This window comes from Siniperca chuatsi, linkage group LG21, assembly GCF_020085105.1.
Source record: "Siniperca chuatsi isolate FFG_IHB_CAS linkage group LG21, ASM2008510v1, whole genome shotgun sequence".
Taxonomy (NCBI): Eukaryota; Metazoa; Chordata; class Actinopteri; order Centrarchiformes; family Sinipercidae; genus Siniperca; species Siniperca chuatsi.
In genome coordinates, this window is record NC_058062.1 from 11,482,181 (window position 1) to 11,768,175 (window position 285,995).

The 285,995-nt window shown below is 40.0% G+C and overlaps 18 protein-coding genes and 2 long non-coding RNA genes across 33 annotated transcripts in view; 10 read left to right on the forward strand and 10 right to left on the reverse strand.

Moving 5' to 3' along the window:
* Positions 1-35,358: 35,358 nt before the first annotated feature.
* socs3a (suppressor of cytokine signaling 3a) lies at positions 35,359-37,948 on the reverse strand. The gene is made up of 2 exons (XM_044181418.1): positions 37,882-37,948; positions 35,359-37,297 (listed from the first exon to the last, which is right to left on the reverse strand). Exon 2 carries the CDS (start codon positions 37,155-37,157, stop codon positions 36,540-36,542), a length of 618 nt encoding a protein of 205 aa, XP_044037353.1. The 5' UTR covers positions 37,158-37,297; positions 37,882-37,948; the 3' UTR covers positions 35,359-36,539.
* Positions 37,949-52,557: 14,609 nt separating this feature from the next.
* On the reverse strand, positions 52,558-94,589 carry cyth1a (cytohesin 1a). 5 transcript variants are annotated; one of them, XM_044181265.1, is made up of 13 exons: positions 94,313-94,589; positions 65,712-65,794; positions 63,307-63,371; positions 62,018-62,084; positions 61,803-61,921; positions 60,495-60,575; positions 60,145-60,257; positions 59,080-59,228; positions 58,836-58,948; positions 54,996-55,074; positions 54,824-54,892; positions 54,193-54,347; positions 52,558-53,253 (listed from the first exon to the last, which is right to left on the reverse strand). In XM_044181265.1, the coding sequence occupies exons 1-13, from the start codon at positions 94,329-94,331 to the stop codon at positions 53,175-53,177; spliced, it is 1,191 nt and encodes a 396-aa protein (XP_044037200.1). In that variant the 5' UTR covers positions 94,332-94,589; the 3' UTR covers positions 52,558-53,174. The 5 variants fall into 5 exon arrangements, with proteins under 5 accessions (XP_044037200.1, XP_044037197.1, XP_044037198.1 ...); XM_044181262.1 differs by lacking the exon at positions 94,313-94,589 and adding an exon at positions 89,120-89,528 and having other exon boundaries at positions 54,996-55,072; positions 58,837-58,948; XM_044181263.1 differs by lacking the exon at positions 94,313-94,589 and adding an exon at positions 80,737-81,002.
* Positions 94,590-95,906: 1,317 nt separating this feature from the next.
* On the reverse strand, positions 95,907-115,933 carry usp36 (ubiquitin specific peptidase 36). Of its 3 annotated transcripts, XM_044181312.1 has the most exons (21): positions 115,776-115,924; positions 113,372-113,490; positions 110,262-110,527; positions 109,883-110,104; positions 108,616-108,726; positions 106,701-106,803; positions 106,502-106,569; positions 104,990-105,060; positions 104,776-104,858; positions 104,534-104,645; positions 104,308-104,448; positions 103,434-103,534; positions 103,197-103,335; positions 102,706-103,068; positions 101,228-101,452; positions 100,682-100,800; positions 99,871-100,572; positions 99,127-99,350; positions 98,643-98,831; positions 98,420-98,535; positions 95,907-98,272 (listed from the first exon to the last, which is right to left on the reverse strand). In XM_044181312.1, the coding sequence occupies exons 3-21, from the start codon at positions 110,512-110,514 to the stop codon at positions 98,141-98,143; spliced, it is 3,474 nt and encodes a 1,157-aa protein (XP_044037247.1). In that variant the 5' UTR covers positions 110,515-110,527; positions 113,372-113,490; positions 115,776-115,924; the 3' UTR covers positions 95,907-98,140. The 3 variants fall into 3 exon arrangements, with proteins under 3 accessions (XP_044037247.1, XP_044037246.1, XP_044037248.1); XM_044181311.1 differs by lacking the exon at positions 113,372-113,490 and having other exon boundaries at positions 115,776-115,933; XM_044181313.1 differs by lacking the exons at positions 113,372-113,490; positions 115,776-115,924 and adding an exon at positions 111,719-113,353.
* Positions 115,934-116,964: 1,031 nt separating this feature from the next.
* Positions 116,965-124,679, reverse strand: timp2b (TIMP metallopeptidase inhibitor 2b). Its single transcript, XM_044181314.1, has 5 exons — positions 124,279-124,679; positions 119,032-119,132; positions 118,835-118,940; positions 118,582-118,706; positions 116,965-118,458 (listed from the first exon to the last, which is right to left on the reverse strand). Exons 1-5 carry the CDS (start codon positions 124,406-124,408, stop codon positions 118,261-118,263), a joined length of 660 nt encoding a protein of 219 aa, XP_044037249.1. The 5' UTR covers positions 124,409-124,679; the 3' UTR covers positions 116,965-118,260.
* Positions 124,680-130,741: 6,062 nt separating this feature from the next.
* LOC122868894 (galectin-3-binding protein A-like) lies at positions 130,742-133,975 on the reverse strand. Its single transcript, XM_044181315.1, has 6 exons — positions 133,806-133,975; positions 133,335-133,439; positions 132,877-133,080; positions 132,562-132,696; positions 132,128-132,419; positions 130,742-131,997 (listed from the first exon to the last, which is right to left on the reverse strand). Exons 2-6 carry the CDS (start codon positions 133,417-133,419, stop codon positions 130,908-130,910), a joined length of 1,806 nt encoding a protein of 601 aa, XP_044037250.1. The 5' UTR covers positions 133,420-133,439; positions 133,806-133,975; the 3' UTR covers positions 130,742-130,907.
* A 136-nt stretch (positions 133,976-134,111) lies between these two features.
* cant1a (calcium activated nucleotidase 1a) lies at positions 134,112-139,795 on the reverse strand. Of its 3 annotated transcripts, none has more exons than XM_044181316.1 (4): positions 139,641-139,795; positions 135,910-136,578; positions 135,132-135,335; positions 134,112-135,042 (listed from the first exon to the last, which is right to left on the reverse strand). In XM_044181316.1, the coding sequence occupies exons 1-4, from the start codon at positions 139,678-139,680 to the stop codon at positions 134,672-134,674; spliced, it is 1,284 nt and encodes a 427-aa protein (XP_044037251.1). In that variant the 5' UTR covers positions 139,681-139,795; the 3' UTR covers positions 134,112-134,671. The 3 variants fall into 3 exon arrangements, with proteins under 3 accessions (XP_044037251.1, XP_044037252.1, XP_044037254.1); XM_044181317.1 differs by lacking the exon at positions 139,641-139,795 and adding an exon at positions 137,700-137,853; XM_044181319.1 differs by lacking the exon at positions 139,641-139,795 and adding an exon at positions 137,673-137,810.
* Positions 139,796-142,689: 2,894 nt separating this feature from the next.
* Positions 142,690-146,587, reverse strand: syngr2a (synaptogyrin 2a). Its single transcript, XM_044181320.1, has 4 exons — positions 146,227-146,587; positions 144,476-144,713; positions 144,182-144,315; positions 142,690-144,068 (listed from the first exon to the last, which is right to left on the reverse strand). Exons 1-4 carry the CDS (start codon positions 146,323-146,325, stop codon positions 143,868-143,870), a joined length of 672 nt encoding a protein of 223 aa, XP_044037255.1. The 5' UTR covers positions 146,326-146,587; the 3' UTR covers positions 142,690-143,867.
* A 1,006-nt stretch (positions 146,588-147,593) lies between these two features.
* On the forward strand, positions 147,594-155,691 carry LOC122868898 (transmembrane channel-like protein 6). Its single transcript, XM_044181321.1, has 20 exons — positions 147,594-147,812; positions 148,318-148,433; positions 148,550-148,660; positions 148,761-148,910; positions 149,063-149,171; positions 149,284-149,365; positions 149,443-149,703; positions 149,796-150,001; positions 150,091-150,235; positions 150,702-150,845; positions 151,239-151,396; positions 152,116-152,206; positions 152,443-152,540; positions 152,629-152,724; positions 152,818-152,893; positions 152,987-153,120; positions 153,893-154,069; positions 154,307-154,385; positions 155,049-155,130; positions 155,292-155,691. Exons 1-19 carry the CDS (start codon positions 147,757-147,759, stop codon positions 155,127-155,129), a joined length of 2,370 nt encoding a protein of 789 aa, XP_044037256.1. The 5' UTR covers positions 147,594-147,756; the 3' UTR covers position 155,130; positions 155,292-155,691.
* Positions 155,692-158,158: 2,467 nt separating this feature from the next.
* On the forward strand, positions 158,159-160,932 carry cenpx (centromere protein X). The gene is made up of 5 exons (XM_044181332.1): positions 158,159-158,265; positions 158,773-158,824; positions 158,924-158,977; positions 159,055-159,143; positions 159,513-160,932. Exons 1-5 carry the CDS (start codon positions 158,230-158,232, stop codon positions 159,525-159,527), a joined length of 246 nt encoding a protein of 81 aa, XP_044037267.1. The 5' UTR covers positions 158,159-158,229; the 3' UTR covers positions 159,528-160,932.
* LOC122868906 lies at positions 160,642-166,678 on the reverse strand. Its single transcript, XR_006376206.1, has 3 exons — positions 166,174-166,678; positions 165,036-165,295; positions 160,642-162,917 (listed from the first exon to the last, which is right to left on the reverse strand). It is a non-coding gene; the product is annotated as an uncharacterized LOC122868906 (long non-coding RNA).
* A 17,279-nt stretch (positions 166,679-183,957) lies between these two features.
* LOC122868905 lies at positions 183,958-213,664 on the reverse strand. 2 transcript variants are annotated; one of them, XR_006376205.1, is made up of 4 exons: positions 213,099-213,664; positions 192,037-192,096; positions 187,900-188,003; positions 183,958-187,418 (listed from the first exon to the last, which is right to left on the reverse strand). It is a non-coding gene; the product is annotated as an uncharacterized LOC122868905 (long non-coding RNA). The 2 variants fall into 2 exon arrangements; XR_006376204.1 differs by having other exon boundaries at positions 187,944-188,003; positions 213,099-213,663.
* Positions 200,337-209,863, forward strand: notum1a (notum, palmitoleoyl-protein carboxylesterase a). The gene is made up of 11 exons (XM_044181323.1): positions 200,337-200,974; positions 203,911-203,963; positions 204,097-204,192; positions 204,567-204,627; positions 204,712-204,770; positions 204,867-204,969; positions 205,081-205,272; positions 205,414-205,511; positions 205,749-205,896; positions 205,991-206,038; positions 206,157-209,863. Exons 1-11 carry the CDS (start codon positions 200,646-200,648, stop codon positions 206,458-206,460), a joined length of 1,491 nt encoding a protein of 496 aa, XP_044037258.1. The 5' UTR covers positions 200,337-200,645; the 3' UTR covers positions 206,461-209,863.
* LOC122868902 (myeloid-associated differentiation marker-like protein 2) lies at positions 211,039-213,652 on the forward strand. Its single transcript, XM_044181327.1, has one exon. The coding sequence runs from the start codon at positions 211,937-211,939 to the stop codon at positions 212,846-212,848; it is 912 nt and encodes a 303-aa protein (XP_044037262.1). The 5' UTR covers positions 211,039-211,936; the 3' UTR covers positions 212,849-213,652.
* A 788-nt stretch (positions 213,665-214,452) lies between the features above and the next one.
* On the forward strand, positions 214,453-218,125 carry pycr1a (pyrroline-5-carboxylate reductase 1a). The gene is made up of 8 exons (XM_044181326.1): positions 214,453-214,604; positions 214,871-214,942; positions 215,062-215,132; positions 215,265-215,444; positions 216,047-216,268; positions 216,401-216,493; positions 216,944-217,107; positions 217,426-218,125. The coding sequence occupies exons 2-8, from the start codon at positions 214,876-214,878 to the stop codon at positions 217,592-217,594; spliced, it is 966 nt and encodes a 321-aa protein (XP_044037261.1). The 5' UTR covers positions 214,453-214,604; positions 214,871-214,875; the 3' UTR covers positions 217,595-218,125.
* Positions 218,126-218,258: 133 nt separating this feature from the next.
* LOC122868903 (transcription factor MafG) lies at positions 218,259-233,447 on the forward strand. 3 transcript variants are annotated; one of them, XM_044181328.1, is made up of 3 exons: positions 218,259-218,489; positions 228,928-229,000; positions 229,111-233,447. In XM_044181328.1, exons 2-3 carry the CDS (start codon positions 228,965-228,967, stop codon positions 229,561-229,563), a joined length of 489 nt encoding a protein of 162 aa, XP_044037263.1. In that variant the 5' UTR covers positions 218,259-218,489; positions 228,928-228,964; the 3' UTR covers positions 229,564-233,447. The 3 variants fall into 3 exon arrangements, with proteins under 3 accessions (XP_044037263.1, XP_044037264.1, XP_044037265.1); XM_044181329.1 differs by lacking the exon at positions 218,259-218,489 and adding an exon at positions 218,514-219,223; XM_044181330.1 differs by lacking the exon at positions 218,259-218,489 and adding an exon at positions 226,407-227,417.
* A 2,552-nt stretch (positions 233,448-235,999) lies between these two features.
* LOC122868900 (ethanolamine-phosphate cytidylyltransferase-like) lies at positions 236,000-247,355 on the forward strand. 2 transcript variants are annotated; one of them, XM_044181325.1, is made up of 13 exons: positions 236,000-236,537; positions 241,656-241,744; positions 242,584-242,745; positions 242,859-242,925; positions 243,033-243,117; positions 243,194-243,235; positions 243,824-243,956; positions 244,896-244,978; positions 245,067-245,144; positions 245,279-245,344; positions 245,438-245,503; positions 245,618-245,706; positions 245,894-247,355. In XM_044181325.1, exons 1-13 carry the CDS (start codon positions 236,407-236,409, stop codon positions 246,006-246,008), a joined length of 1,206 nt encoding a protein of 401 aa, XP_044037260.1. In that variant the 5' UTR covers positions 236,000-236,406; the 3' UTR covers positions 246,009-247,355. The 2 variants fall into 2 exon arrangements, with proteins under 2 accessions (XP_044037260.1, XP_044037259.1); XM_044181324.1 differs by having other exon boundaries at positions 236,188-236,537; positions 243,809-243,956.
* Positions 247,356-252,258: 4,903 nt separating this feature from the next.
* Positions 252,259-261,110, forward strand: LOC122868907 (guanine nucleotide-binding protein G(o) subunit alpha-like). The gene is made up of 10 exons (XM_044181333.1): positions 252,259-252,413; positions 253,060-253,195; positions 253,291-253,382; positions 253,515-253,607; positions 253,920-254,080; positions 256,871-256,999; positions 258,602-258,731; positions 258,888-258,959; positions 260,437-260,524; positions 260,723-261,110. Exons 1-10 carry the CDS (start codon positions 252,375-252,377, stop codon positions 260,911-260,913), a joined length of 1,131 nt encoding a protein of 376 aa, XP_044037268.1. The 5' UTR covers positions 252,259-252,374; the 3' UTR covers positions 260,914-261,110.
* A 360-nt stretch (positions 261,111-261,470) lies between these two features.
* On the reverse strand, positions 261,471-263,331 carry LOC122868908 (neuropeptide B-like). Its single transcript, XM_044181334.1, has 2 exons — positions 262,899-263,331; positions 261,471-261,853 (listed from the first exon to the last, which is right to left on the reverse strand). Exons 1-2 carry the CDS (start codon positions 263,154-263,156, stop codon positions 261,725-261,727), a joined length of 387 nt encoding a protein of 128 aa, XP_044037269.1. The 5' UTR covers positions 263,157-263,331; the 3' UTR covers positions 261,471-261,724.
* Positions 263,332-264,141: 810 nt separating this feature from the next.
* LOC122869511 (basement membrane-specific heparan sulfate proteoglycan core protein-like) lies at positions 264,142-272,945 on the forward strand. The gene is made up of 19 exons (XM_044182620.1): positions 264,142-264,282; positions 264,361-264,705; positions 264,788-264,846; positions 264,945-265,289; positions 265,380-265,637; positions 265,853-266,107; positions 266,417-266,504; positions 266,616-266,670; positions 266,987-267,111; positions 267,194-267,253; positions 268,922-268,959; positions 269,033-269,377; positions 269,467-269,724; positions 269,946-270,200; positions 270,437-270,524; positions 270,611-270,665; positions 270,998-271,125; positions 271,227-271,286; positions 271,811-272,945. The coding sequence occupies exons 4-19, from the start codon at positions 265,067-265,069 to the stop codon at positions 271,848-271,850; spliced, it is 2,331 nt and encodes a 776-aa protein (XP_044038555.1). The 5' UTR covers positions 264,142-264,282; positions 264,361-264,705; positions 264,788-264,846; positions 264,945-265,066; the 3' UTR covers positions 271,851-272,945.
* Positions 272,946-274,512: 1,567 nt separating this feature from the next.
* Positions 274,513-285,995, forward strand: part of rnf213a (ring finger protein 213a) — a 37,236-nt gene continuing 25,753 nt past the window's right edge. Inside the window, exons 1-22 of one of the 2 annotated variants that reach the window (XM_044181335.1) lie at positions 274,513-274,664; positions 276,575-276,693; positions 277,517-277,671; positions 278,300-279,010; positions 279,157-279,314; positions 279,426-279,593; positions 279,992-280,197; positions 280,329-280,618; positions 280,709-280,968; positions 281,040-281,252; positions 281,368-281,560; positions 281,654-281,709; positions 281,966-282,140; positions 282,228-282,386; positions 282,493-282,591; positions 282,684-282,806; positions 283,062-283,245; positions 284,267-284,440; positions 284,604-284,756; positions 284,848-285,461; positions 285,625-285,784; positions 285,876-285,995. The exon at positions 285,876-285,995 is cut by the window's right edge and continues 98 nt beyond it. In XM_044181335.1, the coding sequence (XP_044037270.1) occupies positions 276,594-276,693; positions 277,517-277,671; positions 278,300-279,010; positions 279,157-279,314; positions 279,426-279,593; positions 279,992-280,197; positions 280,329-280,618; positions 280,709-280,968; positions 281,040-281,252; positions 281,368-281,560; positions 281,654-281,709; positions 281,966-282,140; positions 282,228-282,386; positions 282,493-282,591; positions 282,684-282,806; positions 283,062-283,245; positions 284,267-284,440; positions 284,604-284,756; positions 284,848-285,461; positions 285,625-285,784; positions 285,876-285,995 (4,471 nt within the window). In that variant the 5' untranslated portion in view covers positions 274,513-274,664; positions 276,575-276,593. The other variant, XM_044181337.1, reaches the window with a different exon arrangement.

A 285,995-nucleotide genomic window follows, 5' to 3' on the forward strand; every position in this document is an offset into this window, starting at 1 on the left:
GTTGAAGCTAAAGTGTACAGGTGCAATGAGGATTTGTTTATTCAATTCAATTTAGTTTTCAATTCAAAAGCTTTATTGGCATCAAAGTTATTCACAGAGCAATTTTGATCCTGGTTGGAGAAGACATGTGCAGTGATGGGACTTTCTACGTGTGTGTTCACTGACAACTTTGTCACAGCCAAATTATCTGCAATATGTGACATGAGTATTCCTGACAGTTTTACAGGATTTTTTTCTATTAACTACCAAGAAACTTACACGCTTATTCAACTGTCTTGCATTGTGCCTTAAAAGCATGACTGTAGTGCATAATATTTTAATTCAGCTCATGTCCTTATAGGATAATAATTTTGTTACTGAACTGCCTGCCACATATGAGGAAAAATGAAACGCAATGTAAAAAAAAAAAGCAAAAATGTTTTATTTTAAAAAAACAGCTCTTGACAAAAAAAATGTCATTTCACAAAAGCTCAGGGAAAAAAGAAGTTTATTGATACATGAAAAGATTTAGGAGTTGCAGACACAGTTTGGACTAATAGTATTGTAAGTGGAATTTTTGACCCTAAGATGTGGACCTGCTCTAAACACACTTCTAAATTACACTGCTCAGCATTGCAATGGGGAAAAGCAGTGCAAATGTCTTTGCTCATGGCAGAGATCGACACTACAGCATTAAAAGGTGTGCTTATGTTTGCCTAAATGTTATTTGCTATGTGATTTAATGTGCCTCAGCCAGTGAATCAAAATCCAAACCATGAAACATTGTGTCCACTCAGCTGTTTGTTTGGCAGCTTCCTGCCCAGTAATCCTGTCTCTGGATGCTACAGAGAGCAGAAAGCCATAAAGGAAGGACCAGAACACAGCGACTGAGTCTTGCAGCCCTCCTTTTATATATTAGGCCTGCTGAAATCCCATTAAACTTTTATGGAACATAATAATTCAATCCTCTCTGGCAGAAGAACACCAAAGTTGGTGCTAAGCCATTACTCTTTGGTTTGTGCCCTTGTCCTTGACAGAGTGCAGTAATTTTGACTTGGACAACCTCTAGGCTCTCAGTTTTAAGAATTTAATGAAGAAACACAACCTACTTTTATCAGAACTACTTTCCTCGCTTGAACTTTCTCTTTGGGCAGCTGTTTTTTAAAACTCCCAAACATGTAATCACGCAACACATTCATAAATCAATCCTCTTGTTTTGTGAGATGTCTTTGTGAAATTTGTCTTTGTCATGAGTTTTAGACTTTCCCCATCAAAAGAGCCTTTTGGACTGTCCATGATAAAGACCTTAATTAGGCTTTTAGCTTCTGTGTGATTGCTCAAACACATTTTGATAAATTTTTAGGTGGTGTTGCTTGTGCCCCTCTCAACAAAACTCTATGGGCAATAAACTGTAAGCTATTTCTCCAGTAGACATTTATTGCCATCAGGGGGGTTAACATAAAATATTACACAGAGTTAACTGGACCCTGATGTGTTCATATGTCTATAATATGGCCATACAGTGCAACCATTAATTTACAGAAAAAATCAAAAAACATTGCCTTAGGGAATGGTCAGAAACCATGTTATTTTCAAAAGAGATTATCTCAATGATGAAAATGCTGGTGTAAGCCGTGAAACATAAACTAAACAGCTTCATCTATTGATTCACTGTATCAGACAAAGGGGTTGTACCTCTGGTCATTGCCATTAGGTCATTGCTCTCTTTCAGTAGGTCTATCATCATAATGAATAAGCCACTCACTGAAATGTTACAGAAAAGTGGATGCATCGCTGCCTCAAGGGCAACAGTCTTTCATACTGAATTTCACATTGCTGAGAGGGATTTCGCCCATGTAGCGGTAATGATGGACTGTCCTTAAATGAAAGCACATTGAAGAACAGCACAATGAAAAGTTCAGTAAAGGAGGATTTAAAATGACATCTTCAAGTTTGGGCTCTATAAGGTTTTTACCAGCAAATTTGACTTGACATGTTTTGCCAGCTTGTTAAAGGTGTTGAAGTCACATTAACACATCCTGTCAACACATTATCAAGAACTGCTATTGTAGCTGGGATGTCAGCTCATTACACTGCTATGATTATGTTTTTTTCATTTCATATAAAATTCACATGATGAAACTGAGCTGCTGTAATTGATGGCATTCAGAGATACGCTGCGATTGCACGGAAAAGATTGTTTTGTATGTGTAAACCTGAACCCAAACTATTCTTTGATATATAGCCTGCAATTCTTTCATGAAAGGCTCTCAACAGATACAGCACACTGTGGTGTATGCTTTGGTGGAAAATATAGAAAAATAACTGAGCCCTGAAGAGAGAACTAAAGGAGAACTACTGTAGCCGTCAGATCTCACACCCATTAAGGGATCCAGTATATCCCTCAAATGTATGTTGTATATATATTCTTATTGTAAATGAAAGTGATTCATGTGGCCGATTCTGCTCATTTTCTCATATTTTCCTACCCACTCCTTTCAGGGTAGCAGGGTTACAAGGGTCCCAATGATTCATTCTCTAACACTTTCATCTCCACGTTCTGATTCAGACCATCTTTCTTCCCCTCTACGGTAGTTTTTTCAGTCTTTAACCTGTTTAACACTTCACCACATCACATTGCTTAATTCTAGCTCCGCAATCGAGGTGCGTGCGGAGCTGATGTCTCAGGATTGAGTGGTCTCATAAACCGAGGAGGGACTCAGTCCCTTTAGGAACATGAATAAGATGTGTTTTCTCTTACCTGGGAGCCACTTGAAAAGTTAATTAGACCTGTTCCTAGCTCAATGAGCATGAACAGTAATGGGATCATTCTAGAAAATGAAGATGCCATGGATCTTGTTTTCAATTGTTTCCTGCTATGAAAATATAGGCTATTCAGATCAAGTGATGAAATGGGAGGAAGAGCTCACACAAGGATACATGCTTAAATCATTCAACACACTAGCACACAGACGCACAAATACAGAGTGGACATGCTGAGAAGAGTGACTTGACTTAGACTTGACTCTTAAATATGAGGTCTTAAGACTTGAAAGAAAATAATCTCTTGAATTAAAATCACTCAATAGAATAAAATAAAGAGCTTAATATATATTTTTATCCCTTTATGTTCAGAAAGTTTTGAGTAATGTTATTACTTGCCTCACAGCAGCCACACACTTTATTATAGTACAGCAAAAATTTATCTGGTACTACATATACCTGTTTTTAATTATTGATGATGTGGAGTTCTGAATTTTATTTATTGTACTGTTGTGATTGGTTAATTTCAAATTATTAAGAATTATTATTGATGCTTTTACAACCATATTTTGTACAAAACAATGAACAGAAACAGTGTTTTGTCTGTCCAGTTATACTTCCAATTACAGGGGTCCGACTCATTTTGCTTATTTAACCATAATATCGTGTCAGGCCTTGTGCCTGTAGCCACTGTTAAACTAATCATAACTAGTGTTAACAAATAGTTTATGCCTAACTTTTTCCTAAGAGAAATATGCATATAAGTAATCAGTATACCCACGTATGAATACCTGTTTTTATGGCACAAATTTTGTAGCAAAACTTTACAGAGAATAATCTATATGTAATAATAATAGTTCTGTTTAAATGCATTGAAAAGACTTGGTCTCAGCTAAAAGATGCTCTAACAGCTCTGAAAGGTTCAGGTTTAAATGCTGCATCATTGTTGTGGTCATCATTCAGAAACCTGAATAGCTTACATCTTGACTTGCAATTTGCTGATGGATACATGTGACGTGACTTAGATTGGAATGCTTTAAAAGCTGACAAAAGAAGTATAGAAAAAAACATTTTCAAAAGTGTCTCAAATTCTTTCGTCTGAGAAGGAAGAGAACTGGAAGTTTGTAAGCAGAAATTGCAGACAGGCAGATCTATGGAAGCAAATAAGGGTCATTAATATTTTGATCTTGTAAAATTATGTTGACTGATAATTTCACATTTTGTGCACGTATCTGAATGTGTGAATTTGTAAAAAAAAAAAAAAAATGTGTGATAAAGTTTTGCAGCTGTAGAAGTATTTAGTGCATGTGTGAAAAGGTTTTGTGTACAGATATAATTTACACATGTAAAAAACTTTGTAACTGTAGAAATATTTTGTGTATGTGTAATTTGTGCAGGAATATTTTCAACAGTAAGGTTTCACAAAGTCTGAGCGATGGGCACACAAATTCTCTACATGTGTATGTGACACTGAAGTTACAAGTTACAAGCACACATTTTGACCATTTTGACCCTGTTTTACAGGGACTAACCAATCAGCACAATGCCCACTGACCATCCAATCAGAGGAAGTCAAACTGTCCAATCAGGGAGCAAAAGGTTCTAGAACATTCTGGTAACAGACCGCTATGCTAGCTTTGCCAGCCGGCCAGCCTGCCAGTCATGCTCACAGATTCCGCTGTGTGCTTTTGCGTCGGCATTTCAAATTAACTTAGTTCCAGTAGATGCAACAAGCAGGAACAAAAACGTGAGCTGCCTTGGCTGATTCGCTCACTAAGCGAGTCAGTTTACTCTCTCCCAGCTCCAGCCAGCTCACAGCGGGGTCTGTGAGTGTAACTGGCCGGCTGGCTAGCTAGCAACCCCTGCAGGCGCTAGCTTGCTGTTTGGGGAGCTTCTCTCTGCTGTTTTGGTGCTGAAGAGACTTGAATCACTGTCATAACCACAGGTTAATTTTCTTAATTTTATAATGGACATTTGTGTTGTGATATATAAACCATCCGTCAACAGGGAAATAAAACCAGCTTGTCTATGAGACCAGTCACTTGACAGAGCTCCTGCCAACTCTCAGGCCTGGCACACAGGGCACCACCGCCGCCGGCAGCTACCAGGTCCGGGCCAGGAGCTTGGTCCGGTGGTTGGTGTGTTTACCGGTGAAGCTCATAGTCCTTCAGAAGTAAGGTTTCATATTAAACAACAACACTCTAAACAGTAAATTCATTATATTCTCTGCCTCGTGTCGGTATTTTCAAAGCTAGCCAGAGGTCAGTAACCAGAACGCACTAGAACTTTTTGCACCCTGGTTGGACAGTTTGATTTCCTCTGATTGGATGGTCAGTGGACAACATGCTAATTGGCTAGTCAGCTCAGGTGTAAAAAGGTCAAAATTCATGCTTGTAACTTGTAGCTTGTAACTTCAGTGTCACATATACATATAGGAAATGTGTGTGCCCATCTCTCAGACTTGTGAAACCACATTGTTGAAAATATTCCTGCACAGTTTAATAACACATACACAATAGTTCTACAGCTACAAAAACTTTTTACACATGTACAAATTATTTTTGTGTGTACAAATCTTTTTCACACATGCACTAAATATTTCTACAGCTGCAAAACTTTATTACATATACACAAACTTGAATTAGTGAGATTTATTTTTTTCACAAATTCACACATTCAGATATATGCCTGCATTTTTTTCCCCACATTCACATAAAAGTTGATATACAACTGGAGGCTGTGAAATTATTTGTGAACATCATTTCACAAGCTCAAAATATTTATGACCCTTATTTGCTTCCATACAAATCAAAAAAGAAGTGGAGAGAAAGAATATAATGAATAGTCGGATGGATCACATACTCCTCTCTCTGAATAGAATAGTCCCACTTCCAGTTGATGAAAGCTGCGCATTATGTCTGCCTCGACCCAAGAGGAAGGGAAATGGAGAGAGGACACCTCACAAATGGCTTTATTTTTCCTCCACCTTTGTCACCCTCTTTTTTCCACATTCTCTGTCTTACGGGGTTTATTTCAGTGGACAATGACAAATTGTTCATGTCAAAGCCAAATGTGTTCTTATCTCCACAGTGCAGCTTCCTTCATAGTGCTACCAAATTGCCAGCAACCAGAGTCAATGTGAGGCTAATGAGATTAAACGAATCCAAAAAATAATGCAAACAGGGCATGAAGTAAATTGTCGTGAGAAACAGGCTTCATGTTCCCTGCTGCCTGGAAATATCATGCAGGGTGGGTACAGCAGCTGTATGGCATCATGCTTTCCAGTGACATGGCAGCTCAATAAACCGTGATACACATGGCCTCTAATTTAATTCAAGACACCACCTGAATCATTAAGACATTCTCACCCTAAGCTTATATAGACCTACAAAACGATTGTGTTTTTCTCTAAATCTGGAGGGCCAGAGGCTTCTCTGGGTCCATGTGGAAAAATTCTCAGAAGCCCCTGAAATAAACAGTAATAACTGATGCTGTCGATGCTGTAATTAAACTATAGTGGATTGCAAGACTGTGAAAGACAACCAAAAGCTTACAAAGCAAAGAAAACTTGAAAAGAAAATTCTGCTTTTTGTCCAGATTGTGTTTTGGGCAACCCAACAAATGTAATTACAATATTCACTCTCCTTTTTCTGCTCTCCACCAGCTCCTGAGGGAAATACCCGGCTTTTTAGCAGCTAAATGCTCCAGTATATTTTCACCAAACTTTGTCGGCAGTTTGGCTGGGCAGGAAGTGTACAGAGCATTTCTGTAAAAAACAAATGCTTGCCTGTCATGTCTTCAAACAACCCTGATGAGAGCAGTGAGACTGAATCATTACAGGAAAGTTGTGGGCCATAAAACCAAAACAATGAGCTGAAAGAGGCTAAAATGCCATAGAGCAGAGTGGAGCTACAGAGTCAGGTGATAATTATCTGGATTTGTCACTATGAGTGACACCTTTCACATTGCACATATTAATAAGTCTATACCCACCCCCATTGCTCAATTAATCTCAGTTTCTGATCTTTTAATTTGACCTGCCGATGGTGTCAGAGAAATAGGGAGCACCAAAGTCATTAGGATTTATCCTCCAGGGACCATGAATGTCTCCTAAATTTCACTCCAATAGTATAGTAGAGATATTTCACTCAGGACCAAACTAGTGGACCAACAGATCAATATTGCCTTAGTCACCCTGCTAGCATGGCTTAAAAGGAAAATGGAAGACCAAAGTACTTCAACATTGTGTATAAATGTACAGAGCAGGAGAATTTTTGCTAGTGAATTTAATAGAACTATACCATGTATGGTAATAAAATGTCTGAAAATGTAGCAATAGCACATAAATAAACACATAATTAACGCAGTGGTAAATGTTCCCTAATGGTTTCTTTGTGATAAACAGGATCTTACCCGAGCTTTATCACAAACTCATTATGCATGCAGCAAGCCTGTAGGTAAGTAATTAATCATCCAGATGAACACACAATGTAAGCAACAGTCACATTGATCCAACAAGGTGGTCGGGTGGTATCACATAATCCACTAGGTGTCAGCATTCGCCCATTCTCTACACATGTCACCCTTCACAGACTGGCCACTAAACGATGTCTTAGTTCACCCAAATACATACCTTCATCGAGCTGTCACACACTGGGGATGCAACTGACTAACTTTTAGTTTTATTTCAGTGTTCAGGACGTTGCCACTGTAGAATTACAGTAGAATTACAGTAACACAGCTTAAACTGCAATTACAGTAAGTAATAACTAAGTAAAGTTTTTCTACCTTATTTTCAATTATCCAAAAAACAAAAACTCATAGCATAGCAAAGTTACTAAGAACCCTTAATTAAAGTACTGAGAGTGTCAAGTCTGACACAGTCTGCCTAGTTGTTTCCTGTTTCATGCAAGTACACTCTGTACAGTGTTGTTAAGGCATCTATTACAAGTTATTGTCTGTCTTTGTCTGCCTGCCAATCACTAAATTACTCCTTCTGGAAGAGGTGACACACATGTGGCATATAAGGAAAACCAAAGGGCATTATGCTTCCAGTAAGACCTAACAGGGTGTGTGTCTTGGCACTGTTTCCTCTATTACAGTAAGGTCCTGTGTCCTGTCCTGTGATGGCTGCAATTTAGTGACAGTTTCCTCCAGTAGAATCTATGCAAACATGTCTTACCTTTTAATTTATTTGCTAAATAATGACAACCTGCTTAAGTTTTGCATGTGAACAAAGTCACTGCAGCCAACAGGCAAAACGGATGCAGAAACTATTGAATTGTCTACCATCTGATCTGAACCATCTCTGTACACTTGTAAACTTCCTCACATTTTTTGTTTTCAAGTGTTTATTGGCTTGCACTCAAATAACCCTGCTGTCATTTTTCTCTTCCTGCTTTTTTTGGAGAATTACCATGAAATATGTCACTTTTGAACAAACATCTATTGTCTTAAAGGTTCAGGTCCTTTCCAATAAATTCCTGCAGAGGCTTTTGGCAAAAAAGTTCAAGTTGACTGGGGGGCTTTCATGGCTGTCGACGCCCATGTCTCGTAGGAGGAAAATTTCTTTGTTTAGTGTTTGAAATGCCTTCTTGACCCGTTTTTTGATCTCTTCATGTGGATGCAGAACAAAGGCCCACATTATGGTCTTTTTGCAGTGTGTGGGGGTGAACAACATCTCTCTCTCAAAGCTGCTCTGAGTTATATATTTATATGGTAAACAAACAAACAATCATGCAGTGTTTCCAAGGATAGAACTCATTTCCATTTACACAGCTAATGTCTGTTGACTTCTACGTCTGCTGAGTCCTAATTCTGGATCCAGTTCCATCATTTTGAGATGAGATGTGTGTATCCATTCTTGTAGACATGCATCTACTTCTAAAACAAACATTGCTGTGGGATGGTTTCTATGTGCCCTTTACCATCTTAATCCACTCTGCCTGCGCCCTCCACTAGCAATGCGAGGTCCCTCCCACTGCGATTCAACAAAGGGGCCCTAAACACTTCACCGTAAAGCTCCTCGTACTGCGAGCCCCTGGGGAATGAAGCCAAAGTCAGGTCAAGATGGGAAGGGCCAACATGAGCTCATGGTTGTTGTTCCTGCCAACCCTCCTGCCCTCCACACACATCCGACCTCAATGCACCCCTCCCCCTCATTCGCTCTGGCTCTGCTATCTTCCAATGAATACAGACAGGAGATTTGATTTGGATTAGATGAGGTGGTCACAGGCTTTATTCAAATACACTCCATACTGCAGCCAGGTGTTAGAGTAAAGACATTTGAATGCCAAAGTTTTTTTCATAGCCCGTTTCCACACATCTGTCCAAACTTTCTCTCAGCTCTTATTTCTCTTGTCTCTTCTCTCATCCCTTCTCTTTCCATCTTCTAGGAAACAAAGTAAGCCTGACTTGAATTTTACAATTGATTTGTCTGTGGAGCAATATTTCTTGGCACTGAATAATATCACAACAACAAGCTGGGGATCACAACAAAGACAGAAGAATTAGAGACAGTCTTTTTGAGAGTAAAGTTTAATGAGTAAAGGACACCTCAGACTATGCACACATAACTACCAATCCCTCATTGACTCACACTTCCATCCAACCCAATGAGCTCAGTTACAAAGACATGCTCTCTCAGATCCCATACCATGTTAGGCATTAATGGTTAACCATCTGACCTTCTGTTAAATTCATCCTGATAAGGTGGGAACTTGCCATCTGCTGATAATGCAGGTCAGACACAAGACCTGTTCTCATCTGGTTATTAGGAAAGAGGAAACATTTGAACAAATCATTATGTTGTGTCACTGATAAAATTCCTTGTTAGAGTTCCTTATTAAGCAGTGGACATGATTCACATGAAATTGTTAAATGTGTTGTGTAAATTGCAGCCACAACTGTACAAACTATATGATCTCAAATTAAACAGAAGTGTGGTTGAGGAAATTTCCCTTTAAGGTCAGTACCACAACAAATTACTTTTTTCTGAAGAAGTCTTTAAGACAAGGGCATTGTGTATTTTACAGTAGCGAGCTCCGGCCATATTCTGAGCATGAATATTTATTTTAATAACAATAACAATTAATTAAACAAACAGGCTATAAATGAATGAAATGTAACAAAATTATGTGCTTAAGTACAATTTTGAGTTACTTGTACTTTACCTGGGTGTCTACATTTTGTGCTTGTACTTTATACTTCTACTCCACTACTTTTTATACTTTTTACTCTAGTACATTCATCTAGCAACTATAGTTATTTTCAGATTTTACACACAAAAGAACACATGATCAGCAGTATATAAAGTAGGTAAAATTTGTTTCACCTTGATTAGCTACAACATTGAAATGCTTACAAGTTTTTGCATCAGTAGTAATAGGGTTTGAATCCAGCTTGTGGCTTGTTTGCTGCATGTCATCCTCTCTCTCTCTCCCACATTTCCTGTCTCTTTAGCTGTTACTATCAAATAAAGGCAAAAGCCCAAAAAAGTATCTTAAAAAAAATGTTAAAAGATATAAAAGTATTATACAAATGCCAGTCTGTACAGGTGGGTTTTTGAAAGATTTTTAAACTGACACAGCTTTGGAGCTAAAACCGTAAAAGCATGATCCCCTTTGGTTTTGAGCCTGGATCGTGGTACTTGGAACAAAGTTGGACCGTGGAACAAATTTGTTTCTCTCATCTGAGGGGTCTTGGAGCAGAGTAAGGGATTCGGAGTTCTGAAATGTAAAGCGGAGGCAGACAATGTAGGGATTTAAAAGTAATCCTTAGAATTGTAAATTGAATTCTTTTAATGAATGGGGAGCCAGTGTAATTCAGCCAGGACTGAAGTGATGTGTTCCCTACGTTGAGTGTTTGTGAGGAGTCTTACTGCTGAATTCTGAATCAACTGTAGATGGGCAACTGCTGCATTGTTGAGGCAAGTAAATAAGGAATTACAGTAGTCTAGGTGGGAGGAAATGAGGGTATGGATAAGTTGTGCAACTGTAATCTTGGGAAGCATTGGTTTGAATTTGTGAACATCAGGTTTGGACAAGACTCTTAATTTGCTGACTGAAGTTAAGGTATTGATCAAAACTAAAACTAAGTTTCTAGCTGAGTGTTTCATGTTAGTTGTTAGTGGTCCAAGGAGGGGCGTGACACTGTTAGAAATATGATCAGGACTGATAACCAGGACTTCAGTCTTATCTGTGTTCCATTGCAGGAAGTTGTAAGCCATCCAGTTCTTAATGGCAGCAAGGCAGCAGTGCAGAGAATCCAGATTGTTGCGATTTTCAGGGCTAAACAAGACATACAACTGGGAGTCATCCACGTAACAATGGTAGGATACAGGAGTGAAATGGCGAATAACATGACCAAAGGAAAACAGATATAAACTGAACAAAATAGGGCCAAGGACTGAGCCCTGTGGGATTGACTGAGCCCAGTTGAAGAACTAAAGTTGTCAACAGTGACTTTGAATACTCTGTTCCTGAGTCTGTTCAGTAGAATTGTATGATCAACTATATTGAAGGCTGCTTGGAATTTGTCAAATATATTGTTTCCTTTAGCAACCACCTTCTCGAAATTTTTTTAAATCAAAGGTAATTAGGATATGGGACGGTAGTTATGGGGGAGTGCTGGATCCAAACCAGGTAACGAAGGCTCAGGTGAATGAAGAAGTGACCCAGCAGGAGTAACTGATGCTTTGATCTTTTCTATCTTTTCAACTAAATACATTAAGTACATCTCACAGTCCTCTACAGAGGTGGCACAATGACAGGGGACATTCTGCATACTTTTACTTTTGATACTTTAGGTACATTTGCTGAAAATACTGCTGTACTTACTTAAATAAAATTTAGAACACAGGACTTTTTCTTGTAACAGAGGACTTTTCCAGGGTATTATTGCTACTTCTGCCTAAGTAAATGGTCAGAATACTTTCCCCCCTGTACATTAAGGGAAATGGGGCAATACAGACCAATTCTAACCATAATCCTCCTAACCATAAATCTGTAGCCCTGTTGTGGACTGTCAAAAGTCATTACTCATGAATGACCTGAACACACACTCACACACACACAAACTTCCATTCCATTTCCATTTTATTTTCCTCCCACATAATGTGGAAAATAGTCAGACTTTGATCACCGTGCTGTACTTTTACAGTCATATTTTATCAACATAGCTGTATAGTATTTATCTGTATCATGTAAAGTACTCAGGTGAGTGTGTGCTGAAAGAATCCCATCACCCATTCTCTTAAGTTTTGATAATCTAGTCTGTCTGTGCCTTGAGGGGGTTTTGCATAACAAGTTACCTAATACCCAGAGGAACCTGTACAACCCTTAATATTTACACTGCTATATCAACCTATTACAGGCTTTTAGGAACAAAACCAGTTGTATGTTGACTGGTTGACTCACATTTACTAATATGTGTTGCTTTTACGCAGTACTTCATAGCCAAAATATAACAAATACCCATCATCAATGTATCTTCAATCCATTAAGAGTCCAACCTTACGCTGCCACAAATCCACACTTTCAGAGGACATCTCTCTATGAAGAGGTCGCTATTTCTCATCCATCTATTCTGCATTAGCACTCCTCACTTCTACAATTTGTCATTGACGAACTTCGCTCAGTAGATTATGCTTTTCTTGAAACTTTTGATGGCTGACAAAAGTGAAACTAATTTTAGACGCAATTCTCCATTTGGACTTAGCTGTCATCCTGACAAAACAAAGTAGTTTGAGCTATAGACCCAGGACATAGTTTGATTCAACTTTATTATTTTCAGCTCTAGGAGAGGGAATAAAACTGTGTGTTAAGATAAAAGAGAGAGAGAGAGTGAGGATGTGTGTGTCAGGGAAGGTGATTAAAAATGGTCTGCTGTCATCTGATCCACTCGGCAGCCGTCTGCGCACGCTGTGGCATTACCTCAAACCGGAGCAGTTTGGGTTTCTCACAGTGGACAGCAGGCAGGCCAAATGGAGTCTGGCCTATTCATTGTGCAACAGCAGCTCTTTCTCCACCATCCACAGCATCCCCAGACAATAATGCAAAAATGTGTTCAAAGAGTATTCACTGTATCTTAACACAGTCATTTTATCTGGTTCTGAATAAAACAGTACTATTCTTTCTTTTTTTAGAAAAAAATCTCCCAAGGCAGATTGAGTTTAGTTATTTCACTGCATCTGCTTTTTTACTTAAATGTAATAATGTCTGAAAATCAACTTGCAGATTTAAAACTTGTTATTATTCTTATATTATTGTTGCATTGTAATGCAGTAGAAAATACAGGTTGATTTGAAACGCCTTCCAGGTTGGTGTGTTCAGGTGGTGGTGGAGAAATTTGAGAGTTTGGTATCATAATAATTAAGTTTTGATAATTAATAAATAAAGAAAAACCCCAAAGAATGTTCACCATGGCAGATTGCCCATCTCAAGCAAGTATATTCTCATTCTGTGCTGAAGTCAACAGAGGTACACTTTTAAAGAGTAAAAAATGTATTCCAAAATAGTAAACATATATCCTTTTGAAAATGGCAAACATAATGTTAAGTATAACTCATTTCCCACTAATACAACAGTCATCCTTAAAAGTAAAATCAGTTTGCACAGCTCTGGTGGAAATTGTTCTGATGTTGCACTTTTGAGCCCAGAAAGTAAAACCTGAATGCTTTGATAATTGGACGATTGATTTACTGTCTAACGTATTCAAGCTGGAGGTTTTCACTATACTGTGCCAAACTTCAATTCTGCCTGCCAACTGTGTGTGCGTGTGTGTGTCTGCTTGTGTGCATTTTCTGTATGGACATGTGTGTGCATGATTGCATCTGTGCTTATTTGACTGCAGATGCTTGAATGACTCAATAGAGGCAGCTGGTTGAACACAGGGCTTTGACTGGCGTCACTGCCAATCTGCTCTGGTCAGGGTCAGGCACTGTGGTCCCCATACCCTGTCAGGCTGCCTGACCGCTGGGCCTATTTGCACAGCGAATAAGGGCGCCGCATGCCATGTCACCTGGTTGCCATAGTAACAGTGTGGTCAGCCTTTCCTGTAAAGAGTGGAATAACAGATCCATATCCTGCATCACAAACAGCCCCACAGGGTTTGACTGAGATGATTTTTTCTTCTCATGTGCTTGAGTTTAGCCCATTTTTCTTCTTTGTCTGTTTTCTCTTACAGAAACACAATTTGTCTGCCTATCTGTCTCCCATATCCTCTTTTTGCCTCTTCTATTCTCCTTTTGTATTTTTTTCTGTTCAGCAAGTATTTCCATAAATAGTCCTTCTCTTGCTGTCCTGAGAGATAGTGGTGACTGTAAGCACCCCACAATTTGTCAGTTATTGAACTGGTAGGTGTCCATGCGGGGCATTTGTTTCCTGATACAGGGCTTCACTCCAAAAATTCCCTCAAAATATCAACACACTCATTCCTCATATGGAACTTTGCGTTACATACTATAAAACATGACTTTTAAAGCAAACACTGCCCTACTGAGGAAGCTGTCAATGAACTTCCTTATCACAAAATTCATGGTTATCCTATTGTGTAACTTTATCATTCGCAAGTACCATTATAATGCTTTGTGAACTCAGGCAAATTAACTTCAAGGGAACTGATAATAACAGTGACTTCTTAGTAATAAGAAGCTCCCTCTTGATAACAAAGAAAACAGAAGTGAACAGTACTGACCATGTTAAACAGAAGATGTGAGTTATCATTTTTAAAGCTACACCCTGCAAACACATGCATGCGTATAATTTTTGGGCTTACTGTAACTTCTGAGTTGCCAGCTGTCTTTTATTGGATGAAATCATGTAGACCATATTCATCTGAAGCCAAATGCGTTGAATAACAAATTAATGTTTGTTTGTAACAAATTAGCAGCACACCACTTAAGAGAAATTCCTCATGATAGCTACATAATGTGCTGCAGCTGCTTTTCTGGCATGCCTGTGCCTGACCTCATACTCGTAGCTAATGGAAAATATTTAAGACCCTTTCCCACATGTACCTTAAACAAATGTTGCAGTTCTGTTTGTGTACACAAGCCGGAGTTTGATTGTAAGAAACTTTGGTTGGAAACTTTGGCAGTGTCATCCTGCACTCCCTAGTTTCCCTAATTTGGCAAGTCATTTGGCAAGTCTTATCATTTTTGGGAATGGTCATATCACATGGGAACACACTCAGTGTGGATCTTTTCTGTGTATGAGAGAGCAAAAAACATTATTTTACTAATCTATTCTAATACTCATGTGTGAAGGAGGGCTTTGTGAGAAAGGGGGCTTATCTGCTATCTAAGATAAATATTAACTTTATTGCTCCCACATGGGTAAAGAAAGAACTGTCCTAGTCTTTGAACACAAATCAAGGATATTTGGAGGTAAATCAAGAAAGAATAGTGTTGCAGTGTTTCTCAATATCCAGTAAGAAATTAACACTATGAAAAGCTACACGTACACAATGAATTAAAGTCAAAACACCTCCTAAATCAGAAGACAAGCATGTGTCCCAAGCACAAACCTGTTAGATAGCCTGTTGTTCTGCTTCTTCACGTGTGCTGACAGCCTTCCAAATGTGGTGTTTATTGATGTAAAATTGGAATGTGTTTATGCAGAGGCCCTTGCAACCAATTCGTTAAACATTTATATGTTGTTCTCCCCTTTTACACACTCCATTTAACAAGCAGCTGCTCTGTCTGTCCTTGAGCCACAGGTCACAGTAAAACTGACCGGTAGGTGACTTTATGAGAGTCATGAGGAGTCAATACAGTCATGCAAAGGGACAGTGTGACAGGAAATTATAATGTTTTTCTCGTTTAATCTACCTATTCATATTCTGACAATCATATTCTGGCATGGGGTTCTATGACAATAAGTATGAATTACAGATAATGTGTTATTCCTATTCCTTATAGTATAAACTTGATGAAAAAGGAATAGAGGTAAGCCATACCTATGGTGGGAAAGGTTCAAGTATCAAAACTAATGAATGACAGGAAATACTGAATAAAGAAGCTTACATGTGATGTGCAGTGGAGTGTAATGAGGCATTTCCCTATGTTATATCTGAATTACTGGAATAAATGGTCATTTGAATGGGGCCTGTTTTATTTGGCTTCCAAATAAGGCTATCCATTTGATTTCCAGGAAGGCCAGATCAGGGAAAGCAGCGTCCTTAAGTCATTTTAAATTATTCAAATCTACAAGTTTAATTAGACTGTCTTGTTCCAGTAAAAAACAAGTTTTCTTTTATATGTCATAACATTTTACCCCTGCCTTGTTTCTTTTTCGTGATAGCCAAGTGCTTTTGTGGTGTTGCAAGCCTGTTTATGGGAAGCTTACTTTCTGGTTACCTGATGTGTTAAGAAAAGCTTTTAGTTTTGCAACAGACTTTTTCCAGGAAGCAGGGAGCAGGGCTTCTTTGACACAGCTCACCTGAGTCAGATTAGCATAAAGATATGAGATTGACATCTTTTGATGTCCAAAGCCTCAAGTGTTTCACTCTCACTTTACACAATTTGCCTTGCAAGTGTGAGTTTATCTTGCTGTATCTCTCTCTCTTTCTTGCCATCTCCTTTGTGTCTTTTTCTCTGTTCTCTGCCTCCCCCCACACACACACACACACACACACACACACACACCGGATGAAGAAGTACCATACTTGAGAAAAACTGTACTGTAGTGAACGAGTGCATCTGCTGTCTCTCTTTAAATAAAAGAAATAAAAAACCCATTCCAGCTTGGGATAACATGCTTTTACCATCATATCAAGTATGTGCTTTAACACAATACAATTCCAATTCCTTGTATGCATCATACATAGACGTTACTTTATTGTGTATGTATTATTACCTGTGATGACAAAATCAGAAATTATCCTTGGGAATACATATGTCATCTGTAAAAAATTCACAAAAAAGATCAAAAGGTGATGATAAGCACATTAAAGACGTTTTTAAAGAGGGTTTTTCATGAATGTATTCTCATTATATTTCACTGCCTGTATGTTTCTCTTTATTTAGTAATTTAGTCAATCATGGAAAGAATCTGTGATTAATCAAGAGTTAAACTCTCTGTGAGGAGCTACTTGCTACCTGACGGTGAGTTCCTGAGCACGTCAGACCTCTAAACACCACCACGGTGAAATTTTGTAAATCTTACTGGAACTGTGAGTACTCATACACACTTTACCCACCCAACAACAAAGCAATGGAATCATTCAGTCTGACTGGATACTGCTTTTACCTTTATCTGACTAAACACGACACTCGTACATTTGTGGTAAAGACATAGAGTTTAGAGGAAACCAATCATCTGGCAGGTGTAGGCCTCGGGGTGTTATCTTCACCGCAGTCGAAACACAGGGGTCCCAGCAGTGTCACTTCCTATCCTATCAGGATATCAGGTCAGAGGAGGGGGAGTGTTTTCTGCTCTCTTGGCCTGATGTCACACCATGAAAGAGAAAGAAATCCGGGGGAGGTTTCTCTCTCTTTCAACACTGATGTTTTATTCGAAATAGCCACATGTTTAAAGAATTTTTTCAACAAAGCACATAAAAGTCCACTGAAACTCAGTAAAAGCATCCGATGGGGCTTACACACATAAATTCCAGATGAGTGAATCAGATGTTGGCTGAGGTTACATGTTCTGATTCCTGATTCATTTGTTCTTTCCAAATACTTTTTTTTTGGTTGAGCAATTCATCCTTTATATGTTTTCATAAGTCTCACAGTTTACTTATTGGTCAGAAATAATGCACAACCAGTAATTCAGGCTGACTACAGTATGTGTCTCTGTTATGGGAAGTGGGGATGAGGTTTTTGTTTGAATGTAACTTTGTCTGATGTGAGCAGTTTGGCATGTGAAGTTATGTTTCTGTGTTGCCACTTCCAATCACAAATGTGTCAGTATCCTGCGTGAGTTTTAGAGTAAAGTATAACTGCAGTGGGGACGTACAGAGCAGATTGTGTGGGGGCAGAAAGTCGTGCCTGCCTCACATAAATGGTGTAAGTTTTGAGAATGTGAATGAATTTTTTAAAAAAGAGAACAAGCAAGAGAGAGAGAGAGGTTAGGAGGAGTGTTTTGCATAAAATGTGGTCACATTTGTTTAAGGCACACAGGTTGTGACCAACATCTGAAGGGTTTCCTGATACGCCACAGGATGAGTCACACTTCTCAAAGGCCACAATCAATTCCTTGAATTGCTACTAAGAGAGCAACTCCCCTCCCTCTTCTCCTCCCATTCTTCCATCTATGGTAGTCATGTTCTCATTCATGTGAATTGTGTCAGACAAGCTGTTCTGATAGCAGCTAACATGAAGGGTCATGTTACAAAAAAAGGTTTCACTGCTTTTCTGCCCCATTACTAAATCACACAGCCACTCACTCATCCTCCCATATGTCTAATATCTGTAACTAGTGTACTTTTTTGTGACTTGTATCATGTTCTTTACCCATTGATTTACTATAAAAATAGTGAGTAAAATTAAATTTTTATTTTCCCCTGCATTTCTCCAACAAACTAGAGTTAATTTAAAAAGCATTAATTGTGGGGTCTACCTTACAGAGCAGCTGTGGTGGTAAGTTTTGAGGTACTTGTACTTGAGTAATTCCATTTTATGCTACTTTATACTCCTACTCCACTACATTTCACGTATTTCACAAAATGTAATTAAGATATAAACAACAAATAACAAAAAACTATTTTTAAATAAATTTTGATATTGTATTAATATAGATTAAACTACCCAGCAGTATGTTAGTTAGACTAAGTCCTACCTCTTCCAGCTGCAACATTAAAGTAATACATACATCAATGCATCACTAATCAGAATCCAATAATATAATATACGTTTTTCCTAAAATTGAGCACTCTGCATAATGAGTACTTTTCCTTTTGGTATTTTAAGTATACAGTAGTTTGATGCTAACACTTCTGTACTTCTACAGTTCACATAACAACAAACACTATGCCCTCATGAACATGCAGTGTTGTATAATGACGTCAGATAACAGTGAGTCAGATACTATCACAAAAAGACGCCCAGTTCCTTTAGAAATTCCTAAAATTTAGAAATGCATGATTTGCAAGGTAGTAGTACTACAAGAATAGTCAATCTCCCTTAATAACATTTAATAAATATGATCTACTGAGGAAAGCATATTAAGATCGTAATTCATGTACAACTACTTCCTAACTTACTATCAATAAACAGTAGGATAGGTTAGGAGGTTATTGAGGGAAACCTCTTTGTTAATGGCCTAGTGGTTGCAGAATATGATCATGTAGAATACGGCATTAATAAGTGCTTTATAATGACTATTAAAGACCCAGTATGCTACTAATATGTATGCTAATCAGCAACTAGTTAATGGTGATTATGTGTACCTTAATATAAAGTGTTACGATAATTTCACAAGAAATCATGAAAGCGCTGCACAATCCATTTTGCCAAAATCACTCCATTTCATCAGAATAGAAGTGATGCATGGCAGGTTCATTATAACACAATTGTCCATTTCCAGTTAATTACAGCCACACCAACACAGAGTGACCATTGCGGAATATTTTAGCAGTCTTTCATCACATCAACTGAAAAATTATCCACTTCCCCTCTCTGCGCATGGTGTCAAAAAAGTTCCAAAAATGCACAGTAAACCTCATATCCACACACACATATGTAACATACAGTATGTGTGTGCATAATTGATAATTAACTTCTCAGCAAGCTAAGAATTCACAACTGTCCCTCCCTTGCAGCTGTGTTTCTCAGTGATCCATTCACTGCTGGTCAGCATTTTTTAACGTCTGCACCTGTGCAATCAGTCACACTCACTATTTTCATACTTGATGCACAGAGCTATTTCAGTACTTCCTCTGGTATGAAAATTGAGCAAGCATATTTCTAGTTAGAGGCATTTTGCAAGAATGTACTGTACATTATAGCATCTTTGTGCCGGGATATACTGCAAATACACTATGTAGCAATGTTTTTTCCTGTTTTGACCAATGTTGCCTTTATTGCATTAGTTACAGTCTTTCTGTAGTTGTTCTTCCCACAGGGATATTCATTATGGCCAAGGGTTATCTTAGCTGGACGACATATAGGAGACCATGACCGACTCACAACATTTGGGTATAAAGACGAACTATCATGAAACATTTTTTGAGATAATATGTATCCAGTGTCTGTGTGTGTGTGTGTGTGTGTGTGTGTGTGTGTGTGTGTGTGCAGATGATGGGAATAGTGATCCATCAATGTTTAGAATCACTATGACTGCTATCTTACAGGCTCACTTATGACTCAACCTGCAGGAACAGGTCTTATTATCACCTTTATTCATTCAAAGGTTTTATGAGATACAATATCTTGTTGCGCTGCTTAAGCATTTTCCCTCAGACTGTGATAAACAATCACTTGACCAATTACAGTCACAGACCCCTTAGAAGCCTTGATAATAGTGTCCTCAGGGAGCTATTTATTAAGTATACCTCACAGTCTATCCACGCTGGTGTTTTGTGTAAGTTGATTCCCAAGCTGATGGATGTTTTTGTGGTAAATGCACATTGAAGAGTAGTTTTGTTAGTCTAAGAAACAGGAAGACTGTGCACTTTATTCTTGTGACAATCTGGTAAACCAGCTGGAACAACCACCAACACCACAACACAAAACAGAAGTGCTGTTATGATTATTACCCAAACTGTAATGGAATGGAATGAATGCAGAAAATGATCCATGCACTGAAAAATATTATTATTATTAAAAAGAGATCGATAAAGAGGGAGAAACGATGTGTTAAATCCAAGTTTCCATTTCATCCAAATCTCCATAAATTAAACATGAGTCAGCCCAGTGAAAAAGAGTCTGCCTGCGTGTATCCTGTCCTCTTCTGACCTGTGAGCTCATTTTTCTAAAGTGCATGTTTACTTGCCATCACAGTCACGGAAATGGCATTCAGCAAAGTTTAAATATTCAACACATCCCGCTGAAGTTCCATATGTACTTTTTATTTTCTGTTTGTTACTAAACATTTGGGATCTTCGTCATACTGTTTCCAATGCTGTGAGTCAGCCCAGTTCAACTGCCGTTATTACTGTTTTCCAAGAGAAGTCACATGTTCACATCTGAACCTATCCTTTCCTTCATTAATGCACATTACACATACTCTCATCCCTACGCTCAGCCCCTTATAATGAGTATATATACCTCACGCCTACATGTTTACTTTAACATAAGGCCCAATTTCCCCTCCAGAACAGACCAAATTCTCAGAAGCTTACATTCAACAAGGCCATAAAATTGTTTCACAGAAATCTCGGTCCATGCACAGTCATGCTGCAAATATATCATTCCCCCTCAGCCATAAGGTGTGTTGTGCTAGTATCTGGTGAGTTCATAGCCCATTGGAGAAAAACAAAGCCAGTGAAAAACTTTGGCCAAGCGTATGAGTTCAGATCACATGATGAGACCTGCACCCGGCCAGCTGTAATGTTTAATTATGCTATCACATTCAAATGAGGCTCAGTTGTTACTAAAGGGCATCACATAGCCAGTGGCATAAAAACACTCCCTGCACCATTACTGCTCCTAACTGAACCTGTATTGACACCTGGTAAGACTAATCCCGGAGTCTGTGTTGTATTTATGTTGAACTGAGTCTTTGCCATTAGCAAGTTGCAACAAAAATTTTATTAGTTAGAAGAGTGGCTTTTTTTCACCCTCCAGTCCATTCCATAGTTTGGTGATCATGCTGCACTGCAGCCTCATTTCATGTTTTCAGATAGCAAAAGCTTCCCTTTTACTTCTCCTTAAAGTTAAACAAGTTCTGAGATAATGACAAGGGCGCAGATCCCACTACAACTTACACAATCAATGTAACATTAGCTAGCAAGCTAAAGTTGCTAGCTAGCTAGCTAGCTCTAAATATGGAAGGGGATAAATTAATTCACTTGAGGCGGTAAACACAGTCTGGTTACATTTTTAAACCTTATATTTTGTTGTTGGCTTGACTTTATCTTTGTTTGAACAAAATTACTTACAAGGCATCTGTCACAGACTGTGTCCTAGCAGTCACCAGTCACAAGACTCACTCACTGAAAACGCAACTCATGCGTTGCAGAGATGGAATCTGGGAAACATAGTCCAATAGCAAGCAAAGGTATCAGGGTGAAGTAAACCGATAACTTAACTCCCAAATTCCCACTTAGTTTAGTATTTGCAACGGTTCAGACCACTGAGTTTATGTGTGAATTATTTCTGCACCCAGTGCACATGACCCTCTTCCCTGAGCTGTTATTACCTGTTGTTACCTCTCATTATATTTTATCATAGCACCATTCTTAATAAACCCTTGGTACTTAATAGCCACTTGGTACTTAATTTATTTCCTGACCTGTATTATAGTGTATTATATTTTTGCTTAGTACTTCTATTCCTTTGTGCACTGACGTGATAGTGAGCTGCTGTAACAAAAGAGTTTCCCCTCAGGGATCAATAAAGTATTTCTGATTTCTGAGTATTTCTGTTTTCTTGCCACAGTTCTGACAAAGCATTGTATTACCGAACGTACTTTTCATACCAATGGAAAGCACCAGGATTGAAGCCCATTTATAGTGGGGTTTTCCCATCAAGAAAAGAGCAAAAAGATTCTGTTTCCTCTTCAGGGCCCATAATAGTGGCCTTTAGTATCATGGCAGTGACATTTGAGGTTGAGGTTTGTTGTGCTGTGAGAGTCAGCGTGCGGCTGAACATGCTTTGGAGTTGGTGTGTGGGCTGCTGGGACACAGCGAACAGTGTACAGTATCAGTTTGTTCCCGGCTCGCTGTGCAGCGTTTCCATGGAAGTGGCAGGAGCTGTTCCTGGAGCACTCTCCGTGCTGTGCGGTTTCCTGTGACGTGAGGGATCTGAGTGCCTTCAGCAGACATCTCCATGGCAGCCGCTTGTTTTTTTCTGGGACACCTTTCATTTGCTGACAGGAATTTTCTACTGAAAAGTACAAATGTCTGCCCCCCTCCCATCATCCCTAGTCTTGTGTTGGATCTTCCAAAAAGGGTTAGAAATGCAACACCAGTACATTTTTTTCTTCTCTCTTTTAATTTGAAACCAGGGGGGATTTATCTGCGGATGCCTCTGTTGTGACTTATTGTGCTTAACCAAAGCAAGGAATCACTTTAAGAGTTTTTAGGAAAATCATCATGACTCATTTTCATAATCATTCCCACATATTTTCTGCAGAAAGCCAAACAAGTCTTGTGTGTTCCCAAGGCTCATTAGGTAAAATTTCTGAGTTGCATACCATTTTCAAAAAGTACAAGTGAGGACCCGCCATAACAAAGACATGTCAAGGGAAGTGATAAGCACAATTTAACACCCATACTCCCTCTAAAACAACAGCATACAGAGAATACATTAAATCCAGCAGGGAGGAGGAGCCCAAAGCCCATGAAATGCAGGATTCCAGATGCTGAGCACTTTTCAAACTCAGACTAAATCAGGATACACTAATGTTGTGCCAATTAATTTTTTAACCAATATAGTCCTTCTTGAACAGACTACAGCACAGCACTGCTCAATAACTAAAACAGGCAAGAGCTGGGAATTATTTAATACTGGCTCTTTAAAACAGATGCCCTCTATGACCCACAACATCCATTGTTGCTTTTAATGGAACATGACTTCCTCTGTATTTCCATTATTATTTAGTTTTGTTCAGTTTTCTTGCTTATGCATGATAAGTGGTAAAAATCATATCTTGCTGGGCCAGTGGTCTTTGTATATTACTATTGTTGGAATCTTTACCTGGACTGGATATTCGGTGACACATGCAGTGCACACACATTGCATTTATGTTCCTTTTCTCTCTTGCTTTTATAAGCTTATATATTCTTATATTATACTGTGGACACTGAAAATTATCAATTCTGATTGGTTGGAAGGTGTGGATTAACTTTCAGTAACCAGACAGTATAACCAGACGGTGTTTGTTTGCAGTTCTAAATTAATGCACCACGATTAAACTGTAGGACAGCGTTGAGCTGAGGTTATTTTGTGTAACCATGAAATAAAATAGATAAATAGCTTCTCAGTGAGAAACATGCAAATGTAATTTCAAATGTGTTTGATAATTGCATGAATCTGAAATGTGGAAATCAACTTTGCATCGGGTGGTTCTTGGCCTCTACATTATCCATTACAAGCATGGAATTTACAACTTGTCGGGTATCATTTCACACTTAAATATACTATATAAGTCTTATTTACATTGTAATAATACTGTAATAATAATACTGTACTTCTACTCCACGACATTTATTTGATAGCTTTAGTTACTAGTTACTTTGCAGATTCAGAATATCAATACAAAATAGAATCAAGAAATAAATGATGATGTATTTGTATAGATGAAGTCACCCAGCAGTATATAAAGTAATTAAAATAAGCCCCGCCTTTACCAGCTGCAACATTAAAATGATTGGTGAAATGATGCTTACACACTGATGCATCAATAATTATAAAAATGGGCCATTCTGCATAATGAGTCATTTTTGGTAACTACTTGAAGTATATTTTGATGCTAAAACTTCTGTACTTGAATGGAATGTAGGGATTTTCCTTGTAATGGAGTATTTCTACACTGTGGTATTGCTTTTTACTAGTAAAATACCTGATTATTTCTTCCACCACTGCTGTACATGTCTGTCATATTAAAATCATGTTGAATAAATATTTGTGGTACTGTGTCATGCTGTACAAAATGTATATGAAAGTATTCATTGACATTGTGTGTTCATATACAAAATTGATAATCCATACATTTTTACAACATTTATTACTCTAGATTACTTGTCATGTGTTTTTTAGTTTTTGCCCGTGATCCAGTAAATGCACACACTCTTTGCTGACTCACCATCACGGCACTCCTTGAGGGCATTCAGGGTCTTTTCTGGTCACCTGATGACCTCTGTTACAGGAACGACCTGTTCACTCACACTGACTTAGCTCTGGTTTCAGCTCTTTGTTCTCTTATCGTTAAGTTCTGGCCTAATGTGCACACATGCGCACATACAGTGTAAATATGTAGAAGTCATGTACATATACACACATATTGACAAGTCCTCTCTTTATCTCTCTCTCTATTTCACACGAACACACACAGTTGTCATTGTATTCTAAGTAAGTGGCTTTATTGAATGGCTCAACTGTGTATCAAATGATTAGACGGTTTCCAGTAAAGCTCCTGCTGCCGGCTTATGATCCACAAATGATCCAAAAATGTGGCTTTTGGTCATTTTTTATTTTTTATTTCAATCCCAGTGTTTGGTAACATCATGCTCATCATGTTCACATCGATTTCTAACCTCCGCATTTGACAATCAGAAACTTTGTCTGCTGAGAGCCAGTGCTGATTCATGGAACAGAAGGAAAAACATGCAAACAAGAAACAGATTTCTGTGAGAAATCATGTTAGGGAGAACAAAAATCAGATTACACTCTTACAAGTGCTGCTATAATTTGAGTTTACATGCAGGTTTGTTCCCTGTGTATGTACCATACTGACACAACAGTGACTCCCCATCCATCCTGGGTTATTGTCATTTAAATGCACAAACCTACGAACCCCATTTAAACATCTGGTGTTTACTTAAGTGTTCACATAAATGCCAGTTTCTTTGGCCAAAATCTACCAGTGTCATCTGTTTTTTCTTAATCCCTCAACCTGGTTTACATTTTGCATGGCAGTCAAACAGTAGATATGCTACCAAAAGCAGAGGGATAATCAGGTTTTAGTGTTCCCATATTACTGTATTTGAATGTTTTTCTTGCTCCTGCTTTTTATCTGACTGGTTTATTTTTCTGTCATTGACACTTACAGTTGAGACCATTAATGTAATGATCACTCACTTTTATCTTGAAGCATGAGAGTCAGATAGTTTTAACAGGAACACTCACACACACTGATATTGGACAATCATTAACCTATTCATTATTGCCACTTACAGGGAAGAATTATGTCACCTGATAAGAACCTGATTATGCAAGAGGTGCAAAGTTCTATTCAATGTAAAATCTATATCCACTCACATGACTCACAGCTGTTGCTTTAATGGTGGTGGCTTTATGATTTGCCATATAGAGAGACTTTGGTTTGCAGGTGGCCAGGAGTATGGCCAGGAGTATGCAGATGTTCAGTCCAATCACCAGATATGGTGTTAAGTCAGTATGAAAGCCTGCAGGCATCTGTCACATGGTTTTGACTTACAAAGACCTGCAACTCGATCCTTGTGGGAAAACGTTTAATCTGTTTTTCTTTCAGCTGATGAAGGTCAGGATAGCTACAGCTGGCAAATGGAATCAGAAGGGTAGAAGAAAAAAAGAGAAACAAAAGTGAAATTCTGATAGCAAGGGCAAATCAGACCAACTATGCATGTGAAAGGATAAGGCTGGTGTTATTCTATATTGCTGTTATTTTCAACAAAAGACCAAAACCAACAATGGGTTAGTCCATCTGTCAATTTTTTTCTGATTTTCGGACAAGTTGAACTGGATGGGAAATGCAGGTCGATTCTCCTGTGTGGGCAGCTGTATATAAAGATGGACGATGCATCCATCTTTATAAACAGTCTATGATCCGAACAGGTCTCCACTTCTGAACAGTCTCCACTTCCTCCCACTGTACAAAAATGAAGCCAAAATATCCTGGATATGGGCACTGCCATCTTACGCTGGTGACGTCATTTGGAGCCAGAGTCTGGGCAGTAGTGATCGGAGGTGGAGCCGCGGTAGCGAGGTCCCACCCATTCACCTGTCCGACTCAATCATGAGCTGGCCTCACCAAATAACTAATTAAAACCAAACAATCAGAAAAATTAACACTTGAACAAACATCAGCGTGATAAGAACTAACTAAAATGACAGAAACCATCTTTGGGGAAAAAATGTATTTGACGTGTACTTTTTAGTTTGGCTCATGTCCCATCTGCTAACATGAAGGGGGCGGGGTTTATGACCTATACTGCAGCCAGCTACCAGGGGGCGATCGAGAGCCAGAGGGAGAGGAGATGAGGTTGAGCACTGAACAAAACCAGGCCCAAAAACAAGAACGCGATCCCTTGGGTCACTCTGTCTTTGTAGTCTTCAAGCAGCACGAAACTTCAACACTCCCACTCTACCTCTATCTTGTCTTAATTATTTTCTTTGTTTCAGTTTCTTTCCTAAAGAATTAAAGTTTATTACGTGTATAAGGCTTCCATGTTTAAAATCTTGGCCTACTCAGTAGCTGAAAGACACAAAACCTTTTGTGACTAACAAAAGATCATCCATAATAATAAATGAGTAGGCCTAATAGACGGTGTTAATTAAATGTCCGTCACATGATGCACAGTGACCCCACAATACTTTTTCCCATAGACTTACATTGTAAAACCCTAGCAAAATGAACCGTTTCACTATCTGAATTTGATCCATTTGGTCCACTAACATTTGGAAAGTCTAGAAGAGCTGTATGATTATATCATTTTATCCCCACTCAAGTTAGTGGAGGACTAAACCAGAAGTTAGCCGTTTTGGCAGCAGAAGTGTGCTTGCTCCATGAGTATCAATGGGGTCGCACAATGCGGAAGATCCAGGTAATTTTATAACCGGAAGTTGAACTCTTTTGGCTTTATGTGTCACTGAACAGCTTTCATAGAAATGAACGGGGCCCTGCCACCAACGCTGTATCCAGTTCTCTTTATACATCTATGGGTTTGGGTTAAAATAAGTACGTTACATAAGTCACATAAGACGTAAGTGACGTGATGTAAATGGCATGACTTAAGTTATGTACGTAACTTTATGTAACTTAAAACTTTAAAGGGATAGTTTGGGTTTTTTGAAATGGGGCTGTATGAGTAGCCTACTTATTACCTGCAGTAGATTGCGGTCGGCATGTCCCCAATTTGGAGAATGAGAAAGTTGTACCAGCATGGAAGCTAAGCAATGTACTGCTGTGGACAGGGTCAGCAGCAAAACATATTATAGCCACCTAAAAGAAGGCCCACTGAAGAAAATCAACATCTGTTCAAGAGTACGCAATATTTTGAATATTTTCAGTGCTTTACTTGCTGTCAGACAACCATTTCCTTTGGAACTACATTTTTTCAACAGTAGGTCTTCCATATTTCTACTCATAAGCGCAACCTTGCCGCATACAGTATAATGCCGCTGGAAGCAAGGTAAAGCACTGAAAATATTCAAAATTTAGCATACACCTTAACTGATGTTTTTTCAGTGGGCCTTCTTTTAGCAGCTGACCCTGTTCACAGCAGTACACTGCTTAGCTTTCATGCCAATACAACTCTGCTCCTCCAAACTGGGGACGCGCTAACCTCCATCTACTGCAGGTAATACACTGACTACGGATAAGTACCTCACACAGCCCCACTTCAAAAAACTCGATATATCCCTTTAAATAAGTCAATACGTTGACTTTTGGTTTCACATGGGACAAACCCCAGTCTCTTGGGTGAAAGCCCTGTGTTTTTTTGCGCCACCCATCCATCAGCACAATGCATTTATACACAGTGAAAGTGAAAAAGAACACAGCATAGATACATTTATCTATTAATCTATTATGTGCCCAGATGCTGGTAGTTTCTGAGGAACTACTAGTCACACTCATTTAGATGATTGTTTGTCTGCCAGCTTGATACTATTAGCTGTTACTGAAACGGTACACCACAGCCAGCCAGACAGCTGCAGGAGTGTTAGATCCTCCATCAGGGTGGAGGGGGAGGTGTTGTAGGTAGAGACAGCCCTTATCTTTAGACAGCACAAGATCTAAGAGTGTTTCAACTTTATTGATACCCGAGAAAAGTTTGACTTCCCTGGAATATTGGTGGAAGTACGTGAGTACTTTTGGGTAAAAATTCTTGGCTACTCTTGCAAAACTCTTTGGTTTCACCAGAAGAAGGAAGTTCCTGTATTTTTTTTTCCTTTATTCAATATGCAAAACTGCTGAGTTTTCTGGCACTGTTTTTGCCAATGTAATATACTGGGCACAAATGTTGTTACTCACTGAAGAATGAGAACAAAACTTCACTACTCTCTTTAAACATTATAGAAATACTGTTATTAAAATCAAACCCCATTTGTAGTCATTGTGAGCAGCATATACCCTGAACATTTACTGCACAGATCTCTATACACAATACACATACAGTTCACATGCAAATACTGCATTATTTGGTTCCCATGGCGATAACAACCTTTGCTGCACAAGGAACAGAGAGTGTATTAGTGTAAGCATGATACATTTACCAATTACATCACAGTGCAACCCAGATCAGGCTTCCTGACGTAGAGACACGCCCTGTTCCAACAAAAGATTCTTACATGCACAAAGTGGTGTGTGTACAAGACAAAATACAATGCATCATAACAATGCGTAGATCATTTTAAGAATAAACTGTTCAGCTTCTTTTGTCAAACAAACACTGCTATCAGCCAAAAATAGCATGTGTATTCAAATAAAATGTCTCAGAAGAAAATTAGGTTTCATAATTCTGACGGCTAGTTTTCCCAACATACATTACAACAAAGAGCAAAATATCCCTGCAGCGTACAGTATTGCTGCTTATTAGTTTGAATGTACGATAACCAAAGATAGTGAACAAATGTTGATTGTTTGAAGTGTTTTCCACTCAGATAAGATGATCAGGAAGTGAGTCAGGGTATCACCATAGCGCTGCACAGCAACAAGCTTGTTAAAGACCTCATACACTATCTGTTCAGTGCTATTTGATAGCTGATTACATTTTTTGTGCAGCTTGTAATATCGTGCCATGTATGGGTGCCCTGTGTTTCCCCATGCTGTAACTAATGAAGGCTGTGTTTGCATAGTGTAGTGAAGTATCTTGTGCAATAACCATCCACCAGAAATACGTCATTTCACTCTGGGCCAGTCTACTGCTACAGTACACCAAGCTGCTTTTTGCAGCAGTGACTCAGAGGGTGTTTCCCAGCAGTGCAGGAGGACTGTTAGGGATTTCTCTTCAGCTGACATTGTTTACATTTACTACCTGCTTGAGAATTACAATCACTCAAACTGTAATTTGGTTCCTGGAAATGCAGAAAAGAAAGGAAACCTATCACTGATTTACCTGAAAAAGCAGTGTATCAGTAACTTCTTGACTTACATTAAATGAAAGCAAAACAGCCTTATCTGGTCACACACCACTCTTTTTCCAATTCAGTTTTGCACCTGTGCACTAGCATGAGTAATGGTTTGTACCCAGTGTAAATCTAAAATGTGTTGAATCTGACTGTCACTTGCCAACTATTGTTAGCTCACTGCGTAGGTGTGTGGACCCACACAGTGACATGGCCTGACATTGTGGCTCTTGTGTGACTCAAAGTAGCATTTCAGCTACAAGCCCATTATCAAATGTGACAAATTGTGTAACATGGATGAAGTTACCAAGGAACCATGAATATTTCAAAGTGGTCTGTTGGTACTTGTATGGCTAGTTTCCAGTAAACCTGTAGACAGGTTTTCACACTACAATAGGAGCTACTATAGTAGTAACACTTTGATGACTCAAAGCATTTTAACATAATTCCATCCTCAACTGACAAAAGCACTAAACAACCACTTCTGGAAAAGTTTAAATATATGCTGTATATGCACATGTACACTCAGTGGCCACTTTATTAGGTACACCTGTAAAATCTAATGAAATCCAATACAAAAGCTCAGCCATAAATTCTACCTTTACAAAGATAATGATGTTCAGTTTTGATTAACACTGTCAGAGAGGTATTAATCTAACTATATGTTTATTATTGAGGTTGTAGTTTGCACTGGACTGCATTATATTTAGAGGTGTTTCTAATGTTTTGCACACCACAATTACATTAACATGAGGCCAAAGAATATTAGAAAGATGACAACTAACTACAACCTCAGTAATAAACATATAGTTGAATTAACACCTATCAGAAAGTTTGAACAAAAACTGACCATTATGAGCTTTGTAAAGGAAGGTGGTGAACCTAATAAAGTGGCCAGGGAGTGTATATCACACTCATCGTGAATATGACATATAGTAGTGGCTTCCAGTTGGCAGTGTGGTGTAACTGCAACCATAGTTACTGAAAGAAGCTATAATCCAAAGTTTATTAATGCAAAGTAACACATGGAAAGTGGGTGTAGTGGAATTTAACTTCTTGCAAGATCCTAATGTTTTTGTGTCCTTTGTGTATTGCTTATTTGAAATCTGGGATCTGTGAAATATGCTGTAAGACTACAATAGCCAAGGTCATTTTGAGAACTGCCAGAAGTGCTCGTGCACATCCCGTCAGTGGTAATGTCTTATAATTATGCTCTAATTTTGTAGCATTCCCTCATATTCCTTCTTCATCTGGTTTTTATCCTCCTGCTTGGAAATCCCCCCTCCTGAAGCAAAGCAGAGCAGGGATATAACAGTGAGCTGCTGAAGTGGCAGGGGATTCAGGTTCTAAGAATACTGTGAAGATGGAGAAGCAGATTTATAGTATCATAGCCAGGCAGCAGAGCAGAGCACAGGGGAGTGGAGTGCTAACAGTAAATCTGGAGCCCTTGAGGAGGAACAGGAGGAGTGTGCCTGTAGAAGGGTCTCAGAGGGTTGGACTTGGAGGCCATGGTGACTCACTGCTACTCCCTGGTTGGCTCTGACATCTGGCATCTGGAGCTCATTGACAATGACTCCATGGCAACCAGCAGTTGTGGAATTGTAAACAGACTGAGAGACTGGAAAGATGAGCGGGAGTCAGGCTTTCGTTGTTTCTCAACCAGGCGCTCAAGAGCTCCAACGGGGCTGTCACCTTACTGTATACACACGTGCTGAGGTCAAAGGGAGCTAATGAGGCGAAATGACCAGATGCATGTGTACAGACCCTTTCTCTTTTGCACAGTATGAATATAATATACAACTTACTGCAGTATTCAGGAGTCAGTGAGGCTTTTTCTCAGATAAGAGAGATTTAAGAGTTATTTTTGCCACAGTAAAAAGTGAATACAGTGTAATAATAACTGCTCACTGAATTTTTATTTATTGTACATTGCACACTTGCTCAAGTTCTTGTGATATTAACAAAAATATTTATTTTGCTTGTGAACAAAATCTAAATCTGGAAACACATTCCTGCAAAAGAAAGTTTTAAGAAGGGATTTAAAAGATGCTAACATTGTAGACTGTCTGATCTCAACAGGCAGAGGGTTAAAAGATAATATGTCCTTCTTTCCTATATTTCAGCAAACTGTACTTTGTTGATGTAACTGGATTTCACTGTGTGAGTAACTGGTAATGAGCCAGAACAGCTGACATCACCTATCACCCTGCTATCAGGAGCAGAAGTTTCCCCTAATTTTGGCCTTCCTTGTGCTTTTATGTCTTTTTGCATATAATAATTTCTTTGATTTGGTTTTTAAGACCCTGAAAGACTCAACTTCAGCTCCCATGTCTTTGACTAATAGGCAAGTACTCTACTCAAGTTGATTACATTTGTTTGATTTGTGTATTATTCATCTTTCTGTAGTGTTTTCCTTTTGTGGAAGTGCGACATCAAACTGGAAACAATGGCGTCCACAAGCTCTCAGGTCCTACTTTTAACTAAGAGGCTGACGGGAATGGATTTTTGTCATAACTTCATGACATTAGGCACTTCATTGTGCTATAATAAGTCAGTTTCTAAAATGTGTCTAATTTTTATACAGCCAATGTCACATTGCTGTACAACCATTATACTTTGAAAAAAACAACATTGAGGTAATATTTTAAATGTAGCAGATTAAAAAGAATGTTGTCACACAATTCATAAGAACTGTTGTCTCCTCTTGTCAGGCCAGATAAGGCTGACAAGCAGTGTTATAAATAATGATATCCAAAAACACAAAGGTTACACAAAGCACAAAAAAGGTGTTTTGCACGTAGTTGCCAAAAAACTCTGATTCTTTACACATTCAAATGTTATAAAGTTACCTAACTGACATAATACATTCTCTACTTTAAGCACAATGTATAATCCCATCAAAACTACTGTATGAGAAATAAGCAGTCTTTAAATAAGTGTTCCTAGGAAAATGAAAAAAGTTTGAACTAGAAATGTCATCCTTACACCTTTATCAGTTATTTGTTTTGTGTCAACTGTGTGACAGGTTTGGGTACAGCTGTGGAGGGAGGACATATGGGTACTACCTCAGAAAAACCTGATGTGGGAGATGTAGTGGTTTCAAAAGGTTGCCTTGATGAAGCGACTGGCTGGGGGTGTAGCTATGATGACAGATTCATAACTGGTTTAAGCAGTACTCTGACTCTTCAGCACTTGTTCTCTAGAATCACATGACCATGGACTACCACAGAAATTCTCCTGAGCAACGCAACAACCCTGTGTGCTTTTAATAGCACTCCACTGAAGAGCAGACTGGTTTCAGCTGTCAATCAGACCTTAAAGGTGTAATGCCTTTGATACTTCTCAGTGAATACTTGATAAAGTGTCTTACAACACTAGTAGAGTTGAGATCACATAATACACTGTACAGAATCATGTGTTTACTTGTGCTTCCATATCTATCCGCACATCTTTTCCTTGTGTATTGTGTACAGCTCAGGCTTACTGGGAAAGAAGAGTTATGTGATGGGGGGGGGGTTATGCTCAGCAGTTTTCCAGCAGCCTGCACTCACCTCCTTAAAATTAATTTAATCAGAAAGGTGATTCACAGTGTTTTCCAAATCCTCTGATTCTTTAGTTCTCAGTAATAAAAGGATTTTAAAGCTTTTTTGGTGGTGATGGGTGTTCCAAAACAGTCTTGCAGCTTTCTCGGAGACATACATTATATTTATAAAGGGGCCTCTGAATGTGGATTTTAAAAGAACCATGTTGTTTTGACATCAAGACATTACTGAGGGGGAAAAAAGGCCACTCAAACGGCACAAATCACCTCAGAGACCCTTTATCTCTCTGAAACCTCTTCACTGAACCCGACTGGCTGAGAGAAAACATTGTAAAGTGCTGTGGAAGCAGGTAGCAGGAGCTCGTTCCTGTAATTATGTTGGATATGGACGTTATTGCAGATTCCCGCTCATCCATCATTTCAGCAGTTTGCAGTAAACGTGCATGTGTTTGGCTGTGGTCTCTCTTAATGTTATGTACAGTGTAGACATGAGGGATCTGTGCTTTCACAGGGGTTGCAATAAAGAAGCTACATCTGGGATAGTGATTAATTAGTAAGTCATTGTGGAAATCATCATTGATTTTTGTATAATGTCCGTGTTTCCTCATTGTTTGGAGTCCAACAGACCCCACTGATGCATGTGTGCAAAAATCTTTCTAATTTTTTCTGTCATCGCTAATCACAGATATGGATCATATAAAAATCCATTGTACTTAATCATGTTTTATCGCTGGGGTCTCTGAGAGTATCAAGTTGATTGGACAATGTTTAGTATATTTTTTGAGCTGTTAAAGAGACCCCGGTTAAATAAACTGCCAAATTAAATCATTTCATTTTAGATTAAATTTGACAAAGACAGGTTTTGGGGAGGTTATTTAGATTTCAATGACAATATAAAAGTAAAGCACTAACATGCTCGCACACATACAGATGAAAACCAGGCAGTTTTTTAGACAGGAAGAGGGCCATGGAGCACAGGATGTGTTGTTCTAAAAATAATCCTTACAAAAATTCACAAGGAAGATGATGTAATTCATGGTACAGCTGGCTGGAAGGAAATTGACATATTTCCTTATTAGAGACTTTGTCTGCTTGTACTGTTACAGTTTACTTTTTGTAGGCTGTCAGTCAGACTGCTGTCTCGGTATGCAGGTGTACAAACTTAAGAACACGTTGTTCCAGAGATGTGGGAGCTTGATTATTGGATAAGTTAACGGCAAATACAACTTGTCTGAAGTACACATGTTGACATATATTTTTTACCTGAGCAGTATATTTGTGTACAGGGCGGGGGACATTTCTGAGAATTTGTATACTTGCCATTCATATTATAAGCACACTGCTGAATCATAATGTATGTGCATGTGAAAGCATGTTAGGTCACGGTAACACCTACAGAGAATCCAGTGAGTCACAGCAGAATAAAGGAGTCAGCTCATATTTCTCTAGAAGACTGGATTGTTATTTTGCACTTCTGGTGTATTTTGTCTGAAGCAGCTACTCTTTGATAGAGGAAGAAGTTATCAGCTCAGAAAAAAGGAGGACACATTATATTGCACTGTTTTAAGTTGAAACTAAGCTTGTGGTGTCTTCTAGGAAACCAATCTTTAAAAAGAGATATGTTTGCGTTTAGTGTATCTTTAAAAATGCAATGTCATGTAGAGCAGTGGTTTCCCATTTGAGGTCGATGCAGAAAATTAAGAGGAAATCATGAAAAACAGTGAACTTCTGGTCCAACCTCTCTAGCAAGTTCACAAAACCAAATGTGAGGTTACGCAAACTTAACTTAAAAGATCCGTGATCCATAATGTGTAGTGTATTTCACTATTAGTAAAGTAAAAAAAAAAACACTCTATTAGTCGGTTTACTCTGCCTGTGGAAATGTTAGTCATCATAAAACAAATCAAACACTGAGATCTCATTTCATAGAAAAATAGTGCTCTTTATTATAAATTAATGAAATGTTCATACTAATATAAATAAGTGCAAAGTTGTATCAGTCTGCTTGCTTCGTCAAACTTCTCAAATATCTTCAAGCATCCACAGCCAGCAGTTTGGCTGGCAAAAGTACATCTTTATAAAAGACAAAGCACAAATAAAGATTTACCATTTTATCTTCACTCATGTAAACTCATGAAAATAAGATGCATTTTGACTCTTCACCTTATTATTAGGAAAAGACAGATACCATGTTTAATACATTCATTTGTGAGCAATGGCGATCCTGCCTGTGCCACAAAAACTACCACATCTGTTGGTACATTTTCCCCCACCACTGAAGCCATATATAAAAATGTGATTTATAGGATTTCAGCAGTGGTACTGTTCTCTCAAGTAAGATCCTATAGGATTCAGTCTTGTTGGTGTTCCAACAAACTGTAGTCTAGTTCAGGCAAGTTTGGCATAAACCCTTCCTCTACACAAAATATCAGAAACATATCTTTCCATATTTTCTGGTCTTAAAACTTCTTATAAGATTCAGATAAAAAAAAAAGTTCAGCCTTTTTCCCCCCATCGTGGCTGGTACAAATATGTACCCAGAAGGCCATCAGTGTCCACTCAAGTTTCCATTGTCTGTGACTTTCCAGCATACACTTGGTCAGAGCTCCCGTGCTGGACGGACACATCTAATACGTCCAAGATTATCATCCAAGGTCAGCAAAAAAGCCAGCCTCATCGTAAAGAAGCCAGACCAGCTTTAAAGGATAGATGATTTTCTGAGGTCGATGTCGACAGTCTCACAGCACATTAGTTAGCAGCAGAGGGAACCTGTGTGTCATCAGACTATACACAGCTGACTGTGAGCCTCACTTCAGTTTTCAGTAAGTTGTACGTCATCAGCAGAGGAGGACAGCCGGTTTCTCTCTTTCATACTACCAGATTACAGCTTTCTTTCTCTTGGCCCTCTTTGTGGATTAGTCCCCACTCCAGTGTCTGAAATGTGAGAGCTACACACATCTTGTCAGTACAGTCCCGGGCTTGATTCTCTTGACTCTGCTTCATTGTAACTCCTCATGTCTTTGAACGTAGCTGTGCTGAAATCCATCCAGTTTCTTCGTTACACTCTCAAGTCTTTGCCCCTTCAAGATTGGTGCAACAGCTCTAGATAGGAGCATCATACTCCTGGAGGAACTCCTTAAGAGGATGAGGAAGTTGGTCTCTTTTAGAAGAAATGTCCAAATGTCCATTGACTGTTTTCCTGCACAAGTGCTGCAGGGTGGATAAGCTACAGGAGAGAGGTTTGATGAGCTCCAGGGGGATCTTCTCCCCTCCAGAGTAAATGTAGTAAATATTCCCACTGCGAGAGTTCCCTTTGCTCTGAGACATGTAGCAATGGACCAGCTTGAGGACGCAGTCAAAGTGGGGGACAGATTGAATGTTCTTAGGGTCTGTTTGCAGGTAAAAAGAGGTCGTGTCACATTGGATACGCAGGTTCTTGGTGCCTGACGCCGTCTTGACGCTGAGGGCAAACAGGTGTCGGTTGTCGGAGCTGTCCCGGATGAGGAACGTGCCGGTGGCCTCTGCAGCCAGCATGGCGTTGGCCTCCTTCCCGGTGATGGCGCCCCAGTAGAAGCCACTCTCCTGGAGCTTGTGGAGTGTGGTGAGGACCATCTGGTACTGCGTCTTGGAGGTGAAGGTCTTGTAACGGTGAGGCAGCCGCATGTTGGAGTCCAAGAGGCTGCTGCTCATTGCGGAGTCAAACTTGCTGTAAGTTACCATGGCGCTGTGCCAGCTCTCTAAGCAGCCTGGGGGAGCACCGAGGGCCGCGCAGACAAGAGAAGAAGAGGTGGGGTCAAACAGAGGTTCAGAAGGTTGTCGTGGAGGGCATGAAGCGGTCAGTCTGTCTAGAAATGAAACACCTGAAGAGACAAGAGAGGAGATGTGAGTTTGAGGTCAGTGAGGAAAAGATGACACTAAACATCAAAATGCAGTTTTAAAGTTGAACTGACATACAGTTATAGTCAAGATCTGCTTTATTCACGTTGAGGTCTGATACTCGTCAGCTCCTGCAGCTGTATTGGAAACTATTTTTCCAGATGTTGGAAGCTCTGTACATCATGCACTTAAACATGTCTGGTGGAGAAATCATCCCCAGAGGGCCTTGATGTTTTTGTCATCTAAAAACGAAAAAATGTACCCAAATTGTTTAACTCCTATTTCAATTGTGGTTTTAACAGCGTGTTTAACCCAAATGCTTCCATTTAACTTTCAGCCATTTCGGGGAAACTTTTTTTGTGTAATCTGCCCTCGGGACTCACCACCGCGGTCAGTTCCAGTAAGGACATCGTGATCCTGATTGCGCAATTTACATGCCGTGACCGGCTTCACTAAACAAACTACCTCACTTAGACAAACCCCCAAGACATTATTTATCCACTTTTAAATTCTGGCTATACATAAATAATAATTCTTGTGTGGAGAAAAAAAAGGGAGAGATCCTCACCTTCAATGCTCCAAACTCGCTCTTTTAAAATAAATCCAAGTAGGTGGCTGTTCACAGTTGCCCAGCAGTTTGTCTGTCAGGATGAAAGTTCTTTGGCAACAAACTTCAGTAAAGTAGTTTTCTCGGTGTGTAACAGCCTGTGCGCTGCCCTGGTGAGCTGAGAGTTACTAGCGAGGCTGACAGAGGAGAGGAGGGCTTATAAGTGCGAGGAGACTCCGCCTCCTTCCAGTAAAACCTCTCTCTTTGGCAGATTGTCAGGAAGCATGTATTTATTTAATTTTTTAAAGGATTCCTGCTATGGGAAGAGCCATCCCTCCCCCGTTCCTCCAAAACGAAGTTAAGGAGGAGTTCCAAGCACTACGTATTTACCTTTGGTAACCTAGTATCTGTCTCTTTAGTGTTTATAAACACTTTAAAATACAGATTTCGGTTTGGTTTTTTGGGGTTTTTTTCATTTGAGAATTTAAGAAGCAGCTATAGAATTAGGTAATCATATTTGATTATATGTTCTTTTCTGTGTTGTAAAAGTTCCGCTTTAGTGTCATGTGTGAGGTAATTGTGTCAGTCAGTTTCTGAGAAATTCACGGTAATAGCATGCATGGTGAACATTAGTTCTCCATAGAGGGCGCCAGATTTTGGGGAACTTCACAGGACATTAAGACTTTATTTCCCAATAACAACAGCTGGTAACCAAGGACAGTAGGTTATTATTTAGGCTACTCATTGTTGTCAAGTGTCATACCTGTTTTTCCCTGCAGCGTTAATGAGCATATTTTATGATTGTGTGGAAGTTTCTCATTAAGATCCATATTAAAACCAGGTAAGGGCTCTCTCCAAATGCACTTTGTTAACATGTCATTAAATATGAAAATGTGTACTTTAATATGGTAATTAGTTAGTTTATCAACTATGCTATTTATTGTGTCTTGCACATGAGCCCACATGCACCAGACACCAAACATACTGTTGCAACACTGTGTCAGACAAGAACATAACTTCTTACATATAACATTACAATGCAAACAAAGAGCTTTATTTCCTGCCCCAAGCTCTCTGAATAAAATCTGTCACAATAAAATCCCTTCATAACACATTTTAGGTAACATTCATAGGCAGTATACACAAACATTTAATAAAACAAACTATAATATCATTGTAAGCAGATACAAGTGTTTATTATTGTGTTTGGCAACTGTAACTCCTTCTGTGGGCACCCATGCAGTTAATGGAGGCTGGTGTATAATCAGATAATAAATGACAATATAGCAAAACAGTTGTAATGGGAGTAGTTATAAATGTTGACAAATACTGTACATTGATAAACACTTAAGATGTCCTTATATCTGCTTACAATTACATTATAGTGTGTTATAAACCATTTATTAAATATTTAATGGGGATTATAATCATTCAACCAGAAGAACTCATTAGAATTTAAGGGCATTTTACTAAAAAGTAAAAATAACAATAAAATGTACGCCTACTATTAATTAACAGTTTTTTGGTGTAGCCTTATCTAAGATTTGAACATTTTATACATGTGGATAGTCATTTGCTGATTCTAAACTATCAGGTGAAAAAAATTGTATTTTCCTGAGTCCCCATACCAGAAGACTTTCTTTATCATCATTTTCATGTAAAGACAATCTAATCTTGGCAACATGTGTGTGACTGATGGAGTGCTCATACCATCCACATCAGCTCCCTCCCTGCTGACTCAGCTATGACCATAAGCCTCAGGTGGTTATTGTACAGCAGATTAACTGCAGACTTTGGTGTCATGTCAGGATTAATTTACTCAGAAGACTGTTTGTAAGTGAAAAACTGGAAATCAGCAAAATAGCTCTGAAACTTCTCGGCACGGACCGGTTCAACTCTCAGAAAACGATACAGAGATTCTGTATTGGTGTTAGTTTTACCAAACCTCGGCTGGGAGCTGGACAGAGGGAGGGGCTTGTGGGTAAAGGATTGACGCCACTGAGCCTGATGGGCTTTGGGAAAAGCCAGCTGTGTCCACAGAGGTGAGTCAGGTGTTGTCTGATTCAGACCACCAGCAGGATAGGGGGGAAGGGAAATCACTAGGATAGCCTCATAACAGTCCACTTGTTTCCAGAAAATCTATTGTGTCATCATCGTGAGGCATGTATTTAGCATCCAAAGTCTCCCCTGGGCCCATAATGAGAGTCAATAGAGGGGAAAGAAGCAGCAAGATGGCTCGAGCTGGGAAGGACAAACCCCCACACTGTGTTTTAGCTCACCACGTCTCTATGGAAACCACTATGCACATTATTACAGTGTGCTGACTTGGCTTTTCAGCATCTCTACTGTAATTTCCCAAGTCAATTACACTTTTGATAGAGGGACATAGAAGGACCTTTAAGTGGAGCAAGGAGGAAGATGTTGGGGTAAAAAGACCTGAAAGTGCCCCCCAGACATCAAGACTAAAATAAAATAAACAAACCAGACAGTGTGTACTTAACCAGAGGTCAAACCTTAAAATGGTTGGTCAGTGGAGGTGGCTGTCGAACCAAGTGACCTGGAGCTGAGAAAGCTTTGTCATCTGTTGCTGTAGCACTCTGCGGCCAAACATCTGAAGCGCACTGTGTGAGGCTTGGCAATGATTTGGCTCTGTAGGTTATGCATGTGTGTGCCTCTCTCTGTCTTTTATTTCTAGTAGGTTTACAGAATCTAAATGGAAAACCAAAAACATCCTTTTGTCCATGTTTTCTTATGTTTTCTAAATGCGTATCCAGGCTCAACTGAAGATATTTAGCCTCCTAATGCTCTGAGCATAACACAAAAAGCAAATGAGTTTCAATTCACGTGCAAAGTCAATGAATTCATCCTTGGTTTAGTGGATGAGACAAGGCCTCACATGATAGCTTGTTGGTCTAAACCACTGTTTAGTGGAAAAGGCAGCTGTTTAGGTTTTCCCACACTGACTCAGAAAATTTACTCTAGCTCATGGTTCCTGTAAACCCGCTGGGAATGAGGGGGAAAAAGCAGACCTTTTGACTGGAAAGAGGGGTGAAAAGCAGAAAAATGTTATTCTACATAATATTTTAGAGCTGCTTGGTCTAGCAGAATTTCACTGAACAGGGAGATCTTTTAAAAGCTCTGCATGTTTTTCCAGTTTTATCAAATTTATTTGTGGCGTTGGCAATTACAAAGGCGCCGCTTATTGTTTGCACAGCTGAATACAGGGAGCCCTGAATTCAGGTTGAGTCAACAACATCGGCAGATGTTATTTATTGGATATCCTCGGCCATTATGGGGGGTTGAATTAAGAATAAAATCTTTGTTTTTCTAAAATGTCCAACTTACTGACACCTTTAAATGATACTGCATGAATGAAAGGGTTGTTTCTGTGGGATGTGAACTACACTGTAAGATTCGAATCAGGCAAATTACTGTGGAACTGTCACTGAAGATCTGAGATATGCAGGGAGGTTCCTGGTATATCAGTCCATATAAGTCCTGTTAGCTATGTGTCATTATCATGTACAGTAGCTTCACTTCCTCCTTCTATCTGCATATATCCCTTATTTTAATGTCACACTATAGAGGATCACCATTCAAAGCTGTATTACTGTAAAACTTCCTTGTTGGTTGAGCAAGAACATTTCTGTGTGATTACCAATCATCCAGTAATAATTTCCTGGTAACTCTCTCTCTCTCTCTCTCTCTCTCTCTCTCTCTCTCTCTCTCTCTCTCTCTCTCTCTCTCTCTCTCTCTGTTGCTGTCAATGCCGTTCTTTGTGTGTTTCGTTGAATTATCGGAAGTGTTATGTGTGACCACCAATGATGAGAATGAACTACAAGCCACAAAAACCCTAAGTGCCAACACTGTTTTTCAAAACTATTTTTTTTAAATGGTCACAAACTTAGTTTTTTTTTTTTTTTACTTTTTGTATTTGTATAAAATGTATTTGTTTATTTTGTGTTGACTGGAAATATTTTAGAGTTGTCTCCCATGGTATGTGGAGTGACGCCAGGAAATCTCTTAAGAACATTTTGTTCGTGAGTATCAGAGATTCTTGTCTTCACGCTATTTGCACAACACTACTACTGTAAATTTACAGGGAAGAACACTCTGTTATCATTATGTATTTCTCAATTACTCCTTAGTAGGAAGTTCTCGCACCATGTGAGTGCTGATGTCAATTGTAAAAAATTAGCATGTGGTTAAGAACATGAAAGAGCTAGGAAAGCAAAATATAGCCGCAAACAGCAATTCCGGGGTTCAAGCCAACACTGTTAGAATTTTAAAGGTTTTGATCTGGACCTGGTCAAATGTGGCCTAGATGTGAAAAAAAGCTGTGAAATCTCCCTTAATAATAAACCATAAACAACATAAATATAAAAGAAAACAAATGATTGACATAAAAGCTCACACAAAAAGCAAATTAACCAGCACAAAAGGTGAGCTCCTACTTATGTTATCTATTATTTTTAAATATCATACGCTGTTCTAATTGTGCGCTGATAAAACCTGTCTCCACCATTCTGCACCAGACAGGGGTGTTTCTTTTTATTTCATTAGCAGGTTAGGCCTACTTAAAAATAGATGACTGGCACTTGATGATCTGAAAAGGTGTGAACACTTGCAGTGAAATCAGGCGTTACATGCTTGGCACATGCACTTACAGTAGGATTCCTTCCAGCATGTAGCCGAGAGTATCAAGACTGCCACAGCTGTCTTCTGGGAAGAGCTAAAAGCAGAACTCAGAGCTATTAACTTCTACTTTTCACACCCACAAAATGATCCACAATGATATTTGACAATCCTGTTCTAACTATTCTAGTTAAGTATGTGACCTTTTTACATTATACCACTCATGTTTTGATAGTGGAAGAAGTATTCAAATCATTTACTTAAGTAAAAGTAGCAATACTACACTATGAAAATACTTATGTGCTTAAAGTACCAAAAGTAAAAGTACTCATTATATCAGTTTTATATTATTATATCATTGGATCATTTAAGCAGTACTTTAACGTTGTTGCTGGTCAAGGTGGAGCTGATTTAAACTACTTCATACAGTGTTGGGTAGTTTAATCTGTAATAATACATTATATGTTATGAGCTGATCATATGTTTTGTGTGTAATATCTTAATCTGAAAAGTAACTAGTAATTATAGATATCATATAAATGTAGTGGAGTAAAAAGTACAATATTTCAGTCAGAAATGTAGTGGAGTAGAAGTATAAAGTCTTATAAAATGGAAATATTCCAGTAAAATAGAAGTACCTCAAATTTGTACTTAAGTACAATACTTGAGTAAATGTTACTTTCCAACATTAGCATTTGTTATCATCCCTCGAAAATGTGTCTGTTTGACGTTGGCCCTGCCAGCAAATGACCAGTAAACTTTTCAACTCCAGGCACCGCTCCAATATTTACATAGCACTTCACTGTGGCCCATTGACGGGGCCGGTGCCAATTCTGCTCTTCTCAAGGTTACAAGAAGAGGAGGAGGTGGAGAGCTTTGTTGTGACAACAGGAGAGCTGTGAAAAACGCGTCCAGTTTCCAGAGCCTGTTTTCTTTCCTTCGCTTTTATTTTCCTGGCATAAGCCAATGAGTCAATAATAGGACTATCTAGTGCTGTTGTGATAAGTTGCAACTGGAAGAGCACATGGGTCAGTTGCCAACATTTTAGCCATGTGACAGTGAGCTGTGGGCTTTAGCTGGGGCTATTATTGAGACAGACATCACAGGGCTAATTCCTGAAAGACCTGTGCTGGAATTTCAAAACCCTTTCTTTCCAAATCACATATAGCTGACACAATGTGGCAATGACTATTTTGACATTTAGCACTAACTTGTGAAAATGGATACAGGAAATGCACACTCTGGGAACGTGTGATTCTGTCAGTTTGACTGCGCAGTCATGGTGTTGAGGAAGGAGATAAAGAAAGAAGCAAAAGTCACAAATGTCATCAGGGCATCCAGTGTGTCATTATTTTCCACCACGGCCACATTGTGCTAAATGTGGTTGCTAAGCACATGGCACCTCAACATTTACTGGAAAGTTGAAGTTCAAATGTTTGAGATTATAGTGTGTAAATCAGCTGATCTACAGTGCACCACATCTCATTTTTCACTTTTAGGAGATTACAGACTAACGAAAGCTTCTAAAAAGATAGATATAAATAAAGATATGTAAATTATTAGTCTTCTTAATTGTGGAGATTCTAATTGGTTCAAAGCCTTTGAACAATAACTTTGAAAGGAAAAGTTTGACATTTTGGGAAATAAGCTTATTCGCTTTCTTTGCAAGAGTTAGATGAGAACATTAATACCACTCTCATGTTGGTATGGAGCCAGCAGCCGGTTAGCTTAGCTTAGCATAAAGACTGAAAACAGTGAGAAACAGCTAGCCTGGCTCTGTCCAAAGGTAACAAAATTCCCTACTTGCACCTCTAAAGCTCACTAATTAACACGTTATATCTTGTTTGTTTAATCCTTACTGAAAACAAAGCATAAAAGTAAAAATTTGCTGTTTTACAGGGGGGTTATGCCCCAGACTATTTCTTGGTCAAAACCAGTTGCCAGGTAACCGCTGGCGATTTCAAAGTAACTGGTACCAACCAAGAAATAGTCCGGCACATAACTTAAACATAGCTTGTAAAACGGCCAGTTTTTTTTTACCTATGGACAGAGCTAGGCTAGCAGTTTCCCCCTGTTTCCAGTCTTTGTGCTAAGCTAAGCTAACTGGCTGCTGGCTGTATCTTCATATTTACCATACAGGCATGAAAGTGGTATCGAACTTCTCATGAATAAACTTAACTACAAAAACGTTAAACTATTCTTTTGATATATTTTACAATGTATGAGTCATGTGCAAACAAGAGGGAAAACTAATTAACACCCTGAAGGAAACCATCATGTGCAGGCTTACAATCTGCACCTCTTTGCACTTTCCGACTAAAATCAGCATGTGAGGTCATACCACCATGATGGTACGAGCCACATCTGGAGAATACACATCTGTCTTCCCTGAAACGGGCAGTGTCCAGATCATGATCAACTGCTGCCTCAAACATTCAGATTGCATCATGGCAGATAATACGATTGATCTGACGCTGCCCGCCTATCTGGGCTCGCCTGCCACTGCCGCCACCATCCGTTTATCAGTATCAAGAGCTTGGAGACAAAGGGAGCCAATGACATAATCGGGATCTTCAAAATGGACTTTGATTCCCACAAACCCCAGAAATAGCTGGCTGATGTCATTGGGCAGATGGTAATAAATCTGTCTACACTATAATAGCAGGTTGGCTGAGAGATGCTGTTAACTGAGAACACCTTGTTTAAATGCGCTCATAGGAGTGTGTGTGCTGCCAAAACATACATATGCATTGAGACTGTGCACAGAGCACACACATGCATGTGCATGCATACAATATTCCTATGCAAAAAGAATAATATACTGGTTTTCCATATGCATCTACACTCATGAACACATGCAAACACAGACACACGCACACTTCCTCTACAACACAGTAGTAGTAACTTGATCCTGAGATGTGCCAGTAAGTCTGACATTTCCGGATAGATTTAGTGTGTATGTGCAACGTTCACACACCGGTTTTGTGGTTACTGTCCAAATAAGAGCGCTGATAGCAGCCTGTGATATGTGCCAGGCAGAGGACAGGGACATTTCAGTGGATCAGAGAGGATTTACCTGGAAGGTGTCCTGTAATTCTAGTGGAGGCAGATCTTGATTACACATTTTTCCCTCATTGATAAGTCGCCTCATTTCTTCACACTCCACATTGTCTAAAGGGCCTGACTCAGTCAAGGATGTTTGAGGATACTAACACGGAAGCATCAGTCACCCAGAGGAAAGCTTTGATCCCAGCTATTCCCTCAATCAGTAAATGACTCCATATGTGTGTATGACTGAGCCTTCGATAACCTTGCACGAAATGCTTTCATGGCAGACACAATGAAGTCATATCAGGGGACTATAAACTGACTACAAGCCATTGTGAGTGTTGAATAGAGCCTATTGTTACTGGTGCAGGTGTGTTTCTGTTCGGACTTCTGCTAGAGTGAGTTACAGGGGCGCTCTTTCATCTTCTCAGCCATCATCTGTGACTGTTTCCTGGTTTTAGATAGCTTCTAATAAAATTGCAGCTGCATCATCAGTCAGTATACGCATTCCTTCTTTCACAGCTCTGTTCTCTTTGTTTCTCAGACAACCGGCTGCAATAATCCAATTTTTCTCTCTGCCTTTTTATCGTATGTGAAACTCCTACACTTTGCGGTTTATGACACTGTGTATCCCTGAGAGCCCTAACAGAGGGAGCTCCTGTCTCCACAGCCTCTCCTACATATTTCAGATATGTATTCTAATTCTAAATGCTTCACACAACAGAGCTCAATGGGACTCTTTAACTTTGACTCTGACCTTCAAATGCTGCAGCTTTTCATTATTTTTCAAGAGTAAGAAAGGTGTTAATCACAATGTTAAAAATAAGTGCTGCAGTTGGCTGGTCCTGGATCAGAGATTAGAAAGGAGCAGTGCGGGCCTCTCTCTTTCTCTCTCTTTTCAAGGCATTTCCTTTTGTTCCCTTCTAGCTGGGCACTCCCTGTAGGCAGGAAATTCTTCTGGAGCCGCTCCAAACCACGGCCTCCTTTTCCCTCTTTTTCCCGGTCTTAGCTTAAATCTTGGAAGGAGCGTACAGTCTGTCCCAACCTTCGACCTGCATGTAAACAAACAATCTGCCTGTTCCAGAAATCGCAGCAGTTCTCATCTGACATTTCTGCAATGCTACATGCTTGCAATTATTAAGATGCAATCAACATGAGATAGTATACTGTAAAGGACGTTCCATTAAGGCATGAGATAAATCGTAAAAGGCCCACAGGGAAAAAATGTGTTTCTTTTCACACCACATTAAAAACACACTACTGAGTTTCCCAGAATGAGAGCCACCCACAGTTCAATGAATGCGCAGAAAAATCCAACAATATCATTTCCCCGGTGGGACGAACAACCTTCTGTCTTGTTCACAGTTATTCTGCAGGCCCTGCATCAGCAAGTTCACTCCCCAAAATATTGTAGACAGGAAAAAAGTTGATTCTTCTTTCCAGTAAATCTAATTGATGTGGCACTCAGACAGCGTCTATCTCTCAACTTGATTCTATTCAGTCAAATTCAATTTCTTGAACTGATAACATTCATGAAAAAATGCTTAGATTTAAATTGAAGGCGGCTGCATCATTTCTCATGTTGTAATCCAAGAATGCCAGTAACTGTGGTTACTACAATGTCTATCTGTTAAAACACTTACAGTACCTTTTATTAGCCACGCACGACTGTTTATCGTTTATAACTGGGTCATAAATACGATCAAGCTCCTGTTTCAATCAGCAGGATTGTAACAGGAGATGTTTTCCCACTCTATTTATTCCCTTAACACTCTCATATCTAGGTCACTATGTCACCTACTAGCAGGAGCTTCTTAGATTTTAACTGTAGCAGTTAGGGGAAGTAATAATTAATAATTTTAGGAAAATTGCATTGGATATGAAGAAAGGAGAGATTAGGGATGTCTCATTTCAAACACAGGCCTAAAGTTATCAGTTCACTAAAAAAATGAACATGCAAACAGCAGATGCCATAAACAACATCAATCTGAATTTTTATTTCTGCTCCAGACAGTTTTATATGGATTTTATATGCGGACGATTTTCAAACTTATACAACTGCATGTTGGTGGGTAAATACTTTGAACTAAATCAGTAAATCATATATTCCACATCCTGGCAGTATTTTACTCCCAGCACTGAACACAAGCCAAACTTTTACTGCGTTTCACTATCAGTTCTAACCTCACCCTGAACACTAAGATGATGTGATATACTGTAAATACAGTGTATACATGGTTATATGAGTGTGTGGCAGGCAGAGAGTGAGAGAGAGATACAGGAAGAAAGATAGTGGAAAGGGGGAAGGGGAGGGACAGACTTTGTTGTGGCTGTTTTTTTAACTCCCTTTCTCAGAAATCCTGCCCCGAGGATGAATGCAGTGTCCCTCGGCAGGGCAGGAGATTCCTGGAGTGATTTGAGCAGGATTTATTCTTCCAGTAAAGCAGCAATGCATCTACAGCACCTGAAGTGTAGGCTATATGCACATAAAACACAGTAGGCTATCTCAAAAGATTTTTAAATATGATCGCCGCTTGGTTCCAGTCTGTCTGTGTGTGTAATGTTGTCTTGTTTGTTACGGGAGATCTGATGGGAGGCTGTTTTCTGTCCTTTTGTCCAAGAACAATGATGACTCACATGATTGATAGCTTTTAACCCTGAATGTCAACTTCAAAGCACCACCCTTCTTAGATTAACTTGATAATTGTTTGCAAAACTGAAAAACCGAGAAACCTGTTAAAGCAAATTTTGTGCAGCTGTGAACTGGTTTGAGTGAAAATGTCCTCCAGGCTGTGTTGCATTTAAGTTTGCGTGACAGCGTTGGTGTGCACAAGCCTGTTTGTGTGTAACATTCTTTGCCTGCATGAGCACATACGAGAAAAGGGCCTTCTCATGCCAGCTGAGGTCAGGTCCGGACACCATGGGGTGCACCCTTCTCCCACCGCGATGGGTTGAGAGGCAGGGGGAGGCCTCCAGCGCTTCTGGGAAACAGTCTGGGCCTAATTGGAGCCTGACTGGTCTCACATGTCTCCACTTACTGGAGGAGACGGAGGATCCCGCTGCCTATGAGAGCTGCTGTAGGCCGAGGCCTTTCCCACTTCTTCAGCATACCACAGAGAAGTGAATTCACCAAGCAGGCCTAACATGACAGCGTGACTGAGTGGTGTGGTCTGGTGTGCTTCAGTGCAGTGAGGTCAAGTAGGTTATACAGAGCTGTGTCACTTTATATTGTGTTTTTCAGAATAATATTTGTCCTTGATAAATCCCTCTCGGTACAGTTTGTTCCAAGGATCTCCTTTCTGTACAGTGTGTGCACCCTCCTCCTATTGTTCCCTCTTAACTCATTCTGGGTCAGGAGAACTGATGAAACCTCCCACCCCTCCTCTACTGTACAGTAGGCTATATCACGTTCCCCTTCTCACGCACACAAACCTTAACCTCACAAAGAAAGACGCACAAGAACACTGTCTTTTCATGTGCATGCTTATCCATGCTGCAGTGAGAAATACGAGAAGTGAAGAACGGCGCACATGGTGAACAACAAAGACTTCCCTGCTGCTGCTGCTTCACCACCACCACCACCAGCAGCAGCAGCAGCAGCAGCACACATTCTCGAACTTTTTTTTCTCAGCTTTTTTTTTCTTTCTTCGCCGTGGCAACGTGCCTCTCATTTCCCATCAGTCACGGTCAACTCCTTGGCCCTGATCTGTAATTCTCAAAAACGTCATTATCATCCTGTTTCACAGCAGCGGTGCAAAATTTTGTTTGACTGCAGTTGTGCAAAAATGATAACGGGCAATTTCTTTGTTTTTTCAACAAAACTCTATTCATTTAATATCAGAAATCACAGAGCAAAGAATGTTGTTTTGCAAATGTCTTGCTATTATCTTTTCAATGCACATCTGGAACAAATTGTTTCAGAATTCGTACCCATGTTCCCCCAAAACACTGCAGGCTATGACCCAGAGGAAAATATCATACAAATAAGCACCTAGTCATTTAGCCCTGAATTAGGGTATAATTTGGTTTTGCTGAAAAACAAAACCGATTCTAATCTTTTTTAGATCAAAGGGTTTTTGAAAGCAATTCTCCCTGGTTTTATTGCCTTTTGCTGCTCAGATAAACATGTCTCAACTTGAAAAAATGCAGGTATTCAGAAGCCTTTAAAACTCCAAGACAGAACTCTTGCAGGTTTTACTTTATCACTGTGCTTACTAGGCCTACTACCTGCTCAACATTACCCACGGGACTCTGCAAGTCTACAACTACTGTATTGTATGTGTCAGTACAATTTAGCATTTACTGTGAACATTCAACTGGGACTGAAGCTGATTTGTTTTACTAAAAGTGCTTTTGTAGCTGAAATGTTTATACAAATTGCTTTGAATGTCTCCTCTGTCTCCAAGTTACACATATAAGATGCTGAAAAGCAGATTTGTGTTTGTCAGCACATTTAATAGGAAATATAAAGTTAAATGTAGGAATGAAACCAGAACAGACTTTATGGCTACTGCTGCAACCTGGTTGTCCATCCCTCACTCATGTTGTAATGTTACAACAATGAGTGTTTTTGTGTTTCTCAATGAGGTATTTACTTTTTCCATGGTAGTGCAGGATGACAGTAGCAGTACACAATCTCCACAATTCTCCACAAGGTGAGATTAAGGTAATTTATTTTTCATAAAGTAATTTAATATAACCCATAATTTCTGAATCAAGCTCAGTAGACAGCAACAGAAATCCAAAGATGTGAATGTGTATTTTCAACTGTACTTCTGTCTTAATGCTGATAACTACAATCATGCCCTGCAGTTTCCTGCCCATTCCATTGAGAAAGTCATTTCTATTGATTGCTTTTCCAGGCATCATTTAATATGATACATATTCACTTGTAAATATCGACCTTTCCCTGATGCAGCAACGTTTGTGCTATAAATATTTTAAAAGCAAGCTAGTGAAAAGATATGAAATGTTATGAAGCTGTAAATAAAGTTTGGATTTAAACAGTAACAGGATTGTTTTTTTGATTTTATTAAAGGGTAAATGTGGTTAGAGTAATGCAAACTTTGGAAATTGTATGTTTAGTCAACACAGAGACGGAATGATTCAATTTCAAGACTGCTCTCAAGTGGAAGTAGTGTTCAGTATTCATGGACATAGAGCAGGTCGGCTTCACTTAACCCATAACTTAATTAGTGATTGATTTGGCATGACGGTAATTCAGCTGTAATTAGCAACATAGAAATGTTTAACTTCCTTGTTTGCAGCAGTATGCCTCAACAGTCCTTATCACATACTGCCACCTGCTGGAGGTATTTTACTGCTGGACTATGAGCTTATGTTCGCATGCAGTCGTGTAAAAGACATTCACATTCAGTGTTGTGACAAATCCGTCTTTATTTCAGCTTGATTAAATGGTAATGATAGAAACCTCAAATCAAACATTATTGATAATAACAAAAGAAAATGACACAACTAATAAACAAAATGAAGACAAAATACCCACTATACATTTAAGTATGTACAACTTTGATAAATAAACCAATACTGTCTAGAATTATGATTGTTTTGCACTTTTCCTTATTTCTCTAGGATTCGTGCGCAGAGAGGAAGAGAACCAGAAAACAGAACAGGCAGGGAGTGACCAGCAGGCACAGAGGAGAGAAGAGAGACGACTGTAGACAAGAGTAGAAAAGACAACTTATGATGCACAACTCAGACTGCATTTGCAAAACTGTACCTCAACACAGTTTTTGCTATTTGACAAGATGACATGTCACTGCCTCAGCGTGACCAATCAGCCATCCTGCCCCTCTATCTTTTGTTTCACCGCAGTGCATTCCTCACACAACTAGTAGTTTTGTATTGTTTCACATCACACTTTGGATCCTGAGACGCGGGACAACCCATTCTTTTCCAGAGATAGCTTCAATGACCCACATATTTATTTGTGCCACTTTAAAGCCTCTACAACAATATGTTATATATTATGTCTTAAACATAAACAACCTGAAGCACACAGTACTGTACAAGGATCAATGAGGTTGGGCTGAGGGCTGAAAATGAAATGTGATTTGTTTTACCATTAAATAGGTAGGCTTCTACAAAGACAAAGTATATTAAAGGCAGGAAACAAAGATTAAATGTTGTTTGACTTGGAGAAGAAAACTCTGTGAATTACTGTCGCTAACCAGCAGCTTTCTCATCACATTTCATCTAGAGCGCCAGGCACTATGCAGCAGTAAAGTAACTAACAATTAAATTGCTTTTTGTATGATACAGTAATAGAAAGTGGTCTTGTGTTTGGGACAAGGTGGGAGCAAGAGAAAAATGTATGGGAAGAAAAAATAAAAAAAGGGGCCACCAGTTGTAATTTCCAGACAATATAAGACCTCAAAAAGAAGCCCAGGGTGATAAACACTTGTCCCTTTAAAAAGACACTAATCCCCAGGATGCTTCTCTCCAGGACCTTCAGGAAATGAACAGTGAGAGCCAGATCCAACACTGAGACCCTGTCCAGACAAACAGACACCCTCATCTGCAGCAGTACGCACCCCACACTCCAGCTTCACATTTACAAAAACAGTTTGTCATGTTGTGAACGGGATTCACGTCAACGGCGACATGGAAAGTTTCAGATCATCATAATAATCTCCTGAGTGGCAACTTTTTTCCTTTATATATATATATATATATATATATATATATATATATATATATATATATATATATATATATATATATATATATATATATATATATATATATATATATATATATATATATATATATATATATATACATATATATATATATATATATATATATATATATATATATATATATATATATATATATATATATATATATATATATATATATATATATATATATATATATATATATATATATATATATATATATATATATATATATATATATATATATATATATATATATATATATATATATATATAAATATATATATATAAACTAAAAGACAAAAACTTGGCAAACTCCCTCCCCCACACCCCCGCAGTTTCTGTTGCAAAACCTTATTTTTTATACAAAAGCAAACAAACATATTAACAACAGTAAAAGCTGTAAAAATAGACACGTATTACCCTAACATATTAAAGCACATCAGATAAGGTCTTTACTTCTCTTTCAGAAAGCGAGGAATATTTTGGTTGGGATGCCACACTCGGTCAGACCTGCTGAGTTTAAACAATGTGTGTATGCATGTTGTCTATGTGTGCAATGTATATAGGAATTGTGTGGGTTTTTTTTTTTTAAAGCATCTTCAAAGGGGATTTGCCGAGTTACACAGCAAGATTCCCTTTCTGCCTCATAGACACAGAGCACACACAAAGCTGAGAGAGAAAGAGAGACATTCAGACAGGAGGTTAGAGGAGGCTTTGGCCCTGACTGTTATCAAGAGACCCCAGCATGCTTCCTGTTTTTCTGGCCTGTAGAGTCCCAAAGCCAGACCTAGTATGTATCCTAGAGAAATCCCCTGGAGAGATCTGAGGCAGACCTCAACAGTGGCCTCTGCACCGGCCCAGACAGGGCAAGCAGATAACCTGGACCCCCTGCTCTGTCAAGTGCAACGTCGGGAGCGCTGAGCAGCTCTAGTGCCTCTTCATGGACGACACCTTCTTCTTCCTGGCTGCCAGCATCTCGTAAAAGGGGTCTCTGCTGATGGCAGCTCTGTGGGCACAGACGCAGAGGTAAATGTCAGTGAGAAGCATAATAGCATAATCGTGCAAATTGCTGTACTCATATGGTAGTTACGTTAGATATGGTGCCTTTGCATTTAAGTAGGGCTCATTTTTCCAGTTTATATTTCAAACATTCTTAGAATTTATGTGTGGGGGTGTGTGATAAAAGTCAAATGAGATTGTAAAAATAACATTTGCAATGCCAAACCTCTGGTTTAACCATTTCTTGTTTTGTTATTTTGAACTAACTGCTCTGCATAATCAGCACTTGTGTTTTTTCCCCCATTTTTCTCTTTACATTCTATAACCGGAAAATGTTCTAAACTGTGCTGATCACAAGAGGACCTCATTTAGCGTACATTACAGTGATCTGCATCTGCAGCAGGAAACAACTTGTAGAAGTGTGGGGACGTCATGAAAATCAGTTTAACACAATCAGCTCCACCTGAAAACATTCAGGTATTTTTGGGTGAGAACCGGAAAAACCTATAGCAGAGGTTTTCAAACTGTGAAAACCACCTCTTCAACTCTTCAAGAGGAGGAAGGAGGAGGTGTGTAGGGAGAGATGTGAGGCAAAGATACTGTGTGCGGTGCAAGTGCCGCAATTTGAGTAAAAAAATCTTACTCCTCAGAGTCATAACTCAGTCGAACATGTAACACATTTTTAGATTCAGTGTGACTTACACTTTGAGGATATCATTATCTCCGATGTCCATTGCAACTACATGTCCATAAATCCGCTTAGAAATTATAGAAAAAAGAGCAACTTAGCAACTTAGAGCATGATTATTCCCCAAATCGAAGAAAAACAAATTATAATAGGAGTGACTTGAAAACTCCAGACCTACAGCGATGAGCATTACATGTAAGTTACAAACATACACTGTATCACATTGTGCCTTTAAGAAGGGAAGGAAAAAACATTTACTTGATACTGTTCATCCATTCATCTTTTTCCTCAGCAGTGGGGGCAGAGATACGGTAGAAGGTGTGGTTGCCCTCCACAACGCGTCCGTCAGCCTCGGTCTTGCACGCTTTTATCACCTGGTCTTTGTTGTCAGGAATAAAAAGCTCAAAGCAGTTCTACAGAAGTGAAGTGGACAGATGTTAGAAATTATAGAAAGTATAATGCCTTAAAGACAAAATTTAAAAAAATAACTATTTATTAATAATGCTATAAACTATTAGCCCAAGGGTACATCTGTATAGTTCCATATATGTACACTGTCTAGATTTAGACATCATTCTTTAGGGCATACTGTTCACCTCTGTATACTGTGCCATATAATGATGTTGTGAGCACATAACTGCTAGTAAAAATGGTTGTCAATATAAATGCAACTACCGGTCAATTTATTTAGTTATTTATTATTTATTAAATAAGTCAGTTTGATTGATTTCTAGTTAATCTCAAATGTCAATTTTCTAAATGGGCAGCACTGGAGAGAGTCCTTCTTTATTACCTATTTTTAAAAATGGGTTGTAGGAAAATCCATATCCCAGCTCTACTCTGACTGTGTGTAATCACAGAATGAACCAGTAGAGAGAGCTGCACTTACAGGCTTCTTATCCTCTACCTCCTTGATGCTCAGGTTCTCCAGTGGGATGATTCCTCTGGGCTCTTTGTCCTGGACAAATATAAAAAATGTAAATGACATAGCACAGGTCACAGGGAACAGGAACAGAGTGTACGGCTTCTTCGCTGCAACTTAGAAACTAAGCTGTACTCACTGTGGTGTACTCAAAGTAGTACAGACAGTTGTCTGTGAGGATGAACCACCTCCTCTTCCAGGTTTTAACTCGTCCCCCTGTGGAGCAAACAGCCAGCGTCAGAGAGGCTCAGCAAGAGAGAAAGAGAGAGCAACGAGCACCGAAGCGCCGGGTCGAGAAGCAGACAGGTAGACAGATGTATGGGCAGACAGACAGATGACGGCTCCAGAGGACTCATTTTACCCAGTACATCCCACTATTCACCCCGATCCATCATCGCACCATGCGCTCACCATCACCACAACTGCATAGCCTTCAGCTCTCTGGGCATTTGTGCTTGACTTTGTAACCATTTATTCCTTTTCCCTTCTACTTTTTAAGGACGTTTAGTTATTTTCATCCATACATTTTAAACAGCTACTGGCCACTTAACAGTTAAATCCCAAATAGTTGGAGTTGATATGAAGACGGTATACGATAAAGCTACATGTCTCCATAAATGTAGTTGTGTGTCTGGAAACTCTCCTCACTTGTTGACTCAGAGGAATAAGTCTGGAAAGCCAGTATCGATAGACAGGATACAGATCTATGTGCTTTGCACTCACTGAACTTAATGAACTACCACCAAAATGAAGTTACTAGAAGACAGTTATAAATGTGGAAAGCACTCCAGTGACTGTATGAGGGCTAAGAGTGGAAAATAAGGAGTAATGAGGATTAAGTTCTCTTTCACACCCCGTGGGGGCTCTCTGGTTAACTCTGTGCTCGCTGATCTGTAGCTGACCTCTGACCCCCTTTGTCACCCATACTTCCTGTGAGGGGAAACCTGATCACAGTAGCAGATGGCAGCCTTGCTCTGGGAGGATGGGATGCCAACAAACTGAGGAGGGCAGGAAGCTCAGCACCTAGAGCTATGCTCGGCTTCTCTACAGGCATCTCAGACTTGAATTTCCTGTGTTGGTTTTGTTAAGCAACTTAACAGTTGTATAGGAGCATTGTGCAGTGAGTGCGGGGACAAGCTTTATATCTAAACATGACAAAGACCTAAGGCTCATCTAGACTAGGCTATCCCACCACCAATGTTAGTAAAAAGCTGCATCATGAAACCCATCTGCCAGGATAGAAGAGGCTTTGAGGATGTTTATAAACAGACATGTAGAACACACTTGTATTATCATATAACAGCATTGCACTGTATATGATCTCCCATCATATCACAGACATCATGATAGGTCAAACACTTTCTATGCTTGTTATAATCTACAGACACCATCGACACGCTTCACTCCACAGGCAGAGATGGAGAGCCCCTCGCCACATCTCGACTCGTCAGCGTGTTGCAACAAAAAGCAGACAAACAGAAAACACAGACGCGATGGCAGAATCACATAGCTGATGGCCTGAGAGTTGATCGGGCTGGTTGGAGGTTGTGATTGGTTTTCATGGTCATGTCAGTTCCTGCCACTACAAGAAAGAGCGATGACCTCCTCCCGTGCAAGAATGTCTGGGACAAGACGGGATGTCCCAGTAGATTGTTGCAGAGGTGTGTGGACGGTGCTAGGCCGGAGCGGAGCTGAGTGGAGGGAGGCACCCATGCAAGACGGGACTGTGGGAGGCTGGGCAAGTAGAGGTTAAGAGCGAACAGATTTTCTTGTAAATCATATCCAGTTATTAAAAGTTTTATGATTCCTTTGGAAATTATTTATCTCACCAGGATAAATTAGCAAGTGGCTCTCTTCTTACTTAATGGATTCTTTTTTGTGTGTGCAAAAAAGTAACTCTAATCACATTCAATTACCACCTTTTTGCACCAATACTAGGGCTCTTATTTTGTCATTAATAGGAAAGATACATTAATTACAAGAATGCGCAGTCAAACCATGTGAACTTATATATTAAGCACGCATGAATCATTTGAACCATGCCTGATTCCCTTTGGGCACACTCCTCTACCCACTCTTCTCTCCCACAGTTTGGTCCAGTCCAGTCTAGCACCACACCGGGCTATAGCCACACTGTTACCCTTCAGATCCATTTACGGCATAAGATAAAGAGAGCAGAGCCACATTGTTGAAAAGGTGCAGTATTCCCTTTCCATGCAACCGGCGAGGAAAACACAATAAGCCAATGGGTAAATGGGTTCATCATCAATTTGGAGAGTCAAGGAAAAGGCCTTTGTTGTGCTAGCTGCATGGAAAAAAGGTATAATGCAGCTTACAAAAAACAGAGATCAAAGAGAGTGACCAAAACAGCATACAGAGAAAAGAGGGCCAAACTGCTCAGTAGAGTGGTCACAAAGCATCAGCTCCCTGAGCCGAACCCACGGGGTGGCAACCACCCACAGAGATAAAAGAGTGTGGACAAACCACCAGCTCAATGAGAGACTGAACAGACAAACATCTGAAGTTCAAATGAGTCGATGGAGAGAAAAAAAACACTACAGACAAAAAAACCCTGTGCGAACGTAAAAAATGAGGAAGAGAACAAAAGCATGGCGGACCACCAAAAGCACCTGAGAGCGGAGAGATGGACTAGCGTTTGGGAAGAACAGGTGTACATACCTCCTGAGGAAAGACAACAGCCAAAATCATGGGAACAAACAAACAAACGAAGAGGAAAAGAAAACAAAAAAAAAATCAAATTAAATGATAAGGAATTATTGCACCACAGTACTGTTAATCTGGTTCCAGGGAGGCTTTGATGCACTGCTTTACAGCCTTCATTTTTAATTTTAGAGGACTGTCTTTTGTAATGAGGGTCAACAGATTTTACATATCTGCAGTTATTATATCAGTCCACAAGGGGGAGTTCTACTCAATGTCACAACTACTGTAAAGCACTACATTAAATATCGCCTCCACTTGGGTCCATTTCTGTTATATCCAGTAATTTACCTTCCACCCTGATTGTTTTACTCAATCTACCAACTTGGGGTAACTGGAGAAAGAGTAATTCTTCACTCCCTTGATGTAGTCGATTGTAAAGATTCACAGCGATAGGAAGATTCAATTTCACTTTGCACATTCATGCTTTTTTATTAAATTCATTGTGAATCTGTACAACACAGAAAGATCTCAGAGGAAACGGAGGATAAAGTGTTCAGGGGTTCAGGATTATGCTTTTCTGCTTGTAGACTGATTGTGACGAGTATAAGTACCAGCTGACTTCCTGTGAAACATTTGTAAATATACAGGTATGTGTGTGTGCATGTGTTTGTGTCTGAACATTTGTTAAAGTCAGGACAAAAAGGCCTTTAAAACATCAAGAAACAAACAAAATTTAATTAGGCTAAAAATACAAATTAGAAACACCAAGACACACCCTTTATCATAAATAAATTCTAAGGCCTACTCATAAATTTCCCCCGAGGATCAAAATGTCCACAGAAAAAGCCAACAAAAATATCTGATCAAGGAAAAAACTGCCCTCTCAAATAAAACATTTCTAAACTTTGTGTATGTACAGTATGTTTGTGTATGTGCATACATTTTACAAGCTATAAAAATCTTTGTTTGTGCATGTCAGTGTATGACTATGCCCTGCCTTAAATAATTCAAAGGCCTCCACATGTGGTGGTCTGATCTCAAGACCACATTCATAATACATTAAAACGGGCAGAGATGTCTTCAGATGTCTCGAGTCGAGTGTGTAAACACCTATCCACACATGCTCACAGATACCTTAACACACTCACACATGTATACACACGGGTTATTGACCTCAGGGGAATCTACCAATATGTGCTGCTATGAAAACACAACACAAAGCAATCTATCGGCACAGCCACACTGATGAGAGCACCATTTGGGTGATTCGTTATGTGTCCAAATTATTGTGTATATGTATTTCCAGTGTCACTCACCCAGTTTTAGCAGCCAGCCCTCTCTGTCCGGGTTGAAGAAAGTGTGTGTGAGGTCGTTGCCGTCATCCTCTGGGATTTTGAAAGGCTCATTCTTGATGCTCTCATACAGATTCTACAATAAAGAAAGTTGACCGTGAATACAGAGCAAGTTTGAGATTAGAGGAGGGCACAGGGACACACAGGAGACATCACTCACGAGGAGGTAAATAACAGCAGCACAATGAGTTTTAAAACCATACTAACCCTGAGCAGGTCTTCAGGTAAGTCTCCTCCATCGTTGATTCCTCTGTTCATGGAGATGAATCGTTCCACAGAAGGCTTGTCCTTCACATTCGGGTTGTGTAGGCTGGTGTTTAGCATGATGATTGCAAATGACAGGATGTAACAGGTGTCTGTAACACACACACACAAACAAGAGTGATCCCACCACAAGAGAGGGATGAGCTTTGCAAGATAGCAAAAGGTTGCTGCTTACCTGCTTAACTGCTGCCAGTGTTTAATGTAGTATTTACAAATGAATGTAAATTAGCTGAGCTGAAAGGAATGCACTTAAGGGACCCACAGTCAAACAGAGAGGCAAAGCTTCATTAGCGAGGAGAGTGGGAGCGAAAGGCTGCGCGTAGGCAGCTAAGTATGCATGTGTGTTTTTGGATGTGTACTCTAATGTGTGTGTGTGTTTTTGCTAAAAGACAACGTGGCCAGCACACGGCTGACGCAGCAGCACTTTATCTGGCCCGATAGGCTGTTGAGAAGTCCCATGCATTATTCACATCCATCTGCATCCATGTTAGAGGTAGTCGGCTATCTGCTATGGGCATTATTTGCCAAAAGCCAGATACTCTTCCATAACGCAGTTCACCTCAGCAGACATTGTGTCTGCTAAATAAAGCAGTTTAGATACAACCTCCATTGACAAGCCATTAGATATCAGTGCAATATGGAAAATTAAGAGCTTCGGGGAGACAATCTGGCATAGTCCCTTAAAAATTAAGAAAGTGAGAGTGGAAATTATTTTATATTATATGAGTTATATTCTGATTAGGAATTTGAATAAGAGTAACTATTCATCAAGACTGCTGACAAAATGGCTATATTTTAGACTTAATCAACCAACTATAAGACTTACTCAGTAAAATTAAACCCTAAATGCAGTTCACATCTGTATTTGCTACTACTTCTTTTTTTTTTTACCAAGACACAAGATAAACTGAAGTCATTTATTTCTTTGTTTCACTGCTCACACATTTACAGCACTTTGGCTTTTTATTACAACACTGAAAGCCGGGCTGTATGGCATGGCTGTGCTACCTGTGGACTGGAAAACACCAGGGTTGCATTGGCAGTAGCGCTGAGCGAAGGCCTCCATCATGCGGTCGATCTTCTGAGCTTCTCCCGGTAGCCGAAAACTCCACAAGAACTGTCTGTCAGGTGACACAGCTCAGAAGTCAGCAACAGACTCACTTCCACTGTCTTTTAAGGCACAAGACTGAAACTGACAGCTTCATCTTTACAAATTGCAAATAAGCTGATTCTTAAAAATGGACTGTATCACATGATTTACATAAAAAGGAGGGCAATGCTATGAGGATCTAAGTCAAGGACTTGGTGAGTATGTAGCAGATCTGAGGATGCAAGTTCCTGGGGAGATGCTCTCTTACCTTAGGGCCTGAACCAGGTTGAGGTCTGTGAACTCATGAAGCTCCACAAAGGCATGGAGGACTTTGATATTGAAATCATCTCTACAGGAGACAAAACATGACACATTTCTTAGTGGTGAACATTTACAAAAGTGCTATTCTGCATAACCAAGACAAAATAAATATATAACATGTCAGAAAACAGTGAATAATGCCCATCACACTTTCCTAAAGCCCAAAATGACCAAAATTATTTTTTAGTTTTGTCCAACCCCAGTCCAAAACCCAAAATCGATGGAGTTCCCCTTTAAAATGATGAATTAATCATCAATCAAAATACTTGGCAATTAATTTTATGTTGATAGACTATAAGATTAATTGCCTAATTGTTGCAGCTCTAAAACAGACCATAAACTACAAGCAAAACTATAAAAGTACATTTTAAGGAGTGATTTCATAGATGCTAAGGAACGTGTCTGAGGACTCAACTCAGGGTGTGATCTGGCTCACATTGGCTTAAGATGTCTGTGATATGCTGCGTACTCCCATCAAACGCAATAGAAGAGGAAAACACCCCCCACCTCCCTTTCATTTATCATCTAATCTCGATCATGACATCAATCCCGACCTTCATGCCCTAGTAAATTATCTGCTCTGCGGGATCATGGGAAGGCTCTAAGGAGTTCTCGTTGACAGAGTCATATCTAGTCACTACCATTCCCACTGGACGAGTGACCAATCATGTCTCAAGGCTCTCACGCTGCTTCGACCCCTCTTTATAGAATCAAAACACTTGGACAGCTTGATAACAATCAAACTAAGAGCATCCATCAACAGCCTGAGCTTCATTTCCTAGTTTGACCTCACAGACTACACCCTGACTGTAACACTGCCTGCCATATAGTCCCTGAGCAGTGCATACTATACATCCGGGCCATTACTATTTCCTGTAATATGGGTTCACTCTAACAAGGATGGTCTCAGCTCTCGAGTGAAATCTTTAATTACCTTCAAACACGTGAATTCCCGAGTTGTGAGTCTCTTGATCATGTTACTTATGAATGAGTAAGATAATCAAAGTCAGATGGAGGCTATTGAGTAACGGACATCGTCTGGAGAGGATGATCTAAATGTGGGACCAATAAACTATGTTTGGGAAAGGCTGGGTGTGTGCCTGACTAAGAGGAAACACAGCAATACAGAAAATATGCGCTCACTATTCGATGCTTTTATCAACCACATGGATGGGTGCTAGTGAATGATGATAGAGAGTATGAGAGGGAGATGGTTAAATAATGGAAAAAACAAAAAGTCAATCTTCATCCTGACCTCTCTCCGAGGTAATCTCCAATGGCTGTTTTGTTGAGGCCCTCGCCCTTGTAGAGGAATTGAGCAATGTCGTCGCTGGTATTCTTCAGCAAGTCATTCTCAATAAGGAACTGGATCCCCTAAGAAAGAGATAGGGCCCCAGGTTACATCCTGCTTATGAGAACATGTGGGACAAATCACATTTCTGAAGAATCACAACAGTTACTTCCACCTACTTTTTTGGGGTCCATGTTAAATTTCTTTCGGCCCATGGCCACCTGTTTATTCCTCTGCATATTTTTCCTGAAACATCAGAGTGTAGGTGAACATAATGTTATATATGAACAAACTGTGGTATATACAAAGTGTATCAGGGCTGAAACTAACTATTATTTTCATTATTAATTAACTGATTAAGCATTTGGTCTATAAAATGTCAGAAAATGGTAAAAAAATGGCAATCACAGTTTCCCCAAAGATAAGGTACTGTCTTCAAATTGCTTGTTTAGTCCGACCAACAGTCCAAAACTTAAATATATTAAATTCAATATCACAGAAGACTCAGGAAACCAGAAAATATTCATGTTTGAGAAGCTAGAATGAGTGATTTTCGCCATTTTTGCTTGATAAAAAACATAATCATCGCTCCATCATGTATACATTTTGATTTTTTGCCTTTTAGATGTGACTCATGACTCAAATTGCATGCAAATTCAACAAATTGATGGACTTATTCAACAAGGCTCGAACCATTACAATATATGTATTCACTTAATTTCCTGAAAGTATCTTTACCATTAACATTTTCCATTTGTTTGGCAGAGGCCGGCCTTTCCTCCCCCTCAACCGTGATGACAAAGTGTTGATAAAGGGTTTAACATCATGCATATGGGAACATCTCATTTCTCAGGCCTTGAGTTATTCAGGGGTCAAAGTGTCCACCATCACCATGGTTACATCTCCATCCCCAGCCGGTGAGAGGTCACCACTTCTTCCCACTGATTCACTCACACCAGCATTCCTCCGGCTTTTGTCTGCCAAAGTACAACACTGATGCTCCACCAGGGTGACGGCACAGACTCATGTACTTTCTTCAATAAATGGATCATAGGAAACTTTGATCACAAGAAGGTGCTGTAACCCTTAATGGGTTTTATATCCAGGAGAGAGTGCTTTAGGATTATACGGTAGCTGATGGGATCCCTATCCACTTGAGTAGACCAAACCCGAGAACTCCCTCCCCTGGGACCATCCATTGTCTGCTTCTACCCGTACACCCACTGCATTATTCAATGAGGCCTCCCATCATGGGGGTGTGCCTGATAAAACATTTAAACTGCCTTAAAAGCATAGCCAATTTGGAGAGTGTATTTGGTGTGACGGGATGGCCCGAAGTGGCCATCAAACATTAATAATTGACAGCTTCATTTGCTAAGTTAATAGAAGGCAAACAACAAGTAAATTTAGGCAAAACAGAGAGGGAAATGTGTGTGTAGGGGGGAAGGGTCGGGTTCCTTTTTCTTACCTCTCCTCAGTGGAACCCAGGTTCTCGATCTCACTTGTCACTTCTGCTATCTCATCCTTCAGCCGCTGCAGAAAAGACAAAAATTTTTGTCTTAAAATGTCATGAGAATGACGTGAGAATGAATTCATCATCTGTCTACTAATTTCCTGGACACCAGGAGGCGTGGAAGGGTGTGACCAACACAAACAACATGCAAAGTATTTGTATTAAAACACACAAGGGCTCTATTAACCAGTGCTGAGGGAGAGGCTATCATTTCTGAATCACTTGCTTGTCTGTAAGCCAGGTGGCCTTTTATCACATACAGTAAATACTCAAATCAGAGCCATCAGCTCAACAAATAGAACAAAGTCACTTCTTAGGCTGCTGATGAGCTGAAACTTCACACACTGCTGCACATCCAGCTCTCCTCAGTTCCCTTAAACTAAAAACTAGTAGATAGTAACTGTCTATATCTCATATCAGCGAATGTGTTTGCGTGTTTGTGCTCTCCTAAACAATCCTCTCATTCCAAATGTGATTAGGTGGAGAACATTCGGGGATAACCTCAATACAAATGGAGTAAGAAAGCGTAAAAGTGGATTATAATTTGTGTAGCATTTTAGTGATTAATGGCCTTAGAGGCAGATTTAGTCGATAAAGCCAAGGCCGCTGGTGCCAGACTGGCGCAGTGAGGGCATTGCAGATGGTAGAGAATGGAGAGGGTGATGTCAGCTTGATGAAAGTGGAATAACAGACTGTAACATAAGAAAAGTCCAGTACACAAACATAGCTTACTACTTATCATGAGAGACTTGAACACTTCAAGTAAAAGTCACAATCATTGAGGCTCTCCATTCATATCCAGCTGCAGCGTTAGTGTATCATTTCTGATGTATAATACCAACTCACTATAGGCCAAACCACAAAGGGAACATCTGTGCTTTCAAGGCCTGCGCAATCCCAACACATTCCTCAGATGCTTGCCTCTGCAAACAAAGGCTGTGCTCATACAGGAAACCGGGTGGTTGTGGTGGGGGGCTTGACATCCAGGACCAGCAGAGGAGGGTGTGGGATTTGAGGAGGAGGGGTCAGTGTGCAGACCAAAGAGGAGGTGAGGAAGAGAGGAGATGATGGGGGCTATGATGGGGGCTGCAGTGGTGGGCAGAGCCAGGGAGGGGCAGCAATGGCAGCCCAGGGTCATAAAAGAGAGGGTGTCTGATCACACCTCCAATGTTTGTCTGTCAGGGCCAGCGGAAGTTGAGTCACCCACTGGAACATCTGTAGGCCAACTCCCTGCCAGGGCATGACAGTCTGTCACCCCTGTGTGTCATTTGCTTATGGAGCTGCTTATTGAGTGACGCAACTGATCAGAGCAGCTAGCTTTAATAATCCGCTGTGCTCTAGGCTCAAGGCAATAGCCAAAAAAACTATCATGGGCCATGGACAGGAATCAAACAAACCACTTTAGGGAAATTTGGCCAAGCTGATGAATCCTGGCTCTCTTTGGAAATCAGAGACTACATCAGGGATATTCAATTGGCTCCTCATAAGAGCATAATCCTATTTTATCTGTATGCAGAATAATTTGCTTGTCTTATTTTTATACTCATGTTATATTTAAAAAAAACACACATTTCAATAAAAACACCTAAAAGAAATAACTTGTATCCATAAATGGAGGTCTTTGTTGACACAGTACATCTACAGAACACGAATGGCTAAACAATAAACAGAAATGGTTTGCTAAGGAAGTGAGCACTTGGCAGGAAATACCTCACATTCCACTTGGGGTCAAATGTTTTAAAGGACTCCTTGGAAAAGAGACATTTTTACAACTGGATAGGAGATAAATGTTTAATCAAAAAGCAGAGGAGTTGCAGTTATTGCTGAAAGCAGTGGAAGTGAGCCAAATGTCTGGACCTTGTAGGTCACAAAAATGAAGACTCTTTTGCCCCTTGAGCCTCTAAATCTCAAGCCTGGTCATTTCAGTGAGTGGATCGCTTATATATTTCATTAAGATTAGCCCAACTGTGATATAAAGTTTAATTAGATCCAAGCAGCATAGATCACATGAGATATACATGCGTTTATAGCCAGACAAAGCTACAGCACCCTAAAATGGGTTGCAGTTGGGTAAAATACTTGTTTTCCAATGAAAATTTAATTGAAAAATGAAAAGTTTATTTTCTTCAGTGAGTTTTTGTATTGAGAACTGATAAACAAGTAAAATTATATTTGTAAAATGTGTAATTGTCTCACTTCTTCAACAAAAGATTAGCAAAACTGAAAATAAAAGTAAATGAGCTTAAGATTGACATTTTCTGCAGTCAAAGACATGGAGTACATGTTTGTTTTTTTGTACCTATCCACTGTATGTGTGTTTTAAGATATGTACATGCCCCCATATCCAGTTCCAGTTTTACCTGAATGTCCTCCAGCAGCTCCTGCTTGCGCCTACGGATATTCTCCAGCTCCTGCTGCTCCTCTGGGGTGAGGTCGTCCGGCACTGGGGAGAGATGAAAGAGAAGATGAAGGGTTAGGACAGAGGCGCCCAAAATATAACGCACCTTTATTCTTTTCTATGCATATCTATGCCCTGAGGCATGTCCCTGAGGGTATTTCAGTGCACAGAAATAACATTATGCTTCCTTGATATCAGGGGGTGTGGAGTGAGGGGTGTGGAGTGAGCCACAGAGAACATGAAATAACAGTCATGAAAGATGTTTCTCAACAGCAACCGTTATGTGGTCAGAAAGTAGATGATAAGGGGACGGATCATACAACAAAAAAAACACTCTCAGCGTTTGAAACATCTACACCAACAGGAAAACCAAGTTTGCAGCAGTCAGGTGCACTTTGAAGAGGATTTAACTTTTGTGTGTAATCTGTCGACTAAATGAAACAGCTCAGGTCAGCCAAGCAGCACTGAGCATCAGTGCTAGAGTAGCACAAATGCTATAGGTCTCAAAGCACTGCCAGTCCTCTTGTCACTCACAAGCTGTTATAATTAGCTTTGTCTGTGCCAAGGACTGAGGAGCAAGCAATGTGTCCTGATAGATGGACAATGTGTTTGTGTGCAACCCCTACCTGCACTCCAAGCATGAAGGGACACCACTAGTATCAGCACTCTAATCATAACATCAGCCCAAGCACAATCCCTGTTTCATTTACTTAAGCACTAAGCTGGAAGCATTTTCCCTTTACTCTCCCTATTTTATTTCAAAATCAGTCTCTATTTGAAAACCAAGTTATTCTTGCATCAGAACTACTTGGTAATTACCCTTAAAAGAAGGAAATAATTGCTTGCTTGAATCAAATCTGTTTATTGGCAGGCAATTTTGAAAAGATACAGTTATAATGCAACTTTCTGTGCATTTCCAAAAAATGTTTGTGATGCCTGAAGGGAACTGAATTCATCTTTTTGATGTTTACAAAAACTTAAGACACCAACCATTTGGCCGCTCCGCCGCAAAATAACTAAAATAAATAAAAAAATAGTTTTTTCGTAGAAATTTGCACTCAGAGAGTCTTGCAGTATCACAAGAATAGAGATTTTTTAGCATGAATGGCAATCAAACCCCCTGAACCCTGACAGTGTGATGAGTTGCTCAAGTCACAGTGGTTGTTATGTCACTCCATGTCTTTATCTCTGGTTCTCCTAGTGACCAAGAACAAGCCCCCTCCTGTGACCTCTCCTCCTCCCCTCATTACCTCAGCAGCACGGTTCAAAAGGTTAAAGGGGTCGAGGCTATGGCAGACTCTATGGATCTCTACATACTGTTAACAAGGTAATGGTCATAGAGGGGTGGAAGCTGAGGACAGAGGAATCTTCAACACAAGGTATTTAATTACTCATCCACAACTCTCTAAGATACCACCAATGACCTTAAAAAATGTCCTCCACTTTTTCTTTACTCTCCTAAATGAAAACATTCATTTAATAGTGGTCCACATAATCCTAATAAAACCACAGGGGTAAAATGCATGACTAAATGTGAGTGGCTAAACTGTGGACACAATGTACCTGCGGTACTGGAATGAAGGTTACAAAAGACAAACAAAATCTGGCACAGCAATGAATAAAGCAAGGACGAGGCCAGCCATCCAGAAATCATGAGCGTCATTGTGATTTGAGACACAAACATACACAGCTCACAATTAGCAAAATACAAGAACAGCTAATTTACTTTTCCGTAAAGAAGAATAAATCCAAATGTAAAATCTTAAATAAATGAGCATTCAACAGACATCCTACAGAGAAAATATACGCTGCTTAATGGAGAGCACTTATTTTAATAACAGAAGGTATGCTAACCTAAACATCTTGAGGCAAATACCAATGACATGACATTCACTGGAATGTCTGCTAATATTTAACACAGGGATAATAGACAATGGAAGTCCAAAACAAGAGCCTTATAGCGAACTGTTAAGGCGCTCCAAAACAAAAACATGTTGTCTTCCTGTATTGTTTTCAGACAGCTGGGGAAGCATGGCTGTCCACTCGAGGTTGACCTTTCACACATCACACCTCACAGCCTACAGTATCCCTGGCGAACCAGCCGCATCCATCCCAAATGTTCAGGGTATCCATGGTAACCTGCACAACTGTTCTCACTTAGAAGGGGAGCTGACAATATAAATAGTTGCACAACCTTTTGTTTTTGGTAAGACAATTACCTCAAGAGCAGCTCATATTGGGGAAGACATGAATGTTGATACAGATAATGATAGAGACAGATGCACAAAAAGTCACAACTACATGCACACACAGACAAAACAAAGTGCTGACAAGTCTGAGAAAGCGTGCCTCTTCTTGCATTTAATGACCCTGTCTCTCGATCGACTGGACAAGTTATTGTCACGCTGAGTAAACCCAGAGCAGGCCGTGTGTTTAACAGCACAAACAAGAGCGACAGGGAGGACGAGCTTAAAGCGAGCTTTCTGGAAATATGATGTCAGGTTGGGCGGCTGGCAGACGCTGAGCCACGCCACACAAAACAAGACAGCAGGACCCAACACAACCACAGCATTCCTGGATTAGAGGAGGACCACAAAGTGAAGAGAGAAGAGCTGCAGAAAAGGACTATAATTTGACAGAGGAGGAGACAGAAAGAAACTCAGCAAAGGAACGCAATCATTTGAGGATGGAACTCGTCTGTTCACTTGCCTCCTTCGAGAGTACAAACAAGGAGCTTGTAGAAAGTCAGTATCTCAGCCCATGAGCAGGGCAGATGCATGATGACATCCAGGCCATGCGGTTAAAGGGCACGATTTCCACACAAAGGGCCACCCTCCCACCCTACACGTCTTCTGACGTCCCCCATATGATCAGACTTACTCAAAGAGCCAATCAACACACATCACTTCCCTCCTGACTCCACCCAAAATAATCAAACCACATCGGGGAAGGGAAAGTCCCCACCCTCGAATGTGCCAGAGGTGGGCACCAAGTGGGTGTCATTTCCCAGAACACAGCAGATGAAGGGGGAACCCATCCACTTCTGCTGTCATCAGAAGCATACAAGAAATAACAAAGAGGGCAAATAAGGTAAAGAGAGTAATGGAGAGTTTCTGTTTACCTTAATAATGTAATATCTTTTGCTGATGCAGTGATATGACTAAAATGTTTTAAGAGTAAATCATATGAGAGGAAAAGTGGTGTTTTTCCCTCTATATTTACATGCACTGCCCTCTCTATATCTGACTTCAGGAGCTTCTTGGAAGCAGAGGGCCCCTACAGTAATCTGACTGGGGCAAGCTTGTATGTAGTGATTTCTGCAGGCTGAAAGAGAAACACGGGCCGCCCACATCTTCACTCCTACAGGGACTCATGCTGCCTGGAAAACTGGTCATTCAGGGGAATCACAGGCACATGGAGGCGTGCAGGCGTGCACATAGACCAGAGTACAGTCACATGCACTCGCAACACCCACGCACCGCTGCCCAGGGCCGACACAGGGCGTCCCCTACTGTGCCTGGCACTGTGTCAGCGCTCAGCAACTTGCTTTATGTTTCAACTATCAACACTAACACCATCTGAGAGGATCTGTCCAGACTGTGAAATTTAAACTGAATCCATTACATTACTGCAAAAATGTCAATCTTAAGTCACTCAGTCTATTCAGTTTCAATTAGAGAGCTTATTAACCAAAGTCATTATCAGGAAACAAGGCAGGACATTTATAGTACTACGAAAATGATACTTATTTCAAGGAATATTTGAAAAAGGAATAAAAATTGATTTGCATTTGAAACCTAAAATTACCCCTTCCCAATAGCTTTTCGGAAAGAATAGTAATGCATTAAGTCTTTTACTGGACTGAAAAACTTGTCATGGTTGTGCAAAGTGATTTGGAAACATGCAAGCAGATAATGATAATATCCCTATGTTAAGGTACAGATACAAGTTCCCTTTTGCCAAATCTGGGTCAGTATAATCTGAGCTTTGTCCCGCCATGCCCTGGCCCTCATTACTACCGAGTGCTGTTTAACCTAAATGTATACTCAAAAGGAACAAATTGAGTGTTTTGAGTCAATCATGGTTCCCACTCCTGAATTGGTGCATCCATATCCCCTTAAACAACTACATACAAACTCTTCTTGTGAAACATTTGTGCCTTTAACATTTTTAACTCACCACAATGCTTCATTTGAGCCATAAATCCCATTTAACATCAATATTTTGACTGTGTATATCCTTATCTGTTGCTTCTAAGAGTGTCTGCAAAGTTTCTAGATGGGCAAAGCAGTTTTTAGAGAGGGCTGGGTCAGCGGAGAGCGCCGGGGAGGTGACATCAAGGGAGATACCAATTATAGCTCTCTCTCCCACAGCGGCGGAGCCCACTAATACACATCCTGATTGCCATCCTGGCAGAAGAGGCAGACGTCTCATTTCCACCCAGATCACTGAAGAACTCTCCTTGGAAAATAAGGAAATTAGAATTCTGAGTGCTTGTAGGAACTCTCAGTCCCCCCTCCCTGCAGATGTGACCCAATTTAGGGAGCTCCTCTCAGCGCACAAGGACTCAAAAAAACTTATTAACTAAATAAACTCTTCACCTAGGCTGCCCCTATTGACACAGCTACTGGACAGCATCACAAGATACACACATAGGTGAACTTAAAAAGACATATCTATGCTCCACACAAAGCTGAATGGTGAAATGACAGTTTAGTGTCTATTCTCTCTACATCTATTGTATATTTTGATGTGTTTTAGGTCAGAAGCTCTATGAAGGTTTTACACTGAAATGTGGAATCTTGGTGCTTCGCAGCAGAGGATGGAGACATCAGTGAATATATTTACAGCACAACACTGCCTATGATCTGCTGACTAAGGGAATATGCAAAAATATACATTTCCATTTCTGCAGCCACGTGTCTGGGTGCCTGTACATGATTACATTTTGATGAAATGCACGCACTGATCGAAGCAGATGAATGACACTGGTGGCAGAAATCGCTCCCTGCACAAGGTCCTTCATTGGTTTTGTGCCTACAGATTTTTTCTTCCATGTCTTTGCAGAAGAAACAGCATCAATTTGGTCCTCACACACTTTCGATTAGGCTTGATTGCCCTTCCTCTTATTCCTCTATCATCTCTCCTCTTATCTACTCCAATCTCTTTGTACCCCCCTCCCTTTCTGTTTCTAGCCAATCTTATCTCCAAAATGCAACCAAGATCATCAATTTTCTTCAGCCCTCCTCACCTCCCTCTGTTCCTTTAGGCTGTTGTTGCTACTGTACAGCCTTTGTCCTTAAAGTTACATGGATAGTTTCCTTTAAACTTGCTAAAATGCACCCTCCACCCCCCAAGGTCCCTGTAGACTCCAATCAATCGACCCCAAGCCTAAACCAATAAGAGTGCCAGCTGTAACAAGACGCAGTCTACTTCATGATGAGGTTTAATGCATTCAGGGCAAAACACACGCACACAAACAATCGATTATGTGAGCTGGGATGGGCAAAAACACACACAGAAATACACCAAGTTCTATTAAATGGCTCTGAGCTTTCTGATCTTTCCTGCTGTTTGCTGCTTGACCAACAAGAAGTGATTTAAAACGTGAACATCTCATCCTCTGATCTCTAATCTCATTACTACGGTAAATCCCAAGGGGACTCTCCCTCATATATATTGAGAACCACACACACACACACACACACACACACACACACACACACACACACACACACACACACACACACACATACATACATACACACACACACACACACACCTTCAGCTTCTGAACCAGACAGCTTCTAATAAAGCAGAGCAGGGGCTGTGAAGGAATGCCAATCTTTAATATAGGCACCGGCCCAAAAGAACTTGCTCACCTCTGACCTCCAGATCCATAGCTGCCACACACAAAAACAGAACCCAGACTAGACTGAAATGGACCACCAGTTATGGATCAAAAAGCCACAAAACATCCAACCTGACCTGGCCTGAGGGTAGGAGGAGGTGAGGGGTGACTCAAGAGAGGAGAGATAACAGGAGAAGGAGCCCTATGTTTGGCCAGGGAGATGTGGGACGGCGAATGGCAGGAGAACACAGAGACAGTGGGAAGAGCAGTGGGATGATCACAGCTCTCTCTTTGTGTCTGCAATTGGCCTCTCAGGACATTCCTCAACAAGGCCCAGGCATGGGGACTTGGCTTTACTTGTGTGTCCAGGCTCAACATGTATTTGTGGGTCATGCCAGCTTTCTGAAACCATCTTTTGTGCCACTGAGTTGCATAATAACGTGAAATCTCAGTCTGACTTCTACAGCCATGGTCATAAAGCCTTTGCCTCTGGATGCACCTTTATTGCTCAGATATATGATCCTAGAGAGTCCTTTCTTCCATTCCCCCAGTTCATACAGACACACCTCACCCTCACTGACAGCACCACACTGCCCAGTCATTGCCCTGCTGCACCAGAACTCAATTATCTCAAGTGACAGTCAGTGGAGCTATATTCACCAGCCTTAACCACAACACAACAAACTAGGCTGGAGAATGACAGGACAGCAGACACTCCACTGGACAACAAGTCAAACCACTAGTATTTTATATGATTCTCATCCTTGCTGTTTTTGGTCTGCATTATGACCAGCTTCACTGACTGAATCTTCAATACGGTCAAAGTGTGGCTGGGGGTGAACACAGAGTCAATGAAAACTGACCAAAGTCCTACATGATAGCAAGTACAAAAGACGACTTGTGGAAAACAACACAAAAACACACAAGACCAATTTAACAAATAAACACATGAGCGTCAGCAAATTCAAGTGCTAACCTGTGTGAGAAATCCTCCAAAGATATAGTTTTTGTGTCTTTTCAGAGAGCTCCTCTTCTTTTTCTACTCCACCTTATCTCTCCTCCTTGATATAAAAAAAAGACCCAGCAGTCCCTTTTTCTGTCAGCTCCTGTGGCTTAACGCAGGCGAGCCAGATGTCCACATGACAAGTGGCAGAGAGAAGGAGCCTGCTCCTCCAGTCAGGGAGAGAGATACTGCCGGGTTTCCTCAACTGTTCAGCACAGCTATCAGCTCCCAGCATGCTCACAGCACACTGACACAGTCCATTTGGGGAAGCAGCTCACTACCTCACTCCCTCCCTTTCTCTTTACTCTCTCTCTCTATTTTGCTGTCACTACCATTACCATGGAGGCTCCACCCAGTGGTCATTCCTTTCTCTGCCTCCTCCTCACACACACACACACACACACACACACACACACACACACACACACACACACACACACACACACACACACACACACACACACACACACACACACACACACACAAAGGCTGGGCAATATGAAATAAAATATATATATATATAGGCCTATATCACAATAACCCCATGCCTTTCTTTAAATACTGTTATGACTATGTTGAGATGTGATTACAAGTATTATCATTTTCAATTGGTAATTCTCAAGTATTATTTAGGGAGAACTCTGACACTGATTTGTATCACAATTCATGAAATTAAGACAAATACAGTCACAATTCACTTAACTACTACTCAAAAAATATTGACATTTGACACCCAGCCATTATGGTGGCATTACAATAATTAAACACTGAATGGCCCTGATACACACACTTAAAGAAACATACGCAAAATGGGTCATATTTTCAAAAAGGGATTAATTCAAAAGTCACATCATGTGTAGTTAATATTATAAAATCTTTTCAGTGACTCAAGAGATAACATGTCAAGAAAAAAAGACATACAAAGACAAATAGTTCTGAACTTGATGGTGAACAGTATATATAAGGATTTATTCTTCTTTGGACACATCCAGTCACCTCCAAAAGACACAGGGAGTCATAAGCTCTAGCACGAGCTGTTGTGAGTCAGCACTTGGAGCCAGGTCGTCTCTCTCCTGAGCACTCATGCGACCAGTCATGCTACCATTATCACCTCCAAACTCCAGTCTAACTATGGAGTCTGTGAAAACAATTGTGTATTTTTTTGTTATGAATAGTGCATGAGCATTATCATACTGCTAATGATGCATGCCAAAAGATTGTGCAAGATTCCCAGCATTCCTCTTCGTTGTGTCCCGAGAGGCGTGTTTTCACAGCAAGGGTGTACACTTGCCCCGGGTACGTCTGCAGCACAGAGCAGATGTGAGCGCTTGCCTCATGTCTGTGCGTCTTTATGAGTCAACCTGGAGCCCTCTGCTGTGCCGGCTGCACTCTGCAGTCCCACAGTGATAGAGCTTCCTCTGAGTAGTGTCAGTATGGGATCTATGTGTTAGCAGGGTTATAGCTAGTTCTGACAAGGAGCTGACAAGTGATGATTTATATCCTGCATTAGAAACGACATATATGTGGAAATACACCTGTCTACAGAAGATCTCAAAATGGAACTGCAACAGAGAAGAGACTAACCTCAGAATTGCAAAAAAAATAAAATCTGTGTTGGGCCCCCATCTAATAATCCTTCAGGAAGAAATTAAGAGCATCTCAAAAGAGTGTAATGCAATTAGACAGCAAAAACATGTTCACTTAGTCATGCTATCTATCACTTTCAGTATCGTTATTAGGACTGAAATGATTCCTCGAGTAACTCGCTTACTAAAAAGCACCGATTCAAATTATTTGCATCGAAGCTTCGTTTAATCTATATAATTACATAGCGCGCACTGTGTTTCGCATGGATGATTATTACTGTTGCACAATGCGCTTACGTCGTGTGTGATCAGAGACAGTTCAGAAAGTCTTTGGTGTCATTTGACAGCGCGGATTACAAAAAGGAGGAAGAGAGAAAATAGCGAGGGGTGCAGAGAAAAGACATGCTAGAGAAAGCGACAGAAAGTATCCACATAAACTCTGTACAGTGTGTCTGTTGTAAAACTGAACTAGCCTACCATAACAGCACAACGTCTATGCTTCAGGATCTCAGCAGAAAGCATAACTTTACAGTCTGCGCATCCAGTCCAGAGTTGACCCAACACAAGGTATATGAAGGCTAGTAAAGAATTTGGCCTACGTTAATTGTTGCTATATGTAATGGCTAGTTACATAAATCAATATAGTGGCTAGTTATGATGTCCCTAAGTTAGCTATGTTTTGTTCAAGATATTAACCACAGAAAATAAAATGCTGCGGTCAATTTGTGAAAGCCTGAGCTTCATTCATGTTATTATTATGATAGTCACAGTTCCTGTCCACCAGTTTTTGCCTCCTACAAATGCCACAAAGAAGACAGTAAAGGCTAACGTTATGCCTATGCTGTAGTTAGGCTGAGACTAGTTATGAAACTTAAGTATATATACCTTTTTTAAAGCAAAAGGTGTTTGTTTTTGCATTTCAGAAGTTTTTTTTCTTTAAAACCCATAATGTAATATGGCATTTAAATGCACTAAAATGGGTTTAGTTTTGATAATATCATATTCAATTTAAGCAATAAAAATGTAGATTTTTATTAGAAGGAAAGTTCTATTTTAAGTTTATTATTGGAAGTAAAGTTGTTCATTTTAAGAGACCCGTCTTATTTTCTCTTTTGCATATTTACTATTGCTCTTTAATAAAGCAAAAGTATTTCTTATCTGATTACTCGATTAATCTATGGAATAATCGGTGGAATACTCGATTACTAAAATAATCGATAGCTGCAGCCCTAATCGTTATTAACGATCGTTATCTTTTTCTTTTTTCTTTTTTTTTTTAAACCTGCAGATAAAGATCAGGCTCTTTGTCTCTGGGTTCCCTCAAGTTTTTCTGAGAAATGAAGCCAACTAAATAACAAGAGTAATAGGTTGTGTGCTGTTTTTTTCATGTTGCTTTTGTGGAACTTTATACTGCAGCGCTAGCTTTAGCTTTGTTGTTATACGGAAGACCGTTCTCTGTGATCCTCGCTGATGTGTGTGACATAGGCTAGCAGGTAGAGTGCACTCACTCACTGTGGCCGATGTAGTTAATCTAGAGATAACGTGCAGACCCCCCCCACCCAATCGAGAAATCGATTAGTTGAAGTGTAGGTAAAATTTCAGCATATTAACATCCCCGAAACAGTTCACAGTCAGTCTGCTAGCTGTGTTAAAGCTGCTGTGAAGAAATGCTGGGACCAGAGGATGTGACTGGGTGGGAACTGGATCTGGAGAACGTATAGCTAGGCCTGCCACCGTACACACAGCTTCGGTGTAAAGCAAACATATGGACGACTCCACAGCATAAACATCCTGCAGCTGCACGCAGACACACACATACAACGCATCATTATGAACACAAAAGATCAGCTTTCTTAAATAATCTCCATTCTGTTTTATTGGCATTTATCAACATTAATTGTTTTGATAGGACAATGTGGAGGCTTCTCAATGTTTTCCCTCAAAAGCGGAAGTGCTATTTCTACCCACAATGCATGCCTTTGTCCTCTGATGCTGTTGGCCTTGATTCTTATCGGGATGTACTAGTATCAACATCCTCTCTCGCCACCCCAGTAAAACACACACACACACACACACACACACACACACACACATCCAGAAAACGCATGATGGGAAAGCTGGAAGAGCCACAAATCTTTTTTCTCTTAGCGTCTTTATTTTTGTCTGTGTTTTTTTCTTTTCTTTTTTCTGTAGCAAAGCAGTGTAGAAATTTTAGCCCCCACACAAACTGTGGGATGTCACTTTCTGTCAAGCATATTGTCAAACTCTCAGCTTCCTGTTTATGAGCCGTTCTCATAGTTCAGGGGAGGAGTGAAAGCTGTGAGTAACCCACCCATCCTGTGGGAAAGGCAATAAAATAGCCATTCTTCCTACTTCATAACTTTAATCCTTCAACTCTGTCACAACATGATGGCATGCATGTTCAACTGTGATTTAAATAGTGCACAAGGGGTCGCAAAATGACTCCAACAAAGCAGCTATACAACTCAGCATGCACTGTTTACCTCTTTGACAAAGGTTCTATGGTGCCAGATCTTTCTCAATGCAGTCTTTGTGTTTTCAAAAAGAGACAACACACACAACATACAAATAGTAATAGATCTGATAAGCAACTCTTAACAATCTGCTTTTCCATGTCAGGAGCAAAGCATGACTGATGCTTTCAGTTTTAGATCACTTTCCTGCAGCTCAAAAAAATTACACACACATAATGCTGAGCAGACTATGCAAGCACAACCAGACCATAACCAAACCCTGACCTGCACCTGTAGGCAAATCAGCACACTCCTTCATAATGCTTTCACTATGGAGTTCCCGCTAGGCGCCATTTTGAATTTCTGGGCCTTATCAAAAGGACTAATCAGAGAGTTTTGTCCTGTATGAAGAAAATGACTCCAGACGTACCTGCTGCAGACAAACCTGAAAGTCACTCAAATCAGTGCTAAGAGAGAAGAGAGAAAAATGAACTGCAGGCTAACCCATGCAAGACAGAAAGAAAAAGGCAGAAGTGGAAGTTAAAAACACAAGATGTTCCTGACTGAGAGACAGAGAAGTAAATTATTACCCAAATGAAGCCTAGGTGCTGAGTGGTTGGCAATTTCTTGCCACACTCTTATCTGCAGCATTCCCTCACACACTTTAAAGTTTAGGACCGGTTGATCTATTTGTGGAACATAGAGAATATGGCTTCTCACAGGCCTGCATGATGACAAGCTTATGAGAGCAAATACAGCTCCCATGAAAATCAGCCATAACTGTCAACTGTGTTAACAGTAATCCTCCGGTTATCCTGACAGGCAGCATCGTGAGAGACAGCAGTAAGTTTAGACTAGGGCTGCAACTAACTATTATGTTCATCAACGTTTAATCTGTCAATCATTTTTTGATTAATCGACTAACTGTTTAGTCTTTAATGTCAGAAGCTGCCAGATATCAAACTCACAATCATGTAAAAGAGAGAAGTACAGTAAATTATCATATCTGAGAGGCTTGAACCAGCAAATATTTGGAATTTTTCCTTCATAAATGCCTTAAATGACTACTCGATTATCAACTGAATTATAAATTCAATTTGCTGTCAATTGACTAATCAATGAATTGTTTTGGCTAAAGTTCAGACTTGGATAGAGCTGCATGATTGTGGCTAAGAAATTTTATTTTGTTTCATGTAAGCTAATAAATAACAATCATCTGGCTTTATAATTTGAGAAAGACAAACATTTGTATACTTCTTTGTGGCATAGATCTTGATAAGAATAATTAATCAACTAGTTGATTTGATTAAAGAACACTGCGCTCTCAGGATGCAGGGTTACTTGTGGTTCCTAGAGTCTCCAAAAGTACAATGGGAGCCAGAGCCTTCGGCTATCAAGCTCCTCTCCTGTGGAATCAGGTCCCAGTTTGGGTTCAGGAGGCAGACACCATCTCCACATTTAAGAGTAGGCTTAAGACTTTTCTCTTTGATAAAACTTACTAGTTAGGGCTGGCTTAGGTGAGTTCAGAACCATCCCTTAGTTATGCTGTAGCTATAGGCCTAGACTGCCGGGAGACTTCCCATGATGCATGATGCATGATGCACTAAGCTCCTCCTCTCCCTCTCCATCTGCGTGCATTCTTATCCCATTACTAACTTGACATCTTCTCTCTCCCGTAGTTTTGTGCTTTCTTGTCTCTCTCCTCTCTTTTTCTGTCTCTTTCAGCAGGTATTTCTGGATCTATGAATGCGGGCCTCCTACTGCTGCCATGTTCCTGCTCGATAACCACACTACAATTACAAATAGTATTACTATTATTGTCATTATTATTCCTATCATTACTATTATTGTTGTTGTTGTTATTAATATTACCACTACCATTTGCATTGTGCTACTGTATTCTCTCTCTCTCAACGCGGCAGTGTCTGGTCTGGTTCTGCCCGAGGTTTCTGCCTCTTAAAAGGAAGTTTTCCCTTGCCACTGTCGTCAAAAGTGCTTGCTCATGGTGGGAATTGTTGGGTCTCTGTAAATAATATTATAAAGAGTACAGTCTAGACCTCCTCTATATGAAAAGTGCAATGAGATAACTTGGTTCTATATAATAATAATCTATCTATCTATAATAATTTGTGCTATATAAATAAAATTGAATGTATTGAATTATAACAATCAACTAACTTTTTAGATGTTTAACTAACTAACAACTAAAAAACTTTTCTGATTACACTTTTACAAATTTAGTTTTCCTCTCTTTTATATTGTTATATGTTTTGGCTGCTAATGAAATTAAGACTTTCTTAAGACAAAACTTTCATGGGTAATTATTTTGAAATGCTGAAGTCTAAGTGGTTATTTGATTCATCAAAAAAAATACTGTATACTATTGTTTTTCTACCATTCATTGACTGGTGATACCGCCCTAAAAATGTCAGCAATGCAGCCTACTGAGTGTTGCTGAGCTACCAAACACTTACAACACCCCCAACCACCCACACCCACCCACACACACACACCACCACCACCACCACCATCCACCCCCCCACATGACACACACACACACACTGTATAGTAAATACACATTTGTCCACTTGCATTATAGCAGTAACTCTGCAGAATGAACACTGCGCTGAGTGGAAAGGAGGGCTGTAACCGATGCTGAAATAAGGCTAAAATGTGATTATGGGGAGAGGATGACGATTATCAAACCACTGGGCATTAGTGCCAGGCAGGGCACGTTGTTCTGGAGGGCCCATTAGAGCTTTCAGCGCTGTTCATTAGGGAACCATTAGTGACAACTACTTTAACTTCTCAGACCACCCACCTCTAAGTGGCAGAGACAAATGGAGTTGAAGAGAATCGACTGTTCCCCTCTCTCATCTCTGTAAAAACAATGCAGCTGTGTGCCAGCCAGGCTGAGCCGGGGCCACCAAGGCAAAGATTGTGTAAGTTCTTCCTCTTCATCAGCAGAACAAAGGAGCAGCAGCATATAACAGGATCAGTCAGTTAGACGTTCATTCTTCTCTAACACGATTTAGTGACTCAAGTCAAAGGTGCGAATTAATGCTGCCAGGCTAACCAAGCCAAAGAGATGAAAGCGTCATGCTCAGCAACAAATACTTTCTGTCTGACTTCAAAGGCTGCACACTGATTTATTTCTATATAATACACAAAAAAATAATCACATGTAAAAAGACTAAAGATCACTCCTATCCTTCAAACAATTTAAAACAATATTACAGCTAATAGAATGGGCTTTTATGTAGATAATTTTAACTAAGATAACATATCCAGAGGCAGGACAAAAAGAAAACTAAAATGTAGCATGAATAATAGTGTGTTGCTTCCATGCTGACACTGAAGGAGTAACTGTCTGCTCTCACACCTGTTGCTGCTGATAGCTCAGCATTCACCCAAAAATGACACTGAGGATGTTCTCTCTAATGCAAAAGCTACTAAATTGTGTTCTGCATCAGGAGGCCAAGCATAAATGTGTTATTAAAGTATGTATACATGTGGTAAAGAAATAACACCCACAGTGCTAAAATTTAAATCCACAAATAGATGTTTCTTCAATATTAAACTGTGGGAATGTGTTAATAACACTGAAATAGAAAAAGAACAATTAATAATACAAACTTAAAATGGCATAGCTAACCTATAGGGGCCATTTTTGAAAGTCTTTATCAGCAGTGTGAGTTTTTTTGGAATCGACACTATAAATGGCAATATATATTATATTCTTACGTTGTATTTTTTTCATATGCTTTTCAAAGAATGCATTTAAAGTTTAGTCTTTTTATAAAACGACAGGGGTATATGATAAAATGTGCACAAAGTTGATTCAGTAAATACAACAGAGATGGTACAAACGGCAGACTAAACGCTGTAAACAAGGCCAGACGATAACATTACACACATTTGGGTTCCCGAGATTTAAGTTTAAAAAAAATTAATTCAGAAACACCTCGTAGCTTTAGACTGCCAAGTAAACTTCTCATAAACACATTCCTGTGAAGACATTTAAACCATATTTAGACGAAGAAAAAATGTCTTTCCTTGACTGTTTCACTCACCTACGCCGTCTTCCGATTTTAACACCATGCTGTGTCTGCGCCCGGCAGGTCCGAGTTCAAAAAGTTTCAAGTGGTTTCCGAGCGTCAAATCTTCGGCTAGATACTAATATCTATAAATATATTGACCTTTTTTACTTTCTCTAACGAGTTAACAAACACACTTGGGAATAGCCTGTGTGGTAAATGAAGGGTGGCTCTGTCGAGTTGCAGCTCAAGGGAGTGGTTTGAAGAGACAGAGGACTTTAACCAAGCAACCTTTCGTGCGCGCGAGCCTCCGTCAACACAAGCAGAAGAAAACTAATTAGCTTCCGGTCATGATTTTCATAATAAAACGCTCATGAACGAATGCGTTGCAAGGGTGTAACAGGCACATAAACGGATTTCGGTGCTCTAATCTAATTAATTTCAATTACTATTGAATATTGCCTTATTTTGTTTTGCAAATTTTTGACTGGGGCTATAAAAAGAGGACCAAATGTGTCCCATGGTCTTCCCTGAAAACAGGACATGTGACCATATGATTAAATTAAAACCCTTGCAGATTATAAATGTCAGTGTAGCATTGAATTGAATTGTGCCATTCTCCACACATTCATGGAGAATGCCACCTGCACAGTGAATTGAATAATGGACTTTGTCATGGAGTTGCATTAGTGTGAGTGTTATAAGTTCAACAACTTTACTTTGTATGAATTTTAAATAATATCCATTAAATATTAAGAATAATAAGAATTAAAATAAAATACTTAAGTAGCCCTGAATTCCTCGTTCATTGTGTTACATTTCGACTAAGATTATAGAAAATACACTGCAGCAACATTCGCCTCCTCGGCAAATTGGAAATAAAGATAAAAAATTAAACATATTAGTTTACTACAAGTAGCGTATAATTTATTATTAGCCTATATGATTATAATTTTAGTCTGTTATTTTTAAGGAAGGGCTGCTCCATATCCGGTGACGGTCTCTTATTTCTGCTACATTGACGTTGCTCAGGCTGAAGGTGCAGCAAATGGGTCAGATGACGTCTGCGCCTGCGTTTACAGTCTATAGGTTTCCACCCTGTTGCCTTGGGCGCTGTGCGCTCTCTCTTCCTCTCTTTCACACACACACACACACACACACTAAACTCTTGTTGGGACAGGATTGAATGGGGGCTGGGAGAGAGTGATTGACACACACAGACATAGCAGTTTACTGCTGCTGATCTTGCGCTTGTTGCTGCGTTTGATTCACCACATCCGCCGAGAGCAGACGTGTTTTTGCAGTCAGACTTTTACCTCGGAAACCATTCCGTTTTTAGAAAATAGCAACAACACCTGTCTGTGGCAGAGATGATACAACTTACGAACACTTTCAAACAACTGTTAACTATTCAAACGAAGTAAATCACCGCATATAAGTCTCATATCAGTAGAGAAACTCATTAAAACTATTAATTTAATTAATTTAAACACTCTATGGTATTTTGTACTATTTTCTATATATTTACATTTGAAATTACATATGGAAATTTGAAAACTATCCTCCTAAAACCTAGAATGGAAATACTGCAGCTCTTTTTATCATGAGGAATGTTTCAGTGGTCCAGCTAGTCATTGTTACACAACTAAAAGTGTGAGTTCAATCCAACAACAACTACAACCACATACACACGGATGTGTCTTTAATGGTGAAGCTGGCTCTACCAAATCCTGGTGAGACTGAGCTACATATTTTATGTCTGATGCAACTTTCCAGATATCAGCGTCTGCTCAGAAAGTCTTTTTTGATTTATCACTTTCATGTTTCATCCTGGCCCATCAACACACAGTATATTCATATTTTATGCTGCCTGTGATCAAAGGTGCATCTGATGGAGGTCTCTTTTTTTCTAGTAGGGAGACATTTCTTGGCTGCACATTTTAGGAAAAAGTGTAAGGGCAGATAGCAGAGCTACCCAGCTTTCCATCCCCTTGTTAAAAGTGAATAAATCAGCCCAGTGTTTGTATAGCACCTGCTCGACTGTGCTGCTGTCAGATAGAAAAGGGCAGAGCCTGTCCCTGCCTGTTGATGAGCACAGGAGGGCCAAGAGGAATGCTGCACTCACATCCAATGAAAGAGGCCAGGAGAAAACACCTCCTCTCTGTTTTTCGTTCAACCTCTCCAATCCTATCTGATGCACTAGGAGAGAAAATGTGCAAAATGCTGGATGTCTTGCTGCATTTTAATTGTGTTGAGTAACCACTAACGCAGGAATCAAGACCAAATACTGGGATTCACCTATTTTCTGAAGACCACATTGGCTCTGAGAGTAAACTCATCATGACATAAACCCACCCTTGAAAGGCCCTATAGTCTGCATGGTCACTTCATTTGAGGGGCTCGTCTTCAAGATGTGGCCCATGAATGCCTCAGCTCTGTTGCCCAAACTCAATAACGGACAATGTAGCCTGTGTGACGTGAACCCTGTTCACACAAAGTTTCAGTTCATTGTTAAGAGTTCATCTGTTCCCCCGGGCACTGCAGTAAATCTGTGCTAAAGAACAAGTGAAACCAGACAGTCGTTTGACTATTCAATGTAAAGATCATCAGTTGATATCAACAAACTGTTATCTGCAACTTCCTGATCTACACTAAGACACGTTGAATTGATCCTCAAATAAATGTTCAAAGGAGTGTTCATGCAAACGTCAAATCATACTAGATTATGAAATGTAAAGAGGGGTTTGTTCTCACATGTTCAAAGATGCAGCTGATTATTATCAATGAGTTGGAGAAATTCCTCAAAAGGGCAATATGTTTTCTTATGCTTTATTTACACATCTCTGTTATTTAGATTCATGAGGTTTTAGTTCATGTTTTTCCATTTTCAGGGTGCTTCAGTATGAAAATAACAGGAAAACCTGACAATTTAAGGTAATACAATGTAACAACACCATAAACTATAGCATCAAAGGTTACAAGAATATGCATCAACACCTTTCTGACACCGTTTGAACATAAAATTAACAATATAAACTTTATAAAAGTATTCTTGGCAGGGATATTAGTCTGGATTGGATAATACTGGCAGGTGATACTGTTATTTTTCCTTTATCTGTGCTATTATTATACAATCAAGACAGAGCTTCTTTTGACAACATTCCAGCAGCATGGGAACTCTCTTTAAGCAGCTAAATCTGCATAAGCTGAAAGTATCTCACTAACACCCGGGAACATTTTAACCTCTCACAAGCCTTGGTCATATTGTGAAGCCCTTGGATTACTGAATTTTAGTCCTTAGTATGAGCCAAGCTCCAAAACACTGGATCCCACACTTCCCAAAATGCAACTTGATAGTGTCCCTCTGTTAGATCCCCCATGTTTGGTAAAGGCCCATGTCTTTCAAACTCAGAACACCGGATAGGCAGAGAAGAAATTCTAATACAAGCAAACTGATCTTGATGTGTAAAATCAGTGGAATGACCCTTTAATGGGAGGCTTGGCCGGAGAGACTGGTTCCAGCTGTGTTTAAATCTGAGGTTTAAAATAGCCTGAATTAGATAGAAAATTGTATTATGTGAGAAAACAATGTTTAACCATCCTATGAGAAGAGATGCTAAGAGTGACCCCTGCTGATCATCTGCAGTAATTACAGTTCTACCTGCAGAGAGAAAAAAGGCAGGGAAATTGTAGGGAAATTGACTATAATGGAGTTCCATAAATGATATCCGGACACACACATAACTAAAAATTAAATGACCTTGTTATCACATAATTTCCCACACAAATGCCTCATATTTCTTAACATTCAGTGGTTCAGTTATCTGCAGGATGTTGGGTCACTTCACACGATGACATGCCTGTTTTTTCTCTGCCTCACTGACTCATAAACAAAATGCCTTCCCAGACAAGAGGCTTATTTACAAATAGGAGGTTAGTTTCCACACACCCGCTAGATACAAGTAAACACCGTGTATGAAAAATGAGAAAATGCATGGCAGACATTCTTTGGCATAAGCTGCGGCTGGAGTTTTGTTGCTCCATGCATGACTCACTGCACAGGCTGATTCTGAAAACGTTCCTTTTACAGGTGCAGTCAGAGGTAATGAGACCTTTGGATCAATCCATCCTATAATTTTACGGGTGAGAGGGAGAGCACACCTGAGCAATTAATTACTGGCATGAGTCATACAATAAATACAAGAATATGTCTAGCTCTGGTGTCACTTTTCTTAAGTGGTTGTGAGAGAAAAAAATACTCTGTGGGCAGCTGATCACTTTGCAGTTACAAACATAAGGCTCGATTTGATTATATAACATGCTCTCCACGTATCCTGAACAGCAAGACAGTTTTCTTTACTTTCTAATCTTTTCCTTTGCAGCAGCCTACAGAAGTCACCTACACCTATACAAATATACATATACTGCTGTTAGAAGCTGTGACTTCACAAATCAGTTTTAGGAAGAGGGTGTGAAATGCAGAGAGCTCCTGATGAAGTAGGACAGCTGAGAGCCTGCCTGTTTAAAAGTCACTCTTCCTCAGGCTAGACTCACAGCTTTCTGCACTGCATACATTTCTGCATTTGACATGGTCACCCCAACTATCACTGCCTTGGCAGACTACAGGCTGACAAAGCATTTGTTCATCTGTAATGAATTATGCATAAGTCAATGGAATGACAAAATAAAAACCCCTGCTGTTCATAGATGGATTGTGTCTGCAGGCATGAAAGCTTGATGAGTTGGAGGCCAGCATGTCTACACATTTACAAGTGCAACAATAGGACTTACAGTGTGTTATAAATGTCCGAGATAGCCGAAAACACAACCGAAAACACCATTTTCCAGTTCACCAGCAACCGTGCTACCGTGCCCGTTCATTTCATGCCATTTTATCAAGATAAAAACCAAGAACTCAGAGAAAAACAAATTCTCGCATGGCACCAGAAAGATCTTATTTGGCTTACAGAGCTGTGTGGATTTCATCTGCCTCGGTTTGGATTCCCACACACTCCTCTTTCAAGCAGCTCACTGGCAGAGTCTGTCTCATTCAGCATCCAGAACATGTCAAACTGTGTATTACAAGTGGAATACAGTTCTGTCTCACCTAAATCTGGTGAAGAAGCAAAGTACACGTGAAATCTGTCTTATAAGTTATTAATATTATGGTCTTCTTTCATGTAAGTGTGCACAGGAGCTTACTGATTTATTAGGGCCTTAGAATCAGTGTGCAGAGGATTCTGTGCATTACTTTTTCATCATACAAAATGAGACGTTTCCATCCCATAATCCAGTAGCTACCCCTGAAAGGGTTGCAAGGGAAATCTGAGGGATCACAAGATGTGAAGAAGAAGAAAAAACATACTTGTGATTTTTTTTTTCTCCAATACTGTTGTCACAGTTTCACAATTGCTTTCAGTAAAAAACTCAAAGGCAATCCGCTGTCTTCAACCTTTATTGTAAGTGTGTTCAGCTCACTGCAAACCTGTGCACCTACACGCATAGCAAGTAATGGCAGAAGACATACATTAAAATGTATGGGCTTCACATGGACAAATATATATTCTTTATTTGCCAAAAAGTCATTCACAGACAACGAAATGCACAGTATGTAATATTACATAGTGATGTTACTTATGTTTGGGGCCAATTAGACCCCAGAGAGGTCAAACTCCCTGTTAGACCGCTTGTGAACAAAATACTATAAAACTCCAGTAACAGAAATCCAAGTTAACTTTGTACTTGCAGTATTGCTGCATAAAAAGCACTTTCAACATGAATCACAGATAAAGAGCATGTGAAAATCCCTTCTATTTAACCATGTTCTACAGCTGGGGTGTCTGAGGCCCCAAACAGAGGTAATGTGTGATTTTTTTATAGACTTCTGAAACAAGTTACCACTTCAAAATCATGTTTATAACCAATGTTCATAAAATTAGGACAAGTAATTTAGTATCAACCTGATAAAACAATATTATGTCTGTTTTTTGAGCTGTCAAAGAGGCCCAGGATCTCCAGGACCCCAAACAGAACATCCACACCCTCCTTTACAGCAAGCTGATTTGGCAAATATTCTCGAACACTCGCTGCTGCTGACGGGTTTGTTTGTACTCCCAAATAGATCACTCTGTCCTCAGCTTCCCCTGGAGCCCACACGAGTAATTTCCATGTCAGAAAACCAAGGCAAAGCCTGGGCACACCTGCCTCACAGCGCAGACGACCCTTGTAACTGTGCTGATATTAATCAGCTAAATCACTATCACGGCTGCTTTAAGCGATACTCTGCCCGCTATCAGTCCCAGGCTGTGCCCTGTGAAGATTAACTGGGCATGTTGAGTCACACTCACAGTGACTGTGAATGTTAGACTCACAGTAACGTTAACAGTTGCAAAGGGCACTGACATAACACTGTAAATGTGCTTAATTAATTTCTATGCAAAGGGAGAGTGACTGAGAAGATTGATACATGAAGACTGTGGGAAGTAAGACGTCGCTACATGAGGTCAACCACTGAAGGAGCCAAGCTACTTTCTTTTTTAAAACACTCACTCACATCTGCATTAGCTAATGTCAAACAGCATTTAGCTATATTTTAGGAGTAATTTAATAGCACTGCTGATACAATGGGAACTCGCTGGAAAACTATTAGATGAGTCACACATGAATCACTTGCATGATTCACGATTAAAAACAGAAACACCAACACATACAGAACACTGCCCCTATCTCTTCCCACCACAAGGAGTCTGAAATGGAATGGCTGCCATCACAACATGAACGTTTTTTTTTACAGTTTAAGCACAAAAATGGACACTTGTTGGTGTGTGACAGCTGAAATTAAAGGTGCTATATGTAAGAATTTTAGTTTAAAACATTTAAAACTAAACTTAACTAAAATTATCCACATTTCTATCAGGAGTGATAGAAATAGAAGCAAAACAAGAGTTAACATTGGCGTTGCTTTCTACCGCTGGAGACAGCTCTTGACAAGTAAAAGGATGAAGTTTGATGTTGAACTTGCAATGTTTGCTATAGCTATAGCTTATAAAAGGTAGCTAACTGTATAACGTTACTGACAGTGTTATGTTTGCTAGGTTAGCTGTTGAAAGAAAGACCTATGGGAGGGACTGTATATTTCCTTGTTTCTTACGATAGGGATGTACACCCCAACTTTCTGGTGATATGCTGCCCCCAATTTGTTTGGAGTATGAATTTTGATAGGTGGCCAATTCTTACATATAGCTTCTTTAAGCCTTTGAGAACATGTTCCTTTCAGCCCACAAATTGGACTGGAGGCTGAATATTCAGATGACAAACCAGTGTCCTATCTAATGAGAACATTTTCTTTAATACCCAATATGTCAAAGTCATTTTTGCTTGCTTGACAAACTGTGAAACTTTGCTGTCACCACATTCTTGATACCAGGAACAATCCAGATTACTTCCCCTTGAATATCCCAAATTAATAAAGTCCCCTCTTTTCACATAGGTGCGTTGTGCTGATTCAGGTGTTTTGAAATCACTGAGACAGCACCGCTTCCCCTTGCTACGTACTCAGTCAGCTGATTCACCACAACCCGGCTAAGCCACTTTAGTCATGTCAACAGTGTTTTAAACACTCCCAACCTGCACACCGCCCTGCAGTGTAGCGTATTGCAGTTGCAACACTTAACAACAGACTGCACACACACAAGCTCCATCACAATTCAGATCCTGTTATTACTACAGTGTGAAAGGACAAATCTGAGAACATGGTGACAGATGGTGAGTATAAAAAAAAAACTCCTAAGGAGCCCAACGTCTTAGCCAGCTCCACTTCTGCCTGTTCCTCCATCTGTAATTAAACTGGGAAGCACCGTGATTTGTTTATCCAGGTTTAGGAGGTGATCTCCAGTAACCACAACACTGCCGTCCCTGTTATCGAAGGACACACCGACTAGTAACAGGGACAAGAAGAGACACTCTCATACACAGCCAAGTAGGGTAGGAGCAGACACATGTGCCTTTAGACAAAGATGAGTATGTTTTCACCTGAGGTTTCAGTGTTGCGATTTGTGTGCGAATAAGGATGTGAAGTCATCATGAGCCAGTTCAAATTAGTTTGGTGGTGGATGTGTGCAAGACCTGCTGGAGATTAGATCTGCTCAGTAAGTAATAACATCAGCTCGCTCTGTCCACACAGAGGCTTAAGTTGTGCTAAATGAGAAAAAGCCTCCTTAGCCAAAAGAAGCTCCCTCTATTTCTGTCCAACTGTTATCGTCTCTGGTGGAGCCATGTGTTTGTGCCAGTGGTCACACATGCAGGTATGAGTACACACACACACACACACACACACACTGTCAACAACAGGGTATCTTACATGCTTCGAAAACTCGTGACAACACAGTACGCATTATAAGGCCCACAGATGTGACTTTACCTGGAGCTTGTTGTGTCGGCTTCACAGCTGGACACAAGAACGTCTGAAGACTGGACACGCAAAGTTCACTCACTGTCCCCATAGCGTCAGTGTGTACTGAATGTATATCTGTGTGTGAAGGTGTCCGTTAGCAGCTGTGTGAATGTCCAGGGTTGCTCCTTGCTCACGATTCAGATTGAGATAGCGGAAAAGGGAAGTTGCAGAGGGCCAGGCTCCCCGCTGTAGCTGCTGAGAGTCACTCTGAGCTCCCGGCCATTCAGTCCATGGAAAGACTCCAACTGTAAGGACCTGCTCTGTCACTCTGCTTCACCTAATCCCCCAGTGGGATGAATCCTCCGCTCCCCAGCCAATCTCTCACACTCGCCTACTTTCTCTTCCCCCTCGATTGGAATGTGCAACTTGCCAGGACGCTGAAATCACTTCTGCTTTCTCCCTGTTCCTCTCTCTCTCTCTCTCTCTCTCTCTCTCTCTCTCTCTCTCTCTCTCTCTCTCTCTCTCTCTCTCTCTCTCTCTCTCTCTCTCTCTCTCTCTCTCTCTCTCTCTCTCTCTCTCTCTCTCTCTCTCTCTCTCTGCTAATCCAAGCAGATATTCTTAGACCTAACACATTGCACACACAAATGCCAGGTTGGTTTTAAAGCATATATTACCTTCAGGCCAGATCTCTTGTTTTCTGTTACTTTTGCAGCAACCAAGTTTGCCTGATAAAAATGTAGAAACAAAACTAAATCACAGGGAAAATCAACTAAAGAAGCAATTAGGGAGAAAGTTGTACTGTACACTGGAATCATGGCGAACTATCAGCAGCACGTTGCTTAGTTTTTTTGTGGTGTTTAACTTCCATCTCTACCTACTGTTGCTTCTGGCTTCTAGTCACTGATAATTTTTGGCATCAAAAGCCTTGTACATAAAATCAAGACTTCATTGTTGCTTGGCAACGGGGTAAAAGAAATGATTTGCTCCTGGGCAAAACACTGTGAGCCATTTGTTTTGTTTTTGTTTTGATTATTTTTACCCCTATTGAGGTTATTCACTATGACACAATTACATTTTGGGGTCTGGGAGCCACATAACACACATGGGGCTCTTACACACACACACACACACACACACACACACACACACACACTCAATTGCCACAGATGTGCTCATAATCAACGACAATTGATTTCATTTTGGATTTTCACTTCCTCTTCTGGAGCAAAGCGGAAATGTTTACCTCCACTCTTGAAATGATACTACTCCGCCTGCCACTCTGAATTAGCCTGCCTGTCAATCACACAAAGTGTTTTTCACTCCTTAACAACAGCCTCGCTCATTCGGTGTCAGTCATTAAAATTTTGCACTGCCCTCTCCGTCAATCACACTGCCATCAAGGGCAGGTGGCAAGCGTTGTGGCTACGACATCACCTCTGATCTAACAATCATTGCCCAGTTCATTGCCAGAGTGCTCAGAGTGCTCAGAGTGACCCCTGCATGAACTACAAAGTCAATCCTGACTTTAAAAATGCTGCAGCTGCACATCACCCAGAGGAGCAGCCCTGTCACAGGAGGAACAGCAACACGGCACACAGTGAAGTCAGCACAAATGTTTCTATTCTCTTTTTTAGTATGCATATTCCTCCCCTCCGCTCGGCTCCACGTTATCTCTCTGAAAAAGAGTGTGTTGTCAGCAACTTGCTGAGCAACTGCATAGAGTAAACAAGTAAACAGTTGGGTGTATGATAGATAAGATAAAATAGATAGATAGATAGATAGATAGATTAGATAGATTAGATAGATTAGATAGATTAGATAGATAGATAGATAGATAGATAGATAGATAGATAGATAGATAGATAGATAAATAGATAGATAGATAGTAGGTGTGTGGAGTGCACTTGTCAGCCTAGTACCTGGTCCTGGTTTGACATTATTCCACCGATCTACAGGTGGTGGTAATGCACCAAGATATGCAGCAATGCACCAGCAAAAACAGGGAAGAAGACTGCTAGCAAGTAAACATGGATGTAAACAATGCAGGATTTCAAAAAACAGTGTTAAATTAATTGTTCAGTTTGGATTTAAACATTAATATGTAATATTTAAAGATACACGCTAATGATTTTTGTGCAAGGTATTAATTGAAAAATAGCAATCAATATATTTTGACATTACAAATACATTTGGTGTGGTCATGTAAGTGATTAAATGTGCATGTGCATCATGAAGCATCTTCATTTAGCAGAAACCGAGGCTGCTGAGATGTGTTTTCCTCTGCACAGTGCTGCGTATGTAGTCCTGGCCTTAAACAGGACCCAAAAGAACACTTTACTTGAGCCGTTATGCATACATGCCACCAGGTGGACATAGCATGGAACAACACCTTTATTCTTCACTAAACAGGCCAGAAAAGCTTTAGTCACACCCCAAATGAAGTTTACCACACAGCAGATTCAGCTTTAATTCATCTATGAAATGTACTCATGTACAAATATTACAAGCAGAAACCTTTTAGCTGCCTCAGTAGACAGTCAACTAGCAGATTCTGCTGAAAATCAGTCATACGTTTGTCTTCAAGCAGTCAAATAAGCAGACAAATCTTCTGTGTGATGAAAGAGTTTCCCCAGTAGGATATAAAAACTACAGAGAGCTCACTAATCTGTGTTGGTGGAACTCTTACATAGCAGCCTGATGTTAGCATCACCTCCAGTGACTAACAACTGGCTGGGTGGGAGCAGAGCAAGCACCTCTACTGGTAGATCTCAACTGAATACTCACCAGAATAAAGCTTAACAGGCTAAATATAGAATGAATGCACTAAATAACATCTTCCTGATCATAAGTTGCAGCGCCTTGTAGCCCACTTTTCATTTCAACTGTGTCTAAGTTTTAATATACTGCCTTTGTGTGCTTCTCTTTATCTACATCTCTTTGTGACTGGTGTAAATTTAATGATGGAAAACAAAGGGATAATGTTTTTTTCATCTGGTTTCACCAATCAACTTAATTCAAGACAATTATTAAGTTTATTTTTAGACTCTTGCATGGTTAAGTAACAGATTTGCATCGACTTTGAGGTGACGTCCTGCCTCTCCTTTTTATTTTTTGGTTTTATAAGGAATAAGATATGTCTGCATAAGTCCACTGAGATTTTGCTGCTGCTGCTTTGACAGGTTTTCTCTGAGTGTGCTTTGAACATTGGAGGAGCTTAGCGCTGGAGTAAACCTGTCTTATCTCACCTATAGAGTGACAGTATACAGTAGATAAACAACATATTACAGGCCAGTAGAAGCAACTATATCTCCGTCAGTCACTCATCTATGGAGAAGAAGACACATATAAGCACAGCAACCACACGTACCTGCCATTATAGTGCACCACGCCTATAAACCAGCACACGGTTTCCTTTGTGTGCACAAATTTCATTATACAAAAGGAAGCTGAGCTGCACTGACAGGTGCAGGTAGATGGCAAAAGAGCACAATTAAAAAAAAACAAAAGATAAAACAAAGAATAAAACAAAGACATTTTGACAACCTGCAGCTCAAAGCCTTTGAGGTGAGTATTGAAACAGAGCAGCACCCAATTAATCCCAAGATAGCTGGTTTAGATCACCAGCACCTAGTAACATCAAAAGAACAGAGTGCAAAAACACAGTATGGTAATCCTGTCATAAATTTTTAGGTGACGTGACATATGTCACTGCATGGCTAAAAAATATACAGATTATTGTATGCAACAGTTTTTGGTGCATAAGTCTGGTCTACATTAATACTAAAATAGAGGGAAAAAATAGAGCTGTACTAAAATAAAATGATGTCTGAGAGTCAACTCTTGACAGCGGATGGTTTTCTTCTATTCTCTCTCCTTCTCAGACTTCAATTATGCTGATCAGTCACAGTGCTCAGGGACAGAAGAGATGATATGACTTATACTTACTCATTCAGATCCACAGCCGCTGATTTGACTAAGGAGGTGCCAGGGACAGTGAGAGTGTTATTTGAAAGTGCTGGGAGCTTCAGCGCGTCCCTTCTCTTATGCCTCACACTTTAGCACATAATTACATAATCGTCAACTGATTCTTCAGCTACTGACAAGGGAAGATGACTGTAGATAAATAAAATGCTTCTTGGGAGCCCAGAGCAAACATGCTGTATGGGCTGTCCAGACTGCCAGAAGTTCACTACTGGACCCTGCGTACCTTGTTTCTAATATGTCAGAAACATTTGTAAAAATTGCACAATGTACAGCTTTTGGCAAAAGTCAAGACACAAGAAAATGTGTATGAGAGTGCAAAATAATAAGCTCAAATGCGTATTTTGTAATTAGATAAGATAATAACTTGCTCAAAGAAAGCGATGTGGGGTACCAGCCCTCCCTTCTTTTAGCAGAGCATCAGTTGAAATCTTGCAATGAGGCCATTGCTGGTGGTTCTATTTTGAGATGCATTAAGCTCATGGAAAAACTAAACTGCTAAATAATTGAGATGAAGCCTCTATCATAGCCTAAGCTGAGCCATCAGCTGGCTTATCGTGGCCTGACATCATCAGGGGGGTCACCCTATACATGATGTCAGGAGATTGAATTTGAGGACAGTTTATAAGAAGGCACTTTGTGAAACTGTGTCATCTAAAGGGCCTCAGACTAGATGTCAGCATGGTATGAATAAATCACTCTGTATTTTGTTAATTCCCATAAGAATATTTTTCACTGCATTAATTCTGCTGTGTATATATGTGGATTTCTACAGTGTCCACCATGCTGTCATAGCTGCAGTGTAATCATCATAGAGATAATTTCTTATCCCTTTGGCTGTGAATACTACAGAGGCCACCTGTTTTGAAGATGGCTTATAAAAACACAACAGGGTATGTCCAGTCCTGTTTGCATTTCAATCAAATTAAAATTTTTATTAAAAACATGTTAAATGAGTCCCTTTATGACTTTACAAAATATACATGTGCGCAGTAGGCCTACAGTCTAGAGTCATGCTGTCAATATAACAGTTCCACCAATCAGTCAGACTGGCAGCAGTAAGGACATCTATGTTTAGTAGACTGTCTGTCATTTCTGTACACTTGGCACAGCAGAGCGCGAGCACCGTACACACCAATGCTAAAAAGAAAAGCATGCACTCATGGTGCAGTTAGGGGTTCGGCTCAAAGCGTCCGCTAAATGCTAAACAGTCTATGTAAGAGCGGGATGAAGACAAACCGTAATTCTCCCCCTCCATCCTGGTGGTCCTGATGCTGCTGGAGGCGTCACTGCCCGGGGATGTCTCTCGCCAACGGCCCGCAGCAATCCGGATAGCTTCTACCTTCCTTTCCGGTCTGTTTCTCCGCTCTGCCTTCGCTCACCTCCGGGGGTTTCAACTTGATGGCAGGCTCTCTAAATATGCTAGCTCACTCTGAAGTGCTACTTTTCAGCTTGTTGCCGTTTTGTTTGTCCCTAGTTGCCGTTTAAAATGTGTGTGTCGATGTTGGCTGGCTGCGGATCTGCATCCAGAAACACCGGTGCACATGCTGGCCCCTCCCATCCCAGATGTGATGTCACGCTCTAACTTGCCTTTAACCAACAACTTTGCTGAACACTAATTTGATGATTTATGTAATTTACTGTGTGGAGTATAGACTCGTAGCTACATATTACAATTATAAAAATAATATTTTGTATTTATGTTTAAGGTGGAAAAAACGTATTCTACAAACCAACTTTTCACAAGCTTTTAGTCTTACTTAAGATACTAGCCTAGGATTTTTGTTTCAACAAAATTAAAACATATCAGAAAAAACGGTCATTTTTACCCCAAAAGTCCTCATTAAATCAAAAAGGATAGAAAATTGCTCTTTAAACCTGCAATATGATTTCCTAGCCACTTGGGGGCAGCAGAAACAAGTTGATATAGCAAACAAGTTTAGCAGTTACAGAGCAACATTACCATTCATTTGGAGTGATGTTTCTAGACACTGGCGACTTTAAAACCAATATTTACTCTCTTTTAGGTTGGTTTTCTCCATCAACTCCTGAGGGAAATATGTGGCTCTTTAGTTGCTAAACGCTGCACTTTGCTCACCACCTTATTACCTGTGTCTGTCTAATGTTTGGCGCTGAGCAGGTAGTATACAGTGGGTTTTTAGAGCTTTTTCGCTAAAAACAGCCGCCTGCTGGGGCCGAAAACGACGCAATGAAAGTGAACCAAAACAGTAAAGTTGCTGCCTGACAGCTAAACAATGAGCTGGAACTATAAAGCTCAATAAAGCCGAAGGGAGCAGCAGATTCAGGTCATAATTCTCTGTAGCTTCATCACTGTGACACCTTTTCACGTTGTCATTTGATGATAGTGTTGTAAAAATATTGATTATAGCCGATTTAAAGTTTCAGGATCCAGCATCTCCAGCTTATCAATGTCACATCAGGTGTTTGGCCTCAGATTTCAACTGGAAAATACCCGTTATGACATCACTTAATGGGGCGTGGCCAGAAGTGTAAGAGGCCTTAACATTTCAACCCAGACAGCTGTGCAGCCATAGTGCAGTTAGCTGCCTTTTTGTGAATCAGTTTATCGTTGAAATGTAATGCAAGCTTAACACAGCTCAATTGGCCAAACAATACCTTTATGTATAATAATAATGGATTTACCCCTCTCTTAAACACAAATGAACAAATGTGATTTAGCTGATGATTCTCATTGGATTTTGATACTGCATTGCTGTAAAATATCAAATGACCTTTTTACAGTGCTAACTGCTATCATAACTACATGATATCTAATTCAAAGCAGTAGAAGACAGAAAAATACACCATCAGCTCACAAAAGTCACAACTTTATTGCACCTTTATAGTTAACTATAGTGTGGTAAGAGCCACTTTCATTATGAAAGGTCTCTTCCCTGGTCAGAAAAGGTGGTGCGAAATATAGAACCATCAATGCAAACATGTCGACTGTCCATTCACATTGGTAAATGTTCCTCTGTGTCAGTTTGAGAGTCACACCCTACGTTGATTTCACAGCCGACAAACACAACCTATGGAAATTAGACTGCCGTAGCCTCTCTTGTACTGTACACACTACAGTGACATAGGGAAGGTCTTGCGTGAAAACTCTCTTATACACAAATGAACTAACACATTTGCAGATTAATTCTCAAGTTAACATCCACCAACTGATCTGAGTATTAGTAGCACATTAAAAGATCTGTCTTTTCTTCTTTAAATTATATGTTTATAACATTAAATCCTATGCTTTTTTATAGCCAATTCAAGGCAACATCTCTAGAATGAAAAGAAATGCAAGGGCAAATCTTTACAGCGTTGGAGGGTAACAGGTAGCACAAGATGGACTGTACAATCTTCTACATTGGCAAAGCATTTTGTTATAACGTTAGTTTCTCTATGCATCTGTGCCAGAATTGGTGCAAGATGATCCCATTGTTTCAACACCTGAAGTACTTTGTATAAAACAGTTTCTACAGGATGTACAGGATGCAAAATGGTTGTCCAGGGTGAGGGACTACTCTGATATGAAACGGGGGAGTCTGATCAGAGTCGAGGACAGGATACAGGATGTCTGGGTTCCTGAGTCTTAGCCCAGTTTCTAGATGACCAGCATGACCGTCAGAAAATTGCATAGAGATATAAGATACAAGGGGGAAAGAAATTATTAGCATGTGGCAGTCCCATTCTAACACAGTGCCTTTAGTATAAAATGTAACCCTTTTATTTCAGTACATTGGTAAAGAACAGTTGGTGGCGAGGTTTGTTACAGAGAATGGAAAGGTCAAATCTCCAGACTGAGAGCTTTCTGAACGTTGGACTGATGAGGTGAGCTACACAGTTAAATAGCTGCACAGTAGGAAACAACTCCTCCCATCTGAGTTCCTCCAAAAACCCCCGATCTCTAGTCTGCAAATGCACTTTGCACTGTGAGGTGTCAGAAAACAATAATGTCCAGGTAAACATTCAGATATGATGAAACTTACAGCGTTCAATGTATTGTTTGTCAATGTCCACACTTCCACAAACAGTTAAACTGTTTATACAAATCAGCAGAGCATTCTTTTGTGGAATACAATGTGTTAACATTAAATCTGAAATAAAATGCATTTGTTGAGGAACAAAAAAAGGGTACATAAGAAGATAGCAGAATTAAAATCAAAATTCACCATAGTAAATTCTTCAACCAGTTTAGACATGCATGTTTAAAAAATGGTGGCAATTTTAAACCTTCATTTTACCAACAATATGCAGGCAAAATCTGGTCCTTAAAAACAAGCCACATGGCACAGACACTGCAGCAAAATAAAATGACGGCAGATGAAGGTATAAAATAAGAAAAGTATACAGAAATCTAAAATAATAATATATGTTTTAATGAATAAACAATTTTGGATCTTTGTAATTTGGTATAGAATAATTTCAGGAGAAGGGTAAAAAAAAAAAAAATGTTAATGTTCAACTTACTGAGCCCTTTTGTCTGCAAATGTATGCTCTAAGATTGTGTACAGTTTTCAACACAAGACAGCTACAGTATTGCAGATATACTTCCTCATTCTTAACCTAACCTTCTCAAATATGGTAAACTATTTAATTTCGTAGTAGCTCAAGATTGTTGGGTCAAAAACCAAGGCTCAAAGGATGCCAACATACAGTAATTCATTTGACATGGAGGTGTAAGTTTCTGTTAAATACTGCCTGCATAGAAAAGCTTGAGTCACTCACTGCTGTATTTGAATTAAAAAGGGGATATGAGTTCAATGAGTCAATATGAGTCAAATCCTACTGGCCAATGTTACTGAAGCCTGGAGACAACATATTATGTTCGTTTAAAATTGAGATTGGAGGGGCTGTCAGTCAGACTGTCAGTGTAGTCTGTGCTGCTTTTGGCTCATATCTAATTCAGGAATTTGGGTCTAGACTTAACACAAGACAGAGAGATTTAAAAAAAAAAACAAACTAAAGAGTGAGAAAAAGTACAGACGTTTGGTATACAGTATTGTTTGTCTCGATTTCCTGTCAGCATGACCTCAACAGTAATTTGGACTCTCAGCGACGGACTCCAAAAACTCTCTTCCCTCCGGGTGTTACAGACCACTTGTTCCGCCTGTCCTGGATCTTCTGGAAGATGCTGCTGCCACTTCTCCACTTCTCTCTTTTATAGTTTTTCATTTTTTTCACCTGTTCATTCATACAAAAACAGGGGGGAGAAGTTGAAGACAAGGGACAGTGACAAAGGGCCTTGAGACTAGCAGACCTAAAGACAAACTGTGATTTAAGATGACATTATTCTTATCATTTCTTGTTGTGTTTACTTCCCCCCCTCACCTTTCCCCTGTCAAAGTCTTCATCCCACTCATCGATCACAGTGTCACACTTAGCATGGCGGACATCTTCAGCAGCATCTCTACTAATAGCAGAGACCTCTCCATCCCAACTGAGGACTAGATAAGAGAAACAAAACCTATAAATGCATATCAAAACATCTTTTGCCACAAATGATCAGATCAAAGTATTGCCATTCAGATTTATAGAGCACTCAGTGTCTCACCGTTGGCTCCGTAGGCCTTATCTGTGGCGTTCCTGAGCAGCTCCTCTACCACCCCACTTGTCTTTTTCCCATCCCAGGATAAAGGAGCATCACGGGTTGGGGTGTCTCCTGACGCATTTGCATCAGCCGCTGGCGCCTGGTTGCGTTTGTAGCCGTCCTTCACTTGGCTGTCCCACACTACCACTGTGGCTGGATTTGAAAAAACAATCAGCAAAAAATAAAAAATAAAACCCAGAAAAAAAATAATTCTGGCATTCTCAAAATGTAATGAGTCACGCTCTCTTAGTAGAATTGTGAGATGACTTAAACGAAAGGCTGAGAGGCTGCAGTGGCTTCTGGCAAATGGCTCAAATCAATACAGAGCGGTATTGTATGTTCTGCGTTGGCATGGAAACAAGATCGCACATTTCTCACAGCAGTTTGCATAGTGTGAATGCATGTGGGGTTTGTTTGCATGTACAGTATAGTGTGCACGCTCACATACCTGTGCCTTGTTTACTTATTTTGCCGTTCTCTGTGGTGTTCTTTTTGGTGGTGGGCTCCACTGCTTCAAGCTCATCGTTCCGCCCATCTGAGCATCGCCTGCTCTCCTCCCACAGTTTCACCTCTTCTTTTAGCCTCTTCTTCTTCCTCTTTAATTTCTTTTTCAACATTATCAAATCTCCTGTATCATTCTGACCGGCTTCTGTGGCCTTCATCTCAAAGGTGCTGTGGGGAAAAAGTAAGTTAATGCTGTGCTTATTGCAAACAGAGGGTAAATATTTGTATTTCTGTTCATAGATGAAATGCAATGTAAGCCAAGGCAACGGCACCTGCTTTGCCTGAATTTGACCTTAAATCTTTCCAAGGTTGAGCAAATTAAATATTTTTTAGAAAAAGATGCATGATGTCTTTATAGGTGCTTTATAGAAAGCTAACTAAAAACACACACAACAGCAATAAATAAAAATAGGAAAAGTACAGGCAGAAAAGTACTTATTTCTTTATAGAAAGTTAGTATGTAGTATACTGGCTGCAGTGTGGGAGTTTCTAGAAGTGTCTGACAGTTAAACATGAGCACAGTTCAATGATAGAGCTAACTAGTTGTTATAGAAACAAAGTTATGTGCCTCTTTTTCCAAATTATGAGATTCTACTTCAGGCAGCACTTTTTGAAAAGAAATCAAGAATACTGGGAAACAAAAACAGATACGTAACTAAATAAATTAGAAGCATAAACTTCAACCCACCTTTCTGATGCAGAGCATGTTGAAGTTGTGTCTTGCAGAGCCTCCACCAGTTGCATCTTCTTTTTCTTCTTCTTCTTCTTCAGCTTTACAGAGTCCCTTCCCTGTTTGTTCTGATTGGACTCACACTGTGGTGGGCCTGTGGCAGCTAACTGAAGCTTTTGCTTACACTGTTCTGTATCTGGATGGGATGTAAGACTCCATATGCCACCCTGACACCAATCCTCTTCCTGGTTTGATGTGTCCAGATGAGACGGGACACACTCCCTCTCCTTCGTTTTCTCTCCATCCTCATTCTCCCTCTTTCGCTTTTTCTTTTTCTTCTTCCTCTTTTTCTCACTAACTGATTCCACGAGGTTGAACTGTGTCGCTGTAGCCGGGGATGAGACTGGCTCTGCGTCTCCCTCCACCTCAGAATGTCGCCGCTTCCTTTTCTTCTTCTTCTTCTTCTTCTTTTGGTTGACCTTTTGAGCTGGAGGGCTGTTGAGGTCTGGTTCTTGGATCAAGGAGCTGAGGTTGTTGGAAGACTTGGGGCTCTTTGGGCTGGCACTGTGAAGCCCGTTGGTTTTAAGAGAAAGGCTGGCGTTTGGTTTTTGCAGTGTAGCGAGAAGGGACTGTTTCTGAGGGCTCTGCTGTTTGAAGGATCCACTTGAGTGGGCTAAAGGCTGCGATGACTGGACTTTAGATGAATGGAATGGAACAGCTCTGGGAAGAGAACAAGAGAGAACATCTGGATTTGCCATTTTCCTTTCACATGGACAAATCTGCATTTTTTTGTGCATTTCCTATGTTATATGGGGTTCAGAATTCCTACCTGTGAGTATGTGAGGCAAAGGTGAGGGGGTTAAGTTGATTTTGATGCGTGGGGTCACTGGACAGCTGGCGTGGCAAAGGGGGCAGAGCATCAATGCTGCTCGGATTCCGGCTGCGAGCCTGCAGTTATCGACATAAATAAAAACTTGGTGGTCTAAAGAAAATAGCCATGAATGTGACAAAAATAAGGAAGAGGAAGATTAAAGGGATGGCAGGAAAAGATGGAGGGAGGAAAACAAAGAGGAAAGGGTATGGCAGAGAAGAATTAGAAATGGTTAGAAAAAAAGGACAAACTAAAGGAAAAGAAGACAAACTCTAAACAAGTGCTACCATGTGGTTGATTAGACAGGCAGACTGGAGTTATAACATGTTACATATAGCAGAAAATAAACTAGAAAAGGAGAGTTTACTTGCCTTAATAAAACTACTAAATCAATGGTCAAATTTGGGATAGCAGTGTGGAGTGAGGCAACAGGAAACCAAGGTATCATGAGCTTTCAATAAGACAGGAGGTGGTGCTGCTGCTGTGGATGGGAATGAAGTTCACCTTCTTGGCTGACAGGGCCAGTTTCTTGGCAGGTGGAGGTGACATGGTGCTGGTGGCTTCAGACGTGATGTTGTTGAGGGCCGGGGTTTTTATTTTCGCCGTCTTCTGCTCCTCTGTGCTCTGAGAGCGCTCCACGCTCCTGGCTGGAGACGCCAAGCCATTAGAGCCTTTCCGTGGGGTGGAGGGAGTCCCTCCTACTGGCGCACTTTTGGTACCCACGGAGTCCTGGCCGAAAAACAAGGGCTGTGGTTATGCTTCTGTGCATCCACACTTGGCCTGAAATGGCTGTCATGCATCTCCTTAAACTCCACAATAAAAATCTGTTGTAATGTCTGAGCCATTTTACATACTTTTTTAAAGTTTGTACTAGGACTGCTCGATTATGGCAAAAATCACAAGATTTCAAGAAGAGATCACGATTATTTAACACGATTACTCACTGACATTTATTGAACTAGGGCTGACCCGAATGCTTCGAACCTTCTACCGTTGCCATGGTAATCGATAGTAATCTAACTATATTAACTTTAAATGGCATCATGGGGGGGTCATCAGGCATAACTCTTGAGTCTTCATAAGCTATGAGTAGAGGAAAAGTCCACTAGCCGCCAGGCAAATTTATGCAGTGTAAAATGCCATAGGCTTAAGCTAATAATGGTGACTAGCAAGTTATAGCACTGTCATCTTGGCTCCAACTGAACTAAACATGCCACAGTCTGGCTGAGAGTGAGTTTGGGCTTTCAGGGAGGGGCGAAAGCGAAAGCGCACCACTGCACTGGATTTGTAACACAAGACAAAACGAGAGCATCGTTGCAAAATGGAATGCGGCACAATAATCGTTTTATCTCGATTATCTTGTTTTCATAATCGTTGGAATCCAAAATCGTAATTGAAAATAAATTTGATTAATCGCCCAGCCCTAATTTGTACTGACAACTACACGACAAATTCCAAACATTCCCAATGTCCAGCTTCCCAGATGTGAGAATATGCCTCTATCCTTTGCTTTATGTTATTGTAAACTGAATATCTTTGGGTTCTGGAACATTTTCAAATTCCTTGGACAAAACAAGCTATTTTAAGATTACATCTTTGGCTTGAGGAAATTGTGAGGCATTTTTCACTTTTTTCTGACATTTTATAGACCAAATGATTAATCGATTACAGCAAATGCATACTAATATGGCACAAAAATTTTCATAGCATGCAAATATGAACAATAAGGACAGTTTGTCAGCATTACTGTTTTTCTATTCCGTGTCGTTAAATAGCTTGTATGCAATTTGCAGATCAATTTTCTACATAATACGTTTTTAGATCACAATGAGAGTCTTTCTATACTTTCACATCTAGTTTTGACGAGAACACTTCTTGCACATTTTGGTGCACTAAGACCTATCTAAATTATGTTATCAGGTCATTAAAACTGCCTTTGAAATAAGATTTGTGATTGTCTGCTTTTTCAGTGCAAATCTTACCTTTGAATCAGTGGTGTCGGCAGAGGAAGAGTCAGACAAAGACTTAAATGAGGTAGACGCTGCCATGCCTCTGCCCTCGCCACCTTGCTTTTTATCTGCCTCCGTCCTACTCAACCCGTTGTTGAAAGGAGTCGGAGTGCTGCTGCGGGACTGCACTTGCTTCTGGGGAGAGGGTTTCTTCAGCTTCTTGAAAGGTTCCTCGATAACCGTGGGACCACCTGGCAGCTTCGGTGGGCCATTGGAGGATGACGTCCAGTTGGAAAGTCTGGGCTGTGGCTGCGAGCTCACACCGTTCCTGGAAATGGGCAAGCCCAAACCACCATCCATGGACTGGATCTTACGCAGTTGTGCAGGCTCGAGTTTCTGAAAAGAGGAGTATTGTATTTAGAACTTTAAAAAACCCAGTATTTAAAAAAGACTGGGTACGCACTTTCAGCCCATATTAAGTCCACAATGTTTAACTGTAGGCTGGCTCTCATCTTGTCTCATACCTTTGTGACCTGCGGGGAGGAGAGCGGCCCGTTCAGGTTGGCCCTCTTTATCTGTTCAGACGAAACACTGTTCTTGACAGGATGCAACATCCCCTGCTTTGAGGTCTGTCCATCTGCATTCTTCTTGGTTTCAGAGATCCTTTAATATACAAATATAGACGGTTTATTTAATTGTATATCCAGAAGGAACAGACAATACCTTTTTTTGATCTCTTGCAGCACCCCCCAGTATCTTACCTCAGGTAGAAAAGCACATAAGCCTGCTGGTTCAAGACCACTTTGATGTTACTAGAGTGCACCATTGAATCATTCATTTGGTACCATTGTCCGTTGCTTGCCTAAGAGAAAAAAAGGAAGAGATGACATTTCAAAATGAAGTAGGAGGCCACAAGATGCCCACTACGATTCTAACCTTAGTAATTGGCTGTGAAATGTATTAATTTAACCTTTATTTATTTACAGTTAAACTATAAAAACACAGAGAGAACAGAATGCTAAAAAAATGCAGGCTCAATTAACGCAGTTACAGGCAGGTAAATTGGTCATTTTAGATCAGATTAGAGTTTATATACCCACCAAGTCATTAGAAAATATGTGCTTTGAGACTATAGGAATTTGTCAATTGTCAGATTTTGCTATACAGTTTATACCGAAAGTAGTTACCTTTTTAATTTCTCTGGCTGTATTAGGCCATCGTGGGCAATGTTGCACATTAATAATAAGGACTGCTTTATGGCAATACTGGTTTGTTACAACTCTGTGATACAGTACCCTGACTTTTTCCAGGTATTTAATTAACTGGACTAGCCAAAAACAGACTGCTATTAACTGTTTATCAATTGAATTTCCAAGATATATATTATATTTTGGTATATCTTGATATTGTGATATAAAACAAATTATATAAAATTACATATACTGTGATAGAAGATTTTATCTATATTGCACACCCCTACAATTGTCTTAAGAGCTAGAAATGCTTACCAGTGTAGTTCTTGAATAGCAATTAAAAACAAAAACAAAAAGTTGCTAAACCATTAAAGTTTTGGACCTATAGCAATTCAATTTTTATTGCAATTCACTATTTCTATTAATTATTATGTCATCTTACCTTGACATAGCAGTAGTAGTGGCCAGCGTGACAACTGTAGCCAGAGTGCACCAGAACAGCATAGAGGCCGTACATAACAGGATCGCCTGAGCTCTGAGACATGTAGGGGCGAATGTTCAGAAATTCTGGGTAACCAACATCCTGAAAAAAAGACAGAAATATGAGATCACTGAGGAATGAGACAGCTCCTTCAAAACAGCCAATAGTGTGAGAATTCTTTGTTAACCTTTGTTATCTTTCCTCCGCTGAAGTTGGCAAACCTCTTCAGTGAAACCGTCAGTACATTAGATGTTCGATGGACTGTGAAACGCTTGGTCGCTGGCACTTTCTTTTTGCACCTGGAAAGAAAAAAAGTCAAGATACGTCACCCAAAAAGGATGTCTAAAGTAAATAAACGTAATGGAAAAAAGAACATGCAGATTTACTTCAAAATGTAGGATGTTGTCAAACTATATGAATGGCACTCACTTGGCACACATGTAGGCATTCTCTCCACTTAGTACGTCTGGTTTAACAAACAGTTCCAGGGCTCGCACAATGTTTGCTGCTTGCTGATCGACAAAAACAGAGAAAAACTTGGTGTCGCTAAAGCAAGTTTAAAAAAAAAATTATATACTTATATAATGTTTCCAATAACATTTCCACGGAAATAAAGGTCATATTGAGATCTTGGGTAACATACCCGAATCTCCACAGCGATGTCCAGGTAAGGGTCATATGTGTCGGACACACTTTTACAAATAGAGCATTTCACTGAAAGACAAAATTAAAAACAAATCTGACACTCCTGGGGATGATAGTTCTGAAGATATACAATCTGTTCATGTAAGAGGGTGATCAGTGATTACTGGAATATTTCACACAAGTGTCTCTTTCACTTCCTGTAAACAGAAGACTATCCAGAACCTCAAACAACTGCCTCTGACTCTCAGATCAAACAATAAGAGGAAATAAATTAACATTTGGTACTCTTCTCAATATTTCCATTTCAGATCTGACTGTCATTAGTTACTGGACCAAACTGACACTTGCAACCAGGTGGATGGAAGTTGCTGCCTGATCTGCAATTGCTGCATTTTACAAAGAGATTTATGATTAAACTTAAATTCACTAATCACCATGAGTGAATTTGGTAAATTCCATTTAATTTCAGCTGAAGAAATTCTATTGATTTCTATTAGCAAAGAGACATGCTGCTTTCCTAATGCTTTTACATTTGATTTAATATGAGAAATACAAGGCATTTAACTTGTCCTCTTGCAAATGACATTCTTTGCAACAATATTAACACACATTTAGTCAGTCTACACAATATGTAGAGGAAGGATAAAGGAAAAACGAAATCTCACTTTGCACGGTCACTATGTTAAAAATAATCTCAAGCACCAGAAGAACTCTAATGAGCACCAAATGTTTGGTTTGGTAGCAGTAAAGGCACATACAGATACAGTAACTTCCTGTAGTTCTTTCTACAAAGCAGTTGCAACACAATTCCCAGTGGAGGAATCTGAAACCATTTAGATGTACAGTATGGCAACTCCTTGTTTTCCATGCATTGAGGTTAATGGGCCATTCCCGCACCCAGCAGCACTACAGGGGGAAATTGAGAGAAGTTTAGTTTTATGCAAATGCCCTCTGACGCAATGCAAACAATAACCAGGCGAGAGCCAATCGCGCTCGTTTTAATGCCCTTAGAAATGGAAGCACATAGTTGTTTACTGCTCCACTCCGGTAGTGGAGTCTTGCCAGCTTGGGCATGATTGTTTTATTAAAACAACAACAACGACAACACGTATCACGTTAAAAAGAAAGACAGGAAAAAAGTTAGTCTGTACTCGCGAAACTGTGCAATAGGAGATAAACTACTTTCCTGTGTGTAGTCCAGCGGCTACATCAGAAAACAGCTGTCCAGTCAAGGTAGAGTATGTAAATTACGTGCTCAAAACAACACACCGAGCACACAGAGCTACAGCTTCACGAGAGGCCAGAGACTGCCTACTACTTTGTATCTGCATGTGTGAATGCAGCGTTGAACTACATCAAGCTGTATTAGCAATATATATTTTGTTGACATCGAAATCAGTCTAGTCTGCTGGGTAATGGATCAATAATGCAATAAATGTGGAAATTCATAAAAGTGCACAACTCTAGAGGCAATTTTCTTCCCCATTTCTGTCTGTGAAAAAGTCAATACCTCTTGACCTGAGGTACCCTCCAAAGATCTGGTGAACCAGTGTTGTGGCCTGGGTCTGCCTATCAAGCCTGCAGACAGGAAGGAAGCAAAGAAAAAAATCATCAAAACACTATTCATATAAAACCAGGCAGTTGTTTTTTTTTTTTGGTTTTTTTTTTTAAAACACTCATACTTTTAAGCAACAATAATAAAGCCTTACTTAGGGTAGCCATTGAGACAGGCTTTCTGCATGGCATCGATGGTGTACCGCAAAAATTCATGGGCGTCCTCCTGGCTTCCAAAGCGAAAATGTCTGGCAATTTCTGTGGGAGACAAAAGTGCATGTTAGCTGTGTGCTAATTCAACGCTTCCAACCCTAAGTGCAATTACAAAATTAAGTGCTTTATAAAAAATATTCATGTTACGTTCAATATTTTTAACGGGCAAGTAATGACCACTGCTTTAAATTTAATTAAAAAGGTGAGCTGATGTGTGTTATTCACTGCACAGAATCAAATGTTTATTGCATAAATGTTAAACACTGAAAGCCCAAATCTTTTATATTTGCATTATGTCATAGACAATCCACAGACATACTGACAACAAAAGGGACAGCACAGCAGCTATAGGAAGCATTATCAACAATCCTTTGTTCGACAATTCTGTTGACATTTGTATTCTCTAAAAATAAGCTTCTGCAAAACAACAGAAAAGAGGCTCAATAAAAGACAAGTGTTCTAATTCATAACTTGACAACGTCCTGTCAGAATTAAAGGATGCAAAAGGAACACAAACAAGTGTGTGTTCTTTGAACAATTATGGCAACTAGATCAGTTATTTTGAGTCTTTCCAAAACCATTCATAGTGTTATAGAGTAGCAGGTTATAATGTGGTTTTAACTATTTAAGATGTTAACACATGGCAATTAGGCACCTGCATGTATTATAAAGTAATAACCAGTGAGGATAGTTTATTTAATACAGTGTAAAGTTTAAAGAGTACACTTTCATGAGTACTTAGGGCTATACTCTAAGTATCTCAGACATGCAGTTCAAATTGACCTAATAAAAAGCTTACAGTCACTTAGTGACTTCAGCAGACTGACGTCTCATCCAAAAGTCTCACATTAGAGATAATGAAGCTCTAAACCATTTGCCTCTACTGTTATTTCCTGATGGAGAAAGGGAAAGTATGAACTGGTAGAATTATAATGTAGTCATCACCACATTCCCAGCATAGCCTCCCTGTACGGACAGTGAGTCACCCCTGAGTGGGAAAAGGGAATAAGACATCATACACCAATAACCTTCTCAGTGATGAGGGAGACAACATCTTGAACATATGAAATCTGTGGGCCTATGATTGGGTGGTTGTGGTTATATTTTGTTCGTGAGACCCCAGCTGTGAGATCCTGGGGCAATTTCCGGATTGGTTGCAGTAAGCTCTTTCGATTGTAGTGTGATGACACAGCGCTGTATTTGTATTTATTTTTTTAAGGGGGCGTGCAGAGCAAGAGGCACAGATGTTTAATTTTCATTGTATGCATTTACGTTGTTCTAGCTGTGGAGGCACTTTTCTAACTGTGGGGGGCGGCCACCAGCTAAATGAATGTAAAGGGAAACCATAAAACACAGAGCACATTTCTAAGTCGGGGTTGAAAAGAAGTGAAAACGCTAGACTGTACATTTTTGTGCTAAAGCTGCTCCTCACAGCCCGCAGTCACAAGGAGACAGAGAGGGCATTGGGGAAGGAGGGGGAGACAGAAAAAGAGGCGCAGGAGGTGGAGACATGATTGCAGCAGCACATAAGGAAGAAGCAGGCAAGTAGGGAGGGGACTGGAGTGGAGGGAGGGCTCCTATGAGACTACAGCACAGTGCTTCACCATGTCAAGGTGCAACTCACACCTCATCTCTACATGGTGTTCATTCACAGCCTGCAGTCTCACCGCTCCACTTTTGGACTGCAGTTACTCGCTGTTGTCACGTGGGACACTGTGGCCAGTGTTGCGTCATTGTGCCTCTGGCAGTATTCAACCAAAAATCAGGTGTCTAACTCCTGACACAACCTACATTGAAACTAGCAAGCACAAAGTGCTCAGACACAATCACACAGTGTTGGGAAGTTGGTGGTCTTACTTTTCAGGTCTCTGATGAAGGAGACAGGCTTGATGGCATTGCCTGTGTTGGCAAAAGCTTGGATGATATGGTTCTGCATTATACAGATCATACAAAAGCCTGACTGGTGACCTGAAATACAGACAACAAAGAGAATCAGAGTCACTCACTAAATGAAAGTACAGAAATGTGTTATTGTGACAGTATTCAGATTCAGAGAAAAATTACAGTTCATAACAAATGCTATAAAAAATGTAATGTAAGTCTCTGCTGTTCATCACGTCACATTGTGTCTTTGAGTAAGTAAAAACCCCACATTAAGCAGAGTAAAAACATATTGGATTAAAAAAAGCATTGTCAGAATTAGGCTGATGGTATTCACAGAAATCCTTATCAAAAGCACAGAGACGCAAGCAATGTGCTAATTATTTTCTGATTTTATTTTTCCAAACAAATATTCAAAAATGTATTTGGGTTTAAAGGTGAAAATCGGATGAAAAAGAATGATTTGGAATATTTTTTTTAATCAATCTGAAGGACTATGTGATCAGCAGCTTACTTTGCTTTTCTACCCATTTATCGTGTCACTTTCTATTACCTGAAGCATATTCTGAGCTGTGCCTGCTGCAAGAGTAAACAGTTTACTGAAGCTCTGGTGAACAGTGTCTTATTGCAGCAGAAAACACAAAAACAAAACAAAAAATTGGATTGGAAATTTGGAGACTGAAAATCAGGTCCTTTGTATACTGTATGTAAGGCTTGTTATTTTCAGTTTTTACCAGTTTGTGGAGCCTTTACCAAGCAAGGTTTTATCCCTCATAACACATATGGGCAAATTAAATTTGTTTTGAAGGCTTAATCACGGCATCTCAATGCCTTTGTCACCTGCAATATCACAACATAATAAATCTTGATGAAATGAAAACAAGGCTATGTATCTGCCTACAATACTGAAACTTTGAGATCAGTGAGTCTTTGTTTTTTCGGCTTGTCAAAAATGTTAAGTCATTAAATCAGACTACTGAATGTTTCAGAGCCTGAATAAAACTTAATGTGAACAAACTGGCCAACTGAAGCAGCTGTTTTTTTTTTTCCTTCTTCAGCTGCTTTGGCTTGCATTCCACAGTGATATTTAGCCACATGTACCTGCACATATAGTAACAGCAGCAGTCATTTCCAAAACTTACAACTATGTGGGTCTGCGCGCCGTGTTAAGGAAAATATAAGTGAATGAGAGTGTAAATGCTTTGACTCTGGCAGCATTTAAGAGCATGATTCAAATACTCACAGGCACGGCTGTGCTCCTTTGAGAGTAAGTAGTTGGCAAGTGGCGGGGTGTAGGTGAGACACTGCACTGTGGAGTTGAGGAAGCAGGTGTTCCCTAGGTTGTGGAGACCGGCTCCCACCCTGTACACACGCTCCCATTTAAGGGTAAGCTTGTTCCCTGGAAAGAGCATCTTCTGTGGGGCAGGGATCCCATCGCTCTGGCCGCCAACCACGTTCTCTGAGACTGAAGGAGGAGTGCAGTCACATTTTGTGACATTATCAGAACAGTTATATACAGAACACAGAAACTGGGCTAGTACAAAAGACAAAAAGGCATAAAAATGTTCAACTATCGAAACTATCAAAATCAGCTAAATTTTCAGTTCAATTTGAAAGCTTACCTTGCCTCTTTATTTGGGCAGGCTCTATGGCCTTCTGGCCCGTAGCGCCCTCATTCCTGGGATTGAGGATCACATACTTGTTCTTCAGGGTGTCCAGTTGATAGGAGAAACCCTTGCTGGCAGGCTCAAACTCTATCTTCTGCAACAGGACCTTCTTGGCAGAAGAGGCCAACAGTTTGTTGAGGTCGCCCTCATCACCCGTCTCCTTTCGACCAGGTTTTAATGCCTCCTTGAGTTTATCCACTATCGGCATTGTTGGAACATCACTGCAGAGAAAGTTGAACTGAGTGTCAGTGTGATAAGTTGTTCTCACAGTCACTTCACTAGGCCCACATGAAGCTGCACAAAACAAATGACAACAATCATTTCCACAATTTCCCCAAAGAGATCAATCACATGTCATCTTATTAGCTATTCAAAAGCACTTCACAGCACGTTGACTGTCTTTTTTTTTATTACATGGTCAGCATGTTGGGATTTGAACCTCGGCCCGTGGCAGTGTTAATGGCCTGTTGTGGCCTTCTGAGGTAAACAGGACAAAAATTAAATTTTCGGTTGATCAAATAAATGATGAATTTTATCTCTCAGATAATCACGTAAGTGCCCAATAATGCCCCTGTCTGCTTGTGCTTCAGTAGGTACCTTTCCAGGCCACGTATCCTGACGTGGCTCTACAAGAGACATAAAGACCAAGTGCATCTGTGGAGCCAGCTGGGCCTTGGCAGCTGTCCCCACAGTTATGCAAGACATTAGATGTTGGTAACATAGGATGGGGGGGGTGTGTGAGACAGGAGAGAGCGAGCATTTAGAGGACATAAGGTGTTAACAGCTGCTGTTAACTGTCAGGTCAAATTCTTATTTATTTTGCCTGCATCAATGTTTTTATTGTTATCGTCCACCAATTGGCATGTTTATTCAGTAAAGCTGTAAATCATCAAATTTCATCATCTGGACTATCAGTGATATGAGAGATCCAAAGGAAAAAAAATTGACTAAAAGATAAATGTTGCTTGAAAGAATGAAAACATTTGCATTGGCTGTCTGCTGGCCCTTTAAATACAGTGTAGCTGAGTGCACTAAAAGAACCATTTCAGCGTAGATAACAGTGTGTGCACATTTCCACAAAAACCGTCTGCCAGAGTCAGCTGAGTGAATGACTTCTGACGTGTTTTTTTCTACAAAAAGGCAGCAGGCTGGCAAAATGTGTTCAATGCTGACTGAGTAGCGAGTAAACCAATAGTTCAGTCTCCTATTGCCTCAATTTACTCAGGATGTAGCCGAGCTGCCCCAAACACAACAAACCCTTGTAAAAGTGAAAGCATTTCATCATCTAGATGTCACACTAATCTCCAAAAGGCACAGAGTACCATGAGAGTCGTGCTCATCAGAGTGGGCAGTGACGTCATGAAGAGGGAAGGAGGGCTGAACATGCATTGTATGCACAAGGGCACGCTGACCTTCACATGCAGCTGATACTGATACAACTAAGAACGACACAGCGCACAGGGACACAGCTAACTGCAGTGATGCAACTGCAAGACCGGGCAGCAATGTTGATACACTGACCACAACACAGGTGTTTAATTAGGTTATTATGTCACAACAATTGGTAATTATATTTGTATATAGCACTTAGAAACTTTGTTTGCATTTGGGATGTCTTTTCAGCTACACTGACAATAAGCAATTATCTGAAATCCTGTCATTAAAGGGATAGCTCTGATTTTTTGACGTTGTAAGGTGATAGGAGTTATGCACCAGTGGTGACATCTATGCATGGGTACTAGCTGAGTGCCAATATCCATGCATGGATACAGTATATGGGCTTGTAGTTACTGGTCAAACAAGCAGAATTGTCAATTCCAGCTTACATCAAGAATAAACTTATATCAGGTTATGTGAGATGCCTTTAGATATTAAGATGGCTAGTAGGCGACTGGTGTGAGATCTGAGAGCAGAATCACACATCAGAAATGTGAGGTAATCCTTATTGACATGCTTAGATACATCAGTGGAGTTGTCAATACTTTCTTCAACTTGAAGAAATACATCTAATAATACAATCACAGGCCAAATATCAGAAAGAAATTGCCATTTTCCTAGGTTTCTGACAAAATACAGAAAATATTGATAAGGGTAAAGGTGCATTAGCACATCATATTAGGACCAATACATAGAAATGGGTTGAAAATCGACAAAGTGGACTTCACTATATGAGACAGGCTGAATTGTTGCCAAATGTTAATTTTAGAGAAGTTTTTATACAGCTTATATCAATATGTCCGACTTAATGTCTTTAGTCTTAATTGTATGCCTGTTTTTCCAATGTATAATTTTGTTGTATAGAATGTATTTCCCCCCCATTAATTTCAATTCCATGTGTAAATACACTTGACAGTGCAGGCTACCTGAAAAGACTGCTAGAGTGGTATATTTGTGTGCAAACCTATAGACCAGGAAAAAAAAAAAAAAAAAAGACTCCCTAATCAGATATTATTGTGTAAATACAATGTGTGTGTCAACTCTCATGTGTGTCAGAGTTCTCTGCCAAGCAACTCGACCACAGAGGCCGAGCAACATAAAAAATAATCTGTAAACATACAGGAGCCTTTTTTTTTCTTCACCTTTTAAAAATGCATTTAGAACATCTCTTCAGAAGCCAACATTGATAAAATAGCTACCCACCCATAATGGACAGAAAAGAAAAAAAAACTGATTAGAGCGGAAATGATCAATTACTCAATTAGTCAATCATAACGAAATATAATTGTGAACTATTTCGCTAACCGATTAATTGTTTAAGTAGTTTTTCAAGCAAAAATGTCAAACAATTGCTGGTTCCAGCTTCTTAAATGTGAGGATTTGTTTCTTTTCTCCATCTCCCATTGTAAATTTTGTCTTAAAAAGGGAAACTTTGCCGATTTTCAACCAGCTTTGTATCATTACAATGTGGGTAGTATATGCAAATGAACAATGTTCAACTTCCCTCCATGTTGCCTGCACCAGAGCTCCCCGCTCATTTGCCGGCAAAAGTCCGCCAGATGACGCATTTCGCTCTAGGGTTGTTGTTCGAACTACAGATTGTACTTCCGCATTTTTTGTATGCCCACCTCCACGGACAGTCGGATCGAGAGAGGGGCGGCTCCTCACCGCTCCAAAATCAAAACATCCTGTCCAAAATCAACTGGCTAGAACAACCACTGGAAGACCGTGGCAGAAGGCAATGTTCCTGTAGATATGGAAGAAAACGATTTTAACAGTGTAATGCTGGAATCAGACATTCGGGGCTACTTATATGAGCCACAAAGTGGGGAGGAATTACGGCGTATGGAGGAGGAAGAGGCCGACCACAGCCGAGAGTCAAGCACCTAGCGGCGCAGAGCTGCCCCGTGCCAGGGACGACTGATGGTGCTGCTCTGGTAAATGTGCACCAATGGAAACAAAAGTGGAGTCGTTGCGCTGCAGAGAATTTCACCGAGGCCAGTTTCTTTTGGATGAAGTTGCTGAATCTACAGAGGAAGGGGCACAAGCATGTGTAACATTACACCAAAGCTTTGGGCCACATATGGACAGGGGAGTGCTTGAGATATACTTCAGGATACCGAAAAATAACTGGGAAAAAAACAACCAATGCCAGCAGGACAAAACAGACGTCTGAGCATTGAGTAAGTGCAATAGCGACAGTGTTTTGTTACTAACACGGCAACGTTACAGCGTGAAAACATACAATACACATTTTTAATGAGGCCAGTTCAAGACTAGCTTAGCACATACACTGCCCCAGTTTGTTACCCGGCAGTGCTATCAGAGTTTAGCCTAACGTTAGTAGCTCTGGACAGCTGTTTGTAGGTGTTGGGGAAGTTTACACTTCAGTAATAGAAGCGTGCATTCTGGTTGTTGTATGTTTTGAGCAAAAGGGAATACCACAGCGCTTTTTCTCTATTTTCTGTGGTTATGTAGCAACAACTTCAAAAATATTTGTGTCTTTCTACTGCATAGACAGCCCAATTTCATAAAAAGACCATCTTTCCAGCGGTGAAATACCCCTTTAAAGATAAACTATTTTTTTCACTATTTTCTGACATTTTATAGACAAAATTAACCGATTGAGAAAATAATCAGCGTATTAATCACAAATGAAAATACCAGTGGTGGAATGTAACTAAGTACATTTACTCAAATATTGTACTTACGTACAATTTTGACATACTTGTACTTTTTCCATTTTATGCTACTTTATACTTCTACTCCACTACATTTCAGACGTAAATATTGTAGCCTATTGTTTACTCCACTACATTCATATGCTTATATTATATGATGCAGTACTATACTACTAATCTACACAGTAGTATACAAAGTATCTAAAATTGGCACCACATTGACAAACTACAACATTAAAATTTTCTTACATGTATTCCTTAGTGATAAACAGATAATGAGTACTTTTACTTTTGATACTTTAAGTACATTTTGCTGATAATATTTCTGTACTTTTACTTAAGTAACATTTTGAATTCAGAACTTTTAATTTTCTTTTTAGACTATTGTAATCCTACTTTTACTTAAGTAAAAGGATCTGAGTACTTCTTCCACCACTGGAAAATACTGTTAGTTGCAGGCCTAGCATTGATGTCAACAAAGTGAACCATGTGAATGGCCAAGTCATGACTTTTAGATACACAATTTGCCTAGATATAGAGAGCAGGTATGGTCTAGCATTATAGTTCATTTATAAAAAGTACAGCTTTATTTTGGCAAGGTATTTAATCAACGTAATTATGTTGCTGGCACAAATAATGCTGCAGGACCACTTAATATTTAGATGACAACGAAAGCAAACAAAAAGCTAAGCCTATGCATGCTTTAAAAGTACCTTAAATCACTTAAGGTGCTTATAAAGCATGAATACTCGAGGACTAAAACGCGAACGATAGACTTTATGGGGAGCACCTGAACGCAGCACAGCTATTGCTGTCACTTGTAAAATACTGTTTGATTAGACGACTAACTAATTGCCCGATTTAAGCCTTTTCAGCTCTCCTGGTTCATAATGGTCGTTATCAACTCCAGTAGCCGGGCAACCTCTGTACTATAGCTGGAGCTGAACTCTTAGGGCCAGTCATCATGGCTTAGTTGCTAACATCAGCCACAGCTAACGTTAATGTCGACCTGAACGGTCTCAAGTTTGGAGACGAAACGTCGTCATTACTTCGATATATACCGTCACTCTTCGATGTTTAATTGTTGGTCTTTTCTTGTTGCCCGCTCTATCGTTTCTGTCTTTGTACGCTTGACAGTAGCAGCAGCAGCAGCAGCAAATTAGCCAGCGAGCTAACTTAACGTGGCGAGACCTCAAGCCTCCCTCAGTGCTGCAATGTGGGTTAGCATCTCAGCGTCCAGGTGGCTAACAATCCCCCAGCTGCCACATCCTGCCTGTTTGTTTAACAACATCACCCTGGAAATACATGCTAACAAATATTACGTATATACAAACGGAGTCTGTTCACTCACCTTTCGTTCAATCGTTCAAAATCGCTGACAGTAGAGAGGTCTGCTTCCTCAGCTGTAGCTCTTGAGTCTGGTATTTTCGCCCATGCTGCATTGTCAGAGGGCGGCAACAACAATGACTGACAGGGATCAATGACCAATCGGAGAACAGGTCACGCCGTAGCCGAAAGGTTCAGCCTATCAGCGCTTAAACTGACTTAGCGCTGTGGGGGAAAGAACCACACGTGACTTCCAGCTAGCGCTGTTTACCATTGATGCAATCGGCGCGATACGTTAACAAATTTTAATGTAACAAAAAAGAGGGCCGCAAAATCCTCTATTGTTGTGTGTTGTTCTGTTAGGCTTGCATCATGGTGCTGAAACGAAGCTGCCTCACGCTCAGATGAAACCCCCTCGAGGAATTTAATCGCTTCCCTCGTGTCAATTTCCATATTGCTGCTGATTTTACCAAATATTTAATTATTGTAAAATGTTTGATTTCATCCATATTAGGTAACCCGTTCCATGAAGACTTAATTAATGCTGTAGGAGTAAACTAACAAACTAGTATAGCGCAGAAATAGTCACTCCTCTTATAGCACCATTAAAGAAAATATTGAGGTTGCATTTCCTTTGAACAGATTCAAACAAATGCAGTATATTGCAGTGCTATATACTGTAATTAACTCTCAATTATTTCATATTGTGAAATCCTGAGAGCATCATGTTTGATGATTGCACATACATGCTCGTGAAGGAATGTTTGTCACATGTCTCCACTAGGCGGCAGCAGATTGCTGTTACTGTGTCGCAAAGCAGTTCATGGTACTGTAACTACTGTCCTTGTCTCTATTAAGTCTCTTAAATACTGATTTAAGAAGTTGAAAATTATATATGATACTTAGGTTTATTATGCTGTTTTTTTCTGTTGCCTTCTGTATGACTTGGGCCTCCCTTGAACAAAAGTGAAGTCCTGTTCTCCCTGCACCATGTATGCCTGTTTGGACTAATACTATGTAAGTTATGTTTCTGCTTCAGTCACTTAAAACAAAATCTGTATATATTTCATGTACATAACTAGCAAACAAAGCCACTCTGATGCTTTGATGAATTGAAATCCTTTGGAATTAGTGATAACAGCTGAATGCTGGAGTCTTGTCAATCTGCACCCATTGACCATTGATGTGAAAATAACCAGTGCAAAGCATCAAAACACGGTTCGGCATTTAATATAATAGTCAAATGTACAGTATTGTTTCAGTTGGACATGCATGCAAAAATTATTTCAAACATCTCATGTGAAACCAGCACAAGACATCATACTTGACTACAGTTTCAAATGAAGAATCTTTTTACACTCTCATATTAATTATTTAAGTCACATGACATTTGCTCAACACTTTTACGGTCATATCAAAGGCTCTGCAAGTAAATGGGTGATTGGTTACAATATGTTCTTTAATTCACTGTCCTAAAGGATAGTCAGACAGTTGACAATTAGGCCTCCAATTTGACCTTTGATGCATATAAAATGTGTGTATTTTGCTAATACAGTTAACATATTTGGTCTTCTCTTTCTACAATACCAATGGTGTCATTTGTCACAAAAAGTATCAAAATGTGGGCTTTTTCAATAGAATGATGAATCAAATAACCTCCTTAAATAAAATATGTTCTTACACTAAAGCATTACAAAGAGAAGAGCTGTAATATAAAAAAATACAAAATCGAGGATTCAATCCTCTTTTTCAGACATTTTTCATTAGAGACAATATGACTGCTGTGACAATTGTGTTCAAAGTGCATTCTTGTCTATTTAGGATTATTTAAAGAAAACAATTAGCAAACACACTGATTGTGCTTACTAAAAAGGGGTTTGCCACACCTCTAAAAAAAAAAAAAAAAAAAAAAACAACAACAACAAAAAACCCCAGGGGAAATGTTTTGCATACTCAGCACAAGAAAGAATCTGAAGCAAGACAGGCGAGAGATGGCACTCGTTCCTTGTGATAGCTCTGCTGTCACAAATCAGGGTGCCGATTGCCAGCTAATGTTATTTATGAACACAGATTCACTGAATTATTACACTTTGGGTTATAGGTATGTATGTGTTGCATTATAGAATATTTGTTCACCTTAAACAATACCTTTGGTTAAAAAAAGGAAATGAATAGCGCAAGAACAAAAATGCAATGAACAGTAATACTGAATTGTGATGATTATCCCTTTATTTCAGCTGAGGGAGAAGTGGTTTATGAGGAAGTGCTTTGGATTTAGGGGTAGAAGTGTCTGAAAGTGCTGAATTCATAAGACTGTTGATTAAAAAACATAATGAGTCCTGCAAATAAAAACATTTCTTCAACCTCACCACAGAGCACACACCTTATGGCTTTCTTAATAAGAAAAAACAATATAAGAATTTGACTTGTGTATTTATTTGTAGTTTTGGTATTCATATCTTAGTATATCTTAGCTGCAGACATCCTCAGACTATTGGACAGTGGTGGAGTTAAGGGTCTTCGATGTCCAGGAAATCCTTTTTGGGCTGCACTGCCCCTCTGTACCAGGCACAAGAGTCATCATTCCTCTTGATACAAGCAAAGTGTTTGGCCTGCTCTCCATTGACTGTCTTCTCAATCACCCAGTCCGTCCACAGGCACTCCGCTGGGCTGCTGATCATGCAGGGGATGGCGGTGCAGCGAGTGATCTGAGGGCCGGAAAAGAGACCAAGATCAGTGATTCAATCTACAACAAGAACTGCATCTTTCAAGATTATTTTAGTTTGTGGTAATTCTACTTTAACTACTGAATATCCTTCAACTTTTGCTACCTTGCAATCACAGCCCATTGCATAACGTTGTGTCAGGCTGTTCTTCTGAGTATCACTTGTGGCCTCCCAGGATTCAATGAAGTCACACAGTGTGACATGCATTGTCCCGTCAGTCTCCAGTTTGCCTGTAGCGGAAGGAGAGTGCATTAGAGGCAGTTAGATGGCATGAAAAGTGATATGAAGATGTACCAAGGAACAATATTTGATATATATTTTTATAATGTGTGATTTGTAATGTGGTAAAACATTATACCTGTGATAAGATACTCCTTGCCATTAGTCTCCAGAGTCACTCCACATACTGCAGAGGAGGGAGCAGTGTAGATGGCATCAACATCCTGGGCGGGACCTTTGAACATCTGACAGTTCAAACAGAGAAAAGAACATTGAGATTCATATAGGAATTAAGTTTTTACCCCAACATGAAAATGACAATGTTATCCCATGTACCTTGATTTGTTTGATGTCATACTTGATCTGTTTGATGGGGTTTCCATAGATGTCATTGCCAACGTCAACCTCCTGCTTTCCGACTAACTTCGCCCTGATAACTGGAAAGAAACAAAAACAAACCACATTTACATTCATTGCATTTGAAGACAAAGTAAAACACTATTGTCATGTTAAAACCGAGCTGGATCTGGGTCTGTCTGTATCTGATCTAAGCCCTGCCTAGGTTTGGCATGCAGGAGTTGGCCACAACACATTGCTGTGGCTTGGATCTGAGGAGTTTGCATGTGCCAGGTGCTGGGAAGACAGAGGCACATGAGTGTTTCATCAGCTGCAATCAGAGGGAGGAATGTGCGCTGCCTGCTCCCAGGCTCCTGGGCCGACACAGGAGGAAGCTAGTCAGCAGTCTTTGAAAAGCTGAACTAGAATTCTCCCCTCGCCCCCCAGGCCTCTCTGTTGGGCCTGCCTCTATGTCTGGATAGAGGTGCTGACATGCAAATCAACCTCTCTTGCATGCAGTACACCCCCCCGCGCTCTGAAGTTGCAGCTCCCAGATTCAGAGGGGTTAGGACGGGGGCAAAAAATAACCGTTCAAGTGGAAAAATATTATCAGAGCCATACGGATGAGCCTCTGAGTTCAAATACTGAGCATTAACAAAAAAATATGACATATGTGTTCACAAACACTGCTTTGGCTGTATGAATCCACAACGAAGTACAATACAGCATTGATCATATGCCACTCGTAGCTAAATACCCTTGGATTACCGGTATCATGCAAGTTGCAGTGATTACTGCACAGTCACATGACTACTACACTGAAAAGAGGTTTACAAAATCATATTCAAAATAAAGCTTTTAAGTGGAGGAGACCAGCGACAGAGCTAATGTTAACCAGATGTTCTCTCTGAAGTCCCAGTTCAGTCCTTGCTTTCCCAAGGTGGCAGCAACTGACTGCTTCAGACCATCACTAGCCTGCTTCCTTACCAAATAAGATCAAGCCTTTTCATATGACGATGAAGGTATGAAGCTGTGAGCCATATGTGTCCTAATTTGATGACAACAGAGGCTTAGAGAACATCTCCTTTTAAGGGTCTAAAGAGTCGAGCCTTAAAAAAAATAAAAAAAGACAAACAGGAAAAAAGGAGAGCGTGTGCACAGATGGAGAGAGTGATGGAGTGTTGAGGATGGTTGCATTCTCTGAGCAGGGGAACGGAGGAGAGAACGGACAGGAATAGCAGTCACATTGCAGATGTAGCATTAGCCTAACAGCGTCCTGTGTGTACAGGGTGAAGACAGCCCTTCAAAGCAATACTGTCACAAACATACAAGTTGACAGGGAGAGGAGGGGAGGTAGAGAGAACAACAGAGAGAGGATTTAATTTGCAGCCAGGAAAATGTTCAAAATACTAGTTACTGGTTATTACCATAGTTGTGCAAGCAGTGTGCTTTTCTGTGAGCTGCAGAGCTGCTGTGAAGTAGCACATACACTGACTAACAAGCTGTACACACACTACAGGCACGACTTAGAATGACAAACTGCACCAGTGAAGATGATTTTGGTTTACAAATCTCAAACTGCTTCAAACACACGGAGCGAGTAGTGCTGAGAAACTCTCCAACTTCTCTGGCTACAAAGGGGATTAGTGGTAATCCCCTTCGCCTGAGTGTGCAGAATCACACACAGCTCACTTCTCCTACCAGTGTAAAGTAGGGCAGGTGAAAATATGCACAGTATGTAAAATAACAAAAAAAACCCACTGAAATATGTGGCTTATGTGCATGATATATATAATTTGAGCATTTGGGCTTTAAAAACAACTTAGTGAGGGTTAGGGTTAGCTCTTCATTACAAAAAAAGACTAATAATAATTCTTCCATTCATTATTTTGCAGAACATCCACATTCCAGTTATTTAAGTAATAAACAATAATCAATAAAATATAAAACAAGCTCTCATTTTATTGCCCTAATAATTACTTACTAAGCTATGGCTTGAGGTGGTATAGTGCATGTTTTACTTCTCTAGTTGAAGTAATTTAGAAATATGACTTGATTTTCTGTACTGATATACAGTGTGTACCTAATTCTCACAGGACATGATGATGTTTACTGGAACAGGCTGACCGAGCCCTTTAAAAATCATACGTTTCAGAAAACTGGGTATTATTAAAAAAAAGGAACCATCTAATTTTCTAGTTACTCAAACAATAAACACATTATTTTGTATGTAGTATCGTGGTCATGGGTGTGCTTTAAAAAACAAAAAGACAAAGAGAAGAAAGCAAATGCATGTCATGTAATTGCAGGGCCTGTACATCCATTTTCCTCCCTGAGAAGCCACAAAGTGGTCAGACTTTGAAAGTGAAAAACTGAACTACAAATTCGAATTGACTCCTCTTCTGATCCTCTCCAAGGATACACAGATTCAATCCACCATTATCCATTTGTTTACTTAAATGAACCTGCTGTACAGATCGATGCAATGCGTTATCACCGGTGATGCTGGGGTTTAAAGCAGCTGTTGAGAGAGCATGCACAAGTTCAATCTAGTTTTAATGCAGCTCTGTTTACACAGCTTGCAGCGCAGGGCTGTGTTTATGCCGGAAGTCACGTTAAAGCCAGCTTTTTCTTTCAAGATCTAATGATTTGTTTTCCTTCTTCACAAAAAGGCGGCACAGGTACACTCTATAATCACCAAGAATTGTGAAAGAAACTGCAAATACATGATGAGCACAGCATATGACCGCCCAGCATTCCTCTGCCTCAGCCAAAGACCCATGGGATGGATTTCAATTTATGAGGAAAGATTTTTTTGTCCCTGCTCTGTCTGTTTTGACAAGATAAATTGAACTACATGTTTATAACTATAGCTGAGCTAGTATTTTGTTTTTGTATACTGGAATGGAGAGAATAATAAGTCAGGCTCTAGTGAAATAGGAGCAGTGGTGGTAGGTAACCAGTTAAAACTACAGTCTGACTTTTAGATGAATGGCTCTACTCTGCTACCCACTTATACTAAGTCAGTACTTGTACCTCTACTCTTTACTGTGTCTTGACTTTGCCCCCCATAGCGTCAAGGGGCCTGATGATGCAGTAACCTCACCCAAATGTGTAGTTTAGACTCTAAACTTGGGAAGAACAGGAAAAGTTTGTAAAGATTTTTCTGAAAGTTAAGTTTGCAAGCTATTCATGATCTTGAGTAATTTTCCGTAGGCACCAGACAGACACTCTAACTGACTCTACGTCTGTGCAACTTAAGTAATACTTTCACTTCAGTAAACTGTCTGAGACTAAGTAGGGGTTCCTCAAGGCAATGTCTTACTGTGCAGTAACAGCAGGGGAATACCATACAAATTATTTTCTACATACTACTACTACTGTATTTTATCCAGGTAACTTTGATTTATTATAAACACAAATGTCAATCGCCTACAGTTCAGAGGATAGTAGACCAGAAATCAAAATAAAAGTGATTCAACTGAACTGAAAGAAAAGCCTACAGAGTAAAGGCAGAGGTAGATAATGACCTTCATTTTGAATGAAGCATCTCATCACTTCGCAAACTCAGCCACCCATTCATTTTCTGTGTAGCAGCCAGTAAATCACAAATGAACGAGTTTTCTCACTGAACTTTAGCTTTAGAAAAAGAGCTGTGCAAATTCACAAACTAAACTCTCCTGTGATACAGCAGATATATAGGTGTGATATTCTTACTAATGAAGTTTCCTGGTGAGGCAAAAACAAGAACCTTTTGGCCAGAAAGGCTGATCTCCTTGACAAAATGGTGGTTTATGTTAGTAGGAGGGTCTATCCATGGTGCTGAAGCAGAGCGAGTCATGTTAGGACCTGACCTCAGAAATTGTGATGAAATTAATCTGTCTGGGATTACCAATGACTACCAGCACCTTAGTTTAGGTTGTGCCCTCTACCTGACCAAATTATTGAAGTGAGAAAAGTAATAGCATCTTCATGCTAAAGCTTAGAAATCATTTAATTGTGTTAAAATAAGAGTTGAATTTTATCTTTATCTTCTGTATTTGCTATTTGGTGTAGTATCACATGTCATCAATTCTATGTTTCATTATAAAAGTAAGACTAGTGGAAAAATTACTTTTTGTATTAGCAGTAGTAGGAGTAGTAGGAATAGTGGCCTATATAGCCACTCTATAGCCTTTGATACTGTATTTGTAACAAGAAATAGTTAGACCCAAATTAAATGAAATTCCCTTCTCACTCTATCTCTTTGTGTCTTTGATTAGCTACTTGGCTGCATTTGAAATAATCTTAATGAAAAAGGTAAAAAGGAACTGCTGAAATAAAAAAAAAATAAAAAAAATCAGACTTCCCTTTACAGTAAACTCTCCAGCAGGATAATGTGGTTTCTTCACCCTCCAGAGCCATGGAATCCAAAGGTAAAGAGAAACCTTTGAATAAGCCAGCTTCTGTATACATACCACACACACTCAGCCAGCTCACAACCAAGAAAAAAGACCCTCAGCAAACCCCAATTTAAATAGCTGCACAAGCTGGTCACTGTTGAGACTCTGGTTAGCTTAAGGCCTGTGTTGAAGGCAGCAACAAGCAGTGTTTTGTTAACAGGTCAAATAAGAGGGAAACTATCAGCTTGGTCTTTGAGAAAGAGTCAATTAAATTGCCATTAAGTAGTCATTAAGGAAGTTCATCATAAACCTCTTGGCAGGAATGATTTCTTTTGCATGATCTTTAGCATTACTTGCTCCACGCTTTACTCACCAGGATGAGTGGGAAATACTACCTGTTTTCTTGTGAAACATACACTCCACAAATAACAGTAAAAGGCTATAAATAACGGGAAAAAAAACTTCATAAGAAGCAATGATGTGGCAAAGATGCTTATCAGACTGGATGTCTGGTTATTGAAGGGAAACTTTTGTAAGCAATCATATAAAAACGGTTCAAATATTTTACATGTAGTGCTTCTATCATACTGTACATCAGAAAGTAGGCTAAACAATATAGCCTATCTGTAACTATCAAGACTCAAGAATATAAAAAAAGAGAGGATGGAAGTGGAAAAAAATATTGAGAGACAGAAAAGTCCATCCTCCTCCCCCTGTAATTGTAAACAGGGCAAGTTTTCCCTCTCAGCGTTTACAGTTTCTTTGTCAGAAATAAATGAAATGATCCTCCATAGCATATATTCAAACAATTAACGATTAAATGCTGCTTTATATTCATTCATTTATACCCAGTGAATCAACTTACCGACGTCTGAGTTGCAAAACGCCTGCTGAGGATGCGCTGGGGAGCAGCTGCAGGCTTCTGCTATTTCTTCCACTCGCCAAAGAAACAGGATGGCCAGAGTGACAAAACAACTGTTCGCCGTCCAGGTCATCTTAGAAAACTACGCTGTTTAAATTAAAGAGTTCGGGGTGGAAAAAAGTTTTGGAAGTTGTGCAGTTGGAAGGAAATGAACCAAAAATGCCCTCAGCTTCAACAGACGGTCCACTTGTCAAAGTATGTGATGCACAATGCATGAGAGAGAGTTCATTCCCGTTGAAGACTACACTCAGGCACAGACACTCCTCCAAAATCTGTTTTCCACTACCGTCAGGAGCAGCCGCTTTTTATTACCGCAGCAGACTCCTCCCCTGCTGTGGTCTCAGCCAGTGAGCACGGCAGGAGGCACTGTGGAGGACAGGGGCTCCCAAAGTTTTCACTTCCGCCCTTTGCCCCCGTCACCTTCTGTCACAACACTTGCATGAAGAGGTGGATGATTGCACATTGGGGTGACACACATCATGTTAAGTCAAGCTCCACACACGCACAGCATTTCCACCCTGAAACCATTTCATCTAGAACCTTCCCCAAATTTCAACATATTATTCCTGTAATGGATTGTCTGGGGGACTGTCATGAATTTTGATTATTTTATGTGCGTGTACAAGAGGACATTTTGGCCTGATGATGACCTAAAGGAACAGTCCAGGAGTCATCAAAGTCAATAGGACTAATTTCCTGAAAACCATGAACATCCACAGTTCATTTAAAGGAATGCTCTGACCTTTTGGGAAATATACTTTTTTGTTGTCTTGCCAAGAGTTAGATGAGAAGATTGATACTCTCGTACAGCATAAGAGTGGTATCAATCTTCTCATCTAACTCTCTGTCAGAGAGTGAATAAGCATATTTCCCAAAATGCTGATCTCCATCCTTAGGCTGTGGCTGTGGTAATAGCAACAGTAACCTTACAATACTTACAGTATCTTACAATACCTGCGGTATCAATACAGGTTGAATAATTTTCACAGTTGTGCTGTGATTTGTGTTCTAACCTTGTCTTGTATTTTCTCTGTTTTGTTTTTCTTCTTTGCACTATTTGTATTTGTTTACAATTTACAGAAACACTTGACTTGTATATAGACATTGTATGTTGTTGGTCATTGTTGCTATATATGCACCTATTTTTTCATCTACTTGTATGTACATAATAGTTCTGTGTTTATTTTTTTTTTTACCTATCTTTGTTCAGCTTTGTTGTCTGTATGTCTATACTAATAACAGGCTCATTCATAGATGAGAAAATAGCCTAGGCCTTCAGACATGGGTCTTGCTGAGTAATCCTCAGCACAGTAATCTGTGGTTTTAATTCAGTGAGAGTGTTTATGCATGCACAGTCAGTTTCAGTAACTATTAAAACACTTTGTAACAGATGAAAATACTGAGGAAAAACGAAGGAGGAGTGGTGGAGTGGAGAGAAGTGACATCATCCCCTCAAATTTAATAGATTCAATCTGGTGGCGATTCCCCCAACGTAAGCTACCCAAACCCCTATCCGCCCTTCTGTGAAAGAAACATTATGCTATAGTCAAATTCTTTAGTTGTTTCTCATCCCTTACTCATGCACAAAAATAGATGGCTCTTTTGTTGGAAAGTTCACCACTGCAGCACCACCTCAGGAAACTGAGGATCTCAAGAGTTTAAGGTTTGTGGCCTCCCGTGTTGGTTCTGGCTTAGAAGCAAGAGATCACAGTTAGGGCATGGTGTGTGTGATGATTAGAGCTGATGATAAATAATGAAGGGGACTGAGGAGAGAGAGAGAGAGAGAGAGAGAGAGAGAGAGAGAGAGAGAGAGAGAGAGAGAGAGAGAGAGAGAGAGAGGACTGTATCTGCTGTGGCTGCCTCGCTCCCTGACATCATATTTGGCCACCGACTGTCAGCCTTCTGGCTACTCTGGCAAATATTTCCACTCTTTTCCATAGTTGAGCATTTTTGCCTGGTTGCTTTTCCACAGGTCTCTCTTACTTGATTTCTGTGTAAAAACAGGGAGGCAGGGAGAGAGAGTAAGGGCAGAGAGGAAAACGGGACAACCCATTTAATGTCATCTTTGTAATGACAAACGTCCCCTGTGTCTTTTTGCTAATGGAAAATTTGGACATTCATTCATTCTATCTTTGCCTTTAGCACTGGAGTAAGAATGCAATCAGTTAGATAAGGAAAATGACAGTGACAGAATTTTGCAAGCCAGTATGACTCGTAAGTAGGATGGAAGTTACCAGGCACAAAAGACGTAGCACAGACAACGACACAGATGTTGGGTGTGGAGCAGAAATTAAGACACATGAAAGGAAGTGACACATCCAAGACCAATTGAGTAGAAATATGCTTCTGTCTCTTTCCACAGTTTACCAAAGGCATAAGAGGAACAGCTGACGCCTTTTTCTGGGCTAAGCCTGCGCCCCCTGTCCAAACAGTCGGCTTCCTTTGCACTGAGATGCTGACTGATGTGGTGGGTTCTGCTCAGATCACAGCCGTGTCCCCGGCTCCTGGGTATATTTCAAATGACCTCACAGCATGACCATTCTGAGCTATTTCCCACACTGCAACTCTCCCTTTAGAACGGGGTTTTACTTGCCAGTTAAGATCTGGATTATTGTATCAACATTTGGTTTTAATTTGTTGAAAGAGGGCGGATTTGTCAAAGAAGTGCAATGTAAGCAGCCCCCTGTGTACATTACCCACTACAAACGGCAAAAGGGGCTTAGGAATGGCCTGAACCTCCATCCTCTAAATTACAGACTTGCAAGGCCAGGAATACTCTCAAAAGGAAGTGCCCGGCAAAACAGAAAAAGAGGGTCTCATTGCGGGAACTGGTGGGTGCTGTGGCAGTGACCCACATCCTCTGACTCCCACCCCCTCTGTTGCCTGCACACATCCCACATGACCTGACCACCACATGGCTCTTTCTACTATCCATCCCCCTGCTGCATTTCCGCTCCCTCCTCCATGCCATCTTTGTTTTGATGTGACCCAGCCATTGTCCAGGGGTAATTCCCATCCATTCATTTTCCATTCATCAGTACAGCTATTCACATTTTATTGGTGACAATGTGAGACAATGAATCAGTGTTTGCTTCAGGGGCAGGAGGAAAACATCAGTTTGAAAGACCAAAAAGACCATTAAAATCACATCAGACTCTGGGGTCTGAACTGTCTTCAGTGTGGTGTCACAATGTAACGGCCACCAGTCTGCTAACAGTGTGTCCAAAGCATCATCAGTGCCTTGAGGTGGTTTCTGTGGAATTGTTGCCTGAGTAACTAATGTTTGCAGTCATAGGAACTATCACTTTTACGTAACAGACCAAAATAATGTAAATTATTGTAGTCATTTCCTTTACAGCACAACACTGCTGCCAGTACATGACTAGGATGTCTGGGGTAGAACTTGAAATGATTAACAATTTAAAAAGAAAGTTGGTGTTGTGCAAGAGTTTAACCTCTTCAGCCCCTTCAGCACATCTACTGTATGTTCACTAAAAGATTATTGTGAAGCTAATCAAGCCAGACAAACTTTATAATTAATTGTAGTTAAAACAGCATTATTTAGATTTTCTTTTTGGCTGGTTGGGGGCAACCAAACAAACTGTAAAGACAACACTGACATTTTATCACCTCAACTCAACTCAAAACTAAGTTGCTATTGCTTATTTACACATCCAGCAGATATGGAGCAAATTAGCGCTGGGATGGCAGCGTAAAACGGGTTTATCAGAGCATTTTTTTGCTGAAAACAGCTGCCTGCTGTGGCTGATGAGAGTGGTGAGTGAATCAAAACAGTAGTTGTGGGCCTTAAAATCGAAACAATGTTGAAAGATGTTAAAACACTGTAAATTTGAAGGAAACTGTGGTCAGGTAATAATTCTTTGTGGGTTCATCACTACTAATTCCTTTCACATTACATGTAGTTATTTGATCCATTGTAGACTGAAAATATGTATCAGTGCAGCTTTAAGATCCCATACTTTTCAAATACATTATGCTGAATTACACTGAAATTACGGAACATTTAGAATTTTACTTTGTGTGATAGTGCAGCTGTGAAAAATCTTTGGTTTTGATTTGCACTTAAGACTTAAATACAACTTCCTCCATACATGAACACTAACTCACCACTATGTTCCTCCTATACACATACAGCACCCATTGTCTATGAAGGAACTAATGGCTTTACTATGAATGTGATATATGACTCTATATGCCACCCTTAATTCGTGTAATTAAGGGTGGCACAGTGCCTCCTGCCGTGTCAGTTGAATTGTTTGTTTTTTTGTTGTTGTTGTGTGTTTTTGTTATCACAACACATTTGGTTGCAACATAAGGGGAAATTGGGAAATTTCGGGAGAGTACTGGAGTTCAAGTGGTTAAATGAGATTATCTAAATCATTGTTCATGAGACCAATTAAATATAATTTCAAAATACTGGGGCAAACAAAGCATGTCATAACATGTGGGGCTAATTATTTGGTGGGTAAAATGACACAATGAAAATACAGCCAGATATTACTCACAGCAAAACAAGTCTACTCTGTGATGAAATATCAAAACTTTCCCTCTTTCCATCTTGGTGAATACATGACATTGTGCACACAGCCTGACACAAGATTATCTGTGAATGAATCACAGTTATATATACAGCACTCTCTCCTGTATCCGACTAAACCATCCTGAGTTTGTTCAACACCTAACCCCGAGTGCATGTGGAGCAGTCATCTTTAAAAATATAAACAAAATGATCATGTAATCTTTGCAATTTATCAATCATGTCATGGTTTGGTGCAGCCACACAGACAGACACTCTTCTCAGAAACCCATGAGTCACTGTGTGTTATATCTGGCTGTTTATCCCACCTGCCCAGGCATGTAGGCCTGCATGTTGTCAAAGTGTTACTGTCAGTTGTGTGAAGCAGAAATGCAGGAAGACTTGAAGACAGTCTGGTATGTGGTGAAAACACAATTCCTTGGGAAGATTCCATGATTCATCAAGAGGAAACTGCTATCATCTTTAATCAAACCCCTGTATACGCAAACCCTTTCACAGCCAGTATCTTATCTGATGATGGTGAATAAAGCCGACATTTTTGAAGTTTGCTGTTTTCGTTCTGTTGGGAAGAAGAAGTGTGATGATAAACTTGAGTTTTAACTATTTCACGGAAAGAAGTTAACTGATAACAAAATCTGAATTATTTTAGCAAGACCCAACACTGCATTGACAACATACTGATGGTGACACAAGAATAGGAGGTCAGGGCAGATGCTTTGTTAATTAAAGGAATAGTTCAACATTTTGGCAAATACGCTTATTTGCTTTCTGGCAGAGAGTTAGATTAGAGGATCCATACAACTCCCATTTTCGCCTGTTAAGTAGAAGGCTACAGCAAATAGCTGGTTAGCTTTGCTTAGCACATAGACTGGAAAAAGGGGGACAAGCCTGGTTGTCTGAAGGTAACAAAATCTGCCTACCAGCACCTCGATAGCTCACTAATTAAAATGCTATATCTTGTTTGTTTAATCTGTACAGATATACAGAATGTAAAAATTAAAATTCGACATTTTACAAGGGGTTATGTGCCATTATTATTTCTTGGCTGGGACTAGCGGAGACTCAAGGAAGTTACTGGTCACAGCCAGGAAATAATCCTGCACATAACACTTTTTTACTCTTTGGTTTTTGCACAGATTAAACCACAGAAATATAGCGTGTTAATTAGTGATCTTTTGAGGTGTTGTTAGGCAGATTTTGTTACAGTAGGTAAGAGCCAGGCTTGCTGTTTCCCCGTTTTCAGTCATTGTGTAAAGCTACGCTGCTGACTACTTGTTATATTTAACAAACGTGAGAGTGATATTGATCTTACTATCTAACTCTCCACCACAAGCGTATTTCCAAAAATGACGAACACTTCCTTTAATCTAGTATTACAATTACATTTAACAGAATAATTTCCAACAGAGTTCCAACACTTTTTAGTTCCTTTTTTCTCCTACGCAAATGCATAATATTGCTCCCTGACAGACCTTCATTTCATTACTCATAGTAATGATATATGCATATGAACCCTTCTTTAGTGATCTGGACAGCAGCAAAATGGCTGAGGTCATGAGAGCAGGTATTGTTTTAAGCAACGGAGTTCATGTCAAGCGTCAGTACACTGAGTTAAAACCACAGGAGAGAGCGCACTCGTATATTACAGCATTAATTTGGCCATCCCAGAACTGAAACATCCTACATATTTCCAGGGGAGTGAATCAGTCTAATGATTAAGTTTAACAACTTACACTTGTCATTTCATGTGTCTCATATCTGGATAAACTCCACATTAGGATTTAAATTTTCTGTTGCTCTTATGAAGGACAAATTGGTTCTTTTAAAAGAAAAGTGACACACACAGAAAAGGATCTAGAAATCATTTTATTTATTTGCTTGATATGAATTAAAGAGCCAGGTTGAAGTCAATCAACAGAGATTAATGAAAAAAAATCACAGATGATGTTGTAGTATCATTGCAATTTATTGAATAATAAGTAGAAAAATTGATTAGCCTGGTACTGCTATTGGATCAGACATACTCTGGTCTCACTACAAAGCGGTAGGTGTACTGGTCATCAGGACAGGGATAGGCAACAGCCTGGGTCTCATTCACAGCGATATAAGCCAGGTTGACCTTGAAGTCCTGAACCTGACAGATGTACTTGTCTTGGCACATCAGCAGGAGCCGGTTACGGAAGAGGATGTTACTTTGCTGGGTGAGCTGGTTTTGCGGAGTCAACCTTGCCAAAGGGAACGACTCGCACCTCAGTCCTCGGTTCAAACATTCACGTTGGCTCATGAAGACATTTGCCTCCCAGGGAATCTTGTTGTCCTTAAAGATCAGGCTGTTGTGGACAGGCGTGCTGAACGACTTGGTTGTTTGACTGTATGGGCTGCCATACTCATAGCCATATTCATAACGCATCCTGTTGTTGTATAAAGTAGCATAGTGGTTTCGGACTGGATTTAATGGAGTTTTCTGTAAAGGGCCAATAGCAGTGCTCCACGGCTCAGCGGTATAGAGCCTGGGCTGGTAATCATCTTGCTTGTTGAACTTTGGGTTTGACTGAAGATTGCTGAAAAGCAGAACATTAAACTGGAATGCTTTCAACATGTTTTCACGATACATATTCTTATGAGTGCTGTAGAGAGAAGAGTTGGACTCCAGATCATACAGTTTCTCAGCAGGGATCATAGGGAAACGAATGCGACTCAACAGGTCAACCTGGGTTTCCAAACTGGTCGAGTTGCCCTTCTCTGTGATCCAGCTCTCCACAGTCTGAAGCAGAAAATATTCATCAGGCACCACCAGGTCTGAGCGGGCTAGCAGGGCTCCAAGGAGCTTAACGGAGAGGTGCATCCAAGCAGGAGACCTGGTCAGATTTTGGTAGTTCCAGGCCATATACTGAATACAGTTCTCCTGGAGGACCAAGTCCCCAGTCTCCTCTGCATATTCGGAAAGGGACACCTGGGTGTGAAACAAGGTGTCCTCTGGGAGGATTTTAGAGAACAGCCGGCCTGTGTCCTCCATCAGCTGCTTCACCCCAAACTTAGATGCCATCCAATGGATGCACTGCACAGAGGAGAAGGTTACATCCATCTTGCGGGTGTAAATGTACCTATTGAGAACCACATTATAAAATATTTATTTGATTTTGCTTTCTATTTACATGCTCACAAAACACCTGAAAGATATTAATATGAATTCTGTATTTTAAATCAATAGGAGTCATAGTAGTTTCAGTATACCTGATGAAGGAGGTGAAATGTGGTTGGCAGGACTGGCTGACGTTGACTGTGATACTTGTGATCCCCTCTGAAGCATTGAAGAGTGGGAATTGTGAGAGGATCATTTTGTGTGTACAAATCGTTGTCTCAACCATCTCCAGGGTCCCATCCTCCCGTCTGTTTCCAGTAGCACTCTGGGCTGAGATCAGGAAGTCACAGCCATTCCCGCTGTCAAATATTTGGCCGAGATCATCAGACAGACCGATGCTGTGGTCCAGCGAGTGTGTAGAATTGCCGCTGGTCACATTTGCATCTGGAATCACATATCATTGGGATGAACATTTGACAGAAAATGAGCATGAAGAGTAATGAGCAGCATCTACCTTATTTTTACTGGATCAGATGTCATCATGCATTATCAACATAAAGGAGCCTTTGCCTTGTAAGATACATACCGGCTGTTTCACAAATAACTCCAACATCCTCTTTGTGGGAGCAGTCAGTTACTCCCCAGGCTTTGAAAACACATGTAAGCAGTTGGTCCTCTGTGCCTTTACATATCATGTCATCCAGCCAAATAGGTCCAGACGCTATAAGGTAAAATGAAAGGGAATACATTTGTTAGTTGTTGTGGCAGTAACACATTAAACAGTGACTTTTTTGATGGCTGAATTTGTGGCGTTAGTATGTTGAACCTCAGATCACAACTCCTCAGTCATTACAATAACTTCACTGCCCTCTGGTGGGGGATAAATGGAAGTAGAGGGCACCTTGTCCGTAGTCCTTCCCAGTGACAACAGATTTGGCTCCGGGGAAGTGGAGCTGACGACACACCACCTGGGCCTCAGCCATGTCCCAACCGTCGTCACACACTGTTCCCCATTTCCCTTCATGGTAGACTTCCACACGGCCCTCTGAAACACTCTCATAGCCAAACAGCCTTATATCACCTTCCTGCGGCTCAGGGTTTCTTTCTGTGTGCAAACACAGGCATAAGATATTAACCAAGGCCATGACAGGTTATACAAACATTCAGAAAATCAACAGTCTGTGCTGAATGAGCATATTCAGAATATATTTGTAAAAGCACATAATATAGGCATCATTTACAGTTCTACATCAAAAACTAGTACAGCATTAAGACCTTTCCATTACTTAATTTCAAGGCAAAAAATTGTATGCATTTTATTAGTTTTCACACAAATGAGATGTGCTTCGGATGACTCACTGAACAGGTCAAATTTGAATGCACTTTCAGAGACATGGAGAAGTAGCAGAAGCCACAGAGTGCATAGGTTTCGACGTGTGACCATTTCCAATCGCCAGTGTAGGACTTTGACACAAACAGACGATGACAAAGACAAAGCAATGTAAGAAATATGCTCTCTCTACTTTACTTTACAATGTAAGATTATGCTATGAATGATTTTGATCTTAAACAAGAGCACCAAGAGTAGAACTGTAGTGTTGTTTTTGGTCTTTCTGCATATAAATCAAGACATTTACTGCCTCAAAGAGTGAATATAAAACCACTGTAGCTTTTCACTGTACTTTAATAGGTTTTCATTAAGACAGAATGCAATGTATTTTAATATCTATTCAAATTGAAACTGACTATACTAAATCTGTGCATTAAAAATTAAAGGTCAAACTTAAGACAAAATGTGCTAAATCCTTACATACAACGAAACAACATTACCTTCTCCCCTCTGGTTTCTAAAGTGCTGTTGTCCAAAAATGTGCTTCTCTCTTTTGAAGTCTGTGACACAAATCTCACTCCTTTTAAAGTTCTGCTGAAAACAGGAGGGGGTTGAATGTTTAAGTTCACTTCTCCACTCCTGCTGCTTTCCCTAAGTTTCATTTTACATTAAAGCAGAAACGTAGGGTGTTGCACAACAGTAGTTTTGTCCAGTCGCAACTTGTTTTAGGACTATGTTTAATTTCTGTTGAACTAGTTTTGTAGCATGTGCATGTGTGAATAAAATGGCAAATAAGAATCGGAAAATAAGAATCAGAATTTTACTCATCCCACCAAAAATATTACATACAGACTAATACATTTTTCACCAAAATATCCTTCAAATAATGTTGAGTTTTATGAAGAATAAAAATAGGCCTTTAGTTATTCCACTGAAAATGACGTTTGGTGTGTACAGAATGATGTTTAACGTGGAGCAAGGGGAAAAAAACACCTTTGACCTTTTGAGAGTGTATAGTATGTGCATGAAAATGTATGCTTTAGAAAAAAAAATCCCAGTCTGATAAATCAATCTTTTGTACATTCATTATAAGAAAGGTTACAGTACTGTTGAGTGCCACATTTGGCCTTGGAAGGAGATGATCCACCACAAAACATGCTGGCATTGTTTTGTTTTGCCTGGCACATTCTCAAAACCCAAAACGGGACCATATCTTACAGCCAATAGTTCTTCTATTTATACCAAAGATGATCCTTTAAGGGTTGGAGTTGTGTCTTTTATAAACTCAATGAGGAAGCAGCGAGTGCGGTTAATTCAACAGTGACTGGATTGTAAACAAAATAAAACAGTGCAGTTGTCTCTCAGTCTATATGAACTCCAAGCCCTCATATTTCACATCCCCAATCTTGGTTTCAGGTAAAAGGATGCGTCCGTCAAGTGTGAAGGCCATGATGTACGTAGCAATCTTTCCGGCGTCTTCCTCTGACTTGAGAGCCAGAATGATCTGGTCGTCTGTATTGGGGACAAACTTGAAGGAGGAGAAACCATGAGTGGGGTTCAGTGGACCCACTCGACTCACAATGATGTCTTTGAAATCTGGCGAGCAGCTAAGGACGAGGTTCGTGGCGCGACGCTCGTCTGCCGTCTCCTCATAGCGCTCCTTGCTGGCGCGGCGAGGGAAGAAAAACCAGCGCTGCAGGGTGTCGCTCCACGCTGCTGACTCATGAATAAGATACCCTATAGAGATTTAGAGGAATACGGTAAAGAGTAAATGAAGAGAAAAGAAATGGAAGCAATCATGAGCGAGACCAGATTTGCATCCTTACCTGGAGGCTCTATCCCTGCAGCAGACTTCAAAGATTTGTACTTGGGAACCCAGTTCTCATGTTGTACATCCCCTCTGAAGCCCACTACTTTCACCCACTCTGGGTTGTTGTTGACAAACTCGCCTTCAGTGGTGGTCCACTCTTTCCCCAGACCGCCGACGTACAGGTTCTTGTCCTTTACTGCCATCCACTCAGCTTTGAACCCTATCAGGAGAAAGTACATAAGTACTTCAGTAAAAGTACCAATTGAACACACAAAAATACTCCAATCCTGCATTCAAAATCTAGCTCAAGTAAAAGTACAGAAGTATTATCAGCTGACTATACTTAAAGTATCAGTAAAAGTATTCATAATCCAGAAAAATGGCCGCTGTGACTGATGTATTATCATATGTTACATTATTAGATTGTTAATACTGATGCACCATTGTGTAAGTAGCATTTTACTGTTGTTGTTTCAACTACTTTATATGCCGTTACATAGTGTAGTCAAGTGGTTCCCAAACTAGGGCACAGTGCTTTTGTGGTGGTGTCACAAGCCAAAAAGGTTGGGTGCCACTGGTTTATTCTTTAACAATACACTGTATTTGATAAGCTTATGTTTTAATCTGAAAAGTAACTAGTAAAGAGAGCTGTCAAAAAAATGCAAAGGAGGGAAAAGTACAATATTTCCCTCTGAAATTTAGTAGGTAGTAGTAGAAGTATAAAGTAGCATAAAATGGACATACTCAAGTAAAATATTGAATTACAGCATGTATGAGACCAGGCTAATGCCGACCTTTAGCAACGTTGCCATCGCCGTCAGGTAAGATGACCCAGGGCACAGCCTTGTCACCGTGAATGTGGTAGACCACGCCTGTTCTGTCATCGACGCTGTAGAGCTTCCCATTGAACACCACCAGCTCAGACAGCTCCATACCCCTGCCCTTCTCTGACAGATGACTTTCCAGCATCACCCTGTCCGCATCCCACTCAACTGCTACCTTGTCACCACTTTGGGACACCAACAGGTACCCCCGCCGCATGTAGCTGAACCATGTCAGCTTCTTGTCACTACGAGAGCTTGTGTCCAGGTCGGCAATGACCCCGATGCGGTAGCGGGTGCCCTGCGGTGTGCGCTCAGGCGGACTGAGAGGGTAGGTGTCGTTGTAGTGGGAATCGGACTGCTGGGCGTCAATGTGACTGGCTCTCCAGCTGTGGGAGCCGTAGGTGCGGGGGCGCAAGCCTAAGCTGAAGTGCATGAAGAACAGCAGAAGCAGGACCACGGAGACGCCCACCGCCACGATGGGCTTCCACTTAAGGCGGAAACGAGGGTCAGTGGTGTTGGCCATGGAAGCCAACATAGGGAGGCCTCCTACAGAGATACGCAGAGTGTTCATAGGCTCATTCTGCTCCAGTCGAGTGAAGCCTGGGGGAGCGGGCATGGAGGACAGAGGCCTGGAGTGACCTAAAGAAAAATAGAGACAGATGGTAAGTCAGGGTAGCAGACAAGAAAAGATATGGCCTCATCTGTGTTCACTTATTCATTGATTGACTGACTGGTTGATGGAGTGATGGATTACAGTTTATACTAGTCTATAAAAGCTTATATTTAAGGTCCCACCATAGCTCTAAAAGTAAGTAAATGTTGTTCTCCAGTTAACACATCAACAGCAAAACCATTTCCATTTGTCTTAAAAAGATGTCATATATGGGTTCTTACAAAGCCTCCTCCAGAGTCAATATTACAGTTTTAATGACAAAATGAAAAATACATTTTTTAAGTCTCTCTCCCTTGTGTGCATGTTGTCCTTGTCTCTCTTTCTCCCTCTGTGTGTGTTTGTTTTCTTTCTCCTAGCTGTGTGAATGGTGTGCTTGAGCTATGCTCGAGTGTCCTCTCTCCAGGTTTCCAAGGTGGAGAGGAGGTCATGTGGCTCAGGTCCTATCTGTTTGGCAACACCTGAAAAGTTCCTCAACGTCCTCCTGGATCCATATTCTATCTCAATCTATCTATAATAAAGGTTTTTTTGGGGAGTTTTTCCTTATACGAAACAAGGCTCTAAGGACAGACGGTGACGTATGCTATACACATTGTGAAGCCCCTTGAGGCAAATTTGTGATTTTGGGCTATATAAATACAACTGACTTGACTTGACTCTGCAGCTCCTGAGCTCTGTATCACACTGTATTTGCTAACCCACTTTTAAGCAATCCAATCAAATCTGTAGGATTTGCATTAAACTCTTCTTGTTACTAACCCCTCACCTACATATTTTGTTTCACTTAGTAATACGTGACAGTTAAAGATGCTCTAACTTCCGTTTCACTGTGACTTTAAAGTTAGCAGAACAGTAGCCACTGTGGAAAAGTGGAGAAGAGTCATAAAGTCAGCAAACTGGTTCAGTAATGTCTGTTATAGAGCAATATCTAGCTAAAGACCAATTAAGGCTGTAGCAGAAAAACCCCTGTGTGTATTAAATTTCAAACATTACTCTGACCCAGGCTAAAACATGACAGCACCAATGACATCTAGATAATAAAACTCAATCTTATCCTACTCACATACTCTCCTAAGTAGACTCTATTCACCTCTAAATCAAATCTTTAGTCCCGATGGCAGGCAGGTCATCCATGTCAGCCTATATTTTAAATTCTGGTAGGAGCTCACACAAGTGAGTGTATACCTGGTTAAACATTAAATGACAAGAAGCAGGAAGTAGCCCAGCTTCAGGTTGGGTGACTAACAGGTGGCCACCATTGTGCCGTGTCAATGGGCAGCTGGGAGGAGCCCATTCAGAGACAATGAAGGGACGGCGGCTGTGAGCAGGTTAATCAGGAAATACACAACCAGCCTGCTGATTCAGCACATACCACTGTCACAAGCACTGTCCTTATTTGTTAAATATCAGTGCTGAAATAATTAGTCCATCGACAGGAATTATCATTTTGATAATCAATTAATTGTTAAAGTAATTTATCAAGGAAATATGCCAAACTTCCAACTTCTCTAATGTCACAATTTGCTGCTTTTCTTTGTTTTCTATCTTTGACAATTGAAAATATTTTCTTTTTGAAAATCCGTTGTTCAAACAAAGCAAGACATTTTAAGACATCCTCTTGGACTTTTTCACCATTTTGACATTTTATAGACCAAACAGTTAATTATTTGATCAAAAGATAATCAACAGATTAATTGATAATGAAAATAGTTGTTAGTTGCAACCCTATCTAAAATGAAAACTAACACTTTTTCCCTTTATGGCCTGTTAAAGCTCAATTGATTAGCCTAGTCAATTTATCGATTAGTTGATTGACAGAAAATTAATCGGCAACTATTTTGAAGCATTTTCAAGCAAAAAAGTCAAACATTTTATGTTTCCAGCTTCTTAAATGTTGGATTGTTGGTCGGACGAAACAAGACTTTGAAGACTCTGCGAGGGACATTTAATAGATCAAATGATTAGTTGATTAATCAAGAAAATAATCGGAAGATTAATCCTTAAAGAAAATAATCCTTAGTTGCAGCCCTAGTGCAGTTGAATGAATTTTCGTTTAACTTAACATAACTGACAAAGACCAAGTTAAGACGTAAGTAATTTTATTTATAGAGCACCTTTCAAGAGCAGAATGGCACAAAGAAAACGAAATAAGGCCACCATAATAAATACAGACTTAGGAAGAATAAAAGACCAAAAGATAGATGTAGGAGCTCAGTCTATTACTGTAAGATACTGAGATGTCTAACCCAGGAGTGACACACTTTGCTTAGTCTGATGTGATCGTATTACCATTTGCTGTATGTTGCATTCAGTACTGAATCTCCAGGCTATTCTTCGGTTGCAGAACAACAGTGCATTTCTTTATTGTTTCTGCTGTAAAGGTGAATACAGTCCATTTCCAGATTCCATTGATACACCAAACACACAACTTACAGCGTGACAAACAAACCCTTAATTCTGGCAATTCTGCATATCTAAACAGCTGGGTCTTGAGCTGCTTTTTAAAAGGTGTCCACAGAAGTACTGCAGATACTTTAGTTTAGCACCTGAGAGGTGGACAACATTTTATAAGCTCATAATACAGAGTCACATGATGTTGCAAACAGAAAGTTCTCAAAATGTATATTCCAAACACTGGAAAACTGTATTCCTATTTAACACCCAACAAATTGATGTGACCTAATCTGTCTGTTGTTCTCTACACTTGAAGTTTCACCACCAGGCGCTATAGAGTAGAAACTGTGTGCTATCTACTCCCAACCAAATTCCAGGGACCTCTAAACTCGGCCTCAGGAGCCTCACACTCTGTGGCCTAAACATGGCTGCATTTCTCTGAAAGGAGCTGAAAGACTCTTTCATAAGAGGGGCCCCCAAGCCAAACAGCAGTCCATGATGGCAGCAACATCAGGGCCATAATGATGAAAGCTATCCTCTCTGAAATACACCAACCAATGGCTGATATTAATTAACTTAAAAGGCTGTTTTTGCCCAAATCCCCTTCACTGAAACTAAAATAATTGAACAGGCTTACCTCTTTGTCTCCTCCTGCCAGAACGCTGACCGTGTGTCATCAAATATACTTCTCTATCCTTAAAGCAGACCTCCACAATCAGCCCCGAGCTCTGTACCCTCTTTCTGCTCACAGATTATTTGTAGTGCAACCATGTAGTTACAATGCTAGTGAACTTTAACTAGACTTGGAGGATTACGATCCAGTCCAAAGGGGCAAACCTTGCAGGCGGCCGACACAATTCATTAAGTTATCATTCATCATAGCAGCCTTTGAATGGCCAGGTACCAGAGGTTAGGAAAACATTTGTTACCTGCACAATAACTCTAACTGCATAAAAGGGATGGGGGGTGCCGCAAATCCTGCAGGTGAAGTAGATGTTAAAAACCAACCTGTGGTCACTACAAGAATTTGAATCCTACATAATGGAGATGTTTCTATGACACAATCAGTACTCTGAGTACTATGACTGGACTGAGGCCAGAGATCAGCCTGATTGCAGCAGCAGAAGAGTTACACCATCGACAGGGAAGCTATAGGAACTCAAACTTTCTTTTCATTTTAGTAACATCTGTTAATCACTGCTTTTGGGCTTTAGTCCAAAAAGATGTTAGGAGTTCGAGAGGTGAATTATTCACCATTCTGAGCTTCTCAAAGTGGTCCTAAAAGGTTTCAAATAGTTTCTATTCAATTAATCTAGTTATTTTATCTATAAAGGTTTCTCTACTTAGTTTTCAAAAGGTTTACTATATCACTATATTTACATTGACATTGCAATCTAAAATGATATATACACTCTGATAGAAGATCATCATATCACATATCATATCCATATCACCAACCAGACATTTTCTCTATTAGTCATTTGGTCTAAGGTCCAAGGTGACATCATCACAATATTTGTTTTGTCCAATCGCCAGTCCAAAACCCAAAGATATTCAATTTACAGTGATTTAAAACAGAACAAATAGAAAATCTTCACATTTGAGCACCTGGAACTAAATATTTAGCTACTCTGTGCCGCCATAAAGGATGACATCTGGAGAGGCGGGCTGTAAGAAAAGAGTTTCCCCTCGGGGATCAATAAAGTATTTCTGATTCTGATTCGAAGGAAACAGATCAAGGAGACAAAGAGTGTGTGTGAGGCCCATAAATAGTTCACTTATAGCTGTAAGGCAGATTCTCAAACTTCTGCATAAAACAGATGTGCATTACACTATGGACCTGATTTTATCCAATGAGAAGATGCTGTATGATAAATGGATCCACAATAGTGATATTTAAGTATTTCTCATTTAGTTGCAGACCACTGCGGCCATCTCAGAGGCCCCAAAGTGGTCCTGGGACATTCCCACTTTGCTAATTGCAGCCCTTTAATTCACAAACCACTAAAGCTCTGAGCAGCTTCATTAATCGTATTCATTATTATAAACTGTTTGTTTGTAGAGTTATTTTGTTCAGGAAAGCAGCGATTTTAGGTCTCTATCTCGTTCTTCACACACACACACACACACACACACGCGCGCACACACACACACGCACGCACGCACACACACACGCGCACACGCGCACACACAAACATCCCACTTTTCCCACGGACTATGTGTGTGTTAGCTCATGTCTCTGTCCTTCCAGCAGCGCAGAGGTTAACACAGATGCCATCACAAGTTGCTGCGTTCAGATGAAACCTGAAACGTTTCGGATCCAGCTTTTGCTTCGGACTCACCGCAGGTGTCAAATCTTCAACTCGCAGTCCGCTGGTGGTTGGAGCATAGATGTCATTATTGTATCGCTTGATTCTTCGGCTCCTTTTCCTTCTTTCCCCGTTGACCAGGCAGCCGATCATTACTTCCTGTATGTACTGGTGACGACAGCATCGTGCGCTACGCGCAGTGGATGAGAGAGGGTTTGTCACATGGTGCCTTCAAGTGCTGTCGAAAATTTGACAACTACGAGACGACACCTCCACACCTCCTGTCTTAAAACACAGAATATATTATTCCTGCGTGGATTCAATTGTAAGACATTTTTAGGTGAAAATTTAAAAAAAAAATTATTTGAGTTCTCTCTATTTTGAAGTGGCTGTGTCCATCTGAAGTTGGCAAGCTGCACAGTAAAGATGAGTGTATAGTAAATGATCTATTTTTATTATAAATGTTCCCCTTCTTTTTTTTAAGTTGTTGAACAAAGTTATTACAAAATTAATTTGGTGTGATAAGAAACCTAGAATAAGTTATTCTACACTTTTGAAGCCAGAATTTACGGAGGCCTAATTTTCATTTTATTAGTTATGATAAACATAATTCCCCAAACTGTCCTAATGGCAAAAGCAAATAAGGAAAATTGTGGGTTAATTTTTTAAGGCTTTTGGGCCTCTTTTCTTTCATATGTGGAAACCTTTCAGTTATGAGGAGTTTGAGATTTATACAAATGGAGGGGATACTGAATTGTTAGGTATATTTTGTTCTCGGGTAAATTGAATTATGTGTTTCTTTTTTTCTGTACTCTTATGTAGCAATTTACTGTCTCAGTTCTAAAGATTTGTTTCCGTCCGTCTCATGATTATTTTTGTAAATTGTTTCTTCTTCCCTTTGTTGTTTGAAAGAACTTTGTAAGGGAAGATTCTGAGAAATGTATGCCTTACATACATTTGTGTATTTTCCAACTGCCTCTGCAAACTGTGAAACTGATTCTCCGGTTTTTGTACTGTATTAAATATGAAAAGTGGTTTTCCAAAGGTAAATCTTTCGGTAAAAACTTAACGATGAACATCTCATTCAAGATTGTATGAACTCTCAGTAACTCAGATGCAATGAATTTGTGCAACATTGGTTATACTCTAGATATATAATGTGAGAATATGCACATAGGCTGTCTTAGTTAGTTCTTCTGTAAAGTATGCATGGATCTTATTGTCTTTATATCATTACGGTGCCATCTCCACAGTTCACAAGTTCCTCCACATTCACAAACACAATCACTACTCAAATATTTGCCAAGGGAGCACGGCCCTGCACAGAGTCCGGTTCTTTCTTTAGGAGAGGATACAAATTATGGGCTGACCCAGAGGTTCAAAACGAGAACAGTTTTTATTTGGCAAACCCAGTGTGATACAGAGTACTGTATAAGGCACTTTAATGGGGAATTATTGGAAAGCTATCGAGTACAACAGTGAAACTGCCACTCATGTAAAAGGTGCAACTATAGTGTGAGAAAGCAATGAAAAGCAAGCGAAAAAAGTAATGGAGAAAAGAATTACAGTTTGATTGTCATATACCTGTACTGGAAGGATTAAGTAAGGTAATAAATATATCAATTTACCCCAATACCACTGAATTCCTGAAATCAAATTATGGCTGAAACATTTGCTGAATTGGACATTTTTAAAGACTGTAACTGAATTCAAGAAAGGCACATTAAACTTCTAGAGGTAGCGGATACAAATTAATGGTTTGGCTACGGAAAAAAAAAACACCCTTAAATAATAAACAAAACTGTAGCAGAATTGGATTTAAAACATTAAAATTAACAATGTTAGATCAGATATGCAATGAACTTCCACAAAAAAATTAACTGTATTTCAGTGCATAAAAGCCATTTTTCTGTGATTGATTAATAAAAAAAGAAATAAAATAATGGCATTACAGTAGTTACAGGGGGAACATTCGATGCACCCATTGATTAAATAATATGGGTTTGTTTTGTGGTTGAAAAACATTATGTACTGAACTAATAAAAACTAAAATATATTTATATGTACTAAACAGTAACATATTCATAAAAAAATTTCAATTGTCCATCTTGACAATGCAAAGCAGATTTCCCTGCAACAAAGTAAATCCTAACCTGTTTGTTGGTTAGTGCTTTGATATTAAAAGCTCTCACATTGCATTCAAAAATTAAACAAAAGGGGGCACTGAAATAACTACAGTTGGTTAGGTACAAAGACAACAATGGCGCGGTCATCCTCTCTCTTACCAAGACAAAAAACTTACATTTTCAGAGTTCACCTGCTGTGTTTGGCACTTTGGAACAACACAGCAAACACCCATCAAACCACTTTCAACAATGAAACGAACTAAAAACATATCAGTGCAGCCAAAAAATATGCAAACACATTCTGCAGGAAGAAAATGGGAGTGCAACTCGGACTGAGAACAGTCCGAGTTGTAAATGAAACCATTGGCACATATTTTTATTTAAAAAGAAGACTCCCCTGTTAGATTCATGCGTTTGAATCTCAGTCCTTCAATATGCTGGAGGCTGGTACTCTCCTGGTTGATCCTGGTTGTGGGAGAAAGGCGACTGCTGGTAGCCTGTGGGGCCGCTGCTGGCATACGGAGCAGGCGGGTATGGAGTGGTTTGGTCGTTGGCTGGGTCTCTGTACTCCTGGTCAAACTCACTGATGCCTTGGCGATACCTTCCATACGCAAAGTAGGACAGGAGAGCCTGTTAAGAGAAGTCTGAATTAGTAAGTGGAGCTTTTACAGGACTCTCTGGCAAAAGTCATGAGTTATCATATGATTTTGTTAATCAAATGCTGGAGGTGGTGAGAGGCTCACCCAGGTGATGATCGAGAAGAAGGAGAAGGTAATGACAGCCCGGGCGGCATCAGCAGCAACAGTTTTTGAGTCAGTTTTGGACCACTGGTTGGCCAGCAGACAGAAGCAGATGAACCACAGGAACGTCCAAGCCGCTGTCCCACGTTGAAAATATCATATTCAAAGCAGAATAAATAGTCAGGATTAAGATAAAATATGATGACAGCATAAAATTCAACTAGGCTGCACTTCCTGTTTTTGGGCACAGTTCCTTTATTCTAGTATGAGCTGTCTACAGTGAAACCTGACTCTCACCTGAAAAGACAAAATCTCCTATAACAATGAATTTTCTCTCTTTGGCATTGCTTATCTGTGGGAAGAAGCCATCCAGCATGAGGAAGACAACGCAAGCCAAGAAGGCAAGGACTCCGATTCCGACCCCGTAGCTGCAGGCGCTGTCGTTGTTGTTAAACATGCACTTGGTGTCTTCCTCGGTTGATTGATTAGTGTAGCCTTCTGCTGTGATGGTTGCAAAGACCACGATGGAGAATAACTGCAAAGAACGGACACACAAGGTTAATGACATGGGGAGGAGGTGAAAAATGCATGCTGGGGCATGTGATTCTTATCACATGAGTCACATTACAAGAAAGCTTTCACCATAACAAAAAAAAAATCATCTAAATTGATATCAAGACATCTGTCAAGCCAGTTCAGACAAATAGGGCTGAGCAGATGAAGCTACAAAAAGTTTCAATTTCTGATCTATTTTAACACTGTAAATATGACAGTAAAAAAGCGACACCTTCTGTGAGTGATTCTTGTTCCTGATCCACTTTTCACACAAGAGCAGAGTTAAAACAAACAATGACAGAAAATTATTCGGCAACGATTTAGATTAATGATTAGTCTTTGGTTTAGCCAAGCAAATATTTTCCGGTTCCAGCTTCTCAAATGCGAGGATTTGCTGCTTCTCTGTGTTTTAAATAAGTTTAAATTGAATATCTCCAGGTTTTGGACATTTAATTGAATAAAACAAGACATTTGAAGACATCACATTGTGTGCTCAGAGCCAATTTTTTTTTCTTTTGACATTTCAAAGACCAAACGATTAATCAGCAAAGAAAATAATCATTGGTTGCAGGGCCACATTCATATTTCACCGATGCTGTCATCCCTGCACTGGCAACCTGATGCTTTTTGAACTGATTACAAAATCGTATAGATTTTTTTCTGATCCTTTAGTGCTTTACGTTCCCCCTTACTCCCTGACGTGCTTGGATGCTTTTCTTCTTCTTCAGAAATCTAGACTCAGCATAAAAGTGACAAAGCCTTTGAGCTCATTTAATTTGAAATGACTTGATCAGAAGAGATAAGGGCAGCAAACTCTGTATATTCTTTTCAAAACACACGTTTTTAAAATAGCTTTTTAGTGATTTATTTACAATTTTCATTATTTTAACTTGTCTGTTGATGTTTTACTGTTGTTTTGATTTGTCTTATTGTAAAGAACTTTGTAAATGTGTTTTTGAAGTGTGATATAAATAAAGTTTAATATTACTACTTAATTAAGCTTTCACAATACCAACTTAATCTAACTGGTCTATAACCTTAGGCATTTGAAAACAACTCTGCAGACAAGTGGAGCTCAACAGATGACGCTGGAAAAGTTTCAATTCCACTCAAAAATAAATAAATAAGAGCCCCAAGTTCTGTGAGTTTGAACTCTTCTGGGTCCACTTTTCAAATCAGAGTAACCAACAAAAATGCCAACTAAATCGTCCATCATTAGGTGGAAAACTGGCAGTTAATGCGGTGACACAGCACTGGACATGCTAGCTAACATTAGCTAATATCAAATAGTGCTAAAGAAAATACATCTTAATTTTCATTTAACATTTCAACCTAACCCCCGGTTCATGTCCGGTGTCGGCAGCTCAGAAAACTAACAAGCTGTATAATTGACTGATTTGTGTCGACCCCGGCAGCTCACATCTGTTAACATAAACTCGGTGATGTGACAGCTGGCTAGCTAACAATGCTAACGTTTCCGTGTAGTCACTCACCCAGCTCAGGCAGCGCAAAATGGTCTGAGGCTGTTTTACAAAATTCTCTAAATCAAAAGCACCTCCAGCCAACGAGGCCCCGTAAGCACTGCTCTGCATTTTTTCACCCAAAAAAATGCCTGTCCAACACTGTGAAGAGATGAGTTGTAAAAAAAAAATCTTTCTGTCAAAGTTGGGACAGTTTCGTTTTGCCAAACACCTTCCTGAAAACTTTTAAAAGACTGCCCCCTCTGTGGTGCGTTCCAGCGCTCCACGTGAACCGCGACTTTCATGGTGTTTTTAACCGTAAATATCAAGTGAAGAAAGATTTAAAATGGCCTTAGTTATTTTGTAACTCTAGGAGGCTGTAGTGACTTTGACTCACCTGTGAAAAATAGCCAACGCATGAGGCTACGAGGAATAAAACATTCACAACAGATAGTATTTATTGCAGGGCTGTTTATTTTACAAGGTGCAAAGGTTCATATTGTTTCATAATAAATTATATTGAGTTGAGTTCACTTGATTTGAGTTAACCGTATTGCCATTACAACAAACGTCGTTAGGAATTTTCCTTGGTGAGCCCAAGTGCAACATGACAAACAGGACAACATTCAACACAACAGACTAATAATGAAACAATAATAAACATATCAAAATATCAATTATTAATACAGATAGGTTTACTATTAACATGAGTGCTATGTTAATAGTATTCTGAATACCCTCAATAATACCTCTAAATAATAATAACAATCAGTCTAAACGTACGTTCCCTGAAGCATGTGGAGTTGTAGTTTCTTACTATGATAAAAAAAAAAAATGTGTTGGTTCGTTTCTGGTTGAGTCTTTTGGTAACATTATTTTGACAGGATTTACCGGAAGCCTTAATATGACACCTTTCCAAATGCATGAAACACACTAAATTCCAGTAATACCAATAATATTCATCATTACTTTTAATTATAACTTGTTTTTATTGTTGTAACTTATGTAGTCTACTCTACTATCTATATGTCGCGTTCACGTGTCTTTTCAGTGTTTTTGCTTCACAACTACGCAACCTAATTTCTATAATTTCTGTATTGATGAACTGTGGTTTGACTAATTTAACGAAGTGGTGCAGTTCCTCACTGCAACCACTAGATGGAAGTGAACACTCATGATCTAAATACACACAGGTCAACTGTCTACTCCATCTAGCTTCAAGACAGACACCACACCAAACCATATTGACACTAGGGGGGGGGGGGGGGCACAGTAGACATTTACATTTACATTTATTTATTTAGCAGGTCCCTATGCCCTGCCCCCCCCAGTCAAGGCATGTCAGACATGCTGATTGACCTTCATCAGATGCAGACAGATGAATGTTGTACCAATTGCAGATAGGACACAGCTGTGCTGATAGAGAGAGAGAGGGAGGGAGCGAGGAGAGGAAGTGTCTATGATGTGACAGTTAGTCAAGAATAGACGGCGATGTCAGAGATGAACACTGCTCTGTGGTGCACTATGTGATGTACTGTTTACAGTAAACAGAGATCAAGGACCATGGCATACAGTGTGAGTTTCAGTGTCAACATTTGTCAAATGGATTCAGACTATGAGTAAGTCCTCTTTATATCTTTCTATTGAAGACTTAACTTGAGAGTTGCTTTACTTTTTGTTGTTTAGTTGTACCTGACTGTCATTTGCACTGCATCTTCCTACTTGGGTGGGCTAATGCACTTAAGTTTAAATTTTCTCAATGTAGCTTCTTCCATAAGTCAACATTGGTGGACTAAGTTTCTTTCATCAATTGTGTTACTAATGAACTAAACTGTAGTTGTATTTTCTATTCTGTCTATAATTCACGCAAGTCTTCCTGATGTTAGTTTGAATACTCATAAGTGTGTGCTCCTACCGAGAGGCGAAAACATTTTCAGTGCTTTCATAGCTACTGCCTTAAGCTATTTCAGGTTGAAGAATCTTGAAATATTTTTGAGGCCTGTTGCTCTTTAGTATTTGGAACTGGAAAGCTTTCAAGAATCACCGTTGCGGCATGATAAAATGAAGGCCCAAAGCCTTTGGGACTGTGGGTCATTACTTCCTCTGATGGTTTCTCTCCTTTAGGAACCTGGGAGAAGAAGAACCAGGTCAGGACTCCTTCCAGCTCGTTGGACAGCCAGAAGCCAGCACCCAGAGGTGTCCTGAAACCCTACAGATGGACGTTTTTAGGGAATGCACAGGTACAAATACAGAATGTCTGTCTGCCATTTACCACAACAAAAGTCTTTAAGTGCAGTTTCAGTTGTAATATAGATAAAAAAAATGTATAAAACAAGTCACATTTGCTGCCGAATAGACAACATGAGAGTTGAGACGCTTGACAGGGAGCAGATGAACTGTCTGCAGAGGCACCGCTGGTCAGCTGCTACCCTAAAGGTCCTCTCCTCGATGCCCAGTCGCATTGCTGGTGAGATGAAACCTTTCTCCACTGTCTAATTTTGTGTTGACCGTGTCACATTTACACATGTGAACTATTACATTCACTGTTTTAAAAAAAATCCACACAGGGACAAATAGTACTGCAGTAGTTTCCCGTCGTGCCAGACACTCATCTCAGCTACACCGACACCAGACCTCCTCCCATGATTCTTCTCACCCCTCCAGACCAATCCAGGATGACACTGTCCAGGCTGATATGGAGGAAATCAGTAATGAAGGTGAGCCTGCTAACTATTGCTGTTGTTTAAATGAGCCTTCCTGCTTTGTACACTGAGAGTCAGCGTTGCCTGCCGCAACCTGTCTCTGAATGTGTTAGCAACATCCACAGGTGCAGCAGATCATTTGGTCATTTCTAACTTTTGGTTTCCAGAAAACAAGAGGGAGCAGTTGGTGTCCAACCTCCGAGGCCTCACAGTGAGTGAGGGCATGCGCAAGCTGCGAGCCATGCCGCTTAGCCTGGCCGATAAGATGGAAATCAGGTACACGTGGCACTGAAAACGTTCAGTGGTCTGCAAAATAAAAGCCACTGGCACTGTGGTAACACGTTTTTTAATTTTTTTTTTAACAACTCCTTCACCTGTCTTTTATTAGACAGCTTGCTTTCAGTGACGTAGCTGGAAGTTCACTCAGAAATATTCCGTGCTCCAGTCGTCTAAGCGTGTATATTTCGAGGGTGAGTCCAAATGGTGTGCTACATGATAAACCATTTTTGTTTGTGTGTATCAGTCATGCACGTTTTTCTCCCCTCAGACTGGGCGTCACTGCCTGTACAGCTGCCTCCCTGTCCTCAGTTCCCTCCAGTTGTGGCATTCACCTATGAAGCGACTGAGCGGACGTTTCGGAACCGGAGTGCTCTCCTACTTCCTGTTTCTGCGGACCCTCCTGCTCTTTAACCTCCTCCTCTTCGTCATCAACGGCCTGTTCCTGGTCTTGCCTCAAGCCATCAACCCTCCTCCTCCTTATGACTCTCATCTCGACACTTTGACTGGCCTTGAGCTTCTCACAGGCACAGTAAGATGGCCGTATGTTACATCAGAGCAGTATATACATGATGATCTCTGTGGCACAACCTCACGTCTGCTCCATCTCTTTTTCTCTGGCAGGGTTTCCTCTCTGAGAGTGTGATGTTTTACGGTTACTACACCAACACCGTCATCAAAACTTGTCGAGCTGCTGACTCGAGCCACAGCTCCACTTCTGAATCATGCGATACCGACAAGTCCCAGATAGTGCCATACAGCATACCTGCAGCCTATTTATTTACTATCGCCATCGCCTTCTTCATTATCTGCATCATCCTGGTGTACAGGTTGGACAATAACTGAATTACTTATGCATTAATTGTATTTTAGGCCATCTGTGGTGTGTATTTTATGGCTATATTGTTCCCCCCTGCAGCATGTCCACGTCCTTGGGGAGAAGTTTTCGTGTCCTCAAGTCTAATGGGAATCTGGCTGTAAACGTTTTCTGCTCCTGGGACTTTAAAGTCAGCAAAAAGATGTCTGTCAGACTCCAGTCTGAGAAAATCAGCACTGAGCTCAAAGTAACGCAATCATTTGAATATTCAGTTAGACTCACTGAAGTGTGCACATTTTATTATTTATTTATTTATTTATTTTTAATGTGAATGCAAACTGATTTCAAAAGCCAAGATGTTGATTCTACATTTCCTTTCCAAATGGAAGCATTTAAAATATGAACAAACTTGCTATACACGTACTCATTTAAAAGCATTTAGGCTTTGATGATCCTCAATGATAGACAAAGCAAATGTCTATCACTTTTTACACTCTGTTTTTGCATAGCTGGTTTACACACAGGGAGATATTTAAAAGTGCATCTTCACAACCCACGTGTCTGCTTAAAGCAGGCTCCTCAGCATGCACATAGAGGCTAAAGGCCATTTTCTTATGATGGAAGGATTTAAAAATATCTGTTCAGTTTCAGCACATTGTGCAGGTCATTTAAATGTAGCTGGCTCGGCCTGACAAATGCTATTTTTCCAACAGGAGCTGCTGTCTGAGATGATCAGTGGAGATGATGCAAAGAGCTGCATGCAGCGACTCTGCCGCCTCATAGTGCATCTGATAGCGTGGGTTACATGTCTGGCCAGCATCTCCCTGGGCACCATGGCAGTCAACTACCTGTCAGAGGTTAGAGGAAACTATGCAACAACTGCTGTGCAGCCAGACAGACACAGAATGCATGCACAGTTGAGCAGCTACAGGGCCTGAGTAGCATTTTCTCAAGACTACCACAAAAATAACACCTACTCACCACAGTTTATTTACTTCTCCTTTTTCTTTCCTGGTAGATGTTTTACATCCTTTATTCATTTATTTTTATCTGCTGTTGTTTTCTCACACAAAACTATCACCAAAAATGTTCCTGATGGATCGATTCCAGCAATTATTGCAATGCAGCGATCAGTAAAGTCGAACAGCCGTGAAAAAGGTCTATTCAACATTGGTTTCTCTCCATGTCCCCCCCCGGGTCATGAGGTGTTGGTCTGTAGCCCTCACTGTGATTTGTTCATTCCTTCACAGTATGCCGTTGACCAGAATCCTTTCAGAGAAACTAAGCTGCTGCTCCTGTCTACAGTGGTGTCAGGCATTAACCTGTTGTTGCCCGGCCTGTTCAACCTGTGTGCCTGGGCAGAAAATCATGATTCACCCAGTGTGCGAGTCTATGTCTCCATCTTCAGGTGGGAAGAACTGTGAAATCACATCACACTGAACATTCATCTTTTAACAGAGATAATTCACGTAGAACCATACTAAGCAAAGCAAGACTTCTAAAACTTCATAATTTACTGATAAATATAGCTTATCTATCACAAATAGTTTGTAGTGCAGTGTAACAGTTCACTGAATGTTCTCACAATGCTTTAGTATATGCTCAATATAAATGTTCTCTTCAATTATTGTTTAATTTTCTTTTTTGGTTTTTAAAGAAAAGTAGACGTTTAACATCATTTCACACAGAAGTGGACATTACCAACCAATAGACAATAGATAGATTAAAAAAAAAAAAAGGAGCACATACAAAAGTGGGTAAATCAGTCAACAATGAAATTAGTCTAAAAAATGTCCCATAAGGAGAGCTCATCAGTTTGATTCTGTGTAGTCCTATTGTAGTGTGAGAATAATTATGTAATATTTTGTATTGTATTCTCCTTTGTTTACTTTATATACATACTGTATATCATTCTGCACAGTGAAGGTCAAACATCCAAGTGATTCATCATCCAATACATTTGAGTGGAGGAGGGGTTTAACTTGTGAAGCTGTATGGCAATTCTAGACGTAAACCAATTTCCCCTTTTTATTTATTTATTTATTTATTTTTTTTTTTTTTTTTTGTCTTTAGAAATATTGTTTAGCTGTTGTCATCAAATAGAAAACCTCATCACTGTTTTCTCAGGAACCTGTTGTTGAAGGTCAGTATTGTTGGAGTGCTGTGCTACCGCTGGCTGGGGAGAATTGCTGTGGAACCAGAACGATGGAATTTACAGGTTACAAGCATCCTCATATTTGAACTTACTCATAATCATATTTGGAGGTGGAGCAGTACTGAACTGTGCAATGTTGTTCATTCCTAAAAGATTGCCGTTTTGGACACAGTAAGTGATTACATGTTTGGTTGTGACCTTATTAGCCCTAATGATGTGATCCAACCTTATTGGAGATGTGAAACAACCTTAAATCCACTTTTGCTGATTCTTTACATTGATGTTTCTGTTGTCCTCAGTGTTGGGAAAGCTTCGTGGGGCAAGAACTGTATTGCTTGCTCCTGATGGACTTTGTCTTCACAGTGCTTTACACTTTTTTGGGAGAGTTCCTGTGGAGGCAAGTAGGCGCTTTACCCACGAATCATTGATTCTCTTGTTTACTGTTTATAAAGCCATTCACTGACTGTTAAGCATCTTCCCTCTAGGCTCTTTTCCATGCAAGTGCTGAAAAGGAACAGGAAGCCAGTGTTTGACATCGCTCGTAATGTGCTGGAGCTTATATACGGACAAACTCTTACTTGGTAATTATGCAACATTACACCACATCCTTGAAATGCATCACATATTTAACAAAAAAGGTGAATTTAACATTAATGGTCTTCCATTCTTCCCAGGCTCGGAGTGCTGTTTGCTCCACTGCTTCCTGCAGTCCAGATCATAAAACTGTTTATGCTGTTTTACATGAAGAAGGTCGGTACAGCAGGTGGTGTTTCAACATCATACAGCGTGTATACTCCGATTTGCATGTCAAACTTTACATTCTTCCTCTTTTTTCTTCCCCAGAGCAGTCTGCTGCTCAACTGTCAGGCCTCCAGAAAGCCCTGGAGGGCCAGTCAGATGACAGCACTATTCCTCTCTCTTTTGTGCTTCCCCTCATTTCTTGGTGCTGCTGTGTCTGTCGCATACACAGTTTGGATGTGAGTGCAACAAAAAATGTCCCCTCTCTTAATGACTGCAGTTTCCACACCGAAAGACATGCATTAATTCCACAACCTCGGAGACACACAGCTTTCAGACATGTTTTGAACACAATGTCTGTCATTGTATTCCAAGTAAATTTACCATACTGTGCTCTAGCACGTAACAACCCTGTTGTTGCCCTCCTGCACTGTTCAAAAACTGGGGGACTAAGAGGGTCCTGCTTCTCACCAGATTTAACCCTTAAAGTTAACCCTTTAAAATTTGTGAAACTTGCTTATTCACTTTCTTATCCAGAGTTAGATTGACACCACTCTCATGTTTCAAAGGTAAATATGAAGCTACCACAAACAGGAAGTTACTGTTCCCAGCCAAGAAATAGTCTGGCACATAACTGCCCGTAAAACGGCGAATTTTCATTTTTGCTCTTCATTTTGTATGGATTAAACAAATAAGATATTTCCCAAAATTCCCAAAAACTATTCCTTTTTAAAGATTTATGTCTTCAGTAGAAATGAATGGGCTTGGGGCTGAGTGCCATCAAGTGGGTAGGGAAGTCATAAAGTATTGTGAGATAGACTAATGCATAGTTGGTTCTGCTCTTTTTATGGGACACTATGGAAAAAATATGGGATAACCCTAGCTAACCTCCCGTAATATTTTTCATTTTTATGTGCTTGAGTTTGGACCCCAAACAACTGAAAAGGTATTACTGTTCAAATACTTAGATGCTGTATGTTCCATCCAAATCAATCTGTCTGACATCTGCAGGATTAAACCCTCGTCAGGGTGCGGCCCTTTCAGGAATCTCACCACAATGTTTCAGTCAGGACAACTGTGGGCCCAGGAGCTGGAGAACGCCCACCCGATCCTGTCTTGGCTCAGCTGGGCCTATAACTATCTGGTGCAGAACCCATTGTTCTTATTCCTCACCACTGGAGTCTTTCTGTGAGTGGTGACATGATCACGAACAATGCTTACAGGAACTGTCCAGTTTCCACAATAACTTTTTGTCTGTTATCATTTCATATTTGCTATGTAGGTATATTTTTATTTTGTGTGTTGTGGTGGTAATGCTGTTGACAAAATGTCTGCCTTCTTGAAACATTTGTGAGCTACTGTACCTGAATATGTTTATGCTCTCTTGAAGTCTGAAGTGATCTCTTATTCTTTTTATTTTTTCAGACTGGTGATATACTTTCACACTCAAGTTGTTGATGGCCAAAGGAGAATCATCCGTCGGTTAGAAAAGCAAATAGAAAATGTATGCATGATCAAGATTTTTAAATTTTTTTTTTAAGAGTCTATACAGCCATGCTAGCAACTCTGTGAGGCTGCACTTGGGCACAGCGGTGCATTGAGCTAAATGCTAATGTCAGCATGCTAACATGCTGACGTTTAGCAGGTGTAATGTTTAAAATGTTCACCATCTTAGTTTGCTAACATTTGCTCATTAGCACTAAACCCATTTTACAGTTGAGGCTGATGGGAATGTGATAAGTTTTGCAGGTATTTGGTCATAAACCATACTGGACAAATTTAAATTGTGACCTGATATTGGTGCTAGAGGAAAAATTAAGGGATTACCAAGGTGACTATAATTCATCCCGAGAAGGACACAAATGTCTGAATCGAATTCAGTGGTAATCCATATAGTAGATTCAGACATTTCAATGGATAAGTGAAAACTTTGACCTTCTGGTGGCACTAGACGAAAAATTAGGGCATCACCAAAGTTAGTAGGAATCATTCTTGGTGGGCACCATAGATATCTGTACCAAATTGCAAGGCAATCCATCCAATAGTTGTTGAAATACATTATTTGCCATCCATAGAGCTGCTGGCATGGCTACAAATCAATGACACATAATACAGTATGTTGATATTGATCTTAATGTATCTTGTGTATTTCTTCTCTTGTATACAGGAGGGTAAGGACAAAAGGTTCCTCATCATCAAATTGCAAGCTATCAGTGAACAGAGTAGTCTGGTTTCCCCTCATAGATAAGGTGGGTCTCAACACTGTTTATCATGTTTGTGGTTGTAGCATAGCTTTGTTTGCTCACAGTTTTAATGACCTCACTTATAATCTGAAAAGGCATTTGCGTGAACACTGTCTTCCATATTAAAAAGTTGTCCTCTTATTTTTTTTTCTCTCCCCCCCTGCTAGTCTGTAGCTGAACAACACTCACAACATACTGTAGCAATGACAAGATATTATCTCATCAGTGACAACCATCTTTACTTTGATATTATCTCCTCTATGCCAAGATGGTTGCCAACATTATCAGGAATGTCACCTACAACCTACAATGATAACAAAAGCAAAACCAGTAACATGTATTGTTATTTTCAAATATATTCCATAATGTTTGGTAAGTCCTTTTTAATGTACTGCTTGAACACAAACAAAATCTGGATATTAGCACTATTATGGCGCTGTTATTATATTTATATATACATAGATCAAATTGTAGGTCAGGATGTATATTTTTTTATGTGTAAAAAGTTTATGAATAACGATCTTAAATGTGTTGTATGAAAAGACGAAATAAATTTGTTTGAACGCGTCTTACTGTGTTTATTGGAATGAGGAACCCTCTTAATGTGTATTTGACAAATAGCAACTGTCGCCTTACCTGGAAACGTTGTTTCCTTTACCTGACTGGCACAAACACTGCAAGTATTCCTCCATGTTTGTTCATCTGAACACACAATTAATAATCACCACTTTCATTGCAGTGTTTCATTCAGGTTTTGCACTTTATTGTGATGTTTCCTGTCAAAAATGGGGCGCCTTTATGTCTCGCTCCAAACAGCATCACAACAGATTAAATTTCCTAAGAACATTATAAACATTGTGTAAAATGTATGCTGAGAATGAACAGTGATACACCAACATCACATATTGTTGTGTAAATGCTTTAATGACAACTATTTAGCTAATGTTATCTTAAAAAATCTAAAAGTCAAAATGCAGAGGGTTGTAGGGTGCTATTGCATATTATGTCAACCTCTGTTGAATTGCTTCATGCGCAGTACATTCTTTTTCTCAATCATAAAAAGCATAAACTTGTAAATATACAATTGCGGCATATACATCTCACTTTATTTCAGACATGCAGTTCATTTAAGATCTAGAAAACTGATAAAATTAAGGCTTGTGGTGACTATTTCACTGGCTAAAACAAAAACCAACTTTAAACAATGGCTTGTAACTAACACTTTACAAAACATGTTAAACTGTCAAAATTAAAACTGCTGCTGAAAAGTCAAGTCAATTTTATTTATATAGCCCAATATCACATATTTGCCTCAAGGGGCTTTTCAATCTGTACAGCATACAACACCCTCTATCCTGATTAACTTGCTGCTGCGTACCACCATGAAATGTCACACGTCAAAAGAGCTTTAACATTCTTTCCCCCCATGGCTTCTGAAAATGTTGGGTAACTTTTTGACCAATCACTCAACTTCACAAGAAAAATAAAAGGAGATTTCCAGAATTTTGACACAGAAGGACACTATATGAACCCACCCGACAGCAGGTTATCTGTACTTTGAGTGTGTCTACTTAGACGAGCGGGTTGATAAAAATCTCAGTAATGACCTCTGGTAAGTAATAGCTTTCTTGATTTCATACCTCATCTGCTAAGAGAATCAGATTGTAAATGATCACGTTCATAATTGTACATACATGTAAAGCAATGAGAACATTCTCATATTGTCTTATTTTTATCCTTTTGTAATCATTTTACAACCTTCCCCACTACACTGTGTTTAAAAAAAATCCCCCATCTCATCTCCCCTTCAGATAACGTGGAAGTGAAGACAGCATCTAAAAGATTGTACATCAGTCTTTCAAAGAAATGCATGGCTGCTTTTGCTGAAATGTTCTATATTTACAGGGAGCATCCCTTAATTTGACCTTTTTGAAGGTAAGCCATGAAGCTCATGATTTTCTATCATTTAACAGGACCGTGGACTGGTGATAAAAGAGCTGGATCCCTATGTAAGTGAAGGATATGTACAAGCTTACTTTAGAGAATGGGGCACCACTGCTCCACACACTCTTTATTAGTGTCTTTGTTAATATATTTTTGTATAAATTATGACGAGCTAGGAGATTTTGTCACTCAATTAAATAAATACCCTTTATCTGTTGAATCGGATGCCAGATTAAGAAGAGCCCAAACTCAGGGGAAAAGGCAGTGGCCTATGTGAGGTTTTCTGCAGAGGATTAAGCAGGCAGAGCAGAATGGGCTGGTCCTTGCTTCAAAAATTGTGCATTTTCTTCTCTGCGTCTTCATCAGCTGACTGTAAAAATCTGTGTTTCAGATGGAGGATTCAGAGGAGGAGGTCGCAGCAGTCGTTGCTAAGCCTCGACCACTGTGTTCAATGAGTTTGGGCTACATACTGGAAGATGCTCAGTGGTTACATAATGACTTAGATGAATAAACAAATACTGTGCAACTTTTTTTAAGTTTAAAAATTTCACAAATTTATGTGCACATTAATTTAGAGATTCTAAACCAATGTTGCTCATAAAAATCAATGTGGCTCCATGATGGGCCACTATAGGCTGCAGTGAGGGTAAAGCATAGGGTGAAAATATTCTGTAACCACAAAGACTAAAACACATGGATATAAATACATATTCTCAAACTAAAGTGTCTTCTTTTCTTATCTTGAAAAAACTCATAAGTACCAGTTACATAAAAACACATAGCTTACACCTATTTCTTTATCTGTTTATATAGCCTTAATGTGAGTTTCTGTAATACATATTTCATTGTGCTGATTTTTTTGTTGTGTTTTATTACAATTTTCTACCTTGGTCGGAATTGTCTATAGATATTGTATGTTGTTGTTCGTTGTTGCTTGTTATATATTTTTATATACGCATCTGTTTGTTCACCTATACTTGTATGTACATTCAGCTATCCATGTATGTTCAACTTTGTTGTCCTTGTTTTTAGTTGCATGTCTATTTCTATCTGTCTTCCAGTAAATTGTGTTTACCGTCGACGGTGAGCGTCAGAGTGACGTCAGAGATCAATGGCCAATCTCTACGCAGAGCGCCAAGTTTCTGTCGCAGCGTCAAAAACATGGCGGAGAAGGATGCAGAAATTGGATTCAAAAAGGTAACGTTAGAAGATTGTTTATACTTACTTGGTTTTCCCCGTGGTTAAATAAAAACGAATATTGCGTTGTATTATTTACTTCTATTAAGCATTCACGCCGACCCTGTAAAAAGCGCATATAAGTCGTTCCTGATTTGTATGTCAGACGATTAAACTTTACACCTCGCTAAGATATTATTCGGTGGATTAACAATATATGTACGCCGAATGTAAGAGCGATTCATAATGAGTCAAAACAGTGCTCTGTAGTCATTATTTTGGGATAACATCTGGTACTTTTGCCGATACACTAGAGCCCATTAAATTTACATTTTTCCAAAGGCAGTTTGGTATGAGGAAGCCACGTAGGAGAACCCATCAACAGGTTGCCAGATAAAAGCAGTTATATGTTATCTGGAAAACCAAGTGAGGGCTTTTGCAATTGTAGATAAGGAGATACATTTTTACATCCGTTTTGTGTTAATGGTCATAGTACATTACAAGGTTCACTATTCTTCGCATTTACAGGACACAGTAAGCAAACTCTTGTCAAGTTTCTTCAAGGAGGACAAAACCAGACGTGAGTTGGATAAATATTGTCTTGATATAAGTCACTTCCCCAAAACTGTTTGTGTTTTATTTGTTATTCTATGGCTCAACAAATCTCACTCTGTTCCAGTAAGTGGTGATGCTGCGTTGCTCATGGCAGAGATGCTCAAAGTATTTGTTCAAGGTAAGTGAGTTCTGTTGGGTACAGTTGTATACAGATTGCTTGATGATGAGACTCTTAATCTGTTGTCTCATTCCCAGAGGCTGCTGTGAGATCACAGAAACAAGCAGAATCTGAGGACTGTGAACAAGTGGACATTGAGCACTTTGAAAAAATCCTACCCCAGCTGGTGCGTTCAAGAGCCATAAATTATAATTCTGCAATACAAAGGCTGCTCCAGTGTTCTGTGTAATCTACAATCTGTACAAATTCTACAATGTAAGCCATAACTCAAGCTCTTGGTGAATGTGGCTCAGGCTTAACTCCAACCCATCAGTATGTGGGATTCAGTGCTTATTGGTGTAGTTTAAAAATAACTAAGTGAAGTTAAATCCATTTTTCTGAAATCCCACGCTGGATCGGCTCAAACTGCTAGCAATTTGTTTGTTATATAAAAAGCTGGTTGGACATAAAGACAAGTTTCACCTGTGCATCATTAATGCATAAAAAGTTTAATCTCCAATATTGATCACAGTCTTTCATCTCTTTTCCAATGCAGCTGCTGGACTTCTAGCACAGTGATGCCACAAGATGGAGCCAGAGTGTCGCCTGTGTGTTCGTTCTTTAATCCTACAACTTCAGTTCCTACACCTACAAGTTTAGTTTAACTGATGTTTATATTTTATGTATAACTGCAATTTCATAATCACTTAAATCTAAAATTACATTAAGATTCTCATTCTGTATTTATTGGAGTTGTTTGATTTTAAGTGGAAAGCAGCAGTGTTGTCTGCACGCTTCCCTGCCACCACCAATAAGTCCCACCTGTGCTCTTCTGTACAACAACAGGTGCTTCCAGCATGCTCCATGGCGCCCTTCATCAAAGCCTCCTGGAGCAGTTGGAAGCAATTAGAGTAATAAGGGGAGCAGCCAGTCCCTTAGATGATGACAAGTGCCAGGAAAAAGGGAGTACCCCCTCCGGCCACTTTGAAGTTCCCTTTTGCTGTCCTGCGATGTTTAGTTAGAGGTGGGGGGAAGGGCAAAGGGGACCTCTGGCACAGGGGGAAAGTTGAATGGTAGTGTGCGTGCACGAATGTGTGCATGTGTTAGCCAAACATGGCCAGAGACCACACGCGGAGATATTCTGTTTGAAAGGAAACATAACAAAACACATTGGAGCATGGTCCAAGAAGAGCAGGGTGTAATTCTGAAGGTAAATAAACAAAAGAGGCGAGTAGTGGAGGTGCTTTCTCTCCTTTCATCACAGCAGAGGGGGAAGTTGGGCCTGCAAGGGAGAGGGTAATGTGGGGTTTTCTAAGTGCCTCTGATGGTTTTCCACCAGTGGTGTATTTGACCAACGTGTCTTCACTGTGAGTCAGCATAGCTGTACAACACCTCACACTATTTATTTGTGTGGCTCTTGGGTGACTCACTGCGCTTACAAATGCTGCTCACATACAGCTGGAAGCAACTTAAGCTAAAGTCAAGAGTCCAGGCTCAGATAGGTGCGCTCAGGGACACAGCACCTGGAATTTGACCCGGCACCTTTTTACTAGGGCCCAGACTGGATTTGTGTTTCCCAGGAGTAACTTTCACAGCAGGCCTTCAGGAGAAGGTGTGTTTGGTTGAGTGATGTTTAGTTTAATAATACCACAAGGACCATTAGCACACACAAAAAAAACCCCAGCTTTGTGAAGTAAACAATTTATTGTTTTAATAATTAGTCATTCATAGCAGCAAGTCCTGCCCTCTAGTTTTAGTGTAGTACAATACACTCCAGAAGCACCGCTTTGACAACCTGCTCACTCAGATGAAATGCTGCAAGCAGTTTTTATTACCAGATATGAAACCAAATGATCTTGCTAAAAGTACAATACCATGGTAAGAAATAACTCTGTAAAAGGTGTAGTTTGGATATTAGTATATCTTCTCCCACTGTCAATCCTTGCAGATGAAATAAAAACAATTGTTCTGTTGGATCTCTCACAGATTTATTTCTTTTCCACAATATGTGCTGTTGGAAGGTCTCTATACTGGTGAAGTAGTGCTACTACTACTGTACAACTTTTCTCCTTATGCATCTTAGTGGAACAAATTACATCTGAAGGCACTATTATTAAACATACGAAAGCAGTTAGGACAAGAATGGGGAGGGGCGCTGAAGAGAGTAATGAGTTAAAGCTTTTCTTGATCATACATTAAAGGCAGGGAGTGTCGACAGCCAGTCCAGACGCTTTGGAGAAGCTCCGCAGTGAGAAGCTTTTCCCAGGAGACAGAGACTGATCTGTCTCCAGCCTTCTGGCTGGTCTTTGGACAGTGCTTCACATGGCACAAGGCCCTTATAATTGCTTGAAGATATCTGCCTGATTGTAGCTATCAATATCAATACCGATTTTATAGAAGCACCAGTGACTGCCAGGACAGTTCTTTAGCTTTTATTTGTACGTCGAGTTAAAATTGGCTAATAACACTTCTTTTATCAGTGTGACTGAGTTGTGTTAAGGCAAAGCTTGACCTTCTTTGGACAGTTTGCATCAGTAGTTTTTAAATCACACCATCATGATTAAAGGCTGTGTGGTAACAGTAACAGTAATTGTGCTTTAGGGTGATGTTTGTCTGGGGTAAAGTCGTCTGCATCAGTCTTGAGAGTCCCTGTGAGGGTATGTTAGGATTATGTCAGATTTCACTCCTTAATTCCCCATTTACTAGTCTATGGTTGTTGTTTTTTTTTGTTAGAATGACACAGATTCTCCCATCTCCCCAACTTTCTTTCATCTCAAAGCTCCTTTCTTCTCAGGCCCAAACTAGGGTCCTGTCTATGACAAGTTATCATAATACACCCATTTCCCTGACTGCTGGCCTCTCTGAGATCCAAGCAATCCAACATCCAAGCAGGCAAAATCCAAAGTGTATGAGCTACATCAAGGTTTATAGGCTTATATGGCACATACAATTTTCTCTTTTACCATGAATGTGCACATAGAAACAGTTGTTGTGTACCATATACATTATTTTCATTAATAATGCTGCAAGTCTTTGCTCTTTTTAACTGATAGACCTTGTACCTCTTTTAACCTGGGTAAAACATTTGGATGATAGTAAGTATGGGAAAGACAAATATGATCTACTGTCATGGAAGCACTTTTATAATTCTTGCAAAGACAGGAGATGACAGGAAATCTTAATCCACAAAGAAACTATAGGTGTCATCTGCCATAAGTGCCATTTTTACCCCCTTCATTTCAATTAGACGTTTGTGAGTACTTATATAATAAATATGTGATGGCATGCCTCTGTTCTCAGATCTTTCTGTGCATGTATGTGCTTGCATGCATGTTGTGCTTGATCTGGGGCTGTGACACATTAGTGCTCAGGAGACAAGAGGCCCTTGTGGCCCCCTCATGGGCATGGAGCTGTCTGACCATGGAGGAATGCTGCAGGGGACACAGAGCGAGTGCATTCCTCTTAGATGCTCCACACGCAACTCTCACACACACACACGTAAAGTTACAAACATTTACAGAGCTGTCAAAAAAAACACAAACAAAACCCGGTCCAGACGTTTGGTACGCATGCGTTTTACAGAAAGCTTGCATGTGTGAAGTGAATGCAAATAACAGAGGTAGCATCTCTGTTGACTGCATATACTGCTGGGCCATGCAGTATATACAGTATACATGCATTTCCTGGAGGCCCCAGGCCTCTCTGAGGGTCCTAAACTTTGTTAAGGAGCCACTGGGCCCACGCCGGGGATGATTAGAACATACCTGGCAGTTTGAGCCACTTGGGCGCTCTGCTGGGATCACTCCTAACTGGTTGTGGCGCTTGGCTGTTAGTCTGAGGCTGAAGATGGTCTGCTGCTGTGCTCTGTGTATCGGCCGGGGCTTTGGTAGCCACAGGGGGCGGAAAGGATTCTTCCGGAACCAGTGAGGTGGATGATAAGGTCAAAGACCTTGGCATGCAGCTGAAGAGGGAAAAGGGAGAAAGAGAGATGTACAATTAGGCCTGCAGCTGGGTTATTTCTGGAGCCCTGTACTATTACCTTAACTACATTACCCTCCTCTTCCACCCCAAGTCCCCTCTACTCTCCAGTCTCCACCTCCCTCCTCTGTGTGGTGGCCTACATGGTGAGGGCATAGGGCACTAACAACAGAGTAATCCCCTTACCTAACACTGCACAAACTCAACGAAACAAGACCATTCAATTAATTTTGGGAGTGTCTAAAAATAAATAAGCAGTTTGTTCAAGGTGACGTCAAAAGTGGTGTGTGTGGGGGGAGGTGGACCCCAAATGAGCTGCTGAGACTGGACCGGAGGTCAGCGGAGCACTCTATTTTTAGGTCCCATCAAAAGCAGTGATATAAAAATACTCCAGCACTGACCCTCACAAGATCTGTCAGTCATGCTTAGAGAAGCTGTGAACTTGAAGGTCACGCACTCGGAATGATGAAAGGGCCGATGTTTGATGATATTTACAAAGGAGCAAGTAATGACCGAAATCTCTTTAGCTTGTGGCAGGTGGTACAGTGTGAGGTTGGCCTTTGTTAGACTTGTTAAAGGACTTCATCAGCAGACATGTGAAGCCCTCGGCAATAGGCTAATATTTACTGCAATAACACCATACATACTATGTTTTTAGCATCAGATTGTCTCTCCCAGTCAATGTAGATTAAAAAAAAAAATTCTCTTCCAGTGTAAACAAGAGTTAAAGGTACTTTCCCATTTTTTTGGATTGGGTCAAACAAGTCTGTCTGAAGTTCCCTCCACAAGTCCAGAGGACAGCATGTTGACTGTCTGTTCTCACAGAGGTCGGGGGCACCGGAACTCTAAATTAGCCCTGGCGAGTCAACAGGACAGCTTTCATGTAGACAAGGGCTCATGTCAGATTGCAGGAGAGGTCAGGATGTAAGGGTCAGAGGCCAGGATGCAGTGTTGGTCCTTGTCTTTAACAGCTTCCTGTCTGCCGTGTTGTGCAAACCTGAACAGTAATCCCTTGTGATACAGGTTCAAAGCAAAGAGATTGCCTCACTCTCTGGTACAGGTATGGGACTTATCACTCCACTTGTCACATAGCAACCATTGATCCATTAATACTGAGGCAATGCGTTAAGAGTTAAATAAGTACTGGATCAAGGCTCTCTGTGGCCATACCCACAATAAAGCAAATCCTTTCGATTGTGGTTTATTTTTAACCATGATAGAGGCATGGAGGCACATTGGTCTATTGGTGGGTAGATCAGTTGGTCGGTCCAACACTTTGATCCAGACTGAAATATCTCACCAACTAAGAGATGGATTGGCATGAAATTTCGTACAGGCATTTATGGTCCCCAGAGGATGAATCCTACTGACTTTGGTGATCCCCTCACTTTCCTTTAGCGCTACTATGAGGTTCACATTTGTGGTTTTGGGTGAGATGTCTCGAAAACTGGAGGGATTGCTAAGAAATTTGGTACAAACTTTCATGTCAGGATGAATTCTAAAAACTTCAGTGATCCCTTCACTTTTCATCTAGCGCCATCATCAGGTTAAAAATGTAATTTGTCCAACACTTTGGTTTATGACTAAATACTTTCAAAACTAATGACATTCCCATCAGCCTCAGCTCTACTTTGTTTTTAGTGCTTTTAGCATGCTAACACACTAATCTAAGATAGTGAACATGGTAAACATTATACCTGCTGAACATCAGCATGTTAGATTGTCTTTGTGAGTATGTTTCCATGCTAGCGTTAGCATTAAGCTCAAAGCACAGCTGTGTCTGAGTAAAACCTCTCACTAGCGTCACTGTAGACTGTTACGCCAAACCTGATTCAGTGGCTTTCATAAAATAATACAGGAGGATAGTAAACATGATTGATCAGATCAGTCTTTCTAGTCCTCTAATCTAAAAAAACAGCTTGAAATATGTATGATCTGTGGCAGCAAAGTTCACTATCACAATTTATTTGACAGCGATTTACTTTAAACAAATCCTGAACCACAACCTTTGAGATTTCAAGGTTTGCCCTTAATAATTTATTTGATCTTTGACATGACTGTTTCATTTCATAATATAAGTTGCACTGATGCTCTTGCTCACCCTCAGTCTTTGAAAGTGCACCTGTTTCTGCACATATGTAGTTCTGTAGTGCTGGAGGGGAGGTGAAACTCCAGGGTCAATAGGAGACACAGCAGGGTGCTCCACTGCAAGGTGTCTCTTTTTCTCTTTGAGAGCAAGAGAAATGGAAGAGGCTCTTTTTGTTTCTCTGGCATGAAAACAGGGCGACCAGGAGAGGTGATTTACCAGCCTGTCTTGACATCAGACTGGAAATAAACCAGAGCTGCTGGAAACACGCTGGCCTGGAGGGGTAAAAAGGGGACAGAGTTAATGCTCAGTTTCACATCACACAACTGGAGCTTGGATGATGTATGGTTGCTGCTGTAGGGGACAGTTGGCTCTGAAATCCGTAAATCCACAAATCACATGGTTTGATTTTTGCTCTTGAATTTGTATTAATCAAATAAGAATACAGATGAATGAGGGTGCCAACAAAAGATTATCTCTGACCTTTGAAGACATTGCACCATTCTCTCCCATAAATGCTCTACCTTCATCTGACGGAGAGGAGAGGGCAATACTTGTTTCCAGACATAAAATGTAAACCCTCTCCAAAAACAGCAAAGGAGCAGATCCACTCACAATGAGCTGTAATTTAAAAAAAACCCCCAAAAACGCCTCTCCTGGAAAAACAACAATAAATTTGAAAGGGCTTCAAAGGGGCCGCTGGTGCTCTTACTTTTCTGTACATAAAACAAAGCACCAGTATGTTCTAAAACCACTAAATCGCTCACCCTGCGATGAAACACACTGAGACCGAGACTGAGAGAGAGAGATGTAGCAGGCAAACAAAAGAGAGAGGCTCCTTTGAATTTGACTTACTTTGTAGAGGCTTTTATGGTGTCTGACTAAGGAACTGTTGGCTAAACAGTTAATCTTCTTTCTCTTTCACTTTTTCTAACTTTTTGCTTCGACCCTCACTCTATCGAAAGGTTTTCATACAGTTTTAATATGGTGATAATATCCAACAAAAGAGCAAAGTTTTCAACAGAGTGCCATGTTTGTCCGCATGCTTTAAATCAGTCTTGTTACAGCACTAAATGACCCAGGGGTGTAGGTGCTTTATTTGGTCTAAAAGCTAATCTTTTGTCATATATATAAGAGCATCAGAATGACTCACAGAGTGGAAGCAGGACCGTCTACTTCGACCAGATATCCTGGTGGTGCTGCTGGATGTTGCATTGATACACTTCAGGCTGAGGAGCTTCAGGACGCACATCAATGGGAGGGCACTATCCTGCATCCTGATTCTGTCAAGAGGCAAAGCTGTGACATATCTGAGCGCCCAAAGAGAAAAGGCCAGGTGTCCCCCGGTCTTCTTCCATGTCCTCCCATCCAGCACTGATCCTGCTAACTAATAGCACCAGGGAGCTACCACCCCTGGCCCTGGAACCCGGATCACTGAGCTGTGGAGCTGCATAGGAGTGAGGACTTAGTTGATTTACAATTGCTGCCTGACAGGAGTACTCAAAGAAGAAAAGAAGCAATTTAGTGTGGCATTTCAGTGTTAACAACAGGGTGTGAGGTGTCCCAGATTACCAACACTGATTAAATCAACACTATATCCATCTAACCACATAACTACACAGCATAATCCACTGTCCCCTCCTGTTTGACACCTAAACATGAAATAAAAACTGAACTCAAATGCATAGCAGCGGTAGGAGTGACAATTCTCCTGAAATGTGCTTTTGATTAAAGTCTGTAAAGTGAACTGCTGGTTTCTATTTTCTGCACTGGATGAAGACCTTTCCAAAAGAAAAAGCATTCAACAGAGACATGGTTCAGAGTGATGATATGAAATGTATCAACTACAAAAATAACAATCCACTGAGCAAAAATTGATTGAAAGAATGCCTTTACTCAATCATCTGTGGGATGAAAGTTTGTCAAAAACACTGGGGCTGCTACTTATTATTGACTGCTGATTATTTTTTTAATGAATCAATTAATTACTTAGTCACCATAATTGCAGAAAAGCACACCACATGTTGACCCAACCCAAAGTGATGTTTTCTGAAGATATTCAAAATGATATGAACTAGTGGAAACAAGCAAGCCCTTACATTTGAGGATAAATGTTTGCTATTTTTACTCTCTAAATGATCTAACTGATTAATCACCCATCAAAAAATCATTAAAATTGTATGACTCAATATTATAAGAAAATCAGAATGTATAAAAATCAATATTGTCACATATACATTTATTATCTAATGATGCCATTTTTTTCTTTTCTAAATATTAGCAATATTTAAAGTATTTATTGGTTGTTATATGAATCAAATACTAATTCAGTGTCAAATAGAGGTGTTTCACGCCCAATAGCAATAGTAGATTTTCATCCCATTGAGGTCATGGGAAAAGTTTACATACAGGCTATTTTATGAATGGATATCTTAGGGTGTTGAGCTGCTGACCCAGGTGGAGAAAACACAGAAAGAACAGGACGTAACATGCACTGTGCTTTTGAGGTTATGAAACCTTGTATTTGCTGACGGCGGCCCTATCTCCTTCCTTCATCTTTCTTAGTTGAAGAAATATTGTCACAATATGAAAAGGAAGGTCAGATGATCAGCAACAATGTAAAAACACAGCCATCAGAGCAATTTTATTCTTCACTGCATCTCAGACGCTGAGAGGGGAAGCAGAGCTTGTTCATCCGCAGCTGAGTAAACTACTTAAGTCTATCTTATATGGCTACGGACATGATTTTTGAAATGGAAAAACCTCAAAATGTGGTAATGATAGAGATAGATAAACACAGCCATGTTTGATTGCCAGACTTCCTTTTGTTATTTCACTGTGTGTTTGAAGTCTTGAGAGAGTGAGAGAAATCTTAGCGAACTGTCTTCAATTTCTGCACTTTCTCTAAATCAAAAACTGGCGATAAAATCTTCTAGACAGGATTCACAGAGGAGGATGCTTTGACAACACACATATACGGCTACCAAATACTGTACAGGCAGCCAGTGCCTTGTCTTTCCTTGAAATCTCTTATTGTCCTCTCAAACCAGCTGTGTCAAACCTGTCCGCAATAAGATAAGCTGTTTCCTGTGCTGCCTATAAATATGGCCTAATCACTCTCCAATGGAGCTGATGGGACAGATGTTACAGTTGCATCCCTCCACCACGCTGAAGTACATATTGATGGCTCACAGACTGTTTACACAGTTTTCATTCATCTGTGCTATAACCTTTCTCAATTGGATCCATTTGCCAACTTGAGTCTGGTGGTTTACATAGCGGCGCCCCTCCGGCATGTGGAGCCCATGCTCTTTACCCTCTGCTTGTTTCGTGACTGCAAATAAATAAAAACTGAAGATGTATGTCCACAAGTAATCCATAGAGGAGCAGGCCTGGCGGGTATGGGATCTAAACAGACTCTGATGACTGTATATGTGGAGTGAGTTAAACAAGTGATACAGAATGTTATGCTTTGATCTGCTAATTATAGTGGAAAACAATCTGGAAACAAAACTGCTGTGATCAGTTTGACCGCATTACCTGAATTTTCCACCTTGCAAACAACAAAACTCTCTGGATGTTCAGCAGGTGAAGCTCTTTGTTCTAGTTGATTTTTCAATTACAGCGTTTATAGAATCACAAACAAATCTATAATGATTCCTGAAAACATCCCTTAATAGTCTCTCTACAGACTTTAAAAATGCAATAACTGATTTTTTTGGTTTTTGGCCACTTTGGCAGCGGAAACAAGTTGTGAACACAACATTGACCTCACAACATCGCCTTTTAAGAATCTAAGTCCAATATTCACTCTCTTTTAGCTCTGTTTTTGGTCTCCACCAACTCCTGAGGGAAATATCTGGCTCTCTAGCTGCTAAATGCTTCACTATGTTCACCAGCTTGTCACTAACTGTGCCTGTCTACCATACCATACAAACCCACTGTGCAGGTAGTGCACAGTTTTTAGAGCTAGAGAGAAAACAGCTGCCTGCTGAGGCCAAAAATGATGCTGTGAGAGCTAAACAATGAGCTAAAACTCAATATAAAAATCACTAATTCTCTGTAGGTTCATCGCAACAAGTGAACCCTTTCACATTGTCACATTGTTTTCACATAGTTGTGATACCTTGTTGTCCCAAAAATATTGATTATAGATGCTTTTTATTTTGAACATTCAAATTCTGAATAAAGGTTGCACACCTTCAATTACTGTTTATTTGTCATTTTTATCTTACAAAGCCTTTGTCCTCCTCAAAGGCATTAATACCTGCACCTTGGTGATGCCTTTAATTGCCATTTCGCATTAAGTTGGCTGAACAATAAAGCCCAGGCTGAGGGGATGTTGTCAGGTTTAATGAGGCTCTCGGTGAAAGAGGGCTGCTGTGTCGGCACCACCAAAGACTGCTCCCTGAATTCACCTCCAGTGGACCAGAGTGGTCCTGTGGGGATTTGATGTGCTGAGGGAGCACATACTGTCTCTCCCCCACTGTGGGGGTGTGAGGGGCTACAGTGGCATCAGTAGCCCTTGCTGTGTATGGCTAGGCGGGCAGAAAGCACAGAGTGGAAAAGGTTATAACCACAGTGCCACAGAACAACATGGCATTGTGACACTGAAAAGCCAGGCAGCGGTGATCAGCACACAGAAAGAAGAAACTTTTACTAGGTGCAACAGCAGCTGGTGGTTGCCCCACTTAAAGTATGAGAATATACAGTGTCAACAAAGGCATGAACAAGCATGGCCACAAATAAACATATGGAGACAATGACATGTAACACAAAAGGGCCAAAAAAAGAAAAGCAATGACAACTGTGAACTCCTGGCCCATATTTAAGATGGTTCACAGTTTCACATGGAGTCCTCCGCCTCCAAACCCCATTCCAGTTACTTTGATTCTTTATTCATCCCCCACCCTCCCAACCCACACCACCCTCCCAACCCACACCACCCCATCCTTAAATCCAGCTGATGGAGGTTCTTTTGTCTACCAGCACCCAGGCAACAACATCAAAGGGCTACTGGGTGTAAATGCAGAGTGCCTGAAAAACAAAACAAAACTGAAAAATAAAGAAGTCCCAGAGGGGATGGGAGATATTCACAACAGCACCCCGGAGAGGAAAGGAAAAAGAGCTACTATGTACAGGAGGAAATAAAGAAACAGGGAGAGTGGAGAGAAAGAAAAGGGGTAAAAAAGAAAGAAAATGGGGAAAGAAAGAAACCCTAACTTGCTCAGTAGCAGTCATTTGTCAGACATTAATCATCATTTACTGAATACACAAAGGTGTGGGTTGGGTCATTTGTCGTCGGTTTAATGACAACAATAAATAAATGACAAAAATTACATTAGACTTTGTATGAGACCATTATGACACTTTCTTTGTGCTGGATCATCAAAGCCCATTAGGGGACAGTGAAAGGCCTTCCATTGCCGTTCATCACCATTTCCTCATTCAGTGACAGCTGAATTGAAGCCTTGATGGATTGTTGTGCAAGACAATGCCATGCTTCTGGACTGAATGCTTTGCTTTGATCTCACTGGATGCCCTTGAAGCTCCAACAACGGCTGATATGTTAACAACCAGTCTGGTTATTCTAGCTCTATCCTTCACCTATTGCCCTGCTAGTCAGAGCTCAGAGGGAAAGGGGACAGTGGGAAGGGGAGATAAAAGCCTTTCATCTCTGCCCCCATATGGGACTCCTGTAGAGTCACGCTTGGCGTAGCGGCATGCCTTGTCTCATACCCACAAAGTACCCGCCAGTGACAGGCTGACTCCAGAGCCTGGCACCAGGTCTCCAGCCAGCGCCGAGCAAACCCTCTATTCAGCAAGATGGAGGAAACACAACTACATCGGGCCCACAGCTTATAATTAAAAGTCCTCAGCCTCAAAGAGCACAGCATCTCCATCTTAATGGTAGGCTTCCATCTGAGGCATTGGTTTAATACTTACTTTGCGTCCCATCAGATAGTGATGTGGACAGAGAAGGAAGAGAAACATTAGGACTACAAAGACCACATGTGTCCCATCCAGGATTAGAGGTTCACTCTTCCCTCAGTAGCCTAATTGCTGGATTGGCAAGATCAAAATCACTTTATTGAGATCAAGGCCACTGTCTTCTTCTTGTCTCACTACTCTGTTGCACAATAACTCAACCAAACCGGGGGGGGGGGGTGAGTCCAGAAGTCACGGCGCAAAGATGAATGTAGTTCATGTTTAGAGAGCATGTTGTGTGATTAAGGGAAGCCCACATCAAACATTGTGGCTTAAGAAAACCACCAGTTGAAAAACAAGATTCTTCTTCTGTGCAGAGTGGCACAGACTGGAGATGCTGTTGTTCAGAATGCGGACCAGCCCAAACTAACCCGCCTGTCTGTCTCTTGAGACAAATAGGGAAATAAGAGACATCATAGATTCACAAAGGACATGGAACTCATTCTGAGTAAGAGACCAGGAATGAGCTACAGACTTTAATTCAGAGTAGCAAAACACAAAAGGTTATAAAGAAATTAAACATGCAGTGATTTTGAAGCATTAATACCACTATCTACAATTTACTCCCCCATAACCTATAAACTTTATATCATATGGGAACGCATGGCTGCATTGAATTGTTATTTCAAATGTATGACTATAAACTACTTAAACATGGAGATAAAACAGAATGGAGATTGAAATCATCAACTGCATGAAAAAAAGCTGAACCTTTTAACCATCACCCACTTCAGCTGCTATTTATTTATATAGCACATTTCATATGACAGGTGTAGACTCAATGTGCTTCAAAATAAAAGCAAGCTAGAAAAATAGGCAAAAATCATGTATGACAAAAACAAACATATAAGATAAGGAGGTATTACATATATGGAAACATAAAAGATAAGATAAAAACAAGATAAAATGGTATTACAATAAAAATGGAATAAGATAAGTTGGTATTATCATTATTATTAAAAATACTAATGACACACTTTTTACCTGATTATAAGCTTGCGAAAAAAAACATATCTTTTTAGTCTGCTTTAAAAGAAGAGACTGTTGTAGCAGACCTTCTAGCAGAGAATTCCAGAGAGTAGGACCATAATGACTGAAGGCACCATCAAATTTATTCTAGGTATAGTAAGACGACCTTTACTTGATGATCTAAGGGATCTGTCCAGTATGTATTCAGTGAGCATGTCAGTGACGTAGGAAGGAGATAAGCTTTTCATACATTTAAAAACAAAAGTATTTTAACATCAATTCTTTGTTAAAATAGGAGTGATGTGTTCAAACCATTTGGTTTTAGTTAAAACACTGGCTTCAGCATTCTGAATAAGCTGGAGTTTATTTAACACCTGCTTTGTGCATTACAGTAATCGACTCTACTGGATAAAAGCAATAAAAGCATGAACCAGCTTTTCAGAATCTGATTGTGACAGGAAGCATCTAACTTTAAATATGTATTTCTAAGATGATAAAACATAGTCTTGGAGATATTGGATATGTGCTTCTGGAAGTAAAGTTCAGCATCTAAAATCACAGTTTTTGGCATGCTCACAAGGTTTAACCGACAGGGCAGTTAACAAAGAGTGAATCTGGTGCCTCAAAGCCTTGGGACCTACTCATTTAGTTGTAAAAAGTTTTTGGCCATCCAATACTTGATATCAGCAATTCACTGGATCAGGTCATCCACTGGGCTAAGGTAGTTGACAGAAACAGATATGTATAACTGTGTGTCATCAGCATATGACTGATATGAAAGTGGGAGCATATACGAGTTAAACAGCAGTGGACCAAGAATTTACCCTTGTGGGACTCCATATGGAATGCCACCTTCATCTGATTCAAAGTTGCCAATAGACACAGAAAAAGATCTTCCAGTAAGAGAAGATGAAAGCCAGTTCAGAACTGCGTCTCTCAGGCCTAAACAATGTTCAAGGTGCTGAAGAAGAATTAAATGGTCAACAGTATCAAAGGCTGCACTGAGGTCAAGAAGTATGAGAATAGAGACTTTATGGTTGTCTGAGCTAATTTTAAGGTCATTAACAACTCTGACCAGGGCAGTTTCTGTGCTGTGGTTAGCTCTAAAACCAGTCTGGTAAACATCACACAAATTGTTATATGACAGATACATTTGTAATTGTTGGTAAACAGCTGTTTCAAGATTTTTTCCCAGGAATGGATTTTGACATTGGTCTATAATTCTCAAAAACAAATGGATCAAGATGACTCTTTTTCAACAGCGGTGTAACAATAGCATGTTTGAGACATGTGGGGAAGATTCCAGAGAGTAGGGAGGCATTAACAGTATCAAGGACATCATCAACCAAACAGCTGAAAACATTCTTGAACAACTTAGTAGGCATTAGGTCAAGAGCACATGTTACAGAACTTAATTACTTCACGACTTCTTGTAGTTCACTATGTTGAATAAGGGTGAAGTTGGAGAGAGTGCTGGCAACATGCCAGTGAGTGGAAGAAGAGTGGTCACACCCACCAGCAGAGGACACCACAATATTATTCCTAATATTGGATATTTTGTATTTAAAGAATGAGGAAAATTCATTACATTTCTCTGAAGAGTGGAGCTCAGCAAGTATTCGTCAAAGAGGATTAACCAGTGTACTAATTGTGCAAAACAGAAACTCAGAATTATTTAAATTTTAAGTAATCGATTGAGAAAAGTAATTCTGTCTGGACATTTTCATTTCTTTGTTATATTTATTGAGCAGGTCTTTATAGATATTATTATCAGAAAAGGATACAAATACATTACTCTGCATAAAATAGGTGTGTGAATGTGAGAAATTTTAACAGAGATGTTTTAGTATTTATGTATTTGTTTGGCTTAACATTTCTATACATTTGGACAAAACCTTGAGGCTCTTGTGGGTTCTGTCATGTATCAGTGGGAAATACTGAATGGAAAGGATGGATAACACCTCCTTTTCCCACAGAGAGAACTTCTCTGGACAGAAGAACAGCAATATTGTGGCCACATGTGTGAGCTTGTTTACTTATGCCTGCCTTTTAACTGAAGGAATCTCATGATTTAAACCACAATGTAACAGACTAAATTATTAGCATGTTACCTAACTACACATATTTTCCCTTTGATTGGAACAGGAGAAAGTGTGCATGTGTTGACCAACATCAATGGGCATTGTGGTAGGTTAACACACAGAGACGCATACCTGTAAGACGTCTCTCTCCTGCTGTCTCATATACACACACAGAAACACACAGGACTGCAATCTCTTAGGTAAAGAGATGGAAGGTTTGTTTCCAAATCCCTAATCATGGAAATATCTGCTTTAAACAATAAACTCAACTTTATTTCATCTCTCTCCTCTCTCCACATAAAACAAATCCTAAGGTCAACAAGGGTCAGTGAAAGGATTTGGATAGTGATGAGGCTCAAAGAAAAAGATTGAGGGTGGTGAAAGAAAGATGGTAAAAGAAGGGGAGGGAAGCTGATGGGAACAGAAGAAAGGATGGGGCTGATGGAGAGAGAGAAGGTGCAAAGGCTTGGTCTTGTAATGACAGACCCCCTGATTACATTGTTGCACAAATAAACAGGCCCTCTGCAGGCTCCCTGGAGTCCATCTGCGGTGCAGGAGAGGAAAGCTTTCATTTCAGGGGGCTGAGGTTGAGCAAGGCAAGTGATGGGATGGGGCCTTGCTGTCTACCCGCACCATTTCCTCACATCTCCATCAGCAAGTCAATGAACAGAGAAACAGGGTAACATCTCATTTGAGAAGCTTGTTGATTACGTGCCATTTCCTGCACTTACAGACTGCCTAGAAAGGCAGTCAGCATGCAGATTAATAACTGTCAATCTCAGAGAGCTACAGAGAGGAGTTGCCTAGGCTGAGACCAGAAGAGAAAGGATGCCGGATATCTGTGCTTTTTGATGATGATGAGGGGCCATCTGTATGGGGTCAGATAAGTATTGGAGGAAAGAGGCTGGGAGAGAAAAGGTTCAGATGCCCTTAAGCCACATCTGCAATCGTCTTTCCTTCACCTCCGACCATTACAGAGTTCTGATCCTCTCCTCTCTTTGTGTCCTGCAGCTATCAAGGCCCACATCAAGGCATGCCCCTGCCAAATATATGCCCCCACCCCCATTAGGGGCCATCATCAGATAAACAAGATAAACAAGTCCAATTCCTGGCAGGACTGATCAAAGGACGCAATGTTAACCCCATGGCCAATTTCAAGTAGGCAGAAAAATCAAACACAGATGAGGTCACATGGAAATGGGGGAGGCTAATCCATTGTCCCTTTATGGGCACAGAAAGCAAAAGGGACAGTGAAGAGGGTGGAGGAAAGACTGTAAATAGTTTGAAAACAGGGGGGCATGTAGATACTTTCTCAATTGTATCCGTGCATTGTAATATCCCCCAGGAATCGCAGCCTTATCCTCACAGTAAAAACTAAATTCCTGCCAGACTTTGTATGGACAGGTGCACCTGTTCACCACCACACATCAAGAAAAACATAGATAGCAACAGAGAGTAAATCCCTCAAATAGGTCTTGGAGGTAATACCAAGGGCAGTACTCCAAGTAGTAAAAGTCATCTTGACTACCAATCTTGGGTGCAGTGACTTGGCTGAAGTAGTCTACAAGAATGATACATATGCACCCCTCCACTTTCTTTGAATTGCCTATGCAGATGATTGCGTCATCCAGACCAAACATTTGCATATATGGTGGTATTTCATTAATCTTTTGTCATCTTTCTTCTGTAAATCACCTTTTCCTTGAATGCCTAAACTCATCCCAGACGTGCACATCAAACAAAATGAACAGTTGAAAGACAAAATCTTGCCAAGTATGCATACATGGATACACTTTCTGATTTATTTTCATAGTTCTTCTCCCAGACATCCACATAGTCTTATTTGAAAAGCATTATCGAATACAACAGATTTTGGGACCGATCCACTGAAGATGAGAAACTAAAACTGGTAAAAATGAACAATACAAATGCTTAACTCTTCTTGACTTCAAGGTAGGACAGAGAAGATGCCTGCTTTTGCTCATGTAATCAGTTCATTCACATTCACACAGGGGAGAAAAAGGAAATTCCATTGGCTCTCTCTCTCAAGAGAGCCATATTAAATTGTAATCAAAAGATTATCCCAGAATAATCAAATGGCCCCCCATGGGACCACCCACAGAGAGTAGAGAGAAACATGAGACTGGCCACATGCTCTGCTTTTCACCAAGACCTCCATGGCATGGCCAATACAGGAAGGAGAGAGAAGAAGGACAGAGGGTTTTTGTCTCAACACGTTTGAAAGACGTGGCCCTTTCTTGTGAATGGCATCGTCTTGTATTGGTTGCATGGACTGATGGAAGCATCTCAAGAACAAATGTCAGTACTTTTTAGTGTAGGGTTCCTCTCATCGGCCTGAGAGATATTTAATTCTATGTAATAGTTAGGTCACACTCCCACAACATACTGTATGTCATTGTTTGGGTTGCTGGCTTATCACATAATGGGAAAAAGTAGCTTCAAGCAAACAACAGCTTTACTCTTAAATGATCCTGATAATGACAGGCCCAGTCTATATTTAGCTCTTGTCTCTCTGACAGACCTCGACTGTTGTAGCTGGAAGAGAGAGCCATAAACAGAGCTGGCAGAACTTAGACCCCATGGTTTGTATCTCAGGCAGCAGAAACAGAGAGGGGTGGAAGGATACGTGAATGACTGCACCACATGACGTTTACAGACACCACCACAGACTCTGGTTGAGGCTTGCGGTTCATCTCAGAGCTCTGACTGACAGAAAAGTCCTGCGATAAACAAGGGCAGGCTCCATCAGGATGCCAGTGAGAATTGTTTGTGACGTTTTTCATCAGAGGCTAACCAATATGGCTGTCTGATTGAGGAGATATTTTCCAAGAGAGCAAAATCACAGTTGTCAAGGGATGACTTCAGCTTATGTTTTGGGGTCAGAAAAGAATTCAATGTTTTTGCATCAAGAATAACTCTCCTTTTCTTGTTAGTCTAGGGTGTTGGGTGGAGGTGGTAGTTGGTGGATACAGGGTAGACAGACCCCACCCGATTTCTTTAATCCTGGCTAATTAAAGGACCACAATAGAGATTTGATGGGTTCAAAGAGACCTGGGTGTCCTCTGCTGTAATTTAAAATTACTGATTTCTGTTATTAATTATACATCTTAAGTGCCTTTGAAGAATGCTGCAGACTATCCTTCATTGGGAAGACATAATGTCTGGCACCCAAAACAAAAAGACTTAAGAAAGCAAAGAAGCTTCAGTACATTGGCTCCAATGAATCAGAGCTTCCAGGAAAATCAGCCCCGTCTTTATTGTATCATTATTATTTTTCTGCCTTGGTTTTTTAGCAAAACACCCGCGTCTGACGTCAGTGTATCATTGTCATTTCAAGAGTAGTCTTGGAAGCCGAGCAGGGTTTGTGATTGAACTCTGAGAGCTGCCCCGGAGCTGTACTTTGAGGAAGAAACCACGGAACCACAGATAATGCTTTACAGTCCACTAGTCTCAACTACTGTCATCAGATTTTCACTTTGTAAGATACTTGAAAAAGATTGTTGTTTTGGTGTCCTCCAGAGCAAAGGGCATTGCACTGATGTCAAACTGGAGATGTTCAAAGAGCATGAGATGTGTGTAAAACATTGTAGATGATTACTATAGAGAATAAATCAAAGAAACTGAAATGGATGTAGTCTATATGAATGCTTGGGACCCGGGAAATATAGTGGATTAATGCATTTCCAATTAACACAAGGAATTTGATTTAACTTGCCATAACACTTTAGAAGATCCGTAAGCGTCTGACAAGATAAATAAAGTATTTTCTCATCAAGAGGAGACATTAAGACCTCCGGACAGACAGACATTTCTGACATTGTTCTTACGTCTAGCGTCATCTGGGCAGAGTTTATGGATAGAAAACAAAAGCATCATAGTGTCAAGCAATAAAAATGAAACCACCTCTGTTGACTGGTTGAAGACTAGGAAGGCACGAGACACAAGTTCAAACACTGCAGAGTCTCTTCTTCGTCTTCTTTCCGTTGGTGTAAAGACTTTTCAGGAGACAGGGGAAGGCATCTCCCTTTCATCCTTCACCACAGACAAACATAGACATATAAAAACATCCATGTTGAAAAGTGGCAATAGTCCTTTTAATTCCAGACAAACCCAATGTGAAGAACTTAATTACAGAACGGGGGCAACCCAGCCCTTTTGAAAATTACACTTACAGTAAGACCTTTGAAGCGAATACATCCTTTATCCTATTTTTTTCTTTTGTTCAATGTTTTGTCTCTTGTAAAGCATGCCATTGACTACTGTGGTTTCCAGTGGGTCTCTGTCTTTTCTCGTCTGTCTCCATCTCTGTCGGGCATTCGCTCATCAAAGGCTTATCTTTTGGACACACAGTGGAGGGCAAAACTATTCAAAACCCCAGTTAGTGTGTTGATTTTTGGGACATTTTTACATAATTAATCATCATTCCCAGATTTGGATTTAAGAATAGTACACAAAACAATCAAACAAACTCATAGCTGTTGCTTTTGTTGCATATTAATCATTAAAACAACCTGCTATCAAACAAACACATTAACCCCTAGGGGTAAAATCAAGCTTCCCAGTATGGCAACACAGTTTAGTTGCTTTTCCTTGTGGCCTTGACATTGACTCAGCCATTGATGGTTATGTGCTCAGAGGGGAAGTATTAGGAAACAGCATTTGTTGTGAACAACTTTATTGCTTTTTGTTGACTTCTATTAACAAGTTGTTAAAATGCAATGCCATACTCAAGCACCTACAACTGGTGCTGAGAATTAGCCAGGTGCTTCTTTACAAACTGCTTCCAACTGCCAACACAAATAACCCGATCATCTATCAACTATTTAATCAACACTCAGGTAAACAACTTCAAAAGTGGAGTGTGATGCCATGACATATGAAATGAAAAACAGACATTTACATTTTGTTTGACAAGAATGCTATTAATTCCATTCTGTTGAGCTGGATGTCTCATACAAGTTAAAGATTTCCTCTGCATTAGCTCATTAGTTCCTCCCAGTAAAGGTAAAGCTTTGTGGAGGAGCCCTGGAACCTAACCTCTACCTGAAGCCATAGTAGTAAACCGCAGGAAAGTGAAAGAGGCATGTTGGGGGCCGTGTTTCAAGCTCATCTTGCTCTCAGGCAGGCTTAGGTGATGCTCTGCCAGGTCTAAGCTACGGTGTTGGGTTCAGCAGTAAATCAGCTTGGTCTCCAATGATCAAACGCTTGTCATTATTTCCCGCGCTTTCATGTAATCTCATAAAAGGCCAACCGCGCTGAAGGACTGAGCCTGCCTGCCAAGCCAGTTGGGCCTCCCATGCTGGCACCTCAGTGTGTGTGGCTCTGTTGGTTTGTTCCTAAAATCAGAGCTCAGAGGAAAACAAAACAAGGCTGAACAACAGCGTGAAGAGCATCCCTTTGAGGATGTACATTGAAAGTACAACACATTAGGGTCACTTCCTCTTCCCATTAAGCACACACGCACATAATATTAGGTGGATGTTCCTAAGTGTTCTATACATTACAGGATATAACAATGATACTAACTGATTACGTTAGATATCATCCTGATCTTGCTAGAATTAATTGGACAGAATGCAAATTCTTTAAAGGTAATTTTATTGTTCCATTATATGAAATATTTCACCAAAACATACGTGAACTGTGGACAATGGACAAAGAAGGCTTTATGCTTTCATTTTAGTTTGGAATTGAGCAAAATGTATAGGAAGACACTGCCATTTTGTGCCAGTAAAACATAAAATCTGTGTGAAAAATAGGTGACAGGAAGAAGAGATGAAGAGCCTTAGTGGAAGACTAATAAAATGTCTGAAACCACCGCAACTCAGAACGAAAGAGACAAACATCAAAGTCAATAGACTGGCTGTTTGATCTCCCCAAGTTTTCCTTCTCTTTTTAACATAACTCTGGCCCATTTACACTCTGGTCTTCATTATCCTCTACACTTAAAATCATTTAAAATCTATCAGGGTCTGGCATGAAAAGGGGTGTTTCAGCTATAGAATAAGAGAGAGCTGTGCAGTGACCACTCCGATACACAACATTTACCAGCCAATATCACTTTATCTCCTACCAAATTACACATCTTATGTGGGATCTTGCATCGCTTTGAACGTGAATGGTTGGTAGTTGTAATGGATGTTCTGTTCTTAACCTCCAGGGAGGTTTATGGCTTGCTTTTTGACAAATGGGCAAAAGCGAGATAAAACGCTTACACAGAGACCCACTCCCTCCTCAAATAAAATAAATCAATAACCATAAAAAGGGAGCTATTAAAGCGTTGGATAGCTACACATTAGGAATAAAACTAGGATTTTGGCTGCTGTGTAAAGGCTTTCAGAGACGATGCAGGCCGCACACATCACTGATAAATGGATGGTGGGTGCTGGTGTGGTTGGGATGTATCAAACATGTGCTGGTAGGCCAATAAAGACTGAAAATACTGGAAACTGCAGGACATCTCATTCACAGCTTTCTGAGATTTGGCCATCTTGGGCAGAATAGAGGGAACGTCAATGTTACAGGTCCTCCAGTGAAACATTTTCCGTGGCATTAAGTATTCCTAAACATTTGTCAGGATATCTGCCTGTGGTTATAACTGAATGTGCTTTATGTTTGTGTATCAGTGTCATTTTGTGTTTTTATGTTGTAATATGCCGGCATATGTGCGTGTGTATGAAGCCTCAAAGAGACAAGGACACTTGTGCCCATGGCGTCTGGTAGAGCTCGTGACTGTGCCTATTTAACTCCACTAACAGAGCACCGTTCCACAAAGCCCATCACGCAACCCACAGATGTCCCACAGGACAGACAGCACTGCGCCACAACCAACAAGAAGCAGTAATAACCCCCTAGCCCACACACCCATGCACACACACACACACACACACACACAAGCAAACAAAACAAACACATATACTGACACACAAGGTCTAGTAGACTGCAATGAATCTTCTTCAGAACATTAAATGTGGCTCCAAACTTGGTAAAAAAAATAATAAATTTCTCTTGTGACTTTAGTAATATCTATCTATGTACAGATTTTGGGTTTTGTTTGCGCAGGTTTTCAGATGTCCGTAACAGGGATTTTGGAATTGAATTTGGTTTGTTGTGCTCACAGTAATGAAAAATTACATTTTCAAATTTCAATAAGATTTTTTTCCAGACACAGTGTCCCCGTTACACTGGATGATCCGTAGAACTTACTGTTCTATAGATTTTCATAGTTTTCATTGGGACTATTGCCCAAATTCACTGGTAAATTATGTCATTATGTCGTTATGTCATTAAGTCATTAATTAGGCTTAAATGCAAAAAAGGAAGCATTTCTTGTGAAATATGGAGAAAATAATTAATTGTCTAGTCAAAACTTAATGTTTAAATATGGCCATTTAGTTTAGCCTTCGTGCATTAAAAGACATAATTTAAAAATTACAGTGTAATTATTCAGTATGTATGGATCAATTACACAATAAATGTGGAGTATAATGATATGGTTATGGGGAACAAAAGAGGAACCTTCAAAAGCAAGAGGTAAAAACGTACAAAAACACGGGCACGGAGACCTTACTGAGCTACAAAGCAAATATTACACAAAAACTGTGGTAACTAGTTTAGTGGATTGGCTAATTTATTCATTTAGTGGTCTACCACCTCATGTTCTTTGGATTGAACACATACAGTACAAGCCAGGTATGTGGGCTGCAAAACAAAGTTGTGCCTTTTCTCATTTCTTATTCCTTGTACCTAAGGTTAAGTACAAGAAATACACAGGTCTAACTCTGCTTGTAGTGAATGTAAGTTTCATAGTGAACAATCCTCTTTTTCCTTGATATGGCAAATGTGTTCATTGAATTATCTTCAAATATATAAAAGCTATTGGCTGTTGATTTGGCCTTGAGAGCCTTTGGAGCAGTGGTGATAACATTTCAATGAAAACTGACAAATTTCTGGCTCGGCTTTAAACACAGAAATGTAGGAACATGTTTTTATTGAAATCTGTGAAGTCCTCAGAGGCAGAGGTGAAATCAAGCTTTTTTTTGATGCCTTTACATTCACAGTTAGGCTACATTCGAGAGTTACCTGGGGCTGACATGCAACATGGGCTCTAACATCAAAGCCTCCAAAGAAAATATATAAATACAAAACCATTAGCCAGCTTGTTTTCTTCAGTTAACATTTCAAACACACTGCGGAGTGGATCGTGTTTTCAGTCCCCTCTCTGTAACTCGAATGTTGACGTTGTTTTTCTGATAGTCCTGGGGCAAACTACAGTGCCACAGCTGGAAAATCCTCAGCACCCTTAAAAAATGGCTGCACAAACACACCCGAGTCAGGCAGTCCTTTGGCCTGTGTGGACTTCCCTGCCAGCTGCCCACTAAGATGCAATTTGCATTTGGCCCTCAGCACAGTAGAGCCACAAGCATAGGTTTCAATGTCAGCAACGGGTCGAACATATACAAACCCAGAGGTGGTAGCATCACAGAGGAGAAAGAACAGTCGACGCCACTGAAATACATCATTATATCGGACATACCATTCTCAAGCATGGGGGGAGTAAAAGCCATTTTTATTAGAGACACTAAGAAGTTTATAAACAGAGCCACTTGACACAGTGAACTTAGGAGTCGAGGGTGATCCTCTGTGTAGACAGATTACCACTTCATTAAACAAACCAAGACCTCAAGGAGTAACAAGCCCTTGGACACGCATAACACAGAGAGAGAGAGCAACCCGGATCCTCCAGCCACATGAGACAGTAACAGGCTGTCTGTCCCAGAGGTTATTACAATTCCAAACATTTATTGGAAGGAAATCAAAAAATGCGTGTCTTTTTTTGTCTTCCCTTGTTACTTCTGCCCACAAAATTACATTTGGGCAATAAAAATGTTTATATGTTAGGTATATAAATGCTTGGGAATTGCACTTTGTGACTATTTTTGAACCCGCTCTGAGCTGAAATAACATCATAAAAAGACACATGAATCAGTAAAAATAATGCCCAGAAAGAAAATAAAACCTTCCTCTGTTTCAAGTAGCTATTATAAAGGCACAGACAGCTGTCAGGAGAACAATTCGAAGTGTGTGACCGCAGCGTGAGTATGACCGGAATAGGCTGTAAAAGCATAATGAAGCACTGGCTTCAGCAGCATGAAGGCATGCATGACAAAATCAGTAAAAAGTGAGGAAAGATACTACGATTATGGTCTGGTCAGCTAACTTTGAAGATGAGGCATTTTTGTCAGTGAAGGCATCAATTTTCTTTAGTCCAATCATTCACTAAAGCCTTTGGTTTTACTCTCAGCTAATAGAAACAGTATTATAAAAATAGGCATATTAAAGGAATAATTCAACATTTTGGGAAATACACTTATTTGCTTTTTTGCCGAGAGTTAGATGAGAAGATTGATACCACTCTCATGTCTATGTGGTTAATATGTAGCCATCAGCTGATGAGCTTAGCTTAGCATAAAGACTGGAAACAGGCGGAAACAGCTAGCCTGGTTTAATCCAAAATTAACTAAATCTGCCTACCAGCACCAGTTTAACTGAGAATTTAACGGATTATCTCTAATTTTTTTAAATCCGTACAAAAACTGAAGTGTACGACAATTCACAGCTTTATGGGGGGTTATGTGCCAGACGTTTTCTTTTCTCTGAGCAATTGTCAGACTACCAGCAAAACTCCAGGAAGTTATTGGTCCCAGCCGAGAAATAGTCCGGCACAAAAACCTCCATAAGATGTTTTTTACTTTGGTTTTTCTACTGATTAAATAAATGAGATATAACACGTTAACATGTTAATTAGTGATTTTTAGAGGTACTGGTAGACAGATTTGTTTTTGTTGAACAGAGCCAGGCTAGCTGTTTCCCCCCGTTTCCAGTCTTTATGCTAAGCTAAGCTAACAACTGCTGGCTGTAGCTTCATATTTACCGTACAGACATGAGTGGTATCGAACTTCTCATCTAACACTAATGGCAAAAAATTTATTTCCCAAAATGCCACACTCTTCCTTTAAAGCTGAGGTTAACATATACTGTATAGCAACAGTAGAGCAACACATCATCTTTTGTAATCATTTTCATGTCATCCGATATAGGACAAGTCACCAGAATTTCACCAGACACCTGTAAGATTGAATTGCATTTGCAGAGTGTAATTCGGTGCTCTGTGTTAGAACCAGTTTTAGTTCAGTCTGACCAGTTTGGACATTGAAAAAGGATTTCATCTGATCTAATCAGAGGCAAGAAACAGATGAGCAGTGACACAGTCACACCGCTGCAGAGGAAAAACAGACCCATTCCCACTTCAAAGAGCCAGGGGGATGCTTTTAAAAATCACACCGGCAATAAACTACAACAGAAGTTCATCGCTTTTCCATGACATGAAAGGGCTTTTCAAAGTTAAGTCTCCTCAAGTAGTTCCCTCCTCTCTGCCCTGACTCTACCCCTAAACAAAGTTCATATCAGTGGAGGGCTGGTACATGGCACTGAGGCTGTTTACATGGGAGGTTTCACCATGGGAGTGGTCAAATTATTTACATTTTAATGACCGAGGACAACACACCGCTGTTTAATGTAAGGAAGAAAGAGCAGGCCTTCGTTTTACAATGACACTTCTCCTAAATCACTGTAACAACTCACTAAAATGTCTATGACTGAAGGGCTAAGTTTTCAGTGTCTTTCATCCTGTTACCCCTCGACTGAAATGACACATGGTAAAATGATAAATATACAAAGGACACTTGTAACCAGTGGAGTTTGTCTTGGCATGAGAGTAAATTACATCTCAGAGACAGCAGCTGAAATCCTCCTCCCTCACACACTAATTGAAGTATTTACAGAAGGCACATGAAAGAGACAACTAAACAGGTGCATTACATGAACTCTTCACTTACTCCAAAAGGATAAATATGAAAACAAAGACAATACCGAGAGAGAACAGAGCAAGAAAGACAACATTTGTCACCTGGAGGAAGTCATCCAGCAGGTTGACAAAGTCTGATTTTCCTGTCATGAAAGGACACAGTGCACAGATCACAGGAAGGGTACTGAAAGGACAAAAGAGACACAAGAAGACCTGAAATACTGGCAGACTGCTGTCAATTTAGTTAGTGAGAGAGCAGGGTTGATTCTGGGTTCTGTCCTACTTCACAAGCAAAAGCTGTTGCTTACGTTATGCCAGGAGTGTTCACAGGGAATAAGGTGGTAAGGACAAACAGGAGCAGGTTGAGAAGGTGACAGGTGACAGAGCCTGCAGTCGATAGCTGACTGAAATTATTACAGAATCCTGAGCAGTTGCAGCTCCCTCCTGAGGTAGCCGTTTGAAACAGCATAAGCTGCTTGACACATCCCATATTTCCTATTTCAGGATCAGGAAATTACCAAGTGCTGTTGATAAGGAACTTGCAGAATTGCTTATTATGACAGTATTATGACTATGTTACAATGTGGAGGGCTGATGTCCAGGAGCACTTTGTGCTTAAAATGCTTGCATTCATGTTTAGACATGGAAGATGTTGCAGAAATGTGCTGTGGAGTAGCGACTATTTGCAGACAAAAACTATAGACCAAGTGATATAACTGATTGTTGTTGTTCTGATATAGTCAAATATATCTTTAAACCAGGAATTCCAACGTTGGAATGAAAACACTTCACTCCATCACACTAAGCTGCATTTACTCTGTGTCCAAAGTATGAATCAATAATAGATAATAGTTTTGAGGTCTGAGTATATTTGACAAAGGTAGATAATTTTGATACAAAATGATATGACATGACTCAATATATATATTATTGAGTGAGCTGTATATTTTTGTGATTTGTTGTTTTAATAACTTAATATATATTTATTTAATATCAAACAGAGGAACTGTCATGGTTTGTCAAGCCAGGGAACCTGATGGGATTCAAGGGCCAAGCAGAAGACCTCAGGCGGACAGCCTGGGGGCACGAATGAAGGGCAGAGCAGGTCCAAACGATGACCAGACGTGTGGAGCAACTCCAGAGGTCAGCAACAAGGGCAAAACCCCTCCAGAGGTCAGACTGGATGCCAGAGGCAAAGACCCTCTGGAGGCCGGCGGGCGGAGGCGGAACCCCTCTGGAGGCTGGCAACGTGGCTGGAGATCTGAGCATGAGACCGACGATAGGGATGCAGAACTGGAGGTTGGTGACAGGGCAGCAGGGCAGCAGGGCAGCAGACCGGGGACAGGGAGGCTGGCAGAGTAGTCGGTAGAACCAGGGATACCAAGAAACCAGGAGGCTGCAGCTCAAGTGGATCAGGAGGCTGCCGCAGCTCAGGGTCTGGTGATTCCAGCAGCTCAGGAAGATGCAATTCCAGTAGTTCAGCAGAATCAGTAGACATCTGCAGTTCAGGAGGCTGCTGCAGCTCAGCAGAGTCAGGAGAAACGGGAGACTGATGTAGCTTAGAAACAGGAGACAGTAGCAGTTCACCTGCAGCTAACAAGGTTCAGGAAACAGATGCGGCTCAGCAGATTGCTGCAGTTCATGAACAGGTGGCTGCTGCAGCTCAGCAGGAACAGGAGACAGCTGCAGCTCAGGACGTTGCAGCCCAACCAAAGCAGGAAGAGGAGATGGTTGAGTCCCAAGCAGGACAGGAGGCAGCTGCGATCCAGCACAGGCAGGACATGGCGGTACTAGTGAGTCTCTGGAGTGCTGGGCAGCGGGACCTCCACAGCGCAGGGCAGCAGTGAGGACGAGCAGCTGGGCAGCGGTGAAGCAAGACGTCACGGGAGCCATGCTTCCTTCTGGGGGTCTTTCCAGAAGGTGGCTTCAGGACAGGAACAGGCTGAGGTGCAGGCTGAAAGCTAGCAGGCCGGAGGGAAGGCTGGTAACTAGTAGGCCAGAAGCTAAGCTGAAGGCTGCAAGGACCTCCCAGGGCCAGGTGGGCCCCAGGTATGGGTTTGGGGCAGAGGTCAACTCAGAACAGGCAGGCTGGCTTGAAGGCTGGAAGCTAGCATGCTGGTTGCTAGCTAGCTAGGATTCAGTTTGAGGTCTCTGGGTTCAGAGGAAATCTGTGACCCGTTCAGGAATGGCTTCCTTCAGACCAGGCATGGCTGACAATTTCCCATGCACCAGAGCAGTGACTGCCTCTCTGTGGAAGACATTGATTGTCTTGCTCCATCTCAGGTCACAAATGACAACATGCTCTTCCTCGGAATAATCTGCTGGGTCCATAAATGGTCAGATCGTACTGTCATGGTTAATCAAGCCGGGGAACCAGGAAAGCATAAGTTGGACCCAAATGCAGACACACAGGCAGGTCTACTGTAGTTAAGTGATTTAATAACAAAAGAAAAAACGAAGGACGAAGATGATCTGAAAAAGAACAAGGGAAGCACAGACTATATACACAGGTGAGGACAGGATAACTAGACACAGAGGACACTAATTAGGGTGGAGCAAACAATCAAAACTGGAGGGAAAAGCAAACAAAGACAGGGAGTAAAACTACACAAGACACATGAGGCAACACACTTACAAAATAAAACAGGAAACAACCAAACCCAAAACCATGACAGGAACAGCCTAAACTATATTGTTGATCATGTCGATTGTGATCAGTCACCATTTTACTTAAGAAGCTTTGTTGTTTCATGTGCATATGAAGTTTACATGGTGGTGTTTTTAATGTCACCATGCAAACTTACTTTGTAACTATTTTGTGTTTTACGTGTTATATATCTTGTACTGCCTACTGCAACTCAATCTGTCCACTGGGACAAATTTATTATAAAATGATGTGAACTGAATATCATTTGGGTGTGAAAAGAAGAGCAATGACATATATAGTAAAGACCTGTAGACTGCGCAACCGTCATTCATTTTTGTGTTCATTTTTACCCAGACGCATTCCACGGCTTCCTTTGATTCCCAGTCTTCATATGTGGCACTCACTCTGTGCTGAAAGAGAAATTAGAGGTAAAGATGACAAAAGCATTCTGCAAATTACAAGGCTTTATGTTTACTATTCTGAGCTCGAACATGACATTCAGTCCAGCAGCATGCTAGTCTTTTTGGTTTTTTCTTTACTTCATAAAAAAATACCACAGCGGACTGGAAGTAGAGAGTGAAAAAAGAAAGGCCATAATTATAACTGAGGATGAAGAGAGAGAGTGAGTCCCCATCAGGTACTCTCATCTGCTCATCTTCATTTTTCTCTCACATGAGAGCGTGGTAGACTCTGGTCTTGTTTAGTAGAACATGTCAACAGTCATTCCAGTAATGACTATATATGCTGATGTCAGAGTGTTGGGCCCATGATGGCGTTTCTCTGAAGACTTAAATCCACTCACTCAGACTGATTTAAACAAAACATGATTATAATAGTTTTGTAACACCATTCTCAAAGAGTTAATCAGCTGTGACAGTGAGTTTGGCTCATGAGCCAAATGCAGCTTGAATATTTACAACTGTTTACATTTTTATGCATGCAAGAATGGATATTATCCATGCATTTTTGTGGATGTGATTTTTAAGTCTGCCATCTGGACATGGATGAAAAAGGACTGTCATGTTTGAAATACCTGTTTCAAAGATAAAAAAACATCTGCAGAAAAAAAGGCATCTGCAGGAACAAAAAATACATTGAATAACAAAACAGACTCCCATCACTGATGTATGTGTTGAATATTTCTACTTTTCTTTTATTCATTGCACACTTTTTCTAAAAAACCTCAACAAGTGGTTCCTGCTAGAATCTCAACAGCTTTGTTGTCTCCATTTCTCTGTCTCTTCATCACCTCAGACATGATTGAACTTGGACTGTCTTGCAGCCTTCACTTGGGAAAACCTTCAAATGAGTGGAAGCAGATAACACTAATTTATTCAGATGCAAACAGATACTATCAATGTGATATTTAAAGGAGAAATTGTTATAAAAGAGAATGCATCTGACATTTGGGCCTACAATGTGGACTCACTGTCTGTTCCCACTGTGCGTTTATGGAATCTATGGTTACATTTTGTAGTTCATTTTTTCAATAAAATGAAACTCAATACTTACTTGAGGTCACATTAATATCACTTTGGTTTCTAATATATGTTTTCTTGAATCGCCACAAAGGCTTGAAACAAGGAGGAAGATTTAAGATAAAGATTTCATTATCAGCCCCCCACAAATCTTCTCTGATTTGGGTTCTGAGAGGTTCAAATATCATTGTGTTACGGCTTTGATCAGGAAGTCATACCCATGTTTCCGTGACCTCTGCCATATGGTGCCTTGTCTGTCTATCTGTGTGTGAGTGTGTGCACACACATGCTAAGATGCCTGACTATTATTGTATTTCCCTTCAGGCTAAACCTCCCGCTCTCAAGTGGATATCAAAGGCCTGCATTTACAGTTATCTCTGCTTGGCTGCACCACGGAAGTAATCACTGCAGGTCAAGGGTCAGTCCTCTGGCCCAAGACAGAAACACAATTGACTGACATCAACTTCAAAGGAAAGTGATCCTCTGACAGACTGTTGTTTTAGCCGGGAACTCTGGATATCATAATCAGGAGGGTGGAAAGGGACAGTAAGAAAAGAGAGCACTAGAGTGTGTTGTAGGGATGGGCGAGGGGGACTTGAGTCCCAGAAGAGAAGTAGGAGAGAGAAAGACTACCTTTGAATAATTAGAGCTAACAAGATCAAAGAACAGGCTCAAGTTTGGTCTGCTTAACCTCTGTAACACAGAAACGGAGCAACAACAAAAAAAAGCGTCATTTTATTTCGTCCTGTTGTTATTCCTCTGGTTGGCGAAACCCAAAACCATGTCAAACATAATGGAAAATATTTGAGGTCTTCTTTTATTAACCAAGACCAGCTTTGATGTTTGACGTCTTTATTTGTTTTAGAAGAAGAAAGGGAAGGGGCAATATGGCATGCGAACGATCTTCTTTTGGAGAGAGTACACAAAAAAGGGGAGGAATAAATGATATGAGAGCAAACCATGCTTGTTCATCTACATAATCAATTAAACATCATTAATGGTCCTTTCAAGAGTGCTGAGATCAAAAACCAGTAGGAAATGATCAAAGTGACAGCATTTTGTTTGAGTACTAACCCCTTCCTACTACTGTTCCCTCTCTCCAGCAAGTTCACTGATGTTGCTTCGCTACAGATCTGATGAAATGACACAAAGTCTAGCAAGCTGCTTTGCTGCAGTGTGTGTATTTTACTGTTTGTATTTAAGCTGCAAAGAAGATAAACTGATAAATTGATATATATTTGCATGTAATCTGTGTTTTGTTATTTCTTGGAACTGTAAAAACTGAAAAGCCTGGGGAATGTTGGGAATTGTAGATTCAAGAAATCTGGCAAACTGAGTTAACTGGCTGTCTTCAATGTTAGTGGCTCTCAGGGGGAACATAAAACAGCTCTGTTATTGTAGAGTAGGAATTATCCAAGCAAGATTTTGCCCAGTGCAGCTAAAACATCATCTCTATCTGACAGTTGTGACAAACTACTGATATACTGTGGTATTACTGTGTAGCAGAGTAGGTGGCTGCTATTTTCATCACCTTAATTTGAGTTGCAATTAAGCAAAACTGGGTGAATTATAGCAAGTTAAGTGGAAACAAATTGTTATTTCAGTGGGCTTTATAAGGATGAGACACACAGCTACAGTATAGAAAGCACTTCTACATGTCTGTAAAACTGGAAAATAAATTGGCTTAGGGTTGGTGCATTTTGACTCATGCTGTGTAAGAAAGTCCAAAACAGCATTCCAGCTATCAAAGGCACAAACCACAGATCGTCTCAAGTGTATGTCTTCAACAACTGGACACTTCAAATGCATAGCAATGGCACAAAAAGGAGCCTCTTCAGCTCACTGGGTGTGAAAACAGGTGGAGGGGGCAAGAGGGAGTCTTTCATGGACATCCTGTCAAGAGGGAAGGGCATGGGTGGAGCAGCATCACAGCGAGTGTAAGAAAAGTCAGCATTTCAGGGTGGTCAGCCAGAGGGTGCAGGAGGTCAGAGAAACAGTGTGTGAACTATTCTACACCAGGCCACACCATCCAGATCTTATCACTGCATCCTTGTTGGATTTGAGTTTCCTAGCGGAGGTGGGGGCCCATCAACTCTCATGACAGATCTAAACCACTGACTCGTCGGATTGGGCAAGAAGAAAGTTTTCTCATTTGGCCATTTTCCTTAACTTACAGACTCCTTTTATTTATGCAGAGTGCACCTTGTTGACTGCATGCTGTGCTGGACGATGCCAAGAGGAAATTATGTGGTAGTACATCTTTTTAAAGGGCTCTGAGTAAACCAAATGGTGCAAGGTGGGCTGGTTGTAGTTCTCCCCTTATCTGTATTTACAGATGCTCAAGCCTTTGTTTTTGTCAGGTCAAGACCCTCACTTGTCCCCTAAGAGGCTTGTATATACTAAAAATATCCACAGTTATCACTGTGTGATGATATGTATAGCACTGCAAATAGCAAATCTAAAAATGTTGCCTCCCAGCTTGGAAGCTACAGTATATATACAGCAGATACCAGTAAGGCTTTATGGGAGCCAATAATATGACAAGAAAAATGAATATGTATTTTGGTATGTTCTAACAAGCAAGTCAGGTAAGATCATCTGACCTGATCATCTCATAATAACATTGACTGTACAAGACTATGGTGTTGCTTCAGTGTATAAGCTTTTAAACAGTGCATTATAGGAGCACAAGAGGGAAGAAATTTGATCTAAAGCCCAAGTGGTGGTCGGTTCTGTCTGTGACAATTCACACACGTACATATTCATTCACACACATAGGGATACTGCTAAATCATGGCAAAAAGGCTATTTGATCAGCATCAAACCGGGGAGAGGTGACGTCCCATCCGACAGGATTCACACGCTCCCGCTCTTCAGCACAAAAGGGCAGAACAACAATATTATGGTGTCCACTGAGTGCCTACCCCCCAGTAAAAACATTTCTGTGAGAGTGGGCTTGACCTACCTCTTCTCTCGTATAAAAACACAAAGCCGAGTGTATTCCGACAGCTGCTGCCCGGGTGCCCTGTGGAGAACAGAAGGAGAGCTTTGAAGATCTTGACCTTCTGGAACAATAAAACGCAATCATCAAACACTCTCCTGAGACAGACTGCTGACCCACAGATCCAAGTGTCTGCTTGAGATAATTCATATTAAACTGTTGGGATCACTGTGTCTGTGTGTGTATGCCTCTGCATGTGTGTGCGTGTGTGTTTGATGCTTGCAGGGGCACCGATATTGTAGATCTGGAGCTTTCCGATGCTCTTGACTGACAACACATGGAGTAGCGTTTACCACTGCTATCTGAATCTGAATCTTAACACCTTCTGATGCATTTACACGTTGACATACTAAATAGTCAGTACAAGTAATGTGAATCACCCTGGATGTTTCAAATCTTTGTCACCTAGAATCAAAAGCTCACAATGATTCAAACAAACAAAAATAACCTAGCGAAGCATCATTGCACCAGCACCAATCAGGATGTGTTACCATTTAACAATAACTATTAATTATTATAACTATTAAAGGAATAACTTTTACTCCTCCTTTATAATGTGGATTTTTTATTTCATCACACTGAGTAAAAGGTGATTCTGAGTAAAAGCAAAGTTAAAGGAATTGTCCGGCATTTTGGGAAATATGCTTATTCGCATTCTTTCTGAGAGTTAGATGAGAAGACTGATACTACTCTCTTGACTGTACAGTAGCTTAAATATGAATATAACGCCAGCAGCAGGCAAACTTTCCTCAGCCCAAAGACTGGAAATGGGGAAACAGCTAGCCCGCCTCTGTTGAAGGGTAACAAAATCCATCAACCAGAAAAGCTGAAGTGTAAAAATGACAACTCCTATTTTTACAGGAGGTTAATGTGCCGAACTATTTCTTGACCAGAGCCAGTTTCTAGGCAACCAGTGGGGACTCCAGGAAGTTACTGCTTGTGCGTAGGGTAAAGTGGCTCCAAGGTCAAGGACACCTCCTTCCCTTTGATGGCAAAAAGTGTTGCTATTTATCACCTTGAGAAATACGCCAGGTGGCAATTTTAGCACAAAGTGAAAAAGAAGCTCAAAACATTAAAGCAGAGCAGAAACAAACCTGCTGATGGTGACGTGACGTTACCAAACAACTTTCTATCTCCAGCTCCTGTGTTCGTATAATATCACAGTATCACAGTATCACAAACTAATGTTGCAGTTTCATTCACAGACCTCAGTAAAAATAGATATAACAAGCCTTTGATCTTATATAACCTTATATTAGCATAACTGGCAAAAGTTGTTGCAGGGCAGAGATGCCAGCTGGGTCATCTTGCGCATCGTGCAGAGGTTCGAAGGCCCCCTGTCTCTGTCCACATGTTGATCTTTACAGGGCACTCAAGGAAGTGGCGTTGACAGCCTAGATTTGAGGTCAGGAGGGGGCCAGGGGTCAAGCACTTCCTGCTGACATGAAAGCACATCCAAGCACACCTTGCTCTTGGTATCTGTTTTCTGCCCCCCTGACCATCTGTACCTACATAATCTGGGGCTCATCGGGCCCAAACAAAAGCCATGTGTTAATTACCTTTGAAGGTGTAATGACTTCAGGGCCGCAGCCGATGTTCATCTGGTTTCAAAGCGAGGCCCGGAGAACAGGTTACGCTTCAGACACGTTACAGTTGTCCTCTCCCCTACCTGCCTGCCGTGCTTTCAATTTAGAGGGATAACCATGCCTCTTGGTTGCCCTAAGACTTAAATACTGTCCCATATCAAATCCTGAGGTACACGACCGCTTCACTCTTACTTTTGTGGACTCTTAAATAAGAAAATTAAGGAGAAAGTTCTGACACATGAGAATTAGGCCTACACCTGTCCTCCAGATGTGAGGATATTCACTTCACGGAATTTCATCTTATTCTCCTGATGTTTTGCCTTAATTGTGTTTGTAGATTACTTTATGGTAGTCGTACCTAGTATTTACTTTACAGACCTACAGAGAAGAGAAAAATGTGGAGTGTCCAAAAGGAACCCCCATCCCCTGATTCCGGGGGGGATGCGAATTATTAACAGATCAAAACCAGATAGACATAGTGAAAGGTGCTGGTAGCAATCTACTCATTAGTCATCACAAAAACAAGATGATGTGTCCCGATGACGGCTCTTCGTGCACTCTTTGTGAGTAAAGCCTGAGTAACACTTTCTTCTTCCCACAAATGACCACCTTCTTCCTGCCACAGGGGAAAGGGAAGTGGGTGCTGTATATTTCCAAACAGATATGTTACCTTGTTTTGAATAAATGTTTCCACTGGTCGACCAAAGGTGACCTCATAAGCAATGATGAGATCTTTGCGGGAAGACACCCAGATTTCAATGGCTTAGGTGGCTTTGTAGGTAGTAAGGTAAGCAGGTAAGTAGTACTCTACCTTGGTTAAACAGACTGTAATATATCTCAGTACGTGTTTCTAATTAGATCACACGATTATACCTACTGGTGTTTGTAAGAGGATATGTGCTGTATGCATCTGAATACATCAAAGAGCAGTGCGAACTTGGCAGCTGCATGAGTTATGTACTGTCTATCCCACTTCAGCCTCTTGAAGATATGCAGTCATTCTCTACATCCTCTCTGCTGAGAATAAACAAACACTCTCTAATCCTTTGAAACGGTTATGCTTTTGAAAATTCTGAACTCTAGTTTCCAGTCAGAGGATGGTCAGGGGCCCACAGACACCTCTTGATCCTCAGGGCATCTACAGGAGAGTCTGTATGATGTGGGGAGAAGAGGCAGTTTGCTCCTGACCTACAGGTGAAGACAGACAGCCGTCCTGTGAAGCAGACGCTGGCCAGAGTGGCAACGCTGCCAGCCAGAGAAGTTGGTTAAAAATATCCACCTCATACGGCAGTATCCTCCAAAAGCAAACACTTCAGGTTCTACCTTGTAATTTATCACTGCTCTCTCCCCCATGGAGAGAAAATCAAGGGAGGGGAAATGTTGGGTTCAAAGATAGCAGTGTGTACAGTTGTTTTTATTTTCCATGTTTCATTTTGTCTCTTCATGTTGCCTATTAATATTTATTGAGCTCCATCTGGTTTCACTAGCATCACAAAAGACACTGTATTAAAGAATCAAACTGAGCTTGTCTTCAGAAATGCCTCTTGCAGGACAACGCCTGACAAAAACTTAAGGCAAATCCCCCATAGTACAAACAGTTGGTGTACTGTTAGCTTTGAATATAAATACTGTATGTATGCCACACAAGCTTATGTGTGTCTCAGATGTGTGTTTCTTTTATTTTGAGACTAAGGGTGTAAAGGCGGGGATGACGATTTCAGATTCATGGGAGAAAATTCCCAGGCCTGGAAGAGCCTGTGGAAAGTAATCAAGTAGCACAGTGATGTCATTCTGATGAAAGGCAGCCTGTCAGACAGTTGGCGACTATGGGTGCTCTTTGGCATTGGCCACAGCCCGCTATACACCAAAATATGACATCAAAGCAGGTACCAGGCCAGGCCAAGAGGCTGGCACTGATCATTGTCTTCTTTGATTACAGTAGCCTCATCTTCTTACTGAGAAAATAAAAGAAAACGGCTACTTGGTGTTAAGAGAGTGTCAAAAATAATGAGGCACATACCGTGTGCTAATGCTGTCCCAGTGGCTCAGTGGATGGAAGCGCATACCGTGTACTATTGTGTAAAATTATAAGCCAATTTCCCGGACAGGGATTAAGTCTAGTCCAAGACTATGGTGCTTTTTAGTGGATAGTTCCAGTGAATTTTGCTTTTAGTCAAGGACTAGTCTTAATCCCTGTCTGAAAAACTGGCACCAAGAGTTTTGACCAAACATCAGATTCATGTTGCATGTCAACAACTTTCTCTCATTCATATTTGTATTCTTTATGAATAAAAAATAAAAAAAATAAAATAAAAATAATGGTGATTCTCAATTGTTCCTACGTAGATTAAGGTCTACAGTCTCAAAAACAGCTCTCGCATAATTGAATAATGACCATGTTTTACAGCAGGGTGTGAACTTCAAAAGAATTTCCCTATAGATACTACCAGGTTAAAGGACAGAAAATGAATAATGTGTTGTGGCTCTACTGTCATGACCTGTAATAAGGACTTTTCCATGTCTTTTGGCAAATCTGTGGCATAAATAAACATTTCCGAGACAAAAGAGCCTGATTGTCCTTCTGTCTCGGTGGAGATGAGAATAAGTGCAGCGGAAGGAGGGCTGCCGCCTCTCTGATGATAATAATAGCAGGTTTTGAATAGTAATTGGTCTCTGCTCCCCCCTCTGTCTACCTGGCAGAGGACATTGCAAAGGGTGATTCAGGCACTAGGCATGAATGGAAAACTCCTGGAGGAAGGCCGCGCACTCACACACCGGTACCTTCAAGGCAGCCAGGTCCATCTCACTCATCCTCCTGTATGCCGACACATTACTACACACATGCAGGCAAACACGCAAAACATGCATGTACCCTGACCCTGACAGACACAAACATCCATCTTGCTTAGTATGAATGATGTGACAGAACTGTTTACAGGCAACAGCAGCTATTTTGTGACCATCCTTCAGATGAAAGATCAACAACAAACAGCTGACCTGTCAGCTGAAATATTTGACTACCCCTTGGTGCCAGAAAGACCCCTAATGCAAGCTACCTATCTTGAAAGAGTTAATTTTTATCAAACAGGGCATCATCTGTAACCAATAGACGGCCTCCTCTTACGAAATGAGAGCCTGCTCGACAGATGTCTCCTGCCTCTCTTACTCTCTCTTACTCCCCATTTACGTCCACATCTTAGATGGCACTTCTTGACTTAAGTCAGGATCAAGGTTGTTTACTGAATTCTTGGGGTAATATCAGGAACATGTGGTGGGGGCACATGAAAGGGACTCCACAGTGTGTTAACACCCAAAACCTCTGTACATGTTTGCTTTGGGTTTTAAACAATAGTTTCAACATGAAATTAAGGGGACCTGCTTCCGGAGGTTACACAGAACAGAAGCTGAAGCTCAAAACGTTTTCACAGGGGCGGATAGCCTAAAACGTCAAAGCTCTCTAACATTACAGTCAGATTAGCTGTACAATATTTCTTTTTCAAGTGCAGTATAGTGACTCTACTCTTACCTAGCTATGATAAGCAGTAAACAAAATTCTGGCTCTGTGGATTTTTAAAAAACCAGCAGAGAAATGTTAAGTAAGATTGCTACAATATACACAAAACCTTTGAACGGTTCAACAACATTTCAACACCTGAGTCATTTTCCATACATTTCCACTTCCCCTTTCGTCCTGGCTTTTAGCAGACTTCCACACTTAAACACTTTGTGGTATAATACCACTAAGTCTCAGCTCAGGCTCTGCTGTTGTGACCTTCATGGGATTTAGTGCTGCGGTTGAGCCCCACAATTCCTAACCTGATATCATATGTTTATGCTGGTGCTGTGTAGTTTGCGCGCTCTGTGTAGGAGAGGGTGGCAATTTAAAGGAATTTAAAGAAACTCTTCTATGAAATATGAAAGTTTTATAGATGGTGATCTCTTTGTTCTTCCAATGAGGACCTCCACCTGTTTCTGATGATGTGAGCCAGAGCCTGTCCCTTTCAAGAGGCTGATCCCTCCTGATCTCTTTGATGTAACCTGACCTAACAGTTCCAAATAGCAGGATTTGATGATCACGGATGGACCCTCAACAACAGCATGTGCAAATCAAAACTAACAGGCATGGGGAGATGGACGGTGGGGATGTGTGAGCAGAACTGGCAGGCTGCGCAGACACAGAGCGCTCACAGAGCTATGATGTGTCTAAACGCCAGGCAGGCAACGGTCACATGATCAATGCTGCCAGCCCAGACTTAAGCAGTAAAACCTGTGGATCTGTGAGGGCACATGCAACTGATCGGAGATGAAAGACAGGCTTTGACTTTCACAGGAGGCCTGGAGTCAGGGTGGGGGCTACGGGAGCTACGGGGGCACTTCTGAAGGACTGGCATCAGAACAGCTGGGTCCTTTTCAAATGACATGAATCTTGGGATTAATCCATTCAGACTTGCATGGTTAAATTAGTGTCTACGCTACACACAGACGATGGGAGGCAAAGAAAAAGGGACAGAGAGAATTACCAGTGAAAGCCAGAAAGGCTTAGTGCTTGGAGTTCAAACAAGGTGCAGAGCAGAGAAAAAAACACTGTGCACCAACAGTAGCAAAGGTAACCAGTGTTTCTAACTATGCCTCATACTGTTAGAATCCTTTGTGTTCACTCTTTGAATCTACACATTTAGATGACTAGAAGTGTAAGCATCTGCAGCTCACACTTCTCGCTCACTTGGGTCAGAGGACGTTTCGACACACCGCCGGGGCATCTCTTCATGGTAGTGTGTGTCAGAGGCCAGCGTCCATCTGCGAGTGATTTAAGTTACATTTTTGGGAATGACGTGTGATAAAACAGGGAGGTATGGGTCAAAGTGACTAGGCTCAATCTGTGACAGAGCCTCTCCTCCTGGGCCCTTCCACATGTTTTAATCTATGCAAGCATCTGTTTGAAGTTCCCAATGAATACCATCAGCCCTGCTAGTGACTTCATATCCATCTTACCTGGCTCAGAACAGTTCGACATCCTTTAGGCACAACGATTAACCACGGGGCTAGAGGTTCTTTTTCTGAGAGGATGTGAAGCAGTTTTACAGTTATGATGTTGTTATGTACTGGGCATACATGAGCATCTTCTAAAATGTCAGAATTTGCTCTTTCTGGCTGGGTTATTGTATGATGACCTATGATAATGAAACAAAAATGAAAATTTCCTTAGGAAACCATTTTTAACTATCCATTAGAAATGTGAATCATTGAGGGAAAACTGATCAAATTGATAAGTGAACTAATGGACAGATACAACTTTGTAAAAGTCACAGTCCCCAAAGAGTAAGGTGTCAAACTGAACTGGGACTCCTATTTTCTATTACATTGAAGGTGTCCTTCATTGGTTCTCATAAAAACTACATCTGTTATCTGAAGAAAAAGGGCTCTCAATGCCCCAATATGAGGCCCCTGAGCTCTCTTCAATCTCATAGCCAAAGCTGTTACTGCATCAATAAGACAATATCAATAAGCTCCCTGAGTCTGTGTTTTGCAACAAGTTTACCATTGCTCAGGCACTGTTGTAGAAATTACAACAAGCTGAGAAAAATCCCCTTAAGCTGCTCTAGAGTCAGTGGCTTGCTGCTTTCATAGAAACATGTACAGGTAGACTATTAAATAGATAGAAATGTAAAGGTGTGTATTAGTAGTTTATAGTATCAAAACTGCCAGCCATCCCTGCAATGTCCATTCCCTTAAAACTAAACTGAATTACAATGTCAGTCTGTTTCACATGGTAAGAATGAGCTCAATCAAAGACAGAAGTCACCACCATGAAGTGTTACCTTGATGAAGAAACACTTTTGGTTTGTGGGCTACACTTAACTTAAATGTGTCCTTAAAATTAGAGGTTGTTCGAGGGAAGCCTACCTCGACCGTAATGAGGCATTCCCGTGTTAAAAAGCTGGCTTCCCATCAGGATGCTCTGCTCGACTTAAAATATACAGTAGACCGGGAAAGTTTGGAAGAGACTGAAGTGGGAAGGAGGAGGCGAGACAAGGGGGGAGAAAGAGTAATGGTTGCTTTGATCTTTGGAGGCCCCTGTCTGGATAAAAAAAAAAAAAAACAAGTGTCCAAGTCCCCTTTTTCTAAACCTTACGAAAACATGAGCAACTCAACTAGTCAGAACTGAAAGTGATTCTTAAAAAGAGGTATGTGTGGGTTTTTTTGTGGGGTGGAGGATGATACCCTCTGAACAATATCTACTTTTACTTGCCTTAAAAAAGTGGAGTAATAATAATAATAATAATATTAATAATATGTTTCCCCTTGTTTAACCAGGTAAAGTCTGTTGAGATTTAAAAAAAAATGCCTATTTTCCTGGCCAAATATTGTTGGAACTCTGCATGTAGTTTTGATCATGTTTTGTTTTTTCCCCACTTGATTTTCAGGCAAGTGTGTAACAAGATGCTGTATTCTCACTTCATAAATTTGTGGTGGAATGGGAAATGGGCATTTCAAGGCCAATAAAAGCCACCACATCAAATAAAACTTCGCGGATCAAAAGAACCAACGCATGGACATTTTTTCCCTCTATAAATTAAAAAGGGAGGTAGTCTGCCACGCTTGATCATGCCCTGAGTCCTGCCCCGCTCCTGCGATTGGCTGCACTGACACACAAGGGGGGAAAGTTTGAATAAAATACAAGAGCATGGCACGAGTGTTGTCGTTCAAGCTTGTGCGCTTGGTCCAGCAGCGCTTGAGTTGTACTAGATAGATTGGCAGTTGTAGGCGCATTCTTTGAAAGTTTGAAATACATCCAGAGAATTCTGTGATTGGTCTAAAAGCACCTTTAATTTAGTTGACATTAAATTAATGGTTACTGGGAGCGGATGACAAGCGTTGTGGCTTCTTTTAAACCGTGCGTATTCTTTCTCAGCTCCATCAGTACAAGTTCGTGTTTCCCCGACGAGACGTTGCATTTGGAGGAAGGACATCTAACACGGGGATAAGATGACAGCAGTCAGAATGGTTTCATCAGTGCTGCTGCTGGTGCTGATGCAGTCCGGAGCTCTTTGCGCACGGAGGTTCCGGGGTGGCCGCAACCCACAACCACGACGCGCACCACCTCCTCCCACATACCGGGCGGACCGGGTAGACACCACGGAGAGCTTCCCTCTGGATTTCACCGCCGTGGAGGAGAACATGGATAACTTCATGACACAAGTGAAGAACCTTGCGCAGTCCCTCTACCCGTGCTCGGCGCAGAAGCTCGACTATGACATGAAGCTGAACTTCTTGGAGAATACATCAGTCACCTGCAACGACGGAAGTCCCGCGGGGTATGTACCAACTGAGAATACACATATACAGTGTGATAAATCAGGATACCCATGTGATTGGATCGCTGACAGGTCAGAGCAGGGTCAGCTGTGCAGCAGTACCCTGGAGCTAGTAGGAATTATTTTTTGCTTCAGCAGGGCGCACCCCGTCCTGCTGGTCATCCTGCTACCCGAAGAAACCCACATGTACCTGGCCTGAGGACAACAATGCTCGTCTCAATGGAGAGCGCGCCCAAAAGACAGAAATTCTAGTCTAATAATTTGGGCTGTAAATGTTCAAAATTGGTTTTCGATCCCTAAATCATGTAAATGCTGAAAATGAAATAAAAAATTATAAATGAAAAAATAAACTGGGACATTTTCAAAAGAGAGCAATGTTCTATGACAAACTAAGGTTTAGTCGGGATAAGATAGACAGCTGCTTTGCGTCAGCGAAGCGTGAAATTTGCGGATAGCCACATGGTCTATGCTTCATTTCCGTTGCTTCAAATTAGAATGCAGGATTTGCTCTGCGGAAAGTTTAGATTTTAGTTTTCAGACCCCCGCCCATCTCTGTCTGCCTGTCCCTCTCTGATTGCACCCAGTGTGCATACGGTTGAATTGTGATTTTACAGCCGATTAACAGAATGGTTTACTGTAAAACGTGTGCAATTTGCTCCTAGTAGTTTAAAGTTTGTTTCTAGAAAATTACGTTTAGTCTATGATCACAACAATTGTTTGCAGTGATATCCACTGCTGACATTGTTTTTTTAGCAGAAATCCATTTGGCAGTAAGAAAGCCTGCATGATTTCTCTACTAAAGCGGGATAAGCCATGGCACTAAAAGCATATTAATATCAGACAGATCCACCGTCTCTCCTATTGTATAATACATAAAAAAAATGTTAGACTCTAGACATTTATATTCCACTTGGTTGCAGGGAGTCAAATTGTGTACTGTGTACTGTAGGTTAAACTGATTCTTATATAAGTAATACTGATAATTGAGTTATGGCAGGTGGGGATGAATCAGATAAAAGGCAGTTTTAAAAGGTATAAATTTTCATATTCACAAGTCTTTACCTGATAATTGTCCCAAGAACAGTGGGTTTTACTTCTTGAACTGTCAACATATTATTCCGCATCACCGGAATAAAGTTTTCAAATATTATACAAACTGTGCCACAATGAAAGAACAGGATTTCAATTGCATACCCCTAATTTACTAGCAATATAGCCATGTTGAAAACCACCGTTGAATCATTATCATGTCGTGTAGTCATTTGCAGTTAATGTTGTCTGTGACTGTTTGCCATTGTGCATAAGAACTTATCCGGGAACAGTTTAGTGATGGGCAGACTTGGGTTTTGCTATACATGTATCTTTATGGATTTACTATCCTGTCTAATTCCTGATAAACCCCAAAGTGGTAGAGAGAGCTGTCTCTTAGTGCAGTAAAGCTCTTAGCTCTTTAGACATGCAGCAGAGCAGAGGGGACAGTTACTGGCAGATGGCCGTTTCATTCAATGCTGTGGTCGTTATCAGTTGAGATGCTAATCCATCAGCTACTTACAGTATTTTCCAGAGAGGTGTTGTTACAGTTACAGATAAAGAAGGATGCAACGGGAAAAATCATTCACTAGATGGGAAGGTGGAACCGTGTGATTCATTTTCTGGAGTTGCACTTGTTAGAGTGAGCAGTTTGATGCAGCGCCTTTCCCTCTTGGCTTATTCAGCTTGCCAAGGCCGCCTTCACTTTGTTGTTTGGAAGTAGTAAGTAGAGTGCACTGTCCTCAGCCTACATCATTGACTGTGGCTCGTTATAATAGCACTAGACATTAACTGCAGCCAAAGTGTGATTCAGTGTCTGAGCAAACAGCTCAGAGCTTCAGCCAAGTTTGTTTTCTTTAAAATCACTGAAAGGTTTTTGGCAATCTCTTGAGTTTAGTTATTGGTAAAGTCGGGTTGATACTGATTGAATGAAAAAAAAACACATCTCTCTGCATCACATTAGCACATTTTGGAGCATCTTGCTTCTGTGGCTAAAGCGACTTTACACACCACAATCTTTTAATTTGCCTCATCTGAGAATTTCTTTCTGGTATCGATATTAAATAAAAATCCAGTTGAAAAAAGGAAAATGATGCATCTGACACGAGTGCGTCTTGCAGCATGGGAGAATCATGATAGCATTGCCCTCTTCTGGGCTGACAACATACAGCACACATCTCTTATACTCTAATGTACATTCACTTCTTTTTAAAGTCCTTGTCCAGGGTGCATTTAAGGGGCATTATCTTGGGCGTATATGGGTCCTACACAAAAGACAGGCCAAATGTAGTTGTGTTATTTCACCGTGTCTCTTATCATATCCGTGTTGTGTGTGAGGAATGATGAGGTCAGAGTGAAGAGACTATGATGGTACATTACCTACTCTTGCTGAATTAAACATGAGGAATACCATCTACTGGCATCTGCCGTACAAACAGGATAGGGGACAAGATGATGTTTATCTCCTGTGTGATCACTAAGTGCAAACTATACACAAGACCTCATTGTTCTCTCCTGTGTGCTCAATGAATTTATGTTGGCGCAATTTCATTTTAGCTGTTTTCTGTCGCCTGATTCGAGATAGGAATCAAGAAAGTAACAGGACATCCTTGTTTAAAGTGATGATGTCATATGTGTTTATATTTCATGCTTGGATACCATCACTGATGGTAGAAACATCATGGTATTACTTTTCAGTGTTTATCTCATCTTTCTGAAGAAAGAACGCCATATCAAAAATGCAGAATGTGGTTGTATCTATCTGTTGTTTACATATATTGTTATGCAGACAGTGTAAAATAAACCTTTAGGAATTTAAAATCATATTCACATATTTTTCATAATGTCAACCATAACTGACACACCTTCTATGATGTGCTCATTTTATATTCTTTGGTCTCTTGTAGGTACTACCTGAAAGAATCTCGAGGCAGCAGACGGTGGTTGATATTCTTAGAGGGTCAGTATTAAGGACTAATTTAACTAACTTCATAATGTTTCTCCTTTCATGCCTAAATTAAGAATGAGGAATAATTGTAGACAATTTGTGTGAGTAATTATCCATGTTGTGTTTTATGCGTGTCTATATCCAGGTGGCTGGTACTGCTTCAACAAGGAGAACTGTGACAGCCGATACGAGACCATGAGAAGACTGATGAGCTCATCCAAGTGGCCCCAAACTAAAACAGGTCAGCCTCAGCTAGTCTGTATAGTTCACTGCGCTCCCATAAGCACCTCTCTTACTCCACCTGTGGCCTGTAGCAAATCCTGACCCCCTAACATGGTAAAAAAAAAAAAAAAAGTACCCAGATCCCACTGTAATGTCTCAGTAATTAAAAGGATCGGATATATCTGTGCTCATCTGCAGTGTTATTGCAACAGACACCCCATCATAATGTAGCTGCCATGTAGGGCTACCTGGCGCCCACTGCTGTAGGAACAGAGACGCCTCCCTCTCTCATTGCAGTGTAATAACTGTAATCCATGTGGTAATGATGATGAGGAAGAAGAGGATGTGTCTGTGCCAGGATGGCTAATGATACATGTTGATCTGTCTCTGCAGGCACAGGGATCCTGTCTCCGCTGCCTGAGGAAAACCCTCACTGGTGGAATGCCAACATGGTGTAAGTTGACTCGTGTATGCGTGTTTATTTAAGCTCAATTTTTAATCATAGCTGGCAACTTTAACTTCGTGTTTGGTTGTGCAGATTCATCCCATACTGCTCCAGCGATGTGTGGAGCGGCGCTACAGCCAAAACAGAGCAGAGTAAGACATAACTGAATCATCAAAACAAACATAACATGTAACCCTCTTTAAGAAAAGTGTTATTCTACAGTTCTGTTCTCTTTGTGTTGTGTGTAGGTGGCTATGCCTTCATGGGCTCACTGATTATTCAGGAGGTTGTGAAGGACCTGCTGAACAAAGGTCTAGACAACGCCAAAGTTCTCCTATTAGCAGGAAGCAGGTATGTTCCTGTGTGAAGATTTTGCTTGTGATTTCAATTTCAAAATCTTCTACATTTCATTCATATTCCTGTACAGGTACCAATAAAAATATGTCATATTTCTGCGTGTAGTGCAGGCGGTACTGGGGTCCTTCTGAATGTGGACCATGTGGCAGAATTGCTGGAGGGACTGGGGCACACTGGGATACAAGTGCGAGGCCTGTCTGATTCTGGCTGGTTCCTGGATAACAAGCAGTACCACTGCACGGAGTGTGTGGACGCTGTCAGCTGTGCCCCCACTGAGACCATCAAGAGAGGCATCAAGTATGGGAGCCAGTGAATATTATCATAAAATGTCAAGATTTTATGAGATGGACTAATGGTATTTTAGTACAGTGACCTGATCATCAGGTTGCTAAAATAGACCTAATATGTCCTATCTGTCCTTTTCACCTGCCCCATCAGGTACTGGGGAGGAGTGGTACCAGAGAGGTGCAGGCAAACCCATGAAGGAGAGGAGTGGAACTGTTTCTTTGGATATAGAGTCTTCCCATCAATAAAGAGTGAGTTTGGGGTCTCATTCTGTAAAATGTACATACTGTACATGCTAATGTTAACATGTTAGTGTGCTTCACCAACATATCTATGCAAGCCCAAAACATCTGCGTGGCACATGTCTGAGTGTGTATATATATATATATATATATATATATATATATATATATATATATATATATATATATATATATATACACACTATAATCTTATATTAATCTTCTCCTTTCATTCGCCCTGTGCAGGCCCTGTGTTTGTTGTCCAGTGGCTGTTTGATGAGGCCCAGTTGACAGTGGACAACATCCAGCTAACAGGCCAGCCTGTGCAGGAAGGCCAGTGGCGCTACATCCAAAACCTTGGCATTGAGCTGAGGAACACACTCAAAGATGTCCCGTAAGGCCAAGTCTCTGCATTTTAGGAAGATAATTTAAGTAGGATTATTGCATGGGTTCAGATTGAGTTATGTTGTTTTTTTTTCTATTTTCAGGGCTATGTTTGCTCCATCGTGCCTATCACATGAAGTTATCACCAGAAAGTGAGTGTGATTTAATTTTCAAACCCCCTTCCAGTGTATCATTATCAGGGGACACTAAACTTTGTATTTGAGACTTTCTACCTGTGAGCTGACAGCGCCCCCTTGTGTTGTGTTCTAGCTACTGGATTGACGTGCAGGTTAAAGGCACTTCCTTGCCCCGAGCACTGCACTGCTGGGACCGCAGCCTCCACGACAACAGGAACAACAAGGCTCCACCCAAAGGCTGCCCTGTACATCTGATTGACAGCTGCCCGTGGCCACACTGCAACCCCACTTGCCCCACCATCCGAGATCAGTTCACAGGACAAGAGATGAACGTCATTCAATTCCTCATGCACATGGGCTTTGATGTGCAGAAGATGGCCCAGCAGCAAGGCATGGACCCCAGCAAGCTACTGGGCATGCTCAGCAGCGGTAGCTAAAGGGACACACGTACACACAGTATCTCCAAGCTAAGTCCAAAAGGGCTGGCTGGTCTCTCTGGCCAGTCTCCCATGCCTGATACCTCCAGCTACCCATCCACCTTCACAACCCATTCTACCTATAGTTGATTCCCCTCTGACCTCCTGTTTACTTTAGTCTAAGCCTCAGTCAAACACAGGGGCTTCGATTTGTCCCACAATCCCTTTCCTCACAACTGATGACAAGCAGAGGGGCAACGCGCAAGGCACAACTCTCCATTTAAATTATCTTTTGCTTTGTAAAAGAAAAAAACATCACAAATGTAATCCAGTTTTAAGGATGCTCATTGGTGTTTTGTTTTTTTTATATTATTTTCACTCTTCCATATAGATTATATTTAGACATTGTTAAAAAAGAGAAAGAAAAGGCCACAATCGTAGAAAAGGTTTCAGTCGTAGTCATCTGGACACTGTTTTCAGAATCAAGACGTTTCGGCTCTGCCCTCAGGAAGGAATCTGCCTGAGTATCTGTTAATAGCTAGTTTCACCTGAAACTGACCTAATAGTTTCAAGATGGCCCAGTAATCAGTAATCAGGCCTATTGTTCTCTGGCTGCATCTACTTCATCACTGCTAAGTGCCTGATTAGCATGTGATAGGCGTGACCAAGGTGATAATACACTCTGATAAACTTTGGGCAGATTAAATCTCAGACCACCATTTCTGTTCAAAGAGGGGTTCTCTTTCTTCACAAAAATTTCCAGTTCCCGTCCAATTTTTTCACAATTGAGAATGACTTCCGGATGGGAGCCGAAACGTCTTGATTCTGAAAACAGTGTCCAGATGACTACGACTGAAACCTTTTCTACGATAGAACACTCCTGGACGAATGAGGGACTACACCGTCTTAAAAGGCCACAATGATGTAAGGATGCTGTCTTTGTTCAGTAGTCACTATAGAGTATATAAGGGTATAATTTTGTTCAGACTGTTTTGTAGTTGGGTTCTAACAACATCTCATCACACAAAAAACCTACATCAAGACAGAAACAGGGATAAGATGAGAAAAGCACTGGATCAGGAAGGAAATTTTGTATTTATCTCTAAAACAATGGCAAGAATGATAGAGAGAGATAACTGACACCAATACTCCTCTAATCAGCTTGTGGTATAAAATCAGGTTGGATTAACACACTCTTTACATAGTTAGGCTACTGAAATTAAAGCCCCAAACAGAGAAATATCAGATGTTATTCCTTGCTACTGAAAGTAGTCAAAAAGAAGAAAAGACAGACAATGCTCCACACTTTGTATTATTGTTGTGATTATCGTGGGCTGAGAGAAAAGATCCCTCTAGAGGCAACTCATTCCTGATAGTGTTGAAATGAAAGTGGCATATTTTCAGTTTTCAACAGCTGTGAAGATGCCAAGATGCCCGGTTTAGTCGTTTCCTGAAGCTGACTGTGGTGCTAAAGTGGACCTGGAATCAGTCAGTATCTATACATACACTGCAGTGCCATTACATCTATTCTATACCTCTTCCTCACAGGCCACATCATCACAAGAGGACTGTTCAAACCCAAACATAGGGTACACATTCATGTTAAATCACCTCAGTAGTTAAGCAATCCTCAGATCAATGCAATGAACATTTAAAGGGAGACAAATATCATGTAATGTATATTTTTTTGAGTATTTGTATAGGTTCTTTCAAGTGTTCACTATTGTAACTCCCTTCTTATATTTCATAATAGAGATCACTTTTTAATATAATGACAATGTTGTATGTAATGATGTCTTTATAAATGATGTTTTTAAAGGACCTCTATTTCGCATCACACCAGAGAAGGAAAGGTATTACTAATTGTAATTTTATTCTGTAACATATTTTTTAACAGAAAAAAACTCAAGCTACATTGGTAATTTACATATTTATTTTGTTATGTAAATCATATTTATAAGCGCTATTTTCACAGAGAAGTGATTCTTTGTAAATTGTAAATACATTGCTGTTTTTTTCTCTGTGTTGATTGCATGTCTTTGTATGAGACATAAAAGAAAAGACACATTACATATACTACAAGGTAAACATTTCTGTGTTTTTATTATGATCATTATTACTATTATTATTGTTGTTGTTTTTATTGGTAGTAATAGTTGAATAGGTATCAGTAGTATTTGCACAATTCTCATTCTCATTTTACACTTACAGCACAAAAACGTTTAGCACGAGGTAAGGTCAACAGCTCCCTCAGGCTCCCAACACGACTTGTCACTATTTTGACATATCTCGAGTTGGTAAAGTGAATTGAGAAATGTTGCCATTTTTGTTGTATTGAAAAGGACCCATAACTAACAGGAAATGACCTGATGAACTGATAATCGCAAACTCAAAATAACCAGTAATTTTCTGGTTCTGCAGCACCAAAGGTCTTATATTCACTAGCTAAAGAAAGTCCCTGTTTTGATGTCAGCGATACCCATCACCTGTCTTCTCTGCATGGTTTAAATGTTCAGTTTCTTAAGTTATGACCCTCAGTCAGCCGTGTCTTTTTGTTCGGTGCACTCACTGTCTTCATGATAAATAGACTGCAGTTATTTATCCAATGTGCTTTACAATTTGCCTTTCAATCACCTATTCACACATACACTCACACATCGATGCAAGGCACTGGCCTAACCACTGGGAGCAGTCGTGGCTCAGTTTCTTGCTCAAGGCCATTTCGACATGTAGTCAGGAGGAGCCAGCGATCGAGCTAGTAGCCCTGCGATTAGTGCGCGCCCCACTCTACCTGCTGAGCCACAGCCATCTTTACACACCCATATCAACCTCTGATTCTGTTGCAGATCCAAGTATGCCACATAGTGCAAAAAGATCATTAAAAGGGGGGACTGGAGCACACTGATTGATTTGCAGCCTTCAATAGTACAAACAGGCTACGTTTCGACACTACTGTGTGTTCATCAAAGTCAAAATGGACAAAGACATAACACATACATAGTCAACCTAAAGCAGGTGTATAATTGTCATTGGATAATTGGTTGATGAGGATTTGAAATCTATTGGATAATGGATCAAGGGGTGAGAGTTGCAATAGTCATTGTCCAAGTGCCACACCCCATGTACTATCATCGCATCAGAAACAAAAGAACACAGAAGGTAACAAAGATAGAAGTACACAAAGTACTGCATCCATCAAGTGTAATAAATTAGAGGAAATGTGACATATTCATTCATTTAGGATAAAAGGCTCAACTGTGAATCCAATATACCTCTCTGCGGACCAGTGAGTTGATAATGTCACAACCTCTAGGAGAGGGAGACATTTTTTATATTCCCCAGAACTTGAATGATGCTGCAGAGCCATGGTTAGCCTTGTGCATAACATCTGTTTGCCCTATTAAAGGCATCAATCAAAAATCAATCAGTGTGCTCCAGTCCCCCTTTTTTCCCGTTGAAAGTTTGCTGTCCTCAAACTGAGAAGCTCCTAATTCAGATGCGCGGAGAACCCTGTTTCAGATCATTCAAGTTATTTGGCAATTTTTCTGTAAAATGACAAAAAAAATAACAGCTTGGCCTTTACTGAGACATTTTCCTCCCATGATGAGTGTGTTATAGTCCTCCATCACAGACCAAAACCTTCAGAAAAACTATTTCAGATCCTGCTGGGACTAATTTAAGTCAGGTGAACTGGAATGTTAAAAGAGTACTCCATCCCATATCGTCTTTGTTATTCCACGCATTCTTCTTCCTTGTGTAAACCTGGCACCTATATTACCCACAATGCAACTGGATCCATGACAGTTTGGTCAGATATTCTGATGTTTTATGCTAGTAGCAGCTAATGTAGCCTTGAGCTGCTAGCCTCAAGCAGAAATGAGGAGTGGGCTACAGAGGTCTCCTCAAAGAACATACAGACAGTGCATGATTGTAACCTTATTTATAAGACGAATGTGTCTTAAAGCAGCCCAATAAGAGTAATCTAGTAAGAGTAATCAGGAGTGATCAAGGCAATTTCCACTAAAATACAAAACATTTCTTATTTCACTTATGCCTATGTTTTATACATATATTTTTTTTCCACAATAGGGTATTCCCAAAATTCATTGCATGGGATTGAACAAAAATATTATGTTATATGGAGTGTTCAAAAACTTCTGACCAGCAGTATACAATTTGATCCCACAAACAACTTAATAAACAATTTTAGGTGGTGGTTTTCTCTAAGAACCACCTTACACACTGTAAATCAAAAATCACAGCATACTAATATCACAGGTTAAAGTATTTTAAGTAACTACTAATCCATTTCCATTTCCCTCTCACATGCATCGCTCAAATCTGTTATCACTCGTGCATAATCATCCCTCTGGACCTGTATGTAATTTCTGTCTCTAATAGGAGTCTTAGCCTCCCTCCCTGTCATTACACTGCATATAAATGCCAGTTTCTTACTGAGGGAGCTCTGACTCAGCCTCTCTGGGTGCTCTCTAGAAATACGACTCTCATACTGCCTGCCACATGTAGCCTCCCACCCCTCTGTGGAATATAGACCCCCTATTTATAGAGCTGGCGAGGCCTGTAACCCTGGGCTCGGCACAAACTTTCATTTAGACAAGCCACCCCTAGCAATCCACTGAGCGCACACTGACACACACAGGAGGGAGAGGGTGTGTGTTTGTGTGAGTAAGAGAGTGGGAGACCAAATCCAAGAGGCAACAGGAGACAGAAAGAGCAAGACAAAGAGCAAGAGACAGAGCCAACAGTTTGAGTGATTTTGACGGGCAAGTAAGGGCCTACAGAGAAGAAATTATAAGGACCGAGCCACTGAGCAATGGAACTTGACTGACAGGACAACAAACTAGTCCACCTGTTCAGCACTGAGGGCTGTTGTTGGAAGATTGATCTCTGGATATGACTTTTAGAGGACCTTTTGATACACTGGACAACTTGGTGATTGAAGAGAGCAAGCAAGGGAAAACCAAGATTTCTGAAGACATACACTACAGTTCTGAGTAAGACCAGGATCAAATTCTTAATCTCTAAAACTATAAAACATTTTTAAAACATAAATATAAAAAGGACTGATACCAGTGTTATATTATTTACAGAAATTAGACTCTATATGCATAGTTTATACACTTGGCAGCCAAGTAGAGACATTACTTTAGAAACAAACCAAAAAACTTGCCAAACAAAAATATACCTTATTTCAAGGTCTAACTAAATGTCATTTACGATTACAAGCTACTGTACAAACTTCTGCATCTGCAACAGTGTCTAAATGTAACTTGGACGCACACCACTGTAATTACAAAGCAAGTTCAGGGAAAAATTACAGACATTTGTAATTAAGGAGCATCTATAAAAGGCAACCAAGGAAAGGGTGAGGTCTGAGACGAAAAAAAAGAGTGGGCTGCAAGGACAGCAGGACAGAGAACAGGACGTCAAGAATCTCACCAAGAAAAACAGCTGCTTCGGCAGGACAACACACACCATGGATTCTCATGGAGGACACTACCTCAACAAAGAAGCTGTGTTGTCACCTTTAGGTGTAGCCCGAATGTGTCAGCTGCTGCTTGGTTGCACCATAATGGCCCTTGTGTCCCACAGTGCAGGCTACAGCGCCACCTATGGAACCTTCTGCATGTTTGTGTGGTGCTTCTGCTTTGCTGTCACACTGGTTGTGTTCACCTTGGACATTACGCGGCTCCACACATGCATGCCCATTTCCTGGGATAACTTCACTGTGGCCTTCGCCATGCTGGCAACACTCATGTACATCACTGCCTCCGTGGTCTACCCTGTTTACTTCCTCCAAACAGAGTGCCCTGATGAGGGCTGTGAAGTCCAAATGTACCGCATTGCTGTCACAGTCTGCTCCAGTGTCTGCTGCTTCCCCTACGGTACTGAGGTGTTCCTAACTCGAGCCAAACCAGGGGCTGTGGTGGGTTACATGGCCACTGTGTCCGGTCTACTCAAGGTGGTCCAGGGTTTTGTGGCCTGCATTATTTTTGGGGCACTAGCCAATGACAGTGAGTACAACCTGTACATTGCCACCCAGTACTGTGTGGTGGTGTACAGTTTGTGCTTCTCCGTCACTGTGATAGTGGTCATACTGACAGTTTCTGGGAGGACCTCTGCCCTGCGGTTCCCCTTTGACCGGTTTGTGGTTGTCTACACCTTCTTCGCTGTGATCCTCTACCTCAGTACTGCACTGATCTGGCCCATCTTCAGCTTTGACAAGAAGTACGGCACCACTATTCGCCCTGAGGACTGCCCACGTGGAGAATGTCCCTGGGACAGTAAGCTGGTGGTGGCAGTGTTCACCAACGTCAACCTGATCCTATATTTTGTTGATCTTGTTTACTCCCAGAGGATTCGCTTTGTCTCCAGCTCTGCTGTCTGAAAAAACGTTTCAAGACTGTTTAGCCTGAGACAAATGAAGAAAGTTTGAGGCCACATCCACCACGCTCTCCACAGTCAGGTCTCTGTGAAGGACTCATTCCCTTGGATCTATAGATCAATGATGTTGTATGCATGTGTGACATTTTTTATTATCAGTATTCATCTAGAATTGAGCATGTAGGCAGTAAAACTGACAGTATTACCCCATGCTACAAACTTAAAGGCCTTTCTCCAGTTCTGCAGTGACCTACCAGGAAGAGCCTGCCAGGTGCGCTGAAGAGCTGATCTCAGCAACTTTGTCCACAGAGGACAATGGGAAGCACCAAATACATCCCTCCGCTCCAAATTCCTTTGGTGGTCGCATACAGGACGGACCTATGGGAGCATGGGATAATGTTTAGAACATCAGAACAGTGTTATGTTTGTCAGAGGCTGGGCAGTTTATTTATGTATTAATGTATGTCTTATGTATTAAAAGGTATTTAAACACTAAAATGGATGAAAATATATACCATAGATATGCATAGCATATGTTAAGTCTATAGTATGCACTGAACTTAGCTTTTAGTTTAGGCTTTCGAGCCATTTCGCTGTATTTTTTTCCAATTGTAATGCCAAAAGTTCAAGTTTTATTAGGCTTTTCCTGTTATCCACTGAATGTTCTGATATATGCATTTTTGAAGGCAACATTTGACAATAGTATTACATTGACTTTTGGGGATAAGCACAATCAGAGTAGTATAACATTTCTTCTTTTGCTATGTTTCTGACATATTCCATGTTTAATAAAATCTCAGAGTATGTTTTGTTGGTCTTTTTGATTTCTGCATCATTTGCTTTGTATGAAGTAGGTCTTAACTGATATGTGAACCTTTACTCTCAACTTTCAGAAGACAGAAGACTCCTTTATTACGCAGTGAAATCATTTGTTGGCAAAGGTTCAGATCAAAATTGAAATTGGTAGGTACACTTACGTTGATTGTTAAAGACAATTACATTTGATTCATAGCCTGATTAAATCAAATTAGCATATTTCAATATTAGATAGTGCACTAGAGTGATTTATAGTATGTTACCTGTACAGTGTTAGAAAAACTATTTTTTTTCCAAAAAAAAAAAAAAACCTTTGTCGGATTCCCGGTGGCATCCACACCAAAGCTTGAGTTACATCCTTACGCCGAGTGAAACATTTAGCAACTTAAAATTGGCCTACATATCAATGTCAAGTGCGTTAAGTTAACAAAAATTAACAAGATTAACGAATATGAAATATAGATGCTTCTATGGAGGGACTGCAAAAAAACAACAACAAACAACTAGGCCTTAATGTGTCACTTACTTCAGGCTGTTACTGGGCTACAAGGTTACCCTTTCTGGGTCAGGGTAACGTGTCTGTCTCCATTTCCAGAAAATAGTCTTTATCATGCCTTTCAAGCTTTTCGCCAGTAGATGATAGTATAGTACCCGTATCCAAACCAGCTTTTCTCCCCCATGGCACAAACTGATACAACCGGCTTTTCGGCTTTACAGAACCCGCCCCAAAGTCATTTGCTAGTACCACTGTGATTGGCCAAGTGTCCACGTGTTGCCTAAACATGCAAGCTCATTGGATTTCTCGCGCGTCAGTCAAATTTCTCTCTACAGGTACAGTAGAGCCCGAGACAGCTGGGCCACGTTGACAGACCTTCAGGTGTTTTTGTTAAAAGGCTGCTGTTGTGGTCGGTCAGTCGGTCAACTTAGAGGCTCTTCAATTTATAGTAAGGCTTTTACTCTGCGAATATATTTACTGTAAAGTAATATGGCTGCTGCCGCCATGTGTTCAGAAATGTCGTTTGCTTCGTTTAATAAGGAAGTAGAGTTTGTTTACTAGCTTGCAGCACAACGTTCCCAGAGCTGTAAAGAAGCTACACACCGGTTGTTAGACTTAGAAAATGTCTTTGTTGAGATACAATTGATTCATCCCTGTGAAAGTTAATGTTAAAGTAAGTAGCCTAATGTTTCAACTCTGTACACACACACACAGGAAGAATGAGTGTGGGTTTCATAGGAGCGGGCCAGCTGACCCACGCTCTGGTGAGAGGCTTCGCAGCTGCAGGTGAGTTTTGAATCATACTTTTACCATGTATGTATAATTCAGATTTGACTTGTGTTGTTGATGTATGTTGATTGCACTCAGACACTGAAATGATTTCTGGACATTTTTCCCCTTTTAAGGCGTGATTGCCACCAACAGAATCACAGCCAGCTCCCCAGACACGGATCTCCCCACAGTGCAGGGACTGCGGGTGGGTTGATAAGTAGGGATAGATATCAATGCTGCATTCTATCAGCAATTCAGTTTTTAGCTGTGCTTGCATGCAATGAATTCCTTTGTATACTTCTGCCCAGGGAAATACTAATAGATGTCATTTGTACAGAAATTGGGTGTCAATTTCACCACCAGCAACAAAGAGACAGTGAGCAAAAGTGATGTTCTCTTCCTGGCTGTGAAGCCACACATCATTCCTTTTGTACTGGATGAGATTGGACCAGACATTGAAGATCGTCACCTTATTGTGTCCTGTGCTGCAGGTGTCACCATCAGCTCTATAGAGAAGGCAAGTCATAGCCCTCTATCTTCCCATGTTACTAACTGAACAATATTGACAAAATCAAATGTATTTTTTTCACTCAATACTTAATCATTATAGCATTAGTGCATGTACAGTAATTAACCTAGAGGTGTATATAGGTGATATGGTGTGACACCAGTAATGTGATGCCCAGCCGGGAGATGCATTCATTGTCACTCATCTGCTATAGTCAGATAACTCCAGAAAATGGCATCATTTAACTTTAATGCTGCCTGTAGAATACATTATTTAAACTATAATGTTGCACAATTTTAGGATAATAAAAGTCTCAGATGATTTGTAGTTTTATATGACATGGTGTTTATTAATCATCAATCATGTTTTACATAATCGCTCAGCTAGATGATGGCTAATGTTTGTGAAATACTGGCTTTGTTGTTTATTTTAACATGAGGCTGATCTCAGCAGACACTCAGGCAGAACAGTCACATGTAACATGAAATTGGTTAGCTGCTTGGACTTGAAACACCCCATGCATTTCCTATAAATGATCCTCTCAGCCCAACTTTATGTTCCTATAATTTCAGGACAGTTCATTCAGTAGCCTACATTGTTATCCCTTACAGAAGCTGCAGCAGTATCGCACTGCTCCAAAGGTAATGCGTTGCATGACCAACACTCCAGTGGTGGTGCGTGAGGGTGCCACTGTGTACGCCACAGGCACCCATGCAGCATTGGAGGATGGAAAGCTTCTGGAGCAGCTAATGGCCAGTGTAGGATACTGCACTGAGGTAGAAGAGGACCTGATTGATGCTGTCACCGGCCTCAGTGGCAGTGGCCCTGCTTACGTGAGTCTTTTGTATAATGTCGAGTGTGTTTTACAATTTTGCCTTACCTGTAGCAATTAGTAAGAAAAATTAGTCTTTTGGATTGTTTTCCCTCGTTCCGTCATCCTAACAATTATGACTGTGGCCTTGCAGGCGTTTACAGCTGTAGATGCTCTTGCTGATGGTGGAGTGAAAATGGGCCTGCCCAGGAGACTGGCTGTACGCCTCGGAGCCCAAGCTCTGCTGGTATTACCTTATATCTTTTAAACAAATGTATGTGTTACATATATGTGCTTTCTTGGATGTTTTTGGTTCCTGTTCCATTTTGTTGCTTTTGGTTTTAATGAAGGTTTTCAAGCTCTGCTGTGTTGGATTTTTTAAAATCAGTTTTATCTGCTTTATCTTTGCACATAGGGCCATTATAAAATTCTCACGAGGACATGCATGTGACAGTGAGTCAGTCTTGACTCACTCTGGCACATTTTCATTCTGATGTAAACAGTTTAATGTGCACTGTCCTTGTAAAATCTATAAATCCAGTTACAATTCTGTCAGGTGTCAGCTGCAGTCTGTCATGGTAGCTTCGTTCTAGACACAATCAGAATATACAGTTTCTTGATCAAAGATACAAGTTGGATATGACAAAATCAATACTGTGTTAGTCAATTGTGGATCTACCTTTGTGTTTCTTTAAAGGGGGCTGCTCGAATGCTGTTAGATTCAGACCAACACCCTGGGCAGCTCAAGGACAATGTGTGTTCACCAGGGGGCGCCACCATCCACGCCCTGCATGTCATGGAGAGTGGTGGATTCCGCAGCCTCCTGATCAACGCTGTAGAGGCCTCCTGTGTTAGGACAAAGTAAGTTGATAAGAAAAGTGTGAGACAAACAAACTAACAAATCATATTTCCTGTCATAGGGATACACAAGAAATGCTTTTAAGTTAATTGTCGTACTCAAATGGCCAAAGGGTGATATATTTCTTTTTGATGTTTGTAATTCAGACAGTAGATGGAGCTGTATGCAAATAATGTTACAATGAGAGTTTTGTCCTTCTCTGGTTACTAATTACCTAGTCATAAGATTATTAATGCGCTACTATACTATGTTGTACTAAAAATATGTATGTGTCATACTATGTTGTAAATGTCTCTGTGTTCCTGCTCTTCTCTAAAAAGGGAACTTCAGTGTTTGGCAGACCAAGAGAAAATCTCCCCAGCTGCCATAAAGAAGACGACTCTGGACAAAGTGTTGCAGCAGCCAGGAGTGACTGCAGAAGGTGTTGGAGTCAGATCTCGTGGGATCAGTATGTTCAACAGTACTAATCCCGGGACCAAAAAGAAGTGATCATTTGCTTTTGTCACGCTTGGAAATGGCACATTTTAATGTTACTTGTTACATCGGTGAAGATGCTGTAAATAAACCACTACTGGCAGACGATGGTTAAACAACATAAGCTAACCTAGTGGAATATCTTCCAGAAAAAAAAAAATAATTTGGGATGATACTATAATAATTGTATGAGAAATATTGAATGTTTGTATTCTGTGCTATCATGTCACTTCTCCCAGTCAGTTAGTGGAAGAATAATAATTTCAGTATCTGTGGTTGATATGGCTTTCTAAATCTTATTTCAGTCAGTCCTTTCTGATGTTGGAAAAGTTAGGTTTACTAAATAACAATGCAATTCAGTGGTATGCAGTGAAGCAGTAAGCCATGTTCTTCTGGAAGCGGTATTACGTTCAGCTTGTATTTATTCAGTCAAAATTATTATTTTTTAAATATTTAACTACTTAAACTTTTAAACAAAATCGGCTAAATACTATATTTTTTGATGCAATGAAACAAAGCATTTTATTATTAAATATAAAAAACACATTTTGTGGATGTGAGTTATTTGTGCGAATGCGCATTGGCATGCAGTACTGTTTTCCCAGTCACCTAACAGGTATTTGCAGCCACAATGTAAAAATGGGTGGTATATTTTTGGTTAAAATGTTTTTTTTCTTCTGAGGAAAGAGCCTTCATGAATGAAGGCACGTGACCAAACATGATGACGTATAGCTTCGATACAAGAGAAAGGAATCAACAAGGAGAGCACGAGCTGGCATTTGGAAGCGTAATCGCTTCTGTCAGTGAAACTGAAATTTAAGCTGTGCCTCTGATGTTCGGTCACCGTCGTGACGCTATAAGAAGAGGACCTTGACAGCAACAACTTCAGAGAGCGTCATTTTTAAGTCAGGTGGGTCTGTAAACTAAACAGAGCCGGTGTTGTTATGCTGAGTGTGCATGCCTTCGCCTCGCCACTGACAAGCTGGCCGCGGCTAGCTTCATGGGCTAGCATACCTAGCTTCTTACATCTATCCTCGTCAATTTCACCTGATTTATACTAGAATAGTTTTTCAAGCTAAGAGTGTCCTTATTACTCAAGCACAAGTATTAGGTTTATTTTGAAAGCTCATACCGGAAATGCGTGTGTAGTCGTTTGGAGTTGACAATGGTCGAGCTCCTACTCTGCTGAGATGGCATCTAATCTTTTGTACACACTCATGAGCTGCGAGTAAAACATGTCATTCAGATTTTGGGTTTGATGTAGCGCGACAGCCAGACAGCAGTTTCGCGCGTAAACGGTGATTTCCCAGCTGAGGAATCGCTCGTGGTGCTGTAATGCTACAGTTATAGTAGGAAGGCTGAGCACGGGGATTTCCTCGCTTGCTTGTTTAGTAGGTGGGGAGTTGTTTGCCACTATCTCAAGCAGGCGAGAGGCTGGAGACAGAGTCGCGGAATGTCAAAAACTGTGTAACTAGGTTGCTTTTGTGATAAATAGTTTGCCAAGGCGTCGCGTGTCCCACTGTATCGCAGCGCTTCTTGGTGGTTTGTCAACTCATGCGCTTCTTGCTGCTCAAACCTGCTGCTTCATCACCTCGTTGTGAACAGGAGCAAGAGCAAGCCGAAGCAGCGGTTTAGCGAGATCAGGTTGGTTTGCAATATTTTCTCATGACATTTTTGACATAAAAATAAATGTGGTTGTTAAATCTGAGAAATGTGTTGTGCTTTTGTGCGGCTTTAAATGCATGCATGGATTTAATCTGTTAGGAAACCATCGTTTCGTATTGAATTGGTTCACCTGAAGTGACAATTAATTTAACCACTGGTTAAATTGTAACAATGGCAGTGCCAAACCGAACCTGCCGTGCTTTGCTTTAATGTCACTGCAAACCACAGAATTGCTTTATTATCAGAGCAAACAAACAAGCAGCGGCATTTTTTTATCGTGCTGAATCATCACAATGATGTGTTTAGACGTTTTCAGAATCCACCCCGAAATATGGCACCACCGTGGTTAGGTCTGCTCGGTGGATAAGGGTCGATGTTTATCACCAAGCCGCCGTTATTAAGGAGATGAATCGAATTGGTGCTGATCTGTCGTACAAGTCAGTCATCAAGCCATGAGCATCAAGTGATGGCCATCATGTATTTATCTACAGCCTCATCTACATTCAGCTGAGAATGTGTATTTTATTGCAGCGTTGTCATGATGTGCATCAACAGACGCGGTGTGAGTACATTTAGACTAAGTGCTCAAGTGTCAACTGCGATGTCAAATCCATTTAAAAATGCATGATAAGCAATATATTATGCCTGTGTTGTTATAATGGAGTCCTGCAATGTGTGGCAGTTTAAATTGGGTCATGTGTAATTATGGGATATATGGGAAGTTGAAAACAAAAACAAATTTAGGTGGCATTTGAAATAAAATGCTGGTGTATGAAATAAGTATTTTGGCTGTGGTGTGCTGTAAATGCCTTTATTTTTGTTATTGAATAGTATGCTATAGAGTACCAGCTTGCTTGTGACGTTATTTAATGCAGTATAACTGCATTAAATAATAACTTAATTTATTTTATTTTGGCTTGGCAGATGCTCTTGTTTCCCTCTGTGTGACATGATGAAATTTGCTGCTTATTAGAGTACACGCTTATGGAGGGCAGGTAATGAATTATCCATGGAGAATCTCTGTGCAATTTGAAAAGTCACCTTGGAAACTGTTGAGCATATATAGGCAGGGCTAAACAGATAAAAGTTGCCCATTCTTGCTCAGATATCCAACCTATTTCATCATCTCTGTTCATGCGAGCAAGGCATTGAAGTGTGTTTAGCAGACAGGCCAGCCCTACATCAGAAGCTCGGCTTTGCAATAGCATAATGCCCATCTCTGCCTTTCTCTTCAGGTAACAGGAACAGATGAGGACCCATACAGTATAAGAGCACAATGGGGCTGGCAATGGTGTGTGGATGGAGGCAGGGAGTGATGGAGATCAGTTCTGAGATTTATCGCCTCTTGCATTGAGGTAGCGAAGATAAAATAAAGCTGGATACCATAGAGGTGAACTGAGTGCACAACTCATACCCAGTGGTGTTGCTCAGAATGGGCAGGCGGTGGAGGATAGAAGAGGACATTTGAGGTTGATGAAACATGAGGCAAGACTATAAACACAGCATAGAGTACAGTCTGGCCACCAACACCTCTGTATGGCCAATGCAGCGGTGCCTTGGGAGTAGTTACGCCTATTCAGGACAATTAATAGCCTCCAGAAAGGAACACAAATGTGGGATTTGTCCACAAAAGTGCTGCTTAAGCTGCACGGGGAAATAGGAATGCCTGGAAGGAAGGGAGAAAAAGATCAATATAGTTTTTTTCCCCCCCCTTTTTTGCAATAGGGAGGGAATGTTGGTGATGAAACCTCTTGCAAGTGTAGTGCGGATTATGATTGCTTAGCATTGCGATATGCCCTCTCCACTTCTCAAAGTAATACTTTCATCCAGACAGAGTAGCAAGTGTGTTTGATGAATTTCTGTTTGGAACTTGAGTTAGACTTGGCATGTTCATTACTGCTCTCTGTGTGTTCATAATTTTAGATTAGCCAATATCGGACAGAACATGGAGAGCAGAAGCGTAAAGCCGTGCACTAGCTGCTGTTTTTCATGTAACCTACTTCTATCTTGGCTGATTAATGTTTGAGACACATCAGTGGTGAGCTGACAATAAAAACAAGTGGTTTAACCATACCCATACTTGTGTAAGTCAAAATGAAACTAGTGAATAACACAAGGAAGAAATCAACAGTTTCCATGCATTTTTGAGGGTTGTAGGAGACAAAATTAGACTGTTCTCCCTATGTTCTGATATGTTCTGGGCTGGATATGTATAAAATGTTCTAAGGAGGTTAAAGATAGTGAGACCTTGTTCTAAGATAAGCAGTGTATAACCCACATTGGAAAAGAGCTCAGGCAGATCATTAAACTGCCATTAGTACCATTGGTTCTTGAGCAAATGAACAGATTCTTTGTAAATGACTGTGGGTTTCCTAAATAAATGCCTACTATATTTGTACTCTACCTGATTTACATTATGCTATACATGCAGCAGGATCCAGCATTAAATGTTTTTACTGGAACCAGTAGGCAAAATGACAATAATCTTATTTTATAAACGTGAGGTATTTATTTATTCAATATACTCCTTATTTGCAAAAGCAAAGTGACGAAAATAAAATCAATAAAAACTGTCACTGGGCAATCTCTATTGCTGAATGCAACACTGAGTGACTTATTTGATATTTATTCAGTTATTTATTATTTAGCTGAAGCTTCTGTGGCACACAGAGTGAACAGGTTGGGGTTCAGTTTCTTGCTCAAGAAAGAATATTTCAGCTCATCTGTGGATGGCCACACTGGGTGCTGTGGGAATCAAACTTGTGACCTTGCTCTTACAAAATAATGCTTTTAACCATTAGACCATTTTGCCATCTTTTATCCTCTTCTACATTCTTTGATATGTGATTACATTTGTAATTTGTTCCAGTCCTCTAAGCTTTAGTTCAGGCTAAAATATGTGAGGAACTGAGAGGAGGGTTACACTGAGAACTTCACAGATTGCAATGATCAGATGAAGAAGACTTGAGTTAAAATTCTTGGTACTGAACGCATGGTTATTAATTCAGACCGTATTCTGGAGTGATGTAATTGTAATTTTTTTTGGACAACCACATCGAGTGTGAGGCACCATCAAATATCCTGTAGGCAGACATCATCAATCACTTGGCATAATTTGGACTGAGCGGTGGCAGTGTTATTAATAGAAATTAGCATCTTTGTAACTCTCAGGTAATAACTCTGCTAACTCCATTTGAATCAAAGCACTCCACGGGGAAAAAAAAAGATAAATTTGTTTTCTTTCTTTCTTTTTTTATTCAGTGATGCTGCTGAGCTCTGTTTCTTTAATGGCCTTATCACAGAGTGGTGTTTCAATTGAAGAGAATCTACCTCATATCATAGCTTTGCAGTGATACCAATCAAAGACTCAAAGACATGAATTATTTCGCTGTTGTGTTACTTTAAATAGCATTAAAATGTGTTGAACTGCTATAGTTTAGCCTTTTATGCTGCAAATGCGGTGTAGTAGCTGTTAGGTCAAGGCAATATGCATTTTATATGTATGCAACTAGTGTTGTAAAGCTCTTGGATATTTTGCCAGTGTGTGGGTTGCCTGCAACCCTTACTTCCTCTGCCAGTGCAAGGCCGAAGTATCAAGAGCTATTCTCTTCCTGTTTAATCAAGTCCTCCAGGCAGATACTGTGGAAGGCCAATGATGTCTCTTCTCCTGTCCTACTGCTCCTACTAACAGAGCAGCTCCAAGAGTAAACAGCAACTACTGAGCTTGGAAATAGATTCTTTATGTATCGAAACATTGGTTAATGCAAACCCGAGTCTAACCCGAGTCCCTTTACATAAGCTTCACTTTATCAGTGACTTCAGAAAATAAAGAATCCCTTGAGGGTGGTGATTCATGTTTTCACTTTAAACCACATGAACTGCATGCAAATTCCAGACATAAATTTACCACATGCTATTTTGCATGGTATGACCTACTAGGTTCCATATGGGACTGTTTCAGAGCCTGCGTTTATCATAGTACATCCTGTTATGGTGTCTATTTTCATGTTGTGACAAATAATCAGTGTCCAGACATGTATGTAAACCTCTGTAGAAAAAAACATGAAGATCGAATTTGCAGTATTGTGTACCAGGAAACTATGTAAAGTTACAGAATATCTACAGATATTTAACTTTCTCTGCTTTCATCACCTACTGTTTACAATAATAATTTGAGTGATATCAGAAAGAGCAATATTGACAAATATGTTGGAAAAGTATTAAATTTTGACAAGCATAAACAACAGAATTACCACACATTTTTACCAGATAATTATTTGCCTAAAAGCCTGTTTAGCATTTTAGTGCTTTAAATGTTAATACTACTATTATGATTGTTTATTATCTCTTTACATTGACTTCTGTAAATGAAGGCGTCAAAATAACTCTATTACAAAACAAATATTCAAAAAGGTCCAGGGTGAGGGTTGTCAGTTGTAATTTTTATATTATTATTTTGTATTAGACTGAGCATTTACCCTGGTCCTATTTAAAATAGATACAAAATACAATGCTTCGTAAAATTAGAAACATGTAGGCTACCAAAGCTACTGGCCCAGGTTTAGGTGCTAATAAATAAGGCGAGAGTCTACTCATAAGCACCCATGCAATTTCCCTGGTGTTATGATTCAGCAGGTAGAAATTCAGTCTGTCTTTTTCAAATCTTCATTTACGCTATGTGGGAAAAGGGAGCAACAGTCACTCAATCCTTGGATAAAACACCCATCCAAAATTTCTCTTCAGAACGTATTTATTTTCCTTACTGATTTCTATTCATGTCAATTATAGCGTGTTGCAATTAATTGTCGTATTCAGCATCTGTCTATTCATTTATCACTTGCAGGTGAAAACAATATTAGGGCAATGTACAGACAGTTGCGAATAACCGTTTAACCCTTCAGTTATAGTCATACTGTAATTATTCTAAGGGTCAGTCCTTCCAAAAGGCATAAGATTTTGGTTAATTTAGCATTGCCCTGAACCTCCACTGGTCAAAAGTATTGGCTTAGTATTTCCCCTCTACTACAAGCGTATCACATTTCCCTTTGAAAGCTGCTGAATGATTTCCCCTCTCCTTCTTTTTGTCACTCTTATTTCACGCTCTGAATACTTAGTAGTTAATAGCTTCCCTCCCCTCTTCCCATCGTAGCTTTCTCTCACACAGACACACTCACACACTGTTTTCTCCATACACAAGTTTCCTCCAGTCTTCCAGTAACTCTTCCAGAGCTATCAGATGAGTCAGATTTTTAATTTGCAGTTAAATGGCGCCTAACACAGGCTTGCTTGATAATTGACTTCACTCAGCTGAAGGGAGGAATGATTAAATCTGAATATCTGGGCGATCTTTTCAACTCTGAACTAGAAGAAGGGAGGTAGTAAAAGTAGTGGCTCTGATCAGGCATGAAGTGTTGAGAATGGCTATTTATGGCACACAGGATGATAAGGTTGGCTGACTGCATTAAGCATCTCAACCCTGATAGAGCAAGTGGACACGAGAACAAATAAGTACAAAGTATAACTTAATGAGCCAAAGCATAATGAGAAAGTGCTGACATTTATTTTTCACACACTTATGTGCTTTTCAGTATCTTTGTTGTTATCATCATTCGATTTCCTGTGGAAAGTCCATGATAATGGAGCGAGAGGCTACAAGTCTCATATATTATTGATAAGGGAAACTGAATAGGTGATACTGACTTCACATCCAGCTCTCTTCTGTTGTGTTGTGTTAATAGTCTAAGATGTAAAGACAGTACAAAGACAATGGATTAAAAACTGTGCTAAAGCATTCTATCATCTAAGGCCTAATTTACACTTGGGCCATAGCTCCTTATGTCTCTCCTCGTGGCTGTACAAACATTTTAGTCTGGACTGGTCATAGCAGAGGTAAGAAATTTAAACCGGGCATATGAGCAAAATGAGCCACATTGTGCCTCTTTTGGAGTGAAATGCATTGTTTGGTGTGAGATGATATTCAGCTGTTAGTTTCATAGAACTGAGTTGCCATTGTTGGATGTTGCCTGTGCTCTGCCTGAAAACAGTCTTTCATCAGCATGCACCTCCCCTGTCTAGTTTTGTTCATTTCATTAGCAAGCTGCCAGTGCCAAGTGCTTGGACGCTTCTTTTCAAGAATTGATCATGACAAGTTAAATTTATATGTGCTTGTGTGGTTTTGGTAATCTGTCTCTGTGTGGATACATGTGCATGTGATTAGTTACGTGATATGCAATCCACTGTCATGTCTCAGTAAAGCCTGCGCCCCGTTAGTCCTCCCCAGCCATGTTTAGTATTCAGAGAGCAGTTGCTGTCGTAATCTGGATTCTGAGGCAGGTTGCTGGGGTTTTTGTTTGCTCTTATGGCCCTGATAATCTTGTTACACTGCTGTCAAGTGGAGCTGGCTCTCCCTGCGGCCCTGAGCCACCATGCGTGCCACCTCCAGTACCAGAAATCCCCCACCCACCCACCAGGCTACCGCCATTTTGAGAGCCGTTGATGGAAGAGCCTTGGATGTATCCTTGAAGAATCACCTCTTGAGCATCTTTATTCAGCCTCCCACCCCCACCTTAGGCGGCGACAGTGATAAATATTCATCAGGGGACGCAGTGCGTGGATGCTGTAGCCTCGGTTCCCCCTCAACAAAGGGTCCCCTAGCTAATGGTGTCCATCCTTGGCAGCCCCCCGGAGAGATCCTGTGGAGGGGATGAGATCATTAAAGCATGACACGGGCTCAAGGCCAGACCTATCATGTCATATCAGCATTTATCCCACCAGAGTCGTGTCTTTCCGCCCCCCCGAGTCTCAACCTAAGCCGACCCCACCTTCGCGAGCTGCCCTCTATAGATTTAGATGAACACAGACAGCTTTTGAAGGTTGGCTGGGTTGCTTGCGTCGTGTTAGTTCAACTTCACAACTTCCTAATTGGCACCTTGGTTTTGGTCCTTGCTGAGATCAGTGTGTTTTTTTTTTTTTTTCCCTCAACCTGTTCTTCTCAAGATCCTCTAAATGTGTCGAGCGTGCATTTTTCAGAAGGCTGTTTGCTCTCTCTCTCTCTCTCTCTCTCTCTCTCTCTCTCTCTCTCTCTCTCTCTCTCTCTCTCTCTCTCTCTCTCTCTCTCTCTCTCTCTCTCTCTCTCTCTCTCTCTCTCTTCTCACCTTCTCTTTCCCTCTCTCCCTTTCAGTGTCCATCTCTCTCACCATCCCCTCCTTCCCTTTCTCTGGGTGACCACACTCAGCGATTTTCTATTTCCTGTGGGTGTGATGTCTCTCCTCCACAAGCAATCAGCTCTGATTTGTCAGCGTTCTTCCAGGCGATTCATAAAAATTCAGCAAGCACCTACAAAAGACGTCTGTGTCCCTGCGTTTGCTCCCCACCTCTACGGCCCCTGTGCTCCAAGCTGCAGCTTTCGCCTCCTGCTCCTTTTGCTAGGCACACACAAAAGACCTGAAATCATTAATCGGAGGTGTGAAAGGGAGACATTGGTGTCTGCTGTTCTCGATTGCTACTGTTAAGAGGGTGAACTTGTCAAATGCAAGGGCATTCTGTTGCAATCAAATCAGTGAAGCACATCTGAAATTTCCCTGTCACTTTTCTTTAAAATTACAGGTGTATTTTTCTTTTCTTTTCCTCTCTGCGTGTTTGTGTGAGCATGCCTCTTTGTCTCTGTGAGGTATGACATGCCTGGTAGTGGAAGGGAGCAGCTGTGCATTGGACCTTGTCTGTGTTGTGCTGCCATGCCCTGTCATTGGTAGCCGTCTGTTGGCAGCAGCCTGTGCTGGAGGGTTGCAGCCTGGGCGCAATCCTTCCACAGTGTCATATGCTGAGCTTTCAGCCATGCCAAGCCATCCTTACTATGTTACCTTACACAGCTGTGTGACAGAATACGCCTCTTCAACCTGGACAATGTGCCATCTCTCTGCATTTTCAAGATTCCAACTGGTTTTTGAACAATGTTGGGTCTAGGTGGCTGAGGGGAAAATGATAGGCTTATATGAAATTTGGAAGAAGCAACCTTTTTTTCTGTTCTCATCCCAATAGCTATTAGCGGAGTACTTACTTTCCTGTCTATTTGTCCATTATCTGTGCATCATCAGGCAGACCATTATCCCATTATGTTTTGCATCTGTGGTCCAAATGCTTACTGGAAATGAGTCACCACAAAGGCCAGTGAAAGGTAGGTGTTACTATCAGTCAGCTATTCATAGCCAGCCCAACAGGGATGAAAGTATCACATTTAAAAAGTCCTCTGCGGAATTGTGAAAAGCTTTTTATATGGGCATCTGCAGCACAGAGAAACATTGCCGTTTTATGAGGAGCCAGAGGACTTTTTGAAGTGAAAGCATCAAGAATGCGAGTCACAATCTGACCTCATGTTATGTCCCCAGCCTGTGTGATAGTGTCGTATTCAGGTCATTTTTAACAAGCGTCTGTCTCTCCCTGTTTGGCTCAGGTGACCGGTCCACCTGTAACACCCTTTTGTTGCCATGGAAATATCCTGGCCATCTTAGTGCGCTTCAGAGCTACGATTCATCTCTTTCTTTTTCTCCTTTCCTCACGAGCTTCTCTGTACACATCATACATATACATGATGACTAGCTTAGTGGACGTGTAGGCTATAAACACATGCACACGCACTGACAGTAGTTCTTTTTAGGATTCTTTTTTGGGATTCTTTTGTTTCCTGTTTTGATGCTTAAAATGTTGTAAGAGCCCACATGCATTTGTTTATGTGCTCAGCAGAAACACACACTGCTGGGCTGTGTAAATCAGCTTACAGAGGCAATGTGCTGCCTGGGCTGACTGTGGTGGGTGCCTGTGTCGCTGACACAGCATTTACCGTGTGTAGTGTAAAGCACCCAGGGCCACAACTGAGTGTGTGTGAGTGTGTGTTTGTGTGTGTGCATACTTTTCTGAAGGCACCCGACCTTCTGTCTGTCTTAACACCAGTAGGTTAGATTTCTCACTTGCACAACTTCTCTTGGTGTTCCCTCAGTACTGACATGACAGAATAAACTGCAGTGCAGCCTGGTTATTCTGGATGGTGGCTGAGGCTCTGCAGTAGTTACAGCATATCCCTTTTTCATTGATTTATGGGATTATAGTCGCACACCAGCCAAATCTAGACAGGTGTGACTGTCTAGACGGGGTAGCTCGTACAGTAGATGAAAGCCTGACCTGCGTCCCTCTGTGAGTGTATTTTAGCTGAGGTCATATGTACAGTAAAAAGGCTGAAGGCTTTGTTTTAGTCCATCCGCGTCCTCTGCTGTTTCTGAGAGGCTGCACGTAACTGAAAGTGACTTCTCTTGAGTTTTGTTTTCCAAGAAATCATTGTGAATTGCTGCCAGCCAACTAAATGTCATCCTCCTCGTGACTTGCCAAGCTGCAGTTTGAATGCAGTGCAGGATTCAAGGTAGAGAGTTATGTTGGAGGGGGAAATAACATGGAGGCATACCACCAAGTTATTTGTTCATAGTGACAGGTGCAGTAATAGTCCAGGTACCACTCGTTAAAGGGACTTGGCATCACTTACGAGAAAATGTTATGTCCTTGACCCACTTTGTGCCTTGTGTATTTAAAGGACTTTGTCATGCTGTAGCTTGTTTGTCCGAAATATATTCTTGTGTATTTCACAGAAATGTTCTTCCTCCAAGCTTTTTTCTGATGGTGACTTTTCTTACCCACAGACCAACCAGCAGTACAGGTAGACGCAGCTCTTGTGGCATGACTACCACTAACAAGGGAAACAAGGCTTTGAAGGTAATTAGCATGTCTGACACAGAATAAAATTTTGTCCGAGTGTGAAGAATTTTATATGCCAATGTTAAATTCTAATATAAAGAACAACACTAACTAATCTCCATCACCAGGTGAAGCGGGAGCCAGGGGAAAATGGCACCAGCCTGACAGATGACGAGCTGGTGACCATGTCGGTGCGGGAGCTGAACCAGCATCTACGGGGCCTCACGAAGGAGGAAATCCTTCAGCTGAAGCAGCGGCGGCGTACCCTGAAGAATCGGGGCTACGCTGCCAGCTGCCGGGTGAAGCGTGTCACCCAGAAAGAGGAGCTGGAGAAGCAAAAGGCTCAGCTGCAACAGGAAGTGGACAAGCTGGCCACAGAGAATGCCAGCATGAAGGTGGAGCTGGACGCTCTGCGTTCAAAGTATGAGGCCCTCCAGAGCTTTGCCAGGACTGTGGCCCGCAACCCTGTCACCTCAGCCAGGGGACCTATGGCGTCTGTCATAGGGCCCCTCATCCCTGGTAAAGTAGCTGCCACCAGCGTCATCACCATCGTCAAATCCAAAACGGAGGCTAGGTCGTAGTAGCAGAAAGGGCGGGAGGAAGATTTTCAAGACTAAAGTAGTCAGTGCATTGTAACATGGTGCAGGATTACCTGTGTAAGTTCTCAGTTTTAACCCTGGTCACTAACACTAACAATATGCTTCCCAAATTCACTCTTAAGGTATGACTCAGCAGTCTGTATCTGTCAACAGACGTATTGTGCTTTAGAGTGACACAATCAAATTGTGCGATTTAGGAGATCACAGCTGGTTATTGAAGAATGGCGACATATTGGCAATACTGAAACATTTCATTTAAAAAGCAGATTGTGGTTACAAATATTCAAGAAGGCAATATTGGGTTTTAAAAGTACAAGGTGGCATCAAATTCAGACTGTTAATAGCTTGTAGATTTTTGATATAGTACAGTATGTGATGTGTCTGTTTCCTTAAGACTGAGGTCTTTTCCGTCCTATGAATTGGCATTTTTGGAGTCTCACAACTTATCACAACCAGTAAAATAGTAAATTATAGACATTACTCCTTGCCCATTCCACAACATAAGCTGAACAAAGCCAGAACATATCTCTATGAACCCCTTTGCTTGTTATTATGCACTGACTTAAATTGGGATGAATAACAAATGGTCAAAACTCTTGGTGTGGATGCTACAAGATGTCTTCAAAACAGCCTGACTAACCCAAAACTAGAAAATTAGTCTAATTTGTGATTTTGTTGGTCGTCTGTCAAGAATATAAGCATGAAATAATGCTCCCAAATCTAGCATTCATTTCTGTTTATGCGTCTGTGACAGGCTTTAATGAACTTGTCATTATCAACATGACTGGTAGATGCAATAATATATGTATGCACTGAAAATACAAAGAGGTATATTTATGGTTAAGTGGAAACGTTAAAAATGATCAGCAGTTCTTAATGATATTGTTCCAGAGCTGAGTGCCATTCCAATATGAGAAGATTCTTCTACAATATCTGAAAACCTGAATGTTATAACAGTAATATCCTCGTGTTTTGTGGGGACAGTGAAATCCACAAACATTTTGAAACATAATTTTTGCTCCTAGAGAAAATATGTTCAAGTTGTTTTGTTTAAAAGATATATATTGCATTTTTTGTAATTACTTGTTGACAGGACCGTCAGATATTTCCAAAAGAAAATCTTTACACAAGCTTTACTGTTTGAATTGTTAAGGTGTAGAAAACTTTGTCTAATGTTGAGTTCTTGGTTTTTATTACTAGGTAGATTACCTTCCATTGTTTATAGAAATACAGATAAAGAAAAGAGAAAAAAAAAATCCTGTGATATCTTTTTTGCAATTGTACCGAAAGTGGCTTACTATTGAAGTCTGATAGCTTTTTTTCTAGTGACTAGGCGCGTACTGTGGGGTAGCGCGTGATGTGATGTGTAAGTGACAAGTTGGCAGTGTCGTTCACTGTATAGATGTCAATGATGTGCTATTTAAAACAAATCTGTAGAGCTAAACTAGGTGGTGTAAACAAGGTCAATTGTCTTTGTGCGTATTGGCATCTGTGATATCCTCCGCTTCCTTGGTGTTAGTTACAAATCATATTGTCATTAAGAGTTTACCACATTGAGCCATGTAAGACAGAATTGGGTGAAATGGAATTAGTGAACATTAACTCAAAAGACCTGAAGCTTAAAGTGAAACTGTCATTGCATAATCTGAGTAATAGGTTGCACCTGGTGCTGGATGCCCTCTGAATACATCCTCTGTAACCTAAAAGCAAATGACTTCATTGTTGGGAAGATTTCATTATCGTATTCGTTCCAGCTACTTAATTCGTCTGAATTAGTTTGCAGGAATAGAAATTAAGAACCCGTTTGACAGACTAAATTGACAATTTTACAATTTTCCTGTGTACGTGGGTTTTTTTTTCTCCCAATGTTGTTGAGAAACTTCTATAACCGCCAAATGGTGCAGCATTACTTATCCACTGGTCTTCAGATTGTCAGATTAAAAGCGGTAGGGTTATGGCTGAGGGTTTGTATGCACTAAGCTCCTGCTTGTTTTGCTCAGGACAAAACAGGTCACTCTAAAAATGAACAAACCATTCTAGATGAGAAGAAGGGAGGTAGGGATGGCAGCTCTGTTCATTTTATTTTTTTCAGTTTTTTTTATAATAAGCATGTCATAAAGGGCTTCAATCCACACTCAGAGAGAGACACAGCAGGACCACGTAGAATTACAATCAACCGCAGCTGCCAGCAGCGCTCCTTCTGTGCCAAGTGTCGCATCACTCTCCTGGTCCTCTAAAAGGAATTTTAACAGTGAAGGAGTTTTACACCTCAAGGTGAAAGTAGTTGTGTAAAGACATTAACAGAATGCACTTCATCCAGATCTCGCTCTCCTGCTGGTCAGAATGTCTTATAGCGTCGGGGAGGTGTTAATCTACAGTCACTCTCAAAACTACGCCTCAGCAAAACTCCATGCCAGAGACCTGGGTGCTAGTTATACTGTCTGTGCGCAAGCATCCTATCCTCAACATGCTTAGCTATCAACATTGACTGGTTAACTGTGGGAAAATATATATTTGACTCTTGACATAGCCCAGTATTGATGTTGGCGTCCTTATTGCTGTGGCAGTCTTGTGGAGTGAATCTTTTTCGTGTCAAGTGTCTTTTAAGGTGTTCGAGTGGCACCGTCGACCAATCTCTCAATCTCCGCTAGAGATGACGAGTCTCTCTTTCTCACACATTACAGGTGTATAATATGTAGCTACAGTAGGTATTAATGACCATTGTGAAAAAGTGACCCTTAATATGCAACTCAGTGGAAAGGTGCGAAAGAGTAGATGTAAGAGTAATCAATATTGTCAAAGTGACTATGGTCTGTTATTTAATAATTCTTGCTGTTTTTGTATTTTTTTTCGTAAAATGTGTTTTGTTTTTGTTTTTGTTTTTTGCCCTCAGATTTTGAATCCCAAAACGGAAGCGCAATTGGCCCTTGTTTATAGTAGTGAGCATATTAAAACTGTAATAGTGTACAGTGTTTTTAAAGGAATCACGGGACGGTTGCACTTGAGCCTTACTCACTAATTACTCTGGTCTTAAATTAGCTGAATTACCGGATCCATAAATTGGACTTTGGATATCTGACCGAAAGATATTGCTATTGTATAAACATTGTGCACTGAGTGAAATGGATGCTACAATAGATTCTGTCACAAGGGCCACTTGCAATATATTTTTTTTCTTTGGTATGCCTGTGTGTGTGTGTGTGTGTGTGTGTGTGTGTGTGTTTTGTACGTTTGAGGTTCCTCTGCTGCTACACCAGTCATTAATGCTCGTTGTTTGCTGTAGCATCATCCACAGCATTTCTGTTCTCATTATGTGTTGATTGTGTATTTGAAATTGATCTTAACACTGTAATTTGTTCTGCAGATTTAATTTTTAATTGGTTATGCCTTTTTCTTTTCTTGTTTGTATGTTTTTTAGAGAGGATAAATAACAGCACTTGTGTGGCAGTTGAATTTTAATAGCTCTCGAGACATTGGCTTTTTTCATGAAATTAGGCTTTGTAAACAGTTGACTGTGCAGGTTTTTTCCTCTTACTCCATGGAGTGGGTCTGTGTTTCAAAGGTATAAAAATCTGACTAAAGTGAGTAAAACAAAGTTAATCATCTGTTTTTGTTATTTTTCTGTATGGGTTGTAATAAAATATTGCAGTACTTTGTATGAAAACAGACAATAGTTAATTGTAACTATTTATAAATTAAATTATTGTACTTTTTGCAATCTGTAGATAAGTACTATGTATACAGTAACAACTGTGGATTTAAACGTGATTCTCTGAGGTGTCTAAGTTATTGATGTATATATTGTATGTTTGTTGATACAGCTTACTTTATTTTCTATAAGACCAATAAAATGTTTTGAAAAAGGATTTTAAGCACTACTACTCTGTCTTTGGAGGCTTTTAAACACTGTTGAAATTGGGTTTTTTGTCATATTCTGTGGTGTCATTGACCCAGTTTGATACTTGTAAAAATAAACTGGCGGGGAAGGCTTTTTGCCGTCCAGGGTGGGTTTTAGAAGACAGCGATCATTTAGATGGCACGATTTCTTTTTCTGTGATCCAAAAAAAGCCGTTGGGCGACCCACTTTGGCTAACCTCAGTGGACATATTTTTGGCCCGACACGAGTAAAACATTAGAGTCATGAAGGATGTCTAGGTGTGCTTGTCCTAGATTAGGATGAGGAGTGAGTTAGTCATCTGTGCTCCCTGTGGGCCTCCTAAACCCCCTCTGTCTCAGCGCACCTCATCAAACATCACCCTCCTCAGCAGCGTTTCAACCCCAGCACATTCGAAACACATCTCATGAGAGAACATGCAGAGACAAAAAGACAGATGGCTGAAGACAATCTACATCTTAACACTCCATCCTGCAGGGCAAGTCTAAGCCCCAGTGCTTCTGCAGCATTGTAGCGTGGTATTGTTCTTTTCTTAAATGGAGGAGGCTCCTACAGGTCTGTGTGACCTGTGCCTTAAAACAGACTCCTCGCCCTCCTTGGATGCCTGCCCCAGACAGACCTGATGGCCTCTGAAGAGTTGATTAATTTGGCGGGTTGGGTTAAGGTGAGCTGGTGGGCAATCTAGGACAGCATTCTTCATCTTCACCCATTTCTGCAGCAGGTGCCTGCCCCAGTTCTCTGACCACAGCCCAGCTGTACAATTAATGTTGCCATCCCCGTCAGCAAGACCGTTCATTTAGCACGTCTGTCCCCCCAAAGCGTGGCATGGGGCTCCACTCTACAAATGTCCCCACGGCAGAGGACATGCGTGTTTATATGAGATACTACACTGGGCGAGAGGTGTGTTTCTTCTTGTTCACATCCGCATTTCGTTGAATCACTTAAAGCAGTTGTGATGGTGCATATGAGGGAGCAACACAAATACTCATCCTCAGATTTTTCACATAGTGCTATCCCAGCAATAAGAACAAGCCAATGTGCATTCCTATCAGATAAAAGGAGAGACCAGACTACAGATACCAGGATATTAAATATTGCTGCTTGAGAGGAGTTCACCTTGCCCCAGCTTAGCCATATGTGGGTCTGGGTTTCCCTCTGCTGGCACTTCTGTGTAAAGACTTTGTGTGATTTAACAGGGTTTTTCCACAAGATGACGCCACATTCTCAGGATTTCCCCAACAGAGCACATCTTTACTGTATCAAACAGAAAAGTCATTAATGTCAGCCCACTTGTTGAAGTCTGAAATATCCCCCAAACCAACTTTTATCAACAGCTGTGCTGTAATTCTCCCTCTCAGATTATTTTTGACTTATTTTGTTATTATAGTCCAGGGTGGGTTAATAGTAAATTTCTATTTACCGTAAACCAGTGGTGCAAGAAGTACTCAGATATTTTACTTAAGTATAAAAATATACCACAGTGATAAAATACTCTGTTACAAGTAAAAGTCCTGCATTCTAAATCTTACTTAAATAGATGTACACAAGCATTGGAATGAAAATATACTTATTTATTAGTTGATTATATTTTGTATAAATAATAAATAAATGTAGCGAAGCAAAAAGTACAATATTTGCCTCTAAAGTGCAAGTACCTCAAAATTGTACAGTACTTGAGTAAATGTACTTAGTTACATTCCATCACTGCCTTATACATGCTGCAACATTAGGAACAACAGAATGATCTAATGTAAACTGACAACAGCAATGCAGTGACTCTTTGTGAGTTAAGATTTTGTTGACACTGGCATGGTTAATGATGTTGTATTGGACGATTATACACACATTTCAATTACAGTACAGTCAATACAACACACAACGAAATGATCTTTGTGTGAACTGAACACAGGGAACATTCTGACAAGAGTGTTTACAAAAACAGTAAAAATTTTACATCATAATTATTATTACTGGTTCCAGATGGAGGTCTACCTAAAAAAAAACAAAAAAAACAAGTCAGTGTAAATATATTTACTTCCTGATTGTGATCTCGGCAATCACCACAATTTTACAATCATGTTTTAGCAGTTGTTTGATAGCCTATATTCTAAGATAAATTAATAAATTTAGATCCAGGTATAATGTAACTTTGGCCAATGCTTCTGCATGCGTTCATAAATGTGTTACAGTCTGTTTCTTTGACCTATAACTTATGTTTTGTTTTATGTTATCATAATCATCATTATTATATCATTATTATGGACTCTTTTCCCAGAAGCAAAAAGGGAAGAATATCTCCAATACTAATTATTTTGTTTATTTCGCTACGCATGTTTAAATATTTTAAAGATAAAATGAAATAGGATGTACGCCACTTTATATTATCTTTATTGCGGTTGTTATTTTACAGGGATAACTTGCAGCAAATTGAAGTTGCACGTCATCAAGGACATTTGGCAGATAGCCTGCTGTTTCTGTGGCAATCCACATATTGTCACATGACAGTGGATAACGCCGCTGTTATGTAACAACATGTCGGCTGCGTACACCGGCGCTTCATCGTACGATTCAACCTGTGTCAAGTCAACCATAGTAAACACATATTTTCCTGTTCGGACTTTTCAAAATAAATTCAGTGATCACAAAGACGTGTTGCATTTAGTTTTATGAACAGCGCGCTCTTCCTTCGTGGTTTATCTGCTTTCTTTGGCCGACTTGACGTAACGGGAGTCGTGCGTCGCTGCGTCGCCGCTAGAGGAGGCGTTGGTGCACCGCACTCCTGCTGCTGTCGCTGGTGCTGGTTCTGCTGCTGTCACAGAGACCGGCTGTCCTGAACCGAAAGGGGGCAAACAACCGACACGGTCCGCTCACCATCTCATTCGGAGGGAGTCCCTCTGTAGCTATTCAGAGATTACTCACTCAGCTTCAAGATGATCAAGAACGGACATCACCACCACCAAGTGAACACAGCAGCCGGGACAGATGCAGGGACGATCCCCGGCGCTGCAGCGTGCAGTCCCGAGAAGAGGAGGCGAAGAATCCGGGTGTGGTGCGATGGCTGGTGAGTAACTTAACCGGATGATTGATTGTGTGATGAAGATGCTACAACATTGTTCCTTATCGTTTGAATGAATGTGTCAGCCACCAGGCCTGCTGCAGGTTAACTTACAGCTCTTAATTCTCCGGAGATATACGCAAAACCTTTAACTGAATATCCTGTTTTTTATAGTCTTCCATGACAGTTTCAATGGCCAGACACATAACCACTTCAATTCAGGATTTATTACATTACAATACTTTAGTACTGAGGCATGTTAGTCTCAATGTTCCTTCTTACTAGATACACTGTTACATAATAACATCGGGACAGATTTATATTGCTATTTGTTGCTGTCATGTCACTCGTCCTAACGATGACCAGCCCTAAATATAAATATTTATATTACTCTGTGATGATGCTTATACTGGCAATGACAGATTACTGTAAGTGCTTTGGACAAAAGTATCTGCCAAATGTATATATTGTGATGTATTATAAGTACCCACTTTACTCAATGCGGGGCTTTATTAAAGTTAGAGGCAACAAAATAGTTGTACAGTATTAGCAGTGATGCTTTTTTATATTAAGACTCTTAGTATGTTTTACAAAATTAACACAATGAGGAACATATTCAAATTAAGATGCCATTATCAAGAAAGACATAGGCTGAATGTTGAATTAATGTGTAAAGTTTCACATAGGTTCTGCCAGAAATCATTGGATTTGGTCACTAAATGTTGCACTATTTAATCATCTAAACTTTGTCACTAACATCATGTTTAATGTTATCATTTAATGAAAGAAAATGAAAAAATGCATTCCTCACACTTCACTAATATACCTGAATGAAACTACAGCTTTAAACCAAAAGCAAAAACAATTGTATAATCCATAAGACTACACATTGAAGCATAACCAAGAATGTCATACTGCTGCAAACATGTTCAGTTGGTGATAACGTTGATGTTTAAATGTATATACTGATCTTCAAGAGGCACACACAAATTAGTCTTAATCACTGGTAAATGTGTGTGACCATATCAATTTCATAAGGATTTTTTTTAGACCAAAATTATCTCAGAATTCTGAGATTAGTATTTCAATCATTAAAAGAGGATGAATGAATACTATCAAACAGTATTAAATCATTCCACACTGATCACACTAATCACTAATTGGTGTAAAACATGTATTTTAATTACATTTTTATGAAGCAATATATGAGCGTTCTTCAAAACAATAACTACATCTCTGTCATTTGCCATGATAAATGTGTAAAAACAATCATCCGTGGTGTTCTCCATTGAACTTTTTCTTGCAATAACACACCTATACCTCTAGGCAATCCGGCCACCGCTAAGGTGTCCCGTAGTCATACAGCACAAAGATCACATTATGCACCTCAGGCCGCTTAGTAACCAGGCCAATCTTAGTCTGATTTGGGATTGCTTTCATGATGCCATAATGACACCCTTACAAGCAGGGTGTCTTCTTTCAGCGTGACGTATTGGAATAAAGAACAATTATATTAGAGTAGAGCCAGGCGCGGTCTTTAATGCATACAGGCGATGGATCAGCTGTGGGAAGGGCAAGGGCTAACCATGGAAAATTAGCACTTGTATTCACATCAATTGGCAAAACAACAACATGTACAACAAAGGCCAACAACAAAAATGAGCTTTGTTCACTCTGCTCCTCCAGCTAAATGTCTAATATCATATATTAAATAACCAATATCTGAAGGCGAGTCCATAGTAAAGCTGGGCTGTACAGGATCAGATCCAGAATACTTCTTTGCTGCTGCCTGCTTAACAGAACCAACAAACTGGCCAATGTCAAAATATCAGTTTTACATGAAAAATTGTTGAAACCAAGCTAACAATCACATAGTAACTTTTAAAGGGTTAGCCTATTTCACCTCAACTTACAAGGCATACAGTGTTATTCCGTTTAGACATACTGGTATCTAGCCATGCAGAAAGTTTTGGTTTTATTTGAGAGGTTTTAACACCTCTGGTGCTTAGACTTTTGTTGCCACCGAAAACAATGGACACGAATGGAATTTTGTTTGTGCAGAAACATTGTCCACATTCCTCGGTGTGAACTCATTAGGAAATATTTTCCGCTGAAGGTGGAAAATAATGAAAACTTTTGACAGTGAGGTCTTTGGTTTATCAAAAGTAAACGGACATTGCTGAAAACAAAAATTCTTTTCACCCCTTTTGTATTGAGTTGGCAGCAGAATTGTTTTACAGTAACCTAGATATCTCCAAAATCTTGCCGAACTGTCTGGAGCTGCAAAGATGAATCGATCGATCGATTGACAGATTATTAATCGCCAACTATTTTGATAATCGTTTAATTAATCGTTTCAAGCATTTTTCAAGCAGAAATGCCTAATATTCACTATATTATTAGACATTTGAAATGATAATGGGCATTTTTTCACTATTTTCTGACTATTAATCTATTAATAGTGAAAATAATCTGTAGATTAATCGATAATGAAAATAATCATTGGTTGTAGCTGAGAACTGACCCTTTAAGACGCCTAACTGCCTCTTATGGGAGAAACATCAATCCTTGGTGGACAGAGTCCATGGTGGTGGCTCCATGGTGCAGCGGCAAAATAAATGTTTTGAATTTCTGTGTATGAAGGCCAGGATTATGGTGGCTTTCTCTGGTAGAATTCCTGCCATTTAGGTGTGGCTGCCTGTCCGTGCTTTGATGGAATGTTGCAGAATATTTGGGATGCCAGAATATTAACCGGTGGGATGAGCACGCAAAGAGAGCCAATGTCAACAGACCTCACGTCATTAACCCCTCTAACCCCTCCGGCCCACACCTGCTGCGGCCGCTGTAGCTCGTGCAGCCATGCCATCACTGAGCACATTGTTTCCCGTAGTCCCTACTGGACACCACCACGCTCTTACTGACGTCCAGCGGTGTCAGCAGCATGAGAGGAAAATTCCAAGGAAAGAGCACAGTCACTTCATCTGTTGTAATGTCTCCGACCCTGCCCCTTCTTCTCTGCACAAAGAAGCTTTCTTTTCTTATTCGTCACTCTGAAAAGAGGTGACAGGGTTAAAGATTGGTTGTTAGAGAAGTATCATCAAGGAAGAGTGTAAAGTCCACCTCCACTGAGTATCTGCTGAGGCAGTGTCTCATACAAGACTACAAACAAGCCTTGGTGAAGTAACAGTGTGTTTCCCATTCATTCCAGGCTTATCTGAGCACTATATCTTCAGGTATTTTAATTTGGATAAATCCAGTCAAACAGTTTGGCATTCACTTCAATTGAAACCTCACCAAAATGTCAAGATTACCATTTCTGTGCTCCATGTTGCCATCAGTGTTTATCTTAACTGTTTTTTTCCTCCACGTGTCCCATTGTATTGTCTCACTGTGTACACAGATGTCTGTCTGGTTTTGCTCTTGAGAAGCTTAAATGCTGTTTGGGTGTCTGCTAACAGGCTACACTAATTAATATTTCATCATCCCCACGGTGATACTGTCATGATCCATCCCTGCTAAAAAATACAACAGGAATACGGTAACATGTGGGGCATCTAGCTAGTATAACACCCCAAAAGCAGCCTCCTGGTCTTATGTAACTCAGAGTTTTCTTTACTATTCATTTACCTCCAAATGCTCCCCCCTTTACTACATTCTTCTGGCCCTGCACTATCGCCTGTAAATCTCTTGGTTTCTGATGAGCTTCCTCAACAATCAGTGTTTTTGTTGAAGTAGTGGATATATCTGAATCACACAGACAAGCCATGCAGTCTAGTAATAGTTGTTTTTGTATTAAAATTAAAACAGTCCAGCCTGTTTTCAGTTAGCTGTGTATAGTGACACCACAACAAGGTGCAGATGCTGTCTGCCATTAGCATAGCCTGTGGCTGAAAACAGCATGGGATTCTGTTACTGTTGTGACTGTATACCTGGCAGTGCTCATCTATTTTCTTATTGATTTTTGAGGATGCTATTTATAGTGCTGTTTTTCACCTGACTCCTGAGAGTGCTGACGTGTAATATATCCTAAAGAGGACACAGATGCAAATTTAATGTTTGTTTTTTTCACTTAAGCCATCATTATGTTGCCATTATTGCGTTTCTTAGTTAATTGCTGACACAGAATTGCCGATGGTTATATATATATATAGCTACTGTCACTAAATGAATATAAGCAGTTACTCTGTGATCAGATCCTAATAAATGCAATACATTGTCAGTGATACCTGCAGTCACTTTCATCAGTCAGAGCAGTTTTCTCTTTTTTGTGCACATTAGACGTCAATATGATGTTCAAAGTAGAGCAGAAAGAAAAATTATCAGATTGATGTCAGCTGTTGGCAGTAGTAATAGTGATAAAAGGCTAATGCCCATCTGTTCTCTATTACTATATTAGATTACCATGTTAAAATCTCATTCTCCAATCTGTGCTAATCTAATTATCTACAGATGGTATCATAGCCGGGGTCGAGTGAAGAGGGAGGGGTAAACACACTTTTTTTATGTTGAGACTTTGATGAGATATCTAGCAGATCACATGAAGTGTGTGGATTACATTGATGGGTCAATAATATCAGAAACACCGTGAATATTAAAGGATCGTACTGGTAGTTTAGCACATTTTAGCCCATGAACTAAAAAATCTACTGATCTCCTACGTTCCAGGTAGTTGTTGCTTTTCATTTATCTCACAGTGTTTTAATCATCTTTTTTGTCAAAGTTACTGCAGATTGCGAAAACACCTTAATGGTGCGTTCACGAACACCCAGACATCTGAGTGTTAGACAGGAGCTACCACTTATATCTTTGAGAACAGTGTGAGCTTCAAAATGAAAACACATCATACAACTCTAATCCAGTGCACTGTGTTTTACTCACCAGACATTTTCGAGTGTCTTGCTATCATCAGGAAGAAAACACAGTGTGCTGGGGAAGAGTTGTGCGACATGTTTTAATTTCTGCCAAACCTTATTACTGTATTTCAAGATATGATCAAATTCACATGATCCTTAATCTTTGTTTGAGTTTTAAAAACAATCCTTTCCTACAGCTACTGTACCTCAATACGATAATGTAACTTTTGTGAATATTTATATTCATTCTTCTTATCTTTTTTCCTCCCAGCTATGACATGGTCCATTATGGCCACTCCAACCAGCTGCGACAGGCCAAGGCCATGGGAGATTACCTTATCGTTGGAGTACACACAGACAGTAAGGCTCAGAACCATTGACTGTCAAACATTGTCACTCCCACATCTCTCACAGTACTTCTTCAATGGAAACTCTCTCTTGGCTGCTTTACCAGGATTTTTTTTAGGTCTAGCTCGTCTATACATGACTTTTTTCATCCCCACTTGTGATGTTCTTCCTTCCTTTACCATACATGATTCAGCCTGGACCTGCTAGTTCTGGGGAGCACATGGCACCTGTAGCCTCTGTTTATTTTCTTCAGTCCCATCATTACCAGCCAGGCACCAGCTGTGCCCCATACACTTTGGAGGGGTTACTGTGACGGTAGCGCAGCAACTCAGCGACTGTGCCTCTCACCCTCCTATGGCACGCCGGGGCATTCTGACATAATGATAACCCAGAACAATTTCATAGTCAAGGTTAAAAGGTAGATTTTGTCATCATTTTACAACACAGAGTTGTAAAACAATTATTAACGATTAAGTTGTAGTTCCATTTATGCTACTCACAAAACAAATGTTATATACAAAAATGATATACAGTAGATTGGTGAATAAATAATAAGTCATAGAAATAAAACTGTTTTAAGGATTCACAGCCTGAGGAAAGAAGCAGCTCTGAAGTCTGGTGGTTTATGAAGTCATAGTCATGGCCAGCACAGATATCAGCAACCTTTCCCTCAGCTGAAGAGATAATAAAATATCTCAATGACGAAGGCGATGTCGCAATCGGTCACGATAAAACTGCTTATCAGAGTGTCATGCAAATGGAGATTTCTGTCTCTCTGTTCTATTCATCTCAGTTTAAGTTATTTATGTGTGCCAGCAGTATCGTTTGAGTGTACGTGTTTTGTTTTCAAGGTGAGATTGCGAAGCACAAAGGTCCGCCAGTATTCACTCAGGAAGAAAGATACAAGATGGTGCGGGCCATAAAATGGGTGGACGAGGTTGTGGAAGGAGCGCCTTACGTCACCACCCTCGAGACCCTCGACAAGTACAACTGTGACTTCTGTGTGCACGGAGGTACAGTATCATATCACTACCTCATGCCCTTATTTAGACACACAAATAAATGAATAGTCATATTTTGGATATTAGTTGATATAAGCAGTATGTCATGTATGCCGTTGCTTCAGATGATATAACACTAACAGTGGATGGGAAAGACACATATGAAGAGGTGAAGAAGTCAGGGCGGTACAGGTGAGTTTCCTTTTGGAATATGCAGAAGATAATATCAACAGTCAGGATGTGATGTTGTGTGTGTGTGTGTTTCTTAAGCTGTTACATTGTGTATTATGCTGTTACAGGGAGTGTAAGAGAACCCAGGGAGTTTCAACCACAGATCTGGTTGGCAGGATGCTACTGATGACCAAAGCACACCACAGCAACATTGTGCGTATGGCCTTATTCTCTCTATATGCCCTCAGTACACAGTACAAGCCCTAATTCAAACCTCTCTTCTCTTTAGGATAGTTCAGACTATCAGCAGCACACAGACAACTTTGGAAAGGTAGGTACCAAACATATTTCCAGTTTATTTTGATGCTTTGGTCATCACCTAGTCAAAATCAAATCCTCAGCTTCCTACCAAACTATTAATTGGTGCATGTTTAAAATCAAATTTAGCATCCTCTTCCTTGACTGTTTTGTCATTCAGGTAGTCAAAGTTGCAATGTGGGCCAGATGTCAACCATTATTAAGCAAAGGCCTTTACTGTGGACCCACTTTATAATCAAGTTGCTGGCCTTGCCAGTAAACAGTGAATGCCACTTCTGTTCCTGCATGGGGAAAGTAAGTCAGAGTCAGCATGCTGCGGTTTTAAATAGTGTGGAAGCAGTAGAGGGTCTCATTTAAGACTGGATGAGTAATGCTGTGAATTTGGCGAGGGCTGAATACATGTGGCTTTGTAGGACAGCTTTACTGACCAAAGGTGATATAACCACTCACACCACTGGGTGGCGATGATGCAGCGTTCTGGTCTCATGTGCTCAACATGCATGAGTGATGATACTGTATCTGAAATGCATCTGTCTTATTGCTAAACTGTCACTTTGTACTCATTGTGCCTGTTTCTGGATTATGGGGTTCACATGGTCAGAAGGGCCACAGTCCCTGGACGGGGGTGTCTCAGTTCCTGCAGACTTCACAGAAGATCATCCAGTTTGCTTCAGGCCAGGAGCCTCAACCCGGAGACACTATCATCTATGTGGCAGGAGCCTTTGATCTCTTCCGTATCCTTTTGTAACCTCACAAAAAAACAATTACTGGATTTCTGAAAACATAATAACTTTTTTTTTTGCTTTTTAATCCAAAAGCATGTACAGTTTGGTAAACTGAGAAGTTTCTGTAACTGCCATTTATAAAAGCAGCAGTATCACTGTGAGAATGGTGTAAATAATAGCAGTGGTGGAACTAGTATTCAGATCCTTTACTTAAGTACAAGTATGAAAGTATTATCAGTAAAATGTACTTAAAGTATCAAAAGTTAAAGTACTCATTGTGCAAAAAAATGGTCCCTGTCAATGTTTTACTATTATATATGATGTTTCTGGATTAATATTACAGCTGCATTAATGTGCATGTTGCATTTTACTGCTGTAGGTGTTGAAGGTTGTGCTAATTTTAACTACTTTATATACTGTTGGACGTTTTAATCTACAGCAATGCATCATATTCTATAAGCTCATCATATGTTTGTAGCGTCTCTGTCCTGTGAGAACCACATATCTCTAAAAAGTCACCGTTTCATGAGAAAAACAGCCCTGTTTTTAGCTTTGTGACGATGCATTTTCCAGCTAATCCAAGGGGGGTTTAAATTGTTTATTTATCTTAAGAGGTAGGAGAATTTTTCTCAACCCATAAAGGAACACTTCATCCTTCACTTTATCAGAAAAATTCATCATCAAATCACCAAAGTTGGAGATACATGGTTTTCACTGTACAGGAAGGGTATGAAAAATTGTAATCCAAAAAGTAACTCAAATGTAGTGGAGTACAATATTTGCCTCTGAGATGTAGTGGAGTAGAAGTGTATAGTTACATAAAATGGAAATACTCAAATAAAGTACAAGTACCTCAAATTTGAGTAAATATACTTAGTTGCATTCCACCAATGAATAATAGTCAGCTTTTCTGAAATGCACTGCCTCCCTTGACTAGTCTCCTGTCAGACATTGGCCATGTGGACTTCCTGGAAGCAGTGCATAAGCTCTCAGAAAAGCCATACATTATCGTGGGGTTGCACTTTGATCAGGTGAGTCTCCTTGTGCTCTTTAGCATCTGCGTGTCTCACTGAGTGTGGGCATTTTACTATACATTTCTTCTTTGTTCATATTTTTCAGGAGGTGAATCGTTACAAAGGGAAAAACTACCCCATCATGAATGTCCACGAGAGAACGCTCAGCGTCCTGGCTTGTCGAGTGAGTTCTTCTTGCTCTTTCACCGTCAACACAGTGCATTGCATGTATATCTTATTTATCTACAATTCATTTTGTGTGACAGATTTCTGATTGTGTTGTGATTTCTGATTGTGTTGTGCTGTGTTCTTTCACAGTATGTGTCAGAAGTGGTGATTGGTGCACCCTTTGCAGTCACAAAAGATTTGCTGGACCATTTCAAGGTAAGTACAGGCAATACTATTATCTCTCACCTCTAGATAATAATGTTCTCTGCAATTAAAAATGAATAAAATAGTGCATCTTTTTATCCACAGGTGGATCTTGTATGCCATGGAAAGACAGAAATATATCCTGACAAGGATGGATCCGACCCATATGCTGTAAGACGCTAAACACTCTCACATAAGAGCTTTTTTAATAACACCTCCATGAAATACTGTAATCTGCAGAGATGATGAATTGCATTCATTTGGCAATGTTTTCTTCATATCTAGGAGCCTAGGAGGAAAGGAATCCTGCATACTGTTGACAGTGTGAACAGCCTCACTACTGATGCCATTGTGCAGAGGATCATAAAAAACAGGTAAAAAAAGGGTAAAGTTCTTGTCAACTCCAAGACAAATCTACAAAGGCTTTAGGGCAGAAATAGCCAAATGTATATTATATCCACTGGGCATTTTTCTAAGGTATAATAAATGGGACATAGTTTGCTTACTGCTGTAAGTAATATATTAGATAACTTTTTTTCCAATTTTCTTTGTTTGATTCAGGTTGCTATTTGAAGCAAGGAACCAGAAGAAAGAGGCCAAAGAGATTGCTGTGATCCAGGCCATGAAGCGACAAGAGGCAGAAAAGACTAAAGAAAGACCCCAGGCTGTGCTGTAGGAAGGCCCCAAACAAGCACCATCAACTAAGTGTCAACATAACACTAACAAGCTCAATTAATCTAAACTCATGTACAGTAAAATCAACCCTTTTATACGTGTTATGACACCCTCCACACACGATCCTGGCTAATAACAGCAGTCCTTACAGCAGTCCGTTTACAGCCAGGGCCGCATTGTCTGCTGTGGGATCATCAGGTATATTCTGTGTGTGTGTGTGTGTGTGTGTGTGTGTGTATGTGTGTGTGTATCTTCTGTGTATTCATATATTCTGCATAATATGCAACTACATGTTCATGTCAGTCAACAATCACACATACAGACATCTAACTATTGAGTTATGGACAGAACAATGGAAAAAAGCTGGAGCAAGGAAGATATCGCTATGTCTTCAAATGTCTATTTTATGCGTTTGGATATTTTTAATTATTTTTTTGCCTTCAAGAAAAATCTATTTTATTTTTTAAGTATTATATCATGAGATTTAGACATGTGAAGGGCCAGTTACCTTGAACTGTAACAAGGAAGAGATTTGATTAGTCATTTCCGTGGGGTTGTTGCTGCTTTCTGCCCAGCAATGGGCGTGGCCCCACAACTGATCTATTCTTGTATATACTGTATGTATTATAAAGTGATTACAGGCCCTCTGGAGGATGCTAAAACCTCTAGAGAATCAGGGGAAAAAATCATCCCTCTGCATCTACCTTGGGTTGTTTGGACGTGAGAAGGTGTTGAAACTTTGATGGACTCTTATGGGACCTCATGTACATATCAGACCTTGCTCCTATCAGACTGCACTGAGTGCTCAGAAATCATTAGAACTGTTCTGTTTGATCGGTTCAGCAGGTTTTTAACTCAAAAAATGCACACTGTCAAGACATGCACACCTGGCCTTTATGAGTGCAATTGCATTTTTATTTTTAAACCAACCTTCGATTTATCATATAAGAGAACACTAAAGAGTTTTAACAGACTGCTTTTAACCTTTAGTTGTCTTAGTATAACTAGACAGACTACGAGTTGCTCAGTGTTGTTGACTTGATCATGAAATAGACCTCTTACTGTCATTGAGCCCTGAACAATTTAACCTCTGTCTCTGTATCAAATGGGATTAAATAATATATTTTTTGTAGATATATATTTTACTCACCTCCTCTCCATTAACTACTGTATAGATGATTTTCATATTGTTTAAAAAGCATAATAATATGTCTGTATGTGAAGTTGGAATGTATTTAGTGTAGGCTATGATCTATATGTTATTGACAACCTCGAGTTAACAAATACTGTAAAAAATGATTGAACTACAGTATACTATTGCTGATAATAACAACATTTTAATCTGAAAGGCTATTTGTCATCTTTTCACTAAAACAGAAAATATCTGGGTGTAGAAGGATTGTAATGTCTAATTTATTTCTTCAGTAATTGAGGTAAACAAGCAGGCTGGGCATGAGTCACATTCTGAAAGGTTAAGGTCATGTTTTAGACACTGAAATTACCTTTGATCAGAAAAAGTGATCTGAATTTTGCAACATATGAATGAGTCACACAGAGTTTGTTAAATGTCAGGCCATTAAGAGTAGATTATTTTAGCAATAGATTGGTAACCAGCAAAGGTCTGTAGGGTTTAAAAAAAAGAAAAAGAGGCTTTAGAGGAGAAGTTAATATGTATTGCGACCTAAATTGGAAGCATGAAGTTATATGACTCTGAGTGGCCAAGAACATTAGGCTTATGTTGGCCAGTGCAGTTGGTTAAACAAATCATGAGTAATTCATAGAAAATAATTTCACCAATTTGGAGGTGACACAATATCCTTTAAGGGACGTTTGGAGAAGTCATTTAGTCATTATGACTTTTTGGCAACCCATGCTCAAGCAGTGGTGAAGAAGTATTGCCATTTTTTACTTAACTAAAGTAGTAGTAGTGGAGTAGAAGTATAAAGTATTATACAATTTAAAGTACAAGTACCTCAAAATCATACAGTAGTTGAGTAAATGCAATAGTGGAAGAAGTACTCCAATACCAAAGTGTACAAATACCTGGTTACAAGTAAAAGTCCTGCATTCAAAATTCTACTTAAGTAGAAGTACACAAGTATTAATATCAAAATGTACTTAAAGTACCAAAAAGTAATAGTCATTATGAAGAATGTCCCATTTGAGAATAATAATTATTACTGGATTATAATTATTGATGCATTAATGCTTACATCACTTTAATGTTGCAGCTGGTAATTTTGACTAACTACTGGGTAGTTTAATCTAAAATAATACTTATCATTTACTATTTGATTATATTTTGTAATCTCAATCTGCAAAGTAACTAAAGTTATCATAAATGTAGTGAAAAGGCTACATTTTTGTAATTATCTTAATGATTCAACTGCACGTGCTAAGTTTGCTAATATCTTTAGACGTCAGCACAGTTGTTAAGTGAAACTGTAATTATTAGAAAGAAAATTTAGAAAGAAAGTCTTTTTTGTCCCTCAAACAAACTGGCTTCATCTTCTTCTGATGTTTTATGGCAGTTGGCAAACAGCTTTTGGTGCATTACCGCCACCTTCTGAAATGGAGTATGGATCAGAATGGTCTTGTGCCTTCCCTATATTCTTCTTCTAAGTCCTGTCTTTTCCAAAAAACTAAATATTGCCCTGTGCCCCACGTGCCCTGAGTTCAATTGAAGTAACTCCTTTATTCTGAACTTGATGATTAATCTGGTCTGGAATTTTTCTTTTTCTTCTATACAATTAAACACTTCATTTATCATAATTGAGAATGGAACTGGACTGATTATACTCCCTTGAGGAGTACCATTATCCACTAAATACTTGGTACTGTATTCTTTCCCTACTCTTACTGATATCCACCTCGCTGTTAAGAAGTGTTTAACCCATCAACACATTCTCCCTCGTATTCCCATTTGATGTAGCTTCATCATTAACCCTTCCTTCCGCAACATGTCATACGCCCTCTCAACATCAAAAAAATACAGCTACTAAACTCTTTATTATTTTGAGCTTTCCTAATTTAATTTTCTAAATACAGAACTGGATCAACTGTACTTCTTCCTTTTCTAAATCTGCTTTGATAATTCTTTATCAGATCGATAATTTTCCCTACATGTGACGTCAAAGCAATCGGTCTATAGCTTTCTGCTAAGCCTGGATCCTTACCTGGCTTACATATGGGGTCAATAACTGACTCTTTCCATTGACTTCTTCCTATACCTTATTATATAATCTTAATAATATCAATATTAATTATATTATTACTTCTATTACTTCTAGGTTTCCTAGCATACAGTAACTTATTTGGTCTCTCACTGGCGTTGTTTTCCCAGACTTTCTTAATGCACTATTTAGCTCTCTCAGAGTAAACATATTTATTGCACTTCCGTCTTCCTCATCATCCTGCAGTGCTTCTACATTTTTTTCTATTGTTCTATCTCTCTGTTTCTTTTCCTCATTACTCACATTGTCAGTACTATGTACCTTAACAAACATCCTTTCTAATAACTCTGCTTTATCCTTACCTTCTATTACTACTTTCCCCCATCTTTCATTATAGGATATCCATACTCTTTTCTATTTCCAGACATCCTCTTAATCATCCCCCATACTCGGTCTAATGGTGTAGTCCTTCCACATGAGTCACAATATCCCTCCAAAAATCCCTTTTAACTCTCTTTACTGTACTCCTAACTATTGCCTGCCTTCTTTTATAGTCAATGAGATTCTGAAAGTTGTGTTTTCTTCAAGACTTTAAATGCCTTATTTCGATTTTTTTAATTGCAGAAGTGCATTCTTGTGTCCACCATGGAACTATCTTTTTCCTTTTCCTACTGTTTCTTTTTGGTATTGACTCCTTTGATGCTCCTAGTATAATACAGTTTATTTCTGCATTGAGGTCATCAATTGTCTGGTTCATATTTACCTCTTTTAATTTCCCTTCAGTTATTACTCTATATTTGTTCCAATTTGCTTCTTCAAATTTCCATCTTCCTTCTCTCTCATCCTGTTTATGTTCCCTTTCTACTCCAATACTTGTGAATAAAGGATAGTGATCACTCCCTATAGTGCTTCCTTTAATTACTTCCCAACTATTTTCCCCGACCAACGACTGTGATACCAAAGTAAGATCTATTGCAGACTCTGTACCCTTCACCAAATTTACCCTTGTGCCGGCTCCATCATCAACATACTACTTCCTTTTCGTGCATTAGCTCCTCTAAGATTTCTCCATTTAAATCTTCTTGTTCACCCCATACTGTGCTGTGCGCATTGAAGTCTCCACACCAGATGATATTACCTCTCCACTGTTCCGGTATTGTATTCTAGTTTTACCTTTTCTAGTTTTTTTGCATGGGTTATAGAAGTTTAATATTCTCATACTTTCTTTCTTGCACTATATTTCAACAGCTACTACTTCCATTTCTTGTACTGTACTTAACTGTCTATGTTTTATACCTTCTTTAATAAATATCGCACACCCTCCACCATTTCCATTGTATCGATCTTTGCGTATGCTTGTGTAGCCATTAATAATGAACAACTCCAGATTTGGCTTGAGCCATGTCTCCTGAATGCATATGACATCTGGTTTCCTATTTAACTTATCAATGTAACCTTTAAACTCCTGTCCATTTGCTACCAGACTTCTGGCGTTCCATTGTAATAGTAATAACATTATGGTATGATGTGCGAAGCTGTCTCTGAAGTCCCTTCTCCATGACTAAGATCAGCATGTATCTTTTCCCACGATAAATCTTTCATATTTAGGAATTTAGCCGCTGCCTTTGATTTTTTCTGTCTGGTTTTTACTTGCTCTGAGCAGTTGATGACGTAGGCTAAAAACAGCACTAACCTGTCCATTGATATTCCTGTGTTGTCCTTATGTACCTGTGCTGTTCCTGCATTTGTTTCAGGATGACTTTGGTTGTCTCCCTCTTCTCTTCTTTCACATCCTCTGCATGTGTTGCTTTCCGTTCTGATCGTAGAAAAGGTTTCAGTCGTAGTCATCTGGACACTGTTTTCAGAATCAAGACGTTTCGGCTCCCATCCGGAAGTCATTCTCAATTGTGAAAAAATTGGACGGGAACTGGAAATTTAAGCTACTCTCCAATTTTTTCACAATTGAGAATGACTTCCGGATGGGAGCCGAAACGTCTTGATTCTGAAAACAGTGTCCAGATGACTACGACTGAAACCTTTTCTACGATAGAACACTCCTGGACGAATGAGGGACTACACCGTCTTATTTCCGTTCTGATCTTACCCTTTGAATCTCCACTGCCTGCTTCCTGACAGTGCAACCACCATACGCTGCTGTGTGGTTTCCTCCGCAATTACAGCACTTAACTTGAGCACTGCTACCACATTCTCCATATACATGTTCTCCACATCTTCCACATCTTTGTTTTCCTTTACATACATTGGCCGTATGTCCATATCGCTGACATTTATAACATCTTATTGGAGGAGGAACATATTCTCTCACATTAAAGCTCAAATAGCCTATCATCACTTTTCCAGGAAGCACCTCATCATTGAACTGTAGCAGTACTGACTCACTATCCACTTTTTCCCCCATTCCTGAAGGCCTGCAGCCGTCTTATTCCTGTGATTTTTCCTCCTTTTATCACTTTCCTTAGTTCTTCTGAATTTTCTCTGATGGGGATTCCTGATATCACTCCCCTAGCTCCTCTCCTCTCACCAACTATCCTTCTTTCCATTATTTCTTTTTTTACATACTGTTTGCTGTTTCATCACTTTATTTCTCTGCTCCACATTTTTGCATTTCACCAACAAACTGCCCTCACGCAACACTTTTGCCATTTCTATATCCACAATTGCCTTCCTCAGTCTTGTTGTCAAACCTTAAATTTAACAATGACCATAAATTCCTCCATCATAAACTTTTTTCCTGACATCTCGCACTTCCTCCTCCTCCTCCTCCTCCTCCTCCTCCTTCTTCTTCTTCTAATGCCCGTTTTCCCGAAGATGTCGACTGGCCATCTCTTTTATCCTTCCTCCCTCCTCATCCTTTCCTACTACTCCCAATTTGTGTCCATTCCGTCTCAATATCATCATCCTCCGACAATCCACTACAATTTGCCATTCTGATCCAGTCACAAATCAGATTATGCCAAACCACCAATTCGCTAGTGTAACCCTCTTCCTCAATCGACTGAGTGACGTGTCCTTAACCAACAAAGTGGCTTGACAGCCGCGCTGGTGTTAGTTTGAAAGGGAGGCCGTGCACACGTGGCCCTAATTAAGCTAATTAGCTGTTCCGTTTCTTGCTGACGCTGTTTGTTGGCAGTTTGGGGTCGAACGACACCGGCGCGCGGAGCAGAGGCTGTGTGATGTTTTGCTGTCTTAATATACTGCCAGCCCCACTGCAGGTAGTACATTCATTGAGTTGTTCAACTCATCTGAAAATGAGAATGTTTTGCTTCTGATAACACCATAACCAAAGTATGAGAGGTGCCTCTAAATATTCAACATTTTGTCCAAATAGATTTATGGATTATAATCCTATAGGTTGCTACTCAGTCAGTGAGAGTGAAAAGGAAAAACATTTAACAAGGTTTCTTCTTCTCTCTCTTCATGTAAATGAATGCTTTAGAGTTTTGTGAGTTTTTTCAAGTCATTTCATGTGATGGACATTTTTCACAAAAATGAGCAGAATTAAGATAATTAGTCTACCATTATGGGAGAAAAACAGACCCTTGGCTATTTGTAAGGTACTTCAGATAGTCAAAATATAAACAAACTAAAAAAATTAAAATTGAATTAATTAAAAGTAAATTACCCTTCTGTGAGTGCTGAAAATAGTTTCTCAGTGCTAAGGGAAATGTGTTTTGTTTATGTTAGAGGACTGTCATCTGTAAATGAATTTCTAGTCAATTTTGTATTCTAAAACATTTAATAAAACACATCCCATCAGTGAAATATTATTGGCTATATAGGAATATTCAGTTTTTTTGCAGTCAGTGCTCTACTATAGACTCAAAGCATTCAAGTTGAAAACTATGGATTCTTCCTTAGATCTGCATGGGAATGTGCCTACACCAGGATATCACAGAAGAGGGTAAAAAGGCGAAACTCCAGAGCTCTAAAATAGAGCAAGACCTTTGTGAACATGCCAGGACTGAAATAAATGTGGTGAAAATCCTCCTGCTTGGTAAATTAAACTACAGTAATATAAGTGCCTTTTATCAGGTTTCACTGAAGTATTGACATTTTGGAGTGAAAACATTTCTCTGGCTTGTGTGTCAGGAGCTGCAGAGAGTGGAAAGAGCACTCTGATCAAACAGATTAAGATAATCCACAGTCACGGCTTCTCCAAACAGGAGCTCATCACTTTCAAGGTATTGGACAGCTGTGAAGCATTTGTTTTCACCCCTGAAATATTAAAGCTGCCTGAGCCGAAAACAACTTTCAGCATCACCGACAGCAGCATCAGTTAAATGACAAAATGTCGACTGTCATTCCCTCCGCAGCCTGCAGTACTAGACAACTTGCTGACCTCTTTGAAGTTTGTTCTTCGAGGAATGGGCATGCTGAGGATTAACCTTGCTAACAAGAAGAACAGGGTGAGGAGAGATGATACAGATGCCTGTCGAGACAGTTTTTTAGATCAAGTTTCATCAAATCACTTTTATCTTGGTAGCCCGCTTTTCATTGCAGTCCCTCTTTATCACACTAGATGTCAGTCTTCATCTGTATATGACACATGTCGTCAGTAGAGATGATTGATAGAGATTGGTGACCATTATAAATTCTGAGGCTGCAAGGCACAACATGTATCCATTTGTATCTGCAGGCAGCACAATCTGCAGTGCATTACAAAACATCACTTTTACTCTCACTTAATTTATTCTGATATTTTGTCCCATTTACTGTAGATCCATGCCCGCTCCATCCTGTCCTGTAGTCAGTGTTTGGGGGATGACCACGAGCTGCTTCCTTTTGTGGCTCATGCTTTCTGTGCACTTTGGGCCGACCAAGGGGTGCGAGCAGCTGCGGCCAGAGGTTATGAGTTTGAGCTGAATGACTCTGCACTGTAGTGAGTAGAATGACCTCGAGTGATCTGTGTTGCACAATGCTGCCCAATTATGACTGACGGTGGAAATGTCAAGGGAAATTGCCCAGTAAGAAGCGTGCCGTCACATCTCATCAATACAGAGCAACAGTAAAGCAAATGCTGAGAATAACTAATTTTAAGGAAATTATTCCTGTGACATTTACTTTGGGCCAATTAAAAAGCACTGTTTGCAGATATCCAGGAAGGTGGGAATTAGGGTGGAGCAGATGAAACAGACATGATTAAAGAGTCAGTTTTCTTGGTTAATGATTAAGAAGTCAAACAGCATTATTTATGTTGCCTGTATTATAGTGTATTATATTTTGATTTGCTTAGTACTTCTTCTTTTCCTTCTATTCTCAAGTGTGCATTGATGTGACAGTGAGCAGCTGTAACAAAAGAGTTTCCCCTCAGGGATCAATAAAGTATTTGTGCTTCTGATTATACATATAAAGCTGTGGTTAGGGGGAATTACAGTAGAGGATTTGTTGACTCTCATTAACTTTTAACTTGAAGCTTTTGATTTAACTGTATTTTACCACAATACATCTCACTGCAAATGATGTCCATGTATTATGAAGCAGAAGTTATAGGAATACAGACAGTGTGTTTTTCCCCACATCTTTATGTGGGACATTTTATAGTTATGTGGGCAGAACTGTTTTTTTTTTTTTTTTTTTTATTTCCAATCGCTGTCCTTCAGCAGTTGTGCCCTTTCAATTGTTTATCAAAAAAAGCAGCCTGTACAGCGTCATGAAATCCTAACGCACTACTCTACATAGTTCATTTGTTGAGTGTGTGTTGTATCATCAGCTGAAGTGGGGATTGTTAACTGTGTGAAGTGTGGAATACATTTTGCTAAATGGCATTATTGTTTTGCACTCTTAGTTTCATGCCAACTAAGCAGTGTAATTATTTAAAAAAAACCCTTAACACATGTTACAATTCTTTTTAAATAACTTTTAAAACATTTTGTACTCAAGTAAAATATATATAGCTGTCAGATAAATGTAGTGGAATACAAGTTTAAAGTATTATAAGATATATAAAATAAAAATTGACTAGTGTTTATAATGCAGCACAATCAACAAGAGTGTGTGCAATAAGAGGTGTGGCTCCCAGTTTTTCTCAAATATAAAGCTCAGTGCATGGTCCTTGGGTTTTTTATTTTTTTAGAGGCATTCTGGGAAATGTAAATTTCCAATGATTCCAACTCCAACATGGAAATTGGCACATTAATTAGGAAGTAGGTATCACAAAATAACACTCTGAACTTGAACATGATGAGACTTCTTTTAAAGCTATCTGCTGCTAGTTGGACTGATTGAATGACCTACTTGCGTTGCTCATATTAAGATGCCTTTGGTGTTTGCGATTTAGCCACTGCTTTAATTCACGTACAAACAATACAAAATGATCTATTGTGACCAGTGTTGGCTGTTGCATGTAGTCTTTAATGTGAAGGTGGATTTTTTTCCCCCAGTAAGTTTTATCTTTTTAAAGGAACTGAGTAGGAGTCCTTATCTCTGAGGGAACAGGGAGGCGGCCTGCCAAGCTAAAATGTACTCAACTGGCCAGACTGAGAAAGATGAAGATGTGACAGCTTCATTATCGGAACTCGATAAGGTTGGGAGCTGGAGGATGATATTGAAACTCAGCTAGCTCTCTTACAGTGTTCTCACTCAGCTGGACCCCACATTGATTTCTTCCTCCAGAAATATTGGATTAGACTGAGTCGTGACACACTTGAACCTGAAGGCACCTCAACGTGTAAAATGACTTCTCGGACATTAGCTTTGGCATGAACTGAACTGTTAATGTTGCTTAAAAAATGTGCAGTTACAGGAAGTTAACTATTCATGTAACCTGTGTTTTACAAATACATTATAATCAACACTAGCCTTATTGATTTTGAAGTCACTGCTGTTGAGAGATGGAAAATCTTGAAATGGAAATCAGCAGGTAGAATTACAAAGAAATGATTTGTCATGAGATCAATCAATTTTTGTTTTTAAAATGAACCACAGCTTACAGCCTCTAAAATGACCATAAAGTTGAATCAACACCTCTAAATCAGTTTCAACATAAAGTTAACATAAAACATTATACCCTTGTATTAGAAAGCATTTGTTTTAGATCAGTGTACCCAGTGCCGCTGCTAGCCATTTTGGTGCCCTAAGCATAATTCTTTTATTATTCGCCCGCGCGAACAACCGGAACGGACCATCCGGCGCGGGGGGGGGGACACTAGACTACAGCAATTATTAAATATCTTTCTTGTTCCCCCTTTTTTGTTACATATACATAGCTAAAATGTGCCTAATATTTCTATAGGCTAATGAAATAATACCGGCATTTAAAAAAAAATTTCATTAGGCTATTTTTGGTGCCCCCTCAGCACTTGGTGCCCTACGCACAGTGCGTGATGCGCGTGGTGGGAGCGGCGGCGCTGAGTGTACCTAATAAACTGGTAACTGGGTGTAGACGACATAGCTGAGTAATTGCCTGAATGCAACAGAAACTTGGTCGTGCCAGTGAGAAATTAAGTTTTACTGCCATTTTAAAAAGATCAAATTTCATTAATCTGTATCATAAAGCCTAAAAGATCACGTCACAACTTCCATTTTAAAAAGCCCAAAGATGTCTTGATTGGCAAGAACTTGAACTGACAAAAGCAAACACTGGATGTATATCTGCTCACAATTTTACTTTTTGAAATGTTAGTCGCATCAGTTAGTGATGTTTCTTGTTCTTTTCCTATTCCCTCTCCAGTTTCTTTGAGAACATGAGTCGAATCATCGCTCCCAAATACGTTCCCACCGAGACAGATGTTCTGAGAGTGAGAGTGAGGACCTGTGGAATCCTTGAGACGCAGTTTCAATTTAATGAAATGATCTTTCGGTAAGACTTATTAAACGGGCAGTGCTAATTCAGCGGTGGTTGCAACATGATATAGTGCCTTGCCGACATAATGCTGTATATTGAGTTCATAAAGGTAAAGGCTTTAATGATTCACATTGGGCTCACTGCAACTCCACTCCAAAGCAACCTGAAAATCCATATTATTCATTTTTTATTAGAGGGACAATTGAATTCCTGAATATACACGGTAAATATTAAAACAATATTTCACCTTCCTTCACTTTCAAGGGACAACTGAACTCATTGCATCTTATACCTTTACATGAACAGTCATGCTATTGATGTTACAGCACCGTGAAGTGTCATATTCCCTTGAAACAAAAATTCTAATGAAGAGATCTTGATTATAAACTGGATATTAAACCTGAAAGCAACATTTAATGCGACCAGGGGGATATAGACATCACTGCATACACACACACACCGCAGTAGTAGAGACAGACACTAAAACCACAAGCATGCAGTTACAGACAAAACTGCGAGATACAGACTGTAGGCTATATGGTACGTAATAAATGTGTTTCGTTATGTACCTGTAGATACATAAAGAAACTGTATGTGTGGAGATACGTAACAACTAAAATTGTTGTTGGTGGTTTAACAGACTTGTACCTGGGATGCCTTGTTAGTTTTAAAGGTTTTTTGACAACTAGTTGCACTGTAGAGCAATGCTTTGATGAGGGTTTGCCGCATTGCTTCTGTTACGTGTTCTACCAGCGTGTGCATAAAGATGCACAAGCGTGTCGTGAGCACAATGGGGATGTTTGGATGTGTTGGTGATTCGGTTGCTTGGTAACGAGGCACAGCATGTAAATAAGATGGCTTTGGAGTTGTTAAAAGGTGTAGTTTCTCAGCTTTTGCATAACGCAGATAAACATGGCTAAAACTGCTTCAGAGTGAGTCGGTCTCATATCTCTTGGGCTGATTCTGCTAAATGACATTATTTTCTCAAGTTTTGCAAGTTGTATCAGTTTACAGATCTGATCTTGCTCTGCCACTAAATCTGAAAAACCATAAAAGCCTTCTTGCGGTCACGAGGGATGATTTTCTTTTCTGCAGCATTGAAGCTACAGCTGTCAAATGCCACAGTTAATGCTTATTGTCCACCAGTTTGTTAAAACTGACTCTTGACCCAGGGGATAAACGCTTCATTGCGTCTGACATGAGTACTGCAATCATGCACCTGGAGACTGTCGGGCCCAAATGGGAACTCATTACCTGTGTCACAAAGACCCTCGTCTTCACTTAGTTCCAGATCATATTTTGAAATGGATTGCCCCAATATTTGAAATTTGGTTTGAATCTTTTAATGTAGTGCTATTCCATAATATCAAGGATATTGCTGCATTGCCTGAGAAGACAGTTTATCTATAGTTTATTTAACAAAAAGGCCTTAACTGATGACTTTTCCCGAGAGTAGCGTCATGTCTTATAGATGGATTTAAGCTATAAAACATGAAGATCATGCGCACTGAATCATATTTTTTTTTTTTCTCTCCTTGCACTTATTGTATGTGATCAGTTGTAAGCAACTCATTGGGTGAATAAAGCATGAATGGATTTTGTTGTGCTTTTTGACAGGTTGTATGATGTCGGGGGCCAGCGGACTGAGAGGAGGAAGTGGCTCAGCTGTTTTGATGGTATTCGGGCCGTGTTGTTTGTTGTGGCCCTCAGCAGCTATGATATGACACTGATGGAGGACCCTTCATGGGTATGTTATGAAAAAGACAGATTGTAATCACATAAATGAAATGTGTGCCATTTATTTTCTTACTTGGCAGAATAGACATGAGTTTTGCTGAATTTAGTGCAAACTACATCTATTCTCTCTTAATTTTTTTTCCATTTTTCCCCCCCCCACCTTTAGAATCGGCTGCAGGAAAGTCTTGAACTCTTTACTTCCATCTGCACCAACACAGTCTTTAGGACTACCTCACTGGTAAGTTTATTTGCACTTATTTTAGATGGCTTTCTTAAAGATGAATATGAATGTGCTTAGAATACAATATGGCATCACTTTAGAGTTTTGTTTTTTATGGCCTCTGCCTGTGTGTTGTATTGCACAAACTGTCTGCCATGTCTGTTTTAAAGCTCATCTAAATGTGTGGAGGTGACTAAAGCGCTGAGTGGCTTTTTTTGGTAATCATTCATGCTGAGCAGAAAGGACACAAACTGGCTGTGATTGCGTCTGACATACATAATTAGCATACAAAGTCTAATTGAGATTTAGGGCAGGTGATTTCTGTTTTAGTAAGTTGGCTGCAAGCACTGTTTAACACTCAGTGTAATTAGTTTGTTTTGATTTCTTTCATATTGTGAGTTTGTGGGGATATTTACATGGGCATGAATGATGCACTTGTTGGTCACTAGCATTTATATCTGCACTAGATTAACTGAAGCCATTTGGGGGTGAGGGTTGTCTTTACAGCCATTTCCTCTTGCATCATTTTTTAAAATGTTGATTGTGTTTTAAATACTGGGCAGCCAATTGTTTTTCCATTAGCATTTTGAAGAGATTCTATAGAGGTGGAATAATATGATAGAGGTGCAAATTGCCTGGCAATGCCTCGAAATTCTACCTAGCATGTGAACCAGGGTCTAAACTGGTGCATTCGAGGCAGGGCTACTGGAAAGTATTCGCAGATGTTACTCTCAACCAGCATAGAAGCCATAATCAATCAATAACTTCTTTCTGTTTCTTTTACCTGAAGCAGTGCTAGTTGACTGACTGCACAAAAAAATTGTAGTGGATTTATTTATTTTTTAAAGGTTGTGATTCCTTTTCTGTAAAACCTCAGCAAATGGGATCATTAAGCCATTAGGGGACTTTAAAATAGTGTTTTTAATACACTAATGTTGACTCCACCTTTCAGTGCTTTAGGCCATGATTAAAACTACACACTATTGGCACTAGTCTGATAAACATGCAGTGTAACGGTGTGTTTTGGCTCTGGAGGCAGTTTAGTCGATGGCTCCCTTCAGAGCAGGATACTTGCTGTATGGTGTCCCTTGTGAGTGGAGAGATCCGTAATGTCTTCATTACAGAGGATGTTAGGTCTGTGTTTATACACAGCAGTATGGAGATGATGATTTACTCATGAGGCTGATGCTGTCATTTCATACTTTCGAACTTCAATATATAATGTTTGTGAAACAGAATGTCACAATACTACTGGTGTTACAAGGCAAATGGTGACTTAAAATACTTTGGGCCTCAGGTAGATGGAGCACTTGACAGAGCTTTGTGTTTCTACAGATACTTAAGTGTTGTGAATGTGATACATTTTAGACCCATGATTCATGTTGTGAGAAACTGCACTGAAAGGCATCAACTGGAGTGTTATTTGAATATTGTCACTTGATTTATTTATTTATTTTTTAATTCACAATTCTGGTGCCATCGCTCTCTCCTACAGATTCTGCTCATGAACAAAACTGACCTTTTCCGGGAGAAGATCCTACTTTCTGGAAGACACTTGAGATTTTACCTTTCTAGTTATAAAGGTACATTGGAGAGAAATGATTTTCTTCATTACATTTTCTTGTGTAAATATGTGTGTATGATGCCAGTTATCTATATCATTCACTCTGGCCAGATCATGGTCATACATATTTCATACATAGTGAAACCGATTCCTCACATTACTGAACTCAGTCGAATGTCTTCAGATTTGTCATTTTTCTTCTTTCGTCCCCATCCAGGAGCAGATGGTGACGTGGATGCTGCAGCCCACCACATCACTGCCATGTTCTCATCATGTAACAGCAGTCCTGACAAGCCCGTGTACCACCACTTCACCACTGCCACAGACACCACTAACATACAGGTGGTCTTCGACGTGGTCATGGATCAGATTATCAAGGAGAACCTAGCAACTGTCCAGCTGCTGTAAAAGTCTCAGCAAGGCTGTTGAGATTGTGTTTTTAGTCATTCTGCACTGATATTTAAATTTTATCACAGTTGTTTTCCTGTGGGCAAATGTTTTTTTCCATTTTAAATAACTTTATTTAAGCAGCTAATAATAAGGTTCTTTAAGGTTCTTGCCAATTTATTTTAAAACATTTGAAATAAAATATTTATTGATTTGCATGCCTAGTCCTTTTTAATTCTGTTTATTTAATATATCTCTTCTGCTTGAAAGAACAGTTATCCATGCAAGATTTATTTCTCCAGAATAAAACCTCCCCATGTTCACTAGTTATCCTGGTATCAGTGAGCTGTTTTTTAATACATGAATGTTAACTATAACTTGGAAAAATGCACACATTTTATTCAGTAGTTTAAATCTTGTTTTGACACACTTAATGTTTCTGAATCACCCATAACGCATCATATTGGTAATTAATTGTTATGTGTATATGAAAAAAGCAGCAAGTGATTTTAGTTATCTCCAGTGAAGATGAGATTACACTGTAATGGGTTTTACGTTCAGTAATTTCAACAAGTGGCTGCAATATGAGTCATTTATTAATGAAAACTCAGATCAAATATGTACATTAATACATTACTTTTACAGCTTAAGTTTTTAAGACAGGTTTATCATATCTATAAATAAATTTGTGAAATGGTAAATTAAAAGTGGCATATCTTCCATCTAGTGCAACACCAGTGTTAAATTTGAAATTAGAGAAATGTACAGTTTTTAAATGTCACGCCTTCAAGAAGCAGGCTTCATCATCCAGCCCAGTTGCCGGCTTTACTGCTCAGTCTCCTGCACAATCTGAGGAGTCCAGAGAGAGGAAGACCTCCGCTTTGCACTTAAATGAACTCTTGAGTTCCTGGAGGAGTTCACAGCTCTGCAGGTTTGGTGTAATATCTTTGATACAGACAGGCTGTTGGGAGACAAACAGAAGAATGATGGTGTTACTTTAAAGGGTGCTTAAAAAAAACTTGACCTTTTAAAATTCTGTACACTTGCATCAACAAATATTCCTGCAGAGAATTACACTAATCAATAGTGAGTTTATATGGACCTCATCTCAATAGTTGTGTATCTCCTATAACACCATAATGACGACTAAGTACTTTTACTCAAATACTGTAGTGTTTCCATTTTATGCAACTTTATTCTCTACTACATTTCAGAGGGAAATACTTCACTTTGTAGGCTACTTGACTACATTTGTGACACTTACTAGTAACTTGGCAGATTAAGCTTTTACATATATACATATATACAGAACATGAAGCCAGTTTATAAAATGGGATGCATTATTACAGATTAAACTGCCCCAGAAGTATATAATGTAATTATGATTAGCTCGACCTACACCAGCTACATTAAAAATGCTTCACTTATGTGTATCAGTAAGAATCCACGAACATAGCACATAATAGAATTTCTGATTCTGACTCTGCTGCATAATGAGAACTTGGTACGTTAAGTACATTTTGCTACTAATTTTTAATGTAAAACTTTTACTTATAACTAAGTGGATTTATTGTGTTGTGGCTACTTAAGCAAATCACCTGAATATTATCTTGTACAGTGTAGAAATAAGAATCCCAAGACCCTTTTGCTGTTAGAAATACGGCTTTACAATTTATTGTAGCGCATAGTTTCATTGGTGCTGACTGGACAGTTCCTTCCTGACTGAAGTGACCATGAGTCCAGGGGAAGAGGATTTCTATAAAGAGGGATTTCACTGCAAAAATGTAGCCAGACGTTAAGAGTACTACAAACTACAGCCGGAGCTCATATTAAATTCACTATTGAGTACAATTGTGCAAACACTGTCTTCTGAAATGCTGGTACAATCTGTTTTAGCAATGGAACAGATTTTAAATGTGGATAATATATTTTTTGCGCTCATGCGTAATGCGTAATGTGAATCCCATCCAAACCATAATGCCTTGATGAAATCGATGAGCACTGACCATCGTCTTCAGGATGAAGTTTTGACGAGTTAATTCAGAAAACACGCTGTTGGTCGCAGACTCTCCGCTGTCTGACGGGTGCGGCTCGGCTCTCCGGACGTACGGTGACCTCCGGATACCGGACAGCAAGCCGGACGCCCTGCCCACCGAATAGTAGCTTGGACCGGCCACCTGCTTGTACCATGCCTCCGTCGGACTGCAAGCGACCAGCACGGAGATGATCACGATGGGGAACACGAGTTTGGCGAGCATCTCCATGTCGAGAACTTGGCTTGGTCCTGCGTACCTCTAATTTAAGCGACTGGGCTCCTCGTCGTTAGAGTCTACTTATATGGACCCCGTGACCGTCCCCGCATTTTCGTCAACGGAGTGGGCGATTCACACGCACTTCAGAGAAATCCACTCCTCCTGGCGAACTTTTTTGGAGATGTGTCTATCCTCAACGTTTGACATAAAACGGCATCATATTCTGTCATAAAATCTTATTTTTCCAAAAGCAATTGTGAAATATTCCAGTGAAAGTCTTTAAGTCTTCATGCATGTTTTGCAAGGAATTTAGGGTAACTGATATAATTGGACTTATAAAATTAAGTTAGTAAACTTTTTAGCAGTTTTTAAGATTCATAGAGATTTGTAGAATGAATATTGTGGCGTTCAAACATGTGAAAGTACTCCCAAAATGTGTGCAGAAGTGCCTCATGCAGACAATGTTACAGTGCATGTTGCAGTGTTGTTGAGAGGCAAGTGAAATAATAAATAAGACAAGCTCCTATCCTTTTTTATTTAGTCATTTAAATGATTTTGCACAGTGATTGCATCAGCTTTTCTTAGATCAGTGTTTGGTGCAGTGAAGAGCTGGCAGGCGAAGAGAACATTTCACATTCACCAGTTAAACTTTTCTTTTCTTGCCAGTTTGTCACCATCAACTATCAAAAGTACAAAATGATGAATAAATTAAACAAACATACAAAACCCTCAAACCCACATTCAGCAGTAATGGTAACACTTGGTTGGTACATTGTCTAACTCTGATCTGACTGTGCTTTGACCACAACAAAGCCCCATCATGCTGCCAGGCATGTGCACAGGACATAGGTTTTTTCCATAGAGGGGCTGGTTTCATACTGTTCGTTCCACTGCCTCTCTGGTATATGTGACCTGTTTTCAAGGGCTGAGAACTCTTTGTTAGGATGACCTAAAAACTTAAGAAGCAGATAAAGAAAAGAAAAAACACGTTCACTGTGTATTTTGAGTAGAAAACCAACATTTCTACAATCATTTTAGAATCTTTTACAACCTTGATGATTTGACTGGATTGTAACTGGAAACATGTTCAATGAACCCATAAACTTGACATGGACACTGATGCCACTGTTTCTGGCTGGTAAGTACTTAAATCCCATTTAATGTTTAATTCAAATGTTATAATCATAAAGGATATGAGTGAATCTATCTCTTTCAGGTGTACTCTGAAATATGTGGAAAGTGGAATATCAGCAGCAACATATCTGTGCAGTGAAAGGCTCATCTGTTGTCATTCCTTGTTCATTTTACTATCCTGACAACCTGAGAGTGAAGAGAGTCATGTGGGGTCTTGTAAAGTCTCGTTATTTCAAGGGTCGTTTCATTTCTGACAGCAATTCAAGAAAAGTCACCACAAGATTTCAGTATATTGGCGACAGACATCACAATTGTTCTTTAAAAATACACCAAGTGGAGCATAATGATACAGGAAAATACAGTGTCAAATTTAACATCAAATAACGCAGATGGCCTGGTAATGTTAGCCCAACATTAAAGGTTGTTGGTAAGTATTTTTCGTAGTTTTTTATAAACATCAACTTTCAACCTGCAACGTTTGATACTTTAGCAGTACTTTGCTCTTCTAGATTTGAACGTTTTGGTGACGAAACCCAATGGGAACGGAACAACGAAGGACGGCGACTCCGTAAGTTTGACCTGCATAAACGGCTGTGATGGCAACATTTAAGTCTCATTTAACATTAAGAGGATGAAATAATATATACATCAATACATTTGTTTCAGGTGCTCTTTGCAGTCAGTGGAAAGTGGAATATCAACAGCAACGTATCTGTGCAGTGAAAGGCTCATCTGTTGTCATTCCTTGTTTGTTTTACTATCCTGACAACCTGAGTGTGAAGAAAGTCATGTGGGGTCATAATAGGTATAATAGTTTTAAGGGTCCCTTCCTATTTGAGAGCGATGTGATCTCCACAAGATTTCAGTATATTGGTGACAAACAACACAATTGTTCTTTAAAAATACACCAAGTGGAGCATAATGATACAGGAACACATACCTTCAGATTTATAACTAACTCCAAAAAGGGCCAATGGACTGGTAAACGTGGCTCAACATTAAAGGTTGTTGGTAAGTTTTCTTTTTCATAAACTAACTATGAATCTTCTCTGCACTTCAACCTGCAACGTTTGATACTTTAGCAGTACTTTGCTCTTCTAGATTTGAACGTTTTGGTGACGAAACCCAATGGGAACGGAACAACGAAGGACGGCGACTCCGTAAGTCTGACCTGCATAAACGGCTGTGATGGCGGTAACCTTTCATCTGTCCTCACCTGGTTTAAGAATGGAGAACCCATAAATGAAGGACCTGTACTTTATTTAAGCAACATGTCCTTCACAAACTCTGGAAACTACACGTGTTCTCTAAAGACACACTCAGGAACAACTTCAGCAGTCATAACTATTGATGTTGAATGTGAGTACAGGACACAACACTTTACAGAATGAGAAATAAATGAAAACTATGATTTAGATAATGGAAATTGAATTTACAGTATGGTGTCTGTGAATGCACTAAACCTTTGTAAATGACCCTCCTGATACAATACAGACACTCAAACGCCAAAATAATTGATTAGAGAGTTTGCCACATGTTTTCTCTAACAGTTAACAGCTCCAGTTTTCTTTCAGATGGCCCTGAGAACACATCAGTGTCTGTCAGACCATCGATGGAGGTGGACGCCGGCATCAACATCACCCTGATCTGCAGCAGCTATGCGAATCCCCCAGTGCAGAATTATACTTGGTTTAAAATAGATGACGATGATATTATAGCTGTTGGACACCAGCCTGTGTTGTTCTCTGGTGATGGTGGCCAGTATTTATGCAGTGCCACCAACAAACATGGAAGTCAGAACTCCTCTGTCGTCACTTTAAAGATGAAACGTAAGTAGGTTAATAAGGTTGATATGCATGAACAAATACATATTTCATGCATGAACAAATATATATCAAATATATATTTCTTTTGTTTGACAAAAAGTCATTTACAGAAAAAGAAATGTACAATATGTTATAGTAAGTTGGACCTCTTACAAACAGTTATAAATAGGTCCCCAAACACAACATTAGGGTTAATTGAATCAGTTGCTTTTGTAAATAATGTGTCACATGTTTTGAGATTGATTTAAAAAATGAGGCACTAAAACAGTTGCTCTCACAGGGCTACAGTAACACACTGCCTTGGTTTCACAGCATATTGGGCAACATTTACCAGAGATGTACTTATTGTTCCTACTGTTGCTGTGCTTCTGATTGGGACCACTATTATTGCCTTCAGAAGGTAAGCTGCATTTATAGCTCCTTTAAGACATGTGCCCCTCTAGTTAATCTGACGGCAATGTAATAAGATCCTTGATTATGTCTAATAGCAATAATCATGATTCTGTTTCAGACTCAACAAAAAAAAGACATGGGCACCAAAGACAGACTGTGAGGAAGACAAACAGGTGACTCTGTTATTGCTGGCAGTTTAGCTCACTCTGCCACATTCTATTGCAGTCTGACTTTTCCGTGGCATACATTATGTACAGTACACTCTAGTCTATATCACAATTAGGGCTTTCGGTTGCACGGAGGTTGTCTGCAACTGAATTAAGCAGGTTAAAGGCAAGTCAAACCCACATCCTAAGTCTCTGCTGAATGGCAGGTACCGTGAGGTGCATCAGATAAGAGAACACAGATTTTGTTTTTGTTGTGTGGGTGAAATGAGGACATTGTTTTGCACTAATTAACCATGCGTTATTTCTTTATGATTATGTGCAGAATGCAGACTATGTCAACTGGCTCATCTGTGACAATAACCAATCACAAGAGGGAAATCAGTGTGAGGGAGGAACAACAGAACTCATCTATGCAACTGTATACTTCAACAACAAAAAGTCAAACATGTGAGATGTTTTTACAATTATTATCCATTTTTTCCCCATTTGTTGCATTGGAGAAACACGTACTGATTGAATGTATCACCAGCAGGGAGCAGCAGATGGACTCCCATAAAGATGAAGATGTGATTTACAGCACAGTGTGCAGGTAAAGCTCAGGAAACACACATTTAATGAATGATTATTTACATAAAACAGCTTAAGTGCAATCTTTTTTATTCTCTTTTTCAGGAACCAACTGTTGAACCCTTCATACATTGAGCCTCCCTGATTTGACGACAAACACGTCATTTGCAGTAATAGGTGTACAGACATAATGTTTTGAGGGTATCCGTGTCCAATGTGTACCGTGTACATTTTTTGTGATTTTGACGCTGAGAAAGTGGATTTGCTTTCTGTAGTCTTTAGTTCCTGAGCTTCTCAAGTGTTGTCTAAAATTATGATCCCAAGTCTAAACTTATGCTACTGGCAACTGAAACGGGTTGAACAGTCTGTAAAAACTGGAAATATGTTAAATAAATAAAATACAGACAGTTATGTGAGATACAAACTATTATATTAGACAAATGAGAGCAAAACAAAAACATTGTACAGTGAAGGAGTAAAGGAATTTGCTCACAGCTGTTCAGTGGTCTTTCTTTTTATTGATGCAACTGTGTGTCAAAATACCAAAGGTGATAAACTCACCAGGTCCACCCAACACATATGTATAGCCTATACATAACACATACCACATAGCAATGCACGCAAGTTTTCACTGCAAAAACTGCGTGATGTTTAAAACCTTAAATGTTCTTCAACAAAATGAAGAGAATGAGGTGATTTCACTTGTTTCTAGTAATCTGCCTTAATATAATTAAAAGAGAACTGCACTAATTTAGCATTGCACACTTATAACACAGTCTGTCTGACTCACGATGGATGGTAAAAAAAAAAAATCTAAATTGTTGCAGCAGAACCAGAGATATCATATTTTTTTATTCTACTCATTCTTCTTCCTTGTAAAACCTGGCGCCTACATTACCCACAATGCAACTTGACCACCGACAGTGCGATCAGCGATTCAGGTGTGTTATGCTAGCCTCAAGCAGAGATGAGGAGCGGGCTACAGAGGTCTGGTGAGCTCATTTATTTCTAACTCCCCCCCAACTCCAGCTCCTCCCCAAGACCACTGAACCGACTTTGTTGTGTAAAATTAGTGAAGTTCCCTTTAATAGCTGATGTTTTGTACTGGTACAGTATAGAAAATGTACACGTTCAACAATAGATCACATATTGTATGAGGATATTACAATTTTCATTTAAGTGCCAAGTTACCAAAAGTAAACATGGACAATGAATTAAACATAAATAGGCTAAACTATGCTCAAACAATTTGAATAATCATTACTCCACATTGTACAGTAACACTTGGTAAGTATTGTCTAATTGTGTCAAAAAATATAATCACAATGTCACACCTCTGAATGTTCTTTGCCCACAAGAAAGCAACATCATTAGTGCATGAGATATTTCCTCTCTGCAGGGCCTGGTTTCATATGTATACCACTCAGGTTAAAATATAAGCCGTGCATTCAGTCTGTGGTGTGTCTGACCTGATTTCAGGGGCTGAGAACGATCCAAAACTTTACATTACAGGAAGCTTTACTAAGTAGAGGGAGAAGAGAGAAGACGCTCTCTCCTAACTCTGTATTTTGAGTAGAAAACAATCAAAGTAGCCTGTAGATATTTTTGCAAAAACCTTAAAGATCAAATAGGAGCTTTACGATTACTTGAAAATAATTGGAAAGAGTTTCAACATGTGTGTTGAACACAGGAACCTGACACGGACACTTATGCTACTGTTTCTGGCTGGTAAGTACAACATTTAAGTCTCATTTAACATTAAGAGGATGAAATAATATATACATCAATACATTTGTTTCAGGTGCTCTTTGCAGTCAGTGGAAAGTGGAATATCAACAGCAACGTATCTGTGCAGTGAAAGGCTCATCTGTTGTCATTCCTTGTTTGTTTTACTATCCTGACAACCTGAGTGTGAAGAAAGTCATGTGGGGTCATAATAGGTATAATAGTTTTAAGGGTCCCTTCCTATTTGAGAGCGATGTGATCTCCACAAGATTTCAGTATATTGGTGACAAACAACACAATTGTTCTTTAAAAATACACCAAGTGGAGCATAATGATACAGGAACACATACCTTCAGATTTATAACTAACTCCAAAAAGGGCCAATGGACTGGTAAACGTGGCTCAACATTAAAGGTTGTTGGTAAGTTTTCTTTTCATAAACTAACTATGAATCTTCTCTGCACTTCAACCTGCAACGTTTGATACTTTAGCAGTACTTTGCTCTTCTAGATTTGAACGTTTTGGTGACGAAACCCAATGGGAACGGAACAACGAAGGACGGCGACTCCGTAAGTCTGACCTGCATAAACGGCTGTGATGGCGGTAACCTTTCATCTGTCCTCACCTGGTTTAAGAATGGAGAACCCATAAATGAAGGACCTGTACTTTATTTAAGCAACATGTCCTTCACAAACTCTGGAAACTACACGTGTTCTCTAAAGACACACTCAGGAACAACTTCAGCAGTCATAACTATTGATGTTGAATGTGAGTACAGGACACAAGATCAACACTTTACAGAATGAGAAATAAATGAAAACTATGATTTAGATAATGGAAATTGAATTTACAGTATGGTGTCTGTGAATGCACTAAACCTTTGTAAATGACCCTCCTGATACAATACAGACACTCAAACGCCAAAATAATTGATTAGAGAGTTTGCCACATGTTTTCTCTAACAGTTAACAGCTCCAGTTTTCTTTCAGATGGCCCTGAGAACACATCAGTGTCTGTCAGACCATCGATGGAGGTGGACGCCGGCATCAACATCACCCTGATCTGCAGCAGCTATGCGAATCCCCCAGTGCAGAATTATACTTGGTTTAAAATAGATGACGATGATATTATAGCTGTTGGACACCGGCCTGTGTTGTTCTCTGGTGATGGTGGCCAGTATTTATGCAGTGCCACCAACAAACATGGAAGTCAGAACTCCTCTGTCGTCACTTTAAAGATGAAACGTAAGTTGATTCACATGTTTATTTTACTAGTCCTTTACTGTCTTTCTCTGATTAAATCATGATCGTTGTTTTGAAAAGTTAGTTTTATAGCTTTCATTGTTTAATGATCATAAAAGTTAAAGTGAAACAATCACTTCTGAACAAGTAGATGTTGTATCACATATGTTGACTTGATTCGATTTGAGGACTTCAGTCTTGTGTTCTCACTGAGCTAACACACTGCCTTTGTTGCACAGAATATTGGGCAACATTTATCAAAGATGTGCTTATCATTGCTACTGTTGCTGTGCTTCTGATTGTGTCCACCCTCATTGCCGTCAGAAGGTAAGCTGTATTTACACTGTATCACCATTATATCTCATATACAACGATCATGTGATGATAATCCAAAGTCTGTTTACGTGTTTCAGACTCAACAAAAAAAGGACAAGAGCACCAGAGTCCGACTGTGAGGAGGACATACAGGTGGCGCTATCATGTTATTGACTATTTAAAGTTTATTATGGTTTCTGTGTTTCTGCTGAGAGACATATATACTGTATGCAGTATATTACAGGTTAAGCTGTTAGTTGCACAGAGGTTGTCTGCAAACATGTTAAGCAGGTTCTTGGAAACAAGTTAAATCCACGTCCTATTTCTATGATACCACAAAGGGCATCAGATAAGAGAACAGAAATTGTTTTTGTTGTGTGGGTAAAAGGGTCAGGCAGTGTTTTAGAAGAGAAATGTAAAGGGAGAATTGAATGTAAGAGGAGCACATTGTTCTACACTAATTCGTCATGTGTTATTATATTCAGAATGCAGACTATGTAAACTGGCCTGTTTTTGACAATGACCAGTCACAAGAGGGAAATCAGAGTGAGGAAACAACAGTAGAAGTCATCTACGCAACTGTTGACTTTCGCACCAAGAGAAAACCAAACATGTGAGATGTTTTTTTTTTGTTTTTTTTACAATTGTTACCTGTTTTTCAAACAATAATTTATGTTGCATTGAGGCACATGTACTCAACTGTTTCACCTGCAGGGAGCAGCAGATGGACTCCAATAATGATGACGAAAGTGTGATTTACAGCACAGTGTGCAGGTAAAGCTCAACAACAACAACTTACACATTTCATCAGTAATGGTTTGCTTAAGGCAGCTTAAAATGGACAGTTCACCCCAAAATCAAAAAGTTTTCCTCTTAGCTGTAGTGCTACTTATCCATCTAGACTGTTTTGGTGTGAGTTGCCGAGTTTGTTTCTTTGTTGTGAGCAGTTTCATGTAGGAACTATTTTCTTTCTACCGATAGTTCCTACATGAAACTGCTCACAACAAAGAAACAAACTCGGCAACTCACACCAAAACAGTGGATTGTCTTGAGTAACCAGGTCATGATTTCAGGAAAGAGACATTGCTGTTAAGTTAAAATGTTTTTTTTTTTGGCGCTTTGAGCACTGCAAGCTGAGTGCCATATGGTCCCATTATATTTAAAAAATGCAGACATTTCTACAGCCAGTATCTCCAAAGCTCGGCAACTCAATCTAGATGGATAAATAGTACTACAGGTAAGAGGAAAAATATGTACTGTCACTTTAAGTGCAAACATGTTTTTTTTTCCTCTTTCAGGTACCAAGTCTTGAACCCTTCATATATTGAGCCTCCCTGATTTGACAACAAATGCCTTGCACTAAAAGGTGTACAAAAAATAATGTTTTGAGGGTATCCTTGTCTAATGTGCTGTATATGCATTGCAGTGAAGATAAATATTATAATCCACACAACAAGGAAACGTGTGGTAATATAAACAAAAACAACACATTGTTCAACAGAATCTCATTGAATGTTTACCTAAGGTTGCAGTCTTTTTCTTAAGCTGAAGGTATAAATCAACAGAAACTTTAATAGAAATTATCTTATCTTATTATTATAATCTAATGAGAAATGTAGTTAAACATGCTGGTCAGGGAATAAATGTTTTGATATGCATAATTTCTACAGCTCCATTATGTGTTGTGTTGGCTGCACACTGAGAATCCATAAAATCTGACACATCTCAGATGATATCCTTCCACTAGTCTGCCTCCCACAGTTTAACAGGAGGAGGTGAAGTCTGCTGGGAACCAAAATCAATATCAAAATTATCCAAAATATCGCAGCGTCTCATCGAAGAGAATATGCTTTCTGGTGCTCAGTGTTTTACAAATCACAGATGCTTTTGTTTTGTGGTTTTGGCATTGTGACAGTTAATTTGCTTTCTGTAGTCTTTAGTTCCTGAGCTTCCCAAGAGTAGTTTACTAAAATGATATACCCAACCTAGGCCACAGACAATTGCATAGTGTTGTAAAAGATGAAAATATGTGAAAGAAATTAAATACAGATATTTATGTGAGGTACAAATTATTATATTGGACAAATGAGAGCAAAACAAAAACCACCGTACAGCGGAACAGTAAAAAGAGACTAAGAGTGAAAATGAAACTATTTTACCCACAGCTCTCATTAACATTTGTCTAGTTGTTATTGGTACAACAGCTTGTTATTACACTGAAATTTTGAAGATTTTCTTTTCATGACACCTGCCTGGTTGTCCTCCAGGGCTTCAGTGATACGCCTGCACATTTAATATGCAAACATTCATCACTAGTAACTACGTAAGCTACCTGCCATTCAGTGTAAGCTCTTATTTGCAGCCCAGTGGTCAAAATGCCTTTGACATGCTTCTTGTATTCTGTATCTGAGACAATAAACAACCCTGCAAACAGCTCCTCTTACTGTTATTTCAATAATATCCACTTGTGCAGTTATATTTTTAACTTGACTCATACATGCAGGTTTTTTGCTAAAGGGCCACAGGACTCTCTAATTTTGTGTCACTTTTTTATTTACATTTTATACAAGTTGCATGGTGAAGACAGGTTGCAATACCTCTGGATCTGACAGCCTGAATGTAGCACACTCCTGACCTGGGAGTGCAGTCCAAGTTACCATGGTAACGTAGCAGCTAAAAATGACTTTGACAAGCCAAAGTGGAATCTGAAGTTATCTTGCTAAAACACCAATCTTGGGTGTTTCAGCAAGATAACTTTGGTAACGTTTTTTTCCTGATGAGCACAGCGTCCACTTGTAAAATCCTTTAGTGCAGAAGTCTAGTGGAACAGAAAGAACTTACAGAGCCCCTGCACTCTGTGGCACATTTTCACCTAAACTTGTTCAAAATCCAGGTATTCTGCCCTCTGTTGACAATGTAAGAGCATAGCATTATAAGACAAGTTAGTGTAGAGCCTCCATTGCTCTGATACAAGTAACACACTACTCTCCTCAATGGTTGTGTGGTTGTCATGTGAAAACTGTAGAGAGGCACAGCTCAAAACAGGATAAAAGGTCATCCCACAGGCATCACAGGATGCTCAGTATACAGGTTGACTGTATTTCCCTTTACTGAGAATTTACAGGAACAGGATAGTGTGGATCTCCTTTTTTTCTCACAGAAAACAACACAGTATACAAGACTGGATATAGTTCTGGCTGTACATTGTTTTTCTTATGACAGATGGATTAGCCAGAGAGAGCATTCAGAGCTTCAAACATGCTTCAGGACCAGTTCTTTGTCTTCATTACTTGTAAATGACTTCTTTTTTCCCTTCCAATTTGGGTCATTTGTTGAATGTTTTAGGGAAAGGCCCAGTATTCTTGTTTCACTTTAACATGGGGGAACAATGACCAGCTGGGTTTATCCTTGCTCAGCGTCAAAGACAAAGTAAAATACAGCCAGAAGCAGTTGCATGTTCAAGTTAATTTCTGTATGCATGATTGAGTAAAACATGTGCGTACTTGTCTCACAATCCTTGTTTAAGACAAAGATGGGAAAAACAGCACAATTTAAAATCCAAAAAGTATCGAAGAGTGACAATGTTACTCTTCATGAAAGCTTTTCTAATGAAAGTACATACAAACTTGGAAACATTATGCACCTTAATGTTTCATGACAGCTTGCCTGTAGGAAACAGAAAACTGTTTCATAATAGAAATACAGAAGGAAAATCTCACAATCCAAAAATGTGAAACTAAATTTGGACCATGTGGACCATGACTCTCATGTCCAATCATGCTTTCCAGGGGTGAGCATTCATAGCTACTCTGTTCTTCAAAAGTACTTATAGCCTAATAGCTTACATCACTTCATAAAAAACAACATTACAATTATTGATTAGTGTCATTAGAGGAGGCTGGTTACAGTAATGAGTCATAAGCATGGAAACTTGTTATGTCACCCCACGAGGCCAGAAAAATACCAATATGAGCCATAAAGAAACTAAACTTTATTATTCCCATTTCTGACAAAACGAAACTTTACAAGACATGCGGAAATGAAATGACAGCAGGTCTCGTTCTCTGCCGGTACATCGCAGGTCCAGCAGAGATGACTTCTGGGCTTTTCATTTAGTAAAACAGAAGAAAAGCTCGCGACGAGTAAGCTCAGGTAGGACTGCTTATTTACTTTTTAATTTTTTTTTTACTGTTTTGTAGAAAGCTGGGGGTAATAACGTCAGACCTTACGTTATGATGACAAACTAGGAATACACTAACCCTGTTAGCTGGAGTAGCTATCAGACCTCGCTGTCACTTCTGAGTAAGTCTGGGTCAAACGGGGTTTAAATGCGATGTAATTTAGCTGACACCTGTCCTTGTACTTGCACATTTTACTGCCGCTGTTTTTCTGGAAAGCGAGTCGGGAGCAAACTGACCCAGCTAATGTTAGCTAGTTAATGTACGCAGCTCAATAGACTAGCTGTTATAGAACGAGTTAGCAAGCTAGTTAGCTAACTCGCTGCCAACTTGTAACAAGGACACTTATTTAGTGTGCTGATACTGCAATAATGATAATAATGGTAGCTACTGTGTGTTTATTTAGTTAGCATTCTCAGTTTTGCTGTTGAAAAATGAGGTTATAGACTGGAATCTAAACAGGAAGTGACTTAACACATAAATCTATGTGATTGGCTGAACTATGCAGCCAAAGATCCTTTCATTAAGAAGAGGACTCACTCGATTCTTGAAAAACGTTGTTCCACCTTTTTAGTTTATAAATATGAATACTCTCTCCTCCGATTCTTCTTTGCTATTTTCCCTGCACACTAATATTACCACAGACATATGATTTACATTGTGTTTCTTTTACAATGTTGTTTCACACGATTTTTAACAGTTTGGAGCGCAAATAAACAGGCATCCTGTATAGTTAAGTACGCTGCCAAGTCTATCTCCAGCTATTTTCTTTGCATTTTCCCTGCATACCAATATTAGCACAGTAATGATTTGCAGACATCAAAATATTTTTATGCATTTTCATAAGAAAAAGAATATTAGTGATTCTCAGTGTGTCATAAACGTTAAACATGTAAAATCTGCACAGAATGAAATGTGTCTGTCTCCTTTTTTATACTGGCACAGATGGACCAGTTACATGACTCAAAAGAGTCGCAAAAACATGTTTGGACGAGGTTAAAAAAACGAAATCACAACTTTGCTATCTGTGGGTTTCAAGAAGAAGTCCCGAGGGCTTCATCAAAGAGAGAGCAGCGATTAGCCTACCAGCTGAACTGTCCTAAAAAGGAAATTAAGTACACATCCAGTAATAGGGTCTTTGATTCCCTTTTTGTAATATTTACTAGTGATTCTCAACAAATAACAGAATAAAGTAGTGATACATTTTACACTCTTCATCCATAACATTAAAACCAATCGCCTTAATAAAGAGTTATATACTTCATAATTTTATTGTTTTACAGCTTTTTAACAGTAACTGCAGACCTAGGAATGTCTACCATCTATATGGACAAGGAGCAAAGATAAAATGCTGTCTTATAAAATACACTGCCTTTTGCACCTTGAGAAAGGCAATTTGGTGCAGCAACATTTGTTAAATATTTTATGAGTAGGCAAGTTTAAAAAAAAAGTTTTATTTTTTCTACAGCAGAGTACGTGGAATTGTTCTTCTTTTAACTAGTTTTGATCAGTGTTGTCTTTCTAAAGCCTCAGGGGGTAGTGAAGTATTTTTTGAGGAACTTTGAGGTATACTCTAGTGCACAGTGAGGCCTCTTAGTTTTTCCTCTTCTTTAGCTGAAGTGAATTTATTATTGGATGTTAGTTCGCGGGACTGAACGTGGGCGTGCAGTGGCTCCCTGACACTGTTATTCCCATTTCAATCCCTAAACGATTTTCTTTGGTCAATTTGTTGGGTAAGACTGCTCAAAGTCCAAATGAAAGAAACAAGTTTGCTCCAGGCGGTTTGAGCTGAACACTGTCTCACGAGGCTTCAACTGGCAAAATTGAAAGTGAAAGGAATCTGCTACAGGTTGGGACCATTAGGTAACATTTCTTCCTCTGCAGAGTTCACTGAAGTCTGAAGATGAAGTGCCCAGATTGTGGCCATACTATTGTGGAGAAGGCAGCCAAGTTCTGCAGCAAGTGTGGCCTGAAGCTGTCTGTCCAACCTGCAAACACACAGGGTAAGTAGATTCATTTAGAAATTTGGTTTAATTATTACATTTTTACTTACATGATTGATTAATGAGGTCCACACAATGTATAAAAGAGCGACTATGTTGTTATGTTTGTTAATACAGCGTCCGGAATATAATTGGAGGACATATGAGGTATACTGTACATCACCTGCCACAAGTTTTGACTCGTAAAACATAAAACTGTCCAGACGTAATTGAATGACACTTTCTCTCTAAATGATAAATGTAACAGCTTGTATGTAAAGTAAGTAAGAATGATAAAAATTGGGTGCAGCTGACCAAAACCTCTATTCTGTACATTGTCATGACATGAGCCTACATTACATTACGTACATAGCACCTATAAAAGAAAAATTACAAAGTACTTGACATAAAAATAATAAAATAAGTGGGCATCAAGTGTTATTCTCTTACCTCAAGATGGTAGCATCTCTGCATTATCTTTTGCACACAGTAGGACAGGTTGGGATTAAACAAACAGGTCTATATTCTGACCTACTTTATAAAGAACCATAAATTGAGCTATAATGATCAAGCTTAGGTGTATTGTTTGAAAGTGATAATTAAAACACAAGTAAAAAAAATAAAAGGCACAGATGGGTCCACAGTAATAACACATGAATCTTTTCTATGTTATGATCATATTCATTAATTTGGATTTGGCTGGAATAAAAATTAGTCTACGGCAATACACTACTGTTGATAACTCCCAGAGCATACAGCGCTGTGTAGTCAGCATTCATTCTCACAGTGGTTTTCACACATTTTCGATGCAGTCTTATTTGTATACCACATATTTTTAATCCAGATAGAGGAGATCAGCCCAAATCCTTGGTAGCAGATTGGGAAGGTGCAGCTGAGAAATCAGTGTCACAGAAAAAACCCCCACCTGCGGACGGCAAGGAATCCAATAAATCCCCCAAACGACCGAATGACGAGACCGTCAGCAACCCAAAGAAAAAGGTGAGTGTCACTGTCACTGTGTTCTGCTTCACTTTCCAATTTTTAGCATGGAGAGCTTCATGTGTGTCTAAGGGCAGTTACTTTTGGTCCTCTAATGACTTTATGATCTCTCAGTTTGAGCTTTAAAACATCTAATTTCTGTTTCAAATGCAATTTGCCTGCTGCACAGAATTTTTTTTATCAGTGTTTGCAAAAGTCAGTAGCTACCAATTTAAGTTTGCAAAACGTCATTCAACAAGGCAGAAATTCTTTATGCAAGAGTTAAGTCAGAATGCCATCATCCTTTTCTATTATTTCCTATAAATAGAGAATTATCTCAAGGTTTGTTATACCTTAGTTAACATGTTGTGAAAACTGTACTTTCAGACAGTAGAATCAACTGGATTATGACTTCAGTTGAAAGCCGGGACATGTTCTTTGAAAACAAAAGTTAAAAAGACACGCCTTAATTCTAATAATGACATGCATACTCTCATAATTTGGAATAGCTATAGTAGAAGTTTAGATCTTTAGAAATCTAAAAAATATTAATCTGGCAATAATACTAAGAATTGTTGACTCTACATTTAGATTTAATTAGCAGCAAAGCAGTTTATAAAACTGATCCTCTACCTTCTGGTCTTCATAGAAAAAAAAGAGGAAGAAGAACAAAAAGAAGAAAGATGGCACCTTGTCATCCATCCAAGATCCGAGCCACTCTGATCTGTCCCATGTCTCTGTGGGAGACAACCAGGGGAAGAAGACGAAGGGCGGTAGAGACTCTTCTGACAGTGAAAGCTCAGATAATGCAATGGATGAAACACCAGACTCACTCCAAGATGGGTCCTCCTCATTAGAGAGCCAGCCTAGTTCCTTAGTAGCTAACACTCCTGCTGCACCACCTGAAGACACACAAGTCATTCAGAGTGAACAGACTGCTGCCACAGTAGAGGCAAAAACTGGGAAGCAGTCTGAGGATGATCCAGGTAACCCTGAAGAGGGAGAGAGCAATGCACCGAAATCAACTCAGGATCAGACACTCAAGACAGCACCAGCTGACACTCCGACTCAACATCCCACCTCAAAGGACAGCAAGAGTACGACTTCTCAGTCAGGTTCTGGCATAGGGGCAGAGGCCACTAATGCTAAAGATCAAAAGACTGACAGAAAAAACTCAAAGAACAAGAAAGACACGGCCGCCACTAAACACCCTACACTGGATCAGAATGCCAACATGGAGCCGAATGCAAAACAGACAGGACAAAACAAACAGAAGGGAAAGAGTCAGCAGGACCAGAAACAGAAGCCGACTGCGGCAGCAGGACAAAAGATGGTTTTTGGCTCTCAAACACCATCAAAGGTAATGCTGACAAAAATTTATGAAAAGGAATTGTTATCGACAAACAGAAGCCTACATTTAAATCGTTTAGTGGAGAAAGTACATGAGTTCATTTTCACAAGTTGAAGCTGTATTTTTGACATACATATTTAATACTATTTGTACAGGCTGACAGCACAGGTTCCAGTGTGGACCCGGAGGGGACAGTAGAGCACATGGTGGTTCAGCAGTCTGGGAGCGGGCAGGACTCGACCGCAGCACAGACCTCAGATGCAGACAAGGGAAGCAAAGAGTCCAGCACCCCAGCTCTCCCGCCACCCAAAAGGTGATGACGTTCTTTCAGATGGTTGCACACATTTGCTTTAGATCACTGTGCCAGTTTTATGTCTGGGTGTTATATTTTCTCTACCTGTACTTATTTGTTTTTGCTTCTTAGGCTGACCAGGAACAAGACCATTGCTGCACGTGACAGACTCACAATTTACTTCCATGCAGTTCTCTCAAAGGATTTCAAATTTAATCCAGAAGAAGATCGTGTCTTCATCAGAGCTGGGTCCTGCATTGGGACATGGAAAGATAATACAGTTGAGCTGTTTGTGACCAGGTACTTAATTCTTGAATGAATTGTCAGTTAAACTCAGATGGTGGCCTAATATATGGGCCCATCAAACAATGATACATCCAAAAAATTATTCTCCAAAATCCAGTTTTCACTTGAAAAAAAAACAAGTTTTAAACTTTCTTTGCTGATTTCTAAAACATACACTTTTCCCCACACAACCATTGTCGTACTTATATATACATACCGTAAGTATACTATGCTACCTGCATGATCTCCTAACTACGTATACGCTCCCCAACTCAGGGTTAAGCTGCTTCCCCTAGTGGCAGAGGGAGGACTGTGGCTTTTGACATGTTCATGGACAAACTGGGCTGCTCTTAATGTCCTATCTCACTGACTTAACACCATGTACATTTGAATTTCTTTTCCTTTTCACACAGGGATCTTGAAGAACACGGGTTTCTGGTCGTGGGCAGCCTGTCGACTATCAAAACTGAAGCTGTGTCTGTGTCGATACCGTACAAATATGTTGTCTATAAGAGTAAAAAGAACACATATGAGTATGAGTACATATACAAACTGGATTCTACACAGCAAACTACAAACAGATGTTTGTTTGTGAAACCCCACCTCGTCAATGATGACGGTAATGTAACATTCACTTGGTCCAACTGTGCAGTAATTATATGTGCTTGTGTGCTAATGGCATCTGATTATTAAATTATGATGTATTTGCATTACACACAGTTAAATGTCTGTTGTATCTTTTTTGTAAAGGGGACTGGCATCAATATGATGACATCATCTGTGCCGAGCCATCAAAGGGCATGCTCAAACGCATTAAAGATACCCTTTGGCCTGAACAAAGGAAGAATCTGATTCAAGGCAGAGAGATTGCAGGGAATATAATGTTAGAGACCATATTTGATCTTCTCAGGAGCTGGACCGATGCCAATTTGAGAAGTTTTCAGATCCAGCTGAATCAGTTCTTTCAGGTTTATGGGGAGCCGTTTGTGTATGAAGAGAAACAAAAGAAATGGCAGTCCTTAGGTTATGGAACAGAAGATGTAAGTTTGTAAATTTATAATCTTCACACATTAGCATTATACATTGTTTACGTCCAGGTAAAGTAATCTCAAATTACCTTAATCTCCTAGGTGAGGAGGATGCTAAAGGAATTCATGCTGAGAAACGTGATTCCTCAGCTGCTGAAGGACGGAGACGGGAAGATGCTCTACATTCAGGATCCCATGAGGGCGGCTGTAATCATGCTCTGTGTACAGAGACAGCATGCTTTCAGACTGACTGAGATTGAACTTTATCGGCTCTGCACTGCACTGTGCCTGCCCAAACTAAACAAAGATGACTTCCTTCAGTACTGGGCAGATTTTTCACAGGATGTCTCTATTCTCAAAAAGTAGGTACCTTATCTTTTCAATAATCCAGTAAATTCAGATTCAGATGCTCATAAAATGATCTTTGTTGTAGTTTGCCAGAGAACTTGGTGTCTCTGATAAATGCTGTGAAAACAGCGGGGATGCCTCGATGGATTCTGGTACTACCGCTCCTTCACCTCCTCAAAGGCACCACAAAGCCCTTTGAAGTACCAACTTCTGGAAACTTGAAGTATGGCTTATCCTGGGCAGGTTTGCAAGGCATTGAACAGGCTCCCCTACAGCCCTTGAGCAGTCAAGAGAGGAAGTAAGAGTTCCCCTACCTTTGCTAAAGTACAACTTACACAAACGTTTTCCAGTGTATTTATTTGGAAATAGATGGATATTGCTGCACATATGTTTACTAACTCTTCTGTTTTCAGGGCACTGATGAATGCGATGAAAAGCCACAGTCACCTGATGGAAGTGGATGCACTTTTAGTGCGATCCTGCTTGTACTTGATGCCATTTGATGGACTGATGGAGTGTATCATCAACATTAACACTGAGCTTTTGGACGTGCTTCATGTTTTCACCAACAAGGCTCCTCTGGATATTTCCTACAGTAACTTTCAGGTGAAGTGGAAACACTAGTAGAAAATATTACATTTTGAGGTTATAGTACGTTTCATTAAATGAATTTATGTTCTCGGATTTCTTTTTTTACAGACAGTATCTGACATACTCTCACATATCCAAGGACACCTCATTGAAGAAAAATACAGGTGATTTGCTCTTCTAAATTTAGTAGATTTTCAATTGAATCATAAAGGCATGAAGTCACAGACACAGAGAGATCATTTCTATTTGTTGGTTAAATTGTTTTTGTACAGACAGTTCACATTTTAAGACATGTTTTGTTTTTTCTATATTCTTTTATGACTATTTTGCTGTGCAGATCATAAAATCAAATCAATACATGGAAGGTAACATGTTTATCAAATGTGATACTTTAATCTTCTATTTTTGTTTTGTTCATAGTTATTTTACTGAGGCTTATGGGAGAGCGTGCCTAGCAACAGCAGTGAAACTGTTAGAGAAGCTCTGCAGAGGAGTCAAACCGACATCATATAACCAGAGCTACCTTGATATTCCTGTAGCTTGTATGAATCTGGTTGCATCAGTGTCAGACTTTGTTCACTGTAACAAGCAACAGGTATGTGAATTGAAGGCAGGGTGTTAGCATTTCAGACAGAATTAAGTCTTGCTAATATCAAATATTATACTCATAATTCTCATTTAGGAGACTCAAGAAGGGGAAAGAGAGCAGCCATGTATAAAAGACTTGATCTCTGAGGCGATGATCATTATGAGAGACTGGATCAGTCGGTCCTTCAGACAGAATTTGCTCAAAAGGGGTCTGACATCCCTGTACCATGTTGAGGCCACGGTGGAGCTTGAAGTGAGTAGTTTTGTTATATTTTGTAAATAAAAAAATACATATGGATGCTCACAACCCATCATTGGTAGAGAAAACTGGAAAATTGGTTTTTGGTTGTGTTTTACAGATGTGGAGCAACATAATGTCCATCCACTTCAAAGATGAAGACTGCACAAAAGAATGGAGACAGACATTCACAATGGATTTTGAGGGCAAGTACAAACAGGTATGTGATACATCTTTTGCAGATCCCTGTTAATTGTTTGTGGTTAAACTATAAAATACTTAATATATTTTTTTGCCTCTGTCTGGTTTTAGGAATCTGCTGTGGATCAAATTGAATTCTACTGCACAAAGATAGAGGACCTCAGTAAATCCCATCCATACATTGCTGCTAGTATTGAGAAGTGTGCTCTTGAGGCTGTTACATCTTTGTGCCAGGTATGAAGACTTCGCATTCACTTTTAAAATTTACATATATGAATGGCACTGTTTATGACAGTCCTGGCCATATGTAAAAATATTGTTCTATATAGACAAAATTGAGTGAATTACAAATAAAATCTTGCTAAAGAGAATCTTAACTCTGGAGAATTTTCATATATAGAAATAAAAGGAACTGCATGACTCACAGATGCACTGCATCTCTTTAAGGGATAAACAGTAATGTTTATGGCTGTTTTACCTCACATGCAGACCAAGTCTGAGGGGAAGCTGTTTGAGAGGCTCAAGATAAACTGGAAGTTCGGGAAACTCATCTCAGCAATTATCCAGAAATCCTGGCCAAAGGACCGTCAAGGGAATTATGAGGATGACGAAGAAGTGGTCCTTCAACACCTCCTCTCCTGGACTGCCGCCAAAAACATTTTCCAACTACACGGTATCTCCTCAGGAAAAAATAAACCATTAAAACATGCACACACCAAATAGAGAAGTTTTGTAGGGTAGGAAGGTAGAATATAATGGTAAATTATAGCTGCTGCGCAACAGTGAGTCGGGGCTGGGGATTTTGAGGAGGAAGAAAAAGAAAAAGAGGAGAAAGATGAAAAAAGGAAGAGGAGGAAGACACATGACAAATACATGAGGGTCCTTCAGCAGAACTGCATGGACCATAATTATTTAAAACTTATTAAATTAAAAACATCTTTGAAGTCATGTGTCTCTAATCCACACAGCACAATACCTGAGAAGGCATTAGCATGTTTATTCTGCATCACCCAGGGCTCGAACTCACAACCTTAGCCACCCAGGGAAAGTCTTGCTACCTGCCAAGTGAAAATCCATAGATGGCTTCATACTATGACTTAGGCAATCACAAGGGTTGCGTGTAAAGGCAGATTTCAAACTAGTGTCAAAAATTTTGCTATTAAGACAAAATTCAGATCATTTGTGTACTTCATCTAGACAACAGAGAGATGTCTGTAATTTATCTTTTACAAAGATTGATTGCTCCATAGGTTACAAGCTGATGTTTAAAGATGCTCTATTTCCATTGATTGCAATAGTTTACATGAGGATAGAATTCAAAATACTGTCAGAAATTCTGTTTTTGAGCTATAATTCTGAAATTTACCACAATATCTACAATGACATTTTGATGCACTGTTGGCTCAATTTTTAATAATTCAAAAATCTGGCTGGATCGTTTGTGGAGGATTATTTTCATGCATGGGAAGGCAGATTTCCTCGTAGGAGGAAGAAGAACAGTAATAACATTGGCAAATACAAGACAAGACAGAGTGACACCCTGTCGTGATCTTTAATTTATATGAACAAACACCCTCCAACAGTAGAAAACCAGGCCTCAGTTTATTACTTCATGGCAGCATTATAATTGTTAAGCATTGTAATCATTGATGTGGTTTTAGCAAAACGCTGACGTGTAATTTTTGTCATTGCAGGTGCAGAAGAAAATCTGATTGAGAAGCTCTCTCCAGATGCCATGGACAGAATTGCTATAGCCATATCATCATTCACAGCCATCAACAATCAACTGGTCCATGGAGACATTAAGACCAGTCTGCTCAAAATCATTTTGGAGAGAAGAAACGCCTTCTTAGATCTACTGAAGATCGGTAATAACAGTCTGCGTGCCATCAAAGATTTACCAAGAAATTTGTTCAACATTTAATAATAAATAACCACAGAAGATGCTTATTTCGTATGATAGCGTGCGCTGGCCTAATCAAAACATTTAGATGTGTGTGTGTGTGTGTGTGTGTGATTTGATATTAACAGATTGCCTCTCTGAGAATGAACAATACAAGGATAATGCCAAAATGAGGAGGCTGTTACAGTGCAGACAAGATGAAGTGGAAGCTGTGTACCATGAGAAGGAGCTTGTGGACGTCTTCTTAACAATGAGCCACAAACTTGAGGAACATATAACAGGTATGGTGCTCTTGTCAGGAGAATCAGTCACTTTAGTTTGATCATGCAGTTGCAGCAATATTAACGTATGTTTATTTATTCTCTATGATAGTTGATGTTTCCGACATGGAAGAGAGACAGCGGGTCAACATTGAGATCATGTCTCTGAACAGTTTCATGGAAGTTCATCAATTTGAGCAATTGCCCTCTCCCATGGCTGGTGTTGTCACCTACTTCAATCTGGATGAAGAAATCAGAAACATGGCAGAGGTCCTGTACACATTCAGAGAGAGTTATACATTCAAAGTGTGTTGGGAGAAACAAGCCAAACTCCTGGCCACTGAAGAAGACGACAATCCTGATGAACATGAAGTAGCGGACATTATGGCAACACCAGAAATGATACATGATGACATTTTCAAGCCTTGCTTTGCTAATTACACAGACATCTACACTTGTCTGAAGAATGGCAGTATAAGGCTTGAGGAGGTACAGCAGCTCTTCAGAGCTTACAAGGGCAAGTACGAAGAACTTGCAAAGGACCTGGACATCATGTGCAGAGTTGATAAATCGACTGACAAACAGTGGATCCACAGCAGGGTTCAACAGATCGAGCAGTATCATGAGCTTCATCTAGCTGTGGCTTCAGCTGAAATTATCATGATGGTCAAAGAGACGCTTCATCTTCAAGGGGACTTCAGGGTTTTGGAGACACTCACAGAAGTTGTAAGTGGCCATGTTTTGAACTAAGTATATTGCAAAAATATTACACATTATGTGAAAATTCATCAGGCTAAAAACCTCCCTCTGCATACAACATGTGCATTAAGTTACTGTATATGAAGATGTGCGCAGATAACTTTTACTTTTTACTCTCATCTCCCTTTAGAATCACGCAGACTTTCAGAGAGAGCAGCTCAATCGAATTGACAATGACTTGATGCAGGCAAAGATGGTTCTGGTTGACATCACTGAGTCCCGCAGAAAGTGCCTACAAGAGCTGGGACTCAGAGGACACTTTGTAAAATGGGTAAAAGATGCACTTGAAGGTAAGAATAGTTATTATCTTATCTTATCTTGTAGTCACTACAGCAATTTATTTTAATACTCATTCAGGCAAATTACTTTAATTCTTTTCAGATATAAATGAGTTGAAGGTGTTCGTTGACCTGGCTTCCATCTCTGCGGGAGAGAATGACATGGACGTGGATCGTGTTGCTTGCTTCCATGACGCTGTCCTCGGCTACTCTTCAATGCTAT

Coding starts and splice junctions, on each gene's coding strand:
- cenpx (XM_044181332.1), top strand. CDS start 158,230: ATGGCGGAGAAGGATGCAGAAATTGGATTCAAAAAG. Junction 158,266..158,772: donor CAGAAATTGGATTCAAAAAG/GTAACGTTAGAA, acceptor TCGCATTTACAG/GACACAGTAAGCAAACTCTT. Junction 158,978..159,054: donor GCTCAAAGTATTTGTTCAAG/GTAAGTGAGTTC, acceptor TCTCATTCCCAG/AGGCTGCTGTGAGATCACAG.
- LOC122869511 (XM_044182620.1), top strand. CDS start 265,067: ATGTGGGGTCATAATAGGTATAATAGTTTTAAGGGTCCCTTCCTATTT. Junction 265,290..265,379: donor CTCAACATTAAAGGTTGTTG/GTAAGTTTTCTT, acceptor TTGCTCTTCTAG/ATTTGAACGTTTTGGTGACG. Junction 266,671..266,986: donor ACTGTGAGGAAGACAAACAG/GTGACTCTGTTA, acceptor GATTATGTGCAG/AATGCAGACTATGTCAACTG.
- LOC122868908 (XM_044181334.1), bottom strand. CDS start 263,156: ATGGAGATGCTCGCCAAACTCGTGTTCCCCATCGTGATCATCTCCGTG. Junction 261,854..262,898: donor ACTTCATCCTGAAGACGATG/GTCAGTGCTCAT, acceptor GTCTCCCAACAG/CCTGTCTGTATCAAAGATAT.
- notum1a (XM_044181323.1), top strand. CDS start 200,646: ATGACAGCAGTCAGAATGGTTTCATCAGTGCTGCTGCTGGTGCTGATG. Junction 200,975..203,910: donor AACGACGGAAGTCCCGCGGG/GTATGTACCAAC, acceptor GGTCTCTTGTAG/GTACTACCTGAAAGAATCTC. Junction 203,964..204,096: donor GTGGTTGATATTCTTAGAGG/GTCAGTATTAAG, acceptor GTCTATATCCAG/GTGGCTGGTACTGCTTCAAC.
- pycr1a (XM_044181326.1), top strand. CDS start 214,876: ATGAGTGTGGGTTTCATAGGAGCGGGCCAGCTGACCCACGCTCTGGTG. Junction 214,943..215,061: donor GAGAGGCTTCGCAGCTGCAG/GTGAGTTTTGAA, acceptor TCCCCTTTTAAG/GCGTGATTGCCACCAACAGA. Junction 216,269..216,400: donor GTGGCAGTGGCCCTGCTTAC/GTGAGTCTTTTG, acceptor GTGGCCTTGCAG/GCGTTTACAGCTGTAGATGC.
- cant1a (XM_044181316.1), bottom strand. CDS start 139,680: ATGACACACGGTCAGCGTTCTGGCAGGAGGAGACAAAGAG. Junction 135,336..135,909: donor CGATGGCAACGTTGCTAAAG/GTCGGCATTAGC, acceptor TTCTCCTGATAG/GGTTCAAAGCTGAGTGGATG. Junction 135,043..135,131: donor TGCAGGGATAGAGCCTCCAG/GTAAGGATGCAA, acceptor AAATCTCTATAG/GGTATCTTATTCATGAGTCA.
- LOC122868898 (XM_044181321.1), top strand. CDS start 147,757: ATGGCATACAGTGTGAGTTTCAGTGTCAACATTTGTCAAATGGATTCA. Junction 150,002..150,090: donor TGCATCATCCTGGTGTACAG/GTTGGACAATAA, acceptor TCCCCCCTGCAG/CATGTCCACGTCCTTGGGGA. Junction 153,121..153,892: donor GTCGCATACACAGTTTGGAT/GTGAGTGCAACA, acceptor TGACATCTGCAG/GATTAAACCCTCGTCAGGGT.
- LOC122868903 (XM_044181328.1), top strand. CDS start 228,965: ATGACTACCACTAACAAGGGAAACAAGGCTTTGAAG. Junction 229,001..229,110: donor AGGGAAACAAGGCTTTGAAG/GTAATTAGCATG, acceptor CTCCATCACCAG/GTGAAGCGGGAGCCAGGGGA.
- usp36 (XM_044181311.1), bottom strand. CDS start 110,514: ATGCCGATAGTGGATAAACTCAAGGAGGCATTAAAACCTGGTCGAAAG. Junction 110,105..110,261: donor TGCCCAAATAAAGAGGCAAG/GTAAGCTTTCAA, acceptor CTCCTCCTTCAG/TCTCAGAGAACGTGGTTGGC. Junction 98,832..99,126: donor AATAAGTAAACAAGGCACAG/GTATGTGAGCGT, acceptor TTTCAAATCCAG/CCACAGTGGTAGTGTGGGAC.
- timp2b (XM_044181314.1), bottom strand. CDS start 124,408: ATGACCTGGACGGCGAACAGTTGTTTTGTCACTCTGGCCATCCTGTTT. Junction 119,133..124,278: donor GTTTTGCAACTCAGACGTCG/GTAAGTTGATTC, acceptor GTTTCTTTCCAG/TTATCAGGGCGAAGTTAGTC. Junction 118,707..118,834: donor CAAGGAGTATCTTATCACAG/GTATAATGTTTT, acceptor CTTCCGCTACAG/GCAAACTGGAGACTGACGGG.
- cyth1a (XM_044181262.1), bottom strand. CDS start 89,201: ATGGGGACAGTGAGTGAACTTTGCGTGTCCAGTCTTCAGACGTTCTTG. Junction 63,372..65,711: donor AGCTGCTGGAGGACATTCAG/GTAAAACTGGAA, acceptor TCTTTTCTGCAG/CGGCTGAAGGATGAGATAGC. Junction 58,949..59,079: donor TACCTGAAGACCTGCTCAGG/GTTAGTATGGTT, acceptor TCTTTATTGTAG/AATCTGTATGAGAGCATCAA.
- LOC122868902 (XM_044181327.1), top strand. CDS start 211,937: ATGGATTCTCATGGAGGACACTACCTCAACAAAGAAGCTGTGTTGTCA.
- LOC122868900 (XM_044181324.1), top strand. CDS start 236,407: ATGATCAAGAACGGACATCACCACCACCAAGTGAACACAGCAGCCGGG. Junction 236,538..241,655: donor CGGGTGTGGTGCGATGGCTG/GTGAGTAACTTA, acceptor TTTTCCTCCCAG/CTATGACATGGTCCATTATG. Junction 243,118..243,193: donor AAGCACACCACAGCAACATT/GTGCGTATGGCC, acceptor TCTTCTCTTTAG/GATAGTTCAGACTATCAGCA.
- LOC122868894 (XM_044181315.1), bottom strand. CDS start 133,419: ATGGTCACACGTCGAAACCTATGCACTCTGTGGCTTCTGCTACTTCTC. Junction 133,081..133,334: donor ATTCAAATTTGACCTGTTCA/GTGAGTCATCCG, acceptor GTTTGCACACAG/AAAGAAACCCTGAGCCGCAG. Junction 132,697..132,876: donor TGGGAAGGACTACGGACAAG/GTGCCCTCTACT, acceptor TTTACCTTATAG/CGTCTGGACCTATTTGGCTG.
- socs3a (XM_044181418.1), bottom strand. CDS start 37,157: ATGGTAACTTACAGCAAGTTTGACTCCGCAATGAGCAGCAGCCTCTTG.
- syngr2a (XM_044181320.1), bottom strand. CDS start 146,325: ATGCAGAGCAGTGCTTACGGGGCCTCGTTGGCTGGAGGTGCTTTTGAT. Junction 144,316..144,475: donor AGGAGATTTTGTCTTTTCAG/GTGAGAGTCAGG, acceptor AACGTGGGACAG/CGGCTTGGACGTTCCTGTGG. Junction 144,069..144,181: donor TCTTCTCGATCATCACCTGG/GTGAGCCTCTCA, acceptor TTCTCTTAACAG/GCTCTCCTGTCCTACTTTGC.
- LOC122868907 (XM_044181333.1), top strand. CDS start 252,375: ATGTTTTGCTGTCTTAATATACTGCCAGCCCCACTGCAG. Junction 257,000..258,601: donor TTTAATGAAATGATCTTTCG/GTAAGACTTATT, acceptor GCTTTTTGACAG/GTTGTATGATGTCGGGGGCC. Junction 258,732..258,887: donor TGATGGAGGACCCTTCATGG/GTATGTTATGAA, acceptor CCCCACCTTTAG/AATCGGCTGCAGGAAAGTCT.